This window comes from Gavia stellata, chromosome 2 (genome assembly GCF_030936135.1).
Source record: "Gavia stellata isolate bGavSte3 chromosome 2, bGavSte3.hap2, whole genome shotgun sequence".
Taxonomy (NCBI): Eukaryota; Metazoa; Chordata; class Aves; order Gaviiformes; family Gaviidae; genus Gavia; species Gavia stellata.
This window is the reverse complement of record NC_082595.1, coordinates 106,509,652-106,773,172: the sequence shown is the minus strand read 5'-3', so window position 1 is coordinate 106,773,172 and position 263,521 is coordinate 106,509,652. Positions and strand designations below refer to the sequence as shown.

The window sequence follows — 263,521 nt, the reverse complement described above, 5'->3', positions numbered from 1 at the left end:
CTGTACTTGTGCATTAAGTTCTTTTGATGCTTGTACATTAATCTCTTTTCAATGCTTGGTACTTGGAAAAGGTGATGTATCAAATTTCTAATGCAGTAAAAGTAGTACATGAGTGAAAAAGCCTGACACAACTTAGGAAAGTTAGAGTATAGATGTAGTTCCTGTCTCACAGGTAGCTGCTAGACAATCTCCTAGGTAATGCTCCTCTGTAGCGGTTGGTTTTATGAAAGGACGTACTTTTACTCAACCTTAAAACCAAAATATTTTCGAAGCGTCTGGGGTACAGCTGTTTCATCAGCATCTTAAAAAGTGTGAACTAAGAGTTTTAGAATATTTCTTCTGAATATTTTGACTGTAACTCCACAAGTAAAGTAATTTACCAGTAACACGAATATGACAGTTCCAATTCAGGAAAGCACGTAGCTTATCCAAAGTCTTACAGACATCCATTATTAGCAATAAGCAAGCTTGAGTGCTCTGATGAGTGTGAGCAATACTTACGACTTTTAATCCATATAGGCTTTGCAGCAGTGGGTAATTATCATTATTACCCCAATGCATAGATGAGGAAACTGAGTCACTGAGGGATGAAGTGATTTGCCCAAAGAGCACAGTGAGTCAATAGGAGAGCTGGGAATAGAGTGCAGAATTCCCTGCGTTATCCATTGGAGTCCTCAGATAATATCATTTTATAAATGCTCTATCTTTGTAAAGACTTCAGTGCTATAATTATCTTCCCAGGACTCTCATGGAAACAAGATATTTATAACTCCATTAAGCCTTTCCTAGTAATTTTATGATCAGAGTGAAAAAAATAAATAATGCTGGGCCAATCAGCCGCATGTCCAATGTCATTCAGAACGGCGACATGATGAAAGCTTCTCCTTGGTTGTTTCAATTAAACGCTTGCTATCTTTTGAATGCCTTTCTTGTGTCTAAATCCCCTTCCACTGCATACCGGTGGAGAGGAAATATTTTTTGCCATGTGACGAGCCACACATTTGGAATGTACCAAATAACTGGGAAAGATGCTTGCTGCCAATAAAGCTTACTGGTTTATGCTATAAATGTGACCGTTTAAAAAAAATATTTTTCCTAAAAGCCCTTAACATTTGCCAGTTTCACCTAAAACGAGCAAAGCTACCTCAGTATTTCCACTAACCCTTGTATATCTTTAAAAGTACAACACAGATGCCAAAACTAACTGTAAACAACAGGTTAGCAACTGAGGCATTTGGACCCTGGTTCAGCAAAGCACTTAAGCGTGTGCTTAAATTGAAATCCGTTCTTGTTCTGCAAATCCATTTTAAGTGTTTGCTTAAAGCAAAACACATGCTTAAGTTGAGTTTTGCTTGGCACAGTGCTTAAGCTCAGCACAGAGCTCGGGCCTTGGAATTAATTTCTTTTTGAAAGGAAGTAATTATTTTTAGCTTACCTCTCAGTGGCTACAGCTGTATCTTTTAGTCCCCAGATATCTATTTTCGGGAGGTATACGTGCTAAGCCTAAACTTCTGGTTTCTGTGACAATCAGTGGCACAGAAAAGATACCGAATACCGTTACTAGCGTAAAGAAAGAGACCACTTGAAATACTTGACTGCTGAGTACAGATGAGAGGGGCTCATTAGAGGGAAGACATAAAAGAAGTTGTGATTATTCTGGGAGGTGGCTGCTGATATGACATGTTATCTTTTCACTGTGTGGACTGGTGAAGATTCACTTGCAGTAGGTCAACAATTTTAACTCAAAATGTTTTGATGAGTTTTCTGTCAGATATTGTATTTCCACAGGAAATTCATTATTTCAGGGCAAATGTTTATACTTTCCTCAAAAGCTTTGGCTGCAATGTGATCGTTTCCATGGTTTTTTTTCCTGAAACTCTTCTTTAATATACAATAAAATCCAAAAATTATTAAAGGAAATTTGATTTAAAAGAGTTTTACTGCTCATTTCTCATAATGCTAGATTTCCTCTCTCTCATTAAGAAGACTCCTACCATTTCTTTCACTGGCTTAGACATGGGAGTTACTTATCCCAATATAAATGAATACCAACATATAGTCCTGGCCAGCCCCAGCTGTGGGTTTTGCTCAGATAGACCTGGCTTATGGCTTGTCTGGAGGAAGAACAATTGCATTTTCTAAGACCTTTTTTGAGGGATGCCCCACTGCATTCCCTTTAACATCCATACTTCATAGAGAAGGTTAAAATACAAAGATGGGTTAAAATACATTATTTTTCTTCTCTGTCAGCTTAAAAATCTCCAGCTTCATACACCCCTGTGGTAGTGGTATGAATAAAAACTCATGCTGACTCCTGCTACTGATATGTAGAAAAGCCTTCTAACAGTAGGGGGAGTCAGGTAAGAGGACAAATCCCCCATGGAAATTCAGCACTGCTGTATTTAAAAGCAGACCGGACAACCACTTGAAGAAGAATAATTCAGATACTGTTAATCCAGTCCTGACTAGGGTATTGTGATGGCCTTTTAATACTCGTTTAACCCTGTCCCATTGGGAAAGTGCTGTTTTTCCTTCCCCCAGAAGTTTCTGAATTATTTCCAGGTAGAAGACCCCATTTAGCTCTATCACTTGACCATGACATTGCTTTACTAATCCACGTCCTTGGTTTTTCCTACCTAGGAAAGTATGGCAAGTGCATTTCATCCACTGCAGGGCAGTCACACAGCGATGGGATCCCAGAGTCAAGCCCACTTCTATTCACCTGCTTGTTTGGTGCCTCTCTGGCTGTCAGGAACAGGTACTTTCCAGCCAGAAGCCTACACTTCAATAAAAATATGTCCTGCCTTTCAGGACAAATATTTTCATGACTGATTCTAGCCTGCTAGGGAGTTGCTAAATCCGGTAGCCTGATAGAGGCAAGACTGCCGCAGCTCCACACCCCTGGGTCCAGCCTGCAGCGAGGCTGAGCGTGGATTCCCACCAGGCTCATGCACAAACACACCCGTACAACGTGTGCATGCACTGATGGCCACACTGGCCCACACAGACAGAAACACTCAGCACTCACATGAGCAGCACCAATGGCCTCATCTTGCTCCCCTCTCTGACAGATCAGGGTGAAAGTCTGTGAGTGTGAAATATATGAAAAAATACACATGTACAATGCGGATCCCCCCAGTAGCTGGTCCTGAATCCTGGCCAACTCCCCGCAGCTGCCTCCTCCCCAGAGACACACACATGCACACCCACACATAAAAGTGGGTCTTAGTGAACCCCCAGACTCCACAGGCCCTGCGGCAGCTGGCCTGAACCCCCTGGTCCCTCCAGCAGCCAGCTCCTCCACACGCTCCACCTACTTACCAGCTGGCCTGGCTGGGTTTTCACTAGCCATCACACACTGACATAACACACCCACACAGCATGTACACCCACGCTCCCTCCAGCTGCTGGCACCACGGACACACGGGCCCTCCGACCCATGGTCCCACTCCAGTTGCTGCATTCACATGTGCACACACAAGAGAGACAATCGCACAGGAAAAGATTTGAAAATGGAGAGTAGAAAGAAGACAGGACAGACTGCACTGGTCAGGCACAGGGCATAGCCAGACAAGCATACTGATCAGCAGCCTATTTACATGCAACTAACCTCTTGTATCCTCCTATCCTTCTTTTTTCCCAGGTTTGTTCCTCCCCAACCCACCTTGATCCCTCCCTTTCCCCACTTTTGGTTCCTCCCCTGAACATCTCACAAGAAGTCTTGTGCAACCACAAGCTGCTCCTCCCAGAATCACAGAATCACAGAATCACTAAGGTTGGAAAAGACCTGCAAGATCATCAAGTCCAACCTAAAAAAAAAACCCAAAAAACAACAAAACCAAAAACACACCAAAAACCAACCCACCCAACACCACACAGCACCATGCCCATCAAGCCACATCCCACAATGCCACATCCACACGCTCCTTGAATACCTCCAGGAGGGTGACTCTACCACCTCCCTGGGCAGCCTATTCCAATGTTTCACTACTCTCTCAGTAAAGAACTTTTTCCTAATATCCAGCCTGAACCTCCCCTGGCGCAACTTGAGGCCATTTCCTCTTGTCCTGTCACTAGTCACTTGGGAGAAGAGACCAACACCCACCTCTCTGCAACCCCCTTTCAGGTAGTTGTAGAGAGCGATGAGGTCTCCCCTCAGCCTCCTCTTCTCCAGGCTAAACAACCCCAGTTCCCTCAGCCGCTCCTCATCAGACTTGTGCTCCAGACCCCTCACCAGCTTCGTCGCCCTTCTCTGGACACGCTCCAGCACCTCAATGTCCTTCTTGGAGTGAGGGGCCCAAAACTGAACACAGCATTCGAGGTGCGGCCTCACCAGTGCCGAGTACAGGGGCATGATCACCTCCCTGCTCCTGCTGGCCACACTATTTCTCATACAGGCCAGGATGCCGTTGGCCTTCTTGGCCACCTGGGCATACTGCTGGCTCCCCTGCATCCTGCAATGTGTCCCACACCCACAGGCAGTGTTCCCCCCTCAGCCCAAAAGGTGGGAGCTGCTCCCATTGGGCTGATGGGTGTCACCCCTGGACATGGCCCGCCCTGGGAGGTGTTGAGCAGGGCATTGCTCAGGGTCCCCACCTGCTTTTGCTCCTTGGATTATGGGGGGAATGTGGTTTCTATCAATCACATACCCTAACATAGTCCACAGGCTGTTCTTGCAGGATGTGGAAGGAGGCAGAATGTAGTTCTCACCAGACACAAGATCACAGCAAGTCTGAAAAACTCAGCAATATGCAGAAACTAGACCAGAATTGCGCTTGTGTTTAGGACAGATCAGAAGCCATGTGCAGTGGTGTGTTAATAAATAGTCACAGTTTTAGTTGGCTTCAGGTGCCTTTTATTCATTCTAACCAAATTGATGCTGACCTTCAGGTTATACCTTTTTAGGGACCTTTTTAGTTTAAAGTCAAGCTTACCATTACAGAATTTTGGTTTTTTGAGTTACCTCTCTTGGGAAAAAAAAACAACCAAAGCAAACCCACACACACAAAAAAGAAAAAACCCAAACAACCCCAAACCCAAAATCTATTAAACAGAAAAATAAAAAGAAATGCATACAGGGGAAAAAAATATCTTTGCAAAACTACAAGATACCTGAACAGATATTGTGGACATTTCCAAATTTTAAAATTAAAATACACATTTTGGGTAATGACCACACATGAAAACCAAGGGAATAGTTTTCAGTTATGGAAGAGATTCTGAAACAGCGGTTAAGAGTGCAACTCTTGCAGAGTTAACCACTATGAGCTAAATTAGAAGTTGGACGAATCATTTTCCAGTCATATAAATCATTAAAGTTTGTTAAATTGTTGTATCTGTAACTGAGGTAAGCCAACCATTTAATGAATTATACAACATGTTATTTTCCTGTGGATGTTATTCCCGTAGTTCTTACTGTTGTTGAAAGTCCATTTGTGGTTTTTTGCAAATACTTCAAAAATGATGAATAATCTTTACTTAAAAGACTAAAAATACATGCCAGCTATTATCGTGTATGAAATCTGACAGCAGTTAAAGTGTTGGTATCTGAACTTATCTGACAGCTTCTTTGACCAACTTTTACTAGGTATTCTTTATAGGATTAAATATTTTTAGATTTGTGCAATTTGTTCTGTAAGTCAGTCATGTTAAAGGGAAAGCAAAAGTGTTCGAGATATTAGACAACCAGTCTAACGAATAGCAATAGCTTTTCTTGCAATCGCTTTTCATTAGAAGCCAAACATTACAATCAAACTTTCATTGCATGTTCATGCAAAGACTGATTCTGAATCCTGTGGAGCAAATAAAGTTCAGTAGAAATTTTAGGTACTCCAGTGGAACAAGACCCCCGTGTTTTCCATGCTTGCAATTTTTCCATTACAAATGCATTGTATTTGCAAAAAGTTGGCACCGATTGTAGGCAGAGCAGGGCAGATCTTCACCTACCTACACAGGCAGTGATACCTAAGTCATGCTAGTTTATCGTGGCAGTGGATCTGATCCGGAGGTCTCTGCTCAGCACTGTCCTGTACTTTGTGCACACCAGCAGCTGGAAGCCGTGTGGAGTTACCGATCTGATTTCTTAGCACGAGGCACCACTTTGGCCTTGGTTCGAAGAGGCCTGCAGGAAGCAGTGACTGGGCCCAAGGGACCTGCTTTGCTGCTGGTTCTGGCACAACTTCCATGCAGGATTTCCAAACATAGCAGCTTTTTGTCCTGAATGTCTGGTTGGTGAGTTTAGTAGATCAGTTATTTGCAGTATCTGTGAATAATTTGGCCCACAAATTATCAATGCAGGAGGAGAGCTTGATTTTTAAATACTAGGAGGTAGGCAATCAGGTGAGGAGCACAGATACGACTACAGCATACCATGACACAGAGTATGTACAGCATTTAAAGCTGAAATTAAGAACTGTTAAGGCAGAGAACCTATCTGAAGATGTAGGCCAGGGAGGTAGCCCAGAGGTCCATCAATCCAGGGGTGTCTGGCAAAGGAGGGGAAGTTAGTGCTGGGCAGCTTTCATTCCCGGCATTTATACTGGACCCGGCATGGTGCCATGGGTTGCTGTGTCCCCACCAAATGTAAAGGGCTCTGCAAAAAAAAGAAAATCAGCAGAAACATTTAAGTTAGTTCAGTTAACGGAATTATCATCGTGCTTTAATATTAAGATAGAAACATATTCTTGGAGCTTTGGTCTTAGAGAACCAACCCCAAATACTTGGCTCTGCTGAAGCCATTGAGTAGGGCCTTCATGATTACTTTTTATTCCACTCACTCTGACAGAGGATGACACATGAGCTCTTAAGAAACTCTGATGGTTTTGAATATCTTCACCAGCATAATTGCCTGTGGGTGCAGACCCAAGTTACAACCAAATCCAGCGAGAGCTGGCGTGGCAATACACCGTCAGTCAGGAAGAGGCAACCTTCCTCCCTGTTGTGGGTGGACTTTTAACCACTACTTGAGATCAGCATCTCACGTTCTTCAAGAAGAGCAGAGGAATTAAGTTCCCCCAGCTTCCAACTTCCAGCCTTAAGGGCAATCATACAAAGCCCATGCCACTATAAACTCCTCCCTCTCTCCTTGGCAGTTTAGTGACAGGGCATGTGTGTCATGTTTAGCTTGTGACAGGCAGACATGCTGATTTCACAGCAGTCCATGTTTGTGAGGAACAATGATGTTTGGAAAGTGGAAAGGACAGAGTGCAAATGGAGAAGGAAATTACTGCTGAGAGTGGAGACCACACCACTCACCCTTAATGTCTCTGTGTCACAGTTGCTCCTTCAGTCTTACCCTAATCATTTCTCTTCCGCCACTGAAAATGTAGTGGAAGAACACTGCGAGTGGTGCCTCTGATTTCATATCTTTAAAGTATTAATAATCCAGTTCCATATTCATTGTTTTCGTGAGTGGCATAAAGCAATTATCTCTTACAAAAATCTCTTGTAATGTTTAGGCAATGATGAGACAAAATACTCTTGTAGGCGCTTTCTTGTATACACAGCGCAGCCCCACTAACATTGCTGGAGTTACTCTGGGCTTTCTGAGTTAAAATGAAGATTGAGTTATTCATTACATGTTTTATTAGCACTCCTCTCAGACTTTTGTTTCATTATACATAACCACAGTTGAGCATGGTTGTTCAGCCGAGCGTGGTGAATGAAGGATATAAAGACATGGAACGCCATATAAATGCATGGACCTTTTACCTCCTTTGGTACTGCATCCAAAAGCACAAATTCATATTTGTATAGGAGTAGCACAACGAACAACTGGATTTCCATGATAGCAAACCACCTGCAAGAAAAGGGAGGAAAACGTTGGCCGTCCAGCCTAACCATCACCCGTGTGTTATCATCAGATAACAAACAGGGTGTCTTTGACACATGTTACATTCCACGCTTTAGTTCTGCCTGAAAATTTATCTTCAGTAGGAAAATATGCTGTAGTTTTGTTTCAGCTTCATAACTCAGTGAAGAACATGAATGTAGCGGCTGCCCCTTCTTTCCGGTGAAATGTTAGACCGACAGTATCCCTCTGACACCCTATTTTAAAACAGCCCCTTATCATTATGAGTTTTTCCACTGTGTAAACATTTATGTTCTCCTAACGCTTGCTGACTTGAAATAGCTTCATAGGAGTGAGAAGACAGTCAAATATAGAAAAGGCTATATGACTAATTGTGCTATATAAAGTTATATAATACAGCTGGGAGCCTGATGACATCAGAGTAGCTGTGACAGCGGGAGTTATTATTTAATGCGTCAGCATTAGAATGCAGTATGAGACCCAAGGGTATGATTTTTTTTCGATGACACTCTCAGAAAGGTCTTTCTTAGTCAGTCTGGAGAAGATTTCAGGTAACTTCAGGTGAACTCCTCTAGGCTATTATTTCATAATGTTGATGTGTACAAGAGCTTTCTGCATTCAGGCATTAGCATGTACTTATGCCAGGTCATGGGATTACTCACTTGCAGAATTTAGACAGAAGTCTTAAATACCTAGTTACAATAGTAATACTACCTTACTCTTCTACACAGTTTATTTTCCATTATCTGAGACATGCTGGAAAACTTGGATAAAACAGCTATTGGGCAATTCACTGGGGAGAAGGCCACATGACTGCACATGGTGTCAGCCTGGATTTGGCCTGACAGGTGTGAAGAGGAAGCTAATAAGCCCCACGAGACCCGAGCTAACTCCTGCAGAGCCATCCAGATCTGTGCACTGAGCCGCCCAGTGCTCCGGAGTGGGAGTATGCTTGTTTGTTTTGGCGTAGCTTCAGACCCAAATTGTCTCTGTGATTTCACATTGGAATTACCTTGAGATAGGGAGCTTTTGGTGACCTTGAGCTCGAGGGAATGCAGTGCAGAGATATTTCAATGGAAATTAACTCAGGGCAGGCAGAACTTGCTAGCCCAAACTCCATGCTGGTGGCACCGTAGAAAGGTGGGCTCCTTAGAGTCACTGCACTGTTTGCACCATGTGGCCCTGGACCCCTGGTGCTTGAGGTCCTGCCTCTGAGCCATCCTCACTGGTTTTGCATGGGCCCTGAAAGTGGGAGCGCTGCATTTGCAAAGGTCTGTCCTTCAAACACAAGCACAGCCGGATGCGAGCTGACCAGCTCTGACCCCTCTGTACCCGTGGCAGCGTTCATCTGCATTCTGTCCGAGCGGCAATGGATGTAAACGATACCTGACTGCAGCACTTCCCACCGTAAAATCTCAAAGTGCTTTTTCAGACAGGCTGCTGTTGTTATTCTGCTCTGCAGACAAAGATGCTGAGACACAAGGATGATAAGCAACACACATGTCCCAGGGTGGCCAGAGGGATAGCCCAGGAGTGAAAGGCAGGGCTGCAGAGTCCCAGTGCATCCCTCTCTCCCACCGCGCATTGTACTGAGCAGAAACCATGCGCTTTCTTGCAGCTAAATGCCCGTTAGTTCCCACCTATCTTTCGTATTCATGACTGAGTGCTAGAGCTTTCCCTAGAACTCTGAATCACTGATGCCTTCCTGTTTTATTTAGTGACAAGGGGGTTTCACAAAGATGTGCTTTCTGAAATCTTGTCCCCAATGCACTGCTACGTATTGGTGTTGTGCTGGAAGCCAGGAGCCCAGCCGTGGATTGAGGTCCTGCAGCAAATGGAATCTGAGGATGAAATCATGGCCGTTGTGCTGAAGGGTTTACAATGTCAGCATAAGATAGGAGGCAACAGACTGAGCCATGCAAGGTAAGTACAGTCGCACAAGCAATAGACAAAAGTAGCTTCACTGCCATCAGATTTTTCTTTTAGGTAAAAAAGAAAGTGGCTTAGACATGGCTTTGTAGGAGCTCTTCCCATGTCAGTTTCCTAGAATATTTCACAAGTAAGTTACTTCCTAGCTTTCAGTTTGATTAAATTAGCTTTTAATTTCATGATGAACTTTTGTAATGGAGAAATGAAATGTTTCATACATTTAATTTATAAATGCCAGTACTGACTTAAATGAAAATGCATCTTAAACTTGAAATATCATTGTTTCATTCAGTCATACCCAGGAAATCTGCAACCTGGGATCTAGATACATCCCTTGATTTCATTTCCTTTCTTCCAAGTACATCACATTATTCTTTTTATTCTTTTTTAGAGTTATTGCTGAAAAATGTGAAGGTGTGTGTTACCATGTGGACTGCCAAAGGGTTTGAAAGGACTTTCTGTCTGTCAGCAGGAAAAAGATTCTCCATCCATTGTCCATGTAGAAACGTTATCATTTTCTTTCTAACCACAAACTTATTTTAAAGATATTATCAGAGTCCAGAGAACAGCCTGAACAAAGAAATAGGACAGTATATATAAACAAGCAGCTTTCAGAAACATTGTTTTGCAGCTTGTCCTGTATCTGCGGATGCCTCTTGCGAATTCTGCTGTCCCCCTTGCTGGCAATGAGGCTGTGCTCATATTTAGCTCAGGAATATGGTACAAGCCACGGAGGTACAGCAGTGAGTGAGCACTTTCCTCTGGCAAGCCTAAATGGTGAATGCCGTTTTATTCATTTTGCGTACATCTTTAATGCCTTCACAAAGTTTATCTGACACTCGTGTCCAGACTGCTATAGGGTGCAGATTCAAGAATCCAGATCCTCTGCAACACCCTCTGGATTCCTCGTTGCACATGGGATGCTTGAGTTAAATTGACTAGTTTTAAGGATTCTTGGTTACTTGCTTCTTAGAGGAGACCAGGTTTTGAAGGCAGAGAATTGAGCATAGAGATGTTTGAACACAGAAACGAGGAGCAGCTGTCTCCCTGGGACTTTTTCCAGGAAGAGGGACAGCAGAGAAAACAGCAGAAGGAATGCAGGAAGCATCAAGGCTGGCATTGCTGGAGGAGTGAAGAGAGACAGGATCTGCAATTCAAGCCATTGTACAATTGCATGGGCCTTAATGCAAAGACAAGATTTAAACAGAGAGGAGCCAGTTAAGACATTTGAAGATTAGCAAAGATGTCAATGGCATCACAGAGGACGGAAAAAGAGTCTCAGACCAGAGAAATATTCTTTAGGTTAGTTTAGAACTGGTTTATGGCAACCTAAATGCCTGTGTCGGTAAACTGGCACGTTTGTAAGTGGAACAACTCTCCCTTGATGAAAAGATGCCTCAGCAGCAGCAGAGCTAGGCTGATTTTCCTCCCTGGGGGATATCCCTTGACACACTAGTTTCAGATTCTGCTTTTACATCATGACTTAACCTGTCTTTTCCAGGAATTAAACCACTTTCAAATCAGTTTAAACAAGGTCCAGATAATACTGAACATTAGGGGACTGACAAAGAGCAAAGCAATGAAAACACTTTATCTCCAAGTGTAAGAGGAGCCCAGTTCAAGAGAGTTGTTCTCTGCAGGGTTTGGGAAAAAATAAACCCCAGCTGTTTCACTGACCTTCCTGGACACTGATGCTTCCCTCCTCCGAAAGCCACAAAGCTGTCCAAGAAAGCATTCTTCTCTAAATTTGCTTCTTTCCAACGATCCTGTGGGAAGAAACTTTTTTTCAAAATCAGCCTTATATAAATAAAGCTTAACTTTATTTCTCCAGGCTAAAAATGACCTTGGACAGCTAATCCTCAACACACAGTTGCACTAATGCCATTTTTTTGCGTTCAACCTGTTAGTGTTAGAGTCTGGATTCAAAAGTCAGCACCGACTCAGGGAAAAAAATGAGGGTCCCATTTGAAACATACTTAGGTGTCTCAAAGTGCTGGAGAGGTTTTCAAAATCACCTCTAAAGCATTCTTCCTGTACCTCCTCATTTTTCTAAATCCTGCGTCTTGAGCTGTTGAAATGCCTGTAAAAATGCGACCTTCTCCTTTTAAATATACGCACATTCAAAGCGAATGTTCAACCAGTACCTTCCCTCAGCCACAAAATTGTATCCTGGCACAAAAATGGCTCATGCACATCTTGCACAGAAACCATTTCTGAGACGCTGTGCACAGATAAATGCCAGGTGTATGAGCTGTCACACAAGAGAAAGGCAAGGATTGCGCAGCCCCATTCTCAGGTGCAAGCCAATGTGTGAGAAAACAAACTCTTCTCAACAAAAACAGCCTGTCTGTACCCAGAGGGCTCCTTGCTCCTTGCTCCATCCTGAGTTGCTTTAAGAGAAAAGGAACAACATGAGGAGCAAAGCAATATTGGCTAAAGTTTGGGTGGGTGACACCGACAGAAGTAAATCTCTTGAATGCTGGGTGACAAACTATACCAGCCTCCAGAAACTCAGTGCAACTCTACCAAGGCCTTCAAGTAACACCCTGTCAAGTTTATGGTGGCTCTGAAGAAGCTGTCTTAGAGAAGATGTAATCTTGTATTTGTTTATTTTGGATTTTTTTCAGCTTGGGCTGTTTAGAGCTTTCTGAAGAGGAAACCTGTTAGCATGAAAATCCAATAAAAGCAAGAAAAAAAATCTCAGCGGTGATGAAGCAATGCGTTACCATCCCAAGGGCTACTCACCTATTCCTCATGGAAAAAGGGTGAGTTTCTAAAAAACAAGCTAGCTTGCTTTTTAGGAATAAAGTTATTAAAGAAATAACCTGCTGCATCAAGGTTTCTGCTTAGGGTTTCAAACAGGCAGGAATTATTATGAGGGATTTCAAATTGGTGAAGAGTTGCTAGAAGGGAAGTTCTGTTTAAATTACTCCTTGATGTATTTCTATAAAAAAGACAAAGCATTCTATAGCAGATGGTGCTAAAAAGAGCAGTTACAAGCCTGCCCACACAGCCACCTGGAGTGGAATAATAATCAAGAAACTCTAGATGAGCTACTGAATTAGCAGAGCTAATACCTACCAGAAATCATCTGACTGGTAAGAGCAATGAGCCTGGGTAAATACATGGAGATGAGCTATAGGGACAGATGCCAGGGAGAGGAGAGTACTTGGAGTTGGGTTCAACAGTGAAATCAGTGGGATCTTTCCATGGTGGGCTTTGAAACAAAATCAAAGTGATATAAAGTAATACCGTATTATTTGGAATGTATAACTGAACTTTAACACCTTGCTTATTCCTTCAGGCTCCTTTTTTTTGTGTACACCTTCTCTGTGTACAAGGCCATCCTCCAGATGATGGGGAATAATCAACTTTAAGCTAATTAGTCCACATGAAATAAGTGAAGAGGAGAAAAGACAGCAAAATACCCATGCTAAGAGTGACAACTTACAGGTTTGAACATTTCTGGGTCAGGAAAATATTTTGGATTCCTGTGCAACCAATACGGCGACAACATCAGCATGTCACCTGCAGGGATGGTGAAATTCTGAAAAGGAGAAAAAACTCTAAGAAAAGAGAAAACCATGGGTTCAACCCAGAAAACAGTCCCTCCTTAGTACGTCTCTTCCATCAGCAGAAGGTCCTAACAGACGACAAGTGAAGGTGGTAAAGCTATGGTGGGCATATTATATATTTGAAGCTTCTTCTTGCTGTTGCCCTTTTTTCTATAAGAAAGAGCTAAACAGTGGAGAATGTGGAAAGACTATTTTTGTTCTCATTTGGTTTTTCAAGTATAGAAATAATAGAAACATTATTTCTGTCTTTCCCATTTCTTGATGTACCATGTGAACTGGTATTGTTTTCTAAATCTTTTGTTAAGCACTTCCTTCAAAACACAAAGAAATTCATAGAAAGTCTTATATGACAATAGACCTTTATGGGACTTTAGTTAAATTTCTTAAATGGACATGAGTGCTGATTCCTTAAGAGAAAGCATTTTTCTCCCAAACATTTATTTGTTAGACTCCTGAACACTGGCACTTCCCCTCTAAATGGCACTGAAGAGAACAAACAGCAAAGAAGGAGTTTTATCAGTTACTAAATCATGATGCCTTTTACTTTATTTGTTGTGTGTGATTACTATTTCATATACCATCAGCGCAGTATCTCCAGCTCAATTCAATTTAATTTAAATTCAATTCAAAACTGAAGGTAAGACTAGGAGCAAAAGAAGCAAACCCACTCTTAAATTAATGACAGTTACAATAATGATGATGAATAAATCTGTTAAACTAAACAGAAGTTATATGTGAGACTGTGGAATATCTCTACTATTTTAATTTTATCTAGATCTATTGGGAGGCCACTTTCCAGACAAATCACACAGCATCCTTTTGGGGGGGGGGGAGAAAAAAAAAGAAACTCACCTGAATTCTTATTGGATTTACTACTTTCTTGGTGATTGCACCTGGAGACCTCAGCCGTATGGCTTCCAAAGTGCACCATTTAATAAAAGGGAGCTTCTTAAGGTCCTCTTCAGAGACTTCTATTTTATCTTTACCTGTTGTGGGATGAGAAAGAGGACTCCTCGTAAAAATTAGATTTCATACTTGTTTTGATACATGCTGACTTTCTTGCTTTAGACCTTCTAATAGAATACCTCAAGACTTCAAGACCTTGTTTACACGCAGAAATTTTCTTTATATTTCAAAGTAAATAAATGGACCAACATAAGCACAATTTAAGAAAAGCCATTGAAGATATTTTAATACCTCCAAGGTAGCTGTAGATACGGCATTCGCCAGAAGAGGCCAAGCAAAGGTCATCTTGGAAGTTAAAGAGTCCCTGGACTTTTTCAGTACTTTGGTAGGATGCTGCATGGGAATCTCAGGGACTGCAGGCACCAAGACAAGTAGTCAAGGCTGAGCTCTTGGGGTATATTAACACTAGCAAATAAAACAGGGCCAGGAGAAAGGCTTAAGCACTGCTTCGTGATTATCCTTATTGGTTAATTATTGACGTGTTCCCTGATGTGGTTTTGACCTATGTCAACTAAGAGTCTTCCATGACAGTCTAAGCACTGTTCAGGGGACTGCCCATGTGAATGACTGCTCCCAGTAGGTGACTGGTTTTTGAGGAAAAAGATTAGTCATGTGGGGGTGAATCATGCTGGACAAATTGGCCTCAGATGAGAGAAAAGAGAACAGTTTCTGGCCTGATTTTCCACAGAATAGCTGTAACTCTGGTGAACATCATACCATGAAAAGCAGCTGAACTGAAAGACCTCATCTGACCCTATCATAGATGCATGAAAAAAGCACGACACTGATTAATACAAATCTAGGTCTAAATGATAGGTGTGGAATGAAGATACAAATACATACGGTTCTTTTTCTACCTTCTTTTGCTAACATTAAAGGTGTTTTTCCTAAAAATATGTCTTCAGTATATGCTGAGTAAAGAACTCAAAGCTGGACCCTATGTTATCAGCAGCAACATTCATTATTCCCAGCCATTGACCATTAGCCATGTGCTGGGCCAACACAGAATAAATAATTTCTAGGTTCCAGAAGGACATGATCAGATTTATTACCTGCTTTGCCAAAAACAGAAGCCAGGTCTTCTATGATTTTCTTGTAAATGGAAGGATAAGAGAGTATGAAAACAAGGGTCCAGAATGCAATCTAAACAGAGATGAAAGTACTTTAACTCAGGAATAAGGAACAGAATTACAGTATCTTTGTAGCAAATCACAGAGGCAGGTGAAAACATTTGCACTTTTTTGGATGTGCCTGTTGTAGCTGGGATGCACAGGGAGCTGTGCTTCCAGGCTAAATCCACATCTAAGGGCTCAGATCCTGGGAGATTAGGTCTAGTCATCTGCTGTGTACTTATCTGCAGTGAACATTACATAGCTTTGGCTTTGAAATACAGAATCCTTTCTTTAATTTCAAGTAACTAGGTGTTAAAATGAATTACTAAATTGTCGTGTGTGATTAGATTTAGCTGCATGAATGGAAGAAAAATTAAATAGTGAATTCCTACTAATATTAGCAGAAATGAGGTGAAATAATTTGCAGGGCATTGTCACAGTGAGTCACACTAAAATGGGCAGGAAAAATTTTAATTAATAGCAAAACAAACAGTACTATATCCCCTTTAGAAATAATTTGGTAACTGATTATGCAATGAAGTTGAAAATCAAGAAATTTAGGAAAGGAGAAAATCCTCTTAAGTAGGATGAAACCAGAAGGACTCGCAGCACTGCCAGGAGCCTCTCTCCTCTTGCTGAGCTAGCGGGAGATGCGGTCTGCGCGCAGATCTGGTGGCAGGCCATCTGTGCTGGTGAGGGATGAGAACTCTTACTGTTATTTCCCAAGTAGCCCCACGTGGATGCAGCCCTCCTTCTGCAAAACAAATCTGGTAGCTTAGTTTTCTTGTACAGCACTTGGACACCGTGGCTTTGCTCCGTGGGCTGAGGAGGGATAACTGAATTGTTTCGGATAAAAGGGTTTAACATGCTTGTAAAAAATCCCCTTGGAAGGTGAAAGGCCTTTTTTCATCATTGCAGTCACCAGAACAGTGGTTGTTGTGACTATTCTGAGAAACAATGAAATATCTGTATGTCTATTTACAGCTGAATATTACAGAAGTAAGTAATGATAGTGTTGTGGAAGGAATGTCAGTTATCCTGATAACAGACAGCAGGCTATGCTTCTCACTTATACCAACACGTGATTCCACAGAAACCTCACTGAAATGGATGAAATTCCTTTAGGGTAAATTGTAGTAATATCCAATCTACAAAAAACATAGATATATCCATTAGGAGTACATATAAAAATAACTACTATAATTTTTTTTCTAAATCACATCTGTAACGAACGTAACTGTGCTGGGAAGAGCTTAGTAGTCATGGTAAATAAAGGACGTTTTCGCTGCTATGGATTTTTCATCTGAGAAATTCCTATAAATGTCTTTGGTCAGCCTAAGCTGTGTTAGATGTATTGGGCTTGTTAGCATACATATATCTGTATCATTAATCTTTCAAATCCATTTCTAACATAGACAAAACTTAAGTGGCAGTAGAATCAAACTATTGCTTTTCTTCCCCCGAAGCAACACTGGCATTTGTACAGCAGGTCCCCCAAAGCGAAAGAGCCAATTTCACTCAAGGATTTACACACAGATGAAGTTACTCTATATTATGCTTTTGATATTCTTTACAGTTGATAACACCAGGCAATTTAAAATAGACTCTCTACTATAACACAACCACAGTGCTTCAAAATAGAGTTAAATGCTCTTCACAGCTTAAGACTGTAATCTTAATAGCTATGAGACATATGTTCCCGAAATCTTATGGTAGGGGACGTAATACTTTAGGAAAAATACAAGAAGAGCTTTTCTTGTCATTGCTTCTGTGACATTGCAGGCTGGTATATTTGTAGTGATGCATGTGGGCGTGATAATCCCTTCTTTGGAATACATGCTGTGTGTGTGACCTCTGGTTCAAAGGCTTTGTTTGCTTCCCAAATACAGGCTTTTGAACAGGATAAAGAGAAGGTGTTTCTCTAGCTGATGTACTTACAGGGACAGCATTTGCTTGGGAAGCCCAGAGCATTAGGAGACCATAATTGGGAGCTAGATGTTTTCCTTGCAAGTTATCCAGGAGATGTTGCAGTAGTGTCTGTAATAAATAAAAGATAATAATGTGTATTTCCAAAAATATATTAAAATCTAGTTTAGGGTAGGGCTTACCAGAATTCAAGGATATAACATAAGACTAGTTTATCAAAGAGAACTAATGTTAGTTATGGTTTTTTTGCAGTCACAAAGAAGAGATGACAGCTCTTAAGAGAGAGACTCACTCATAGGCAGAGGGCCAGAAGAAGTCAATGCATCATGTGAATCCCTACTGAATACTTGCACTGCCCTCCATTTTCTTAAAGTTTTTAGGGAATCTGGTTCCCTTGCTCCCCATTGTTGCTTGTATGTGGAGGAAAGAAAAAAGAAATCTCTAGTCTTTTTTAATTCCTGCTCTACTTCTTTGCTTTAAAGAACCTGAAAATGGGACTGAACAAGTTGAATGGATGGAAATGACGAAAATGTTCTCTCTGTTCCTGCCAAAAAGGTGCTGTTATGAAGAGACGGTCTGATATATCAGCAAACTCCCGGGTGCTTTGTTAGTGACCTAACCAGTGACTTCAGTGGCTTGATATTCTTTGAAACTATAGCAACTGTGTAATGTTCTAGGATCAGCTTTTGTTTATAGTATTTCCTTAAATACAGGGCAACCATGCATTCAAGACAAAGCTTCCTGTCTACTTTTCAGAGGGGAAAAGGCTGACCTGGAATAAAAAATGACTGCTCTTTTTTCCAAATTCCTGACCAGTCTAAGACACCAAGTTCGTGCCTCCTACCTCCTGCAGCTTCTTACCTCCCACCATCCCCTCTCCAGCCCTCTCTTTCTTTCTATTATTCTGGTTTACTTTATGAAAGAAATTGTGGTATGTAAAGCTTTCAGAGTCTAAATAAAACCTGGTTTGTTTAATGAGCTGTTCTATAATCATTTGGCAGATCAAAATTCCCAGGCCAGTCTGCCCTCGCGTTTGTCAGCTGTATAGACAGAATTCCTGCCATAGCTGAGGAGAATAACCAGGGGGACAACTTATCACAGCTTTGACACAATCAATATTTAGGGTACTTGGCTTCCAATCCAGTAATCTGCTATTTTCTACTAGTCTGGCTGCTGGAAGATCTTCTCACTCTACACCAGGGTTTAAAAATAGTACATATAAGGTTTTGAGATTTCACAGCGCGGTGCCCTCAGAGAAACAACTGAAGAGGTCTTTCTCTCACCTCTTTCAACTGCTCACTGCAACTGCGATACCAGAGGCTGGTGATGGGTCATAGCTCTGAACTCTTGGCTTAAAATTCCCCAGAGGAAGATGTCAATTCTCAGAGTTGTAGGAAATAAACTAAATTGAGGAGTAGGACTCAAAATTATGGGTCTGACCTAATGTAGGTGACACCAATACTGGACAATTAAGGTACAGCTAGCAAAGCTGACATACTTGGCTTATTTCTTCCAGTATTGAAATAATTCCTGCCTTCCATTCCTTCAGTCAGAATATACAATGAATTCATCTTCTTTCATAGACTTGGCTGTTTACCTTGGATGCGGTCTCTGAAGGGTTGGTCCTTTCAGCATCTGACACTACTTTCTCAAATAATTTTAGAAGCCATTTTTTGGATTTAGACCAATTCCTGTAAAGAAAAGCAACCAAACAAGAAGCACTTAACTGAGGCAGCACAAACCAACGTTTCCTTTTCCATGAGGAGGACTCCTGGCTTTCTTTCCAAAAGCCCCTGGGCAGCAGTCAGCTGCTGAATAGTCAAGTGTCAATCTGACTGACAGTAGTGTTGACTTCACCTTGCCAGCCCTCATCTTGCAGGCAGGACCTGTCACTGTAAGACTCCTGGATTTTCCTATCTGTTCTACCACAGGATTTCATTGTGGCTTTGGACAATTGCTTAGGTCAACCTTTTCAAGAATGACCTCCCCTGGGAAAATAAAGACCACATTTTTAGAGCATCCTTAGTTCTTTCTGAAGGCTATTTTGCGGTGCTTAAGGTGCTGTCATGATCCTGAGAGCACTGACAGGCTCCCTTCCTTGGAGTTTGGTTGCCTCTACCCAAGGTCAGCTCTGTGACAGTGCAGCCATGTAACCTGGGATCAGTCTGCTGGGAAAACAGCTAAGGTGTGGCAAAGAGCAGAGAGATTCCTCGTTGGGGACCCCCTCAGCTTGGGACTCACGTTTAGGCTCAGGCCTTTGCCCTTTGACCAGTTCTGCTGCTCCCTGACAGGTCCAAGATGGACCCTGCCCCACCTAAGCAAGGTTCTTTCTGCTTTATGCCAGGAAAATGCATGAGACAAGGTCAGAACGTCTTTGAAGCACCTAGCTGAAAGCCTGCCTGACCCGAGGGTGCACTGTTGATAAAAACAGCACACCATCCTCCAGTGGAAATGTCTCTTGCGGCTGATATCCCAGCAAGCAAAATACCTGTAATGGGTACACCACGTGCATCATCTCTGCCCCGTTACCTCAGGAAGCACTCGGGCATCTGAGAAGCATATTCGAAGTCCTCATCGTACTTCTGAAAATGTTCTTCAAACTCCTTGATTTCACTCTGACTTGTCGGGCAGATGCCTTTCCCAAACAAAGTGTTCACCACCGCTGGATACATAACATGCCTGCAAGGACAAGATACCCATGATTTACAGGCCACAGGGAAGCTGTTGCAGCAGTTTTAGGTCAGGGCGCATGTTGAATCGCCAGCACTAGAAGTGCGGGACTCAAGCGTCCCGCCAGTATGGAAGGGCTGGCACAATGCTCATACCTCACTCACACCCTTATTGCAGATTTTAAGCAGAGCCTGGGAGACACACGGACATCAGGCTAGTCCTCTGCAGGTGGCTGAGCTTCATCAGTTAGTGTTTGGTCATTTGAGCAGTGGCAGAAAGGCTCTGGGCGCTGAGGTCCCCTTCTCCCCATTAACCACCCGTGGTTATTTCAGGGTAACTCATGTGGACCTCCTGGGCATTGCACAACCCCTTCTGCAACCAGACATCCCAAGAAATCCTTCCTCTGGCTGCGGCTTTGACTGAACAATGCTGTTTTGTTTTCTTTTTGTCTCACTCCCCTGTTTGCTCCTCCATTATCCTGCAAACTCTGAGCTCCTTTCCCAGACTACTTCACCCGTACTCTGTAGCTCCGAGAAACCCTTACGCGGTCTTTGCTGGGTTCCAGCTACTGCTAAATATATATTTCAAGCAATAGCTCTTTCACTTCTTTGCTTTTCAAAACATCGTAAGGAGGACGGAGCCACCTGCTGGCTCCATGGATTTGACGTAGAGGCAGCTAAATAACAGTTACCCAGGACATTGCATTCCAATCCTTTTACCCCGCCTTGCTTGGCAAAACCGTAAGAACAGATGACGCACAGCACAGATTTACTGTGGACGTCTCTTATGGATTCCGTAGTTTATCATCTAGCCTATGGCTAGAGCAGACGTGACTGATCTCAGAAGACAACTGGGGGAACACCATGGGATGTGGGGGGTTGCACCCCATTGTTGAGACCAGTGGGACTGAGGGCTGGGAGGTTTCAAAGCCTCTTCCCACCACATTTTCCCCCAGCTAATCCAAACGAGAGTAATTGAAGTGACAGGTGCTCAGTGTTTTAGCTGCAGTAAAAAGCTGTATCATCTTAGACATATTATGTAGGAAACATCAGCAAAAGACAACTGGGATGGGAGGTCTTAGAAATAGGTCCAAGACAAAGGCAACTGTAGTCCTGATGGACAGGCAAGATGCAGGGGTTATCCCAGGTGATCAGGAAGGAGGAGGAGTTAAAAGCTCTGTTGTTGTCACATGAAACTGTCAGTTAAGGGATTTTTTTCACATGAAGGATGAAGTTCTGGCAGCAAGATCAGTTACAGAAGTCTTATTTAAGTTTTGGGCCAGGGTTGGTCCAAAACATCCAGGGAAAGTTTTCATCCTGCTGAAGATCAAGTATTTTGTCTGTTCGTAAGTTCTTTGTAAATAAGCGAAGCTTTTATCCCTTCATTTGGGAAACAGGGTTTGTTGGAAGATGCTGTGTTTTCTTTTTTCTTCCAAATAGGTAATTCAGATGTTTCTCCTAGCTGGGTGAAACACCTTTAGATGAAACCCTGTCCACTCTGTGAGCCACCTGAAACTGTGAAGCGGTGATGAGCATCCTGACACAGCTTTTCTAAGACTTGAGAGCCTGAGCTCCAGCTGCTTTACGGTAATATCTCTGCTCCCATATAGGATACCCATGCGTTAGAGATGTGCTGCAAAACTCCCTTACCTTACTAGGTCATTGAGGTCGCCTGTGCCCTCTGTGCCCAGGTGTGCCATGTGCTCATGTAGTTCCTCACACAAAGTGCCCGTGAACATGTGCAGATTAGAAGGACCCATTTTTCCCTTCATCATGCTGTAGAGGTTACTATGGTTCTGATAAAATGCTTCTGCAGGGACAGAAACTAAATACAAAAAGAAACAGAAACATGTTTTGGAGAGGAGACAAAGTAGATTTTCACTGAAAGAGTGAAAATTTTTACACATAACTTGTGACTAATTTAAATGCCTTAACCCTCATTTTCCTAGAGTGAAATTCCCAGATAGCTTCGTTCTAACCCTGTAAAGATTTTAGTGAGCCCTCTGCTTCTACTAGTCTGTGTAACATCTTCCTGCCTCATGAAGCTTCAGTGCCAGCATCAACAATCCACAGATTCAACAATCTCCCAGCTTCAGTGTGGATGTACAGAGATGTGCATGCACTCTGCAAAACTGACCAAAATGAAAAATAAATTAATCCAAGAAAAAACAGCTTGGGTCTTCATGCTATATAGTACATCCTCTCAGTCATACCAGGAGAGGCTGAGAGAGCTGGGACTGTTCAGCCTGGAGAAGAGATGGCTCAGGGGGATCTTATCAGTGTGGATAAATATCTGGTGGTGGGAGTAGGGAAGTTGGGGCCAGGTTCTTCTCAGGGCAGGAGGCAATGGGCACAAATGGGAATATGGGAGGTTCCACTGAGACATAAGAAAGTTTTTTATTGTGAGGGTGGTCAAACACTGGAACAGGTTGCCCAGAGAGGTTGTGGAGTCTCCATCCTTGGAGATACTTACAACCCAGCTGGACACAACCCTGAGCAACCTGCTGTCGCTGACATTGCTCTGAGCAGGAGCTTGTACCAGGCGATCTCCAGCGATGCCTTCCAGCCGTGGGGATTCTGTCATTCTGTGATTTTGTCTCTCTGCCAGCTTGCTTCTCTCTCATTTCACAGTCCAAAATTGCCAAACTACTCAAAGAATTCCTGTCTGTGCGATTCCACGTGGATATAAGCACATGAGAATCACAGAATCACAGAATCACAGAATCAGTACGGTTGGAAAAGACCTGTAAGATCATCGAGTCCAACTGGGGGGGGGGGGGGGGGGGGGGAAACACCCACAAAAAAAAAAAAAAAAAAAAAAAAAAAAAAAAAAAAAAAAAACCACAACCACAAAACCCACGCCACACAACAACAATAACAAGCCACAACCCACCCAACACCACACAGCACCATGTCCATCAAGCTACATCCCACAATGCCACATCCACACGCTCCTTGAATACCTCCAGGGAGGGTGACTCTACCACCTCCCTGGGCAGCCTATTCCAGTGTTTCACCACTCTCTCAGTGAAGAACTTTTTCCTAATGTCTAGCCTGAACCTCCCCTGTCGCAACTTGAGGCCATTTCCTCTAGTCCTGTCACTAGTCACTTGGGAGAAGAGACCAACACCCACCTCTCTGCAACCCCCTTTCAGGTAGTTGGAGAGAGCGATGAGGTCTCCCCTCAGCCTCCTCTTCTCCAGGCTAAACAACCCCAGCTCGCTCAGCCGCTCCTCATAAGACTTGTGTTCCAGACCCCTCACCAGCTTCGTCGCCCTTCTCTGGACACGCTCCAGCACCTCAATGTCCTTCTTGTAGTGAGGGGCCCAAAATTGAACACAGTATTCGAGGTGCGGCCTCACCAGAGCCGAGTACAGAGGCATGATCACCTCCCTGCTCCTGCTGGCCACACCATTTCTGATGCAAGCCAGGATGCCGTTGGCCTTCTTGGCCACCTGGGCACACTGCTGGCTCATATTCAGCCGGGTGTCGATCAACACCCCCAGGTCCTTTTCTGCAGGGGAACTTTCCAGCCACTCATCCCCAAGCCTGTAGCGTTGCCTGGGGTTGTTGTGGCCGAAGTGTAGAGCTGATGAGAGCATGCCACTGCGGGTGGGATATATACCTCATCCCTTTCTAATGACTGTTGTACTACAGGGTAACAACTAATTATTGCTAGAAGCTGATTTTCAAAGTAAGTGATAGGACAACATACTATTGCTCCAAACCTAGTAGATCTAGGTGGAGTGTCTATCTGCAGAAAAGGACCTGATCTCAAACTGGGGTTGCCTGGTGATAAAAGTAATAACAGTCCCTGGTTCAGAAACCTTCGATCCCTTGCGACTGAATCCAAATTATTTTGCAGGCTTACAGTGCTGGATCCACATGAAGGAATTTCATTTCTCCTTCATTTCGTAGCATGGTCATAGGTTAAGATAAGCATTTAAGGCATGATCAAAAAGCCAATGGACTTTGGATTGGTCTTTAATGTTCCTGGGTAACTAGATTTGATTTCCATTAAAAAAGAGTTAGGTGTCATTTACCTGCGTTCTCGACAGCTTGTTGTACTGCTTGTTCAAAATTTAAGTCTTTAGATTTAAAGAATGCTTCAGTTCCTTCTTCCTCAGTCACAAAAGTAAACCGTTTTCCCAGAGCGACTATTGTGAATACAGGCCCATGCTGGAACAAACAAAGATTTCGTATTACTATATTGTTAACACGTTTGACAGGAGCCCCAACAGGACATCAGTGTTGCTGAGGGCTCAGGAGGGAGGACCTGGTCCTTTCTGCTCTCTGTACAACTTGGCTCAGAAGTGCACAAAGATGAACATGAATCAGACCAAAATTTGTAGACTTACAGACCAGAAGGGAACATCACGGGAGCCTGCCTGACCTCTTGCAGAGTAGAAGAGATTCCTCTCTGAGAATAATATTTTATATTTGAATTACGTTACAGTTCAAACAATACAACCTACCTGGATTTAAAGATCCCAAGAGATGGATTATCTACTCCATCCCTTGGCTGCCATAGCAAAGCACCCACATTGTAAAATTCCATAATCTTACCTATTTCAATCTACATGTTTTTAACAAAAACTCCCTATTCCTCCATCTTTTTAATGTTCTTTTTTCCTTTTATTTCCTAGCTTAAAGGTTCTGCTAATACCAATGATTTCTTTCTTGTACGGGCGTTCAAAGACTAATATCAAAATAGCTAACAAACTTTGAGCAGAATAGATGGAGTTTTTTGAGACTTATATTCAGGGAAGACTTCTGATGCTATAAATCATTCTTTTGTTTTCCCTTAATCTAATATCCTAGAGCCCTCTCAAAACTTTCAGCAATAAGCATTCACTTCTGAATTCCTACATTATGAAAAAGATCACTGATATTTGTAAATACTCTAAACTAGCAAACAAATGTGCAATGTCTACTGGCTGTCAGATTTAGACATAAAAAAATCAAATTAGGAAATGAAGCATCTTTAGCATCTTTTTCTTAGTCAAGGCAATTTCTGCTCACAGGCAAAAGCTTTGGAAATCAAAAGCCCAGCATTTACATTTATATGCACGCCACCTTCTTTTGGCAAAGTCATTGTACACATGGGAAGGTTTAGGGCTTTCATAAAGTCTCTAGACACATTGAGGAACTTGATTTTCTTTTCCAGGTTACATTGCTGACAAGGGTGAGAAAAAGTTTTCTGCTGATCTGCCTGGAGTACTGAAAAGCCTTGAATCCACCTTGCTCACATGGTTTGTGCCATAGACTTTAACCATTTCTTTTGTTTGTGTCCGTATTGTAAAGTCTGCTTCATCAAAAGCTCTTTGAAGCCAAGGAAAAGATTCCTCTTGACATCAACTGAATTTTGATTGTGTCCTTCAACTGTAAGTTATTAAAGAAAGAATGACTGTTTAAACTCTCTAGGTGATAATACATAAAATATTGTTTTAATAATAGCTAAATTGCTAAGGTTGCTTTTTTATAGATAAGAGCACGTCCTCATCATCAGGCTGGATAAAAATCAGTGAATTTGTACTGTGTTTGGTTTTAAATCAGATTTTTTTAAATTTTAAATTAACATTAAAATGTACTTAAACTGATTTTAAAATACAATTAAATTTCAACTAATAGCAACCTGCAATAACACTTAATTATTCAATTAAGGTCACACTCAATTAAAGATTGGAATGCTTTCTTTTAGATGATTACATGTGAGCAAGATGCCTAAGCTCCCATTATAGACAACAGAGATGGAGTCTATGCAGTCAGGGGAGCCTAAAAACTGATTCATCTGACCAGCTACTGCACACCTTTATGAAGCTGAGCTGAACTGCCCTTAGACTCCACTGATAGGACTGACTACGTGTCCACGGACCATCAGTAAAGCTTGGATGTCTTGCTTACCTGTAAACACCTACAGAAACAATCTGGTTCCGAATCTCATCCAATTTCCTGCAATCTATTTAGAATAATTAAAATTAAACCAATATTAAACAAAGTGGAAATTAAAAAAGCTCCATAAAGGACCTCCAGAACAAGTCACCTTTGTTGAACAGCGCAGTGATGGTGGATATTCAAAGACACCTCTTTCAGAAAGCAGAATTCTGTGTCCAAACAGGAAATTATAAATAAATATGATATCTGATAAATTAAATGTAAAATTAAAATACTAAAAAGGGCTTGAGGATCAAACTACTAAAGGCAATCCCCATCCGCAATAATAAAGACTTCTCCAAACATACCAGATGCAGGAAGTCTCCCAGTGTGTTGCTGAGCCTGATAAATGCTCAAGGTGTAAAGAAACCAAGCGGGGAAGCAATCTGAGTTAGCGATTACATCAGTTTAAGACAAGTCCCACCCTGGAGCCTTTCGCTGAGAGTGATGCACGGAGACCTTGCTTCAAAGGAAGTATTAAGTAGAATAGACTTAGACAAGTGCTAGGTAAAACAGTGATAAATATTTCAATTAAAAACTCTAGAGGGACTAAAATATGAAGTTGCAGAACTACCTACCGTGACCTGTTAAATCACCCTCAGCGACAGGAGGATGGACAGGCAAACGTGGTGCCTTTCTAAAGGGCTCCTGAAGGAGGACCTGGGAAGCCTCAAAGAGTCATTCCAGTGCTCAGCAAATTTTTACAAGTGTTATCAAAGACCAGGATTAGTAGTGGATAAATAGGATGTACTGAAGAAGAGCCCAATACAGCTTTTAGGAAGACGTAAGATTGTGTGGCCTTAAACAGATTCCTAACTCATTCCTTAGAAGAAGTAATTAAAAGTTTGCGCGTAACCTGGAGTCATTTGGGAGTCTAAACTACGAGGAGACCTAGAAACATCACAGAAGAAGGCAGCCTAGAAGAATCACGTTCTGAAATGACCCCAAGATCTATTATACAAGTGCTAATAATTAATTTAGAGCTCTCATCTTGCTAGGAAAGGAGCACACAAAGGACAGCAAACATCTAAACCCATCCTGTGCCCACATCTTCAATTTAATGTGTGTATCTGCCCATTCCATCTCAGCAGGATATAGTGAACTAGAAAAGGCAAAGGAATGGGCAGCAAGCATGAATGAAAGTTTCAATAAAAGGAGACTAAGTGGACTTAGATCCCAGGAGAGGTGAAAAGAGAATAATTATTCCCAGTTTCTCATAATGTAAAAGCTAATGGGCACCTATCAGGAGCTGGCTTTCTTCATATGGTTTGTGGTTAAATTATGGATTCATTGCCGTGGGATGCTGTGGAAGCCAAAATTACACACCGAGTAAACAAAGGGATTAGGCTATCATAGTCAGGTCATCTGGGTGCAAATTCCAGCCTAGGAAGTCCCTAAACTGTTGACGGCCAGAAGCTGGGAAGCTAAAGCAGAAGCCTGCATACCCTCATCTGGGTGTGCTCCTCACACCCTGTTACTGAGCATCTACTAATAGCTGCTATTCGAGACAGACACCTGAATAAACAGACTTTTCATCCGTCCCAGTATAATTAAGCTGATGGTCTAATGTCATGGAATCAGCTACTGGAACAAGCTGTCAAGCAGGTCTCCGTTTACCATTGTCGTGTTGTGGGTGGGTACCAATGAAGTGTGGGCATTGCCTGCCATCACCGCGTCCCAGTTTACTGCTCTGTCTGAAACAGTGTTTGAGAAGACCCGATGACATATAGAGATAGAGAAGCAAAATAAAAATCCTGTTAGGATTTAGGGCCTATGAAGCTGCTTTCACTTATGAAAGCTCTTTCTTTCCCAAAAACTGGGAAACGCTGCATGAAACAGCAGTGCCATGATGAGAGGCAGATCTGAGCTTACATGAAAGTAACACTGCAGAGAAATAAAAGCTTCAGCAGGACATTCTCCAAAACCCCAAAGGAAGGAAATCAGGGAAACAGCCGTTTTTCCCAGGGGCACTGCCAGGCAGGGAGCAACCACTCTCGGCTGAGACAGCTGCAGTCCTGTCAAGACTCATGTTGGGAACTAGGTGCACTGGGCTGGTTTTCTCTCCCTTGGCATGCACACACACACGAGCTCGATGCCATGTCCCCTCTCTATCTCTGGGACCTTACCATTTTGGTCTTCTGTGCATGGGACCAGGGTCACAGACCATTAGCGACTCAGCTGTGGACACTGTCTTCAGAAGCGCTCCACCAGAAGCCTTGTCCTCTTCTCCAGCCTGTTTCCCCTCCACCAAATCTCATGCAGGATGCAGGCCCCTTGCCATGTAACCCAGCAAGCCATCCCTCACGCAACCACACACAGAGAATAAGGACGAGAGGCATCTAGCCGAGTCCTGAGACATGGCACCATGTCTCAAACACAATCAACACACAGAGTGATGTATGGATCTACAGGTCCATACAACAGTGCAGACCAATCTCACGGGTTTAACGGAATTTTTCTTGTTAGCTTAATTAGCAAACTGGTGAGAAGCACTTGAAATTCCTTATTAACTCTTATCGTGTTTGCCAGGCAAAGTGGGGAACCACATCCTTTGAACCCCTCATTAAGCAGTTCTACCTATATTTTACGTTGCATGGTGGCTCCGGTTACCCACCAAGCCCACCGCAGACTGCCCGCAAATCTGCTTTAACTAGCCAGGCAGCTTTAGGAGGAAGAGGTGGTATCTTTTATTAGACCAGAAATTAAATATTTTATTAGAGCAGGGGATCTTTCTTTTCTTAGACCCACTGATGATACAAGGGGTCCAGCCCACATCTTCTTCTGTAGGAGGAAAACAGAAGCAGCAAACTTCAAGCAAAGTGCGGGACGGAAGCAGTAGAAGTCTGATGTGTTACTCCAGGGCTTGAGAGAAAAAGCAGTGAGGGATATACACAAAAGGGACAGTAATAAGAAAGATAACTCTAAGAATGAAAAAGAAATGGGTGTCACTTTGACAGACTGAAGAATTAATCCAGGGAAGGAGTTTTCCAATTGCCAAAGCCTCCCCTGAAGGGAATGACTCTACGGAGCTGAAGAGGTTTCATGCTGCCTAGAGCCTGTTTCTGCACTAACTTTTACGAGGGCAGCTTGCTCATATGAAGGGCACTTAACCCTGTTCTGGCAATATTAAGGAGCTTGGAATTACTGCAGATGTATTTTGCAACCCTTGTAATGCCTGTTAATTACCCTCTTGGCAGCAGCACCTGTTTTCTTTGGCTGTACTACGCTACAGTGCCTACTCCTTTCAAAGGGAGCCGGCAGGAAAAGGCTTATCTTTCCTGGCCCCAGCACATCGTGCCAGGGAGGGAGGTGGGAAGGGAGGGAGACGTTCCTGGGGTGTTTAAGGAAAGGAAGGGCAGAACAAGAGAGTATCCCTCCCCAGGGACAGGGAGACTGCCCGATGACCTGCTGCAGGCAGCCAGCCTGGGGGTGACGGATGGAAAGGTCCCTCTTGGTGCAGGGGGACCGCAGGGAGAGGTCACAAGTCACAAGGCTGCTGAGTCGCTGGACTAAGAAAAAAGTCAAAGGAAAAGTCCAATCTACAAACACACAGTAAAGGGGAGATATGTAAGAAAGCCTTCTCTTTCTGCTTTGCCTTATTTTGAGTTTTCTCCCATTGAAAATGTTTCTTGTTCTAGTTTCCATCCCAACAAAACCTGGGGTTTATAAAGTCCTGCAGGTATTTCTGGTGTGTCAGCAGCTGCCATAGCACCACCAGCAGCCTAAAGGGTCTCCAGGCAAACGAACATCAAAATTAGTGGACCCAGGGCCACTAAGTTTGCATTTGTACTTCAACACATTCTCTAGTATGTAAAAGTTTTGCTCATTCAACCTGTGAATGAACCCACAAGAAGGACTCTTCTGTCAGGTTTGTTTTAAAATTTCATCTAAGAGAATTTGCTAAAAGCTTCCTGGGAAAAAAGGCAACTAAAGCAACCTTAAGTCTTGGTGAAGCATCTGTCCCCAAAAGGGATTGCACTGGAAAGGAGAGTTTGGCAGGCTGCTTTAATCTGGTTGCCACCAGGATGTGTTTTCAATAGAACAAGGAGGTTCTCTAACAGCCTCGTATCAGAAGAGTCAAAGAAATTATTATTATTTTTTTTTTTAAGTGAGGCTTGATCAGTTTATTTACAGGATTATATGGCAGGGTTTCTGAAATAGTAGGAGAATGGACTGGAATGAGTTTTATTCCAGTCCTACTTTTCTGCCTTAAGATGAATGAATAAATAACTGATCATGGGATGCATAGATGAAAGATACAGGAACGGACTTGATGATCTTCAAGGTCTTTTCCAACCTAAACAATTCTATGATTCTATGATTCTATGATTCTATGACATAGTAATGTAAGGTTAAAACCAGCCTGTTAAGCTCAAAGGCACCAAGAAAATCCAGATCATACACATGACCTTACTCTGCGGTGCACCCAATGTGCTTTAATACAAGATTGACAGCTCTTGATGTTCTTACACCTCATACTTCAGCTGATTGTACTTGAACCTCTGCTTTCATTTCACCATGAGTTTATAACAACCATGGCTGCAAAGAAGTACTTACAAATATGAAATCTAAGCTCAAAATGAGAAAGCAAATTTTAAGCATCCAGTTTTTACTAATTTTTTTTTTTTCAAATTTCAGGATGTTACAGTGGTTTCATTTTTAGCTATTTTTTGCAAGTAGTGGGCTGTGCGATCCTTCGGTATCGAACAATTGAGGCTGACTATATGGCAGTAACAGGCAATATCATCACTGAACGAAAATGGGAAACTGGGTTTTATGTCAGTTAGTATTAGCTGCCTAGAAATTAAGCATCTAATCTAAATTAATCATTTAGGCTCTCCCTGTCAGACAGATACAGAGAAAGGCAGGCACGTCCAGGGGGTAAATCTTCACATCCATCTTTGTAAGTTTTTTAGGATGGAAGAAGTTGCCTGGCAAGCATGCCTGTGTCTCTCTCGAATGCTGAGGGACACCAGCTGGTACTCCGAAATCTCACCTAACTTTAGGCATGCAAAGAATTAGTCTCCTGGTCCCAGCGCCTGGCACAGGGCTTTCCACATTATCTGAAACCAAGACTAACACGTAGCCAGACTGCAAAAGCAAAACAGCAGAGGTGCTGGGTCCAAACAGGATGATCACAGCACAGAGATCATGCCTGGATCAGATCCACAACTTAGCAACATTACTGGTACAAAGCCGATCCTTCACCAGCTAAATGGTCCTGACGTTATAAAACGTGACAGGAAAGGGGGAAACTTAATGCAGAAGTTTCTCCTTGCCTTTCCCCTTGCAGGCAGCCACCCTGAGCACGCACCCACAAGCAGGCAAGCCACCGCAGCCATTACCTTGCTTCTAGCTTGCTCTATAAACTCCAGAGGAGCTTTCCCGAACTGAAACGCAGCTCCAAACCAAGGGATCCAGCTCCTGATGCAAGGAGGGGAGCTCGAGTTTCTCAGCTGAAACAAAACAGCCTTGACAATAAGAAGTCCCAGGATTGCTGCCAAGAGGAGAGCAAGAGCCATTTCGCCTCTTCGCTGCCTGCCACAGCAGCTGCTCTGTCTGCCGCAGCACCCGGCACGGCCGCGCTGGCAGGGATTACCCAAGTCAATGAATACGGCCTCTTTTATCAGTCTTGCCAGCTGATCACTGCCATGGAGACAAGATGTCAAAGCACCAAGCAGCCCAGGAGACAAGCCCTTGTTTTGGAAAAGGCAGAGCCAATTCTCCTCCACTCTGGGACGAGGACCAACTCCACTGCTTGCAAAACTTAGATGTTGCTGTGACAAATCCTTGAACTTCGCACCAGTTGCTGGAAGGCTACCCAAGCAGCCAGGGACACAGCCAGGGACACTGTGGCAAAGCAGTGGGTTGCTTTTTTCAGGTAAAAAAATATTTTTTTGGCAATATCAAGATTACAAAGTGGAGAGGCTGTGATTTGCAGACGTTTAGCTTTCAGCAAGGCAGATGGCAAGAAACTCCTTCAGTAAGAGAAGTGAGAGATACCTTGCGAAAGGTATCTCTCACCCGTCTGAGACCATCCCATTAAAGGCTAGATGTGTGTCTAGTGTCTGAGGAGCAGAGAAAGGCTTCGGAGGGTAAACTGACAATTCAAAACCTGCTGGTGGCCCCTATAATATCACTGCAATGTCAGAAGACAAGACTTCAGAGATGTCCGATTGGTTTCTTTGCGTGTGTGGAATTGGCACACCAGAATTACGTACAGAATTCATTAAGTATAAGAAGACCTAGGAAGTGCTCTCACAGCCTACCCCTGCGCACCCTCAGGAGGTGTGAAGACAATACAAAACCAGGAGAAGTAGTTGACAGAGCAGATGAGTGTGCTGCCATTCAGAGGAACTCCAACAGGCTGGAGAAATGGGCAAACAGGGACTTATCACAGAATCATAGAGTACCAGGTTGGAAGGGACCTCAAGGATCTTCTGGTCTAATATTTCTTGGCAAAAAAAGTGACTTCGTGAAGTTCAGCAAAGGGAAATGCCAAGTCCTGCCCCTGGGGAGGAACAACCCCATGTAGCAGTACAGGCTGGGGGCCAGCTGGCTGGAAAGCAGCTATGCAGATCTGGGGTCCTGGTGGACACCAAGTTGAACATGAGTCAGAAATGTGCCTTTGCACTCCGGGCTGCATTAGGAAGAGCATTGCCAGCAGGACAAGGGAGGTGATCCTTCCCCTCTGCTCAGAGCTAGAGAGGTCCATCTGGAGTTCTGGGTCCAGTTCTGGGCTCCCCAGTGCAAGAGAGACACGGACAGACTGGAGTGAGCTCAGTGAAGTGCCAAGAAGTTCATAAAGGGCCTGGAGCATCTCCTCATTTGAGGAGAGGCTGAGAGAGCTAGGACAGTTCAGCCTGGAGAAGAGAAGGCTCAGGGGGATCTTACCAGTGTGTACGAACACCTGAGGCAGGGTGCAAAGAGGATGGAGCCGGGCTCTTTTCAGTGGTGCCCAGCAAAAGGGCAAGAGGCAGTGGGCACAAACAAATACAGAAAATTCCACTTAAACATAAAATCTTTTTTTTTATCATGATGGTGGTCAGACACTGGAACAGGTTGCCCGGAGAGGCTGGGAAGTCCTGGGAGACATTCGAAACCCAGCTGGACACAGTCCTGAGAGCCTGCTCTAGGTAACTCTGCTTTGAGCAGGGTGTTGGACTAGCCAGTCTCCAGGTCCCTTCCAACCTCAACTGGGGGTTTTTTGTGATTTTGTCTCCTTTTGCTCTGGCTCTTTGTCCAAATCCCTTCTTCTGCACAGTCCCAGGACCTGATCCTCAGGCCCAGACTCCTTGGTTGAACAAGCCCTGCTCAGCCCTTCTAGCTCTTTGTTTATTCCATAGACAAGCATCCAACTGTACATCACAACTTACACTTCTCCCTTTACTCAAATACTACCTTCACACATGCATTTCCTTTTTAATCAGTCTCAGCCTTTCTGGCTCTGCTCCCAGAGCTGTTTCCCCATGTCCTTCCTCCCGAACTCTACTTAGTTCTGTCCCATTCTCTTCGTATTTGTGCTCCCAAATCCCACCAGAATAAAACCATGCTGGTGTCTGAGTAAGAGATAGACCTGGACTGTGATTGAACTTGTCCTCATGTATAGTTTTATAATATTGCAATAGTTACTAACCCAGAGACCTTATCCACTCACCAGCTTTTTGCATTTACCAGGAGAAGGATATAGTTCATCACTACTATATTTTGTAACACCGTACCATGGGAACACCACACCATTTGTATGGCGCACAATTTGTACACCATTTTGTATGAACATGATTATTCCATTAAAAGTGCTTTGTACAAATACAGTTTAACTCCCTTCCTATACAGGAATAGGTGCACGGACAGGAACCTTTGTTTCTGTGCAGACAGGCAGTACAGTAAAAGTAGCACAGCAGAAATACACCTGATAGTAGGAGGTTAAGAGCTGTGAAAAACAGATCTATAGCCTTCATTAAACAGTCATGATGAAATACACTGGAATGTTACCTATGTTTGTCGTAGGTGCAGAAGAACAAGCCCAAGTATGTCAGTTGTGACAGGTAGGATGTGGATCTCCATTTCGCAAACTGTCTGAAAGAAACAGATAAATCACTTTTAACTCTGGTATTACTATACTTCTATGTTTAGCTATCACAGCTCCTTGTATGTTTATTTCCTGGCTTTATTTTATCCATTAAACTCTTTCTTTTCCTACAAAGGGGTAAACTGATAAGAGAGCTAAAGGCTTTGTAATATTGGAGTATATTTTCATTATACGCACAGCCTGAGTAGTGAGTTTAAAGTGATCTATTATTAAAGTGACGTTTACAGGTAAGACAAGCCCTCAACCCTCTGTGAAGACATCCACTAAAGGCTTTTGTGTTTGTTTTGGACATTTTTTTTTGTTGTTTAGCTTCTGCTTCTGGGGCACGATTTGGCGAAGGACACGAGACACTACTGAAAGGCACTATTGTGAGGAGGACACAACCAGTATGATGGTGCGATAGTGACTAACCAGCTTTCCTCAGCCTAGGTCCTGGTCCTGGGCAGATAGTTGTTAATGGTCTTTCCAATGTAAACTACCATAGTCGCCACTGATGGAAGCAGGTGAGAGGACCGGGGCAGTTTGGCTGCCTTTCTCTGGCAGCACACAGCCCTCCCAGACCCTGCTGCTGGGTTTCCATCACATCTGAAGTCCACACTCCCTCCCTGCATATGCAGCCTTTGATCAAACTGTCATTGGCTTTGGACAGAAACCAGAAAATGTTGTCTCACTGAAAACTGAAATAAATAGGAAGGGTCCTCTCTGCTGGACCTGTTTCCCTCAGGATTTGGGGATACAGAAACTCCAGCTGTTTGATGGACCTCCGTGAGCACTGGCCCTTCTCTGCTCCACAAATCACAGAGGTGTCCACGCAAGCAGCCGTCTCCAGGTCAGGCTCATTGCAAAGAGAAGAGAAAATTCTTCCTCACCGCCATCCCCAAATCAGTCTGGTTTAAGAAAGAACTTATTTCCCCAGACTAAAAATGACCATGGAGAGCTGCTCTCTCCATAGGATGCCGCAATGTTACGGGGTTTATTTTAAGGAGGGATCTCATTGTTTTCCACCCCCTAAAGCATGGCTATGGAGAAGACAGACTGAGACTGTCCCCAGAGGTGTACATCTAAGGGATGAGAGGCAATGGACATAAGATGCAACGTGGGAAGTTCTGACTGAATGTAAGGAAAAATGTTCACAAAGTGGTTAAGCACCAGAGCAGACTGTGGTTGTGATATCCCCATCCTTGGAGGTTTCCAGAAGGTGACCAAACAAGACCCTGGGCAGCCTGATGTAACTCTGAAGCTATCCCTGCTCTGAGCAGAGGATTGTACCAGATGACCTCTACAGGTCTTCTCCAACCTAAATTACGGATTGATGATATACAGGCTGACATACAGCGGCACAAGCTGACCCAAGCCCAGAGAATAGCTATGGGGGGAGGCACAAAAGTGCCAACAGCAGATTGCATTGTCTAGAACAAGGCTCTGAACGACTCGTACCCTCAGTGCAGCCAGGCACCTTTGCATTACATTGCAGTATGCCTTCTTCCCATTTTAATCAGGGTTTTGTTGGTAGTTTGTTTCATCACTGCATGAATTCTAATGAATTCTAACCCAAAGAAGTATCCAATTCAATACCAAATACTGGTGACCAACGAGATAAATTCACCTCCTTCTAGCTGAATATTTCACCTGCAAAGCTCCCTTCGTTTGTCTGAATGGCTGTAACCGGGACCGCACACCAAAATGTTAGGCAGTCAGACAGGGGTGTGCGGAGGTGTTCTGGGGTAAGTTTCTGTGACCTAAAAAATCCTCAGTTCCTCAGCGTGAGGATTAGCGATTAATGGCTAATGATTAACTTAGTGATTCAGCTGAGCCTTAATGATAAATGACAAGCTTCTCTTGAACAGCGCATGCCTTACCCTTTTTTTTGTGGTGAGAACCTAAATATGCCTACATTAATTTATGAGAAATTAGGACTGGCACACAATTAACAGGGCTTCAGCATTCAGCCAGGAAAAGCTTTAAACTTTTCACATACACGGCTTTGGGAAGAGAGCGTCTTCTGTCTTCCCAGGTTCGCGCGACCCTTGCTCAAAAACTGCACTGCTCTGTGCTTAATCCCCAGGAGAGGTGAATTACTACAAGCACTCCAGCCCGGCGTGTAGCTGTTGCTAAAGCAGCTTTCATTAAACAACATCTGGATCTATTCATCCATCTCGGATGCCTGTGCAGCTGTTTGACACGGGGACGCAGTCTGGGGCTCCCCAGGCACTGCTGTCAATGACAGCACCCCATAAAGCAAACAGACGCCACACGTGTTCTCATAATCTTGAGGTCTCATTAATGATACATTTTTTTAATGTCGATAATGGGCAAAACTGTGCGTGTGACTGTACCTGCACCGCCGGTTTCCTGGCCGAGGGTAGCGTTGGTGACAGACTACATTTCCCAGGAGCCTGTTGCGCAGCAGCCTCTTGTGTCACTGCACAAGGACCTTGCAGCTCTGCAGGAGGCACTTGGGCTGCTGCCGTTCCTGGTGCTGGCGCTGGAGAAACATGACCTTCAGCAATTTGTCTCCTAAACGACCCAGAACAGAGCTGAGCTAGGGTCTGCTTTTGCTCCAGACCCTCGTAGGGTGGCTGGTTAGCCTTGTTTCATGTTAGATGCTAGATGTCACCTGCAGAAGAAGAGAAGAGCTTACCTCTGCCAGAGAGATGGCCCCGAGCCAGCAAATTCGCTCTGTCAGCCTGTGCAGCGGCTGTGGCAGAACTAGGTACAACTCACCGTGATTTTCCGAGAGGGAAGGGGGTCAAAATTTACTTACGGGGGGCAGGGGGAACTTCAGTCCCCGGACACCTCATTCCTCAGTGTTCGCTCCGGCTTTTCCGCTCCAGCAAATCTGTTCGTTCCACTCTGCTCGTCGTGGCTTTTCAATAATTTAAGCCTTGCAAGTGTTTTATGCCACCTGACTGTGGCTGGAGGGAGGGGTTGTTCAGGTTGAAATCTTTGCCTCTGAGACTGAAGGGCTGCAGTCGTTAACAGAGAGCAGTTGTGACTAATTTAAGCTTTGCGCTTGCTGGGTTTCTGGAAGAAGACTAAAGAGGCAGGACGATCTGTTGCCTAAGTTAGTAGAAAGGGGCTGGCTTCTTCAGGAATTTGCTTTTCATAGTTAATGCAGGTTATCAAAGAAAAATCCAATCTTAGGTTTCTGGTTACTGTGGAGATGTCTGTAAAAATCGAGTATAATAAACTGCTTGCCGAAAGGCAGGAAAGAAGCACCCTATGGCATCTGCATAGCACTGCTTTGTGATCAGTAACTTATTTGGAATATTTCTCAGCATATTCTATATAATTTCTACAAGCTCTTGCAGGCAAAGCTGTTGCATTGCTCTAATAATTTGTAACTTTCCGATCTTTGCTACTCTTTAAACATGAATACCAAACTTAATGCACAAATAAACCGTAAATCTGCTGAGGCTTTGACTGCATTCCTCTAGTACCTCTGAGTCCTGCTCTGAAGGACCCTGTAGCACGGCGTGTCGCAGAGGGATCGAACCACAGACAATCCCTGCTGCTGGGCACTCACCGCCTGAGACAGGCTGGGAAGGTCCATCACCCAGTGAGACACTCCTAGGCTGGAAATGAAGTTACGGGCAGCAAATACGTACCCATACTGTTTCAGGAGGAGCCCTGGAAAGCTGAGATTGAAGTGGACCACCTTCCCTGGCCACCACTTAATTTCCAGTGAGAGAAATAACAGGCTAAACTTGCTTTTTGTGTCTGCATCAGCAAAGAAGCTCTGGCATGTTTTCAGGTAGTTTGTAAGACAGATGCTCACCTGCATGGGTGTCTGTACTACATGGATAGCCACTGCGGGGTTGCTTCTGACTCTGTAATGTGTGCTGCCGCCACGCGGGGCAGAATTGGAGAGGCCACACACTCAGTCAGAGATTTGACTGAGCTTTATTTAGGGGGAGTAACTGGAACGGGATTTTTAATCCAGAGTGTCTTGGAAAGTATGTGTATTGCATAACAAATCTGCAAAAAGAAGTACAGGAGAAAGACTTCATGTTTGACGGGAATGTATTTTGGTTACTCATGCTCAGAGCCACCTTTAACAGATCTGGACGTGAATCTCCTGTTCTCCATGAATTGCCTGCACCCCCGTTGGATACGGTCCTTGCTGCCTGCTGATGCTCACACAGCCCCCTTGGCCGCCTGGCAGGGGGGGTTGTGGCGCAGATGTTACCAGCGTGGTAGGTCTCCCCGCAGCTGCACCCGTATTCATGTTTGTTCCCTGCTCTTTCTCTTCAGTGACATTTCCCCTGGATCTCACAAAAACTCGACTGCAGGTCCAAGGTGAAGCTGCCATTCATCGCAATGGAGCTGCCGCCAGCCAGGCGGTCCCTTACCGTGGCATGTTGCGCACCGCAGCTGGCATCGTGCAAGAGGAGGGCTTACGAAAGCTCTGGCAAGGAGCCACGCCGGCCGTCTACCGCCACATAGGTGATTATCTGCTCATGACAGGACAAGTTTGGGTCCTGCCTTCTGTGGCCAACAGCCTTTTGGTGTGAGCTTGCCATATCTTCTTGTACTTTAAATATATCTGCGAGGACTGGTTGATGGTTGGACTTGATGATCTTACAGGTCTTTTCCAACCTTAGTGATTCTGTGATTCTGTGACTTTTTCAGTCTACCCTGCAATCCCACTTTGAAATATATGGGATTCTGGCTCAACATCCTCTCTTCTCTCTCTTGCCCATTCCTTCACAGCCTTATTCTGGCTTCTGGGAAAACAAAATATAATTTCCCTGCAGTCTTTGCAGGAAGGTCTTCAGTGCAAGCAGGCACTCAGGGTTCTCAGAACAAAAAATTTCTTTTATTTGAGGGAAGTGGGGACAGGCTGGGAAAAAAAGACAAGGTTACAAGTGCTAGGATGAAGAAATGCATTAGGGGTCTGGCCACAGGTAATAGCTTTCTGTGTTTTATTTGGAAATATGGGGACAGCAACAAACCTCAAAAGCACTTGTGGGAGGTTTTGTGCTTGGCACCAGCTGAGAGGGAAGAAATGTGGTCATAAGCCGTGCTGCCTCCTGGCAGACATGTGGCTCAGGCAGAGAGATTCTCTGATGCCAAGTAGTCCCGGCTCTAGCATTGCTACCAGCCCCCTCCCTTTCCCCATTTTGATCATGAACGTGTGAGCAGCTGACCCAGGCAAGCTCTGGAGTGTTTTACAACCAGTCTCTTGATCTCTCTATCACAGCATCACCTCCAGAAATGGCAGACCCAAGAACCGTCTCCTGCTTTTGTTTTCCACAGTGTACTCTGGCGTTCGGATGGTTGCGTATGAACATCTCCGTGACTCCGTGCTTGGCAGGTCTGAGGATGAAAGCTTTCCTTTCTGGTAATGTTGCATATTTATGCTTTTGCCTGTTTGGGGATTGTCCTTACTGTAGGAGACCTTCAGCCCTAAAAGCTGTCTTGTCCTTATGGCTCGCCTACCGTAAAGAGGGTAAATATAACGTAGGGGTTTAAGCACCGGTACGGACTTTCTGATTTTAGTTTCAGGACAGTATCTTTTCATTCAGCTGGGAACAGGACTAAGAAATATTGAAATAGGTTTCTCAGAGGCTTACCTAGGACCATGATTACTCTAACAAGGATACTGCACTAAAGAGATGGAGAAACATGATAAACCACATCGATAGGAGCAGCTGTCCTGGGCTGGCAGGAGTTAGCCTGGATGAGAGGGGAGGCAGGGCAGCTTTACCATGACTCAAAGTCTGTGATATAGTGGCAGCTCTTTTATTTCCACGTGGGCCGAGGGATGTTGGGAAGTGCAGGTGAGTTGTGGCTGACCATACAGCTGTGTGTGACGGCTGCTGAAGAAGCTGTGAGCTATTGCACAAACCCAACACCAGCGTGAGTAACCGTGACTAATCCTACAGCTGCCTGGGTAATGCAAACCAGAGGTTCAGCTAAGCCAAGCTGGACTTGCAGCTTGTGCCCTGCTCAGCTCCAAGGTCACCCGAGAGCTTGATTAGCAACACACGGGATGAGGATACATTTCCAAAGGTATGATGGACATCTCAGATATCCTCTGGAGATTTGCAGAAAAGAAGCGAGGGATGATACATGTCAGATTCCCAGCTGCTGAAGGGATGGGTCCCGCTAGGTGTTGTGCAGCAGCAGTATGCCAACGCTTTCCCATTTTGCTGCTTACCCGAACTGCCTGGGAAAGAAATTATTATGCCATTGGATTATAAGCAAGGGGAATAGCAAGGTTTGCCGATTCTGTTGTTATCCCGAGACATGGAAAGTTCCTGGCTGCTGAAGAGGCAGATTGTGAAGGAAAAAATGGTATTTTGTTCATGTGTGTATGACAGATGTCAGTCTAAGTTAAATTTGTGCAACCTTCCCGAGGAGACAACTGATCCCTATAAAAAGCAACCCCAAAGTCTTTGTTTTGAAAGTTTAATTCCGCAACAGTTAAGTCTCACTCAGTCCCTTTTTTGACAATGCAAGTGGCATACAGCCACAGAATTAACTCTCTGCCTGTGGGGAAGGAGCAGATTTTTATAGAAGTTTTGCAAAAATTGGTAATTTCTATTTGTCAAATCCATATTGTTAAAATATCAGTCATGTACTTTTATAATCATACACATTATCATACACAATCAAGTATTTTAGTCCAAAATCAAATCTTGGGTCCAAAATGTAACTGGTTTTAGGATGGGATTTATAAAATCTAATACAAAATACTTGTCATGCCTGGTGCGACGGGAAGGGGGAACTGTGGATAATACTGAAATTTCTGGTTCTACTAAAATAAGTAGAACCAGAAAATGAACACAACTCATCTAGTAGCAATGGTAGATAAAGAAAAGTTTTATATATCAGCAAGCAGTTCAGAATTTCAGATTGGCATTCAGTTATGATAATATATGGAGCACCATCCCTTACTTGTGTACCTTGCCATCCTGCCTTTAAACTTTAAGCAAGGAGCATAATGTAACCTGAAGAGAAAGCAGAGCATCTTGGTGATGTATAATAACTTGATTTTTTTCCCCAGATAAGTTTTAACCCTTTCTTAAAATTGACAGAAGTATTATTGACTACCTTAACTACCTGCAGTCGCCACAATTATTCCCTTAACTTTGGCTGTTAGTGTAAAGAATAATCATTTACCCTTGTTCACCTGGGTTGTGCTGCTGAACTCTTCAGCTCGAGCACTGCAATTTGTGAAGACTTTAAATGTATTCTGAAGAATATTTTTTTTCCTTGTTTGGCAGGAAAGCTGTAGTTGGAGGCATGTCTGCGGGTGCCATCGGACAGTTTTTTGCCAGCCCGACTGATCTGGTGAAGGTACAGATGCAGATGGAAGGAAAAAGGAAGTTGGAAGGAAAGCCGTTACGGTCAGTTCCTCTCGAAGCTGGTGGTTTTTTTCCCATTAATGATTACTTTTTGGCTGAGGGTTTGGTTCTCTCCGTTTTCTGCCACCCCCTCTCCCCAGCTGCTCAGAGTGCTTTCGGGGGAAGAGCAGTGCCTGGGAGGCACGTGATGGCTCTGGGCAGCAGAGAGGGAGGGGGATCCAAGAATTCCTCCTTATTCCGTTCATACTCGCCTTCCTTATTCTGATGTATTGGTGCCAGACACCACAAACCCTCGCCCATCCTACATGTGCAGCACGTCCATGCCAGCCCTCTGCCAGGGCGAGGGAAGGATGCTTTCTGAAGAGGGGAAGCTGGAAGAAAGGATGGGGGAAATGGCTCGTGCAGGATGCACAGGCGCAGGGAAGGGCTGGGTCACCTGCACACAGCAGGGCTCGAGACCCTCCTGCAGATACCAGGACACACTGCTCTTTGCATCTGAAACTGCGGGCATCCTTTGGTGTCTCATACATTTAGCATCGCAACCCAGCTGTGGGATCAAAGGGTTGTCTGTCATTAGTGACCAGATTGCTGCTTACTGGGTCAAATGGTATATTTGGTAAAATCACAGCGTGCAAGTCAAAGGTGGATCCAAAAATGGATCAAAAAATGGATCTGGAAGGCCAGATCCTTGCAGGTATAAATTGCCTTTCCTACATGAGGACCTGGTGCAGCAAAGTACTGCAATATGCAAAGATTTCTCCACAGCTGGGCTCTCTACTTATTACTTGCATATTGATTTCAGGTTTCGAGGAGTGCACCATGCATTTATGAAGATCCTGTCCGAAGGAGGAATACGAGGGCTTTGGGCTGGATGGGTGCCAAATGTCCAGAGAGCTGCTCTGGTGAACATGGGAGGTAAATTTTGTAACTTGGTCTGCAGCACTTAAGGCCGCATCTAAGCTTTAAGGAGAGTTCAGCTGCTCCCCTGGTCTTCGTCTCTTGGTTATATCTACACTGGGGACCTGTTTGAAGCACACTGCAGGTGACTTCTGCCTTGAGAGTTTTGTTCGTGTGTAAATCAAATTGCTTAAAAATAAGTTTGTGCCTGAGCCTGAGGGATCACAGAATCACAGAATCACTAAGGTTGGAAAAGACCTGTAAGATCATCAAGTCCAACCATCAACCCAACACCACCATGCCCATTAAACCATGTCCCACAATGCCGCATCTACACATTCCTTGAATACCTCCAGCGAGGGTGACTCCACCACCTCCCTGGGCAGCCTATTCCAATGTTTGACCACTCTCTCAGTAAAGAAATTTTTCCTAGTATCTGGTGATGAGATTTTTCCTAATATCTGGATGGTGAGCTGGGAGCTGAGGGAGTCCCACAGCCAGCAGACCATGGACCCTGCCAGCCACGACCCAGCTCCCTGGTGTCCAAGCAAGGTGAAGAGGCAGAGCCAGCAAAGGCAGCCAGGTTCCAAGATCCAGATCCTCAGGAAAGCATGTGGTGATGAGGCAGGTCTGAGGCCAAGCCAGGAAGCTGAGCCAGCATCAGTTCTGGGGAGGGTCACCAGGGTCAGACACAGCTCAGTGATCACCAGCAGGTCTGTGGTGATAAGAAAGGTCCAAGGCTGAGCTAGGGAGATGGTCCATTGGTCAGTGTCCAGATTAACAAGGTCCACAGCCCAGGCATGGTATGATGGAGCTGCAGGCAGGTACACCTACAGTGTAGTTCGGGCAGAGACTGAGGGTTATAAGGTGAAGTGGCTGCCTGAGTGCTCAGCTGATCCAAGAAACACCCACTCCTTCCACATACAGACAGAGCTTTCCTGTGTCTCTCTAAAACTGCTAGGATATGTTGGGACAGTCTTTGCTCTCCTTCCTGAGGTTCTGTTTATAAAGCAAGGATGGAGATGTCTTTGACACTGAAATACACCACCTGTGGGTGCCCACCATAAACACTTGCTCTGTGCTTGGTGGCACATATTATAGCATTGCCTTGGCAATTTTTTATTTTGCATGCTTAAATTTCTTCGGCATGACAGCTACTAATTTCTACATCATTCAGCACAGGGATATGTTAGCAGCATGACCAAAAAATATCTTTGAAGATAGAAAATCAGAGGTGGTGTAAGCTTACACCTTGCTAAGCAGCTATAAAGGAATCACTGGATGGATAATGTTTGCAGCAGGAGCTATTAAATGAGGGCTATAGAATGACTATTAACTAAGGTATGTATCTCCATACACAATGTTAACGTGCAGTCTCGGCATGTAGAATTAAACAAAAAAACTCTTTTACAAGTGGGAAATGATCTCCACTGGGTATGTTTGGGCTGTAAAGCACTACAAAGTGCTGGGAAGGTCATCCTGGTTAGTAGGCTGGGCTCTTAAGTTTTAAGGTCAGGACATTGAAAATGTAACACAGATCTGCTGTTAACTTTCAGATCACTGTCTTTCATTCAGCTGCCCAGATGCCGTAACTCATGTCTGCTTTCAGAAGAACGTGATATAACTTCCATGACATCATCTACTTTTTTTGTCTAATGTTTCTAACATTTTTATAACACTTGCACAGATGTGGGAGAGGTAGAACCGTCCTTATCGTGACGTTTCTGGGTTTGGTTAATGAGTTATTTTGCAGAATTTTCCACTTGGGATCCATTTTATCATTTGTAGGGTAAATCGGAGAAGACGGTGGTAGAAGGGAGCACGTACTCACATCTCTAATGACAGGACTTAGGTGCTGCAACTGTCATCAGAAACTGGGTGCAGAGGGCTAGCTGTGCCAACGGGAGGAGCTGCACTGGAAATTTAGGTCTTGCCAAGCCTCCATCCTGTGTCAGTAATGAACACCACAGACACCATTAACTTCTGACAATCCTGTTTTTTCTCATTATCCTCTTTACAGATCTGACCACTTACGACTCAGTGAAACACTTTTTGCTTCTGAACACGCCACTTGTGGACAACAGCGTGACTCACAGTATTGCCAGGTGCCGTACTCCCTGATTACACCTTTCTTGCTGTGGAGCATTTGCAGCCTCGCTGTCTTGATCTGCATGACCTCTCTGTGCCAGCAGAAGCCTCTAGTCTTTGGTCGTGATACTGTTGATAAAATGCACCTTTATACTTTTTTTTCTTTTGCCTGAGAGGACGTCATTGTACAAAAGACACAAGAGAAAGGATGCAACCATTGCTACAAAACTGCCCTCACTAGAAGTGCCTCGCTGATGCATTTAAACACCTTAGCTCCCATCTGTGAGAGTGCAGGAATTTTCACTTTACTAGAATTGCTCCTATTTTTTCTAATCTAGTTTTAATTTTAGCAAACAGCAAGAATGAGCAATTATAACCCCTGCAGAACAACCTCTTTTACTCCCTTAAATTATGAAGAAATCTGCTTACTATAAGCAATATGATAATTGCCTATCGTGGGTCCTTTATCCCTGCCTCAGAACGGCACACAGAGGTGAGGGTGGCTGGTGCTGGGAGGACATCTGAGCAAGAGCAATACTAGCAAGGCTTCTCCCAAATCAAGTTTATGTTAAGTTATGAGGTATTACTCATGATTTTATGATAGCTGTTTTAATATATCTTTATTATTAGAACTGGAATCATGATGCTTAAATTGTCGTGATAAATCTTAGTTTTTTCTTTAAGTATCTGTTGCTGTTGACAGTTGCTGTTCTGGCCTGGTAGCTGCTGTCCTGGGAACTCCCGCTGACGTGGTCAAAACCCGGATAATGAACCAGCCAAGAGATAAGCAGGGAAGGTACAGACACTTCAGAGACTAACTTTTCAGTAGAAAATTGAAACCCAGAGTCTGACTGATTTCACTGGGAGTGAAGTGCTAAGTTTCTAATATGCTTTTCATCGTTCTGATGATCATTTTATTGTTTTAGTTTCCCATGTCCTGGGGGGTTTGTTGTGATGGCCACCTAAGCATACTCAGTAACTTAGTGGATTTCAGTTCTGATGAGACTCCAGTGAGCTTACAAAAGAGCTCTTGTTTGTACAAATTTATCTGATACAGATTATTTTTTGGGGGGTGGTGGGGGCTGGTGGTGGAATTTTTTTAAATTGCATATTTGTAATCCTAACAGTATTTGTTCTCCTTGCACATTGCCAGAGGTCTGCTGTATAAGTCTTCCATGGACTGCTTGATTCAAACTGTACAGGGTGAAGGGTTTATGTCTCTATACAAAGGCTTTATACCAACCTGGATGCGAATGGTAAGTGCCTTTTAACTGTCTTTACAAGACAGTTGAATGATGTGTGTCGTGGTTTAAGCCCAGCTGGCAACTAATCACCACACAGCCGCTCACTCACTCCCCCCAGGTGGGGTGGGGGAGAGAACCAGAAGAGTAAAAGTGAGAAAACTCGTGGGCTGAGATAAAAACAGTTTAATAGGTAGAGCAAAAAAAAAAAAACACCGCATGGAGAAGCAAAGCGAAAGAAGGGATTCATTCACCACTTCCCGTCGGCAGGCAGGTGTTCAGCTATCTGCAGGGAAGCAGGGCTCTATCACGCATAGCGGTTGCTCGGGAAGACAAACGCCATTACTCCGAATGTCCCCACCTTCCTTCTTCCTCCCCCAGCTTTATATGCTGAGCATGACATCATATGGTATGGAACATCCCTTTGGTCAGTCGAGGTCAGCCGTCCCAGCTGTGTCCCCTCCCAACTCCTTGTGCACCCCCAGCCCACTCACTGGTGGGGTGGGGTGAGGAGCAGAAAAGGCCTTGGTGCTGTGTGAGCCCTGCTCAGCAGTAACTAAAACATTCCTGCTTTATCAACATTGTTTCCAGCCCAAATCCAAAACACAGCCCCATACAATCCAAAACACAGCCCCATACTAGCTGCTATGAAGAAAGTTAACCCCATCCCAGCCAAAACCAGCACAATGTGGCATTACAGAATCACAGAATCACTAAGGTTGGAAAAGACCTGTAAGATCATCAAGTCCAACCATCAACCCAACACCACCATGCCCATCAAGCCACGTCCCACAATGCCACGTCCACACGCTCCTTGAATACCTCCAGGGAGGGTGACTCCACTACCTCCCTGGGCAGTCTATTCCACTGTGTTACCACTCTCTCAGTAAAGAAATTTTTCCTAATATCGAGTCTCTATCTCCCCTGGTGCAACTTGAGGTCATTTCCTCTTGTCCTGTCACTAGTCACTTGGGAGAAGAGACCAACACCCACCTCTCTGCAACCTCCTTTCAGGTAGTTGTAGAGAGCGATGAGGTCTCCCCTCAGCCTCCTCTTCTCCAGACTGAACAACCCCAGAAAAACATAAGTACTTCTTTCTGTGTCAACACTTTTCTAAAACTATTTGGGCCTCTTGATTTATTTAATAGCAGTTAGCATAGTTGAATGCAGTGGATGACACAACTGCACGTGGTGTCACCTCCCCCACGTTGCCTCTTGCATCTCTTTAATTTGGAAAACGTTGTCCTGCTTAATTGCTAGTGATTTTCCCTGCTTTTCTTACAATTTCAGGCTCCCTCCTTTCTCCCTTCCTAAACTCTCCTTTACTCCCTTCTCGCTCCCAGCCCTGAACTCCCTTTGCATCCCTCTTTCTTACTTTCATTCCTCCTCTCCTGATCCCAGAATTGCTTTATTACTGCTCCATCCCGGATCTCACTTTTGCCCCTCTTGTATTCAGGCTAGAGGCTTTCTCCTGCATACTGCTGGGCCCTTAAAGCTACCTCTGTATAATTAAGCCAAGCAGCAGTTGGAGCCTGGGAACTGGAACTCGGCTGTTGAGACTGTTAGTTTGGGCAAGGGACAATTCCCAATAGCAACTTTAGATGTGACCACATTATTTTTTTTTTTAAGTCTGTAAGAATTTAACAGTGTGGCTACTTGTAGACTCTGCCAGCTGGCTTCAAGGTCTTAACACTGTTTAACTTATCAGACTAAGCACTAAGTTCAAAGGCAAAAGCTTCCCTTCTCTAATTTAACTGCGGCCACAGTCTCTGGTAAGAGCAATTATAGGAAGGTTCTGCTCAGTTGCTCAGTCCCCATGTCCCTGAGCCAGAGCACATTCAGTATTGATGGGGTCTTTGCGAGTTTACTACTAAACTAAAAATTTCCATGGAGCATACGCCAATTTAGATTTCCCAAAGGCTTGTAACTTTGGGAATGTTTAGCGGGTGTTTCAGAGGAGCAGGAAAAGGTGTTTCCTAGGCACAAGGCAGCCTTTTGCCAAAGCCGATCTATTGCCAAAAAAAAATTACAGCATCTCAACTAAATGGGTGCAGGGTATAAATTTTATGCAAGAGGAACTGTGTAATTTTCTGATTAAGGTTTTGGAAGAGGCTGCCCAGGGAGGTGGTGGAGTCACCATCACTGGAGGTGTTCAAAAAACGTGTAGACATGGCACTGTGGGACATGGTTTAGTGGGCATGGTGGTGTTGGGCTGATGGTTGGACTTGATGATCTTACAGGTCTTTTCCAAACGTAGTGATTCTATGATTCTGTGATTCTGTGAAACCCTTTAAAGTTATTTTAAAAAGCATTCATCCGGAAGTAGCCCCCAAGTATGAAACATTTCAGGTCAAACATTTATGGATTGGCAAGCTGAAAAAAAAAGGTTTAGGTGTCTCGTGAAGGACTGGGTAGCCCTAACCATATGCAACACTATGATTTTTGTATGAAAGACGTAATACGAGATTGAGTTTAAGAATAAGATTTTTAAGAGGAGACAGCTTAATCTAATGGGTTTATTTATTGGGTCACTTGTGTTTTAAGCCTCTAACTTCAGTGTTTGCTTTCACAGGCTCCTTGGTCACTGGTATTCTGGCTTACGTATGAACAAATCAGAAGGATCTGTGGAGTTAGTTCTTTTTAAAACCGTGAAACCACTTCAATACTCACAAAACAAAGAAGAATTGGGAAGCTGAATTCTCATTCCACAAGGCATCCCGACCCCACAGGGAACTAATTCGTTTAGGAGATTGGCAGTAGGATCACACGTATAGGTTGCTGCCACAAATCCAGTCCTTACTGGCTAGGAGTAGCCATGACTTAAGGATACTATTTGCTTGTCAGACTGCTATATGAAATTTAAGTTATCTGCAAGATAAAATTGTCATAATAATACTTCAACTGGCAGCCAGCATCAGCTTTCTGAAACAGTAAACAGAGGTAAAAAAAAAACGTACCAAGCAAGTAGAATGTAATACTGTTTGCCTGTTTGATAATAGAGATGGTTCCTATTGTTAAGGACAACAGCAGGTTGAACAACGCAGCACCGAACATCTTCTGTGGCTAAGCAGTGCATAAAATTATTTAGGAATTTTTGTTACCGTTACATTTGCACACACATGAAGAACTACCTCTCATTAGTTTGATGCCTCAGCAAACCAAGCCTGTAGTGCTAGGAACTGAAAAAGATTAAAGCAGTTTACCTGATTTCAAATTTGCTTTGCACAAAAGATGGAAGGGGTTGTGTTCCTCTTACTTCCCAGAGACCCCCTGACCTCTTTATTCAAGCATTTGAGTAACATCCATGAGTGAAAAGCAGTCCTGTACCCAGGAAATCAAAACCCTAGTTCGCTCTGCCCCTCCTGAAGGACTCGTAATACACATGCTTTCCCTAGGACCGAGTTGAACTACCTGTCCTTTGAGAGCCCCAGTGCTGATGTGGCAGACTGGGTCATTAACGTACCACTTTTCCACAGAAATACGCACTCTGCCCATTTTAAATCTAGGTGAAAATACAATGTTCTCTTCAAAAACACAAAATGTTTGAATGTGAGTGATTTATTTTTTTTTAAAACCTAAAGCTCTCCAGCTTTCATAGGAAAGAGGACTGCGGCTGTTTTTTCACTAGGCTTATCTTTGGCAATCAGGAGGCAGAAATGCAGCGTAAAAGAATCATAATGTAGACAGAACAAAGCTGGCTTTGATTTAGCAATATCTGGTAATGAAATGACTGTACAAGACTTAGTTACCTGAGTAAATACTCAGGATTTCTTCTAGACTAGTCTTTGCAACTAGTATCTTCAATGTGCCAATTTCTGATTAAATACAGCTTGGGCGCTTTCTTGGGTTGCACTTGTACTTTATGATTGTATTGTAGATCAGTTGTGGCTGCATGCATTTGGGTGTGTGATTCCAGCCTGGAAAAAATTCATCTCACCATTATTAGGGGGTCAGAAGTTTTTGTTCAGAGATAGTTATTTTCCTAGTTGTCAGCCTGAGAAACTAATTTGAGATCTTTCCTTCTCACACACCATCACCAGCGATTATAAACCAGCAATCAAAGCTGCTTCTTCAGTTACATCCTGAGTGGTCCTGCCTGCAGTCCTGTTACTCAGATAACCCTGATGATGGATATGCAGAAGGACCTGATCTACTGAGTTAAAAAAAGTAATTTTAAAAGTCTTGTAGTGAAAAACTGTTTTAACTCTTAATGAAGCTCTTTTTTTTTGAGCGTAAAACACTGATGAGATTCCTAACAGTGCTGATTCCTAGTATTTTGTATTTAAAAAGAAAATAATTTGAATAGGAAGACCTGCCACTTCTGCATTACTTCTTAGTGTTTTGTAATTCCAAATTTTTCAAGCAGAAGTTTCTATCCTGTGAAGTACTTTGTATTGGGTTTGCGTGGCAGCGCTTTGGTAGCAGGGGGGGCTACAGGGGTGGCTTCTGTGAGAAGCTGCTAGAAACTTCCCCTACATCCGATAGAGCCAATGCCAGCCGGCTCCAAGATAGACCTGCCACTGGCCAAGGCCGAGCTAATCAGCAACAGTCGTAGCGCCTCAGGGATAACATATTTAAGAAGGGGGGGAAAAACTGGGAAACGGCAGCTGGAGAAGAGAGGAGTGTGAATATGTGAGAGAAACAACTCTGCAGACACCAAGGTCAGTGAAGAAGGAGGGGAGGAGGTGCTCCAGGCGCCGGAGCAGAGGTTCCCCTGCAGCCCCTGGTGAAGACCATGGTGAGGCAGGCTGTGCCCTGCACCCATGGAGGTCCATGGTGGAGCAGATATCCACCTGCAGCCCATGGAGGACCCCACGCTGGAGCAGGGGGATGCCCGAAGGAGGCTGGGACCCCATGGGAAGCCCACGCTGGAGCAGGTTTGCTGGCAGGACTTGCGATCCCGTGGGGGACCCACGCTGGAGCAGTCTGTTCCTGAAGGACTGCACCCCGTGGAAAGGACCCATGCTGGAGCAGTTCGTGAAGAACTGCAGCCTGTGGGAAGAACCCACGTTGAAGAAGTTCGTGGAGAACTGTCTCCTGTGGGAGGGACCCCACGCTGGAGCAGGGGAGGAGTGTGAGGAGGAAGGAGCAGCAGAAACAATGTGTGATGAACTGACTGCAACCCCCATTCCCCGTCCCCCTGTGCCGCTCAGGGGGAAGAGGTAGAGAAAATCGGGAGTGAAGTTGAGCCTGGGAAGAAGGGAGGGGTGGGGGGAAGGTGTTTTTTTAAGATTTGGTTTTATTTCTCATTATCCTACTCTGATTTTGATTGGTAATAAATTAAACTGATTTCCCCAAGTCAAGTCTATTTTGCCCATGATGGTAATTGGTAAGTGATCTCCCTACGTCGTTTTCTCGATCTATGAGCCTTTCCTCATATTTTCTCTCTCCTGTCCAGCTGAGGAAGGGGAGTGTGTGAGCGGCTGTGTGGTTATTAGTCTGGCTGGGACTAAACCATGACACACTTGGCTGTATTTATTTACTTACCATCTTCAGTTTCAGAAGCTAAGAATTAGCCCGAGGATGGCACTGAGATTCCTTGGCTGGACTCTCCTGTGGCCTAAGAAAGGCTTGCCAAAGTCCTGGGCCTTCCTCACACCTCCACTTCTGACCATTGTCCCTGAAGGCTGGAAGCCAGCCCCATCAAAACCTCAAAGGTCTGCCTGGGAAAAGGGGGGCGAAACCAGGGAGAAATCACCTGATTGCAGCGCTCCACAGATGAAATTGAGCAGTGTGACAGCCCAGGCTATCTCGAGGGGGCCACCAAACAGAGCACCCACGTTTGCTGCTTCCCAAGGCCCTCAGAGGTGGTGCTTGTCTACGGCTGTCCCATCCACAGGCAGGACAGCCCCAGACGCTCCTGTCCCTCAGTCCGGTGTCACCCTCCCCGTGCTGCAGGTGGCTGCGCCAGCCACGACTTGGCGGAGGCAGGTGTCCCGTGCCACGGGGCTGCCTCAGATGGAGGGCGCAGATCGGATGGTGACAGGCGGAGGACGGCCTCTACCTCAGGCGCCGAGGGAGCCTGAGGCAGACTTGCGGCAGGGCTTCGCTGCCGGAGGCGGGGCGGCTCTGCGCGCCCAGCCCGCCCCTCAGGCGCCCCTGCCCCGCTGGGAGGTCGCCTGCGGCGAGGCGGGGGAGAGCCGTCGGGCGGGGCCTGGCCCCGCTCCGCGCCCGGCCCCGGCTGCCGGCGGCGAGCAGCCTCGCACCCCGCCCGGCCCCTCACGGACCGCCACCGCCCGAGCGCCCCACCCCGCCCTCACACTGCCGCCCTACACTGGCCAATAGTCGCCAAGTCCTGCACGCACGTCCCGCCCCGGGCGCCCTCTCTGGCCAATGGAGGCCAAGCGGTTGCGGAGGGCGTCTCCCCTCACCCCCCAGCCCCGGCCGTGCCGCTACCACGCAGCCGGCGTGGAGCGCTCCACCCTGAGCGAGGGCAGCTCCAGCGGGCTCTGGGCTGAGCCCTGCGGCTCCAGCGTGCCCCGGGGATAACCCGCCTCTTTGCGGCGCCTCCGAGCAGTCTCCGTTTAGCAGGAGCAGCCCGATCTATTAGCCCGCTCCGCCCCTCCTGTTCCCCCTTCCCCCCCCCACCCGCCGGCATCAAAATGGACTCGACCACTCGGGCGGCCGCGTAACGGTTCCCCGCGGGTCACGTGGGCGGCGCGTGCCTTATGAGGCCGGGGCGGGGCGGCCAGTGGGCCTCGTGCGGGCGGCGAAGGCAGCGGCGGGGGGATGAGCTCCGGGCCGGGGATGCTCAGCCCGGGCGCGACCGTGGCCCTGCGGGTCTGCGCGGTGGGCCTGCGCCCCGAGGTGCCCGTGGTGCGGCTGTGGGGGCTGCTGGGCGAGCGCAGTGCTGACTACATCCGCCTCCGCCGTGAGATCCAGGCGGCGGTGGGGCCGCGCCTGGCGGCCGCCCCGGGCCCCTGCGGGCTGGTGGCCGCTGGCGCTGAGCTGTGCACTGGAGACCTGTGTCTGGTGGAGGTGGTCGGGCTTTGGTACCGCTGCTGTGTGGTGAGTCGCCGCGGCCAGGACTACCGCGTGTTCCTGCTCGATGAGGGCTGCACGGTGGTCGCGTCCGCCTATTACCTGGCGCGGGGCTGCAAGGAGCTTTTCCACCTGCCCCCGGAGGTGCTGGGCTGCATCGTGGCTGATGTCATGCCTTCTGGAGGGCCCAGGGTGGCAGCCTGTGGGGATGCACCCGTCTCCACCTGGACAGTGGAGGCTATGGAGTTCCTCAGCTCCCTGCATGGCAAGGAGGTGTCCGGCCTGGTGCAGGAGGTGATGACGCCGCAGCTCATCGTGCTTGAGCTGCCCCAGCTTGCAGCCCAGATGCATCACCTGGGCCTGGCCAGGCAGGTCACTCCCAGTTGGTTCTGCCAGGTGCTCAGGCGCTGCCTAGCTTATGGCCACTTAAGGAACCAGCTCAAGCTCCAGCCTCCAGCAAGTTCCCTTGTAAATTCTGCAGTGCCACAGCTCCTCCATGTTTTGCTCTCATATCAGCCTGTGTCACCTGCCTTGGATTACTTCTACCCGCAGCTTCAGTTGGGTGTGACAGAGCCTGTCCTAGTGACCCATGTCTCTGACCCACACCACATCTACTGCCAGTTGCAGAGCCTGTCCCAGGAGATCCGCTGCCTTTCTGATACCATGCGCCACACTTATGACAGGTGGGAGCAGGATTTATTACCCAAAGTGGGCTCACCCTGTGCTGCCCGGGGGATAGATGGCCAGTGGTACCGTGCACTCCTGCTGGAGCTTATTGCTGGGGAGCAGGACCAGCAAATGGCTCTGGTGATCTTTGTGGACTATGGCAGGAAGGAGACTGTGACCAGAGCTAACCTGCGCCATTTGCCTGTTGAGTGTTTTCGCATGCCCGTGGTGACTTATCCATGTGCTCTTCAGGGTATCTCAGATGGGGGTTGTGGCTGGTCCCCGTTGCAGATTAATGAGCTGAAAGCCTTGGTGCTAGGCAAAGGAGTGAGTGCTCACATCAAAGCCTTTAATTCCTTTGAGCACCTCTATTATGTGAGCCTGTACGGGGAAAACGGCATCAACTTGAACCGTCTTTTTGGGGTGCAGGCTTGCTGCCTGGTGAGCAGCAGTATGCAGGTCAGCCCAACTGGCGCTCAGGAGCAGCTGGAAGTAGAAGAATCCGCAGCTGAAGAGCTGGAATTGCTACCAGGAGCACCTCCAGTTGCTTTAACGCACAGAGATTTGGCCTTGGCTCCTGGAGTTGGTGTGCATCTGAAGTTGGGTGCGTTCAACGATGTGCAGGTCTCCCACCTCCAAGACCCATCCGAGTTCTGGCTGCAGCTCCATGAGCATCGCCAGCTCTTCAGGCAGCTGAGGCAGAGCATGTGGAATTTTTACTCCCATGCCACAAAGCTGGATGGTGCTGGGTGGGACTTACAGCCTGGTTCCCTTTGTTGTGCTAGTGGAAAGGAGGGTGCCTTTTACCGAGCGGTGATCACCAGGGTACTGGACAGTGGGGTAGAAATACACCTGGTGGACAGAGGCAATACGGAAATTGTAGATCGGTGTGCGGTAAAGGAGCTGCTCCCTCGGTTCAGGGAACTACCTGCTTTAGCTCTGAAGTGTTGTTTGGCAGGTACGTCTGCTCTGAGTGGGAGTTGGAGTGAAGCATCTGTGTCTGCCTTCAGAGAGATTGTACTGAACAAGGGACTAAAGGTTCATTTTTTGAGTGCGCAGGGTGACAAATACATGGTTGAAATTTTTGACCAGTCTCAGTTAGGAGAGAAAAGTGTAAGTGAACTCATGGCCCATGGAAGGTATGCTGAATATCAGCGGTGTGAAATACCCGAGACTCTTCAGAAATCATCTGATAAGGTTGTGAGCCAGGCCTCTTTCCCAGCATGTGCTGGGGAGGAAAAGCAAATAAATGCAGAGAAGAGGCTCAGGGAAGAATCTGATCTAAAGAAAAGTGATAGAGCACTTAATCCTTATGTGGCTGTGATGGTCCGAGAGCACCCTGTTGCAGCCATTCACACTTCTAAAAGTAGTGAATCTCTTCCTACTCAGAAATACGAGGGCAAGGAAAACCTGCCCATCTCTTTGAGACAGAATTATGTAGAAATGAAGCCAAGCTCCTCTTATGGAGGTCAATTAGAAGTGGGAAGTACAGTTAATGTTGTTGTATCATATGTTGAAAATCCTAGTTATTTTTGGTGTCAGTTAAGTAGAAATTGCCATGACCTTAAGGTATTAATGGGTGAAATTCAGGAGTATTGTAAAAATTCATCCCACCCATATGCTTGGCCAAGTTCTGTATGTTTAGCCCAGTACTCAGAGGATGAAAAATGGTACAGGGCTTTAATTGTTAGTGAAGTTCCTTCTGCAGAAAAAGTAGAAGTGGTCTATGTTGACTATGGCAACAGAGAGCTGGTATCACTAACAAACCTCCGCTCAACTGATGAACGCTTTCTTAGGTTAGAGGCTCAGGCTTTCCGGTGCAGCCTTTACAACTTAATCCAACCAAATGGTCAGGATCCTTTTGCTTGGGATGAAGAAGCAATTCAGGCTTTTCAGGAGTTTGTTGATACTTCGTCATCTCACTTTGAACTGAAGTGTACAATATTTGCCTTGGCTTCGATAAACAATAAGGAGCTATTTAACATTGTAGATTTAATGACACCTTTTCAGAGTGCTTGCCAGTTTCTGACCGAGAGAGGTTTGGCCAGACTTTTATCTCCTCAAAAGCCTCTGGTATCCTCGGTTCAGCTTCAATCTTACTATTATTCTCTGCATGGTATCAAAATCGGGAGTGAGGAAGAGGTTTTTATTACGCATGTTGAGGATCCATGGACATTTTACTGCCAACTTGAAAGATGTGCAGATGTCTTAGCACAGCTTACTGATAACATTGGTCACTTAAGTGAAACAATGACCAGCTTAGAAACCTTGCAAAAGTCTGAGAGCTTGTGTCTAGCAAAGTATACTGACAATCACTGGTACAGGGGAGTAATTACAAAAACAAAACCTAATACGGAAGTCTTCTTTGTGGATTTTGGGAACACAGAGACAATAGAGAAGGATCATCTGCTTCCTTTACCCAGTGATGCTTGCGATATCTTGCTTTTGCCAATGCAGGCCATAAAGTGTTCCTTATCTGATATATCTAATGTTCCCAAAGAAGCTACAACATGGTTTAAGCAAGCTGTCCTAGAAAGGCAATTAAAAGCGATAGTAGTAGCAAAGGAATCTGATGGTAAACTGTTGATTGAGTTGTTTGATGGTAATACTCAAATTAATGCAAAACTGAAGGAGGAGTTAAGCTTAATAAACAACTCGGGACTGTGTAGACGTGTAGAAAACGAAACTTTGTGCTCTAGAAATACAGATGTGAATGAGAGGAATGAGACTGCAGAGTCCCCTTTCAATGCAGGTAGGCCTCTTGAAAGAAAAAAATGTGGATCTGAAGCCCAGGAAGGAGGGGATCATAGCAAAAGGCACTTCAAAAAAGAAGATGTAAAACTTTTCCAGCCTGCTGCAAAGGGAGATCTGGCAGCTGGATTACTACAATCTGATGAAACGCTTAGCAGTAAGAAGGATGCTTTATTGTTAAATAAAGCGGGGGAGGAGTCTCTGCTCTCCATCCAGATGGATACACAGTCAGATATTAAATCTGATGCTGAAGGCGGGTATGTAACACTTAAAAGTGTATCTGATCTACTGCAACAGAAGGTAGTGCCAGCTCTTAAAGTGTTAGGGTATGTGTCTCATGTAAATGATCCGTCAGATTTTTATGTTCAACTAGAAAGTGACGAGGCTCAGCTTAACAGCATTTCCGAAAGCTTAAACAATAGGACCCAAGCAAAGAACCCTTGTGGACAACTCTTCCAAGCAGGAGACTTAATCAGTGCTGTTTATTCAGAAGACAACCTGTGGTATCGAGCTGTAGTAAAAGAGAAGACTTCTGACAATTTGATAAGTATACAATATATTGATTATGGTAATACTTCAGTAATTAATGTTGCTCAAGCGCACAGACTCCCTGAAGACTTGTCATCTATTCCAGCAATAAGCATTCACTGCTTCCTAGGTGGACTTAAATGCAAAAAAAATACAGGCTGGGCAGAGGAAGCAGTGCTTTACTTCACCAAGAGAACAAGTGAAGTTCTTCTAACGTGTGAATTTGTAGAGAAGGTTGAGGATAAATGGGAAGTTATTCTCAGTGATCATCAAGGTATTGTAACAGTGGATTTAGCTGATGAAAATCTTGCAAGTGGGGAAAGATCTTGTTCAACAGAAATACTTGATAGAGAGAACAGCGACATGGTGACTGTGTGTGAGCCTTTGCCTCCTCAAGCACAAAATGAAATTTCCAGTGTAAGCGATTGTAAACCATTTATCTGGAAGTTTCCAGAAGCAGGTCAGACTGTAAAAATTTATGTCACAGTGGTAAATGGTCCAGAATATTTTTGGAGTCACAGTGTGGATACAGAAGACATGAAATATATAGAGGAAAAAATAGAGGAAGCTGAAAACCTTGGACTAAACTCTTTGAACGATTGCGGATCTTGTATTAAAAGTGGTGATATTTGTCTAGCAAAATATAGTCAAGATGGAAAGTTCTACAGAGCTACAGTCAGCAGCGTGAAAGGTGACAACATAGTTGTTCGACATGTGGATTACGGAAGTGAGGAAGCTGTTAGCATGGAGATGGTCAGACAGATTCCATGTGAATTGGTCAAAGTACCTAATCAAGCATTTGCTTGCTGTCTGTCAGGTTTTAGTTCCTCAGAGGGCTCATGGCTTCGTGAAGCAAAAGAGAAGTTTTATGATATGACTGAAGACCTCTTATTAGAAGTTGAAGTAATAGAAATTCAGGAAGATAAAGCTTCTGAAGTCCCTCTGTGTATTGTCAAGCTGGAAGCTTCTGGCAAGAGTATTAATGAAGAGATGAAGCCTTTTTGGAAGGCTAATGAAAGAACTGGTGACAACGCTTTCTCAAACCTTGAGAACCCCTTAAAGGAAAACAGGTGTTCAAACAATGATATGGGTCTTTGTCTCAAAAGAGAAAGTACTGCTATTTGTGGATTAGCTCAAGAAGAAAGTGAAAGTGCTTTACTTTGTTCTGAACCGTTCCTGAGTGTAACTTCTGAGTGTTCAAAGGCTGTAGATGCAAATGTCTCAGTGGAAGCTCTTGAGTATATGTCTGGGAAGGCTGATGATGGATGTGAAATAGCTGAGCATCAAAGCACCTTTATTAAAGAGATACCTCTGTCTGAAGGAGAGAGCAATAACAATGTATTACTAGAACCAATGAGAAGCTGCAGTCTTCATATTTTGGGGAGTGAAATGAAAGTTGCAGAACAAGAGTTATCTGAAGTACCGTTTCGAGAGGATGCTGAACTGAGAGCAGAACTGACAGGCAGTGCTTCAGCAGCCAGTCTTCTCGTAGGAGACAAACAAGAAGAACTGCAAAGACTGCCAGTGCTCCAGGTACGGTCTTCTTCAAGTGATGAAATGGGGATGTTAGTAGAACTGGATCAATTACAAATGCAGTCTTCATATGATGATCTAAAAGAGCTCATACTGGAGCTAGAGGCACTTTCAGTGCAGTCTTCCTTTGAAGAAACAAAGGAAGCTCTGGAAACAGAATTGCTTGAAATGCAGACAGCTTCGGGCAGTGAAGCAAGAGAGGAAGTGTTGGAACGGGAATTGTTTGAGCTGCCAGTTGTGAGTGAGGAGATGGGGGACTTGGCAGCTCTGAAATTTCTTGAAATCTTACCATCACTTAATGAGAGAGAGGACTTGGTGCCTTCAGTTAGCGATGGACAGAAGACAGTAGAGCCGATTCCATCTCATGTTCAGCTTTCTTTGGGAGAGAAGGCAAAGGAACTGGAATTGAATTTGTCTGGAATTCATAAAGCAGAAGCTATACAAGAAGATTGGATGGAAGTAGAGCCTTCTCCCCTAAGGCTGTCTTCGTCTGGTGGTAGACCTGAGAAACAACTGGACCTGAAGACCCATGACATGCTGTCAATGCTAGGTGCTGAAATTGGGCAGCTTCTGGAACTGGTGCTGCCTGATGTGCAGCCATCTCAGGAAGATGGGGAGGAGGACTCCTTAGGGTTGGAACACGCTGCACTGCAAAGTTCTGAAAATAGTGGAAGTCAATTTTCATGTCTGAGAAAAGACTTAACAAATCAGAGGCTGCTTTGCACTGTAAAATCATGTGACTGCAAAGTTGAGAAATGTAAGGTGTGGCAGAAGAAGAAAGATGACCGTTATGTAGAAGAATGGATGAAACAGGACTTGACTGACTCATTTAAAGAATGTGGAAATACATGTGTGCAGTCTTCAGACTGTAAGCCTGGGGATGAAGAAGTAGGAAAAAAGCAAAATGAGAACTTGGCTGATTGTGGTGCAGGTAAAGTATCTGATTTTAAGGAGTTAAATAATGAAAATGTTGTGCACATTCAAATGTGAGAATAGCTTTCTTGTAGAAACCTAATTTTTATTCCCTGATAAGTTACTATATTAGTGTTAACGTCACTGTGCTTTGATGGGTTATGAACATCAGGCTAAGTGTAGTAGCTCATGGATAACATGACAGTCTAACAGCAACTAATCTTACTTTGAGATGTTGAGATTGGAAATCTATTTCTGAATATGAAATGCATTTTCACGACAGTTCACGATGACAGATTTTTAACTTTCAAATGCTTATTAAGTACAAGTGCTTTGGAGGGGGGCAGGGGAGTACGGGAGGAGGGCTGTGAGGCATTTGTGTTTTTCTGGAGGGGTTGTTTTTGTTTTGGGTGTTTTTTTCTCTTCTTCCCCCTTCATTGATATGTCATCATTTTTCTAGACCACAATGAGTATACTTGTAATCTGAAGGGCTTTGCTGTTGGTTCTAAATGTGTGGTGTGGACCTCTCTAAAATGGTGTGAGGCTCGCATTTTGGAGGTGTCTGAAAAAGGTACCAGGGTAAGTATGGTTTGAATACTCTTTCTGTATCCTTAAGATCCAGTCCTTCTTTGGTCTTCCTCCAAACTTTGAATATTTTACAGAATTCTATTACAGAATTTAAGACTTAGTATTGCAAAGGCTGATTCTGGACTTACAGACTACATAGAAACAGCAGTGTCTCAAACTGAGGGGATGCTCTATGTCAATGCTTAATATTCTCTTTGCATCTTACTCCCCTGCATTGAGTGGGAAGACTGAAGGATCTGGCTCCAATCTGAGGTAGAATCACACACGTATGAGTACGTATCTGGCCTGCAAGTTAATGTTCTGCTATGGAGCAGTGTTACCATTAAAAGTTCATGAAACTTGGCATTATTTTACTGATGTTTTGAGGAATTAGTGTTAGAACAGTAGAAGCTTGGGAAGGAACTTAAATTACACTGTAATTAATAATGAATACACAACTATTCCTACTTCAGTGAAATGTGTATTGAATTAGTGGTTGGTGGGAGTTAACTTTAACAATAGATTATAATCTAATGGACTGCCTTGTTCCACTGCTGTTTAAGCTATGGGATAAATGAGAAGTCTTCCTCCAGTTCAGGGGGAGCATGTGTGTATGTACACATATGCACAGACATTGTACTTACATAAAAGGGCCTTTAAGTTGTAATTTAAGGTTGCAAAACCAAAAGATCATTTCGTAAAAGTAACTTTTTGGAAGATTGAATGCCTGAGATCATGGAAGCCAGCTCTTTTTCTAGTAGGTTCCTTAGGTATCTAAAGCTAACCTCAGCTGTATTCAGATGAGTGTCAGTGTCAGGTATGTAGTGATATCCCTATTCATCAGTTTCCTACTGGTTCTGATCTAGAAGGTGTTTTCTAGCCTTCTGCTCTCACCATACTTGGGTTAGAAGCACAGGAGAGCCTTGAGCAGATCCAGTAGCGATATTCAGCTTTATTAGAGGTTAACTTGCTCTTCCTTGCAAGATCCAGACTGAAAGCCTTCTCAAAGTCAGGGAGTCCTCAACTGTGTGCATTATGTCTTATTTGCTGAGTGTATTCTCAGGATCCACTGCTGTGCTAGATACGATTTGACTCTGTCTGTACAGGTCTTGAATCTCTCCAGTGGCAGTGAGGAGATTGTGGATCCTGAGAATGTCTGGAATGGTATTCCTGACTGGGCTTGCAGATCATCTGAGGTATGGCGGTGCGGTAGTGGACTGGGGAAGACACTACTGATTTTTAGAAAGGGTGCTCTGAGTTTAGTTGTGATTCTTTGTGTGTCACCATGAGAATAGAAAGGCAAAGTAGCATTCATCTAAATCTGTGCATTCATGCCAACTGCTAGAAGCACAGTATTTTTCTTTAAGACATCATATTGTCCTTCATTCTCTAATAAATCTCTATGGAGACTATAGAAATTTGTATAAATCTATTACATAACTGATACAATTTATGTAAACTATTTATTTAGATTTATGTAAACTGTCAGCCATTTGGCCTGAGGACTGTGAATTCAGTCTGGGAATAGATTAATAAAGACAGCTTGAAGGAAGAAATGTTACTGGAAGACTACTATTAATCAAGAATTGCAGAACAATGCTGATGTGTGGCTTTTGACAGATCACGCTATAGAGCATATAACTAACTGGTAAATCATGAAATACTTCTATTACGAAGTAATTAAGAAATGATAGTAAGGTTTTCACCAGTGTTATGCATGAAGTACCAATGAATGAAAAACTCACATCATCAGCAATGCTACTGACAATAACAGAATGAATTTCCATTTCATTTTTCACATGCAGTTTTTGTATCAAAGTGAAGTGGGCAGAAGACTTCTGTAGTAAGTTAAAAGGGGGGGGAAAACAGCAGTAAACAAGAGTCCAGCAGTGCTGATACAAAAAGTTAGTCTAGTGTTAAAGGAAGCACCTCAATGGAAAGCTATCTTGGCAATAGTGCCAGCTTCGTAAGAGAATCCCCTTTTGTTTAGGCAATAACGCCTGCAACAGAAAACTTGCAGTCCTCACCAGAGGAGTCCTTACTTCAAGGTAAGACTACCTTAAACCTCCCAAAGAGGTTGTGTACTTAGTGTTTTGATGCTTTCTAATTTTCTGGAAAATGCTTTGTTTTAGAAAATACAGTTGAAACTTTTTTGAGCTTATGTATTTACCCTAATAACATTGTTATTTTCTCAGTAGCATTAGCTTATGTACTGTCAGTTTAATGGTGAATACATGCAATGAAAGCTGCTGCTCTGTCTTGATTAGAAATCAATTTAGTATTTATTTATTCAACCTAGTGGATTGAGCCTCTTGGACAAGCTGGGGTGGTACACCTAAGTTAGAGATTTTGGTAGGGTTTTGAGCATCGGCCACCAGCATGCTACTCTTGCTTACATTTGAGGCAAGGTGAGCAACTGCTAGGCAGACTCTACTAAGCGTTGTAGTTTGGGTTTTGAATGCCCCAATCCCTTAATAGATCTTGGTGTACGAATCTAAACCCATAATAATGACATCTTAGCTGTTGTAAGGGTAGTTTGTGAATAGTGCATGTACATCTTTATTGTTACTTAAAAATCTTGGAGTGTTACTAGTGAACACCTATTCTGTGTACCAAAGAAAATAGTACAGGTTCTTTCCGATTATATACTATTTCTATAACCTATGGAATCATAGATCAGTTCTGGTTGAAAGGGACCTTTGGAGGTGCTCAAAGCAGGGTCAACTAGATCAGGTTGCTTAGGAACTTCCTTTCAGTTCTGGAATCTATCCAAGGATGGAGAGTCCAGAACCTCTCTGGGCAGCTTGTTACTGTGTTTGACTAGTGGTTGCCTGATGGAGACTGAACTAAACTTAAGTAGAGATAGCATTTGTGGTTTCAGTGATTGAATTGGTAATTGTACTTCAGTACAACTGTACTGAAAGCTGACTGGTTTATGGGTACAAATACTGAAGCTTGTAACAAATGAAGTGTGTAACAGATCTAGTTACCTGTCGGGCAAAAAAGTAGTTAAAAACTTGATTTAAATGTTCAGCTGGTGAATCTACAAATCTTCCCTCAGTTGTATCACTCAAATGCGGGATTATTCTTGATCTTGCTGTTTCTGGTTTTGATAATACTTTCACAATTTTTTACCACTGCATTTTAGTTCTTTTTCTCCTCTTTGGTTGCTAATTATTATTGTCCAAATCTGCCCACTGTCTGTGTTCTTGAATACTTTGAACAGTATTAGTGTATGCACCCTCTCAGCAGCAGCGCAGAAAATGTGAGCTAAGGTCGTGCAGTTATGTGGCACAGAACTGGATCTTGCTGCACACGTGGGCCACTGCCTGGAAAGGCAGTTTGAGTAGAAGGTACCCAATCTACAGGGTGCAGAAACTCCTGCAGTGGCTTATGCTAAGCCCACTGAGGGACAGAGTGGCTTGAACTCATAACTGAAATCTGGGAGCACTGCCTGCTTCATCTTCCTGGGCAGTTCTGTTGTTTCAACTGTCTTACACAGTAAATTTGCGTAAGTGACATCTTTTAATATGGTCCAATATGTTGATGACATTTAGTCTGAAGCCTTGTAGAGCTATGACTTCAGATATTAATGAATTTATACATGTTTATAGAAACATCTTGATGGGTCTAATCTGTTTTTATTCCCTGCAGAAAAGCAAACTGGCTGCAGTTCAGATTTAGTTGAAGATCCTCAAGTCCTCCAACATTCCTGAAACCAAGTGACGTATTCACCACATGAAGCTGAGCAAGAACCTGTGTATACAAACACTCCCATGAAAATGTGTTTTCATGGGAACAAGAATACAAGCAAAGCATTGAGTGTTTCTTCTACCTAACTGAGCAAATGCCTGTCACTACCATACTTCCCTGTCAAGTAATAGTGCTTGTTGGTAGACTGTTATTGTTGGCTTGGCTTCTTATAGCGATACTTTCTTTACTTAAACAAGAATTTGCCTCTTGACTGGCATTCCTTACTGAATGTGTGTGTGCACTAACTTGTATCTAACTGTTGGTGGGTGGTTCTTGAACAAAAGGTTTCTTGTGAGTTGCTGTATAGGCTACTGATGCTTTCTGATGTTTGCTTTTTGTAAAATTGCATTGTTAAGTGTGTTTCTTTAAGAAAAGTTGAGGGTATCTTTTTTTGGGGGGAGGGAGTTTTTTCTCTGTCGGAGAACATAGTTGTTTTGGGTTGAAATAAGTAAGTCCTGCATTTGATGCTGTTACAAAGCAATGGAAGAAGCTGGAATAAAGCTTTGGCTGGCATACAATGATGAGTGCTTTGTTAATGACTTGCGTTCTTTCCCTGTGCATAAGCCCAAATACTGCATGCATACAGAGTGTTGTTCTTCAGCTGTACTACTGCAGTTAGTTGTAGCTATGCATGTTCTGCAATTACTGGTTCTGTTTTGACCCTAAACAACTCTCTAGAGCACTGTGAGCTATGGTGAATGCTTTGAAGCATCACAAAATCATGTACAAAATAGAACTTGTATTTATGACATGGCCTTAGTTGCACTAATGGAAGATGAAGCTTTTCCTACAAATACGAAGCAGACCTAGTAGAACGGTTCTGCTGCTGCATGTGTACAGTGCAGTAAGGACTTCTTCAAACAGCTGCAGCTTATCTCGCCTTTTATTTTCCACCTCATGTGTTGAAAAGGGGCTTCTATTTTCCAGTCCTGTTCCATGATCCTGTATAGCATAGCCTCTAAAGAGGAGGAAGAACCTATGGATTTTTCATGCTGCCATAATGTTTTAGGAACCCAAGATCTCTGACAAGGTAATAGTCTGGCTGAGTATCACAGTAAGTCAAGTATTAGTGCTCACGCAGTAAGAGAAACACTTTCATGTTGATTCCCTTAATAGAGACAATACATGATGGTAGGCTGGAGAGAATTTAATTAAATTCTGAAAAACATGTCTTAGATGTTGTTGCAATCTCATGTTAAGATCACAGATTATATAAATATTTAATTACACTGATAACTACTTTGCTTGTTCTGCTTGCTTCAGTTGTTTTGTTTGTAACCTGATTTTGAAACAAATAGACTACAGTTAGAAGTAGTCCCCCCCTTCCTTTTGCAAGGCTTATTCATTTAGAAGTCACCCTTCCAGTGGCAGCTTCCATGAGTTTGGTTCTAAAAAATCGGAGCCGCCTTTACCCAACCACATAGTCAACTGCTTCTACTGACAGATACAGCAAACTCAAAGATGAGTGTCTGGAGAGGATTACAACCATGAGAAACATCAAGATGATCAAGCAATGCTTACATACTCCTTTTTAAAGGGAGTGGTAGAAGTGACACATCTCTTCTGTAATTTCACATACAACAGTATGACTGAGTGATAGTGGTAATACAGAGGTTAACCAGAGAGGCACTGCTTGGAGCTTTGCCTAAGGGGAATTACAGTTGTTACAACAAGAGTGACCATTTTGGCAGCTTTTGGAATGGAAACATCCTCTGAGTATGGCAGTAAACCCAGATCTTGCATTTAAGTGGATTAAGTTCATATAAGAATTCCTGTGTCTGAAAAAACACCTTCCTCTGCTGTTACCTTAAAATATTTCCTGTAGCTTTCACTGTGACTTACTAAAATAAGACAGTTTTGAAGACCTTCTTCCACTGGCACCTCTCTGACTAGAAGGAGCAAAAACTTGTTCCAACTCTCAACTGTTGTCAGAACATAGCTGAAATACTAAGTAGTTTAATGACAAAGATTTTTTTTTTTTTCCTCACGCTCCAAAAAAGGCTTGCTGGATGCAAACTGACTTAAAGCTCAGTAAGCAGAACTTCAGTTGAATTCCTTGGAGCTTAATCTCTCTCTCTCCAAACTTGATTCTAAGTCAAAACCAGAAAGAGTGTTTAAATTACTGTCAAGTGATATTTCTTCCCCCCCAGCTGCCTATAAAGCAGAAGTTACCCTGCTGCAGTATTTCAGTGAATTCCACTAACTCATTTGAACTAAAACTTCTCTACATTTTCATGATAATGTAACCTAATGCCTTATCTTTTTTTGTTGTTGCTCCACACCCCAAAAGCTTTGTAGGTGGCCAACGCTATCACATGTCTGAGCAATGTCTGGCCAACCTTAGTGTCCTGATGTCCATGCCATTTTCAGTACTTCTTTGTATTCCTTATTCAGGTTCAACTGAAGGTAAGTCAATATTGGTTCCAGGAATAACATTGGGTCCTATGCCATCCACAAGAGAATCCCACTTGTCAAAATCTTTCTTAAGACCTATAAAATAGCGGAAAGAAAGCCCAAGTAAAGCTACACTGAAAAATTAAATTATAGGATAGACAAATCAACTGGCAAAGTTGGGAAGGCATGATGTTTTAAGGAGGGAAAAATGACACTCCAGGTTTTTACGTATTAGAACAAAACTGCAATGTTCCTCCTCTGAATTGCTTAGATTACAAAAGCAAGTAACAAATCCCTAGAAAAAGGATCTGATTTGGTTTTTCTACTTAAACTTTTCTGACACACTTACTTTTGATCTTGTTCTAAACAGAATGGTTATATAAAAAGCTTCATAGGAATTAAGTGTTAATTTAACTTCATACTTTGATGTAAACAGAGACTTACTCAAATGTTTCTGCAGGAAGGCTAATGAAGCGTGATTGCTTATATCAATAGCTTCATTTGGATCTATTTCTCCTTTTAATTTGAAAAATCTTCCAATGATTTCTCCACTCACAAAGGTAAAGTCAGGAAAGCTCTGATGTACTGACCCCCTGCAAATAGAACAATGATCAACAGGCTTATAAGAATGCAGTCGTCTGATTAAATGATGCCATGAGTTGCACAGGCTTCTTCAAAGGCAGTCACACATCTTGTGCTGTTTTCTTTAGCAGAAGAAGATTAATCTCATGAGCATGCGAGATTAGCAGTAAATTCTGTCCTAACCACAGAAGGGAGGAAGTTTTGTACATGCTTACTGTAAGTCACTATAATTGCAATGGCAGTAAAGAGTTGGCTTGGCAAAACTTCAAGTTGCCTCTCTGCTCCGAGTATAAGGTGGATTATAAAGCCGTCCACTCCCCTGTACACAATGCTTTCACTAGGTGACTGCATCACTGAACCCAGGTGGCTATTTGAAGTGTTCAAACACAGATGATGCATGAGGCCCAGAGCAAAACTTGTGCTCCAGGGCAGGAATGCACACCCGGGAGTATCTTTTAGGCTTACTGGCTGCTTTGAGAGAGTTCTCTGTCTCCACTGTGGTGGACATACTGCTGTCTAATCATCCAGTGAAAACCCGGGCCATGAGGAAGTAGTGACTGTCTGTCTTTCTGCAGTTACATGTAACTGAACAGCTCCAACAAGAGAGTAAAGATTCATCTTCAACCACAGAAATGATGAATCCTGGAGACTTACTTGATAGTGATCATTTTCTTGTTTGTGTCATTGGAGCCGAGCTTCTTCATCTTTAAGATGTTATCAGCCCACTGGAATTTTTCAGAGTTGATAAAAAGCAGGGGTTGCTGGACACTGTTTTGGTAAATGTCATCACCTATGGGAAGCATCCATGCATCGAGGGCAATGCCACACCTGTCAAAAACAACTGGATATTGTCACAGAAGCAGAAAGCTTTGTACGGAAGTTCTCAGCATGCTTTCATTTGCAGGAGACATGGGAAAGAGAAACTTTCTATGATACTGAACAGGTAAACAGGTTAATGAATCATTTTGTTTCAAAATGATTTCTACGCTGGGGAAGAGAATTAATCCATTATCGCATTTGTTGGTCTCCATTGCCAGGTGCAGCTGGGCACAGGAGCTTCTGCAGGGTCCCACAGTATCGTGATATAATAGGATAGAGCCATTATGTTCCACCACATCCCCACAGTTCAAAGAAGCATGACTTGAGAAAAACAAGACATGCCAAACAAAACTTTTCTTCAAGAGCTAATTAGTAGTTGGGGGATCTTACGTAGAGGTCCCCTGCTCCAGACCTCTCAAGTGCCAAATGTCTCTTCCCTTGTTTTGCATACTTACCTGAATCTTATTTCTTTGCTGAGACTCTCAATAACTGTAGCACCACCAAAAGAGTGTCCCATCACAGCTATTCTGCTAGTATCAACAGAATCCTGTCAAAAAAATCCAGGTGCTGTAAGAGACTTTCTTTCCCAAACTTTTTTTTTTTTTAAAAGGGAATAATTTTTTAGGCAATAGATCCTACCGAAGTAGGAAGAGCATCATTTCAGCCCCATTACTATCTATCCAGTTTGGGATGACCTAAGAATATGCTCATAGATTACGGTGTGATCTTCAGAATAGTTTACACGAACCAATTTAGAAATGGAAGAGGGAAACCAGAAGCATTATTAGGTGTTTAACAAAATGCAGTCACTGCCTTTCACTCACCTTTACGCTACTCCAGTCGAAGTTTGAATTTAGTACATTCATTACTTCCTCTCCTGAATTGATTTTAAGAATGAGATTGAGAGCTTTGATACACTCCTGGGCTCTTTGCTGCACCTGGGGAGAAAGAGAAGTTGGGGCAGAGCAGTGGAGGGAATTATCAGACAACTGCTAGGCTTGCCGGCCCTTTGGACACAAGACTTAGTCTGATTTTTTCCCCTTAAGTGCTTGATATGGTAACAACTATTCTGAACTGCAGAATGCAACTGTAAACCAGAACTCTGACAAGGTCTAAACAACAACAAAACTGACTTTTGGATGTCCAAAGAGTGGAAGCTCTTGCGTAGATCCTCTGCACGCGGAGGAATTTATCCCTATAACATGCGCTGAAGACCTCAACTCCTTTGTCCTGTCACTACTCAGAGAAGGGGTTGTTGGGATGTCCAAAGTTACACAACCGCAAGGAAGGCTGACTTGCTGCTCCTCCTCATGCTCACTTTGATGAGCAAATGTCATTACATCACTTGCCCCATCTGCATGACAGCTTTGAAACTGTCTTTACACTGAATAAACCCAAAATAAGAAAGGACCAAGAAGCCCTTTCTGTTTCATATACGTACACATCCTTGAAAACTGTACTAAATCTGTTGCAAATAAAGGTTTTCACTGTTCGGTATAAGAAGTGGTTTTGATTTTGATATTTTAGTAAAAGAAAAGCTTCAAAAAGAACCAAAGAACAGTAGCGTCCTTGGGAACCGCAGTGGTGTAGGCAGCCAGCAAGATGTCTGTGCATCACTGAATTTCAAATAAATCTCTATCTCCTGACTTCTCTACTAGTGAAATTTGCAGGCAACAGCTTCTGGAGGTTATTTGCAAGCTCAGACATTACATATATGGACTCGTAAGTAGGATGTTGTATGCACACAGGAAATGACACTTGTACTGCTGTCTGTATGGCCCAAGGAGATAAAGAGAAACACCTCCCTGGCTGAGTTTGCATTAGCTGGAAGAAAACATTCCCATATTTTAAGAGTCAAGTCTATGCTTGGAGGAGCTCATCAGTATGGCCATATCATATCTAGCATGGATGCTGCCTATAATCAGGAAGTCTGCATTGTTTACACTGCTATAAACCACGTTGAAGTGTGTTGAAGATGATGAAGCAAACATCCCCCTTACAGCAGCCATGATTCATCTTGCTATCCAACAGCAAACAAAAGCTGAAGCAAGCCTAACATCCCCCTTACAGCAGCCAAGAGTCATCTTGCTATCCAACAGTAAACAAAAGCTGAAGCAAGCCTAAGGCCACACAAACATTTGAATTCAACACTGCGTCACTTCAAGACTGGGCTGGGCAGCAAAAGCGTGAAGACACAGTGAAGAAACAGAAAGAGTGGAACCAGAGGAAAAACAGCTGACTAAGCTCAACAGTGCAACGTCATGAGAAAGCTTTGTTGAGGAAGTAGTTTATGCTCTGGAGAAAGCTGTTGTTGGCTTTCCCATCTTCAGGCACATAGGACTTGATGCATTTTTATCTATCCCGAGTCATGGCAGAAGACTGCAGACATGACCAAAGGGAAAGAGTCTGCTAGTTGGTCCTAAACACACCACTCCTGCCTCACTTCCTAGAGCACAGACCTAGGACGAGTACCTGCTTATGGCGCAAACAACGCTCTTCCTCTCCAGTTTTTAGTTTCCTGTAGTAGATCCACTCTTTCTCCATGTTTGATGTAGACTCTTCCTGTGGTTCAGAAATGGACTTTTTTTTACAATAATATGTTGCTGAAGCAGATTCATCTCTGTAACATCAACAAAAGGTTATTTCTGGGGATGTATTCCATTTGGTTTGAGGTAAGTCAGCAGAGGTTTTAGATTTCACTTGTCTCAAGAGATCCAGCTACCAGCCAGTGCTGCTGCAATCACATCTGAGTGTAGACAGACTTTCTAAATAATGCAATAACTCTACCAAAACTCCCACCTCCTTTATGTTCTCCAGGTTCTAACACTAAGAGAGAGAAAAATAGCATGCCTGAAGAATGACGAACGATATCTATCCTGGGAGTTTTCATTCAAGGGCTTATCTAAGCAAATTCCCTTTGCTTACATAAGAGATAAGCTAGAGAAACAGGGGGTGTGGGCACAGCTGAAGAAGATATGTTAGTTTTTTCTTTTTAAAAAAAGTGTAAGTTCTTCTGTAGAAAAAATAACATTCTATTCAATGTGAGAAAGTTTCTTTCCATCAGAACTCAAAAACATGCAGTATACGCACCTGTGCTCCACAGCAGCCACTATAAAGCCCTGGGAAGCCATCTCTATGCAAATAGCAGAATAGATCGTCCTGCAATCACAACCACACTCTGGTGAGACACGTGCATTCATAATTATTACAATTACACTGCTCTTTAAACGTTGACCACACCACATATGCGCTAGCCCCCATTCAGTATTTCTTCTGCTTCAATTTGCTAGCCGGTAGAGCAGGATTTTGTACGCCAGCCACCAAAGCCTGTTCACAAAACCTTGTTACTGTTTTACTACCTATTCAGAAGGAAAAATGCTAATGATTTTAAGAAAGTAGCACATATGACACTTTGCATCTTCAAAGAGCTGTCCAAAAATCAACTAGCTAATCTTCACAACATGCTTATGGATTGGTAAATACCTTCACCCCTAAAATACAAAGGGAAAACACAAATACATCAACCCTGCTTTTATTTACTGCTATTGATTTTAGTGGAGGCATATTGATACACAGCAGCCTGTTCTTTGAATCTGTTTCAACTCCACAGGGATCTCACCCCCCTACTGAAAATCTGTTCACAACCATCCTTGGAGACTGCTGTCTCCATAGATGACAAAAATAGTTTGTCAACAAACTGCAGAATTACCGAAAAGCTCCAAGTCCATGGGAAAAAACGAGGAGTGGGTATTTTTCTCCCGGCTTAAAAGCAGCATTTGACTTTGCAGGACAGGTCACTGAACCTAGATAAAAATTGAAGCATATGTCATTATAACTGAAATGAGAGAAAGCATTTATTCCTGTGGAAGAGATCCCAGGAGTCTGGTGACCCCTGATTTCAGAGCGGTTGTCTGAAGATAAGGTACCAAATCTCATCCTTAAAATGCGGAAGACAAATAAGGATCTGACTCTGAAAATACTTTCTACCTGGCAGAAGATACTTTCCTTCTCCTCTTTTCGTCCACAGCCTAACACAAGGCCTCTTAAACCCTATGCGAAGAGATTTTCAAGACCAGTCAGCCATCCAAGTCTTGCTGGTATTCAGACCTTAGTATCTATCTGACCCTTGTATGTTTGCACATTTCCCTGTGGGATTGAAATCCCGACACATAAGTGCAGCTTACCCAAGCTCTTCCTAGAGCAAATTGCCCAGACACTCGTATTCATAGCAGTCAGAAACTGCAGGTCTGCCTGAGAACTGGGCACATTCAGCATTGAGCCTTACTACACAAATCCATCCCAAACACACGTACTTGTTTGGGAAAAACTATTTTTCAGTCCTGCAGCAATAGCACACTGCTCACGGAGCAGTGAGGCAATGACATGCATACAGAGCTCATGCCCTTGCACTAGCCAAGGAACAAAACCAGAACCAGTCTTACCAACATAGTACTGAAAAAGCCTTTCTCCTACAACTCGGTACATATTAAGGAAGTCAGAGAGTCCCTGATAGTACTCTTTATCTGGAATCCACCGTGCCTCTTCGTTATCTGTGGCATCGCATGACGGATAATACAGGCGCAAGAAGCTTCCCTGGGATTAGGAGAAAAAAAAAAATCAATAAAGAAAGATTGGTATTTACTTCTATATGGCAGAGAAAAAGGAAGATAAAAACATTTATGTCAAGGGCTTCAGATGCAAGAATGACAGCTCACGAGAATTAAAGAGAATCTCACAAGAAAATTATTATCCTATCCAGGCTTTCATGCCAATCACATGCCACTATCTTTTTGTCCCTGCCATGAATTTAAAGTAGCATGATTGTTGGCATCCAGGCAGAGATACACATCACCTTCTCTAGGTTAGCCTATGGCTAATTAAAAATGCTGCATTTAATTAAGTTAATCATTACAAAGACTCACTACCTATTTGCTCCATTTCTGCATCTTGCCAGATCTTTTCTTCTGTCTTCCTCACTATGCCTCCCTTCGGGAAATGGTACAATGATGCAGTTTGATCAGTTTAACAGGGATGACTATGTCCCCTTCAACCTTCCAACTGGGAGCTGTGATTTCTTTCCTTGCACCAGTGAGTCTCATGGAGCTGTTACTGACCCAATTCAGTTTGCTAAACTGGGGTGGGGGGGACAGTGGGGGGGAAGACCCTCCTAGACGTATATTTTTCCACTGGGTTAGCAAGACAAATTTTACCCTGAGACTAGTTTCTGCAAGTGTGATCCAGCAGAGCAAATGCGGGCAGAGGCCGGGGCATGGTCTCAACGTGGCTGTAGTGTTCCTGGCTAACCTGAGCAAAAGGCTGCCAGTAAAGCTCTTGGGCAGCTGCACAGCAAAGGAGTGCGATATATTGTTCTCCCTCCTCATCAAGATGTTGACAAATCTGTAGTGGTCCATCTTTCTGAACACGATTTTGTTCACCCGTGTTTTAGCTGCCTCCCTTTCTTACCACCAGTTTGAATCTTCTCTTACTGTCTGTACTCCAGGTCTTCCAGGAAACCACCCAAACTTTCCACATTCACATGGACCCTCCATGCCCCCGCTGCCAGAATTTTTCCTAGGCAGACAGCAGCAATATACCAACAGCAGATCTCCCGGCAGATGAACTGTATGTAATTTGCATTCTTACTTCCTGGTTTGCAAAGGAATTTGCGAAACACTCTTCAAATTCACTGTCTTGCTCCAACTGTACTTTTGCTTTAACAAGTTAAGTCTAGGGCCAAAAAGAACACGAGCTTTGGAATGAAGTCTGGTTTCTTGAACACTAATTTATCCATTTCATACACAACACGTACCAAAAGCTTGTTTAATGAAGCTTGTTTCTATTCACTCATCAAACTTAAATCAACCTTTGACACAAAGGCCATTAAGGAAGAAATCATCAAACCTTCATCCATACTGGTAACGATATTAATTTGATCCCAGAATTGGCCCAGTGAACTTCCCCAGGTGACTAACTGCTTACCGGAAAGGGAAAGAGGTTCATTATCTATGCCTGAGAGAACTGTAATTATATGGATCGCCTATCTAAGAAAAACACACAGGCTGACAGCAAAGAGAAATTAATCATTTCTTTGTGCTAATACAGAGTAAGCGCAGTAAGGGAAAACATATGAATAACCACTACAAACTGACCACAAGTTCCACTATACCTGGCTAGTCTGAGGAGTAAAACCGCAGCGTAAATGCAGCTGTATTCTCATAGGAAAATTAAAAAGCAAGAGGATTTGAAATGGAAACCCATAAGCAAGCTCATTAGCTGGCTATTTACTGTCCCCATCTTCTTATGATGGCTTCTCTCTGTACTAACCACTTGCAGAACTGTCATCCTGTTCTTTTTCAGATAGATAAAAATTTGCAGAAGACATCTCATGCTTTACCCTGAAGCTGAAACACTACATACCCTCATCACCAAATCCCGTTGGGATCTTTGTGATGAGAACAGCTATGGTCACGGAGATTGCGTGTGGAGTCTCCCCAGGAGCCCAACGCAGAAGGGAGCGGTGGGGTGGATGGGAGGAACCCTGAGGGTCCCAGGAGGACACAGTTTCTGTGCAGTATCTTGTGTAGGGGAGTCAGGAAGGCAAAGATATTAGAGGGAGGGAGGAAGTAGCCATGGGGAAAGCTTGCAGGTTACATCCATCTGGTAAATGCCCAGTACACTTCCTGCGTTGGGATGGAGAGGATAGAAAGCTCAGCTGTGAGACAAGACCTTCTGTTTGATTCGTCTGTAAAACTACAGCAAGTTGTTTCACTAACATTGTGGCTTAAATCTGAAGAAGGAAGAACCCAGAGCTTTACCTCAACTGCATTTTCCGTCATCAGGTCTGTGCATCCAACTGAGTGCGGTCCCTTTCCTTCAGGGATCCTATAAAACTTCTCAGTGCTGCTGCTCCCCATTTCCATGGGTGCCTTCACCGACAAACCTGGGGAAAAACCCAAAGCAAATCAAGAGACTGCCGTGGCCTGTGTGACCAGATCACCTACCCTGAAAAAAAAATTTGGCGCATTGAAGGTCCCAGAGTAGGGAACTCAAGGTTGAGCTGATAGAGGAATCTGCTTACGAGAATCAGAGATCTGAAATCCCGTGTCACCAGCCTTGGAGTGGGGGAATTTCCTTGGAGCAGGGTGTCCCGAATCCCAAGGATCAGACAGCACTGCGCACTAAACGGAAAGGCGGGGAGGAGGCGTTTGGCTGGGGACGCGGCGGTGGCACGCGGGAGGTCGAGGTGCTGAGGTGCGGAGCAGCAGCAGCCTCGCTCCTTGGGCACCAAGAGGGAAGCGCGGCCCAAGAGCCCCCGGTTCAGGCGGGAAGGCAGTTCCCCCCCTGCCAGGCTACGGCCTACGGCTGCTCCTCCGCCCACGAAGGGCCGAGAGGGAAGTTTTTGCAGCACCTCGCCAAACAAAACTGGCCTACGCATCTGGGGGAGGAGGAGACCGTGGAGAAAACCAACCTTGGAGCCGTTTTTCCAAGAGGCATGGAGAGGCCTGGACCTGGTCCCTGGAGAGAAAAGAGCTGCCCGTGCAGGGGGGGTTGTGGGGGGTCCCGGCCCGTGCCTGGGATGACACCTCGGAGCCAGGCTGGCCCTGGGGACGAGTGGAGCGCAGGGGACGCGGCCGCATCCCCGGCTAGGCAGCAGGCCGGAGCCGCCTCCCCTGCCCCTCGCTCCGGCAGCCGCGGCGGGTTTTATCTGCCGCCTCCTCCTCTGCCGGCAGCAGCCCCGGCACGGCGTGGAAGAGACCCGCGGCCATCCTAACAGCGCAAGAGGCGCTGGGCGGGCCCGCTCCCGCCGGCGGCAGCGGGGAGCCGCGCCGGGGCGGGCCTCCCTCAGCGGGGACGCGGCGGCAGCGGCGGGGCGGGGCGCGGCCGCTCCCCCCCGGAAAGGGCGGTCGCTGCCGGCGGCCGCGCAGCCGCCCGCGTCGCCAAGATGGTGCGGAAGCTGAAGTACCACGAGCAGAAGCTGCTGCGGCGGCTGGAGCTGGTGAGCTGGGAGGCGGCGGCGGGCAGCCTGGCCGAGGTGAAGGCGCTGCGGCGTTACCGGCTGGGCCGGCGGGAGGACTACGTGCAGTACAAGGCGCTGGCCCGCGCCGTCCGCGCCTTGGCCCGCCGCCTCCGCGACCTGGGCCCGGCCAGCGCCGCCTTCCGCGCCCGCTGCGCCGGCGCGCTGCTGGAGAAGCTGTACGGCCTGGGGCTGGTGAGCTGCCGGCGGTCGCTGGCCGCCTGCGAGAGCCTCTCGGCCGCCGCCTTCTGCCGCCGGCGGCTGCCCTGCCTGCTGGTGAAGCTGCGGATGGCCCAGAACCTGCGCCACGCCGTCACCTTCGTGGAGCAGGGACACGTCCGCGTGGGGCCCGAGGTGGTGACCGACCCCGCTCTCCTCGTCCCCCGCGCCGTGGAGGACTTCATCACCTGGGTGGACGCCTCTCGCCTGCGGCAGAAGGTGCTCGACTACAACCAGGAGCGCGACGACTTCGACCTGGCCGCCTAGGGACGGGCCGCCCGCCCGGCCCCTGCCCTGCCGCTGCTCCCCGCTGCCCTGCCCCGGGACAGGCGTGGGACTAAGCAGGCGCCGGTAAAACCACAGCCGTGCCGCCAGCGGGTATCCCCCCCAACACACCTGCAAGGGGGAGAGGTACTCCTAGTAACATACGGCACCGCTCCTAGCTCCCCTTCACAGCTAACGGCTCCCTTCGTCCGCGCGGAGAACCGTCCCTTCCGCATCCGTCGCCCCGAGAAAATCGCCTGGCTCCATCATACTTCCATCCCGTACAGCAGAAGTGCTTGGAAAGGTCTCTGCCTGGTCGCAGGAGAGGATGCGGTCGGGTTCAAGTGCTTGGCTGCTAATAATAGCTGCTGGAAGGGGTTTTAAGCCTGGCCGAGAGCTGTTTTAGGACTGAGTTTGGCAGCTCCGCTGCTGCTTTTCGAAGAGGTTGCCCTGCCAGCAGTTCCTCCTTCAGCTGATGGGTGCGCAGTAACCGGACGAGCTGTTTCGGGAAGGGTTTTCTCTTGATACCGCGGAACGTGTCTATGGGGGAAATGTGGGGCTTGTTTGGGGTCAGCAGTAAACAAGGAGGCCAAGTACTGCATTTCTGAAACTGTAAAAGTTTTAGCCAAAAATGGAATTAAAAAAAAAAGAAAAAAATAAAGGAAGAAAATAAATAAAAAAGCCAACTTTATTTTCATGTGAAGTCGTAAAGGGAAGGTAGATACTCTGAGTTCACTATCTTTGCTGTGTGGGGCTCCAGCTGACAATTGGGCATCACTTACGGAGCAGGATCTAACTGGGGAGGCGTTGGAGCGAAAGGTGTCCTAACCGTACCTGCAGATCTGGGGGGAGCTTTTCATTTAGCACGTAAGCCAAACAAAAATCGGTACCTGAGGGGAGCCTCAGGCCTTCTGGGTTGTTGGGAACTTCATTCCCCTTTGAAATAAAGAGCAGAAAAGCAAAAATAAAACAGTTGTTTTTAAGTTGCTGAAGAAGTGCATGTGCTCTTTTATGATACAGTTTCTCTGAGAGTTTCTTCTGTTTTTGAAGTATTCCAGTAAGCCCTGTTCATCATCTTGCAGAACTTTTTTGGTTTTTGTATAACTTCTTTTATGTACCTTTTTTTTTGATAGCTACAAGGCTACTATTACTGAGTTATAAAGTGGTTTTTGCAAGAAATGCTTTCTTTCCCTTTCCCAGGACTACGAAAGGATTTGGCAGTAGGTTTGGGAGCAGAGCTTTGGGAGCTGAGACTGCCTGTCCCCTTTGGGGGCTGGAGTTCAGCTGCAGCCACCCATCTGGGTCTGGATGCTTTAGTGTGGCTTTTGCTGAAGAGGAAAGGTGTTTAGGTGAGGGGGATTTTGGGGTTATTGAATCAGGACCAGAAACTGTCATCAAATATTATGGCTGTTCTTTAAAATGTGAACTAAATGTTAAAATTCCTACCAGTCTCATAAGCCAAATGTATTAAGCAGAGCATTAACTTTAAACGCAATAATAGACATTAAGAAAAGGACATGAAAGAGGTGGGGAAACCCCTTTGCTTGCCTTACGAACTACTCCTGTTTATACTTGAATTTATTTCAGTAAAACATCACCTGTAACACCTTAAAAACCTTTTTCTTGGGGCATACACCTTGCTTATGATAAGAAATAAAAATTGAAAAGAAGTTTTGCACCTGAAGCGTGACTTTTCTTAAACACCTTTCCAGCTTTCATCTAGAACAATGTCATTCTTTCTTGGGAAATTCAGAAGGTGCCTAATTCAGGTGCAGGTAAAAATGCTGCATTTGCTCTGCTTTACTCTTTTTGGGGGAGTTTAAATAACAGCACGGTGACGTGCCCTGTGCAGGGCATTTTACTACTCAGATGCTGAACTGCTGCTCTGCCCAGTTAGTCCAGCTTTTGAAGAGCAGAAAAGGCAATCTCCAACCTCCAGCCTGTTACCCCCTGTAGTTTACATCATCAGCCTGTTCTTTTTGTCCTGAACCAACTTCTCATCATTCATCCGTGCACCTCCAGCATCTGTAGTGGAAGAGAAACAACCCAAAAACCTGTAGGCAGTTAAATTATGCTACAGAAGTGATAGCTAATTGATTTCCCTACGGGTGCTGTGGGATAATTGCATCCATCACCCCCGCTTTCCTCCTGCGGTATTGGAAATCAAATCCTTAACGTGTTTTTTAAGAAATGCGTCGGGTTGTGTCTTTATATGTCTGTGCGTGTCTTAAGTCTGGAAGACTGCGGCCCTGCTGGTATTACAGTAGCCGAGACCTGAGATGCGCGTCCTGCTCCTAAATTTGTAATAGCTGGAGTCCACGCACGCCTCGGAGGAGAGCTAGGTCCGCTTCAAGTGCGATAAACAAAGCGTTGTCTCCATCCGAAAATGGAAGCTGCATCTGACAGCAGCATGCCCACGTTCTTGCTCGTGAATGCAATCAGGCAGATTGTTTTTAATAGTGTTCTTCCCTTCAGGTCGTGGGTTGGAGTTTGTTTGCCAGAGCCGACGTGCTGCGGCTGCGGCCGGGCGGTTCCCGCAGCAGCTCCGGAGCCATGGATTGAAAGGGCGCAGGAAGTGGCTCCGACAGCCTTTCCTGGTGCTTGGATAAACACGGAGGCTTTTTTTAAATTTCAAGGCTGGATCCGACATCCGTATAAATCGGCACGGGCTTCCATGGGTTTGTGTGAGCTGGCACGAGGAGGCAATCCGGCACTGCACTTTTTTGGGCCAGATCCTGCACGCTCTCCCCTCCAGCGCTCCGGAGGCTCGCAGCAGGAGAGCTTACGCACATGAGAGTGGCAGGACGGGGTGGTGGGTGTCACTGTGCTTCTTCCCAGCACCTTCTGAAGTGGGTTTGCTGTTCCTCAGGTGGCTCAGCATCTCCACGGACCTGCGGGAGGTTACTGGTGGAGGAGGACAGAGGATGGTGGTCCTGGTGTCGGGGCGAGCTGGCCCCACGCCTGACAGAACCTGATCTCTGCTGCTACCACGAGTGTCCCTCTCCGCAGCCGGGGGCTGGAGAGGTGCCAGCTTCTCCAGCGAGGGAGGAAGGGGCTGCAGGGGGGTCTGGGCAGTGCAAGGGCCATCAGAGCAAACGGCCAGCAGTTCCCACGCGGGAGCTCTTACTTGGATAGTGGGCAGCGGGAAGGGAGGTTTTACCAGGGCTTGTGGGTTTAGGGTTTTTTTTTCCCTTGTTTCTATTTTTTCCTCTTTTTTCCCCTCCCTGACCTTGGCTTGTCCTTCATTTGAAGGCTGCCAAAGCGGGGGAGCTGAGCCTGGGGAGTGTGGGGGAGCTGATGGAACAAGTCCTTCACACTGACGCCTTTTGTGTTGCAGGGTGTAAATGGCTGAGGCTGTCACTGAAATGCAAATGTGTACTTTTCCGCTGATCTGAGCCACTTCTTTTCCAGTAAACAAGAATGCTGCATGTTTTAAAGGCTGCTTGCATCTGAATCTTGGCGTGCCTTAGTGCAGAGGTGATGCCGACCTCAGTAATTCAGTGATAGCGCATCACGGCACGCGGGGCTGGGGAAGGACGTAGGTCCCCCTTGCCAAATGGGGTACAGAGACTGAGAGAAGCAATGGTGGAGCTGGGCGATTCCCAGCCTTTTGGGTGATGCTCCTGCATCCTGGGTTAGGCCAGGGCCTCCGAGCCACGTCCCAGGGGACTTCCATGCGCTCATCTCAGTAGCACTCCCCAGCGACAGATTCCCCAAGGGATGGAGGTGTCACTGTCCCCTTCTTGAGCTCCAAGTACTCTGTTTTAAGTACTTCCCCTGCCTGATTTGGCACTGGAGATTGAACCAAAGAGCCAGTTCTCATCACCAAGGCGTGGGATCACGTTGGTCCCTACCCAAGACACCAAAACATTTCGACATTCATTGGGTCTGGGGGAAAAAGCACCCCGAAGCGTTATGACAGCATTTACCTGAGAGCCCCAGTTTTGCTCCCTGCTCTTAAATGCCCCGTTTTAGGCAGTGAAGCAACTCTTCTCACCCTTTGCCTGCTGGTTTGGGCCTGAAGCAGGACCTGGGTGGTGGACAACCTGTCTGCTGTGTGGTGGGACATGGGGATGTTGGGTGGAAGCAGAAGGCAGCAGCTTTGGAGTCAGCAGGAGGAGGCACTTGGGTTCAGCCTTCCCATAAACCGTGGAACTTCTGGATCCAAGGGCTAAATCCAAGTGTACCTCCCCCAGTGGGAACGTCCCCTCTCACTTCTCTGCAAGCATGACTCCACTGCAGAAAGGTCCCTTCCCCCCGAATATTAGCTGATTTTGAAGAGATAAAGTGTTTCACTTCCAGCAGGCAGAGAAAAAGGGGAGACCAACCACCAACGACAGTCAGAGATGGAGATTTGAGCATCTCCAGTTTCCTCCTAGAGCCGCCTGTTAGAGGACCCTGCCTGTGCCCAGCAGTAAGTCGCAACAGCTTCTCGGCTGCTGTAAATCCTCGTCAGCGGGGTTGATACGTGCAAGTCTGGACGGCATTGCCGCCCTCGGTTCCTACCCTGAAGAGCCACCACCCGCTCCCGGAGAGGCTCAGATGGTTGTGTCACAGGGTAAAGTACAGGCAGGCTCTCCCGGCGGGTTTGTCCGACTAACGTTACAGCCCACCACCTTGTCACCTATATCTGAGCTCATTGGGCTTAAAACACACCGCGGGGAACCACATCCCAAACCCACCGTCTCTCTCCCCGCCGGCTCTAACGCAGCCAGGGCGCAGGGTCCCGTGCAAGGTGTCCACCTTGCAGATGCTGGGTTAGGGGGAGATGACTGCCATGCTGGCAGAGCACCCAAAACCTCCTGCTCTGTGTCCCTCTCAGCCTCCCAGAAGAATTTAGGTCCGGAAGGACTGCTGGAGGTCACCTAGTTCAAGCCCCTGCTCAAAGCAGGGCACGCATGGGGCTGCCTCGGTTTTGCATGTCTCCGTGCTGGACGTCTGATGCAGAGTTTAATCACCCTCGCTGAGCATTTTTTTTTCCCCTCCCGGCTGGTCTGAGTTTCCCCTGCTGCAGCCTGCGACTGCTGTTTCCCATCCCCTCGCTGGGCACGTCCGTATCAGGAGGTGGGTTACCTTTCCCCGTGGGAAAACTCGATTCACCGTTTCCCTGAACGCTGGCCGTACACGCAGCGGGGAAGGGGCATGTCCAGTGTATCCCCCCCGCATTACCCGGAGCGAATCCCAGCTCTCCGCGGGGACAGCCAGGGATTTGGGGCCAGATAAGGGGCTGGAAGGGAGGAAGCGGAGGAGCACGAGCCCTCGAGGATTGGGGACAGGCTTTGGGAAGAGCAGGCTGAAGCCAGGGAGTGGGAGCACTGGCAAGCTGCGCAAGGGGCTGCGCAGAAACTACCCAGCTCCTTAAAATCCCCCTCGCGCCACCGTCGCTTCTCCCTGTGCAATCCCCAGACCCTTTTCCCTCCCTTTAGCAGCACCCGCTGCTCCACGTACCTGATGTGTGGTGTCCTGGCCACCCTCCGCTCCCGTCCCGCGGGTCGGAGGAGCGGGATAGACCCTTCGGCTGCCCACGGCCCTCCGGAGCCAGGCGAGAGGCGGCTGCTCCCGCAGCAGGACGTCTCTCTCGCGGGCAGACCGACTGCCGGGCTCTCCCCGAAGGGGAGGGACCAAACTTTGCCTTAGTTTTCAGATGAGACAATCTTTCTGGAAGAGATCTTCCCTGGGCCTGGAAAACAAGTTTCCGGCATGGAGCCATCCCCAAAAAACACTGCACGCCCCAGAGGACCCCGCGGCTGCTTAGATGTCGGGCTGTGCCTTGGCAGGGCAGGGACGGGTTTAGATACGGGCTTGTTTGCATGTGGCCGTGAACGTCTGCCTTTCCTCGCAGCGGTGCCCAGCGTGGCCGCGTAGGGCTGGGCCAAGCACCGGGATCCCATGGGAAAGTCCCCCTGGATGGGTTGCAACATCCCGCGGAGGAGCTGGGATGCTGACGGGTGGGCGAGGAGGGGAGAGCTTTGGCTCAAGGTCCCTTATTAAAAATCCCAATCTTTTCTTCTGGCCTTATGAGAAGGGGATAACAACCCCCTAAGGAAGCTGGTCCCACTTTTAGGTGCAGCTTCTGGAGCGGTTTAAGGTGGGTCAAGCGCAGGTGTCTACAGAAGGGGCCGATCTGCACCCCCCCCTTTGCACAGCCCCAGCGTTTGCCCCCTCGATAACGCTGAGTTTAGGGAATTAACCCTAAAACCAGCACCGATAATAAAAGATTAGTTTTCAGAGAGAGCAACAGGTTGATCCAGCTGATGAAACGGCCGTACGAGTTTTGAGGCTGGCAAAGGGAGGTGGCAGGGGAGGGAGGGGAGCTAAAACTTGGCTTAGCCTAAATTACTTACGAAGCTGCACCCGTGGATTGCCTCCTGGGAGAGCTGGTGAGCTCCTGGGGTGGGATCAGTCCATTCACTTCCTCTCCCTTTGCATGTACGTGTGTGGCTATGATCTGAAGCTAGCAGAGCACAAAGGTGCTTGAAATTTAAGTTATATTTTTAAACTTTCAATTTTGTTGGCATTTCCTTGGCAAAGAGTAAGAAAGTTGTACGAAAAGTCCAAGATTTTTTTTTTCTGTACTTTTGTCCAGCACTCATTTCAGTGATGGGCTGGGTCCATTAAAGTGTAACATTTTTGGGATAGATTTAATGATGATGAAAGGTCTCGGAGGACAACTCTGAAGACCTCTGTTTAATCAAGAAACAGGTTCTTCAAGGTTGGTGAGAAGCAATGATGAGGAGGAGGTGGTGCATGAGTGGTTAAAGTAACAGAGGCATGCCAAAGTCAATGATACTTTTGTGGCCCACGGAGGAGTTAAAAAATTTATTCTGTTTTTTAATAGATGCAGGTGTTCCCAGATGTGCAGGAGTCAAACTCAGCAGAAGTCATGTATGGGTCTTTCTCTTGGATCTGGTCTACACAGTCCAACCACCCAGGCTGGGGGACCTACTGAAGCAAGCTGTGATTCCCTCCGACCTTTGTATCTCATCTTTTTCTTAGACAAAAGCAGTGTGGAGATGGTGGTGTGTCCTTCCAGCCTGGATTTGGGATGTGGTTGGGACGTATATGGGAGCTGGGAGCACGGAAATGGCCCCATCCACCTCTGGCTCCCAGGATGTAGCCCCTAGGATTGCAAACCTTCCCTCGCACCAGTGTTTCTCAATGGGGGTCTGTTGTGTGGGGCTGGAAAGTAGAAAGCATGGCTTCAGAGATGAGATTTTTAAGCAACATGCCATAGCTACGTTATTTGCACCAAAGAACATTAGACAATACTTGCCCAGACATTTCTTTCGTTGCAATAACACACTACCAATAATGGATCCGCAGCATTGCCAGGGGAGGAGCCCGTTTCCATGGTACGTGAGCACCAACAGACCCCTGGCAAATGTTTGGCCTGAGCTGGCTGTTTGTTAGCAACATCCTTGAGAACTGCAACGTGGTTTTGTCTATGAGTCCTTTATACAAAGGGCTGCACTTTGCTCCGGATTTTCATGACTGTAAATGAAACATCACCATCAGTCTGTGATCACTGGTTTGAAGATAAATTAATTTTTTTTTTCTTCCTCTCATTTATGTTTCCTTCTTTTTTTTTTTTTTTTTTTAATTGGATAAATCCTGGTTTCTCACAGTGCATGTCTCATTTTTAATCCATATGCTGCTTGATCTGTTAAAATTGCTCTTGAGAGGAGCTGGTACATCAGTGAACACCCCATAAATGACCATCGCTCTTTTACCAGGCACCTTTCCGAACTGTGCAGCATGACAGAGCTCCACGAAGCCGTGGCTTTGGGGGACTACGACCTGGTGGATGAGATTTTGAGGGCAGGGCGCTGCGACCCAAATCACAAGGATCTCGACTGGCATGACAGGACCCCGCTGCACTGGGCTGCTGCAAAAGGTAAGGGCACCCCCTGCTCTGTTACCACAGCGTTAGCATCGTAAAAGATGATGCTGATTGCAATTATGTCTTGCTATGATGGCAATTAATGCTGGCAATAGTCAGAGCTCATATCAGATCCTTTGGTCCTTAATGAGGAAAAAGAGACAAATACCAATTTAAGTGGAAACTTTGCCTTCAAAATACTTTATGGGATCACCATCAAAGTCATTTTTTAGCTTTTATTTTCGTCACGTGAAAATTTACAATTTACACACTACGTACATAGAGCATGTCCGTTTGTCCCTCACATTGGTTTTCTAAGAGGGGACTTCAGGAATTATTTCTCATGTACACCTGCACGAATGAGCAGAAAGTCAAACCCACTGTATTTACACCAGGTATTTATCAAACCCAATAGAACAAAATAATTACAGTGTGTTTTACATTGCACTCCCTTTATCCCACCTGGTCGAATGATCAACACAGGACCAGAGCTGTTTGCAGCTCCCATTTGGTCCTTCAACACCAGAAGTGTCTGTTAAAGTCAAATACCTCTTTGCAGCCCCGAAAAGAGATGAATACGACAATATAGAATGTATAATTGTCCACAGTGTAAAATGGGAAACGGGACCTGTACTCTCCATGCTAGGGTGTTTGTTACACATCGGGATCTCACACCATGGCATCTGTCTTTGCTCAGAAATCAAGTGTGTGATTTGCCAGTTTACACGTGACACCACGTTTTACTTTTGCCCTGATGGATTATTACCCATTTGGGCAGTAGCAAAGGGAAGTGAGCTATTTAAGAAAATGATGATGAGAGACTGGCATGGCCTAGGTGCCATTGGGAATGATCTAGCTCAGTCAAGGCAGTGTGAAATGGGGTAGAAATAACTTTTTCTGCTTCTTTAAGCAATTCCACAAGTTAGAAAAGTATGAAGGTGAATGAAAACAAGTAATTTCTCTACCTCCCATCAAACAAACCTTTGTTTTAGTAAAGATGTTCACAGGTTTTCCATTTTTTTCATGTTTAAATTTTATTTTACATTGAACTAAAACCAAAAATGAAACAATGAAATAGTCAATAGCCAAATGGTCAATGACTAACTGAGATGTGCTGTTCAGAAATTGGTAGAAAGCTTTTTGATTTTATTGTTTTTGTTGTAAAATGCTTCTGGAAGCAGTCTAGTTTGGAAAAAAAAATAGGCATTTTCTAATGAGTTTCATTTATTTGATAAATCAAATGGCCGGGTCGTGGGTAAAATCTGTCATTACATCACTGAGGGAATTATGATCAACTGTGTATGACCGTCTTCTGCATCCCGAAGGTATAAAGTCTAATGTAGGTGCATCTTCTCTCCCTGTTTTGCTGGCCAACACAAGGGCAATCGGAGCTGGTCAAGCTCCTCGTGGATCACGGTGCCCGGCACTGCCTGCGGAGCGACGTGGGCTGGACTCCGGCTCACTTTGCTGCGGAGTCAGGGAGACTGGGGGTGCTTCGCACCCTTCATTCCCTGCACGCTGCCATGGACGCGGCCGACCTTTTTGGCGACACTCCCAAGAGGCTTGCGGAAATCTACGGTCACCGAGACTGCTCCAGGTTCTTAGAAATGTGAGTAGCGATGGCCGGTCCCACTGTGGCAGCTGATGGGGCTCCAGCAGTGAAAATCAAATTGACCACTATATAGAGGACCAGAATGAATACGAGTGCGTTACTTATCTTTCCACATAAAGCCTATCAAAGTCATCAAGCACGAGTAGCTCTTGATAAGCAAATACGGTCTTTGTCATGAGGAAGCCATTGGGAAGATACTAATTTATTCCACTGCCTTCTATGGTTTGCCTTGGTATGTTTTCTAAATCGTTACCACTTCATAACGTCATTGTTTTTGTAAGAGTATTACAGAGCCATTATTCAGCAATGGAAATGAAAGCAAGAACTAACAAGTATTAACCCCTTAGAGTGGTGAATACTGAATACACAGGTTAAATCATTTAAGAACAGCCCTTTAGTCGTCGATGTTAGTGTATGCATATCATTTGGCTTTGCTTGTAGAAAGGAACAAAGCCATCCTTTTTTTTTACATAATTATTGCAAATTATACCATTTGATCTGTTAATAGGATGGCTGCATATTACTTCCAAATTTTGGAAAACTCCTTATTGTCTTAACTCTTTACGGTTATCACTGTGGCACCATGTGCCACAAGTAATACGCTTTTAAAAGGTTCCCAATTACTGTTCCTGTTTTTCAGCCACTGATTTGGCTCACAGGTATTTTGATCCTTGCAAAGCTGTTTCCCTGGATCAGGATGCTGTCCTCCAGAGGTCTGAGCTGTGTCCCATACCTGCATCTCTCTAAAGCAGTGGGGCAGATCACCAGAGGCTTACCAGCTCATTCAGTGCGAATTGTAGTCCCACATGTTACCTGGTATTTAAATACATTGCTTGTGAAACCTCCGCGCGCTGGACCCTGAGATGCTGAGAGCACCCAAAGGCTTTTCCTCCCCTGGGTTTTTCTGTGAATTTACAGTCCTGCCGTAGTCCTTAACTGGCATCTTTTTTACCACTGCCACATTCTCAAGACTGCTTTGGCACCATATAAATCACAAATTTTTTTATAGACACATATCCAACTCAAAGTCTCCAGCTTGCCAGCTCAGCACAAGAGCTGCCAAGTTCAAGATCAGGCACGGTGGCTGGGCAAATGTCTGAGGTGGCCAGTGCCTACCAAATACCACCTTTCATTAATCCACACAAACCTTTCTGTAGGTACTGTTGTCCTTTTGCTCTACTGCTACAGCTTGTTGGTTCCTGCTGAAATGCTCCATGCCCACCTTTAATCTTGACCCAGCATCAGTGTCCTTCCATAGGAAGAGACACCTGAACTGTGCAAAATCCCCTTGTACAGAATGCAAAAGACTTTCTAGGGGAGCCATACATTCCTGTTTCTAAGCTCTGGCTATTATGGAAGCTGATGAGACCTTTGCATTTTACTTGCCCACCCCACATCCAGCTAAAGCCTCGCTGTTTATGGAGCTGACATGCTGCAAACCCTCACTATTCACCACCTCCCTTCCACACAGAAGAATCACCTCTTATTGCCCTTAGACCTTCAGTTTAAAGAAATTTAAACAACAAGCAGCTAATACCTAAGCTTTGCTAATTAGTTTTTTTACTACCTAGACTTGAGCTGGAATAAGCTCAGGTTCGCCAGTTCTTTGAGAATGGGGCGCTTTCTTCCAGAGGAGGGTTTTCTATTTATGCTGTTCTCACTTCTTGGCTTGCTTAGTTTCTCTATCAGAACAGGTAAATACTGTCTATCCTAGAGAGTGAAAGGTTTGCAGGCTTGTTGCCCTTGATTAATCATTTATAGCAATTGCTTACCTATTCAATGCTGCCATTTTTGCACTAATCTCACCATTAAATCCTGCTTATCGAGTCCTGCCAAGTCTGTAGCATTTGCTGTGTTCTTGGCTGTGCACCAGAGCCGCGGTGGTGAGGTGACGGCGAGGGCAGGGGAATTGCCTGGAAGATGCCAACGGGCGATGCCCGCGGCAGGCAGAGGTGCCTGTGCCGGTGGAGGTGGCTGGGAGAGTGATTGACAGGATGATTGACAGGATGATTGACACCTAGGCAACAGCCTAGGGCGACTCATGTAGCTGATGGAGGGTTTTCTGAGGTGAATGACTAATTTAAGGTGGAAAACCTGTCTTTCAGAGCCACGTGCTGGCCTGACTTGCCCTGCGGCTGCATGGCTCAACCAGAGGCATGGCTGGGAGAACTTAATAACTGGGAAGGTGCTTTGAATGCCCATGCCTACGACAATTGATAAGACACACGAAGCCTATATGATCACCTCACAGCCATAACGCAGCCTGTGGGCAGCCAAGAGTTTATCACCGGGGCTCAGGAACCATTTTTCTAAGCCCAACCTCTGTAATTTACAACCACAGTGGATGCCTTCACCCTCATGCAACAGTTTCAGCTCTTCACGTCAGCGAATGTGGAGGTAACTAGGAAGAATTACTGGCATTTGCAGTACAATCGCGATTACCTACTGCTCCTTCAGGTATGCAGAAGGTCCCAGAGGTGATGTCCATGGTCAGGCCGTGCTCCGCGGCTCCGGTGGCAGCTGGGCAGTACCGATGTGCGCTGCAGACAGAAAATGAAGCGTGTGTGTGTCTGGGTGCTAATGCTGCGCAGCACAGAGTAGGTCTGCCCTCTGCTCAGGGTGTCTGTGGTATTGGTATGTAAATATGAGGGATATTTTGTTACAGAGCATCACCGTCAGTTTTGGATATTTGCCTGTCATGCAAAAAGAGAGAAAAGGCAATTTTTAAAATAACAGCCTGTGCCAAATGCAGGGCTGACATGCATATCGAAACAGGGCTATGAGCATCCAAATCCCTCCTAAATCCCAGTTCAGCCCCCCTGAGCACCACCGTGATCCCTGCAGGCTGTGTGTCTGACCCCAGGTGCTGCCGGCTGCATGAACACACCCCTGCCTACCTGGGCTGAGCGACTGCTGTGTGCTGGGCACTGTTTGCATCAACATGGAAATATTACATTTATCGACATGAAAATATTATTAATATGTAAATATTAGGAATATTCTGCTACAGAGTATCCGTATCACGCACTGAGGTTTGCATGGGCATGCAAAGACGGGGAAACAGCCTTCAAAACGCAGCTGCTTCTGAGTAACAAACATATAACTTGCATCAGATTTTTTTTTTGCATGAGAAGAGCTTTACCCTGGATGCTGTGAGAGCTGCTGGGAACGGCACCGAGGCGCCGCAGAGACCCGCGGCTCATGCCTGCTGCCAGCCTCTCTGCAAAGTGCCCGGCATTGAAACTGCACCAAAGGCTCCTGCTGTCTAAGCCCAGGGCGTATATGTATACATACGTATATACACCCCCACATTCATATGTTTGTGTGTGTGTATGTACATATATATACACACACACATATATAGTAAGCCCATGCTATGCAGCAGGTCTGTGTGGAGCCGCTGGCTTTGCTCCGTGCTCCCAGCCAGGACAGCGTTGCACTGATGCGGCAGTGCTGCCGTACTCCAGAAAAAAGGGATTTTTCCCAATATTTGGTGGTATTTTTGCCAGAGCTCCAGAAATACTGAGTACCTACAAAATCAGACCTCTGCAGTAGGAGGAAAGGGTCTGTCTTCTCGTGGACAAGATGTACAATTGGGGTGTCCGTGCCCAAATGCTGGCAGTGGGGGAGTGCAGGGGTGTCTCCATGAAAAGAGATGGGGGCTGCACCACGCCGGACATGCTGCAGGGCACAGCTCAGCCCATCAGCGATGCTGGTGGCTGCTCTGGGGGAAAAAAAAAAAAATTAAGAAAGGGCAAAAATGCTGCCCAGCAGTGAGGAGTGAGGGAATAAGTGTGAGAAACAGCCCTGCAGGGTCGGAGGGGGAGGAGGAAGAGGAGATGCTCCAGGTTCCGGAGCGGGGAGTGCCCTGCAGCCAGCGGAGGACCACAGCGGAGCAGATATCCACAGGCAGCCCATGGAGGACCCCACGCTGCAGCGGGTGGACATGCCCTGAGGGAGCTGCAGCCCATGGAGAGCCTGTGCTGGAGCTGGCTTATCCTGAAGGACTGCAGCCCGTGGGAAGGACCCATGCTGGAGCAGGTGAAGAGCGTGAGGAGAAAGGAGTGGCAGAGATGAAGCGTTATGGACTGACCACCACCCCCGTTCCCCATCCCCCTGTGCCGCTCAGGGGAAGGAGGTATCAGAGTTGGGAATGAAGGAGTGACGTTGAGCCTGGGAGGAAGAGAGGATGGGGGGAGATAGTTTACTTTTGTCTTTGTTCTTCACCATCCTACTCTATTTTCGATTGGCGATAAGTTAAATTGATTTTCCCCAAGTCTGTTTTGCTCATGACAGTAATTGGTAAGTGTCTTTATTTATCCATGTCTTTATTTTGACCCAAAAGCTTTTCTGTCTTTCTCCCCCCGATCCTGTTGAGGAGGGGCAGGGAGAGAGCGGCTGGGTGGGCATCTGGCAGACAGGCAAGGGCAACTCACCACCGTGGCTCCTGTTTTCTCAGTACTTTCTCCTGCTTACTGCTGACGTGAGAAAGAAAAGAAGGCCTGAGTTTTGCTTTTGCTATTTTTTGAAGGAGAACTGAAAGAAACTCTCAGTAAATTGAAACTTGGGGGCTGGACTAGATGATCTTCAAAGGTCCCTTCCAACCCAAACCATTCCATGATTCTATCTTGTGTGACTTGGACGTGAAGGATAGACGTACTTGTTCTTTTAAAATTCCTCAGTGCCTACAAAATGCAGAAAGTAGCTATCTATTTTTTAATTTGGAGTGACTTTTTTTTCCAAAATAATTGGCTGTGTCAGTGCCAGGCATGTGTAAAGATTGTAAAGAGAAAGTTAACAACACTTAATAGGAAAAATATTTAAGAGCTGCGATTAACAAAACCATAAATGAGATGATAAAAAAAATAAATTCTACTGCTCAAAGGAGCATTTTGGTCTTGATGAAAGTGGTTTTTAATTGGATTTTGTTGTCTGCAATGGGAAGTGTAATGAAAAACCACTGATACTTCAAGGCTATAAGGAAAACTACAGTGAAGTATCTCTACAACTACCTGAAAGGGGGTTGCCCAGAGGTGGGTGTTGGTCTCTTCTCCCAAGTGACTAGTGACAGGACAAGAGGAAATGGCCTCAAGCTGCACCAGGGGAGGTTGTCACTGGATATTAGGAAAAACGTCTTTACTGAGAGAGTGGTGAGACACTGGAATAAGCTGCCCAGGGAAGTGGTGGAGTCACCATCACTGGAGGTGTTCAAAAAACGTGTGGACGTGGCATTGTGGGACATGGTTTAATGGGCATGGTGGTGTTTGTTGGTTGATGGTTGGACTTGATGTTCTTGCAGGTCTTTTCCAACCTTAGTGATTCTGTATGGTTTTTTTCAGGTTAGCTTGTGCAGTGTCCTTCACTGAAGATCTGGGCCTATGTTTGTTGAATAGAAAATATATGAATATCACCAAAAAAAATTAGGACTTTGGTAAATCACAGATGCCAAGAGCACACTCACTGCTTACTTGGAAATCCCAAGGTCTGGATGGATGTTGGTTCAGTGTCTGACATCCACAGGTTTCACACACTTGAAAATCATGGCGATAACTTGAAAAACACAGCTAAAAACTTCAGCAACCAGAAGAGGGTTGTGAACGATTTGCATATGGAGATATTGGGCTGGGGAAAATGGTATCTTCTACATGAAGTTTTCCCATGCAAAATTTGAACCTCTGCAGCGCAGCCTTATTTCTATGACATTGCTTAATTCAAGTTATTATTTAAACCACAGAAATGGGAATGAATTGTCAAGTTCAGTTCTGGATTGGAATGAAAACTTTAGCAAAATTTCAGGGCTGAATTGGATTAGGATTAGAGAATTTCTGAGGTTAAAAGGTCATCTATAAAGAATAACTATGTACAAATCCTCCCAAATTCCAGTTGTCTTCAGATTTGATGTTTTGGGATTAAGAATTTCTAGTACCAATGAATAAGCAGTACAAAAAATAAAAGAAAATGGAAATGTTGCGGTTGCAGTGAGTTAATATACCACGTACAATTGCATTAAATGTGCTTAAGTCTATCAATAGCACACAAATTCACAAGCTCGGTCTTTGAGAGCTTTTTATGGCTAAAATTATGATTCCAATGGTAAAAGTCTGATCTCACCATAGATCCTTACTGAAGGTTTCCCACTTCAACCCAACTCTCAGTGAGTACCTGGTCACTTGGGGTGATGAACACTGTTGGATTTGGGATGAGTCTCAGTGTTTTCTCGTGTGTTGCTGGCAACAGTGTTTTGACCATAGGAATACATGATACCCTGATCCTGTAGATGGGCCACCCACGAAAGGTGGTGTGACTGTGCTGTGCTCAGTATCTGAAGATGCACTCTTGCTTTCTTCCCCAGAGCAGAGGTGGAGAGCAGAAACTATCGTAGGACAGCTGTAATGAAAGGAATCCCCTTAGACCAGAGAGATGAAGACTGGGAACTCAAGAAAGAAGAGCTTGAGAGAAATCCACCGTGTTCGCGGGAGAACTACACATCCTCTGCTCAAATGAAAAATAAAAAAATAAAAAAAAAAAGGAGGAAGCAGTAGTGTGCTCTGACTATTTGGTGCCACTGGGAACTTGCAATGCAGAGTGAAGACACTGGCAGACCTCAGGTGCATCTGCAGGGTGAAGTATGGATGAACAGGAGAAGCAGATGGACACAAGAATGCATTTTGTGATGAACTGTAAATACTGTCATTAAGAAGGACCATGTAGAAGTGCTTCTGCTGTCTGCATGTCTACATGTATCAGATCTCAAATGTCAGAAAACTGCAGAAGTTGTTTAAATAAACTAATAATCTAACTCACTGAAATGTATAAATTTACAGAAATGACAGCAGTTACCCGTATTGTCTGAGAGGGAAATGGTTTTGCTCCCAATTGATTCATGCAAGCACCTGGCACGGTGGTTCTGCTCCCCCCAGTGATGTTTGTGGCTTTTACTCGTTTGCTTCTGGTCCTGAGTCAACCAGGGGGCTCTACAGAGGCTCATAGCCTCTGGTGGTGCCTCCCTCTCTCCTTTGGGAGTGGGGTGTAGTTGCTTCTCCCGGTTGAATGTTGACCTTTTACTGGACGCAGGAATCTCACAGCCTGTGTCTATCATTCCTGGCCCAGCAGAAGGGAGAACGTGCTCCCTCGGTGCTACTTTCAGACATCTGTGACTGCCAAGACAGTTAGAGCACTGCCTTATTTTTAGCAGTGCCCCCAGCCATTTTCATGTCTATGCTCATAGGAATGCTGTAGAACTAGTCCTGAGCTATCCTTCTGCTTATCAACACTTCCCATGGCAAAAACATTTTTAACTGTTTCACTTTTCAATCATAAAAATTTTTAATTTGACCCAAAACTCTTTTCCGTATCATGCCAGCCCTGGGCAGCCATTCATATTGACTTCTGACATATTTCATATGTCTGCTTCCCCACCCCTTACGTGCTGCCTCCCTTCCCCTCTGCTTCCCCTCCACTACCCAAACCTGGTCCTTCTGGAGTGCCTTGGTTACAGGTGTCCTTCGCACCCAGCCACAATACTCAGGCATCCGACTCACAACCAACAACTCTCTGATCCATCTCCCTATTCTAGATCTCCAGGGACCAACTCAGCCATCTACACAGAGGTGTCTAACGCCACTTGAGATGCTCTCGAGTACCCAGGCTGACCCTGCAGGTCTCCAGAAGATCCTGTGTTGTAGCTCCCAACCCCGTGCAGATGTCTCAGATGCCCTCGGAGTTCTCAGATGACTTGAGGTGCTTATGTTTGAGATGCCGATGTTTGGGCAAATGAGTCAAGAGCCAGCTTCGTCTTTTGTCATTTGCACTTTCCAAGCCATATGAAATGTCAACTCCATTCACAGTTGGCCTGGCTGGTGAATTAGTGACAGTGCAAGTGGAGACGTATGTGGGACAAAGTGCCTATAGCCGTGCTGACAAGCTGAACAGGCCCGTTCCTAGCCCTGAGGCCAGCTGGTGGAGTGTCCTGTAGTTGAGGAACGTTTTCCTCAGGGCTGGGCAGACCATTGCATCTCTCCAGAGAGCAACCTTAGCGTATGGGCTGCGCGTTGTGGCCGTGATGTTTTATAACCTGCCTCCTCCAGTGCCAGCTGGATGGGGCTGGTGCGTGGCAGGGGGGTGATGCTGTGTTGGGCATCATGTTCACGGGGTTTTATGGAAGAAGGTGTCTTCAGCGTGGTTTGCTGGAGCTGCATTCTTTTGTGTGAGAACATCTGCAAGATGTTTTTGCCTGCTGAGTTGTGTGGTATGTGAGCTTTTGAGGGATGATGTTGCATGGGATGCAGGGAGTAAGGAGGATTTTCCATGGTCTTTTTGTGAAAGCAATTAGGACTGTCATGCTAAAGGATCAACTGCATCAAGCAACAGCAGGGAAAGAAGGGAGGTGGGGTGGTGCCTGTCCTTTAAAGGCCTTTCAGCTGGGGAGATGTGTCCAGATGAGATGTTTAAGATCTGCCTCCGCTGGAACATGGGATGGTGCAGTATCTCCTACTGTGGAAGAGCAATTCAGTGGAGTTTGGCATCTGATCTAAAAAGTGCAATTGCAGCTAAAGGCAAACAGATAAAGGCAATGTGCTCCGAGTATCTAATTTTGATCAGATGACCCAAACCCTTTCTTTTTAGTGGAACAACATGAATGTAATTTTTTTGCTTTACTACTGCAGCAAAAGCCAGAAAAGAGTGAAAGCTAATGGTTCGAAAACACTTTCTTATACTTTCTCGTTAACCTCTTCCACTTTCATTTTTGTGGGTATGGAGAGGTAGAGGGAAGGGAGTGATCTTTTGCCTACATAAAGGGCCACCCTTAAAATAAAAAGGTTGCAAACTAAGCTTTTTTGCCTTCACTGCAACTTTTCAAATTAGCATCCTGGGGCCACTCATGTTCTCTGAGCAGAAACTCTTCCTCTCTGTTGATTTCTAAGAGAGAGTACATAGAAATTAGTGGGTCCTTCACACTGTTGTCCTACAAGACGATCACATCTCCTTTATTGGGGGAAAAGAAGGTCTGAGAAGCCTTCTGCTAGTAGAAATACATTAAAGGTTTTTCTTGAAAACACAGCAGAGGAAAAGCTCAAGGGCTTCTTATAGAGTGAATCCATGTCCAGCAGGATTGATGCTACACCTGAGATGACTCCCTGGAGAGCATTTTGGGTATATCTGAACTCTGCAGAGCTTCAGGAGGCCTCTGAGGATTGAGGCTCCACACCTGGAAAATGTGCTCCTTCTAGGTGAGTGTTTTAAAACAAAAGCAGAAGCAAAACCTGCCAAGATGCATGAAAAATGCATGCTTGGCACTTGGCATGAGGTAAGACATTCCTCTGGGCCTGAGCTGGTGGAAGAAATGAACAATTCAGGTTCTGCTCTGTTCATGCTGGAACTATTTCATGTTTAGATAATCTGCTGTGGTGGGTTGACCTTGGCCAGCTGCCAGACCCCCACCCAGCCACTCCTTCACTCTTACTCCTCAACACGACAGGGATGGAAAATAAGATGGCAAAGCTCATGGGTCGAGATAAAGTCAGGGAGATCACTCACCAATTACCGTCACGGGCAAAACAGACTCGACTTGGGGAAAATCAATTTAGTTTATTGCCAGTTGAAAATAGAGTAGGATGATGAGGAACAAAGACAAAACTAAAACACCTTACTTCTACCTCCCCTTCTTCCCAGGCTCAACTTCACTCCTTCATTCCCATCTTCTCTACGTCCTTCTCCTGAGTGGCGCAGGGGGATGGGGAATGGGGGTTGCGTTCAGTTCGTAGCGCATTGTCTCTTCCACTCCTTCCTCCTCACACTCTTACCCTGCTCCAGTGTGGGTCCCTCCCATGGGCTGCAGTCCTTCAGGATAAGCCTGCTCCAGCGTGGGCTCTCCATCCGCTGCAGTCCTTCAGGGCACACCCACCTACTCTGGCATGGGGCCCTCTCCGGGCTGCGGTGTGGATATCGGCTCCACCATGGACCTCCATTGGCTGCAAGGGGACAACCTACATCACCATGGTCCTCTACATGGGCTTCAGGTGAATCCCTGCTCTGGCACCTGAAGCACCTCTTCCCCTTCCTTCTCTGACCCTGTTTTTTTGCAGGACTGTTTCTCACAATTTTCCTCACTCCTCACTGCCAGGCGGGTTTTTTTCCCTTTCTTAAATATATTTTCCCAAAGGAGCCACCAACATCGCTGATGGGCTGAGCTGTGTCCTGTGGTGGGTCCATTGGAGCTGTCTGGAACTGGCTTTTCCTGGCACGGGGCAGCCTTGACCTTGCCTTACAGACATTTCCATGGACCCCCAGCTGCCAGCACCTGGCACGGACACCGTGTACATCATCTGCCCAGGGGTCACTGCGAGAGGAAAGCCTGACTTTATTCCACACCGCACTTTGCACAGAAACCACCTTCCTCGGTGTTTTACAGAGCCAGAGTCCATTGGTAAAAGCAGGTCTCATAAAAAAGTAAAGGCGGAGCAGGAGAGCAGTTGCACGGAGCCGGGAAAATCATGTTTTTGCATGCAGTGGGGCAGAGAGAGGACACATAAGGCTGGCGTGGGAAGTGGGCTCTCCACCCCACCTGTCCGCCCTGAGGCCATTTCTGCATTGCTGTTTGTAAGTCAGTAATGACCTCTGGTGAATAATAGTAATCAACATATTCACGTGTAAGTTATAAACCAATGCAAGATAGTGATACGACTCATAGTATTACCAAATACACAGCCACAGCAGAAATAAATGTAAAACAAAATAGATATAAACATGTTGTTCAGTTAAGTAGTTTCAATCAGCAAATACCGAAGCATTTTGAGAAGGTTTGTAGTATTGTTATTCCCCTTTTGCAGTTAGCTCATGTACCAGGTCTAAATTACTTAGTTATTGACAATAATTTAACTCAAAGAATTATCTAAATCAAATGATAATAATAATTTATTTAACTCGTAATAACTTAGTTCAAAGAATTTTAATGAAGTTTTCTCAACTTAGTGAAGATAGAACATCTGTATCATCTACACTGGCTGGAGAGTTGCATTAGAGATTAAATAACTCGTTTTTTTGTAATAAAATATCAACATTATTAATAGGCTCCAGCTTTTATTACATTTCCTACCTCACACAAACCTTGCACTTCACACAGGACAGAGTCCTTAGCAGTGTCTTTTCCAGTTTGGGATTGCTGAAAATCCGAATAAGGGAATGAACAGCCGGAAAAGCATACTGAAATACTAAAATAAGAAACGTCACAGGGTTTTCCTTCTTCATGGCATAAATCAATGTCAAGATCAAACATGTAAAGTTAATGCTGTAAATGAAGAAAAAGGACAGAATAGATTTCATGGCTTTGATATGGGCATCCACGCTGAGGTTCTTCACTGGGTTTGTCTGCATCTTGCGTTTGTGTCTCCAGAGAGAAAAGAGGACGACAAGTGCAGAAAAGATTACTGCCGTGAACGCAGTAGCAAATCCAAAGCCGCTGATAAAAAAAAATAGGGAAAAAATGTTCATCCATTCTGATACTCAGTTTCCAGAAATTTCCTACGGTGGTAGAATTGAGGTTGTTACAGTGCGCTTCATCAGTGATGTCGTAGACAAGGATGCAGATGACCAGGGATAAAAGCACTGAACCCAACAACAGCCATGGCACGATCCCGTCATTTTTTACTTTCAGGTAGTTGAAGAAGATGTCCCTGAAATTTGCAATTTTTAGGCAATAAAAACCACAAAGACAGGCAGAAACTGACAAGTTGGAAGAATTTAAAAAGCTTTGAATAGCTGCAAATAGTTGGAGTATGGGGAGAACATAAAAGCGCCAGGGATAAATTATTGAAAGAAAGGAATACACCCATGTGATGCACAAATACCAAAACCTGGAGCATCCCAGAAACAGCATGATCTTCTCATTAGAGTTAAAGCTTTTCTTTTTGACCCAAGCAATACAAAGCACAGAAACTATGAAAGCATTTATCCACATGCCAGCAAATGCCTGAAGTGTGATGACGACCATAGCTATGACATTGTATAAGGTGGCATTAAATTTATCTTGAGAGTAACAAGCTTCCATCCTCCAAGATGGGTAGCGGTGCTGTGCCAGAAAAGTAGGTTGTTGCACCAATGCTTAGCGCAGGTTGGCAGCTGCTGTTCCCCGAGTGTCACGTATGGAAACAGGAGCTTTATAGAGCTGGTGGTGGTGGGGATTTTGGTGCTGCTCCTATTCAGAGAAGGGAAGGTGCAGAAATGTAAATGTGCTGGGTGTTCTCTTACCTGGTATCAGTGACAGGCTTCAATATTTGAATTTCAGTTCAGAAGAGCTGGGTTGGGTGACACAACCAATGTAGATATTTTTTTCTGCAGTGGACAATGTTGTGATTTAGTGACTGTCCCATGTTTGATCACTGTCAGGATTCACGATCTGGGTTCTTCTGTCCCTGCTGGAAACTGGAGTTCGTTTTGATCATCCATGGGCACTGAAATCCATGTTACTTTTTCCAATGGTAATGCCTTAATTGTAAGAGAAGAGCCACATGGTAGGGGGAGGGCATTGAAGGAAAAGCAGAACTTTCTTCTAAAGGTTTAAGTTGAAGCATATAGAGGAAAAGGGCGAAAATAAGCATGAGTCCCCGTGCCAGGGTTCAAAACTCATCTGCTAGCAATGATGTGAAGAGTTTTAGGGATGGGACCATGTTGGGTTCCTGCCACATTGAAATACCCTCAAGCTCCCAAATGACTTTAAGTCCTGAAAACTCTGGGTTTTTAACAGGCAAGGTGTGTTAAGCTCTGTAGGGCATGGACTGCCTATAGACTTTGGGTTTGTACAGGACCTTGCACATCGGACCTTGCACACTGGGACCACAGTTGCCAACTAGATCTTGGCTGATGCTGTGGTGTAATCAGGAAAAATTTAAATCACAACAGATAGCTATATAGCTACAAGAAATAAACCACCAGCATTTTCTCTCTCCAGAACAATGCACTTGTTTTATAGGGGGTATAAATGCAAGCGCTACTCTTTGAGTATTATGCTCCTATTTGCATTTTTTTGCTAAGGACCTTGCTACAGCATTAACACATTGAAATGTTTTTACAGAAGGCCTGGAGTTCATCTCAACAACAAAACATGGTACCTAACACATGTTCCCATGAAATCTATTCAGATAGTGCAGTGGCTTTTAATAAGAGTTTTAGTGAGATCTTCACCACCCTTTATTTTTCATATTGCCAAGAAAACATCAATGTCATAGCTAGGTTTGGATGCAGTCATTCAAAAACTTTATAGATCATTTAAAAGTAGTCATGCTTGACAGAGATGACATTAGAGATAGTCACTGCACTTATGGATGGATATTGTCGATGCATATTGTCCGGAAGCTCAAAAAAGAATTGAAGAAAGTTGTTAAGGAAAACAGCTCACTTCTCTGAGGCTAAAAATGTAAGAATTAATGTGAAGCCAGATGATCTCCAGGTCCTTTAGACCTGCAAAAAGTCAGGAATGAAGTTGTCAAACTGTGATGCTTTATCAAGACTCCTCTTGTGTGTGTGTATGAAGATCAACCGTATGGGCGCTGGACACAACGCCGCTGGCCTGCAGCGGGTATCAGTAAGAAGCAGCATTTAATGCATCAGCCACTTCTCTGAATCTCATTTGCCATCGTCTTCATGTCTAAAGAGGGTGGAAGTTTTACGGACTGGGTGGCAAGGAGGCAAATCCGTTCCTTTTTTTCGGTCTATGCCCTTGAGTTCAGGAGTCAAGGATGGCCATTAGTGGATTTTCTTCCCCTGTAAGGTGTGTTTCAGGAGGCTGATTTGGCAATTTCTCTCCCTGTAACCCCCATTCTGCTGCTCCTGTGGCAGGTGGGCTGGGAACTGATGGATGCTTTGCGGTGAGTTCAGTTTGTTTCCTCTCTCGTGGCTTAGGTTTTATGGCATGTTTTTATGGGATGGTTTGTGACCATGCTTCTGGGGGAAAGGTGCTGATGAGGCATGTGGATTAACTCCTTCTTCGCACTCGCTGGTACCTCACTCCCCTCTCCAATCCCACTGGACTGATGGGATTGCCCAGGCGGATGCCCTATGCAGGTAGCAGTACTAAGTGTGCAACCCGTAGAGACCCCGGGCTCTCAAGGTGGCCAGTCCTGCCCCCGCCACCGCAGTCCGGTGCAACTGCCCCCTTTCTGTCCCATAACAACCCTCCTACTTCTTGCAGCACCCGACACCTGGGGTCTCACGGGCTGGGAGGAAAGGCTGCCGGCAGGCTGCATGGCCGGGGAGCTCCCTGCGGAATATCTCCTGTTCCCCCCTCCACATCCAGATCGGGACAGTCCTGCCCCTGAAGGGTGGGAGTGCAGCGTGATGCTGGGCAAGCGAGCAAAGGGGAGGCAAAGGCAGCAGCAGCGGTGTGCAGATGGGAGGAGGAGGAGGTGCAGGAAGTGTGTGGGAGCAAGAGAGGTGCCGGAGCGTGCAAAACCCCTTCATGTGGTGGCCAGGAGGAGAAAACCTCCTAACCGTCGGAGGCAAAGCTCAGCCCTGCTCTTCCCTTCTCACCAAGGGGCCTTTCTCCTGCCCTGCTTCACCCTGGCCCACATGACTTGTGTCCACAAGGAAAGCCCCGGGTGGGATTCCCATGGAAAACACTGGGAGCACATGGCTTCATAGGCACGTGAGCGGGACCAAGCCAGGACCCCTTGCTGTACTCCTACTCTGAGAGACAAAGTCTTCAAGGTCTCCTTAGGAAACCCAAACCAACACATTTTGCTGGAAGTTGATGGTTGGCATTCTGTTATTACAAAAATAACGCTATTTTTAAATTAAAAAATGATGCTTTACCCATAGAATCAGATTAAAACAAAAATTTGTTTGCATCTACCAAGATGTTTTCAGGAATAAAAAGAACCCACCAAACAAACCTTCTGCTGCAGTGATTTATTCAGGTTGCAGACCATAAGCTTCTTCTTTTGAAGAGGGTGTTATTTCCATACTCAGCAGCTTTGTTGGTCTCATATCAGGATGGGGCCATGATGGTTCATAAAGCAGAAAAAAAAAGGGAAATTGTCTCTGAAGAAGTCACAGAAATATTAAATAGTTCAATAGCTCCTGATTACTACAAGGGTTAATATGCTAAGAATAGTTATAAAATGGGGAGGCAGATTGCTTATCGAGTTGGCTTATGGACATATCTAATAAGATTAAGATCTGTTCTTCCTTTTAAAGTTCAACTTTTTTGATTGCTTATGCTTATCAGTACTTCTGAAGGCTATTCACCTGCAGGACGCTATATCTACGCTGACAGGTAGCACCAGATGATCTTCTGAAATGAATTCCTGGAGGATATGTTGTTTCACAGCACTCGTTACCTGCTCCTATGCCTTTACGGTATTCCCACCTGCTCCTCCATTTTCTGGCTTGGGATTTAAATTCATTTGTCTGTGATTTTGAAACTGTACTTTTTATGTTTCATATCCAAAACTCTGTTGAAGACAGAGGTAAGGATGCAACATTTTAATGTTGGTGGAAGACTATCAACCACCAAGTAGGGAATTATATCAACTCATGTCATTTAGTCACTAACTTAGGTGTATTATTTCTTTCAATAGTTGATGATGTTGATGGAAGGCAGCTTAGAAAGGACATTCCAGAAATAAAACTCAGGTAAGTCAGGACAGTAAGTAAGCAGAGTGTTGAATTATTACAGAGAGCTGAGCTAGCCTTTGGGACCACAAGTCTGGCAGATGTGGTGGCACCAGAGGGGATTGAAAGCTCCCTCTGTGTGAGAAAAATCCCAAATGTATGATGGATGCAGAGAGTATTGCAGGGCAGTTAAAAATGCATGGGATGAACCCCAGCTACTTCTGGAGAGATGGGAGAAGACCTCCGCTTTGCAGTCTGGTAGCAGTCAGAGAAGGTGGAAGGGCAGGAGCAGGGCATGGGGCAGGGGGCAGAGAAGTCCATGAAAGGTTGATGTTGGAAAGGGAAGGTGGAAAGGCCAGGGAATTTCAACAAGGATAATTTTGTAGGAAGCTCAGGATCTTAATCTTAAATTTGGAACCACACTCAACTGCTCCTGGGGAAGGCTCAGCAACCGCTGGACTGACCATGCATCCCTCCCCACTGCACTCTTCTGCAGCACGACTCCCGGAGAAACCTTGGCAGTGGCTCTAATTCAGCCTCTGCTTTGTTGATGTGCGTTTATCTTAAGTGAGTTGGTTGTTTTCACATGACCGATGACCAAGATATGAAGCTGCAGTACCTTCATCCCCGCCCCAGGTTTTCAGAGGATTGGCTTGAGAGAGTTTTCGTTTCCTGGCATTGCCTGTTATCTGCTTTATGCTCTCGTGTAGGTTTCCTCTGGTTTTGCTGACAGAACAGAAAACATGGTGCTAGTTTTTGTGTTTTTTTTTTTCATCTCTCCGTATGTATGTGAGGAGAATATGTTATTTCTATAACAAAAGGTCAGAAGATGAACCGTCTGTGCTGGGATTGTGCCTATATGATGGCACTAAATGAAAACGTTACACTAGCAGGACCGTACAGTGGCTGGGGTTTGGACTCAGCTCCGCCTGGGGAATTTGGCAGCTTAAAAAAATAAGGGTGTAAAATAAAAGTCTCAGATGCTGTGTTTTTAAAGCACGGAAGATGTGGATGAGCTGCTTAAAACACAGGTGTCTGTTGCCAGTTCAACTACATCTCCTCCAGCACAACTCTGGAAAGGAAGGAGTCTCCCAGACTTTGTATCTGCCAGCCCATGTGGATATTTCGGATACCCATGTGCACCTCAAATGGCACCTTCAAAAACCTGTGTTTAGGCAACTGGATAGGCACAGAGCTGTCATGGGATCTGAGACACATAGCACATAGGTTTAATTGCTTCAGTCTGAGCTTGGTTCAGGCTCAGGTGTTTGAAAAGGTGGACTGAACCTCTTCCCTCTCCAGAATCCTTGTCTTTCTCCTTTCATGATATGGGGAATCCCAGATGGTTAGCCTAGGTTAGCTAACTAGATGCCTAAGTTCTGGACAAATCCATTCCACCTATGTATCAACTACAATGTTCAGAAGTCCACAGTTGTTGCAGAATACAAGCCTGGGAAATACAATAAAATATCCTCTGAGCAGCTGTTATGAAATTGTTACGGAAATCTTAATTCAACCCCAAATCGTCCTTTGCTGCAGATGGAGGACTGGCATGTTATAGTGTGGCAATGGTTATTTGCTTGCTTGTTTCTGGGCAGTTGCTGTTTAAAGCGAGATGGGTTGGTTGATGAGGCACCCTGATAGATTGTGTGGTCACAACACATATTGTAGTTCTTGATCTGTAACTCCGGACTAAATGGTTGTTTATCTCATTGCAGAAATGGGAAGGAAGCTTTTTGAAGGTGATATTATCTTACCGGTATGTGCTGCTGATCTAAACCAACATCAGCAAGAGTGTAGGTTGGGCTTAAAACATTAACACAAGCATGTTGATCTCATTAACAGCTGGAGAGGAATGGTCTGAGAAACAGCTCCTACAGATGGAAATTTCCCATCCCCTATACCCTTGCTGACAGCCTGGGTAATAAGACTTTTAATTATGGTAGCGCTGTATTAGTTGCACTAGATATACTCCGGTTTTGTCCAGCTTTCTGGGCTGCTTTTGTTTCATTTGCTGTTGAGTTATGCTGCATTAATGCCCTTGTTACTGCTGGCCAGACAGAGCGACGCAACTCTGCCCCGGCACACGTTGTTTTCAGTGTAACAGCCACAGTGACCAGCCGGATGCTGATGAGCAGCCAGTTTAACTAATACCAGTGTAGCGGTCTGAGATCTCTAGGTAAAGCAGCCAGGAAATCCTAACCTCAATACGCATGTTGATCTACTGCACCCTTCATGCCTTATCTCTTCTTAACAGTCCCAGCTCAGTACAGGCAGAAAGAAAATGCAGATGTTTTATAAGTAAAAAAGTTCAGAGCGTTCTCCCTTCTTGTTTCCATTTAATTTTAGGGACTATTTTAAATTTCGAACAATTTAGTTGTAAAAACTAATAGCAAATCAGTATTAAAATCCTGTGGATCTCTCCTGTGTTTACTAGCCCTGAGCTCAAAGTTTACAATACTTGAAATTTTATAATAAAATGCAATAAAATTACCCAGCAAAACCTGAGCAATGCCCTGGATGTCCAAAAGTCTGTTTGTTTCTTTCAGTACTATCAGTTTACCTAATAAAAGATATTATCTCTCCCTATGGCATCTACCAAAATCACTCCAGTCATGGCTAACAGCCTCCAGCTCTATGAGCCAAGTAGATATTTTTTATACATGTTCAAATTTTTAATGCATGGTTGTTCATACCTTCTATCTAGAATTATAGATATTTATAATATTATGAAAGCAGAACAACTGCTATTGTTATCCTCGGCTGTGCGTCTCAGATCTGAATGCTAAAGGTGTTATCCTCCAGGCGTTTGACATGTTCAGGCTGAAGCCGTGTGTTGATTTCAAGCCCTATGAAGGGGAACAGTCTTACCTGAAATTTGAGAAACTGGACGGGTAATTTTGTATTAACAACGCAGCTTGTACCACCTTGTTTGATATGATAGCTTTTCCAACTCAGGAGACATTCATTTTCATTCTTGCTTGTACAAAGGACATAAATACCCGAGCCACATTTCTGTCCCAGAGCTTATTTGTATTACACTGGAGATACAATCGATGCAAACAGGCTAACCAAAGGTATTATCTGCATTTGATGTTCTCTTAATACAAGAAAACACTATTTTATTTCCATTTGCATCCTACCTACTGAATTGAATCCCTTTCTTGGCACCCTTTCAGGGAAAGCAGGCAAATAACTTCCTCCTGGTGTTGGTTAGGGGCAGGGTACGCCACTAGTGTGTTTGCATTAGCACGTAGCTTCCTCCTTGCTTTCAGATGCAGGGTTGGGTTTAGCTGACCAAATGTTGATGCCAACAACCTCTATTGCTGTGCAGGTCACTGTGGGTTGCCTTTGCAGTCGGTGGGGAGGAGGTGACTCTTCCAGGCCACAAACCATCTCACCTGAAACAGCAGTCTAAAACAGGTCTGGTGACTCACATCCCAAATGCCTGTTGCTCTCCAGGGACTGTAAAGGTGCCAGGAAAGCTAAATCAGTGGCTGATGCCAACAGTGACTGTCTGAAGTTAGGTCAAGGGACTTTGCCACTTGCTGGGAAGGACCATCAGGAGGCTGGTGGCACCAGCTAGTGTTTGTGTCTAGGAATCCAGCATAGATCTGCCCTCAGGTGCGGGGAGACTGGTGCACAGCATTTTTGAGCAGCTTTTTTTTTTTTTTTAACACACACAGAATTATTTCTGAATGGACCTTAAAAGTTAGGATTTAAATCTGTATTTAGGAACCAAACCAAGGAAGCCAATGCAGCCTGCGTTCGCTGGAGGCTGCTCAGTGCCTTTGAAAATTGGGCCAGTTATTTCAATACTTCCGTAAACATACACATAAATAACAGCCAATGCAGTGTATGAGGTTATAAGGCACCTACTGCACTTCCCTGCACTGTTCATCTTCTGCTACTCCCCCTCCTATACTGGTTGAGCTGGGGCTACCCAGAGTTGAAGAGCAATAACTTTGCCATCACCACCTCCTTTACAAGAACTGCAGCCAGTTGAAGAACAAGCATGCACTGCCCTCCAGGGAGGGCAAAATGAAACAAGAAGGCCAATCACATCTGGGACAGGGACTCATTGCCAGGCTGTGGAGCGATGCTGAAGGTACACGTTGCTCCGTATTCTGGCATTGTAAATCTACAGTCTTGGCAAGACTGCAAAACTCAGGTGGGAAATTCTAAAAAATATTATTTTTTTACTTTTACCTTGGTCTTGCTGTTGAGTTAATATGTAGATACAAATCATAGAAGCTATTATTCAGAATGGGTGCAATATCTGAGTCTTTGCCTTACAGGTGCTGGTCTTATGTGGGGGACCTTCAGAGTGGCCAGACAGTGTCTATAGGAGAGGTGTGACTATAAAGCCATGGTGGAACATGAGCTCCTGCACACATTTTACCATGAGCAATCCAGGACAGATCGCAATGACTATGTTCAGATATGGTGGGATGAAATTATTGATGGTACAATTCAGGTTTGAAATGACTGAGAATTGTCTGTAGACGCATGTCCCTGTTTTTACAATGCTAAGTCATGTCTGGTTGAAAATGGCTGCCTACATGTTGACACCTGGGCCATTATTCAGTCATGAGTAAAGCATTTTGAAAAGATGTTATGTGATAAATTTTGTTTCTGGTCTTGCCTAATCACGTGTGTATGCTTTTGTCTAGGTTTTGCATATGCCTTTGACAAACACAATGACAGTTTCCTTGATGACCTCAATACCCCATATGATTATGAGTCAGTCCTGCACTATGGACCATATTCTTTCAACATCAATTGCAACGTTCCTTCCATTACAACAAAAATTCCTGAATTTAATGAGATCAGAGGTTTCTCAAATTGGGCAGAGGTTGGATTTCAGCAGGATTGACTTACTAAGATTGAATCACATGTACAACTGCAGTAAGTCCTTCTTCTCACACATGTATTTGAAAATCCTTACTCAAGCTTCATGATAACATGAATGGAGTCACATGAGAGGAGCAGGAACATTTCACCCTTGGGATCCTCTCGCAATGCCAAAAGAAACTATAATTCCTATGCAGCAGCAAGCTCCATGGTAGCCAGATCCCCATTTCTTTATAGAATACCAGTGGAGTGAATCAAGGGTCTAACACCTTTCATTCACATGGACTTCCCCATAATATTACTTGTAATAGTTACAGTTTCCTTCATGGATGATGATCATCGTGCTGTTGACGATGATAAAATCTTCAAGTAACATTAGGCTGGAATTGGAGTCTCCGAAAACAGAGTATTTCAAGTTCCTTTTTCTGCCTGTGTGATATTTGATAAGACAGTTGGGTCAGGAGCATGAATGGGGATAATCGTGCTTTCCAGCTCCACTGGCAAAGCTATGACAGTAAATACTCCACATGCTGTAAGGTACTGACATACTGAGTTAACATATACCTGAATATTTCCACTAAGTTCAGCAGGAGTAATTCTGATTTAGACCCTGAAGAGATAAATGGGCCACAGAGCCTATCCCAGGCAGGCTTAGGGAAAATGATAGATGTCTGAAAGGGAAAACTGGCATGCAGGGGCCAAGCTGGTTCCAGCAAGGAAATTTTTAGCCAACAGCGGGAGAAAGAGATAACGTGTTTCTTTCAGGAGGACACATCATGTATGTGTGGTAACAGAGACGTAGATGTGAAAGTCTGTATAGACCTCAGTTGCATTAAGAACATATTTCCTGATGTTAAGTGCTGTATGTAAACACTCTGGAACGGGATTAACAGCAAGACTGTTATTTGATATTAATTGACATGGTAAAATATGTTACTCTATTCCTGGCAGCTTCGAGCCTCACCTTCTTGGACAAGTGCTCCTTTGATTACATCAATATCTGTGGGATGGTGGACAAGACAGTGCTAACTGGGTCCACACGTTGGGCAAACCAGGAGATGAAGACCATACGTTGGTGGGAAACCGTGCAGGTAACACATGTAGTTTTAGATGGTCATTAGACTTTACCATGCTTTTATGAGACGCGAAAATGAAGATATACAGAGATAAATAAGTCATTAGGAATACCCTTCTATTAATGTTAATCACTGTATACCTGATGCCAAACATGGCTCTTGAATTTTCAAATAGAAAGGCTAATAATTTTTATTTGAAATGTTTAACCCTTCCTTAAATCTCTTCCCTACATTGTAACATCTCATGAAGAAATGACAGTTTGAGACTTTGCTGCTGTAAATTGGTGGTAGCTCCATGAAAATGAAGGGAGCTCCACCAGATTGCCACAACTGACTTTGGTGAAATTCCATGGAAATGAGTCAGGTGAGACTCTTCTCCTTTTATGCATATGTTACAGGATTTTGAGTAATTTTCTAGGTTTTTTTAAAGCTGAAAGACACTTACCCTTTGTACAGGAGTTCATTTGAGGCATCCCCACAGAAGTACACCCATAAGCAAATACCACAATACACAAATCTTGTGTGTAGACAAATTCTGACATTTAAACCAATCCAGGGTCATCAAAATAGGAAGCTGAGCTTCAGCAGTGTGTCATGGAGCAGGAGGAGACCACCCTGAGAAGACTTCTTTGAGGGAGGGGATGCTGTGTGATACACAGCGGTATCAGGAGGGTGTAGCTGCTGCTAATTCCAATTTTTTTTGAGCCGCACAACATAGGGAGGCTGAAGGATTATCTGAGAAGCAAACCAGCAGTGATTTCCCCTCTTCTGAGGAGAGCGTAGCATGGGGTCCCTTTGATCAAGGGTTTGGCTCTGACTGCACTGATTTAAACATATATTGAACAAATACGAGCGTATTCAGTTCTGCAGTATTTCCATTGCCACCAGGGCACAGGAATTGAGTAGGGTCTGTTGTTTTCAAAGGCAGTGGAGAGAAAATTAAACACTGCAGAGGAGTATCACATAGACAGTCAAAAGATCCTTGAGCAAAATGGTTTCTTTTGAAAGTCAAAAGAAATGCGGCTGGTCTGCATACAAGTGGTCACAGTAGGCACATCTGCTTCCCAAAACACACGTGGTGGTTAGACACAAAAGTCTCTCAAGGTGGCAGGAAAAAGGAAAGAAATACTGAATAGAAAAGAAAGCCATTTCTGTGGAACTTCTTCCCAGGGAGGAGGGAGCAAGAGATGGCTTTTGGCAGTAAGAGATCGTGTTTGCTGCCTAACGCTGCATTTGGTTACAGTTTGGAGATCCTGTGGTTATACCAAATTTGCAGGCAGTGAGGAGGAGAGCAGGCACGTAGCAGGCAGGGCAAAGGGATGCTCCTGTTCTCATCACACGTGGGGTTCAAGAGGGCAGATGTGCGCCTGGTGAAAGGCACAATGCAAAAGCCAGCACTTGGCAGACCCACCAAGCAGGGAGCAAAATGAATAGGAGGATTGTTTAGGTCCCGTCATTGGCAAGGAAAGAGAAATTTCTTATTTCTAGAGGGACAACTCTGTTTGGCTGTTGTTTGACGGGCTGTTTGCTTGCGGTTTGCAGGGTGTGTGGTTTGCTGACACTGTAAAGGCTCTGGATGTGTGACAGAGCATGTGGCTGGGGAGCTGACAGCAGCTTCCTGCCTCTCATGGCCAGTGACAGACAATTAACTGCTCTACTTCAAGGAGGGGGAAGAAAAATGTTTGAAACCTAAGCAGTCAGTTTTCATAAGTTTCCTGAGAGCAAATGGTCAGCAGTTATTGGAAAATAAGCAGCTTTATTGGGAATTTGTAGGGGAACTTACTGCAGAAGGCCAGCAATGCTTATGGGAGCACATCCAAGTGCAGGCATGCAGCTTGAAGCAGCAGCAAAGCTCAGAGAGGCATCAGGTGGCAATTTCAGAGTCGTCATTCTCTACACAGTCTCTGCTATTTGCATCAGTCGGCTCCCAGACAGACAGAAAAGTGCAAACCTGCAGATGCAGCCCCAGGGTATTTGGAAACCCCCAGTGTGATGCAGCTTGAAAATGTCCTTGCTGCCAGGACACTTCCTATAGGGAGGGGATGTATTGAGGCTATTAGGTGAAGCTGATGCACTTGGTCAGTCGTCTTCAAGAAGCTGATTTAAAATTGGAATATACAGCATGGGGCTGATGCGGCTGATGATGGTGCAAGAGGTCAGCATTTGTAACTGGCAAGATTGAAGACTCAGAGCAGGTATCACTCCGGCCCACAGACAGAATTGCAGACTAACTGTGGAAGAAAGGAAATAGTTATTTCAAACACGTTAGTATGAGAGGGCATGAGCTGATACAAAGTAATTGGGCTGGAAGTTAACAAATTCTTTACCTGTAGCAGAAGTAAGGCAAAAATGTCTTCAGCTACTTTTATAGGGAAGTCTGATATATTGAGAAAAGGCTTACAGGGCATGGTTTCTAGGCAAAGCAGAAGACTGAAGGTCTTGACTTAACAGGACCCTTCCAATACTTTTCTAATTTGTCTTAAAAAAGATCCCTGCCCAAGTGCATCCATTTACATTTTCACACGTTTACAGGATTGGCACGTGTACGGTTCATACTTCATTTCTGAAGAATGCAACCCAATGTCTACCTTATCTAATCAACTGAACACTGGTTTGCAAGCCTTATTTAAATGAATTTTCATTGTAATATTGATTTACAATGTGGGGGAATTATTTTCTATGGATTTTTTTTTTTTACTTTGAAAATAACTTTCTAACTCAGCCAAGTGGAAACTACACTAAAGCTTGGCACTGGCATTTCATTACTGAATGGATCAAAAACTTCTATCACATCACTGTTTTGTGCTTCCCAGATAGAGGATATTTCATGCACTTAGATACAAAAACTGGACATGTTGGTCAGTCAGCTCTTCCGGAATCTTGCATCCTTCATCCAAGGAGGAAGGAAGAATGCCTTAAGTTTTTCTACAGGTTAAATGGAAGTCCACAGGATAAGGTAGTTATCTGGGTTAAGAAAGATGATGGAACTGGAAATGTTAGATGGATAGAAAAGCTGCACACTATTACAGGCAAGTGAAAGTGTGTTTTTATATCTGAAGTGCTGGCAAACTTTGATGCGAGACAACACTGGTGTGGTTTATCCTATGGAAATTTGGTCAAGTGTCCAGTGTAAATCTAACCTTCATTTGCTTCAGTTCAGTAACTCCAGAGTTTATGCCCATGAGAACAGAATTTGGCTTGGAGGCAGTTTCCTTAACACTGTTCCTAGATTAGCTAGGGCGCAGAGCATCAGGCAATCACCATCCAAACAAACAGGTCACAGGACACTTGAGGAAGACGCAGCTTGATTTGGGATTGTGTTCTGGTCTTCCCATTCTCACACATATTTATTTTCCTCTACAGCTGATGGAGAACATCACTGGAAATTGGCCAGTGTTCCCTTCCGTGTCCAAACCAAATTCTGGTATGGGTTTCAGGGCGTCAGAGGAGATCCAGCCAAGTCTGTGGGGGGGGGGGTTGCCACTGATGACACCAGCCTGACAGAGAAAAACTGCCTCACCAACATCTGGCACGTCAGAAACTTCACATGCCTTTTCAACAGTACTTCAAAAGGCTATTATATCATAAGCCCTGTATTTTACAGCTTGGAAGGCTATGCCTTTGCTTTACAGCTGTATCTTCACGGAAGAAATCCATCACCCTACCTGAATTACATGGGGATTACTTTCCACCTCTGCAGCAGTCCGAACGATGGCCTTCTTGAATGGCTGACTGGACACAGACAAGTTGTCTTGTCAGTTTTGGATCAAGACCCTGATGTAATCCACAGGATGTCCTTCAGTTTTAGCTTTACTACAGACCCAAACCAGCTAGTATATGGTAGGTCAGAGTGCACCAGGGAGAAAAATAGAAATGCAGAAGTTTACTCAAGCTGGAGAAAAGTGTTGAAAGTCAAGAGACCAGGCAAGATTTTCTCTGCACGTAACACTGCTGGGCTGACTGGAGTTCAGCTTTAATTAATTCTATATTTTTGCACAACAGGCAGAAATGACACCCTGTAGTAGGGCAAACCATCTATCACTGGAAGTTTTTCTTCCTTCTGCAACTGCTACATGAGCCCAGGTGTTGGCTGGAATACATTCTTGACCCACAGGGAGCTGCACTGGAAAAAATTCCTTAAAAATGACAGTCTTTTCATCTTTGCTGATTTTGAAGGTAGAGTATTATATTAACAGAACCTCCACTGGAACAGAGCAGGTACATACCCTTCTATTTGTAAAGAAAGCACAAAAGATGAGGGTGATTAGCAAACATCTAAAGAGTAATTTATTTCAGGAACAAGGTTTTTAAATGCCTAGTGATTTGAGGTGCCTGGATTTTTGAAGACCCAATATGAAACCCTGTGGATGACCTTGATTCTCTGGGCCCTGAGAATCAGATTTTCAGGACAGATTATACTTCCATGTCTTGAAGATCCATCTACTTAATGGTGTTCCTATTTGCCACCACCCCTATATCACTTCCGACTTAAGAAAATTGTGGTTTGAAAAACTGACTGAAGGAGTTTTTGATCCAAAGCTTCTCTCCCAAGATTGCAATTTTTGTCAGGACTGTGTGCACCTGCTCGGCTCTGCTGAAGGTGGCAGGGAAAGGGAAGAAGAAGGAAAAGAACTGTCTGGTTTAGAGGGCAGCCTGGCAGGCACCCCTCTGAGCAGGCCAAAAGGACTGTGCATGCCCATCCTCTGTGGCAGACGCATCTCTGATGGCTGTGTTCATCTCACCTTATGTCAGGTGTCCAAAAATGAACTTTCTAGACTCCCCGGTGGGTCATTTGAGACCAACGGGTACCTCTGGGGAGCAGTTGATCCCATTCCATTATAGTTGTGATGAACTGCTCTTCTGATATGCTGATCTCCACCAGCTGCAAAGTGATCCATCACTGATGTTTAATGGTGGGTAAGATGAATCCTATCACCCTTCTGAAGTGAGTTTCCTTCAGACAATGTCAGTGCCTGGAGAGTAGAAACACTTTATAAGTAAATAAACATTCAACCAGACCTGACCCTAGTACAGGGGTCAGAGCACTTGTCTCAGATAGGAGAGGACAGCTGAGAGTACGCTGTGATAATCCAGCTCACTCCACATGACCAAGGGCTGTGAACACCACTGTGAACTCTCCTGGCAGGAGAATTTCTCCGTGGCTCTTCATGACAAAAACAAATACGAAGTTCCTGTTTTCATTCCAGCAGAGAATGGAGAAACTTTTGAAAAGGCAAGAACTTTTGCAAGGTGGGAAAGCTGCTTCCTATGAATGCTTAACCGGGAATGTATGCTGCCTAACAAAAATGCAGTCTACATTTCTGGCATACAGAATGGCCCAGCTTTTCTGCGGGTTATGTAGGGCATTCGGCAACGCTTCCAAGTCCCCTTTAGCAATATGAAAAGCAGCTGAAGCCTCTTTGTGCTTTCGCTGACAGCGCTTTGTACCACAAGTAATTCACTGGGGGAAATTCGGTCCTGCTGTGTAATGTGGGTGCCAGTGGTCCCAAAAGCATTTGCAGTTGCTAGGTGAAATTGCAGTTAAGAAATTGAAAGACTTGTTAGGAGACTGCATTTAGTCTCCAGTTGTAGACTGGTTCAGATTCATTTCTAGACATTAAAACTAATATGGTCACATTTATACAGTTCCAGTCTCTGTATTTGAATATTCAAAAGCTCAGGGACAGTGCTGCATTGCCCTCTGATGAAAGTTGGAGGATGTCTTTGTAGAACCACTGAGGGTCTGCCCCATGCCTCCCACTTCTCCACAAGCCTTTCCACCCTCTCTCCTCACCTTCCAGCGCTGTTTCAGATCACCTCTGATGCAAGCCCTCTACCCTCTCACCCCAGTCTCCCTCCAGCTCAATAATCCCAGGATCCCCTGATGGGCTTGAGAAAGACACAGACTGGAGTTCCATGCATGCCTGAAGCTCTCTGCCCTTCCAGTTTCCCCTCCCACCTCCTTCTCTGGGTAGTGCTGCAGCCTTTACAGATATTTGGATGAGTTATTGTTGCTTCGTTTCTTGCCCCTGGAATCTGCCTGAAAGTCAACCCAACACATGCAATAGAACTGTACTATGTACTCCATGCATTAAAATAATTACTTTACCTGTCTTTTCTTTCAGATCTCACCCTTTTGATTACATCTGAAGTCCCAGGCCATCCTTGAAGTGCCCTCAACTTCTTCACTAAAAGTGCAAACAGTCATCCATGACAGACAAAATATATTACTTCCCTAAAGAAACTGTATTTTGTGGTTTCTGTATTTTAAAAATTTGAACTAAGCTTCCCTGTTAGTTTTAAGAGACTAAACCCATAGACTCTCCAAAGATTATTTTGGCCCAAGCACCAAAGTGCTTCTTTTAGTTATATCATCTTTTTTCTTCCCATGTTTAATTCTTTTTGCTTATCTTTGCTGATGGCAATGCTTACTTCCCAGCTCTTGTGTCTGAAGTCTCTCTGTCCAGCCTTCCATAGCCAGAAGCACCAGTGCTTGACTTTCTAAGATCCTGTTCCAGGACTTGCCTTTTCTCCCCATGGCCATTACCACTTCTTCAAGCCCAGCTTTTGATAATGTTCAGTCCCAAGTATTCAGCTCCTTAGGTCACTGCTAAAAGAATAGCATGCTTCCCTACCTTCATCTGCGTCTGGACCCAAATCAACATTACTGAGAAGTTTTCGTGAAAGCAGAATGGGAATTTGTTTGGACCTTGTGGTGGGTTGACCTTGGCTGGCCACCAGCTGCGCCGCTATTACTCTGCCTCCATCAACAAGACAGGGGGAGAAAATACGATGAAAAGCTTGTTGACTGAGATCAGGACAGGGAGATCACTTATCAATTACTGTCATGGGCAAACCAGCCTCGGCTTAGGGAAATTAATTTAATTTATTGCCATTCAAACAGGCTAGGATAATGACAAATAAGAACAAATCTAAAAACACCTTCCCCTCACCCATCCCTTCTTCCCAGGCTCAACTTCACCTCTGACTTCTCTACCTCCGCCCCCCAAGCAGTGCAGGGTGACAAGGTATGGGGGTTGCGGTCAGTTCATCATGCATTGTCCCTGCTGTTCCTTCCTCCCCACTCTCTTCCCCTGCTCCAGCGTGGGGTCCCACTCATGGGAGACAGTCAGTCCTTCATGAATTTCTCAGTGTGAGTCCTTCCCATGGGCTGCAGTTCTTTATGACCTGCTCCAGCATAAGTCCTTTCCACAGGGTGCAGTCCTTCAGAAACAAGTGCTCCAGCATAGCATGGACCCCACGGGGTCACAGGTCCTGCCAGAAGACCTGCTCCAGCGTGGGTTCCTCTCTCCACGGGGCCACAGGTCCTGCCAGGAGCCTGCTCCAGCGTGGGCTTCCCATGGGGTCACAGCCTCTTTCAGGCATCCCCTGCTTCAGTGCGGGGTCCTCCACGGGCTGCAGGTGGACATCTGCTCCACCGTGGACCTCCATGGGTGCAGGGCACAGCCTGCCTCACCACGGTCTTCACCAGGGGCTGCAGGGGAACCTCTGCTCCGGCGCCTGGAGCACCTCCTCCCCTCCTTCTTCACTGACCTTGGTGTCTGCAGGGTTGTTTCTCTCACATATTCACACTCCTCTCTCTGGCTGCTGTTCCGCAGCAGTTTTCCCCCTTTTTTAAATATGTTATCACAGAGGTGCTACTAATGTCGCTGATGGGCTCAGCTTTGGCTGGTGGCGGGTCCATCTTAGAACTGGCTGAAACAGGCTCTGTCCAACATGGGGACAACTTCTGGTGTCTTCTCACAGAAGCCACCCCTGTAGCCACCCTGCTACCAAAACCTTGCCACATGAACTGAATACAGGATGCATTTGGGGACACATACGTGGAGCTAAATTAATATATTAAATTGCATTAGTATAACATGAGGTGGCTGCATAAACATTGTCCTCTACAAACTCAAATATATGCCTACAGAATGATTTATCTTTAGACATCCTCTTTAGTTTGTTGGGTAATTTTTAAGTTAAGGGGACTAAAACCCAAGTGTTTTTCGGACTACTCTGATTTTGCTTCATTTTTTTGTTCCTTTCTCACATCCACTGCTGCACATCTGCAAATCACTGCCTTTGTGCTGTGTATCAACTCTCTTTGCTCATCTGTGAAAACAGTCTTTACATGATGTATCTTGAGTCATGCTTCTCTTTCACTAGTAGTGTGTCCTGTTCTGCTTAGGTATCAGTGTGCTTCGAAATAATAGTTCATAAAAGCAAGTGTTGAAGAAGAGTCATGTATGCTAGGTGAAAGATCAGTCCTCTGGGGCCCTTCTCAAAAAAAGAAAAGATGACTGTACTTATTCCTCTGCAATGTGATCTCATACAAATAGCTTCCTACTTTGATCTATTTGGAGGAAAATATGCTGCTTAGGTTGGAGGACTGACTCCTTTCCAGGACACGGTAGTCATCATAAACAGGTACATTTCCTACTCAAAAGCTACTTGCATTTGAGGTTTCTTCACACTGAAGTCCAGCGTCTCCTGCTGACACTGCTGGGAAGCAGTTTGTGAAGCACCTCCAGAGCACTTTTTGTTCTCTTCCTACTCAAGCCCTCTGTGATTGTACAGTGGGTGGGGTGGCACAAGCCTTTTCCTGCCTAATTGCTGATCATAGAGGTGGTCATCCTCACCTTCATCACTTGTAATTTCAGATGTGCAATGAGCGAGCAGGATTCAGTTGCCTAAGTTTAAGGCAATGAGACGCTCCAGGGCACATGGGACATTTGCAGGGGAATAACAGGTATGATGCAGGACCTGTGGGAGATCTACCGCTTTCTGGAGCCTTGGCTCAGTTAGCCCATGTGCCCTCCCTGACCTATGTCCTCTGAGAAAGAAGACAGCAAAGCGCAGGACAAAAATGTGTCCTCTGAAGCCCACCAGAAAAGAAAGGAACATCAAGCTGGAAGGCCAAGGACCTACTGATAAATGTGACTGTCTCAGGAGGGAAAGGGTGTCATGTTGTGCACTGGGGCATCAGTCCTGGGACAAGATCAGCTGTGGGAAAACACTGTCAGTGCATTCATACCATATCTCTTTTATCTCTAATCTTTACAATGTGATGTTAATTATTAATTGTAAACAGCACTGGGCCAAATTCTAATGTCACTGGAGTGCTATAAACCCAGAATAATTCTGCTTAAGTACATGGCTTTTCTCCTGTGAAGCTGAGATCGTAACGCTGATAGGTAACAAGCACAGTGGAAGGAGTCAGCAACTTTGGGCCAGATTGAGATCTTATAGGAAGTCTGGGTGGGCCTTTCACCAGCTGCACTGCAGGCATGAAGTTACCACATTCCCCTCTGTCACATTGCTCCGAAGTGGACTTAGGTAATTGATAACAGCAACGCCATTGTGTGTCATTTAGGAGGAAAATCTTGCTGTTATAATAATGTTATGAAGGTGGAAAGTTCGAAGCTGGTTGGCTGATGTTCTGTGGAAAGCTCAGCAGCATGCCCTATATATTGCAAGAGATGAGAGGGACCAGCTTCCTTTTTCATTGCAAAAATGGGCTCCAGCACCTTCCTGTTCTGCCTAGCACTTCTATTATGTTATGTGTATGGCACTCCAGTCTCTGTAAGTAGAAACCTGATTTCTACAGGCTCCTTTCAGCCCAGAGACATCTCATACCTTATACTGGTTGTATTTTATTCTCTTTCAGGTCAGGCACCTCTCCAGTGAAGCTGGTAAGTGCTCTGTGAACTCTTTTGAGCTTTGAAGCATTTACTTTTCCTTGCTGTGTGCCGCCACATCTGAACACACAACATTTTTTCTGTCTTGCAACAGCAGATGCTGACGCTGGTGAGATAATCAGAGACATTCCAGACATAAACTTAGGTGAGTTCATGTCTAGATTCTCATAAGGCCTGAAAAATTGTGAGCAAAATGCTGAATTTTCAGTATTGTAAAAAAGACGTGGGTGGCTGATGGTCAGGTTCGTGGTAACACGAGAAATATAGTTAAGTGAGCTCTGAATTACCTTCCTTTGGCTATGATGCATGAATCTTAGGACTGTAACCCTATGTGAACAAGGGATGCAGAGGTCTTTCACTTCTGAAGTTTGGACAGACCGCCGGTGTTAAGGCAGTGACATGCTGTATTCAGGCTGGATATTAGGAAAAATTTCTTTACTGAGAGAGTGGTGACACACTGGAATAAGCTGCCCAGGGAAGTGGTGGAGTCACCATCACTGGAGGTGTCCAAGGAATGTGTGGATGAGGCATTGTGGGACATGGTTTAATGGGCATGGGGGTGTTGGTTGATGGTTGGACTTGATGATCTTACAGGTCTTTTCCAACTGTAGTGATTCTGTGATTCTGTGATTTACATTATCTTTCATAAAATTTCTTTTCAGCTGCTGGACTGGATCTCTTTCAGGGTGATATCTTGCTCCCTGTAAGTAATTCAAAACCCTGTATCTATCATTTGTCCTAATTGTAATTTTTGTACAAATCAGCCCATATCCCTACAACAGATGCATCACCATCTGTCATTTCCTTTTTCAGCGAAATCAGCGAAACGCCCTAAGAAATGAGACTTACAGATGGAAGTTCCCCATTCCATATATTCTGGGTGATAGCCTAGGTAATGCAGTTACTTTATTCAGATTTTAGCTCCAATCCTTATTTGCACTGGAGTCACTGTGATAACGATTGCTCCTTTATATCAAAATGATTTTTTTTCTTCTACTTCTTCTACAGCTATCATAACAAAATGCAATTTAACCAAATTAAATAATTTTTCTTTTGGTCCCATGTCTATATCTGTGTGCATACCTTATCTCTCCAGGGTGAATAATCTGCAGTGTGTTAAAGGTGCTTTCCTGATGTATGCTTTCCAGATCTGAATGCCAAAGGAGTCATTCTCCAAGCATTTGAAATGTTCCGTCTTAAGTCTTGCATTGATTTCAAGCCATATGAAGGAGAGAGAACCTACATATTTTTCAGAAAAGAAAGCGGGTAAGGGTTATATCAGTTTCTGTTTAGTTTTGCTGTATAGAATCAGTTGGGAATTCATTCCATCTGACTTCAGCAGTCTAAAAGTTTAGTCTAAGTCTGTTGTCAGCAGAGAAAAAGAGGCCACCGAGAAAGCAACCCATCTTACCTTCTTAGACACAGAGCTTGGAAGCGGCTGCCTCCCTGTGCTGGCTGCAGAGGATATTTGGATAATGAACTTGGAATAGGCATCTGATCTTTGGATGGTTACTCTTTGGTGAGGTGAACCCCAGCATCGCTGAGTTTTCTTCAACTGCGTCCCCTTTCCTACCTAGGGTTGTTTTCCATTTCAGTGGTGGGTGTAATGACCCCCACGTACATCCTTTTAACTTACCAAGGATGTGAATAGCCAGAATTTAGGTTTTGAAATCTTTGGAAGACAGATCAAAAAAAATCTATGGGAAGCCAGTTTATTGTAATATTGCTACGGTTTTGAGGTGGCTCTTCTTTAATGAAAAGTCCTCTCCAAATCTGAAAGTGTTTTATAGTCAGAGATGTAGGTTTTCCAGGAACTGCAAATTTTTATTTTATTTCCTACATCTAAACATGTTTTGAAAGACCATCCAGAAGAGCACAAAAATCTTCTTACTATATCAGCTGTGAATATTTCTTGTTCTCCCAGAACTTCATAAAGGCCTATAGGCACTGATATTTCTGTCCTCAGCTCTTCCTTGGGTAATAAGACACTTCTCTTACAAGACTGCAAGCATCACGATTTTTGACAAGTAAGTGCAGAAGAGCCTGGTACTGGAAACACCCTGGTAGCAGCTATTCAAGAGACCATAGGCTCAAGCTCTTTGTTTTCAGTACCTGCACTAGTGTGTTCAAAGTTCCTTCAACAAACTCAACCCGACACTGTTTTGTGATGTGCAAATGAAGCCACAGTCCAAGCAGATGCTCTTTAGCAGTCTTCCCACATCACCCTTGGGCTACCCTAAAAAGTTCCCAGTGAATTGGTTAAGGAGCTCCTTTCCTCCTCAGTCATGGTTAACTTCTGCTGAGTCATGGATGAGGTGCTGGGCCCTCACAGAAAAACGTCATTTCATACCTATGGCCAATGCATTGCATAGTTGCTGTTAAAAAGGACCAAATGCTGCTATTCTAAATCCTTCTAGATCCTTTCTCCAGCCCAAGTGATTGCAAAAAAGCTCAGTCTGCCTTGGCGAGTTCACTGTTTCTATGTATGTATTATGCTTCTTGGCACATTTCTTAGCAAAATGGCAGCTGATATAAGACTAAACTGTGGATCTCAAAAATCAGGGGTGAGCTTGTCTTAACATAGAGGGTAAGTAAAATGCTGGCCTCATGCAAGTGATAGTGAGTATGTTTTTGGGGCTTAATCTGCTTTCAGAGTAGATATCTGTAGAGATTAAGGCATCTGGTCAGCATCTAAATAACGATTTATGTTACACCTTTTATATTTAAACCTTTTTTGATATTACTTTAGATCCAGTGAGCAGACTGAGAACTTAAATGCAGAGAAGAAAACTCTACTTAACAGACAGTAAGGTCTCTCTCTTTCTCAGGTGCTGGTCCATGGTGGGGGACCTGCAGACTGGACAGAACCTTTCTATTGGGGCAGGGTGTGACTACAGAGCGATTGTGGAACACGAGATCTTGCATGCTTTAGGATTTTACCATGAGCAGTCGAGGATGGACCGGGATGACTATGTGACGATCTGGTGGGATGAAATTATTACAGGTGGGTTTTGACCTTCAGGTCAGATTTTGTAAAGTACAGATTCATTGGTATCTTATTTTCCCTCCTAGATTTTAACACCTTCTTAAAGATACGATTTTAGAAACACTGGGCCACACCTGAGACCACTGTAAATTAATCTGTAGATGTAGCAGGATTTTGATACAACTTCTCTGTTCAAAGAGACTCCCTAAGTCCAGAAGAGAGAGGCCCTGCTTGGAAGTCAGAGGACTTTATTTCTCCTTGGCTCCAGGACTGGTCTGCTCTCTGATTTTGAACAAATTGCTTCCCCTCTCTATGAGTCTGTTTTCTCTTGCCGTGTAATGCAAATTGTAAACTTACTGGGATAGTGAGCTTTGAGTTGGCTCTTCTTCAATCAAAAGTCCTCTCAAAATCTGAAAGGTTTTTATACTCAGAGATTCAGGCTTTCCTGAAACTGGAAAGATTTACTTTGTACATGAAGAAGCCTCAAATTGATTAGATCAGATGAGACACATAAAATAGGGCTCTATCCTTCTCTCTCATGCCCAGTGTGTCTCTGCAGGTTCTTGCCTTCAGATTGAGTATCATCAGATTCAGTGGCTTTGAGTTTCAGCAAACTCCCCACAGTCCCCCTGGTCCATAGGCAGTTTCTCCTGCTGTCTCCTGTGAGGTCTGGTTCTGTACTACTTAATGATGGCATATTTGAAAAAGAGTGAATGCGAGTCTATAACAAGTTCTGAAAGGCATGCTAGCAAAGACATCAAGTCTAAACTCTTGTTCCCAGTGGTGGTCCTTTGCGATGTCAGTGATGGTGCCAATGCAGCAAAGTTGCCCTGCCATTGCTCATGCTCTGCGTGGACAAACTGATCACTTCAGTCTCCAGGGTTATGTACTCACCATCTTTGCAAATAAGTGAAAAATACATGCAAAATAGTCATCAGAAAGGAACAAGATTCACGGAGCACTGTGTTCTCTTCTGGATAGATAAGAACTGCTGGTACAAGCAATTTCTGGTGATGTCTAAGAGTAGTACCTGATATTTTAAATTGCTCCGAGTTGAACAGCCATGTGCATTCCTACTTGCCTCTACCCTGTAAGTGTAGTCTCTTTTAGGGTGGCTGAGCAGTAGGTGGGATGTGGATATTGATTTTGCAGACCATCATTTTCATTGTTATGAACAGCACTAAAACAAATTCACTTTATTACTAACTTGGTCTCATCTTGAATCATGGTGATAAAGATGATGATAATAGCATCTAGACGCTGACTTTTGGGCCCCTTTTTGCTGTGCACTGTAACTAACCACCTCCAAAGCAAAAAGACTTACAATTTACTTAAAATGCACTATTGCGAGCTCCGTGACGGGCAGAGGTACTGAAAAGCTTGACAAAATAGTGTCAGTTCTCCATGCATTCGTTTTTTTTTTCCCCAAAAAATGTGTCGTTGAATCCTCTCAACTTATCTGTGGTGTACTTAGTAGCCACAAATCTGGGACACCAAAAAAATGATACGTATGATGGACTTCAGTGTAACACTATTCTGAATGAAGTCCTGGGGTTGGTCTGATATCATTATAGTCAATTCCTATATTCTGTAGTTTTCTAGCCATACTATAAACTGTCGTTTTCCAGTTAGGCCAATTCATTAAGTAGAAAAATTCTACTGAAGCCATTTGAAAGATGTTTGCTCCCCTAAAGGGAAATGAGGCTGATACGATTGTGCTCTGTATGTGTGTGTGTGCGCACGCGCACACACACATCTGTTCCCACATTAGTGATCTGTAATCCCAAACTTAATAGCACGGTAGCAGTTTTTGCCATAATGCATTTTCATAAACTGCAATGCAGCTAGCAGGCTGATGAGAGAAGAGATCTCCTATTCATGTTGCTGTTGACAGAAAAGCTAGTAAGTCTATTAGACTTCAGAGAAAACACACAAGACAGACTAATGAAATATCCTCCTCACTGTGTGGTTTATTTCTTTTAAAAACACATAGAATTTACCCTTTGCCTGGTAATGATCTTAAAACCCAACGTCATTACACATGCCTGTGTCCTGCCAAGAATTTGTCCCCAGCTATAAAAAGTGATAGCACTTAATTAGCAAGATTCTCACCCTTTTTGATAAAAGGTGCAATTCAATATCTGTAAGAAAACAATCCCAAGCTCTTATACCATCTCAAGCCTTGGACTGAAGAACTTTGCACCCATAATGGACTTGCAGAAGGGAAGGGCAGCCTTTACACAGAGAAGATGTAATTACCCACTAAGCACAGTCATGTGATATTTCGTCTTGGAGAGCAAATGCCAAATATTCTGAAAAGATTTGTAGTTGGAAATGCTGGCAATCTCTCTTCACTTCCATACCAAAGTACGTGAAATGACTCCCTCTCTCTGCCCTAGCAGGCACCTTCATAATGAAAAACTTTATTTTTATTTATCTCTATATTATTGTTACTGTCTTCACTAAACGATGTGACCTCATTACTTTCTCTAAGAAACCATGAGAAACATGTTTCCAAAAGACGTTTCAACAGAAATATCACAGCAATATTGTCAATCTAGGGTAAAAATATCATTTTTTCACAGATTCCTAATGTATTCTTTGCTTCAAAGAAGAACAGAACCTGGAGGCACTCCAGGACTGTCACACCTTAATGAGCGGAGGGCTCCAGGGCCTCTCCCTGTTCATATATGATCTAATATCCTGGGAAACATTTGCATCAATGTTCACAGGCTCTGGAATGGAATGCATTAATCCTTAAGCTTAATCCTTGCTAATGGATCCTTACTATTAGACCATCTAATCTGACCTCCTATATATCCCATTCTTTATAGCTCATTGATATTTGATTTTGAACTTACATTGAAGTCACATGTGAGGGTGCAGAACTGCAATCTAAAGACACTGCTTTGTTGTCCAAATTACTTCATAAACAAATCTTGCTAAATTTGAATATTTTATTGTAAAGTAATTGCTTTTGAATATATAAATTCTGCCTCAGAAAACTGTATCCAAGGGGCTGTGCTAAAGCCATTTCCTCTCCAATTTCTCTAAAAACGGAGCACTTTGCTTTTTTTTTACCAGGCAAAGAGCACAATTTTCTGAAGTACGATGATGGCTTCATCACTGATCTGAACACCCCCTATGACTACGAATCAGTGATGCACTATGAACCATTGTCATTTAACAAAAATGAAAACATCCCCACAATCACAGCGAAGATACCAGAATTTGATAACGTAATTGGACAACGTCTAGACCTCAGTGCCATTGACCTGGAAAGACTGAATCGCATGTATAACTGCAGTAAGTCATAATTTAACCATGGCAAACTGTTTCTTTGTTTATACTTAAGCCTGGCTGGTTTACCTCCCTTATGTCTCTAAAACCACAAAAACTCTTCTTGGGTGCTCTTGAGGTGGTATGGGAGAGGGCCTGTGGTGTAGAGACCCAGACTGTTTACTCCCTCCTCATCCTTCTCTTTGGCTCTGCCACTGTTATTACTTTTGCAACAGTTCAATTAGTCAATGAAAGTCATTCCATTCACATCTTTTCTTCCATGTTGCTCCTGGGGGTTCAGACATGTGGTTGTATTCTGCTGGTGTGTGGGCAGCTTCACTGTGCTTTTGTGAGCTGAATGCAACTGTACTTTGTCCTCTTTTACTGACTTGCAATCTTAATTAGATTATTTTGCACCTGAGATTGGCAAGTCTGGAGTCCGACAATGTCTAGTTGGTTGCTAAGCTGGTTGAAGATGTTATCACCACGTGTGATTGTTAGCGAGAAGTTATTGTCTCCATGGATCTGTCAACAGAAGCATCAATTTGCAGGCAAAGTCAGCCTAACTGGCCTAAGGTAACTGGGTTGAAATGAATTAAACAGTGCTCATACTCATCAAGCAGACAAGTGAGCCATGGAGAACAATAACCTCCAGCAGAGGAATGGTTAAATGCAACACCACTGCTGTTCACAAAATGACTTGTCTTTCCAAGGCTTACAAGCAGGCACAAAACCAGCTACCACCAGTCACTGTGCTTCAGCTGCAGCGTGAGAGGTTAACCTTCTGCAAAGCGGTCAAGTGTTGGTATCTTTATGCAGGAAATCCTTCCAGGAATAAAACTCTTCCTCTTCTGAGTCTTTGGGCTCACATCTGCAGTGGGTTAAGTCTTCTCTACATTACATCTATACTAGTGTAAACAAACACCCCAAAATGAGAGCAGAAATTTTGTTGGTTTGTTTTTTTGGGTTTTTTTTGAGGTATTTTGTTTGGAGGTAACCATGTGTGCATTTTTTTTCAGCTTCAACTCACACTTTTTTGGACCAGTGTTCTTTTGAGTTTGAAAATATCTGCGGCATGATTCAGGGCACCAGAGATGATCTAGACTGGGTCCATCAACAAAGCGGTGCTACAGGGCAGGAAGACCACACACTTTCTGGGCGCTGTAGAGGTAAAACGAAGTGACCGAACACTTTGCTATGGAAAAGGTGTTAGCTGGAGTAACGTTCCCTTGTGCATGGCCGTATCAGTCTGTGTGCTTTAAACACAGTATCTTTAAGAACTTCTCTGAACCTGTCATGGTAGTCAACCCTTGAAAAAACCCAGCACTGGCTACTCTGCAAACACAGAATTAAATGATCGTGTTGAAGACACTACCCAGCAAATGTCCGAGTCATAATGTTTCTAGTTAAGCAAAAAGCCCTTTTTTTTTTCACGTGTCTTGGCCCTGTGAGCATGAGTTTATGGTTGCACTCGTGCCCTCACTAAACTTTTTCAACATAGTGGAATGTTCTCCACACCAGCAAGATAAAAGGGGACAAAGAACAATCTTAACTAGAGGCTTTTTAAATATAACCTGGAAAAGGATTTACTGCAACTTCCAAAGTCTGAGTAAGAGTTATGTTACCCTATGATAGGAATGAAACACCACTCATAAATGTATTTGCAAAGTGAATGATAAGTTAAGCTTGAGTAGTACTGGTTCTGGAGGCGGAATAAAGTTGCAAAGTATTTTCTGATAGGAGTTTAGGGATAATTTTCTTTTTCACATGGTAATTTTTCCATTTTTCCAAGGAAGAAAATCTCAAAAAGGGTGGAATCAGCCCCAGTCACCATCGCAGGGTGCTAGCTTACAAGTGAGAATAAAGATTAAATCTCAACAGGGAGTTCTGAAAAGCGTGGGCCTGATTTGTCATTATTTAGACAGGGAAAGCTACTACAGACTTCCAAAAAAAAGTGACTTTTGTGGTAAATTTTGCCTAAGTACAGAGTGAAGGAATCCTGGCCTGAAGCACATTTAGTTGTGCTTTGTTACTCTTTGATAAAGGAAAAATTTGACTTGCTGCACTCAGGAGTAGACTATTCCCCTTGTGTGACCCACCCACTGGAAAGAACAGATCCTCAACCTCTTATAATGCTGGTACTTGTCCATCAGGTCCAAGAATGCAGTATAACTCAAGAAAACCATCTGACAGCTTCTAGAAGTACATGCTCCTAACCCTCATCTGACATTTTTTCATTCTTTCTCTCCTTTTTTTTCCCATATAGTATAATTGTAACTGAAAAAAAATTCAGCTGAGTTGTTTGAGATTATCAGGTAAAATCCAATCTATCTGAAGTAAGCACTTAACTTGCACTTAGGCTTTAGCATCTAGTGGCTCAGTACAAAATAAATATCATCGTTATCTGAAGAGTTAATGGAGAGGAGTAAGTGCCTCTGAGGATCTCCAGAGTGTCTAAATGAATTTCATGAGTAGGGAGTGCCTCTCCTTTTGGACACCTTCAAAGCGTCATTGACTCCACCAGGAATTTAGACATTTTTGGAGAATTGGTTCTGCAGTCAACTCAAGGGGGGGCAAATTTTAGGTTTCTAACACAGATGGATCCTATTTTGCCCAAACAGTTTTGACTTCTTGGGTTTTTGACTTATTACTGGCTAAACTGAAGGAGGGAAAGTATAGCCTAACTTTCAGAGAGGAGCTGGCAGCCTGGCTCTAGATTTGACCCCTGTATCCCCACGCTGAAGTCTGCTCAGGCCATAGTCTAATTGCCATAAGTGCTTAATGTTGCCTTTATTTGACCTTCTTATCAAAAAGGAGGTAGAGTCTAGATCATCTTGGGGTTTGATACCATAATAAGTTCAACAACAAATTCAGGCACCTGAATGAGGCTCACAGCCCTGTTTCTCACTTGGAGCAACAGTGATCATACTCACGTTTAACATACTTAAATTTAACTTATGGTGAAGTGTCATACACGCGCATAAAGCAATTAGGTATCTTTGGCAAGGTTTCTATGGGTATGAGTTCGAAGCATTGCTACCATGTGGGAGGTAATGGAGAATACTCCCCTGACATGGATAGAGCAAACATGATAAAAAGAACAACTCAAACAGCTCCACTAACCATGCAGGAGGCTATACTGTGTTTATGCAGCTGCAGGTTTAACTGATGATGCCCTAGATGTTAGCTTGGACAAGAGTCCAAGAACGCAGCCCCCAACAGAGGAAGCTTTCACACAATAGCTAAAAGAATTTCACTTGTTAATTTAATCATAGGCTATAATGAATAACGAAAGAGCAATGCAATACAGATAAAACATGACAAGTCCGTGTGATACCAAGATAAGATACATGTGCAAATGGTGAATCCTTGTAAATATAAGGATAAAAGTAGACATTTCAAATCTAAAGTAAAGAACACTTCAGAAAATGTTAGAGGGAAGCTAAACTAGAGGGGCAGGAATTCTTAAATAATTTCCCCAAACTGAGAAGCTGAGTTTTGAAAAGCCTTTGGACAAGCTGTGAATAAGATCTTCTTCATGTCCAAGGTCAGGAGAGTGCTAGTTCTGTGTCCAAGCCTTTTTTATTATCTTCATCACTGATAAGAAATTATTTTACTCTTTAAAAGGTAATATAGCATATGATCTCTAAGATCTCATCTTTAGATTATCTTCAATATAAATCAAGAAAAAAATATTTCTACTAGTTACTTGCAGTCAGCACTGAATCCCCTGTCATATCTCTGACATCCCTGAGGCATCCAACTTCCAACTAGACCAACTAATGCAAAACTGACATAAGGTGCCAGCAATGAGTTCCATATATATGCTAAACTATTAGTCCTGTCCTTATCCTGGTCTGTCTTGGATGGTTATCATATACCGTTTCCTCTACCATTCATGTTAAGTACTACGCTTATGCCTACTAAAAGAGTTTTGAAAGATAAATTGATAAATTGATAAAAAGAGTTGAAATGATAAATTTACACCATGCAGCTAGCAGGAAATCTGGGAAGGGACAGTGACACTCTACACTTTCTTCACAGATGCTGGCTACTTCATGTACTTCAGCACCAGCTCTGGCAAGGCAGATGAAGTGGCAATCCTAGAGTCTCGAATCCTTTATCCAAAGAGAACTCAGCAGTGCCTCCAGTTCTTCTATAAGATCACAGGAAGCCTTTCTGACAAGCTGATCATCTGGCTTAAAGAGGATGATGGCACTGGAAATGTTCGCAAGATGAGGAAAATTCAAACCTTTCAAGGTAATGCTGAAGATATGAGGAATATATAGCATATTGGAGGAGGAAGAGTTGTCTTACTGAGTCCATGAATGCAGTGGATTGGCTCAGAAATCAGAAGATTTTCCCGAAGCTACCAGAATATCTTGCAATCTAGCTAAGGATTTTGGTATTACATGAGGACATTTAGCAGTGAAACTGTGGGTTGTAATAACGTAATGTAGGTGCTCCACAGCAGAAGTCACAATGCTCCTAATAATGTTATGTTACACTCAGTGATTAAGAGGGACCCCAAACTCTGCTGGAAATCAACTGACTAGATCTCCACTGGCTGTTATATGATCTAACAGTGAGCTGTCCAGGTCTAAATACCTGTGCTCACCTGCAGTCAATAAGAATCTCAGCCTGATTTTTATATGGTTGGAAATATAAAAACATATGCAGTTTTGGAAAAGTGAACTCAGTTCCCACTTTGGGTGATTTTGCTAAACAGGACAAATTCAGGCACTGTGTCACTATACATTTCTGTTGTCAAAACCCAAGACCTGTGATAACCTGCCTATATCAAGTTGCAGCAGTTTGCAGGGATGGATGAGTCCCTGGAAAAGTGGCAGCAACAGTTAATTCTAATGCATTGGGTCCTTGACTCCCGTCCACTTGTTGCATCTTGGCCTTTAGCCTGTTGCCCTTCATACTAGAGACTGTCATCGACTAATGTGTGAAGAGTTCCTAATACAATGTGTTCAATGCATTTAGATGATAAGGCAATGTGAGTATATTATAATCACAATACCAACTTAAGATCTCTAGCCCTCAGGAATCTGTAAGAGGTCCAGTTGTCTAAAAATGCAGCTGGAATGGATGGCTAGGAATAAGCTGCTTCTTAATGTCATTAATCATGCTGATGGCAATGTTTTTCTTTCCTTTTACCAAAGCTGATAATGACTATAACTGGAAAATTGCCCACGTAACCCTCAACGCTCAGAAGAAGTTCCGTTACCTCTTCCAAGGACTAAAGGGCAACCCCAGCTCTTCATCTGGTGGGATTGTTATCGATGATGTCTCACTGACAGAGACCCCCTGTCCCACAGCTGTGTGGGTCATTCGGAATTTCAGCCAAATCCTCGAAAATGCATCAAGTGATGTTATTCAAAGCCCTCGGTTTTATAGCCCTGAGGGTTACGCTTTCGGCGTAAGTTTGCATCCCCACTCCGGAATCAGTGGCTACACTCGCGTTGCCTTTCACTTGTGCAGTGGAGAGAATGATGGTGTTCTGGAGTGGCCAGCTCTGAACCGCCAAGCTATACTCACAGTGCTGGACCAGGACCCTGATGTCTTGAAAAGGATGTCCTCAAGCAAAAGCTTCACCACAAGCAAAGACCATCTTATCTCAAGTAAGTGCTATCTGCCTGGAGGAATGATAAAAATGAAAGCCAAGGAAACCGAGTCAGAGGATTGAGTGTATGACTCAGAGTTGGGCAATATTGGCTGCATTTCCAGTTTTGGACACTTTCCTGTGTATGACTTTGCTGTGTGTGACTTCCTATCTGTGAAAGATCATCTAATGTGAAAAATGACGCATGAACAATTACGACAATTACGAACAATCCCTGGGATATCTGAGTTTGACTCTAAATACAGACTTGTCTTAAAAGCTGGCAATTCCCATTCTACCTGTGGTTTGCCCATTATGATAGGTGACATATTACCACAGGATGGTGCAATGCCAGCAGGGTGCTGTACGCCATTACTAAATCAACAATAATTTAAGTTAAAACTGCATTTTGGAGGCTTTGTTAACTTGAACATACATGGTCTGAATGCACAGGGTTCACACTGTAGCTGTATTTAAGCAAAAATACCTGAAAACACCTGTGAGATCAGTCTGCAGCATTTGAAGCCCGGCTTGCTTGCCTGGGTGTAGAGTGCAGATTATGAACTGTTTCAGACACAGGCCACCTTTTAACTCCAGGTTTATACGGCATGTAGCACCATGGTTCCACATCCACCCCTAGGATTCCCCATGGATGTGTTAATTCAAAGAAATAAGTACAAGAGGACAATATTGAATTTGGTACAGAATAAAATACTAGAGATGAATCTCCGTCCCTCTCCACTTTTTCCAGTGGAAGTTTAGTACACACTTCTTCACTAGGAGGTTTTAAACCTTAGGTATGAATATGTTTAACAGAACCATAGCAATGAACAAAATCTGCTAGATTGTAAACCATAGGTACTTAAAAACTCATGAGGAAGTGTCCTTATGCAGGAGGGAGCTCTTAGCTGGTGACAACGAGGAGGTAGCTTGCATTTGGTTAGTCCTCAATAAAAGGGGAGCTGTGGAATTTAAATGCCCTCACATAGACTAAGAGTCCTCACGCAGACCATATTTAAGGATCTTCTGGCACCCATAATTTGTCAGTCCTCTGTGATTTGTTTGGACATTTCAGGTCTGAACTTGATTTTACAGCACAAATCCCCTTTAACACTGTAATGCACAAAAAAGTTATGTCATACCTACAGCTGCAGAACTTTGTGATTCTTATTTGTCACTCATATTCTCTTTGCAGATGCTAATGGAACCTTAGCATGGGATAAACCATCAATTACTGGAAAATTTGATGCCTCATGCAATTGCTATAGAGGTGTATCCTGGGGGTGGACTAACTTCATATCCCACAGCCAGATGAGACGGAGAAGCTTCCTGAAAAATGACGACCTCATTATTTTTGCAGAATTTCATGGTAAAGACCCTCTTCCTGAGTCTCCTTACAAAAACAAATGGGTGATCCTTTATATCTCTTTTCACATGTCCAAGTAACTATTGCCACCTGTCTCTGAGTCATCTTCTCTTCTAATGGACATCAACTTTTAAAAGCATTTCTGTGTCTTAGTTTCAGGTGGGTCATGTTGTCTGAATTGTTTGTGAGTGCAGAGGAATCTAAATGGCAATGAATTACTGAAGGTGAACTTCTTAGACACCTTTAAGCACCCTAACCAGTAGCTATATTCATTTCTAAGCACTGAACACACTAAAAGGCCATCCCTGTTGTGTTTATTTTCAAACAGAACAGCCACACTTGGCATAATTTTTCAAAGTACAGAATACCACTGATTTACCTAACTAGTTACCATAATTTCAGTATTATTTTCTATCTTGTGCTTTAAATATGCAGAACTTGCTGTGGTATCGCAAGAGCTCTGTAAAGGGCAAATGGACAAGGAGTACCCTCCAGCACCCTGTGAGCCCCTGCTATGAAGAACACGACATATAGCATCACTCACTGTTACCTGATGTCTTTCTCCTCTGTTTCCTTTTTTAAAAGATCTAAGTCACCTCAATAACACAGAAGTCCCTGTTGAACCTGAGCAATCTGCCTTCATGGAAGGCCTTGTTCTTGAAAGGCAGAAGAGAGCAGCCCAGGGCATGGAGCCCGTTCAAGACCGGCTGCCTTATCTGCAAGACCCGTGTGACCCAAACCCTTGCCAGAATGACGGAGTCTGTGTGAATGTGAAAGGGAGAGCAAGCTGCAGGTACCACGGACATCTTCCCTGCTTGCCTTGACTTCTGAACCAAATGATGCAGCTAATAAGTATTCAGAGCTACAGACCTCAGAGGCCTGAGCCACTAGGTTTTCAAGAAACAGTAGGAACAAAATACTTCACTGCAGTGACCTAGCAGCCATAAGGGGAGGCAAAGAAACCCCATTCCGCAATGCTTCCAGGGGATGTAAATAGCCTCCAAACAAGGTGGGGATGTTGTGATGTGAACCTCTCTAATGGGAGCTGCCCATCCACGATAGTGAGTGTGAGGACCTTGAGGTGGGCCTATAGGGCAGGATAAAACCCCTGATCCATGTGAATCTGTACTTTATTTTCCCAGGTGCCCATCAGGACAAGCCTTCTTCTTTACGGGTGAGAGGTGTCAGTCAAGGCAGGTCCATGGGAACATCCTGGGAATGACAGTTGGTGGAATTGCTGGAACCATTGTCTTAACCATCGTCCTCATTTCCATGATGGCTAGAAGATAAAGAGCTGCAGGGGGATAAATCTCAGCCTGGTATTTTTCCATAGTTCATAAGACATCAGTTTTCAGTGAAAAATGATGAATACCGCTTGTAGAAGACCAGTCAGCATATGGATGAAATGCTCTATCAACATCTTTGCAGCAGTCTGTTTTCTCTGTAGGACTTGGCAGTTAAAGAACATCACGTAGAACCGCTGTCTAATGAAAGTTTATACCATTCCTCTCTTGTGTATTCTTTAAATATTTCATTTCTTCATCCAATAGCAAGCAGTAGTGTTAGGAGTCCATGCATTTACTCTCAGCCACCGTTCAAATTTAGACTAAATAACTGGTAGAACCTCTCAAAACACTGGAAAAAGTCACATAGAAGCACATATATTAAGAGTCTAGAAATGTCCTTCTATAAATTACTCAAGAAATATAAAAGGTGCAAATCTATAAGTATGTAAATCAGTACATCAACACTCATTTTCCATGGAGCTGTGCTGGTTTACAAAAGCTGAGTAGCTATTACATAGAATTCATAGTAAACTACTGCTACGTATTTTTGGCCAATTCTCTAGCAGGGTAATAATTTCATATTAAAGGTAGTTGTCTTTCTAGAAGACCTCATCACATAAGGTTTTCAAATATTCAAGTGTAAACCTATTCTCTGGGCATATTCCAAAGTTCTTTTAAGCATTATAAAGTTCCCTTGATTTCCACAGGCAGTGGATGAAATTGGAGCAGATCATCAGTTATCAGAGGTTTGGATCTCTAGCGGTTACCATTAAATTCATATCCCTTTGGAAATCACAAGTCGAGAAGAGGGGTGGGACTGTAGGAAGATGAAGACTGGGTCTGTGATACTGGTGGGTGCTGGATAAGGTGTTAACACCCTACAACTTACTGCAGATGGCAGGAGGTACCTAATCTAGTATGTCCCAAGATCTCCGCTTCCAAGGGCTTGAACAGTTTCCACACTTGAAACTTTGTTACCCAGGTTTTCTCTGAAAGCAGTTTCTTGTTGTCTGCGTATCAGAACAGAAGGAGTTCAAAATGCAAATGGTAAATAATCGCAGACAGTGAAGCTACCCTTGTATTTATCACAGACCTGTCACAAGGGATGGCAGCCAAGGGAAAATGCACTTTCATGGCAGTAGGTTGTACAGAGGGAGCTGGTTTCTTCTTGTTTTTACACTTGGATTCACCCTGGTGCTCACACCAGTCCCGTAAGTAAGAACAAACCATCCAAATCATGATGTGTTTAATTAAGGCATTATCAACAAGTTAATACTCAGTCCCTCTTATTCTCTGCATTTGGAATAAAATCAAAACAAACACCTACATCAGCTTTTCCTGCAACATGTCTGACTACCGTATCCTGGGCTGCATGACAAGAAGGGTGGCCAGCAGGTCAAGGGATGTGATTCTCCCCCTCTACTCTGCTCTCGTGAGACCTCACCTGGAGTACTGTGTCCAGCTCTGGGGCCCCCAACGTAAGAAGGACATGGACCAGTTAGAGCCAGTCCAGAGGAGGGCCATAAAGATGATCAGAAGGCTGGAGCACCTCTCCTATGAAGACAGGCTGAGAGAGTTGGGGTTGTTCAGCCTGGAGAAGAGAAGGTTCCAGGGAGACCTTATAGCAGCCTTCCAGTACCTGAAGGGGACCTACAAGAAAGCTGAGAGCGACTTTTTATGAGGGCATGTAACGGTAGGACGGGTAATGGCTTTAAGCTGAAAGAGGGTAGATTTAGATTAGATATAAGGAAGAAATTCGTCAACCTGAGGGTGGTGAGGCACTGGAACCAGTTGCCCAGAGAAGTTGTGGATGCCTCAACCCTGGAAGTGTTCAAGGCCAGGTTGGATGGGGCTTTAAGCAACCCGGTCTAGTGGAAGGTGTCTCTGCCCATGACGGGGGGTTGGAACTAGATGATCTTTAAAGTCCCTTCCAACCCAAACCATTCTATGATTCTATGATCTGGCGGGACCTCACCACAGGCAAAATATAGTTACAGATCCGACCACCTTTGCCAGCTGGATTAGGGGACTCCCCTTTGGGTCAAGGGACTCCCCCACCTAAGCTGACAAGCTCATAAATTACGCAGGGTTATGAAATGAAAGACAAGAGATCCATAAAAATGAATAAAATTACAGGGTGCAACTTGCTAGTTAATGTATGCAACAGAGAAATGAGGGATGGAGAAGATCCAGGCAAGTCCTAGTTAAATCATATCCTGCATATAACTTTGGTGTCCCTAGAGTAAAGGGACACCAAGAATAAAACTGCAAGTTGTCACCACTCACTCCAAAAACATGCGTAGGCTCTGAGACCATTCATTTTACTTGTGTCGACAGAACCCATGTCTTCACTCCCTGCCAAACCACACACTGACTCCGCTCTGTCAGGGGAACTTGTGATGACGTGCAGTCACAGAGGATGTCCCAGCAGGTGATATTGGCTGCACTTGGGCCCTGCTTGATGCTCTGGCTTCCTATTGAAACCTGGGAATAAAAGTCTGTCCCTAGCCCCAAGAGAAGGGGATGGAGCTGCTCTCCTCCAGGAAAGATGAAACCCTTGTCCACTCCATGTCCAGGACATGTCCTGCCCCCTTGCAGGGCCTTGCTGGGATCTGCTGGTTGCTGCTTCATGTCCTCCTGGGTCTGGGGCCTTCTGGAAAGAGGCTGTTGTCCTTGCCAGAGATGCTTGTGGCTGGGTCCAGGGATTTCATCATCCCACATCAGGAAGCTGGTTTTGACCTGCTCTCCTGCATCTTCAGAGCCTCCTGGCAGCAGAAAGTGATGATTGGGAAAGACGACGGGGACTGGGCCTGCTCCCTTTGGATGATGTTACTTTAAGCCTTTGCACTGGGGGACGAACACATCCCAGCTGCCCCTCCGCTAGACCCCAGCGCTGCTAGCCCCTCCTCCTGACAGTAACAGAGTGCAGAGCATCTCATCAGAGCAGGAAAAACACCTCAAGAGTACAGCTGCAGTCACTCTCTACAAACATTCCAGTATCTGCTGCTTTTCTGGGAAGCTGTACACACAGTCCATTTTCCTTGGGATCTGAAGATCAATAGTGTCAATCTTCCCAAAAGATGCCCAGAAGGAAAAGCCCAAAGGAACCTATTCAGTCTCCTTACTTCCTTGCTCTTCCTTGGTTCCCAGTCAAAGTGGGTTTTTTACTATCCATTGGGCTTTGTATGGGGTACACTGGGATGCTCTATTATCTGCAACAAGTGCTCCAAATATCCCCTAAACATTGTTTGACTTAATTTCGCATACAGTTTCCAGGATCTTTGCAGCTCAGCATCACTGCTCACTCCTTCATTTCCTAGGAGCCTATGTCTCCAGGATACAGGATTTCTCTGTATTAGTAGCAAAATCCATCTTGGGCAGTCACTGTTGCTTGCACTGGACACTTGGTTACTTACCAGCAAAAGAGGAAGGTTATTATGGGCAAAACATAACACTGATCAATGTTGGATAAAGCTCTGAATAGAGCAGCAAAATCAACAACAGTTGTTTCTGGGCCAACCACTTGTTTCACTGCTGTTGGGAAAAATTATCTCACAAAAACTAGGACAGCCTCAGAGAGTAGCCTGGTCTTTCCTGTGTTGGCTTCCAGGCCGAGTTGACTCAGCCGTTTTTAATGTGGGCCCGCAGTTCCTGTCTTTGGCTTCTCCTCCTTCTGAGTTGATCCAGGAAAGCAGCGTGGGAGTGGATGAAAGGTGCCATGGCCACAGGTGAAATGCAGTTTTCTGGAACTCCTGGAGTTCAAATAAAAGTAATCATCACACTGTAAACTGTTTCCCAAGCGCAAATGCTGCACTCAGCCCGTGAGCTACAAGCTTAGGAAAAGTCAGCTGCTAAGAACTATAGTTTTAGGTAGTTCCTCTCTCCAGTGTGTCTGCACCACAATTAACTCAAATACATTCTGTGTTCAGTCACTATAGGATGTAGTTGACAGCCTCTCTTTGCTCTCTTAAACATCATGTCTAATAAAGGCAGCTTTGTCACAGTCATTGGAGCAGAATATTGAAAGCGTGAGTTTCTAAGGCTCTTAAAATCTATGTTTAGGCTCCTTAAATAGACCTGTACTGAAGTTGCCGAGAAGCATTGACTAAGTGTAGTTTCTAGCCTGACACCTTGTTTGATTTGTACCTCTGAACACCAGGTCAGTTCTAGAAAGGCCCCTTAACTCTGACCCTCCAAGAGGAGGACTACAATAAGCCTGACCTGCCATCTGGAATTTCTTTAGAGAAGTGTTTTTTGGAAATTGAAGATCAGATTTTTTTATACTTAAGTCTTGTACGAAGGAAAAAATTTGCTTTGTGTGCAAATACAAACAGTAGCTGAAGTGTTGATGATTTTTGCTTGCGGCCAAAGCATGCGTAGGTCTTTGTTTCCAGTTCAAACTTGCATTTAGGGCATTCGTTTTCCTAAAAGCAAAGAACTGTTTCCCATTGTCCTTTGCTTAACTTGCACCACTTGCATGAGAAGTGGGAATTCCGTTGTGGGATGACAAATCCCTTTCTCTCTAACCTCCACCCACAGGCTTTCAGTGCACAATATGAGTCTTGCTTGTGTGCCCCAGGCCTGTAAGGGTGGTGGAGCTGGGTTACAGAAGTGCAACCCTGGTATGGGTTTGCAGCTGCTGATACCTTGCTTGCCTTACCTAGCTTTTTTACCTCACAGCATTGAACTGGAAGCAACAGTGCTTCAAGGTAATGGAGACTGGAGACCTGGATTATAGGGAAGGCAGCCACCACATCCTCTTAGCTTCTGCAAAAGATCCATGTAAGCTACAGAAGATCCTTTGGAGCCACCAGGTGCTGTCAGCACTGCTTGTAGCTCTTGGCTTCAGGGAAGGGACGTGAAAGGTAGAGTTTAGACTGCCTGAGCAGAGAAGCAAGTAAGCGTAGCTTTGCCAGCTCCCAGCCCCAAACTTAGTATGTCCCCTAGGAAGAGCTGTCACAGCAGTTATTCTCAAGCAAGGTGCCTGTCCTATCTCTTGTGGGTTTTCTAATCAGCAATAGCATCATTTAAGGGTGTGAACCTGCCTCATTCCACTCAGCCAGGGCAAAACAAGATCTGTAGCCCAGGCTCCATGGGGTAGAAAATATTTTCGCAGTGATTGTTGGGGCATTTGAGACTTCATCCAAATGACTTGGGTGCTCACAAACAACCCTATATATCTCTGCTCCCCCACCCCACTGTCAGATCTTCTGCTGGTGTAAGCAATGCAGCCTTTTTCTAATTCTTCAAAGCATCGCAGTGGGCCGGCTCTTGTGTGGTTGTTCCCTCGTCCAAGGCTGGGACTGGAACTAGACAGTTCTCGTGGACACATATTTTCTTTGTGGTTAACAAGACACCTCATCCTCCCCAGCGCGGCTGGCTGCTGCAGACCCACAGTTAAACAGGGGCTGTCACTGCAGGGCGGGCTGGCCATCACTGCTGCAGGGAGGACTGTGGGCAGACTCCTTTGCTACCCTGGCTCGCCTGGCCTTGGGGACAGCATAGCCTAAGTGGTTTGGGCGATGCTTGCAGCAGTGCTGGATCAGGAGCAACCAGGATCCTCTCTTGAGAGCATTGCTTTGAGTGATCGCTCCTGCCACTAAACAAGTGGAAAAAATCCTGCAAGCTCTCATTTGACCCACATGCTGGTTTATTTACAATCTGGGAAAGGCTGCAGCCATGGAGCGTGTCCAGAGAAGGGCGACGAAGCTGGTGAGGGGTCTGGAGCACAAGTCTGATGAGGAGCGGCTGAGGGAGCTGGGGTTGTTTAGCCTGGAGAAGAGGAGGCTGAGGGGAGACCTCATCGCTCTCTACAACTACCTGAAAGGAGGTTGCAGAGAGGTGGGTGTTGGTCTCTTCTCCCAAGTGACTAGTGACAGGACTAGAGGAAATGGCCTCAAGTTGCGCCAGGGGAGGTTCAGGCTGGATATTAGGAAAAAGTTCTTTACTGAGAGAGTAGTGAAACATTGGAATAGGCTGCCCAGGGAGGTGGTAGAGTCACCCTCCCTGGAGATATTCAAGGAGCGTGTGGATGTGGCATTGTGGGATGTGGCTTGATGGACATGGTGCTGTGTGGTGTTGGGTGGGTTGTGGCTTGTTGTTGTTGTGTGGTGGGTTTTTGGTGTTGGGTTTTTTTTTTTTTTTTTTTTCCTCCAGGTTGGACTTGATGATCTTACAGGTCTTTTCCAACCGTAGTGATTCTGTGATTCTGTGATGGCAGCGGGACTGCCGCCCAGGGAAGGGAGCGAGCTGCCTGCGGCACACCGGATGACGCCTACGAGAAGCCAGCAGTGTTATCCCGTGCAATGCACACCCCCTTTTCCAAGGGGCTGACGGGCGGGCAGAGATACACCCAGACCACACGAGTCTTGAGCACTTTCCTGTGAGAAAGCCAGGATAAAGTACAGGACGCAGCCAAGGCAGCGCGTTCGGCCTGCGGGCGGGGCAGGCCGCCTGAGGAAGGCAGTGGGCGAGCAGAAGCCCGCAACCTCAGGGCCGGCGCTTGCCTTTCACCCACGGCTCTTCTCTCCTGGGTGCAGCGGCCCCATCCCCTTCCCTTGGGGCCGGGGGCAGATTTTCACCGCCCCGTTGAATTAGCGGGCGGTAGGCCGGCGCCAGGGTCACCCCAACGCCCCGGCGGTGGCTGCGGCCGGGCCGAGGCCGCCGTTACCCGCCCGCCCTGAGGGGGCGGTGGTGCCGTTGCCGCGGTAACGAGGCGCGCCCCAGCGGGTGGGGGCTCCTTGTGCGCATGCGCGGCGGCAGCCGTTGCCAGGCGACGCGGTCGTCGTCCTCGCCGCCGTGTGAGGGAGTGGCGCCGCCGTGTGGGGCCGCGGCCGTGGACTCCGTGGGCCTGCGGACACGCGGCCCGGCCGGAGGGCTCCGCGGCACCGCTGGGACGTCGGGGTGGGTGGGAGGGGAAAGCCTTCTTCCTGCCCGGTGAAAAACCTGACGTGCTGAGATGCGCACCCTTCGTTATCTGCAAAGAGGGGTGCAAAAGGAGCGGTCCAAGAAGAGGCCGTGGGAGGATTAGCACCACTTATCCCAAGGAAAAAGCTGAAAAGAACTTGGAAAGAGAGAGTTAGAAGACACGATCCTAGATTTGTATCGTATGCTTTATCCCTGGTTTTCTAAAGGAAAGTACTCAAGAAACGACATGTTCCCTGTGTGCGTCTGCCCGTCAGCCCCATGTCTTCTCAACAGCATTGAATCCTGTTGGCTGTTGAGGAGCAGAAGCCTCAGAGAAGTTCTCCTGAGTTCAGAAGTACTGACCGTTAGTAGAGCTTGTTAGAGCTACCACCGAGGGAGGGATGGGTGGAACGCATCTCACCCCCTGGCGAGCCCCAGCCAAGCCCCAGCCAGACCTTCATCACGTCTGTGGCTCTGCCCTCCCCACAGCATGTCCACTTTCCCACCAGCTGCTGGTGACAGCGTGGCTGAGGGAGGTTTCATCAGCAGAAAGCACTGTGTGTACAAGGGGGGAAGGTTTAGGGAAGCCCTGATCTTGGGAGGCAGAGAGATGTGAGGACTGGGTATGTGAGGAAGACTATGGAAACCTGGATGATTGGAAAGGGAAGAGGGGTGGTGGGTACAGGACACAGCCTGTAAGAAATGAACCTCATTTCTTCTGCTCATGGGATTAACAAATCCACCTGAAGTCATGGGTGCTACAAGGTAACATGCAGTTGGACATACCTTACATACACTTTGTACATGGGGCAGGTGGGAGCAACTTTTTATTCTTGCCTAACTTGACTTTTCCAAAATGCAGCTGTTTCCTGAACACGTTTCCTGGGGCAGTATAAGAAGTAAACATGCGGGCCAGACTGCTGAGCCATGAAAACATCAGAGATCAGAGCATAATTGGCTTCATGGCCCAAAGAAAAGGTATCAGAACTGCACACCTGCAAACCCCGCTCTGGGGCACATTGATTTTTACTGGCCACTGTAGCGTGGATAAAATGGTCCTGGGCTCTTTGCATTATTCATATCGAAGGTTCTCAAAGTCTTTAAGGAATGAAGGATGAAGTCTGGGCTTGAGCACATATAAGATTTGTTCAGCAACTGTCACAATCCAAAAAATCTCTGCAGGGAGTGTGAGAGAAGGCAAGTCTGTGCTTCAGAGACCTGTATGTCACAATTCCCTCCTTTACTATTTTTCCTGAGCTGCAATAAATCAGGGGATGGTGCCAAGGCGGCGACTGTTCTTCATCCATTGCTATAAAAGGGGGGTAAGGGAGAGATCCCACCCTTTCCAGAGACAGGGTGAACCTGGTAGGCTTTTTTGCAGTGTGCTTTAACTTAGTGCCTTGGTACATGGGAGGTACATGAGTGACAGCAATCATCAGGAAACAAGCCCTGTGACAGACCTCACTTCAGGAAGGGGAGTGGATGGAGTGGTCTAGGCTTTGATCAGGACAAAGGGAAGTCAGGATAAAGGATTGGGCCAGCTGGCCAAAAATAGCCAGCTGACCAAAATGCCGGACTCCTGACAGGAGCAAGCTGTTGGTGAGCCCACTGTCCACCTTGCTTGTGCCAAAGACCTGGTTCTTGCTCCTGAGAGTGGGTAGGAGGGGTATAGGGTGGTTGCTGCCATATGTTTGCCATCCTTCCTCCATTCAGCATTCCCTTCTACCTTTTCTTCTCTCCCCTTTTATCTTGATCCATGCATAAATACAATTGAAGACTTTAAGACTGGCACAGTTAATTTCTTAGCTGCTTCTCGTTCATGAACTGTCATGGCTTTTGTAACACTAGCAAGGACCTTGCCTTTGAAGATCCACCCAAAGATGGCCCTTCGGTGCCAGACAGCTTGGCGTCACATCCTGGTTTCTCATTCACATACAGTCGAGACCCATGCTTAGCTAAACTGGGAGGTGTGGTGAAACCTCAAAGGTGAAATGTCTGCAGAGGTGTGGTGGGACTGTGCTGTCTACAGGGACTCATACTTTGCAGTTTCTGGGAAGCCTGTTCTAACTCAGTGGGAGTGGGTGGTTCTGCAGCAGGTCAATATTGCACAAGCTACTTCCAGAGTGGGTTAGACCAAAAGGCTGCCTAAAGGCAAATTTTAGTTGGAATAATGTGCAAAGGTCTGATTTTCAAGTTTCCACTGCTCATACAGTTCAAAGACATTCTGGATTTACAAATATTTCTTAATCTCTGTGTTCTAGTTCTAGTATTATAGCTACATCTTCAAGCAAAAAGAAATTGCTTTCAATGTAAGTAATACATTTGATTGGTGCTTGTTTATTGTCTTCAGTCATCACCACCTGCCTATACCAAACCATCACACATGCCTGTAACTGTAGGCAACAGTTTCTCATCCCGGTTCATCTCAAAGTCCTGGGAACAGATTCACCACTGGTAAACATAGGCCTGATTCCCCAATAAATGAATGTGTCTGTACCACCTGACAGCAGTATTTGAAATTGGTCTCAAATATAAATCTTCATGATTCCACCTATCATATTTTACATGAAGTTTTGCAACATTTGTGTGCGCTAAAATACTTTGCAGGCTCTCTCATAGCCCTCTGCTTAAGACAGGAGTCCTGCCTTTAAAGGTATACAGGCTTCGAAATAACTGATTCCACAAATGTAGTATGAGAGCAATAATTTATACAAAACCTTTCATCCTGCCTGGCACGTGGTAGTTTATCTTCACTGAAGAGTTGACCCTCTGAGCCCTCCAAGTGTGATTCTCCTCTGAGAGGAGACCCAAACGTACAGACTTTACACAAGAGACTCCTTACATACTTAACATTACTATGCATTAAATAAATGCAATGCCCTCTGTGGTAGAGGGTAGTAACCATCTCTGTCTTACCACATTACATATCAAGGGAAGGACAATTATAATTAAGGATATAAAGCTTCCTTTTCTTCAAAAAAGTGCCACATGGAGCTTTCAGTACATTCCATCTGAAAGAAGACCACGCAGGAATCATCACAGTCTTCATTTTATCTAGGTCAAAAGTGAAGATCTGAAGTGGACCTTCTCAGTTGTGAATCTTTGGTTCCAGAAAGTCTTAAATAGAAAGTTGAGAGAGCACTATACCCTATGGCCTTTCCAGACTCTAATACCAGGGCAGGAGAGAAGCTATGAGGTACTTGTGTATCTACACAGGCCTTTGGAATCATTCAGAGAGTTGATAGGGGAAATACTAAAGCCACTGGACAATAGCTGTGTATAGCACTGCAATTCATGGCTCAGTACTGCATAGTGCTAAGCACCCTCTTAAAGGCTGAGAATTCTTCACTCCCAATGTCTTTTCCTGCACTTGAAGGCCTTCAAATCCTCCCAAGTTTGAAACATCTTGTCGTCTCTTCCAGGATTGGCAGCCCCTGTAAAATTCCACCTCTCACCTTCCCTGCCTTACACGTTAATCAGAAATGATTATTCCAGAAGAATACACAAAGGCACAGTTTAGTCAAAGTGAAGCAGTCCACTTCTTGATGACTCACGGGTGCTTTTTGTGTGTGTCTTGGAAAAGGCAGAGGTCCTTTCAGAGTTACATGATTTAGCATTTGCAGTGCCTCAGTTAAGCAAAGAATATGACTTGGAAGTGTTTTCAGAGGAAGAGCTGGATGGCTCTGAAGAAGACACTCTGTATTTTCCTGCAAAACAAAACACAGTGGTTAGACATAAGGACAGATAGCCTGGGACATGTTGGCACTGCAAAGTAAGGACAGTTAGACCTGTCCTGATTACCCAGGTGGCTTTGACTTGGTCTGCACCCCTGACACTAGCTGGACTACAGCAATATCAGCAACCACAGAAGTCAATGTGTTTGGTGACACAGCCAGGATATGTCAGCTTGAACTCATGATCATGCCAGAGGGTAGTAATTTACTCACACAAATGGAGGGCCTTAGTGGTCCTCCTTAAGCATGGGGACACATCTAGAACATGTGCTCTTGAGATGAATCCCAGCTCCCTCTTGTGACCACAAGACTCTAAGCTAAGACCCATGTGCACAGAGCCCAAGAGCAGAGTGTAGAAGAGAGTGCTAATAATATGGGAGTTCCAGGTGGCAGCAGCATGGGAGGCAGTTGTGGGCAAGTCTCATTCTTGGGGGAGGCTTCTGTATCTGGCTAGTGTAGTCATGTAAACTTACTGTAGCAGAGTCAGAGACCAACTCCTTGTTCCATTATCTGACAATAAACAGACTCTTAGAAAGCAGTTGCTTGCCTACATTAAACTTCTTCATATCCCACTTTGACCAAATGTCACCATCTTCTCTGAGCAATGGTTGGATGCCAAGATTACACATTTAGGAGTGAAATTACTTGTATTTTCAGCAGTGCTTCTTGCAAAATAAAGTCATAACTGAAATAGTGACATCCATAAAATGACTGCCAGAGAACCTTCGAAGAGATACAGCTCCAAAGTGGTGACGAGTACATGAACAGCAAATGAACTTAGGAGCACTGTGTCATGATATATATCATCAAGCTCAAAACAAAGCTCAGTTAGTGGGTTTTAGCATTGGTGAAACGTGCCACCATCGAATACTTGATTTAGTGTTAGACAATTATGCTGCTAGCATTATGCTACAGTCATGAGCAATTATGCTAGTGATTCCATTGACTTACTACAGTTCCTTTGTATTAGAAGATGAAATATCATCTATGGATGGATGGATAGACAAATACCTTGATAGATATCACAACAGACAGACGCTGGGAGTGAGAACACAGGCAAAACCTTGTTTGTGTTTCAGTAGGAGAGATCTATTGTCACATACCTGTTTTCCCACACAAGTTGTTAAAGGTTCTTGAAAATGGATAGCTCATAGCAAGCATTGGCGTCACCAGGATCAAGGAGGTTGACTGTAAGAGAGAAAATTGCTTTTTGTCAAAAGCCTAGAACTTTCTTTGTAGCCACATTGAGGGGGAAAAAAAAAGGTTACAATAAAATGTTGTTCAGTAGTACAAGCAGGCAATCCACAGAGGGACAAGTCAGATTTTTGTGAGGTGTTGAGTTCACCCATTTGCCTGTTTATGATGGCGATGAAGGAGATCAACTTTAAAAGAAACTACAGGACACAAACTGCCTATTTCTAACTGTTGGCCAGGGAACATGGCTTAGGTTCCGGAGCCTGTCATGTCAGACAGTACAGAGTTCTGGTCCCTTATCTGAGGGAGTATATCCATTAAGGTAGCCAGAAAAGCTAAGATTTATATGCTTGGAGATGGTTGTTGAAGGCCAGTAGCCTGATAATCAGAGGCAAATTTAACTTGACACACTAGAGGGCATTGGAACACAACTCTCTACAGTCTAGATGTAGAGGACTGTACATGAAGACACTTTTTGTTGCTGAAATGAAGTTTCTTTTTTGGTTCTGGAGTGGTTTAAGAATTTGATGGGATTCCTCCAAAAGATGTGTTCAAAAAATTATGGAAAACACATCTTTTTATGCTCAGTCCCTCTCCGTTCATTAGGTTGTACCATGGTGGGGGAAATTAGGCAGTTTTGTGCATTGTCACCTATATCATAAGGTGGTAGAGGAAGAAGGTAAATGAATCACATCTAAAAAGTTTGATCAAAGACTTTGAACTTGCTTTAGTTATTCCTTAGCAGCAGAACTGCCAAGGAAATATGCCAATTCCCACAGCCTGGGGCAGCTTCCACAGTGTCAGCTAGAGTTGGAAGTGTCTGGCCCAGGAGATTTTGTTTGAAAAGGAATTGGGGTCCAAGATGTAACAACTTGTTCTCTCTACTTTATTCTGCTGGATGTGTCAGTACAAGAGGGAATGAAAAAACTGACATGCTTAATGATAGTTGTATCAGTTATTCCTGCCTTTCTTTCAGTTTCCTGGGAAAAAGAATTTTTTTCCACAGTCAGAATAGCACCACATCCAGAAGATGTCATTTTCAAGTCAGAAAGAAGGAATGGTGCTGTAAAAATGCATTAGAAAATGTTCCCAGACCCAGGTTCCCAGGAGTAATCCTCCTGCAAAAAATGCTGGAATACTTGGAGTACCAGTTAAAAAAATCCAGGTGGATGATTCTGGGGATCCTAAATGAAGAAATGTGATGCAGAAACTGCATCTTTCCTGTCTCATCCTGATGCAAGATCTGAATGTGGCAGATAGTTGAAGCACTTAAAACTTACTGTGCTGCTCTGCCTGGCTAATCACAGGCTGCCTCCTCCTTGGGCTTTCAGCACATTGCTGGAGGAGACATGCAGAGAGGTCAGTATTGGGTCCAATACTGTTTTAACATCTTCAATGATATAGATGATGGGAAAAGTGCACCCTCATCAAGTCTGCAGATGATACAAAACTGGAGAAGTGGCTGACAGATCAAATGAGTCTGCTGTCATTCAGAGGGACCTCAACAGGCTGGAGAAATGGGATGACAGGAATCTTACGAAGTTCAGCAAAGGGAAAGGTGAAGTCCTCCTGTCCCTGGGGAGGAACAACCCCAGGCACCAGGACATGCTAGGGGCTGTCTGACTGGAAAGGAGTAAAGACAGACTCAGACTTTTCTCATTGGTGCCCAGGGAAAGGACAAGAGGCAGTGGGAATGAAGACAGAGACAGACTTGTTTCATTTGTGCCCAGTGAAAGCACAAGAGGAGATGAGAACAAATAGAAATACAGGAAAACCCACTTAAGAAGAAACTTTTTCACAGTGAGGGTGGTCAAACACAGGAAAAGGCTGCACAGAGAGCTTGCAGAGTCTCCATCCTTGGAGCTACTCAAAACCCACTGGACACGGCCCTGAGCTCTAGTTGGCCATGCTCTGAGTGGGAGCGTGGTACTAGATGATCTCTGGAGGTACTTTCCAACTTCAGCAATTCTGTGATTCTTGTGGAAGCTGGAATGATTCGAGCCCATGCTGCTCCTCTGAGCTGACAGTTCAGCCTTAATGGACTCCTTAATTCCACCTGGTTTAATTATGCTGGTTTTTAAGTCTGTGTCCCAGTTCTTTAGCAATGCCTCTATAGGCTCTTCTGAATAAACCCTGTTCAGATACCAATACAAAATTAAGCTCTGTTCCCATGTAAGAATGATGCTAGCATTTATCACCATTTTCTTTTTCCACCCCAACTGCCAGTGGTTAGATTCTGATGCCTTCAATCCCTTACCCATCCTGGAGTGTCTTCTTTGCTAAGGGGTGATGAATGCAGAAGTGTAAATCGAAACAAGCATTTCTGTGTTAGAATACACAGAGTTATCCAGCCTCATGCAGCCATCCCAGATAGAGGTATTTTATTCCCATTGGCTGACACTTGTCTATGTTCTGTGTCTGGGAATGTGGCCCCTCTTGTGCAGAAGAAGAGATGAACACACCTGTGGCATCAGCGGGACGAGAATAACAAACAAGTCTGTAATGGCAACATGCCTTCAAAGAGCAGAGTTCTTTGTGAGGTGCATATTCATCCACTGCCTCAGCTCTTGGCCCTCTCCTAGGGCTGTAAGGCACGTCCTGGGTCACTGAGGCTATGACCCCTGTGAGTGGTCGGCCTCCTATTTCTGCTGTAGAGGTTTGTCAAGCCTCATTGTCAAAGCAGCTAATTCTGTGGTTTTCCTCCTTTGTTCACACTGAGAGACAGGTCCCCCAACTTTCTAATGGGTAGTGGTTGCTTAATGCCATAAGCAGATTTGCACTTGGTTGGATCCAAGGATCCTCTAGCCCAGTCACTTCTTATCCAGAGGGCTACAGCAGAGGCCCGAGGGAAGAGTTTTACAAAAGCGAAGTGAGCTTGTAGCAGCAGGTCTTCAGAATGTTCTTTCCACCTCCGGCTGTCAGAGGTACAGGGACTTCTGGAGGCAGAGGCAAGACCTTGGTGTTTAATAGCCATTAATGGCCTATTAAGCTTACACAAAATGAAGTAAACTATAAGAAAACCTAGGAGAGTGTCCAACATCCGTAACATCCAGGAGCAAGGAGGTCTAAATCTCCTTTGCTTGCTTTGAATCTGCCACTCATTAGGGTCGGGTCTGGTCCTTAATTATCAAACTGGATGGCTTATTTTCTCCATGGCCTGGTGGCAGCACACACCGCTTTTAAAATTCCCCAGGAGTTGTCTAGGCTGAGGAGTCCTATGTCATTCTAGCATAGCAGTCACCCCACCTCTTTGGAACTTGTTCTGCTCTGCGTCTTTCCAGTTGGGCTCTATCTTTTTTGAACTTAGTGCAGCTCATTTGTGCCCATGCCAGCATTTTCCTGTGGCTTAAATAGCTCTGCCTCCCTTTAGGCATTTTGGATGAGAGGCTTATGGTGCCATGAGATCCGTGGAGGTGAAGGACCCATGGAGGGATGAACGAGGAGCTGCTAAAGATTAGAAGGTGTGAAGGGAGCAAATGTGTGGCTGCAGTCTAGGTGTCTAGCTCCATGGCTGCCCAGTAGCTTATAGCAGCTGAGCCCTGTTTTACCCTTTTCAAACAGCCACAGAGCATTTTTTTCAGAGTCTTGATCTCTGGAGCAGAAATTAAAATGGAAGAAATTTCATTTAATCATAAGAAAAAGCTTTTTATTATGCTGAGGGTGGCAAAATACCACAGCTTTTTGTCCGAAGAGTTAGTGGATTCTCCAGCTTTAGCAATACTGAGAACCTGACAGGAGAGTGTCCTAAGCAACCTGCTATAATTTACCTTGCTTTGAGCAGCGGGTTTAGACTAGGTGATCTGTGGATGTTCCTTCCAGCCCCAATGGTTCCATGATTCTATGACATCTCTGTTCAGCAGGAACACTGCCCACATTTCTGTCCTAATTGTATTCCTCAGCAGTCATTTTCCTGAGGCACTGTGCAAACTTTATTTTTTCTTTTAAAGATGGCAGTGGAATTGGTTTCCCCCTTTAATGTGAATGCCTATTCTGAGCAGAGGAATTTCCAGTTGCCCATTCAAGTTGTGCTTCAGTGCAGGGAGGACTGCAAGTATCATTGTGCCAGAGAAAGTCTCTGCAGATGGAAGAGAAACCTTCCAGGATCTTCTTTAAGGATCCAGTCCCTGTTTTCAACATTACTTCTTTTTTTTTAGGCACTGAATGTTTTGGGTTAAATGCATGAAATTGCTGGGTATGGAATTCAAGTCTCTCCTGTTCTAGGAGTATGTCCAGGACACTTGGTTCCAGAACGACAATCATTTATGTTCTGTCTTTTGCTCATTGAAATCTGAGTCTTTGCAACACATCGACATGATTTTGACAAAAGATTCATTCTTCCTCCCATTTTCTGTTCCCAGCATAAAGTGGAGACTAACCTGTCTCTTTGTCTCATGAGTTCAAGTTGCAGTATCTCCATCCTTTCCTGCTCATAGCTGAAGAGAATCTTCCCCAAGAAGATGCATTTCTCTTAGATTGTAAATAAATAATGGTGCCACTGAAATTTTCTGTTTTCTAACTTAAAGTTTCAGTTACATTGTGTGGTTTATTTCTTGTGGAATTTAGAGCAAATGCCCACCAACCTCCTCCTCATTTTTTACCAATTATAGGTGAAATAATGAACTTTGGAAGAGGGTATATTCATATTTATGTTGTTAGTGTCTTCTCTTTTTCTCTTTCTCTGTCTAGTTCTAATAAATAATTCAGAATATAAAGTGCATTTGACTTAGAAGACACTTGGAGAATGTTAGACTATTCAGCAGTAACTCTGAAATACATTCTTAAATCAAGGATCTGACCTTTGTTTGCTGTGAACTCCATTTGGACATTGAATTCCTCTTCAGGAGGGCTTCTTGTATCTGTTTGTTAAAAAAAAAAGATTGATCAGTTAATACAGCAATTATGTTCAAATTCCAACGGTATTTTCATATAATACAAGAAACAGTTTGAATTCTTACCTTCTTGTCCCAGAGAGTCCCAAACACCAAAATGAATAATCCCTAGAAGACAGATAATTACATGCAGTTTGATGACACCAACCTTTTAATTGCAATATCTCATAATTATCTCAAACATTGTCCATGTTGACTATTTAAACTCTGAACTCTTTGATAGAGGGCATTTTTCTAACTTCATCTCACATAATTGACTGCTGATGTGGTAGGAGTTCTCCAGGCCTGGCCTACTTAAACTGTGTGCATATCTGGTCTACAAAAGTGACACAGATAATTTACTAGCACTAAACATATTTGGAAGAAGGGACCTTTGCAAATGGAAGACGTGCCCTGCTTATGCTCCCTAGATAAGCTGGCAGGCTCACTATATAAAAGGCAAGTGAGTTTAGTCTGAAGCATACAATTTTGAGGCTGTTCTCAAGAGACAGAGTGTACATAACTATTATGTCCTTAAGAAATCCCGTTGTATTGGGATCACTGAATCAATCACAGAATCACAGAATCACTAAGGTTGGAAAAGACCTGTAAGATCATCAAGTCCAACCATCAGCCCAACACCACCATGCCCAATAAACCATGTCCCACAATGCCATGTCCACACGTTCCCTAAACACCTCCAGTGAGGGTGACTCCACCACCTCCCTGGGCAGCCTGTTCCGATGTTTCACCACTCTCTCAGTAAAGACATTTTTCCTAATATCCAGCCTGAACCTCCCCTGGCGCAACTTGAGGTCATTTCCTCTTGTCCTGTCGCTTGTCACTTGGGAGAAGAGACCAACACCCACCTCCCCACAACCTCCTTTCAGGGAATTGTAGAGAGCAATGAGGTCTCCCCTCAGCCTCCTCTTCTCCAGGCTGAACAACCCCAGTTCCCTCAGCCGCTCCTCATCAGACTTGTGCTCCAGACCCCTCACCAGCTTCGTCACCCTTCTCTGGACACGCTCCAGCACCTCAATGTCCTTCTTGTAGTGAGGGGCTACTGGCCACCTAAATATGGATCCTACTGGCCACCTAAATATGTTGTTGTAAAAATCATACTAACTGAAAACTCTCAATCATGTGTATTTTGGTCAGTTCCTCTCTTTATTATTAGTAATACTCAGCTGTTCTTGGTGACTTTCATGTTGTTTATACTCCCTCATTACTTGAAATGAATGAAATAGCATAATATGATGCCGCCAGATGCACTGTAAATGAGACCAGATATGCTGAAGCTTGCCCACCTGAACATAATAGGGCTATTTTCCTGATCTTCAGGAATGAAATTCTTCCCAAATCTACTGGCAAATTTGGAAGTTATCTTTATGTCAGCTTTATTTATAAGGCACATCTGTTAAGGCAGCTGAGAATACGAAATATGGCTGGATTCCTGGAATGGCTTTCCCAAAGAGCCCTTTGGGAATAAGGATGTGTAAGGCAAACCTGAGCTTTCCCAAACTGTTTTTATTCCCCTCCAAGCACAGCACTGCAAGAATGTCACCACATGTTAAATGGTCGTAGAGGAAACAAAAGCCAACATATGTGTAACTCACCTGCAAAGCATTGAGCAGAGCAAAGAGGATGTGGAAAGCTCGATGACTGTTTTTGATGACGGTGGCAAGGCCAAATCCCCAGGTGAGGCCTAACAGTGGTGTCAAGATGGCCACACTTTTGCCAATTTGAAACAAAGAGTTCCTCTCCTGCCTGTTTGACCTATCCCCAATAGTAGGCCTCAGTATTTTTATTATAACAACTGCAGTGATGAACAAATTCATGGCCACAATGATCAGGGCAGGTATGACAAAGGCCAAGAGAGCTTTGCTGTCCTTCCAGTTGAGCCAGCAGACATCCTTTCTGGTGTAATTGTTCCTTGGCAGTGTGACAGCAATGGTGGTGACTGCAATGACAAAGGGGCACCCATATCCCAGACAGAATGCCACTGCTTTCTGAGTGGTCTTGCTTGTGTTATGTAAGATGAAGACCAGTCTGTAGAAAAGAATGAGGCCCAGGCTGAGCATCCAGAAAAAGACACACAGGTAGAATAGATGGATGAAGAAGGTGGCCACGAAACAGATACCTCTGCTCATCTGTTGTTTTTGGTCATTGATGGAGGCAGTGACAATGAACCAAATGTCAGCAATCAGGAGTGATGTAGCTATGTTGAGTATACAGACGTGGCGCATATAGGAGGTTGTGTTGTTTGTCACATATTTCCAGACTAAGGATTCAATTATAATGCAGGCCACCAAACTCAAGATTGAAATGGAGAGGCCAATGTAGGTAATATAATCTTCAAAGATTACCTGGGAGGATTTATCAGGTGACATCAGAATGGAGAATGATGTCAAGTGATTGCAGGAGCAAATGACCTTATCTTCTGCCTCTGTGGGTGTGCAACCATAAGTATCCCAGCCCCCCCTATGTTTGTCGAGTGTGAAGTTCCAAAAGACACACCGGGGCATCTTTAGAGACAAGTTTTTCTTTGCAAAGGTCATATTAACATCAAACTTCTGGCTTTTGTTGCTGCTCACAGTTGTTGTTATCAGTAAGCCGTTAACATACTCGGACTCATTCCGGGGCAAAATACGTCCAAGTTTTGAGTACATCACACTGACAATGGTTGAATTTTGGGTTAGAGTCTGAATTTCAGTTTCACCAATGAGCACGTTAACTGTGAGGTTTTCTGTACTGCAGAAGTTCTTGTAATAATCTGTGTTGCTATATTCTGTGACAACTATACCTTGTAGCTGAATGGTGTTTGTGGAGACAGGAGGAATGGTATTGTTAACTGGTTGGAGGTGCAGGGAAAAGTTTTCTACTGAACGCAGTAACAAAGAACTTTTGCGTGTCTCCTCTTTATTCAGGTCTTCCCAAGCTTCAGTTGTGGAATCAGCAACAATAAAGTCCACTGTGGAGAGGAAATTCTGGAACAACAACAGAATAATGCTGTTACTGAAATCCCACACAAATCATTGTTGTTTCTGATGGTAATTTCTGCATGGTCCTAGAATTGCCTTTTGAAAAAGCCCAGCATTTTCTTATTTTGCTCAATCCATGTGAAACCTTCAGTTGTTAACCCTCTGCATGCTCTATTTTCAAGTTAAGGTTTCCAAAAGTGGAGCTGCGTGGCTTTTTTTGACATATTACTTAATATTTTTTCTTCTCCAGCCTTCTTTCCCCTCTTTCTCAGCCTTTGTGCTATCTTTGGTTTCTCTCTCTCTCTCATGTAGTGTTCTCCAGCTACAAAACATCAAGTCTCTTTGCACTTTTCTGCTCAGAAGAGCAGTACTTTTCTTCTGTACTTCACAACCAAGGTTTCCAAGTATTTCTAAGATATGTTTTGCCATTCATTTGTTGTAACATCTAATTGATTTTCCTTGCTTGATCCCTATTCTTATTTCAGCCTTTTTTTCTATTTCTTCTCCTACTCATAGAATCATAGAATCACAGAATGGTTTTGACCTTTAAAGAAAGATCATCCAATCCAACCTTCCTGCCAGGGGCAAGGACTTCCAACTTGACCTTGAACACTTCCAATTATGGGGCATCCACAACTTCTCTGTGCAGCCTGTTCCAGTGTCTCACCACCCTCATTGTAAAAAATTTCTTCCTTATGTCCAATCTAAATCTACCCTCTTTCAGTTTAAAACCATTGCCCCTCATCTTGTCACTACAGGTCCTAGTAAAAAGTCTTTCTCTGTCTTTCTTGTAAGCCCCTTTTAAGTACTGAAAGGCCACAACAAGGTCTTCCCAGAGCCTTCTCTTCTCCAGGCTGAACAACACCAACTCTCTCAGCCTTTCCTCATAGAAGAGGTGTTCCATCCCTCTGATCGTTCTTGTGGCCCTCCTCTGGACCCACTCTAACACGTCCGTGTCTGTCTTGTGCTGAGGACCCCACAGCTGGACACAGTACTCCAGGTGGAGTCTCATGAGAGCAGAGTAGAGGGGGACAATCACCTCCTGGCCATGCTTCTTGTTATGCAACCCAGGATTCAGATGGCTTTCTGGGCTGCAAGCTCACATTGCTGGCTCATGTCCAATTTTTCACCCATCATTCCTTGTCCTGTCCTCTATCTTAGAATGCTAGAGACATTCATGGGTCCCTAGAAGATTTCTAGTTGCTAAGCATACAGCAGTCTCTCTTTCATGCATAGGCTCCTTGTCTTCATCATTTTGACTTTTCATAAACTCTTCTGTATCTTTGCTGTCATTTCATCTTTGCTGTCATTTAATCTCATTCCCTTAATACTTTCCTGTTCCTGACCCTAACTAACTGTGAAAATTCTTCAGGGAGAATGTCATCCCCTGTGACAAAAGGGGCCAAAGGGCTTGATAAGTATAGGTAAGAAATAAAATAAAACCTTACTTGAATAATGAGCTCGTCTGCATCTGCTGGGATAGAGGAGACCATATCCAGGATGGTAACAATTGCGCCTAGGTTTGCAGGAGAAGTGTTTATTGTGTTTTGCTCCTTTCCTATGTTTTCCTTAAGCTCTGCAAGGTAGTTAGGTAGATTTGCTCTTGCATCAGGACTGTTGACCAAAGACTGGAACAGAAGATAACAGTACATCACAAGTGTGCAATTTGCCTGGAGCTTGATCTTCCTTCATAATGGCTACCCCTATACTAGTAAAATAAACAGAGGTAGGGTCATTCTAAACATGCTGGTAGTGTTCAGCTCTCTGACCCTCCAGATCAAGGTATCCTAACTGCCTATTGAGAGGGGTCTCTCACCTGTGCTAACTTGCAGACTGCTCCTGGAAATTTTGGGGGAGAAAATAGTTGGCCTGTGCCCAAACCATATGAGGGAGCAAACTAGTAAGTTAAGAAAATACATAACTGAGTAGCTGTACCTCTGCCTGGGACCTTGCTGTGCCTAATTTACTAAAATAAACATAGTAAGTATTTGATGAAAGAGAGATAATTGTTCTCATCTAACCTCACTGAGAGAAGAGTCACTCTGGATGGTTTGTAGAAGTGAAGAGCACTATGCTAGGATACCTAGGCTGAAAACCTACGTCCAGCACCTATCTGTGAAGTGTAGTGGCTGACGGGGCATGCTAAACAGGCCCTGGGTCTGAGGTTGGGCAGTGGCCCAAAGTTGTCCCACTGCATCATTAGTGTATTCTGTAGCATGCTTTGGGCTTGTGCCAGCTAGCGTTCACCGAGGCAATGCCTGAGCATGGTTCAGGGAACACCCCAGGCCAGCGACTGCTCCCGCTGAATGCTATGAATAAGATCACCTCATCTGGGGGAGAGAGCGTTCATGTGTATGGATGTTAGCCATGCAGTGCCACATGCCCTCTGGGACAGAGAAGCGGTCCTAGCCTCTTTCACTGACTTGTGTAGATATAGCCAATCCTTCTTTATATCTTGTAAAAGATAGTTTTAATTACATATTTGATGTTTTAATGCTTCCTATATATTTTACATTATGTTAAGCAAAAACCCACCCAACTAAAATTTTTGGTCTCTCCTACCCCCCGCCCCCAGCCTGTAGAAAACTCATAAATGTTACCTCAGCACTAGTCAGCAGGTTGCTTATTGGTAAAAACAGGCAGTCATTCCTTTCAAGCTTCCATGATTTGTTGGAGCACTTGTAAGTTTTATTGCCTCGGGTACAACCATCTGGATTATTTGACGCACAGCATGGCTTTATTAATGTGGCCCCTTCTGTTCCAATGCCAAGGCTGTCTGAGCAGGAAACTTCCTCACCTGTATTGAGAAAAAGACACGGAGGTAGAAAACGAAGAAGTAGGGAGATTAATAATTTGCCCCCATCAAACCTGTGACCTCCTGAAGTTCAGAGGTCTTTAAATTAGTTAGGATTTCAGCTTGCTCTCTTCATTAATTATGACCTTATGTCATAATTAATTATGTATGTCTTATATTCCCAATTTTTTTGAATCACAAAATTAAAAAGGAAGTTGAATAAAGCCCCTTGTGTTTGAGTACTGAATCAAATCAGCAAAACAATCCCAAAGTTTTAGGATTTGTTTGTTAGATTACAGGGTTAGACAGGGGTGGGGTGGGATTATATTGACCGCTACGTGAACCGTAATTCACACAAAGTTTATTTGCTAAGGGACTCAATGCTGCTGTAGCACTAATAGGTAATTCATTAAGACCTTGATAGTGAGGCCTCAACAACTTTTTGATGACCAGTGAGTCTTGCTAATTGGCTTTGATTGGGTTAGTCACATCAGTAAGTATCTGCTGATTAAAGTAAACCTGTGTATTTATTGCCTAAGGGAGTGAAATCTGGCCACATACAGTGATTCAACAGTAGGTACCACTACTGTGGAAAAAAAAAAATTTCTGCATTATGGGGATGTCCAGTATTTCTTTCTTTCCAATTTGGAGTAAGAAGATGAAATATCCAAACTCTGGTCAGAACTAAGCATAAAAACTGGATTTAGCAAAGCTGAATTACTATGTTAATTCTAATTACCCAGCATTTCCTGCAGAGCTGACTGATAGCTGGGTCTGCCCAGCTCAAGGAGGTTGCCATTCTTGTGTTTAAAGTGGATATACTTTCCCACGGGCTGACCTCCTGAGCTAGATGACTTCTTCCTGAAGCACCACAATCTTTTATCCTTGCTAAATTGTTGGTGCAAGCTAGGAGCTGCATGACCACCTTTCAACACAGGACACGAAGCTTGGTGGTGCAGGCTGCACCAGAAGGAAGTAGGGACAGAAGATGGCTGAACTGTAACTGCTTGGGAACGTACTGGGGCCACTGTCAAACACAGTGAAAGAAAAACTTCTTGTCTATTTATTTTTTAGAATTTCAGCAAAATTGATATTTTCCTCTGTATTTCAAAATTTCCCATCAAAAAAGGAGACAAAAATTCTTGGCTAACAAAACCTGCTCCTGTTAGGTGTCACCAGTGTTAAATTTGTGGCATCTGATTTAACAATACTGGGATTTCCTATTTAACAGCTTTAAATAGTAACTTTTTTCTTACCATGTATCAGGTGCAGTCTTATACTTTCACTGTTGACTTCCTGTCCAACGCGGTTAATAAACTTGCAATATGCTGTGAGCTCTTTCCCTTCGCTGCATTCTGTTTCTGTGTAATTGTACGTGTAGCAAAACAATTTTTCGTTTTTATTTTTCCCTGTATGGAAGGATTAAGATAGGTTATCACATATTTGGGGTCAATCAGCTAACAGAGAGCAGAAAGCTTCTGCAAAGCTTTCTTTTCTGTGGGTCCTAGAGAAAAAAACATCCTTTGTGGAAAAACTTCCTTTCTGTATGCTGATCTCTGTCTCCTACACCCTGCTTTATAAATCTTCTGGCGGCTGCTGCATGATCAGTACCTTTGCAATCACTGGTGTATGAGCAAATCCTGCCCAAATCCTTTTTTGCTGTGCAGGAACCAAAATTTGCTTTAGAAACCATTTTGGAGAATACTCTTCCTGCTTCTGCTTCTACAACAGGTGTTCCATTTAGGCTAGGATACTTTTTTGCTGTTCTTTTATGGTTCTTTTGAACTCAGGATCTGTACAACACTCCCATTGCTTTTCAGTATGCCTGTACCTGAGGGTCCCTGACTGCAATCTCTTCCAAGAAGATCTCGGTGTTTTTCTTAGCAACTGAAGGACCCCTCAGTCTCACAGAATCATAGACTCATTTAGGTTGTAAAAGAAAGACCTTTAAAATCAAGTCCAACTGTTAACCTAACCCTGCTAAGTCCACCACTAAACCATGTCCCTAAGCGCTTCATCCACAGTCTTTTAAATACCTCCAGAGATGGTGACTCAACCATCTCCCTGGGCAGCCTGTTCCAATGTCTGACAACTCTTTCAGTGAAGAAATTTTTCCTAATACCCAGTCTAAACTTCTCCTGACGCAACTTGTGGCCATTTTCTCTTGTCTCCACCTACTCTACACTTCAGCCTGTTGTTTTTGCACTCCTGCATGTTTTCTGAGTTAGTTTAGGTGGCGCCTCTTTGCTTTTTTCAAATTAACTGTTTTGTAACCCACCTGAAAACTTCTAGTTTATAAAAACATGCCAGGGAAGCTGCAGAACTGCCCTAAATTTGAAGACATAGAATCTTAGGCTTTTGTATTGTTAAAGATATGTTACCTGTATCCTTGAAGAAAATAGAATAGATCTTTGAATTGCATTCTTAATGTGTTTTTCTACATTTTTAACAAATTAGTAGATCTTCTTCTTAAGCAACGTGTCCTCGATACTGGGTTCAAAAAAGTGGCAGAGTGGAAGATAAAAGCAAATAAATGGAGTTCAGCAATTTCTAATCTGAACAATGATAAGGATGCTCACTTCTCACTGCCTCCAAGGCAAACCAAACATTGAATTTACCTATTAGGTATTTATCACTACAGAAGTGACTTCATTTTCTCTTCTGTTAGTCTCAGCCATGCTCCGCATGCATAGCAACCATGCTAAAAAAAGTCCATTACAGGTTTTTTACAGTCTCAGGAGTTCTTGTGGGTTGTCATAATAGCAGTAAGTATGAATTGGTTACACAGACCTAACTGAAAACAAAAAAAAACCAGGGACTGGGTTGTGACACGTAGTGCAACTAGTTATTCTGCAAGTTTAATGTTTCTTACCAGGTTGAAATTCATTTTGTTGAACCACAAATGTAACAGTGTAATCTTCCATGGTGTTAGCACTAATGCAGCACTCAAGGGCTTGTTGCGCTGTACACGGTATGGATACTGCAATGGGGTCAATCAGGATGTTCTGCTTCAGAGGCAAGGAAATAACCTCGATTGTCACGTTGGCAGAACTCTCCAAGTACTTCTGGGAGAATGTGCAAATATAGGTGCCTGAAAGAAGTGACACAAAAACCATGTCTCAGTCAACAGAAGTGCTCCTCTGATTTTGCACGGTCATGAGCCCTAATACTGACCAGGTACAGTGTTGTTGGCAGCATCATGTCTTGCTGTCTTCCAGTGGTTATAATTTTAACTCTTTTATTTACTGTGGCCAGGCTTCACAGTGATTTGCAGGGCTAGGGATGCTGTAAATGATCTGGTACCGAGATTTCATTGCCTTTGTAGCCAATACAAACCAGGTCCACTCACCGCTCCAGTCCTGCGTGGCACTCTTCACTGTGAGCACAGATGTGGCTGGAAATCTGCTATTTTGGATGCACTTATCACAGTCTACTGTTTTTGTGTTATTTCCAGACTGGATTTTCCAACTGATACTGTCATAATTGCTCACATCGCTTTCACACGTTAGATTGAATGCATATCCCTCGGAAACTGATGAGTTTATGCTTGAAGATATTGTTACATGGGCTGAGACAACACAAGATAAATGTCATATTATTGAGATTCACTTGTTATAATAATTTGCTTGCAAATGACATGTGTCATAGAGGCCACCTACACATTAAAGAGCTGATGGCCTGTTACATGCTACCTGACTCTTACCTGTCCGGAGGTATGTCACTCTGATGTTTTGACTGCACCTGGCACCGTGTCCAGTCTGCAGCTCACACGTATATGTTGTCACTGTGCCTGACTTCTCAGGTGGGCACAGTGATTCATTGATGTTGAGCTTGTATTCAGTGCAGTTTTCACTGAAACTGGAGTCTCCTAGAGAGAAATAAACATTCCTTGAAGGGCTATGGATATCCCAAAATACCTGGGCTCTGGAAATCACAAACAATTGCTCTAGCGAAGGAAAACCTTGTGGATTTGTATGTAACCTTTGACAGCATGGCATTTTTAAATCATCGTTGCTGGAATTCATTCACATCTTTTACTCTGGCAATACTCACAGTGGTCTTCCAAAGGCCTGAAGACAGTTCTCAGCACAGTGCTGGGCACCTCCTGCCAAAACTAGTCTGAGAGCAACAACATTGCTTGGATACCTCAAGATAAGCCAAAATGAAGAGTATTCTGGTTCAGCCTAACCTCATTATCTGCGATATTTAGGATGAGTAAGATAAGTAAAATAGGAGTAAATACTGCAGATTTTAATGTCATCTTATTTTGAAATAAACATTTGGAGGTACTTGACAGTCATTTAACTTTAAATCTGAAGAGCGCTGGTTTAGCTATAAGGGGAAAACCCCACTAAAGCTGTCCCAAGCCACAGCTGAAAGTGTGTCTGGCATGAGAGCAGAGCTCCTGGGCAAAACAGCTCGTTGCAGTAGGCCAGGATCACCCCTCCCTCTGCAAGCACTGCTGCACACCAGTACCTGTCCTCTGCGGAAATGACTGTGAACACAAGCTTTGAAGGTTTTCTCTCATTTTGCTGTCCTGCTTTCTGCTAAATTTCATTTATAACAAATGGTTAACAATAAACAGTTAATCCGTACCCATAAAATATTAAGAGGGCAATAGGCTGGTTTTGACTATGGTTCATAGACATTTATGAGCATTTCTATTGACGTTATTTTGTAAGCCTTTGTAACATATTTACTTGGCACTTTATTAACTCTTTATATTCATATTATAAGTAAAGCCTTGTGGGGATGCCACTGACTCAACAGGCGTGTGATGTATCACAATTACAGGTGGAGGAGGAAACTGTGCGCTCAGTATTTAGCTATGCTGTTGCTGTTACAAAGTGTAGCACCTGCCTCTCTTGGTTGCCAAATCTCAATATGTGGTACACAGAAGCTTTTCATACCCCAAGGGTGATTCTGGAGATAGTAGTAGAGACTGATGCACTCATCCTTGCTCTCAAAACTAGACAATGCAGAACTAAGCTTTTTGGAAAAAGTTGGTATGATGCTGGTCCAGGCAGCTGTTTCCATCCAGGATGGCACAGTTTTAAGCATCAATGTCTGCACAGTGCATGGAGATGCCCAGAATCCCACTGGCACCTGCACAACACATATGGAGTCTGTACCATGCTGTCCATCCATCATCCTTCACACACACACACCACTTTGGAGCATACCCTGTATTCATCCTAGGACTTGGCCTTTGGGGTAGCCAATTAGGTGGAGATCTTTGAAGAATGAACAAACCTAGCAGGTGAAAGAAAATCTTTTGTTAATCATCTTACCTGTAATATTGATTGCTCCATTTACTTTCCAGTCACCAGTAAGTGATGCTAAGTGTCTGTCAATACAACAGGACAGCAGAGGACTGTTTGTCTGCATTTCAGGACTGTTGCATGTAACATCGATGTCGTTTAAGTTTGGAGTGATGTATAGCGGAGAAACTGCTATTGTTTTCGTGGCCTTGTATATCAGTGTGTGAAACTGATTGCTGTTTGTGAAAGTGCACCTATAGGAACCTGTAAAGCATAGGCAATATCTTAGCATTGAGAATACATTTTGCTGTTTTTCCCTCTACTTTTGGAGTTAGGAGCTACTAGTTTTCACATCTCCCTGCTCTGCAGTGGCTCTGCTACTTGCTGATCAAAATGTACCCTCAAGTCATCTGCAGTATGCGTTCTGCAGACTCCTGGTGCCAAACGTATCCAGATTAGGCAGCTTTGGTGTTGATGGGTATTTGAGAAAAGACCAGTGCTCTGGGACTGAAATACTTAAAATCTGTCTGAGTTAGTGTTTTTGGGATATCTGTATATTGCCCATAGTCCATGTGGCAGCAATATGTCATGGTAAGAGTGTGGACTGACTGTGCAAAAGGTTCCTGCACAGAATGGGTGAGAGATAGGCGCCCAGGGTGGACTCCACAAGAGCTGGCACTCTCAGTGTAAGCACATACACTGCTCAGAAGGTATTGCCAAAGAGAGCAGAGTATTTATCAGCCACTTTCTCAGGCCCTTGTCCCCCAGCTGCAACCAGGCTTCCTTTTGAAATTGGCAATCAGAGCTCCAAACTTCCTTCATACTTTTGATATGTGGGTTCCCCTTGCCCATTGGGATAGCCAAGTGAGTAGGCCACTTACATAGGAGGGGAGACACTAAGGTTCAGGGCATCCTTTGTCCAAAGAAGTTTGGACCCACGACTCCTACCTCATGTACGTGTGCCCAAACACTTGGTCACAGGCTACCCTTTTTGAAGTTGAATGTAAAATTCATGGTCCGAAGAGAAGTGAGTGGGAGTTTGAGTCAAAGCTCTGATAATACATGATAATTCCCCTCGTAAGTCCTCCCAGCAAAATGCCACCAATTTACCTGTTTCTGATTTTCAAAAAGCCCTAAACATGAACACATGAAAAACTGTAACTCTGAGCTCTGATTAGTTAGGTTATATTTGCAAAGGGGACAAGGGCCATCAAGGACAAATTAAACCACAGTCCCAGGTTCCCACGTTAAAAGGGTGGGAAGGCCTCACAGCCATGTAGTCACCGCTGTCTCCTGTGATATGCCAGTAAAGCCTGGCACTGAGAATACCCAGGCCTGTATAGTCACTTCCGTCAGTTCACACCTTACTGGCAATGCCAATCAGTACATAGTTTGTTAAAGAAAAAAACCACCAGAAAATTGTGAGGGACAGTGCATTTTTCACATTTACTCTAGGACAATGCAGTCACTGCATTCCTCTTCGCTTTTTATAGATCTAGCCACACTAGAGATTTACATCTGCTGTTTTAACAATAGAAAAATCATACCAGAATCCTGCGTCGTAATGTTGATAATTTCAAGAATCGACCTTGAGGTTCTCTTTGAAACTTTTGTCTCCATCGAATACCAGAAGCTGGTTGAGATGATCTGATCGAAGTGATACCAGGTTATATTGTCAGATGTTGAATTTATCTCACAAATCAGTCTTACTGTATCCCCTTCAAAAATGTCTACAGGACTCACAGTGAAGTTTGTCTGGTCTGGGAAGACAAAGAGCAACACTCTGCATTATTGTCATTTCAGCTCACATCTATATGGTGTCTTTCATCTCGTGGGAATTCTAGGTGCTTCACAATTAATATGGACTCAGCATCAGTTGCAGGGCACTATCTCTGATACAAGCTATGCAATTTTCCCGCAACATATTCTTCTACTATCATTGTCAGCCGAAGATCCCAGAAGGTTTTATGCAGAGAGACAGAAATATTACCACCACTACTACTTTCTAAGTAGGTAACTGGGAGGAGAAGCAACCAGGTTAAAGTAATCCTCTGAGACAGATGGTCCAGTGCTCAGTGCACTGGGAGTACAGCACCTCTGGGGCGCTTGATCACAACAGCACACTGTCCAGCGGCAGCATGGAAAATGTGCCAAGGAAGCCAGGGGGTCATCTCATGTAAGTCCTAAGCTTTGGTGACACAGAATGAAATGAAACAGCCAGAGAAATAAATGTTTTTTGAAGGCCCAGTACCAAATAATCAATAGTATAAGGCAGCTACATGGTTCAGGCTAGAAATACTAAAGTAAAGGTTGAAGGAAAATACTGAGAGAGCTTCAAACTTACTAGTTATTTCTGTTGTGAAGGTAGCTTGGTTTAGCTGGTATGATGCATCTAGAAATTGTGGTACAATTTTGTTGGCATTTGCTATCTGATCAAAGCTTGCTGCTCCTGCTTTTACTTCATAGTTCACAAAAACACTTCCAGGCCTAAACAGACACAAGAATGAGAGAAGCACCAGAATTAAATATCCTTGCATATTAGTGGTTTTCTATGTTGTGGTGACCCATCTTGCATGGCTAGGAAGGCTTTGCAGGGCTCACCTGTGAAGGCTTCAGTTGTGACTCAAGACTTGCTCTGGTATACAAGAAGGTTGTGCTACATCTCTTCCCAACGTAAGAACACCTTTACATGACATCTCCTTCATCTGCTGTCTATTTCTAGTAAAATTCCCTTAGAAAACCTAAAATATGGCTGCATTTAAATATGTGTGGACTTAAGTAACGTCTCTTTTCTCCAGATCCAATGTTATATACAGAGTCAATATACTAATTCATCTTCCTGATGACCTAGGAAATGATGTTAGGTTTACTCGCATCCTTTTCCCCTTTTGGGTGGAATTCAGTCTTTTCCACAAAAGGCTTTGATCCAGACGAAGAATGATTATGTTTCTTGGACTTTTGCACAGTAGTGAATTTTACCCGCAATCCTATTTCCATGCTAATAGTTGGGCTTTCCTTTGCAGCTATTATACTGTTATTCAGTATGTATATACTGGGAGTGGGTTCTAGCCAGAGTGAATGTAGTCTTTGCTGACTGGTGTCTTCTTGAGACTGGACAGAAAGATTTGTGTCTTCCAGGAAAAAATGAAATTGTTTACTTACCTGAAACCAGTTACTGTTGCCGATACAAAGCCTGGTAAACATCTGTAGCTAGCATTAAACTGTAAAAAAAGATATATTACATGACATAAGTCCTCTGTATATTACTCTAGTGTGCTTAAAATAGGAAACTCTCCATTCAACATTGATGTGAGTAAGGGCACGTAACGTATCTAATAGAACAGGCCTGGTGCTCTCCCCACTGTCATGGGATAAATTTGTGTTGATGGTTTCATTCTATGTGTGCTCATGTGGATTTAAGCTAGGACCAATAATGTGATTTTTTTTTTCATAATTTTATGCAAAAGATTCCTAAATACTTCCCTGTTGGCCAGCATATTAAAATGAATGGGAATATTGTCATTGCCTTTCAATGGAGGTCGGCTTCGGGCCACTTTGTAGCTACCACTGCTGCATACTTCACAGTTCCCCACAGAGACAGTGACACTGCACCCTATTTCCCAGGCACTTAGGGTAAATACCATATTTCTTAGAGGGCTTTCTACTTTCAGAGATGGAAAACTAAAGTCATTACCGCTTTTTCAAGGTCAGCTTTGTATTTTTTGTATGATTCAGAAGAGGAATTCCTGAGATGATCATGAAAGTCTATGTCGAGTCTGACTGACATATTCATTACCATGAGCTCTCCCATACCACATGAGTCTGTAAGGAAAAACATAAAAATAAATGTAAAAATAATCAAAATCAATGCTTTCAAAGTGATTTCTTAGCTTTTTCATCTAACTTAATCACAGAACCTTAGAATCATATAATGGTTTGGGGTGGAAGGGACCTTTAAATATCATCCAGTCCAACCCTCTTGCCATGGGCAGGGACTTCCAACTTGACCTTAAACACTTCCAATTATGGGGCATCCACAACTTCTCTGGGCAACCTGTTCCTGTGTCTCACCACCCTCATCGTAAAAAAATTCTTCCTTATGTCCAATCTAAATCTACCCTCTTTCAGTTTAAAACTGTTACCCCTCATCTCATCACTACAGGCCCTGGTAAAAAGTCTCTCTCCATCTTTCTTATAAGCCCCCTTGAAGTATTGAAACTCTGCAACAAGGTCTCCCTGGAGCCTTCTCCAGGCTGAACAACCCCAACTGTCTCAGCCTTTCCTAATAGGAGAGGCTGTTCTCGTGGCCCTTCTCTGGACCCGCTCTAACAGGTCCATCTATTTCCTGTACTGGGGACCCCAGAACTGGATGCAGTACTCCATCCAGGTGGGGTCTCATGAGAGCAGAATAGACGGGGAGAATCACCTCCTTCGACCTGCTGGCCATGCTTCTTGTTATGCAGCCCAGGATTCGATTGGCTTTCCGAGCTGCAAGCGCACATTGCTGGCTCATGTCCGGTTTTCATCCACCAGTACCCCCAAGTCCTTCTTCAGAGGGCTGCTCTCAATCCCTTCACCCCTCAATCTGTATTGATATTGGGGATTGCCCTAACCCAGGTGCAAGACCTTGCACTTGGCCTTGTTGAACTTCATAGGTTTGCACAGGCCCATTCCTTCAGTGGGCAAGGTCTCTCTAGATGACATCCCTTCCCTCTAGCAAATCAAGTGCATCACTCAGCTTGGTGTCATCTGCAAACTTGCTGAGAATGCGCTCAATCCCACTGTCTATGTCACTGATGAAGATATTAAATAGTACAGATCCTTGAGGACATCACTTGTTACGGGATTCCACTTGGATGTTGAGCCATTGAGTATAACTCCTTGGACGTGGCCATCCAGCCAGTTCTTTATGCATCTAACAGTCCATCTGTCTAACCCACATCTCTCCAATTTAGCAGCAAGAATGTGGGGCGATCATATCAAAGGCCTTACAGAAGTCTAGGTAGATGACATCTATAGCTCTTCCCTTGTCCACTGATGTAGTCACTCCATCCTATAAGACCACTAGTCAGGCACAATTTGCCCTTAGTGAAGCTATCCTAATCCTAAATCAAAATCTTAAACTTGCCAAGATTCATCTGTATAATAGGAAAGTTGGGATTCTCCTAATTTTTCTATACCTAATTTAGATGCCTGGCACCTGCTAGATATCTAGCCTCCCTCTCCAGTTGATGCAAAGCGGTAGACACCTTCATTCAGAAGGTGATAGACAGCTTTCCTACAATGGTTAAATTGCTACATTGCTCCAGTTATAGAGAGTTTGGATGAATAATTTTGATCAGATACTTGACTTTTACACAATGAAAGTTACACAGTATGAATCTCCTCACTGAAATGAACGGGAAAATCCTCAGTGATTTTGGGAGGGTAAAATTCTGGGTGAAGAACCATCAATAGGCACAAAAGAACATAAAATGCTTAGACAGATACTGGAATTTTCTAAGCTGGGTCCATTTAAGGGCATGTCCATACCACACAGTGGAGGAGCATTGTATCCAGGGCCCTGGACTTCTAAGGGGTGTGTGACTCCCACACGGAAGAGACACTAGCTCTAGTCCTGGAAATAGTATAGCAGTATTGCTGTGGGGCTGCCCTGTGATAAAAGCATTGCCTCTAAGCAGAGTTCATTAGAACGGGCATGCTGACAGCACTGGACTGCTTCCAGCTCTAGGGCTGCCTCTGGGCATCTGCATACTGCTCCATCACAAATCAGAGGCAGAGCCTCCTGGGGGTTTGTCTTGGGTTGCAGAGACAACAGGTAGTGCTCCACTCCAGTGCTGCCAAACCTAAATGTCCAGTCATCAGTCAGGTTCCTAAAAACTCATGGATACCTTGTCACAAGAGTCATGAAATAAAACCAAACAAAAGACACATGCTGGGGTTTTTTGTTCCTTCTCTTCTCTTGAGCACTATGGCACACTTTGGTCACCTTTATAAGTTCCTCTTTTGAAAATCTGATGAGATGAAACTTTCTTTGCTTAGCGGAAGCTGAAAGTCCCAGAGAGGCATGTGAGTGATTCCAGGAGCTGGGGCTCCAGTATGGCGCTAAATATCTGCAAGTACTTGGGTCAAGGTGGACCCACATCACAAAGAGAAGAGCTCTAGACCATGTCTACAGACTTTCAACATTCATTAGCAATGTGGTAGCCAGCTCAGTCCTGAGGTGCTGCTTTATCACACCTTTAACACTATTCCGTCTTCTAACCAGTGTATGAGTTGTACAGTGATGAAGTTCAACACCGTTTCTTCTTACCTTCAGTCTGAGGCTCACAGTAAGGCCCGTAGAAAGGCATTTCCTTCATGTAGCCACAGGGCAGGTCGGGTGCTAAGCTGACAGAAGGGCAGGTTATCAAGTCACTGCACACTGCACTTGGCCAGGCATATCCATTTTCACAAGAACAACAGCTATTGTTCTCACCACTGGGCAGACAGACTGGTGTTAGACAGAGAAATACTATGAGAATGGTAAACAGGGCATAATGTATTGTATGATATGTATTTACCCTGCTGTATCTTTATGCTAGTGATCTCAACTAAATGTTGCCCTTCTTGTGAGTTCACTTGAATGATGCAGACATGATGATCTGACACCTTGCAAATCTTACTATACTAATTATAAATGACTAACTAGCAATGGGAACCAGACTGGTACAGGGATAAGTCTCATCAATTACTTTTAAGTAATTGAATGAAGATGTGAACCCTGATCCTAAAAATTTACCTGGCACATTGGCCAGGGTCCTATGATAGTTTTCAGATTGGATATTTATATATTGCCTGGGCTGAAAGCAAATGTATAGGCTTTTAAAGATTGTAAGAGCATGTAATGGTCATTCAAAGTCCCAGTGGCTAGTGAAGTGCTGTGCCATTCTGACTGTATCCTGACAGATGCTGCATGAGAGAAGGTAACGTTATGACAAAGTGCTTTAAAGACACACATTCTCTCTAAAAAAAAAAAAAAATAAAAATAACTTCACTGTAAGTTTTTCTGCTCTTAATGTGCCATTGGCAAAGTAAGATATTAACAAAGTGATTTTCACACATTGCATGTGACCCTGAAGGCCCTTAAAAGATCCATTTGCATGTTGTTTTGAGAACTGATGAACACTTCCTTTCACTGCTTTATGGGCCAGCGATAAGAAGGTACCAAATCTCCTTCTCTAGTGTTGAAAATGCTTGGTGTGTTTGTATATCCTCCGCTGTATTAGTTACTTGGATGTGATGTTGCACAACCACAATTCATGTAGTAAAACCTGTCTGATATCTTGCCCTGTAAGAATACATTTAGTGAGTTATATCAGGAAAAGACTGCATGTCATGCAGCCTGTCTCTGTCAGGGTCAGAATACAGTCTCACAACAATTTACGTTCCAAATGCAAGTGGAGGAAGTAAACAGTCTGATAACCGCTGTCACAGCTTCCTGAAACTTGAAAGTAACTCAGACTGCTTGTTAGTCAAACTGGAGCAAAATCCTTTGGCTCAGGCTTCCTCTAGCTTTGTCCCTTCCTTAGGAAAAGCATTCAGGGCTATTCCTAATGCCAACATTATATGAAGAAGAGCGGTGGGATGCAGACATAACAAAACATGCTGTTTTGTGCTAGAACTTCAGTCTTGTTGGGTCATTCAGTAGGCAGCAGAGACAGTTCAGTTTTGCTGATTTCTAAGCGTAATGAATGGTAAAACTGGGAGATCAAATACTGGCAAAAAAGCACATCACCCAGAATATAAAAATAAATAACCAACCCACCTGTTGTAACGTTGATCTCTGAAACTGTCATTTCTACATTTGAAATATTTGTTGAAACTGGAAGAGTGAGGTTTTTTAAATACTCTTTGATTGGCTCCAGAAAAGATGAATCCGTAAGGCTTACTTCTATGTCAACTGTGTACTCCAGAGGGGGGAGGTCAAAAGTAAGCACTGAAAGAGAAATAGCATGAGACTGCAAAGCTGTGTGTGAGGGTAAATCACAAATTGATGGCTTCCAGTTTGGCATTTGGGCTCTTTGTTGCCATTTATTGGTAGCTTAGTGTGGCATTCTGCTTAGGAAATCTTCTTGCTTCCTACTCAGCAGATATTCTGCACGTGTTTTATCTGCTGCTTGTCTGACAGAAGCCAGATTTCTTTGGTCCCAGAGCAATAGGAAGCTGTTATAAATGGCATGATATATACAGAGAAAAACTGTCTCATCCCTTCTGTCCTTTGACTCAGCAAGTGGATGGGTTGTCAAGCATAGCCATACAGGATTATCTTGTCACACTGTCCTGCTAAGAGACTCAGGGTTTTTTTTTTACACCATGTATTTCATTTTGCACAGGAGCTGTGCTCATATATGTCAATCTCTGACCAGACTAGTTTCCACCTCTTTTGTTTCTGCCTTTACTACTGTACTGGTTTTGGCTGGGGTAGCATTAAATTTCTTCATAAGTAGCTTGTAAGGGGCTATATTTTGGATTTGTAATGAAAACGGTGTTGATAACACAATGTTTTAGTTATTGCTGAACAGTGCTTACACAGCATCAAGGCCTTCTCTTTTTGCTACTCTGTCCTCCTAGCAAGTAAGATGGGGGTGCACAAGAAGCTGGCGGGGGACACAGTTGGGATGGCTGATCCCAACTGACCAATATGATGTCACACACCATATGACCTGGAGCATGACGTCCACACCATATGTCGTCACACTCAGCAATAAAAGCTGGGGGAAGAAGAAGGAAGGGGAGGACATTCAGAGTTATGCCATTTGTCTTCCCAAGTAACCCTTACATGTGATGGAGCCCTGCTTTCCTGGAAATGGCTGAACACCTGCCTGCTGATGGGAAGTGCTGAATGAGTTCCTTATTGTCCTTGACCTATTTAACTGTCTTTATCTCAACTCACGAGTTTTCTCACTTTTACCCTTCTGATTCCGTCCCCCATCCCACTGGGGGAGAGTGAGCGAGCGGCTGTGTGGTGCTTAGCTGCCGGCTGGGGTTAAACCACAACAACTCCCCCTTGATGATCGCCGTTCAGTACCTCAAGAGATGCTGTCCCCAATAGCAATTTATTTCACCCTTGGCTTACTAGAAACCTGCTCTGTTGCCATACATTTGTGTACGTACTGTTTCGCTTCTGCCTTTGCATCTCTGACTGAAAGCTTTCCTCTCCTAGCGCACTGTCAATCTGTGGAAAAAAAGAGAGTGAAGCTCTGTGAAAAACAAAGTGTAGCTTTAGCTGCTGTTGTTGGTATGAAAGAATTAGCAAAGAAAATACCGGCATAGATAATTTTTTTCCCCCACAAATCTTTGCCCCTCCCCGCCCCCCCTTTTCCTCTTTAAACAGAATATTTACATCTTCCAGGCAGGGAAATATTAAACACTAGCTGAGGGATGTACTGAGTTTGCAGGTGTCTCTTTGCATATCTCTGCAAGGCAATTGTCTCAGCTTAGCAGACATTCTGTGTCTGAGCTTGCAAACTGGCTATGGGGCTGATGCACTGCTCTCGGTCCGGGGCCAGCCTTGCAAACTGCGGGGGACACCTGGCCACTCAGCCTTTGAATCCAGAAAGTGGACTCATATTACCCCTTGCTTTCCTCTTTGCTCTGAGCTTCGAGCTCTGCAGCAGCAAAGCAGCCTGAGCGGGAGTAGAAAGGGGATTGAAATGTCTTGGCTCCAGCTCAGGTGTCAGTTCAGCTATTTTGTGGGCTATCAGTAGCACACGGTCGACCAGGGCAGTGGTGGCACAATTTCAGCATGACTGGGTTCAAGCAGGGTGCAGCCAAATGAGATGCAGACTATCTTATTTTTGTAATCATGCCCTAAAAATACATTGGCACCACAATTAGCAAGAAAGGCTAAAGAACAAGCAAAGACGCAGGCAGGAAATTTGCAGCTTTGCCAGTTTCTTGAGTCCTACTGAAATCTTTATTTACAGAAAGGGTGAATAGCTTGGCAACTCTTAAGTCATCTCTTTACATAAAGGAACCATCTGGTGTGTGATTAGAGCTGGGCTTTGTATCGCAGCTGCTCTGGCAGTGAAGATCCCAAGGTGCACTGCCATTTTCGCACTGTTAGGGGTACTACCTTTCACCTTAGAGGTTAGCTGCAAAAGTTACAGAAATCCCACTGTAATCCACTTCTTGCCCCAGGTTTGGTCTCAGTTGGTTTCCTTTTTTAATTATTCTCCCAAACAACTAAAGGATATTACTATATCGTTAAATATTTCACGTATTTCACACCATTAAATGATGACTCATTTGCAGGATCAACCATGGATCAACAATGCTAAAAAATAAAGTGTTACTCTTTTCATGAAAATGCCTAAGTGCTGAGCTGGAGACAGTTTGAAAAAAACAGAGCAATCAAGATACTTGGTCACTATTAGACATCTGCACTATTGATGAAGCAAGAGATATGTGAGAATTACTGAAGAAGTGGGAGACTGAAGTAAAGTCTGAGTCCAAGTGCAACATCTAAACACAAGTCACTCGGGAGTGGCATTTTGGTCATGTGTACTCATGTCCTACTGTCAAGACAGTGGTGAGACTCCTCTCACCTACCTGAAAACACCTCTGTGCCTGAGCTAGTTTTGTTGGCTTATTTGGTTTCTCTCCCTCATAGGATGGGTGAATCCCATCCAGGAACAGTGCCCACGTAACTGTTACCTAGGCTTAGCTCCAGGGACAGCAATTTAAATCCCTCGCAGACTATCATGAGTGAGAAACCAGAAGTTTTGCTCAGTTCCTTCTGGAGAGGCTTTAAGACTGGGAAGGAAGAGCCCAGTTCCTGGATTTCTCCATCTCTTTTACACGCTGAGGAGACTCTGGGTTCAGTTTCCCCACCTGATCTTATACTGACTTCCTCTAAGGTTTTGTGGATGTAAAGCAGAGCTAGAGGAGCTGGGTGCTACAAGCAGAGACCAAATGAAAACCAGCGGGGCTGGGAAAGGATACTCACTACATATTGGATGAATGGATCAAAGTTTGAGTCCTGTGATGTCTGGCGACATGCTGTGACCAGTAGAAATAGGCAGTGGAAACCTGCAGTAATCAGGGATGGCATTTTGTCCGGTGATTTTGCTGTACAGCCTGAGAGGAAAATGAAGCAAAAGGATCAGGGGATTTTCAGCTGACTCACACAGTATGAAATACCAGCACACTCTACAAAAACAGTATGTTCAGACTTTTCAGCACACTCCATCCAAGACAGAGCATGGAACAGGGTCTATAATTATTTCTTTGCCACTGTCACCAGACTGTTTCCCTCATATCTCCTTTTTTTCATCTCGGCTGTACCTACTCAAAATGGAGGGAGAAAGAAATCGCTTGGAGAAAGCAGAGTCCTAAGCAGATTCCTAACAAATAAGGTGCTAGAAATTCATCTGCCATGAGAAAAGCTGACTTTGGATCTTCAAATATTCCTCACAGTGGTACTTGGCAAACGCACAGCCAGAACATGAGGGAATAGTTAGAAACGTTGCTGTAAGTGAGGGAGAGCTCTGCTACAGGCCATGTCCCACTCTGGAGAGGGCTGTAGTAACATCATGGGCTCAGCTAGAGATTTCTGTATGTTTGTTACCCCTTGGCCAACAAGGGAAACAATGAAGAGTGATCTCTCCTGGAAAAAATCTGTGTAATGTTGAGTTTTTAGTATACATCTGCATTAACTGCACTGAAGTTAACAAGTAAATAACCTAGAATCCAAGAATACTGACACACCAGAATATAATGCAGTGCTGAAATCAAAACCTAGAAAAAACAACCTTTTCCAGCTTGTTAATACCTACGCTAATTTACTCATGCAGTAGATTGGATGATGAAACATAAAGGGAGAGGCAAAACCTGCGTGCACCCTTGTAACAGGTGCTGACACATTTATGCAACCAGAGGGAATAGAGAAAGGGAGCTTAAGAATATGTAAAAATATGTATTTTGCTATGAATATACACTTCCTGGTTATTCCTAACAGAGCACTTCCCTAGCTCTGGAATGAACAGCTAGCAGAGAGCTACAGGGAAAGGCAGATTGTGAAAATCATTTTAAGAATGGAAAGCACTGAGAAAAGACTCTTAAGAATAGTACGGAACAGTACCTGAGTGGATAACATCAGCTTGAGTAAAATCATAAGCGTTCGTAAAATTGTGATCATTTTGTACTGCAAAGGCTGTTCATACAAAGTCAGGCTTTGAAAGGCTGCGAATCACCAGGTGAAAGCAGAAAAATCAGCACCTCCTGAGATGATAATGAACATTGGCAATGGCTGCCTATTGCCACCACATTGCATATCAGAGCTGGTGCTCCCAAGCAGACAGGGTGCTTCACTGTGACTTTTCTGCTCAAAAGAGCCCATGACAGAAAACTATAATATAAACATGATCTGTGGTCTTACCTTGTGAATGGATAGAGGACAGCAATGAGCTTACAGCCAAGCAATGTACTTGACGTCACTGACGTGGGTTTCCAGCAGGCATTTGTCAGGGTTTCTCATCAACGGTGGTTCTTCGAGAGATTCATCTGCAATGAGACTTCGCCCGGATACTGACCTGGTTAAAAGATGGCAGACAAAAGTAGGAAGAAATTATTTGCTTTTCTAATAGAGAGATGACATCACCAGAGCTCCACAGGAAGGTGTATATAAGCCTGTGTCTTACCCTCTGTTCTCAAATGATGTGGAAAAGGCAGTGATTAGTGATACACAACTCTGGAAAATTTTGAATGATCAAGACTAACAAAAGCCACTTCTGCCTGTGAAGATCTGCATAGAGATCTCAGGATACCGAGTGACTGGATCATGAAATTCAGCACTGGTAAGTATAAGGTAGAAAGAAATGATCCTGACATTATGTATTCTGTGGTGGACTCTGAATTGACTATTATCACTCAAAAATGGGGTCTGAGGAAATGTCAGCTGAATTCTGAGGAGCAATTAAAAAAGGCAAACTAATTTTAAGTATTCTAGGGTAGCAACAGAGCGAAAAAAAAACAAACCCGAAAACTGTGCTACATAGACATTTGAGCTGATCCAGTATGGTTGCTTTTAATACTCCTATGTAGGAATAACCAGAAAGCAAGACATCTCACTGATTCAGAGTATCTTCCCACCCCACCCCAAGATCCATTAAAAAAAAGACTGTTACAGGCTTTTTTTATCCAATGGATGAATGGCTGGCAGAATTGGGAAAAAAAACCCAAAAAGGTAGGGAAAAGGAAGTGTCTTTTCAGTTTTCTGGGCGTGTCCATCAGTATATCCAGCATTCTACAAAAAAGACTATTTTGCTATTCTGAAGACATCATCCTCTTGTGACAACCTCAAGAATTCCATGGATCTGGTTGATCCCAAGACCAAGATGGATCAAAAGGGAAACATTGCCAAGTTATAGGCTGTGACACAAGTCCTTGAGATAGTGACATGACTTAATAATAAAAACACTAACAAAACAAAGATTTCTGATAGTTTTGTGTGCGCAGCATATGCTCACAGCTTATGGTACAATAGCTTAATCTGTACAAAGAACTTGTATTTCATTGATAACGGGTTGATAAAACAGGTAATAGAAAAGAAAAAAGGTCATTAAACAAAGTTTATGATGAGGTTAAACAGCATCTGCTAGTTTTGCATGTATCTTTTGCCCTGTTCACAAACTTGCATTCATATTCAAATGCTGTGGGTCAGCCTTCATTTTCAAATACACCCTTTTTGCAACTGTGTAGCCGAGACCAAACACCCTGTTAATTGTATAGATAAGAAACCATACAGAGGACAACTCATGCAAATGAGAACTGTGCTGCTACTCAAAAGTCAAAAAATCCCAAACCGAATTGGGAAAGATGGAATACCAGCAAACAAATATCAAATTGCATATGGAAAAATAGTAATGTCCTTCTCAAGTAACGTTGCTGTTCCCCTTGTTCATTTAATGTCTCATTGAAAAAGAATTGCTGTAATTTTTTCAGCAAGCAGTTTCTCAAGTATCTATGTACCTTCTGTTGGTAAAACCGAAGCTATGCGGACACATTCATCATTTCTCATATACACTGTCTCCTGGGAGGCAGTAGGTATCTTTGGCTTATAAAGCCCCACAGAGCTAAAGAAGCCCAAGTTTGACACCAAATCTCTTTCTCTCACAGCGTTCAGGCTGAAAAATGTTTAAAGTTAACTCTGAAGTGTGGAAGATTCCTAGAGGTAAATAGCAAGGTCTCACTTTAACCCAGAACAGGTGATCTACATGACATCCTTTTTATTTTTTCTGTAAGTTTCTCTTTTTCATAAATGTTGCAGAATAGTTACACCCTCTCTTGCAAATCCACTCAGCACAATAGTTACTATCCCATATGTTTTAGAAAACAAAGACACCCAGAGATATAATATGGTTTACCTTCTCAGGTGATTCAAATAGAAGTTCTAATTAGATCCATCTGAAACATCCTCTGCTTTCTATTACAGCCCAGGCTGCTTTGATCTCTCTCAAAGGGAAGCCACGACACAGGAACTTGTATAATTAGCTGAGCATGTTGTTACTGCTCAGAAAACAAGTTGCCTCTAGAGCCTGCACTCAATTTTCAAGTGTGAGGCTGAACAGAGATGCCAGTGCAGAAAACCCACAAGACATTTCAAGAGGCGATGTTTCCTGATACCATTCAGCAGGTAGTACTCATTATTTCCCCTTGCACTGATTTAAGTCCTTCAGCACCTTATCTGCAGTTTACTTTATCAAGTGGACTAACTTGTTCTGCTGCTGTTACTCACCTACTTTGTTCTAACAAAAGAGGGTGTTGGGGACTGAAAGCAGTAAAAAGATGTTTTGTAGCTATGGCAAAATGTGGGCTTTGACTTAAACAACAAGGGAGGAAAACCCTAAATCATGCTCGCTGTGGGCTGGACCTGGCAGGCATTAGGGACATGCGTCGGTGCCCTTGGAGAAGCCGCGCAGAAATGACTACCTATGGCTCTGATGGCTACCGTGGAAGGTGAGGAAGAGCAGGAAGGTCCCAGAAACCAGGGGAAACCCTGATGTGTTATGTATGTTTCTACCTTGAACAAAATCTGGAGCTGGGAAACCACTGCACAAACAGGGGACACCTGTCCCAGTAACAATGGGGCAGTGTTTGATCACAGCTGGTTTATCAGTGGAAATTTTTTCCACAGCAGTGTGTGTGAGGCAGTGCCTCACTGAGCTTGTGCAATGCCTGTGGGAAAGCCTGGGATTAAACTCATGTGGGGGATTATTTTTTAAACAGTGATTAATTCAGGAGATAGGTCTATAGAAAGAGCTTCTGTTCCCCAACAAACTGGAAATGGTCCCTGTGGAGATCCTGACTTCTCATAAGAAGTCCATGGGGGCAATAGCCTAATGGAGTAGGGATATGTGTCCCAGGATCTCCAGAGCCACCATGTAGTAGCTGAAGGCCAGGTGGGACACACCAGGGCATCCCAAAAGGGCGCACGTCTCCAAGGTAGACAACTGAGTCAAGCTGTAAATGACACTCATTGTCACACGGCAGAACGAAAATGGAAGCAAAAAAGTCAATAAGGTGCCTGGTAAGGTGACATGCCTTTCCCACTTCTACACTAGCTCCCAAGTTAAGGGGTTGTGACATCAGGGCTGGTCCAGCAGTGGCAATAGGGTTGCTCTTGGTGTTATCTGTCTAGGGAGGTAGTGGGTTTTTTTGTGTCACAGTGAGCTTGGACCAGGTCTTCAATCCTCTATTAACTGTCTGTGGTAAGTGTGCTGGTTGCTCCTTTTCTAACAGCCCTAAAACATGTGACAGCGTTTTGCCTCTTGCTGGGTCTGAGTCATAAAAGCAAAATGTGTGTTTAGCAAAGTTTGCCCTGCAGCCTTTGCAGGTGCCAGCATTTACTAAGGATGCTAAGGACACCATGGTACGTGACTGTATGCTTCTCTTCAATGAGCCAACTTGAGGGTGCATTGTCCCTGGCAGCAATACAGCCTATTCCTGTTCCATTTTCTGCAAACATATTCACCTGCTGCTCCCCACAATGTGGCGAGTCAGCCCCCACCCTGCCATTCTGCAGCCGTTTTAAGGTGGTAAATTGGCATGATTGAAGCCCTTGTTGCCCTTACAGCTTGTCCCCACTGTTGCAGTGGCATCAGTCTGGTTTATTGCCCACTCAAGCTGGTTCAGGAATCTGAACAAGCAGAAAACCAAGGCTACATCTACAGCACTAAATGCAACCTCCTCTCTCTCTGCAGACAGGTTTTATGGCTGCCTTTGTGCCGGTGCCTTCCAGACCCCTCTCTGAGCCAATTTAACTCACTGTCCCTGCAGAAAACTAAACCAGCAACAAAGCATCTGGCTTGTTTAATCATCTCAGAGAAGCACCCAATGAGTGCTAGGGCCAGAGCAAGGACAGGAGCAGATATGTGGCCCCAAGCCAGGAAAGGGGAAGGAAAAGAGGTGGGCAGGAGGGTAAGGAGAATCATAGAATCATTTAGGTTGGAAAAGACCTTTAAGATCATCAAGTCCAACCGTAAACCTAACACCGCCAAGTCCACCACTAAACCATGTCCCTAAGCACCTTATCCACGTGTCTTTTAAATACCTCCAGGGATGGTGACTCAACCACCTCCCTGGGCAGCCTATTCCAATGTCTGACAACCCTTTCAGTGAAGAAGTTTTTCCCAATATCCAGTCTAAACCTCCCCTGGTGCACTTGTGGCCGTTTCCTCTTGTCCTATCACTGTCACTTGGGAGAAGAGATCAGCACCCACCTCTCTACAATCTCCTTTCAGGTAGTTATAGGGAGCGATAAGGTCTCTCGGAGAGAAGGAGGACCTCTTCCTTTCTGCCCTGGCAAGCAGTTCAGCATGAGTCCATGGTCTATCCCTACAGAAACAGCTGTGTCATTTTCACCCAGCATTGCTCCCTTGGCTGTTTCCTTGCAAGTTTAGTCAAGCAGTAGTGCCAGTGCAGGGGATGAAGTGAAGAGGGGGGCATGCTTGGCTTAGACCGAGTTAGCTGTGCTGGATCCACACCTTTCACATTGTCAGCCCTTGACTGGAAAACTGATCTGATTTAAACCCTCCTTCCCTCCCCCCCCCCCCCCCCCCCTTTTTTTTTTCTTTTTTTTCTCTTGTCATTTTCAACAATTTTAACCAACAGCAACTTCGGGTGTGGGAATGGGAAAGAATATCAGTAAGGGGAAAGGATTCCTTAAAAGAGGATTTCTGCTCAAGACACTGTATCATCAAACTGCAGCCTAAAAGTATGAGAAATCTTGGTTCACTTTGCAAGAGAATGTGGAAATCGTACAACATCAGAGCATTAGGTATGTAATCAACTTGGTATGTGAGCACAGGAGGATGTCCTGATCATCCTGCTGTTTTTTCCTGTATGCATTCATCATGTACTGTCATGTCACCAGAAACTGTGAACTTCCTGGATTTTAAAGTTTCAACCTCAGAACACTTTCAGTTTAAACATCTGAGACTGCCCTTGGAGAGCCCTCACAGGCTCAGGAAAGCAAGCAAAAGGTATATTAGAGGATATCTGCTCTGAATGAGAAGCACTCATCCAAAACAGGGCAGAGCTACGCTGATCCTGTAATTCACTGGAAATGTGCCGTTACAAAAGCATGTGAACACATTTCATCTGGCATGAACAAAACAGACTAGGGTAACGTTCCCACATAGGTGCAACCTGAGAGATACTGTTCAAAGCAAAAATCAATGTGGAAATAACGTAGAAATGAAGTTAACAAGGTACAGCCCTCTTCACTCACCCATCTTCGTTCCAGTCCTGGCTGTTAACACTTCAGTCTCATCTCTAGAATCTAAACTCAGTAATTTGTGTAATCAAATCCCATTGGCACTTGTATCCCAGAAACAGATGGCAAAACCTCTCAGAAGCTGGATGCAGCACTGCAGGTTCTTTCACCACTTGCTGTTCGTATCATTTTTGAGTCTGAATTTTGCATGGTCAGCCTCTGAGAGATGTGTGTTTCAGAAATGGAAGGACAGAGTGAATCCCAAGCATATTGGAATTAATAGGCAGATTACTTTGAGATAAAAGGTTTTGGGGTGAATCTGGCAATGCCTGAGGCTTCATTTATTATATCTTTCACATGACTTTATATAGTTTTGCCCACCTCAGTCTTGCAGAAAAGAATCTGGACGGAGGCCTAGCAAATTGCTACGTAACTCCACTCAGCATGATGTTGTTGAAAATAAGGCTAATCTCATTCTGAAGTTTATTAACAAGTATTTTTAACTCAAGACCTGGAAGGTAACAAAATTACTCTACTCGATGCTGGTGATGGCTTGGCTGGAGTGCTGTGTCCGGATGTTGCTGTATTGGAAAGCATCCAGAGGAGAGCCACATGAATGTTAAAATATGAGCAGAGTATGACCTTGTGAACAGGTTGAAGGTTGTTCGGTTTAGATAGGAGAAGACTCAGGTAAGGACACAATAACAGTCTGTCACTTGGTAAAGGACTGACATAAATGTTCACAGCAATAGCTGCATGAACGATGATGTGAAATCACACAATCTGAAGCAAAGATAAATACGTTGGTGATTATGGAAAATGTGTAATTGTAAGGGTTAGAAGCACTGAATTAGGCTACTCAGGGCAGCTGCAAAGTTCCCTTCAGGGGAAGCTTTTAAGAACAGGCAATAAAATTGCTGACATGGAAGAGAGCCCTTGATTCTGCCTCCATGTGAATTTGTGGCAATGGGGTGCCAGGTAAGTTATCTATTGACCTCCAATTACCTCTTTCTGTTTCTCTACACTGCTTCAATTTCTGTGCAATTAATAAGTTCAAAGAGATTCAGGGGAGACATGCAAGGCCCCTGTGTGTACTCAGAGCTGTGTTTGGACTTTGCTATATTTGTCTTAGACAAGTTCAGGAATTCCTTTCTGGACGTCTCCAGCACAACATTCCCACTGGTTTAAGCACTGAGGAGGTGAACTGCATCTACAGCCTTATCAAGGGTTTCCCCAAAACGATATTTCCACAGAAGGGCTCTGGTTCACACCCTCTTCTACATGAAGTCACATTTTCCATCCTTGTTTACAAAGTATATACTTTTCCTTCTTGACCTATGACTTTAAATTTCTCTGTTCCTTTGTAAGCCTTCCTATGAATTGGTGATGACATTTTTACATACTCAAATAGTCCACACGGAAAATAATAATTTAGTCCCAGCTATCTGCAGATCAGGCTCAAATCATACCATGACGAAGCAGGACTTCCTGCAAGAAGAAAATAACTCTGCAACACTCATGTTTGCAAGGCACAGTAGCTGGAATAGGAACCACTCACCCAGATGATTGAGAGCATAGAAAATATTGCCCAGCTGAATGGCCAAATTATCACATCCTTTGAGCCCTCCTAATGCTCTGAGAGCAGCCGACAGAAGTTTCCATGAGCATTTCAACATAGGCGGGACAGTGCCAGCCAGCCCTGGAATGTCATCCTAGCCCTCCTGGAACAGTTCACAGTTGGACTTACTGCTTGTCAGTGGAGAACAGCGATCTGCTAGATCAGTGGGGGTGTTCTGACATGAATAAGCATTAACTGCAATAGTTATTGGCTAAGGGGAAGGAGGAAGGTGAGAAAGTGTCTGCCACATTTGGCAAGACATCCGCACTGTCCCGGTTGCTGGCTAGCTGTGCAGCTGACCTCTCTGGGAAGCTACCACGCTAACGCTAGACGTCTGACCTACCCCTCTCATGGGGCTAGGTAACAACGTTCACCTGCGCTTACAGCCATTTCACTGTGTTAGGGTAGGAAAGGCCTGCTGATAACTAACTTCTCTTCAGAGTAGGCACCTCCGTCTTTGGCAAGGAGATGATGCCCACATAGCTCATGGCTTCTATGGTCTTACCAGCGTAGCATGGTGCAGACACACCTGGGTTGTACCAGAGCTAGAAGTAAAATATTGTTGACATGCTGTATTATCCCTTGCTGCAGGGTTTGGTAGCTCATGTCTGGTGGCCAGACTGCTTCTACAGACACTCTCACAGCCCTGTGGCTCGTTACTTCGGTTCCCTAGCTCAGGTAACCTCTGTTCACTCAGTGGGACCTGGCTTCTTCCACCTTATCCTTCTGTCTGAGTCCCAGATCTCCACTCTCTTGTCTCTTACAGGCAGACACATTTGGTAGCCTCTCTTAGCCTATCCAGCCATGCCTTCTTTCTAGCGTCTTTGGGACAGTATTTCTCATTTGATACCAGACTTAATGATGACAAGATTTCCTGGTTCTGGATGCATCTGAAGCACGGTATCCAGTTCCCAGGCTCCCCAGTATGAGAGAGACATAGACATACTGGAGTGAGACCAGCAAAGGGCCATGAAGATGATTAAGGGACTGGAGCATCTGTAATACCAGGAGATGCTGAGAGAGCTGGAACTGTTTAGCCTGGAAAAGTAAAGGCACAGGGGGATCTTATCAATGTCTATAAATAACTAATGAGGGGAACTAAAGAAGGACCCACCCTGGAGTGTCTTCTTTGCTAAGGGGTGATGAATACAGAAGTGTAAATCGAAACAAGCATTTCTGTGTTAAAATACACAGTTATCCAGCCTCATGCAACCATCCCAGATAGAGGTATTTTATTCCCATTGGCTGACACTTGTCTATGTTCTGTGTCTGGGAATGTGGCCCCTCTTGTGCAGAAGAAGAGATGAACACACCTGTGGCATCAGCGGGAAGAGGATAACAAACAAGTCTGTAATGGCAACATGTCTTCAAAGAGCAGAGTTCTTTGTGAGGTGCATATTCATCCACTGCCTCAGCGCTTGGCCCTCTCCTAGGGCTGTAAGGCACGTCCTGGGTCACTGAGGCTATGACCCCTGTGAGTGGTCGGCCTCCTATTTCTGCTGTAGAGGTTTGTCAAGCCTCATTGTCAAAGCAGCTAATTCTGTGTTTTTCCTCCTTTGTTCACACTGAGAGACAGGTCCCCCAACTTTCTAATGGGTAGTGGTTGCTTAATGCCATAAGCAGATTTGCACTTGGTTGGATCCAAGGATCCTCTAGCCCAGTCACTTCTTATCCAGAGGGCTACAGCAGAGGCCCGAGGGAAGTTTTACAAAAGCGAAGTGAGCTTGTAGCAGCAGGTCTTCAGAATGTTCTTTCCACCTCCGGCTGTCAGAGGTACAGGGACTTCTGGAGGCAGAGGCAAGACCTTGGTGTTTAATAGCCATTAATGGCCTATTAAGCTTACACAAAATGAAGTAAACTATAAGAAAACCTAGGAGAGTGTCCAACATCCGTAACGTCCAGGAGCAAGGAGGTCTAAATCTCCTTTGCTTGCTTTGAATCTGCCACTCATTAGGGTCGGGTCTGGTCCTTAATTATCAAACTGGATGGCTTATTTTCTCCATGGCCTGGTGGCAGCACACACCGCTTTTAAAATTCCCCAGGAGTTGTCTAGGCTGAGGAGTCCTATGTCATTCTAGCACAGCAGTCACCCCACCTCTTTGGAACTTGTTCTGTTCTGCGTCTTTCCAGTTGGGCTCTATCTTTTTTGAACTTAGTGCAGCTCATTTGTGCCCATGCCAGCATTTTCCTGTGGCTTAAATAGCTCTGCCTCCCTTTAGGCATTTTGGATGAGAGGCTTATGGTGCCATGAGATCCGTGGAGGTGAAGGACGCATGGAGGGATGAACGAGGAGCTGCTAAAGATTAGAAGGTGTGAAGGGAGCAGATGTGTGGCTGCAGTCTAGGTGTCTAGCTCCATGGCTGCCCAGTAGCTTATAGCCGCTGAGCCCTGTTTTACCCTTTTCAAACAGCCACAGAGCATTTTTTCAGAGACTTGATGTCTGGGCACAAAGCTCTTGTTTTCAGTGACCGTCCAGTTTGTTCTTCCTCAGCCACAACAGAAGAGCTTTCCCTTCTGTGCATAAAACATGACCTTTGGGTAGTGCGTAATAATTTGGATGATCAGACAATGTTTGTTTCAGACATAAAATACACAATGACTTTAAGAAATACACACCCAGGCACAACAATATTTCATGGGTGAGTTGGCTAAAAGGGAAAGGGGGAACAGGGGAAGTTGCACTGACCTTAGATAACACATCTGAATGAGAACAAAAATAAAATAAACACAAATTAATCAAGGGCTCCAAATCGAACTGCATAGTGATAAGGATTCAAACAAGCAATAAACAGGCTGTGAGATACTTTCTCTGTGTTGTTTGAGGAACTGTGTTATTCCAGCTTTATGCCTAGCATGCTAGAGGGGGCTGAGCTAGCTGGTATCCTAAGGGATCTGTAGGACTTGAGCAGAGGTTTCATTTTCGGGGGACTGTGGGGGCAATTTTTATTTTTTGTGAGTTAGTTGTGTGCAAACAGATGTCATGGCACTCATAAGTGAAGGGATGAATGCTCCCCATGCCACGTGGCACATTAATATGCCAGGCTGAAAGTAGTGGTAGCTGAAACCAAAGTGAAAAAGGCATTTAAATTGGCACTTTACTGGAAAAAGAAAGCCCTGCCCGGTTCTTGCCTTCTTCCTGGCATTTCTTCCTCACCTCTGCTCAGGAGGTTTTCCTCAACTCCAGCTAAGAGCTCCTGCTTGACCTTTGTGGTGGACTTTTGTAGAAGGAACAAAGAAAAAAGAAAGGGAAAAAAAAAAAGAAAATGCAAAACAATGAGTTCCACTCTGCTATTCCAGCTCTTTGCATGTAGCTGAGTAGCATATATTTTGAAAGGCTGTGGAAAAGCACACATCACCGTACATTTGCTCACCTCTGATGGCTGGGGTGGGAGAAGGAATGTAGCCACGAACTTTTCCTTCTTCCTCTCATCCTTTTTGGAGCATCTACAGTTATTAGTGGCGTGCCTATCTCACAGCTAGCAGTAACGAAGCAAGAGATGTGGAGCTCAGCACTGTGTGAGTACAGGGAAGGTGGAACTCTCCATGTACTCCCGTATCAATACAATGAAGAGTGAGGTCTAACAACATCCGTTGAAGTGGAATTTCCATGGGCTCCAATGAGTTTTGGATTAGGTCCCTAAGTCAGGCCAGCCACGGGTTACTCCTATAGACTGAAGTACTAGAAAGTCTGATGACTGCATGCTTCCTGCTCGTTTCATTTTATTAACCTCTTGATTTTTTTCCTGTTATTGCTGCAAGTGCAGCTGGCTGTATAGGAAGCTACTGCAAGTTGTGTAGGTGTCAGCTATGGGGAGTTTGTATAATCCCGCTCTGGACAGCAGGAGATTCCTGTCTGAAGGCCTGGCCTGTCACACCTAGCAACAAAAATGTAGAAGCACAAAATAGCATCCACCTTTTGCACAAAGAATCATATAAATAGAGGCAAATCCCCTAGATCAGTAAAGGCAGGTCTCTGTTGTCCATATCTCATAATTGCCTTCTGTAATGATCAAGCCTGAGAGAAAAAATAATTGTTTATATTTTGTTCCACTGATCTCACTTCCAGCCTTACTATTTCTGTACTGGTCCGTCTTCCAGAGCGCAGGATAACTCAGAAATAGTGCTAGTATTTAACTTCTTTGAAGGCTACACTTGTCTATAATGTTTTCAAAATCATCAGAGCTCTTTCATCTTCATCACGGCATTAGGTGTGAGATCAAGACAGAATATCATCAACACTGATGGGACTGGTTTGTTTTACCAGTGTTCAGAAGATTTTAAGGAGTATTAGACTTCAGACAGATGGTTGGCCTGGTTCAAAATAACATCACACTTCAGATTTAGATGAGGGATGATCCAACCTTGTGAACCCCTATAGTGCATGTTGAGCTCACATGGTGTAAAAGCACAGCAATGCAAAGATGTGAAGACAACTTGCGCCTGATGGCAGGTTTGCTCATGAGATCCTACACCGAGCTGGGGAGAGAAGTGGCATTTCTCAGGCCTCAGGGTGGCTTCAGAATGCTTAAACAAACACCTGCCATTAGATGTAGGGCCAGAGTAGATGACCTGCTGAGGTCTCTTTCTGCCCTGGTTTTCTAGGAGACCTAGTCAATAGTTAGCCTGTTCCCTGTCTCAGCCAATGCCAAGATTCACAGAAATGATTCAAAGAACAGTATGGGCCAGGGGCTGTTCCCAGTCAGCAGCACAGCCTAGGCTGCCTTGTTTTAGACAGAAAAGGAGGGTTTAGGCATATGGAGGTGAGCTGTGCCCTGACAGATGGCCTCAGGGTTAGGGAACAACTCCAGTCTCTCACACTGCATGTGTTTCTCCTAACCCTAGCATGCCCTAAGGTAAAATGCATGTTTCAAGATTACGGTTTCAAGATTCTCTGCCCTCAATGAGATGAGGTCGGTGTCTAATTTTGGTGGCATCTTCCATGGCAAATCTTCAGAGGCACCTGTGTTTCTTTCTGCTGACTGTACAGGCAATCTAAATCTTACTTCATTAGGAGTCTCCTCTGCTTCAACAACCTCAAAAGCATCTGCACTTACATTAGGGACAAGGGAAGCCTCCCTTAACTGCCGTCAGATGGAGTAGGTCTTTGCCCACTTTGGTATCATGATGCTGAAACAGTGCTGGAGCCACCGTTGCAAGGCTGGCCAGAAATAAGGCATTTAGGAAAAGAGCAGGCAGCTTTTGAGACAGATTTGCATTAATAACATGGAACACCTCCCCTGTGAGGACAGGCTGAAAGAGTTGGGGTTGTTTAGCCTAGAGAAGAGAAGGCTCCGGGGAGACCTTATTGCAGCCTTCCAGCACTTAAAGGGGGGGCTACAGGAAAGATGGGGAGGGACTCTTTATCAGGGACTGTAGTGATAGGACAAGGGTTAATGGTTTTAAACTGTAAGAGGGTAGATTTAGATTAGATATTAGGAAGAAATTCTTCACCCTGAAGGTAGTGAGGCACTGGAACAGGTTGCCCAGAGAAGTTGTGGATGCCCCATAATTGGAAGTGTTCAAGGTCAGGTTGGACGGGGCTTTGAGCAACCTGGTCTAGAGGAAGATGTCCCTGCCCATGGCAGGGGGGTTGGAACTAGATGATCTTTAAAGGCCCCTTCCAACCCAAACCATTCTGTGATTCTATGATTCTAACATCTTGTGTGTCCTTACTGAGATAAGGGCCAGTGGTTATGAACAGCAACTGGACTTTTTAAGCTGTAGGCTTGAAACAGGATGGATAGCGAGAGGAAGGAAGGAAGTGCCATCAGTCCTGTTTTACAGCTGGAGAGACTTGAGGCATGCACAGGCTCATCCAGTATCTCAGCCATAGGATCAGTTGACCCAGATTTTAGGGACCCCATGCAGTAATTTAAAGAATTTCTCCCTCAAGAAGGAACAGTAAAACAATTTCAGGAGCAAGAGGCATGATGTGAACAGCCTGTCATAAGGCACGTAGGGACAGCTTTGGAATGAAGATGGTTTTTACACACTCAGCCTGATGGTTGTCGAGGGCCAAGCCTGTGGTCACAAGAGCAAGCCGAAGCAGGAACTCTAGTAGAGCTTTTCCTCTGTGCATGAACAATTGGGGGAAGCTCTGCTGTTTTGAGGAATTTCCGAGGACAGTAAATTACATACTAGATCACAGTTCTATTATGTTTTTGGGGAAGACATTTGGAAATTAATGTTTCATATTAAGATTTAAATGGGGAATACATACAGCTCTGCTACTCACAGGCATCCTCAAACCTGGTCTGCTACAGCAGTTTCTCTCCTGTTGAGGTAGGTTTAAGCGGAGCCTGGGTTGTGCTTCGGATCTCTGCTGCCAGACAAGGATGGTATTAGCTATCCCTACTTCACAGGGTGTTTAGAGAGAACCTGGGGCAGGAATAACCCATCAGTGCTTGCACTAACAGCCTGATAAAGCGAGACCTGTAGAAATACCTAGAAGGCAAATGAGACACAGCTTCCCTTTCAGCCAGAAGGAAGGATTTCAATGCCAGGAGTGGTCCATTTTAGGTGACCTTTGTGTTCTTCCTAAAACAAATATTACTTTGTGTAAATCAGCTGATTGAGATGACACAGGGGAGTTAAAAGGTTTTTTCTGGGCTGGGAAAAACCTTCTGTTTATTTGAAAGTGGTCCATTAGAAGGTGTCTAAAAGGTGGGCTAGATATCGCATTGCAGTGGGTTGACCCTGGCCTGCAGCTAAGCACCCACTCAGCTACTCACTTACTCCACCTGCCAGCGGGATGGGGAAGAGAATAGGAAGAGAAAAAGTGAGAAAACTCGTGGACTGAAATAAATACAGGTTAATAAGGGAAAGAAAGAGGAAAGAAGAAACAAGTGATGCGAAGGCGATCACTCACCACCTCCCACAAGCTGACGGGTGCCCAGCAAATCTCCAAGCAATGGCCACCTTGGAAGACAACCCTGCCCCCCACCCCTGTTTTTTATTGCTGAACATGATGATATATGGTTTGAAATATCCTTTTTGTGAATTCAAGTCAGCTTTCCCAGCTGTAACCCCTCCCAATCCCCAGCCCACTCACTACAGAGGCAGAGTGGGGAAAAGAGAAAGCCTTGATGCTCTGCAAGCACTGCTCAGCAATAGCCAAAACATTGGTGTGCTGTCAACACTGTTTTAGCCACAAATCCAAAACACAGCACCTTATGGGCTGTTACGAAGAAAGTTAACTCCATCCTAGCCAGACCCAGTACTCCCATCTAGTTTGGCTTGCTCAGATGGGTGTTATGATGGAGAGGGGAGGGCTTTGGGGCAGAATTCGTTACAGGCTTCTACAGAGATAAACTGAATTTTGGAGAGAAGGTATGGGCTGGGTGCAGAAATGATGGGTTAAGGTTACAATATCCATGCCATATCACAGGATTGTTGTCAGAGTGAAACCTCTCTTACAAGCCACCACCATAAGCAGACAAGCCCTCAGAATAGGCTGCAAATATACTCAAAAATTCCTTAACAAAGACCACCAGTGCAGCATTATAACATGCAAATATAGTACCATAATTACTAGACAGCCTGCCACAGTGATTCAGCTGCTTTTTCCTGCAAAAAACGTGGAGTGGATCATTCCTCCATCAGAGAGAAACAAGCCATTGCAAATCATCTTTTGCAAGCCCTTCCCCATGCTCCCTGATCCTGCACACCCCCCTTGTGCCTTCCATCTCACCCACTTTCCTAATACAACCCCTCCAGCCCACTGTAGTGCCACCATCACAGCCCTCCAGTTTCTGCCCTCACCCAGGGCTGGCTCAGTCCTTGTGCAGGATGCTGCCGAGCACAGATGAGGGGAACAAGCTTCTGCTTGGTACCACGCACAGCAGGTGCTGGATCCGATATTAGTTGATGGGTGGTAACTGCCCAAAGGCGTGCTGAGCAACATGCAAGATCATTTGAGAAATAAACTCTGTATAACCATGTAGCTACAGGGAATCAGCTCATGAATCGCAGTTGGACCCCTCTTTGAGACGACAATCCTAAGAGACTGTTTCATGGAAAACTGGAAAATGGTTTTCTGAAAGGAGTTTGGTTTTACAGTAGATTCATCCCATTTGGTCTTAAAAAGCCATGATTCTTACACAAGGCTGAGATTAATTCCAGCACCAAATCACCTCAGTTTCAAGTGCAAGTGCATTTCGGTTACAATGTGCAAATATAGCCCCAAAACTAATGATGCCCTCAGTGATGATGCAATTCACATCCATGCTTGCCTACTCTAAGCCCTTGTTTCTTGCGGCAAACCACGAACTGCAGCCATGAATGGCGGCAGCAGCAGGGAGGCTTTCTTGATCAAGATGAATGGGTTAAAAAAGGAATTCTAGTAAAGGCTGCACTGGTCTTTTGTGTTTTAACAATGAGAGGAAGCTCTGCCTAGTTTGAGCCATTTCCCACGTCTCCAATTCAGACTTTGGAAAACTGCTTTGTTAAGCCTGTCTAAGAGGTGTTAAAAAAATAAAAATAATCAAGGAGATTAGGACAAAGATATCTTCCCAGAGCCTACGCATGTTCTGTTTGTTTGTTTTTTAAACCTGGATCACCGGAGACAAACTCAGAGGAATCTAGGGAAGTTAAAGAATGACAAATGCCAAATACTCACACTGGGTTCCTGCTGAGCGGGCTGAGTCATTACTGAACTCAGTCAAGTGTCACTGCTATGCAGATGCTAAAGATTTGCCCCTAAATTTCCTTAGGTATCACTTCATTCCGCAATGTTGCCAGACGTCGCAAAACAGATTAAGTGACAGAAATGGATGAGGAATTTTCTGGGTGAGAGGAAGATCTATGGGTTGAGAAATGCCATTTTCACCGTGCAACAGCAAGTGACGGAGCAAGGAGAAATGGAGCCTTGGGCTTTCAAATTCCCAGCGTCCTTTCCCTTGCTATTCCCTTGTCTGTTACAAGCTCATTGCCTCCCATAAAACTGTCACTGAAGGTGAGAGTTACAGCGTTCAAACAATTACACTTTTCTTCCCCAAATCTGAAAGCCTCTAATGCGTGTAGGTGAAATCGCTTTCCCACCGACGGGGAGAGCGAAACAAGGTTGTACAAGGTCACACCACAGCTGTGTTTTTTCTGAATCACGGTTATTTAGGTGATCAGTGGATACCACTGCACCAAAGATGTTTGGATGGAGCAGGACCTTCGGGGTTATAGACATCAATGGAGATGAAAGCATCAGAAAGCATCCCTGCATCCCCCCGACACGGAGCACTGGCAACAGCACTTCCAACATAACACCATAAAATTGGCTTTCATTTAAGCAGCTCAAAACACAGGTAGAAAACAATGGAAACAAGATAAATGTGACACTCCAAGACAGTAGACAGCAGTGTCTCAGCCTGTGGCCGTGGGTGCCCCAAGTCCCTCTCCCCTGCAGCAAGCGTCACCTAATATGAAACTGAAGGGGGATGCAAGAGATACTGCTCTTAAAAGAAACAAACCCACCATTTTATACAGCTAACAAAAATACACTGCCTGTTATCTGCATCGCAAATCCAGCCGCTGCAAGCATAAAACAAAGTGAAAAAAACCCAAATGCCATTGCAATTGAGCTGTTTTTTTTCTGAAATTATGTAGCATGCCTTAGGAGGTAATAAATGCAGTCCAGATCAGCACGATATTTCTGTGCGTGTCCCTCTTTACCTCTGCAGCCCCCATCTTAAACTAGATTAGTCATAGCCTCTATTAAAATTCAGTAGCCAAGCTAACAGACAGTAGCACTTTGTCAGAAGCTTGAATGGTTTAATTCATACCCTGAAAAGCCAAAAGCATCCTGCAGAAAACTGTCGACTAATCACCACAAAATGAAACATGCGCCCATCGCAGTTCTCCCAGTAGAAACCTGCAGCGAGTTTACTGGGCGTGCAAAGCTCACACCGCAATGTCTGAATCTGGCCCTGAAAATTCCTTCAAGCCGCCTTCACCTGCCTCAAACTGCTAAACCGCACAAGGAGACTGATGCTGCATTTCACACACATCATCCATACCTGTGGGACAAGTGCTGGTCGTGTCCGAGTCTTTTCCAAACTTGTCCTCCTGTGCTGGGAAGGAAACTTCCCATCCAAGTGTCAACTCCTGCCTCAGTCTCTGCCCTTTGTTTTCCCAAGAGCTGGAGACACACCTGCTTTTCCCTGTGCGCTGTTGGTTGTTGGGCTCCGGGTTTGTTTTTTGTTTTGCTTTTCTTTTTGGAACAAATCAAAGAGCCTGTGAGCAATTCGCAGTAAGCGAGAGAGAGAACCTTTTGGCTTGTGGTGATTTAATCAAGCAAACCCAGTGACCTCCCTTTCCTGCGATCAGTGGGAACCGATCCCTTCTCCACCAGCGCGGGGTGGAGTTGCAGCTAAAAAACACAAGCCTGAAAGCGCTGTGCTGGATGGGCAGGGCAGATCTTCCTTCTCCGTTTGTTGTGTCAGAGAACACGATGATTCCTGCTGCTCCGAAACACGGAGATGACCTCTGGCCAGGAAGGAACCTGAGAAATATTTTCTAAGCTATTTCCTGCCATGGGGGGGAAAGTGGATACAAGGGACGCTTGAGCAGGGGTGCTCACAGAGCTACTGGAGAGTGTAATTTCAAGATGAGGAAAATACTTTTTTGGTCATCAGGGGTGTGGAAGTAAAAGAAATTGCTTTTTTTTTCCTAGGGTAAACTGTTCTAAGAGCCTCAGTTGTCACTATACACAGTGATCGGGAGCCTAAGTTGTGTAGGTGCTTTCATCTAGAGCGCCTTTCATGCTAAGAGGTGCTGAGATACTCTGCAAATGAGTATAGGAGAGCCTTTCCACATGGAGCTTGTGTTCAGCAACACCCCAGCGATGCAGCTGTGGCACAAAGGTTCCTTCTCAAGGTGCAGAAGAAATCTGGGCAGGATCATGCGTCCAGAAGGACAACTGCCCCTGGAATAATCCCCAAACTGTGCTGTACAGGTCCTGCTGCCTCACACTGGGACTCCCAGAGGGGGATTTTCATGCACTAGCCAAACGACTGCACACCAGGAAGGTGGGGATGGTTCCCGAGGGCTCAGTCCTGGTGCAGAATGCTATGCTGATAAAATGAGGGACGCTGTAATGGCCACCTTGCTTTTGTCTCTCCTGGCTTTGCACCATCTCTGATGTTCTTGCAAGATGTTCTTGCACTACAGCACTGTGGCCGAACATCAACATATCAGATGGCACAGGGCCCACGCTGTCCGTCTGCAATGGGTATTGCTTTCTGGAGGTATTGGCTTCTGCTTCTTGACTGTAGAAGCAGCCAAGGTTAGCTAGCCTCTCTATGTTTCAGGGTCTGAGTGGGGTCAATATGGACTGTTTTTCTGAGGATGTCTTGAGATGGTAAATTCTATATAAAGCTCCAGTCTCTACAGCTAATAGTGTCTTTCTTTCTGGACACAACAAGATTTTATTTTAGTATCTTGGCATCTCCATTCAGGGTCGTTTTTTAGTAAAGCAAGAAAGGACACTGGAACATTTCACTGCTGAATAGAACTCACCCACACGGTCACCGATACACACCTTTTTTTTGCACAGAGAGGGAGAGAAAGAGGCAGAGAGGGAGCTGTATAACACATCTTTATGTTCTTTTTATTAATGAGTGTGATCTGTATTTCATTATATTTAACAGCAGACTCTGTATCTAACAGCAGTCACTTTATTTCAGTGAACTTTTCAGTTTCATTTCCTTTTGCCTGGCTAGAGCTAGAAGGTTTTTTCCCAGTTAGCTCCTTCTGCTGGCTGGGATGAGTAAAATATGATGGTTGGGATATCTAGGAAAGAAAAAGCTGCTGAGACAGTTCGATTAGAGGGACAGAATGATTATTTCTTTAAAATAGAGCACCTGAGTGATTATTTTTTAAAGTATATAGAAAGTGCTCATGGTACGTTTATTGTTCATTCTTGTTTTCCTGACTTTTATTCCCATCTATATTGGGGTTTGCTGGTGGGTTTGGTGTTGGGTGGAAGATGGTTTCTGCCCTCACAGTAGTTTCCAAGGTTTCAGAACTGTTCCTGTTCAACATCAAGGTAAGTTTAAAACCTTCAAGAAAGCCTGGGGCAGATTTTACTGTCACATCTGGAGAGAAATGGGTACTCTAGAGTATGGTTAGATAAATATCTAAAACAACTCAGAAGAAAGTATCAAAATTGGCTCAGACTAGAGATGCTTATTGTCTCTATTGACTAACGGGAGCCTCGAAGACTAGCTTACGAGCAGGTATCTACATTGCTGGCATTTCCAGGGAAGTAAGATGAACATGAGTCTTTGTGGCAGACCGTGCTGCAATCAATGTGTCCTTATATTATGCAAAATGGAATGGCTCTTTGGACTCCAAGATAAGACCTGACAGGCATGGTTCAGCAATAGCATCATCCAACAACAATTGGATTTGCCAGAGTTCAGACTGGTGCTTAGGCTGGACATGCAAATTTTGAAGGGAATGAGGAAGGCCTGAACTCTTGATATTTGAGGAGGCATGAGTAAATGCAAGCTACACCTAGGTTTGGATTATTCTGGTTTAGAGATTAGGAAAGGCTTGCAGAACCTCAGAAGAGTCCTATCATCTTTTTTTCTGTATCCTGTGCTCTGTCTTTGCATGGCAAAGCTTAATGAGTTTGTACAGCACCGAGCACTATGAGGCTCTGAAGTTGGCTGGGGCATCTCGGTATAACTGTATCCAATATAAACCATTAAATGCCATGGGTGACTAGAAGGGTATCAGGTATCTCACAAGCCTGCCCTGTCATCAAGGAGCATCATGCCCATCAAGTGAGCTGCAATGCTCTGAAGTCCACGGGGACAGCAAAGGGATATTTCAGTTGTCCTGGTGATCCTGGCAGAGAGCAAAGAATTAACCTTTGCTCATACCGGGGACAGCCAATCCTGCCTCACTTTGCCCTAATGTGCTGAAAAGGAAGGAAGTAATGAAATGTCTCATTATACATCTGACTTGAGTAATATATTTAGAACTGACAGCAGTGCTGAAGGCTGCACGGTTTCATACCAAAAGGAGTGACATGCTCTGGACTGTCTCACTGCAGCCAGTGGTCAGCTGAAACTATTTATCTGCATGAATAAGGTCCCTGAAGATTACTTTTTTTCCTGAAACATCAGGAATTCATTGCAGTGATAGAACAATTAATCTGGGTATTTGGAGTACTTCAGCTGTACTCTGCCATTGCCCAGCTTTATGGGTTTCTTTTAGGTAAGTGACTTGGGTTTATAATGTATTTTATTTTTTTAGGCTAATTACCACATTTGTATGAATTTCATCATAGGAGAATGGTGACTGCAATAATGTGTAATGTAATCATCATGTTGAGAAGGCACAAAATGCTGAATGGCTATTTAATCTTCTAGAGAGAAGCACAGAAAAAGCCAATGTGGGAAACTGAAGCTGGACAAATTTAATCTAAAAGCAAAGGTCCACATTTTTAATAAACCCAGCAATCAACCATACATGCAAACTTCCGTGCTATTCACTAACACTTGACACATTCATATCACAGCTGGCTGCTTTCCTACATGAGGTGCTTCATTTTTCTTCATTATTGGGCTTAGATAGAGATACAGCTATCTGACATCCCTAATACCCTAAATCATGGTATGTTTATTGTTCATTCTTGTTTTTCTGACTTTTATTCCCATCTATATTTTGGTTTGCAGGTGGGTTTGGTGTTGGGTGGAAGATGGTTTCCACCCTCACGGTAGTTTCCAAGGTTTCCAAGGACCTGCTCTTTCAGCTTTTAGACTTGCTGGAGCTCTTTTATTATTAAATTAGGTATCTGGGTGCTTTAGTGCACCGTGGTTTTAACAACATGTTTTGTCTGGGGTTATATAAAGCTTCATGTGCTAAAAGCAGCATTAACAATAGGCAACCAAGGGCCTTCATAGCTGATAGGAAATCCCAGTGCAGAGACCCAGGCCAAAGTAGGAACTTCGGCAGAACGATGGAGAACTCATTCTGCTCTTGTGAAAACCAATAGAGGAAGTGGAAAACGCCTGTAACTGGTAGCCTTTGTGTTCACCCGATTGTTGGATTTCCCCTAGCAGAAAACACGCAGTAATTCCTCCAGGGGTTTTTGAGTCCCTACCCACAAAGCGCAACCCACCCATCCCTTTCTGAAACTTCAGGCAGCTTCCTTTGGGTTAACTGGGTCCTGTTTAAAATGGATGGCTCCAGGCAATGGCCTATTTTCCTCGTCCTTCTGACAATGGACAATGAAGGAAATGCTTTTTAATGGTGCATTACCAAACAAATGATCACCTGAGGGGTTTGGGTGTGGAGAACTCTGCAAAGCTGTATCCTACATAACATGGGGCTTGAGGACTCCATACGACGCAGTGTGCTGTGGATTTCCCACTTATTATTGTATTATCTGCACATTAAAATTATTAATAGAAGTAATAGTAACAACACAGAGAAGCCCAGCAGTCAGGAGGATAACTTTTTGTTGAAGCTGTACAGACCCAGAGCTCGTGCTCCAACGAGCAGAACAAGTAGTAGCTGAAGATACACAGATGGGACAGGACAGGGACACAAGGAATGGTCCTGGTCCTGGCATGTCAAAGGGACAAGCTAGGACAATGCTCAGGCTAGACATGGTGTCTGCGAGAGCAGATACCAGCAGAAGGAGGTGGAAGAACATTGTCATTGTCCAGGTGGTGCTGTCAGTGAGATGGCCAGAACCCAGGTGGGGATGGAGGGAAGAGGATATCTCCTGGAGCTGGAAATGAGCAGAACCTGCAGGATTTAGGCAGGGCATGAATGGGAGCTCTTGAAGAGTTAAAGCTCCAGTAGTGCACAGACTTTGGCATGGGAGTGACCTCAAGCACATGAAGAACCCAGCTGGGGAGTGCTTTCAGGGCCAAGACCTTTCTTTTGAAGTCTGGTCAATGTGGCACATAGTCCAACGTGGTGGGGAAGTCGATGTGTTATGATCAAAAGAATGGTATTCTTCTCCTAGGGCAAAGGGGAAGGTGTAGGGAAAGAGCTCCAGGAGCTTTTCTCTTCATCTTGTCCCCATGACAAGCACAAAAGTGAGGAGATAGACTATATGTATACTGCCTTTTGTTATGTTCTCATGCTCCTTTCACTTAGTACTCTATTTACTTAGTACTCTATTTATTTACAAGAGAGAGGAAGCCTTACGTAGGTAGGCGTTAGGATAATAAACTTGCCTAGGAAGATGTGGATTTAAAATCCTTGCTCTGACAGCAAATATCATATATGATATTAAGGTACAATACCTTGGGCAGGTCCTCCAAACTGTTTTCCGTGCTTATGAAGGTGAAGAAAAAGGGATCCACTATCTGTGAGAGGCTCCAAGGTGAAAGAATACGGGCTGTACAACCACTACTGATTCACATGTAATGTGTGCTGGCTGAAGTACGTGTCAGTGGGTTGCATGTATATTTAGTTCATGGATTTGCATATCCTTTCCATTGAAAAGAGACCTTTCGACCCTGTCAGAACATGTTTATGCATCATGCTGGTTACTGGTAAAGAGCATTCTGGTCACTGGTAAAGAGAATTCTGGTCATACAGCTGCTTACCAGTCACCCTTCTGCCCTAAACGTCCATCAGCTCACTGCAAAACCCAAGCGGGCATGAGACAACAAAGGTCAGATCCCTCCATGAGAGATGTGGAGTCACCACATGGATGACTAGAGGTAATCGAGCCCAAAGAAAGGCAAATACAAAAAGGATTTATGAATTCCAGCTTGCAGAGAGTCCGTGTATATATATATATATATATATACACACCTCATCCATTCATTCAGCAAGGCATTTCCTCTTTTGCATAGAAAATAACTAGGCAAAACAGAAACTTCTGGCTATACAGAAACCTTTGTATTTGGTACAATTCCCTGTGAAAGGCACTTTTCCTGTCTGAATCTGATCTTTTTTCTGCTTTGCAGACATGAATGAGATCTCTTCACCACGATGTGTTCCCTCTGACCCACAGGTCCAGCTCCCAGACCTAGTTTTTTATTAAATCAAATTCTTCTTTGCTGACCTTCTTTGCTCTGGGACAAGATGAACTCTTTCTGCTGTTGAAAAGAAGACAATGTTGCCGCAGAGGTCCCCTGGCCAGACATCCATGCCACTTTTTAAGAGACGACCCCATGTGTATTGGGAGAAGAAAACTATTTTGAGGAAGGGGGTTTTTTTTAGCCATGAGTATGCATTCTGTGTTGCAATGTTTGTTAATTCCTTCCCTAACACCTTTTAGACTGATCACACGGTTTCTCCGTAGGACAGAGATACTGTAATTTCTTGTAATCTCAATAGTAATAAATACCTATATGTTTCCTGTCAGAGGCTGGGCTAAAGGACAAATACCTAAAGGACAAGTATGTTTTGTTTGGCTGCTCAGCAGCTGGAAAAGATGTCCAGCTAGTCAAACACCAGTTAAGTGGTTGCCTTCTATACGGTGAAGACTTTTGTCAAGCCAACAGCCAGGCTGAGCCAGTCAAGAGACACGTGAGCTGACTGATGGTATTAGGAAGGGAGGGAGAGTATAGAAATGAATTGAGGGGCACTATGGGGACGTAAGGGATAGGTCTGTTGGAAATACAGGAGACAGTTGGGAACAGAGGCATAAAGAGGACACAGAAGGACTACAGTAGGTTCTAGGGCAGGTGTGGTGGCTTCAGTATTGTTATGGTATTATAGGGAATATGGTGGGACTCCATGATATTGCAGTAGAAGTTGTTGGATATAAAGCTGGGGAAAAAAATCCATTACTTCTGTGGTTCATAAGACAACTTTGTGTTTTGACAGTTCTATGCTAAGCAGGTGGGAGGTTGCTGAAGAGTCCCGAATGTTGCTGTACCCTAAGGACTCTGGAGACAGAAGTCAGGCCAGTGTCCTGGGTGTGAGACACAGCGATGAGCCTGGAGCCAGAGCACTGGGGAAGGGCACCCTGGCTCCAGCGGAGGACCATTTAAGCAGGCTTTTGTCAGTGTTGCTGGAAAGGGAGAGGTGGTTCACCTGAATTCCCGTCTTCTGCCAGAGACTTCCTTGTTTGCTTATAGCCCATAGAAGTGGGGAAACTCTGCCCTGTAACAGCATTAAGGAAGGGTGCAGTTTGTTTTCTGGGTAGAGTGGAAGGAATCTGGCACAATTTAGATCCTTATCAGGGGAATGCTGACAAATGCCACCCCCACCGCTCCCAAGAGCAACCCTCTCTCTTCCACCACCTGGTAGAATTTTTGCACTATCAGATTCTTGTGGTGGTTGGTTAAACTTCCTCCAAGTGTCTTTGCTTTGTGCCTGATCCATGATGTTCGTCAGTCCATTAGTTGCTTTTTACTCAAGATAGATGGGCCATAAGGAACTGAATTCTCTTGCAGATCTGAACCACCAGCAGATATCCCAAATGCTAGATAACACTTTACCCTGAACCTTCAAGTGCTTTCCATTGGCATGGAAGTCTCCAGCACAGCTTCTGGTTGAGTTGCAATAGTGTGTTTCCAAGGACTGACAAATTCCCAGAAAAACCAATGGAAAGGCACCTGGTGAGGCACCTAGGACTTGGCTTACAAGTGCCTGGGTAGATGCTTAACCCACAGGGGAAGGAGAGACCCAGTGCCAGGGAGCAGAAGAATCTGGCTGCTCCATACGGCAGGAGCTGGGAGCTGGAAAAGCAGTGCCCTTGCTGATGGGCACAGTCCCGTGGCACCTGAACAAGGAAAGCAGAGCAGGTCTGGTGACAGTGACCGGGTTCGGTCGCAGTTCCATCCCCAAATGAACCCATAGTAAAGGCGCAGGTCCAAGGTGAAGCCGGGAGGTCACATCAGCAAGTCAGTGTTGGGATTAGCAAGGTACAAGGCTGGGCACACGCAGATGCACAACGTGGCGCGGCCAAGGACGGAGGGCAAAACTTAAATGTGGGTCCTGAGCCAAGGCAGTGTCCCCAGTAAGACATCTCCCAGGTTGTTCTCACACCTTAGCTGTCTTCCCAGCAGTCTGATCCCTGGTTACACAGCTGCACCCTTGCAGACCTGACCTTGGGTAGAGGCAAGCAAACCTCAAAGAGAGGAGGAGAGAGCTTGCAAAGCCTGTCAGTGCTTTCAGGGCCATGACACTTGTCCTTAGGTATCTGAATCCATAGAGAATGACTACTAGGAGTATTTCAGTGTGTAGAGATGCAGTTATATTGCAAAACTCAAAGATGCCTAGACCCGATGTGAAGAAAGAGGTAACACCTCACTTATGAGCATCTGCTCCTACCATATTTTGCCCTCAGTTCAGCGTCCAGGCTTGCCATTACACAGGAGGAGGACTGGTTGCCTTGGGGCTCAGATGCCGCTGAAGCAAGAGTGAAATGGTGTAGAACAGGGTGGTATTTTAATACCAAATCTCTTATGCCTTTCTAGAGATGGGATCCTTTTCTCAGCAGCCTCAGAGGCTTTTCCCCTGGTTGGGGGCCTCAGTTGCGCTAATGGCTTCAGTTTGCTGGGCTTTCTGTGTTGAAAAAGAAAGGAAAAAGAGGAGAGAGACTAATAGAGAAAAACAGATGTGAGCAACAAAAAAAATAATTTCTTAACAAGGAAAACGCTCACCTCAGTGTTAAGAGGCTGAAGGGGTAGATGCCAAAGGGGTCAAATGCCAGACACAACCTTGATTTGCAACTCAGTACCCCAGATCTGAGACTGAAGTTTGGCTTTTGTTTGGCCCCTGAGCTCTCTCATTTGCCAACACCAAAAATGCCTCTGTGGTATGCAGTCATACTGGTCCGATCCCTTAGGCTAAGCTTGGCACCTTTGTCACGCCTGCAGAGCTGATTCAGGTGTGGCTGAGCGACTGCAAACTGAACCTGAAAGGCTTTGGGTGAAATAAGCCCAGTGGCATGGCCTCATTCACATCTCTTGGATGTGCTGAGACTGCATTGTATTGGTATTTCTGAAGTAAAACAGGTATGAGTTTGAGGTGCTTTGTCTAACAACAGTTTTTGCTGGAAAGCCCCTGTGCTTTTCAAAGCAGACAACTCCCTAGCCAAAACTAAGTGCCCATAGGGATGTGAGTACTTAATTGCCACTTCAGGTGCCAAGTTCCGTGTCCATTATCAATACCCCTCTTAAATACTCTGAAAGTCAGGATCAGCCATTGCCTAAGCCTATAGATACCTCTGCCTGCTCAGTACTTTTTTGGGTAGATCCATGTTCAACTTTGCAGGTTTCTGAGAGTCCCTTCCTGAGGAGCTCAGCCTGGACCAGGTCCAGACATCATCCATGTTGTGAGGCATTTATGAGGATTACAGGCTGTCCCTGGACAAGCCAAAGATCTTGGGCTGCGTGTGCATTTTATGACTTCTTCCAGACTTGTTTTCTCCCAATAGCCTTCCAGATCTCACCTATAGAAATGACCGGAAAGCCTGTGGGATTGTGATCCAGAACAGACATATCACCTGTAGAATAGATCTGGAGAGAAAACTCTTGCTGCACATCCCAAAACCCCTCCAAGAGACAAAGGGGAACACGGGACAGGGCAATACCGAAATATCAGGTTAATGCATCTTGAAAATGCTGTTTATGGATTAAAAAGGTTTGTTTGATTATTAAACCAGCACACCTGGCCTTTTTATTAGTGCAGCACAAAGGTGATTCTTTCTTAATGGTTAGCACAAAAATGGAGAAGAAATATCAACTGTGGACTGTGTACATGAAAATAAACCCTGATCTTAGGTTAGGGTGTGCATTCAGCAAGCTCAGCTGACGCTGGGCATGGGTTTGACCTTCTCACTGGTCCCAGCTGAACAGAAAGGACAGCAAATATTCAGCTTGAATTTCCTCTCACACCAGTTTTGCAGCAAGATAATTTCATTAGCACCAGTGTAAATCCTCCATTTGCAAGGGTGGCTGGAGAGGAGGACCAGACCTGTGGACTGGCAGGTGGAGCCCCTTCTTTGGGACTCTTCCTCCTCAAGTCCCAGGTCACTGAATACACTGATCCTTACAGAAGGGCTGGTGCATCACAGGCTCTCCCCCCGTCGAGGCTTTGGAGTGTCCAATCTGTCCAAGGGGTTGGGGAATGGAGGCTGAAGATAGCTGAGATTAGAGGTGGTTGAAAGCTGGACTTTCCCTCCAGCTGAAATTCATCACATACTGCAAAACATTATATATCCCACTCTGGGACCTGAAACAAGAATCTCTAATAGGGTCTCTAAGAGAAAGAAATACAGGAAAAATATTTTGAAATAAACAAAATACATTTTAATTTTCTGATAAATTATTCTGGGGTTGAAGCAGAGGCTTATCCGTGGCTGTTGATGGTTTCTCTCATCTTTGCTAGCTGTCAGCCAGATCAGTGAATACTCAAGTTTTACAGAACTTGGGCACTGTGAGAAAATTGCCCTGGGCCAAGGGGTTGAGAACCTTCCACCAAGCCCAGAAGTAGTTCTTGTTTCTTGTTGAGTATCCCAAGTGTCCAAGATATGGTTCCCAGGGGTGTAAGATGCCTTGGCTCTCTAGCAGGGGTCTGAGACCCCCTAGGACCCTCAGCACGGGAGAGCTCTGCTGGGCAGTTTCCCTGGAGGCATCGCTGACGGTGGCTGGGGCTCACAGGCAATGAGAAAGCAGGCTGGCTTCTAGCACACATAACCCTGTCCGTGTTTCATCCATAGTTTTGTGGAGTCAGACACATTTCCGCAAGACTTTATTTGTGACAAAATAGCATTCCTCAGTTAAAAAAAAAAAGTCCATGAAGAAGACCCACAAGCCTTCAGCATTGGCTTTTCTTCTTGTTCCCATCTGCACACAAGATCCAGAGCAAACCTTCTACCTTTGCCTGGGCCAGTTGTACATTTCCTGCAATTATTGTTTGCCCGCTGTCCTTCCTGTTACGAAAAGGAAGCTGGCAAGATAAATTTCTTGGGACTAGTCTACACTTGAAAGCACTGGCCCTATCCTAACCCCAGCAAGGAATGGGGAGGGACACATGCTGTCACCCGACACACCTCGGAGGGGTCTCCCAGGGGGTGAGACAGTGCTGCTAGCAGCAGGTGAAAGAAATGCAGCGTAAAGGGACTTCGTTGATGGCTGTGGCACATCCCCTGTTTTCTCTCCTTTCCCCGGATCCCTTGCACAGTAGCTGGCTCAGCACACGTCTGGCTCATCCAAATCCACCATCCTCATGGTCCCAGCACCATGAGGCAGGGGACAATGTGACATGGTACTGTGATACACATGACGGAGGCTGCTGGTGTGTAGGCATGACCTTGGGAACCGCGTGGGCAAGCGCCTCAAGTACAGACTTGATTAAACACATCCCTCTGGCCATGCTGATTGCACGGGGCTTGTGCTCTGGGGTAGGTGGGCAGGCTGCGGTCACTGTGGGACCTCTCTCCACTGATGCTGTCTGCTGCAGGATGTGTCCCAAAGGAAAAGCATCATTCCCCCTCCCACTAGCCAGCGCAGACAGAGCCGCTCGCTGCTGGCAGGTTTTAGTCCTGCCAAAGACTGCACGCTGCTACCAGCCCTTGCTTACCCGTTTATTCACGTCCAACTGCAAGGGGCCATGTGACAACACTGATCCGTGTACGCATGGCCACAATGTCCATTCCCATAGCCAAAAATCAAGGTCAGATGGGACAGGCGCCAGTCCCCACTGCTTTCTGGGAAGAGCAGCTTTTGCTTTCTCCTTCTGGTTCAAAGCTTTAAAGTCGGTCAGATGCTCCCCGTGGAGCACAGCCCAGCTTTCACATTGGTTCTGCTTAAAAACACACATTGATCTAGCTCAGAACACCGGCAAATCTGACCAGCCTGAGCTGTGTGCTCATGGGGCTGTCGTTTGCAGGTTGTCCAGTTCAGACTACAAAGGATGCTCGTAGGATGCCTCTAAGAGGCCTCAGATGATCAAACTCTGTTTGTCTTATCTTGAGTAAACAGGTGATACTTCCTGATAAGCAGACATGATAGAAGCAGGAAGGAAAACCTGAGGTATGGTTGTCCACCAGCATTGCTCAGCAAAGCAAGAAAATAAATCTTGCCTTTTTACGCAGTTGGGACAGCAGGGAAGCCTTTTATCCAGCCTGCTCATTTTAAAGGGAAATGGTTCCAAGAAATCAATATTTATTTAGTATTAAATGCAGTCTTTGCCAAGTATTGAAAAAGATAGGTTTAGCTTTTGCTGTAGTTGGCTAGTGATAGCCTGTCTGTCCACTTTTATGTCACAATTACTCAGACTCAGAATTTGCCCAGGCAACTCCAGCCAGCCTTTGACATCTTTGCTAATTGGGGAAACTAAGCCATGGAGCGCTAAGCTATCAGCAATATTCAAAGTCTTTGGGGGACACAGCTTTTCCAAATAGCACAGTCATCACTCAGTGCTTCCTGGACCCTCTCCCCAGTTTTAAGAATAACTTTTCGCTGGCTCCAGTGGGACTACGTGGCATGCTCCAGCTGAGCTGCCCTAACAGCGCGAGCATGGCTGCTCTTGCTGCCTGCCTCCTCCCCATCCCTGACTCCCGGCGGATGCCCTGCTGGAGCAGCCAATTCAGCTCACCGAGCCGGCAGGAAACCTCACGGATGTTTGCTGGGCTGGTTTGCGGCCAGCGTAGCGGGAGGAAGCAAAGCGGCAGATGGAGGGACTGGTTGAGCACTGGAGATGCCACCGGGCAGGGGACAAGGAGGGAGCACGGCTCAGAGCGGGAGGGGAACAGATGATCAGATCTGTTCAAGCCCTCATGTGTCATACAGAGGAGAGGAAAAAAAGTCAAGTGAACTCACCCATAGGAATTTTCCTGTTTGAGCGGTTTCAGCAGGAGATTTGTATCCTCCCCAGTTAGATATATTATTCAGAGAGGAACTTTTCCCAGTCCTACCACAAAGTCCTTGTTTTATGCAGGCAAGCAAGAGGCTTACATAGACACTTCTCATGTGACCTCAGGCACAGCACCAATGACTGGGAAGGACTTTTTAAATCAGTTCATTTCTCCCTTTGGGGGCTGTGCATTTCCATTTTGCTCCCTGAGCAAATGAAAAAACGCTCTTTGTTGTCAACCCAATGGACTGCTTTGTACTGCAAATGAATTTTCCTTCCAGAAGGAGCACCTGTTAACTCCCCCTGTGCACATGAAGTATTAAGGGAATTAATGAACACCTTGTTCATGCTAAGTCTTTGAGCAGCGCTTGCTCCCTGCTACCCTGGGCTGCTCTGTTTGCCCCGTGCTTTTTGCAGCGATCAAGCAGCAGCTCTGGCTGTGCCTCCAAGCCTCATCCTGCTCCGTGGCCGTAGCTCCTGGGGACCTGCGGGCAGCTCAGTGCGGTTTTTCTGCTCCCAACATGAGCAGGAACTGGAGTTTACCTGGTGCTGCAAGTCCCTGAGCACCTTTGGGCACAGAGGGACACTGGGGACGGACAAGGTCCCCACGGGAGCTGCGCGAGCTGGCCCGTGTTTATGCAGCACCACAGCTGCACAGGGGCCCTTGTGTTTAGGCAGCAAGGTTCTCATTAACTTTATTAGTGCAGCAGCTCCTTGCATGCGAGAGCTAAATTTCCCCGTGCACCCCCAGGGAGGGTAGTTCCTCCAGGCTTTAGGATAACCAGCAGTTAGTAGGATTTAATGGGTACGCACCAGAGATGGGCTCAGATGGAGGGGAACACTAAGAAACCACCCATCTTGAGTCCCCCAGCCAGAAACCTGGGAGAAGTAAAGCAAACTGGGCACTGCTCATCTGGTGCGTTGGCAAAGGATGAATTGGTTCATTTAACAAACAGCAGTTTTTTCAAAGGAAGAAAAGAAAACGATAACAGGAAGATAATGAGTAACACAGGATACCTAATCACTCCTGCAAAGCTTTATCATAACTGGTTACTGTCCTTATCTCAGCGTCCCCAAGGAGGCAATTGCAAGAACAAAAGCTCCTGAAGTGAGAAGGTGCATTTCTAGTGCAATGAACTGTGCAGGTCTCTGAGGACTAACGATGTAGTGGCGTGCAGTGGCTAAGAGGCATGACCAAGCTGCACGGGAGGGAAGGACAGATCCAGCACAGCTGAAATCTGCAGGGTCTCCTCCTAGAGAGGGGTCTGTGTAGAAGACAACCCCTGTGAGCACTTACACATCAGCTCTCCATCAGTGAGGGGCAATTCTGCCTCCTCTGCTGCCCACCCTGACTGCCCAGTTGGCAGCCAGAGATGGGTTTGGTCCAGCATGTTTGTTCCAGTCTGCTTAAAACAATCCTTGGTATTTATGGCTGATTCAGAGCCAAAAATATGTCCAACACCCAGTCAGCTGGCTTTTCTCTGAGCTACACAAATCAAATCAGCCCTTAATTGAATTTCCCTCTGTTGAGGCAAACTGGAGCTCGAGCACTGGGATTTCCTTTGATTGTTCCCACCAGTGAAGTTTTCATCCAGTTTCACTCTTGCGTCTGGCACTTCTTAATGACTTCATATAAAGCTGTATGCAAATCGGCTTAATGAACTGGGGACGCTCTCGGCTGGGCGAGGGGAAGGCAGAGCATCAAGCTGTTAGTGCGATGTGTTCAGGCTCCGACACCAGTGTCCAAGGTAGCACGCCAGTCACCTAGTGCCAACAGCTACTGTAGATGCGAGACTTGGTGGATTAGACTGCTCTTTCCACAGTCCCACCATGTTAGTCACTCTTTGCAATATAATCCAGATTGTCCTGTGAATAAACTTCAGGGCAAGAAGCCCCAGGAGCCATGGGAAGTTTCTGCTCTGCAGGGAGCTCTGTGCTCCATGTGGGTGCTCCATTCCTCCATTGGTGGATGATGGGGAGCAGGTAGATGCCCCCAGCAGCCCCCCCACATCCTGGGGTAATCCTGGGCAGCTGGGACAGGGCTACATCTGCACTGGCCAGAGGCCCTCAAAGGCACCTCCTTAGCTCTTGTTTCTTCCCTCTCAAAATGGCTGGTGCAGGTTTGCTGCAGGCCTGGAGATGGTGGACAGGTTCAACTAAGAGTCTACATCCTCAGGCAAGTTGAAGTGATGAGGTGGGTCTGAGGTCAAGCTGCAAAGTCAGCCTGCAGGTCAGGGTCAGGGTCAGGATCAGGATCAGGATCAGGCCTGGTTAGGGTAACCAGGCTTAGAGACAGCCTGGTGGTCACCGGAGAAGTCCGTATGGGCAAGATGGGTCCAAAGGATGGGAAACAGCCCTCAGCTATGCCATCCCCAGTCTGGCCCCAAGCCCTGGTAGCCAAACCACTAAAGGCAATGTGCTGAGGATGCTGCCAGTACCTAATTTCCAGGCAGGGGAGATGCATCTACAGCAGCATCCCACTGTCACCACAACCAGACTGCGGGCATCCCTCAGTCACCTCCTCCCAAGCCTGTAGGTTGTTTTGGATGAGAGCTCAAGCTTGGAGGAAGCCTTTGACAGCAACGAGCCTTCATTCACCACATACGACGCTCCCTAAGTCACCGCAGGTCCCACAGAAACCTTGTGCCCTTCCTCCCTCCTCTAAGAGGTGACAAGAAGGAGCAGCATTTTCCTTTCTGTGGTGATGAAGGACCATTTCTGGCCACCTTGACCTCCACCTTGGGGACAGCCTGCCACCTTGTGTTGAAAGCTGGGGATTGCCAGGGTGGCTTTGCTCAGGGCGTTGGAAATGCCTCAGGCATTACTTAACCGGTTTGCGTTTAGGACTCCTAAAGCCCAGAAGAGATGAAGAAGACCTGGAGTAGCTCAGCTCTGTGGTGGTGTCAGGGATGCAACAGAAATCGCCTCAGTGTCCCCAGTCCTGGCTTTGGTGGCACAGTTGCTTTCAGGAAGGTCATTGCCTGGGGTTTCTCTTTCCAAGCAAGGGGGAGCATCCCCCGGGTCCCCAGCAGCCATTTTCGACTGTCCCTTCTACAGTGGAGGATTTCGGTCCATTCAGGTTGTGGCTTCCCCCGCAACGGCATGTGACCTTTCTTGCCCTTCAGCCTGGCCCATAATCTGCAATACCCCCACAAAAAAAGCCCATGGAAGCTCCATTGCTTAGCTTCACTGAAATCCCCAAGCATCACCGGGGTGCTCATGGGCATCGGAGACATAGATATGTGCTCCAGGTGCAACATGTGGGACATCGAGAGCCACTGAGTGGTGGGTGGAGGCTAGGCCAGATGCTCAGGGCACCTCATACAGCCCTAAATACCTGTGTGAGCCAAGGACTCCAGGTCCTTACACACCTCAGGGGGCTTCATCTGGAACCGGACCCTGCTCGACTTCCGCTTGGCTCCTTTTACTTCCTCCACTCTTAACAAGCATGAAGTGTTCATTAGAAAGGATAGATGTTTATAGGGTGTAAGATTCTTTCCAGATTATTTTCTCATTTTTCTAAATACTCCTAAGAGTGTGACAAATTCTTCTCATAAATCTTATTAGTGGGTAATGAACCCAGAGGGAGACATGCCATCATCTCGCTGAGCTCTGCTGTAGCTTTCTACAGAGGTTCTGCTTTATTTCTGTCTTTCATAGTGTCTTTCATATTTTTCTTTTCTTCATCATCAGCATTTCTACCCTTCTTATCCTGTTCTCCTCCTGTCCCTGTTCTTGCTGCAAGAGGTGTTATGTACCACAGATGATACACCATTCATGGGACAGGCAAACAGCGTACATGTGATATACGGATGCTCTGCAGGAAGGCACATACAGGTAAAACATTCACAAAAAAACCCCATTTGCCCCGCTGTACTGACTCTTGCAGCTCCGAGCCAAGGGGTGACGGCAGCTACGTTAGTCATGATGCCTCAGCAGAGGGACATGCAGGGACTGAGCTGGAAAATGGTGATGGGTCAGAGCCAGCTTAGAAATGGGGAAAAACATCATTTTTGTCCTCCTGATTTCAGATTTCACTTCTTACACAGACCTGATTCCTCTTACCCTTGCACAGGCAAAGAGCTGCCCAGCTGACAAAGGCTGGCTTTCGAGTTACTAATTCACAAGCCATGCTTGACTGTATGCTTACCCAGCAGGTAATGACTTGACAAGGCACAACACAGTGCTCAGCACGAGCATGGCAAAAGTCGGGTTTTGGGGCTAAATGGAAGTACCAGCTGCTTCCTGAAATGTGTTGGACGTCGCGTGGCATGTCTGTGTCACCGGTGTAACCCGTTTGTGTTACGGCGAGATGGTGCAATTCTGCCTCGTGAGTGACCGCGGGCTGAGCAAGACAAAGTTGTGCTGCTTTTTCTAAAATGACCTTCCCTTTCTTTCTCCTGCGGCTGGACCAGCTGAGAATCAGTCTGCAGGATTAGCTCTCCATGTACGCTGAGGTGAACCAAAGGAGAGCTCAACTCCGATGATTTTTCCTTATTAGCTGTGGACGCAGTCTGGCAGTGCTGCACGCATTGAATTCTGCCTGGGTATTGAAGAGCCTCCTGGCAGCTCGGCTGGAGAATGACTTAGGGTTTGTTTACTTGCTAGGGCTCCGACTCATGTTCAGCGTAGGCCAAGCTGAGTCGAATTTTCACATTTTGCTAATATGCATGTGCACATCAGGCATGAGGAAACATGCTAAAACTGCAGAGACTCAGCCGTGTGTGTGCACTCCTTGGTTTCCTTGTTCCTGCATACCAGTGTTGGCCGAGGAGGAAGGTAGACCCTCTTGTCAGTCCAAGCCTTGGTTGCTGACCTACTTATCCAAGTGCAAAATGGTGTGTAAGAAGATTAAATCATCTTCTAAAGAAGGTCTGAAATCCTTGCTTTTCTGGTAAACAAGCAAGTAACTGTTTACTGGCACACTGTGAAACCCAGCCAAGAAATTGTGCAGAGTGCTAGCAACATCGAAAAATGACCCCATGTGTCCTCGTAGCAGCAGGTCCTTTAATAAGATGAGGAACAAATACAAGGCAACTTTCCAATTGCTTTAACATGCATAAAAAATCGGGTGGTGCCTGGTCATGGCTTTGTGATCTTTCAGGGGAATTGCTGTTTGGTACTGACTTGTTCTTGCATCTTTATTACTTATTTAAAATGTGCCTCTGCTTGGACCGGAGTTTTGTAATAGCGGCACTTGGGGCTTCCACATCTATTGCCTTGGGAAACATCACATTAAAGCTTGTTCAGCTGTACAAATCCCAGCCCTGCAGACAGAATTCAAAACATTGCTGGGTTCCCTGTAAAGCACTGCCAAAGCTGACCCCAAATCTCCAGTAATGATCACATCCCTGTGACTGTACCCCTCTCACCACACGCTATGAAAGTGCCCTTCTGGCTTCTGCTTCAATTTGGTAACTTCAGTACCCATCAGATGTACTCCACCACTGAAATGCATTTACCTCCACCCCTCCACCAAAACGTATTTACCTCTATCGTAGAGCACAGTATCAAATTATTAAGTAATTTACTGCCTGCAGGAGTTGGGAATGGTATTGCTCACATTAGGAGGTGCTGGGCTGCACAGGTGTTGCAATAGTTAGGTTTAACTGACGTTGTCCTGCTCCCTACTCTAGCAGTACCCAGAACTGCTGGGGGTTTTGTGACAATTGTCTCCTGTCCCAGCTTTGTCCCTCTGCTGCGTGCTGGCAGGTCCTCTTCTTTTGCTAAAATGTAACTTGGTTCATTGACACTATATAATATCCCTGAAAAAAAGGGGGAAATCTCTTTTCTCAGCCCTCACCCACAACCAGAGCCATGCCCAGGGAGCCATCCTGTCAAAATCACCCCCAAACCCCCTAAAATGGGAATCGGGACAGAGCAACCTGCTTCCACCTCTGGGTTCCTGCCCCCCCAGGCCTTCCCACAGTTTTTGTACTGGGAATTGCTGAGAGCAAACCCAACTAAGTAGCACACTTCGTCACATCAAATAGTTGCTTACACACCAAAAGAGGTCCCATGGAGGAGCTACCTGCCACTGCCACCTGGCTACAATGGCTATGAGTTCCCCTGAAGGCTCATGAGTGCACATGGTTCCCCAATAGTGCACAGCAGGAAATGGTCTTGCTTTTTTCACAGTATGACAGAATCACTAAGGTTGGAAAAGACCTGTAAGATCATCAAGTCCAACCACCAACCCAACACCACCATGCCCACTAAACCATGTCCCGTAGTGCCACGTCCACACATTCCTTGAACACCCCCAGTGAGGGTGACTCCACCACCTCCCTGGGCAGCCTGTTCCAATGCTTCACCTCTCTCTCTGTAAAGAAATTTTTCCTAATACCCAGCCTGAACCTCCCCTGGTGCAACTTGAGGCCATTTCCTCTTGTCCTGTCACTTGTCACTTGGGAGAAGAGACCAACACCCACCTCTCTGCAACCGCCTTTCAGGTAACTGTAGAGAGCGATGAGGTCTCCCCTCAGCCTCCTCTTCTCCAGACTGAACACCCCAGTTCCCTCAGCCACTCCTCATCAGACTTGTGCTCCAGACCCCTCACCAGCTTCGTCGCCCTTCTCTGGACACGCTCCAGCACCTCAATGTCCTTCTTGGAGTGAGGGGCCCAAAACTGAACACAGCATTCGAGGTGCGGCCTCACCAGCGCCGAGTACAGGGGCACGATCCCCTCCCTACTCCTGCTGGCCACACTCTTTCTGATACAGGCCAGGATGGCGTTGGCCTTCTTGGCCACCTGGGCACACTGCTGGCTCATCTTCAGCCGGCTGTCGACCAACACCCCCAGGTCCTTTTCTGCGGGGCAGCTTTCCAGCCACTCGTCCCCAAGCCCGTGTCGTTGCATGGGGTTTTTGTGACCCAAGTGCAGGACCCGGCACTTGGCCTTATTGAACCTCATCCAATTGGCCTGGGCCCATTGATCCAGCCTGTCCAGATCCCTCTGAAGAGCCTTCCGACACTCAAGCAGATCAACACTGCCTCCCAACTTGGTGTCATCTCCAAACTTGCTGAGGGAGCACTCGATCCCCTCATCCAGATCATTGATAAATACATTAAACAAGACCGGCCCCAAAACTGAGCCCTGGGGGACTCCGCTTGTGACCGACCGCCAGCTGGATTTCACTCCATTCACCACGATTCTCTGGGCTCGGCCGTCCAGCCAGTTTTTTACCCAGCAAAGAGTGCACCTGTCTAAGCCACGAGTCACCAGCTTCTCCAGGAGAATGCTGTGGGAGACAGCATCGAAGGCTTTACTAAAGTCCAGGCAGACAACATCCACAGCCTTTCCCTCATCCACTAGGCGGGTCACCTGGTCATAGAAGGAGATCAGGTTGGTCAAGCAGGACCTGCCTTTCATGAACCCGTGCTGGCTGGGCCTGATCCCTTGGTTATCCTGCATGTGCCCTGTGAGTGCCCTCAGGATGAACCTCTCCATAATCTTCCCCAGCACTAAGGTCAGGCTGACAGGCCTGTAGTTGCCCAGATCCTCCTTCCAGCCATTCTTGTAGATAGAGGGAGCTGCAAGTGAATTGTTGGGGTTTTTTTCCTTTTGATTGGCCTTGTAGAAGGCTTTTTCCCAAGTTCAGACCTATCCAGGTGTGGGAAGAGTCACTGTCAGAGGTAAACAGACATCTCCTCAAGTCCTGTATGAAGATCCAGGGTGCTGAACTCAGGGCTGTGGGTTCAGGTGCTGAGGGACCAAGAAACATCAAAGTTTGTTGAGCTGAGCCCTGAACAGGCTTGCTGGTGTTGGCACCGATGAACCATGGTGGCTGGTGGTGTCCCTGGACAGCTGATGAGCTATTGGCCCAAAGCAGCCTGTGGATGACTGAGTGACCTGTGGACCCTGTGCCGGCAGCAGAGTGGGACCTCAACAAGCTCAGGGATGGGAAGTCAAATTAGCCCCGTGGAGAAGCTGAAGGCCAACCCAACCCTAGTCTGTAGGACTGGACAGGTGGCACTGTCATCACTTCATCACTTCATCACTTGTCTGGGTCAAGGTCCAAGAGTGTGGCCAACCCCATCTAGGTTTTCCTCCTGTCTGGACTTTCTTTTCCCACAATCTCTGGTTTTCCCTTTGCACAAGGCTTGTGCCTTTCCCTTCGGCAGCCCTGTGGGATGCAGCTGGCCCCATGCAGAAGTGTTGAACGTTGCGGAGGTGGAGGTGGGCACCTTGTCGAGATTGGGCATGAAGCTGGACAGGTTAAGAGTGGGGCATTTGGCTGCCTCATGATGTTGTGGATCTTCTCTTCCAACCATGAGTGGTGATGTAGACCTGTGACATATTGGTGGAATATGGGAATTTTTTGAGCTCTTGAGGTGTATAGATCACAGGTGGGCAACTCCTTCTTACAGATGAATGGATAGTAGGTGTAAAAAGCAGTGGAGAAATGCTTCTGAGGCTATGGATATTCGATCATGCTTGGTGCCCCTCACATCTGTTATGTGCTTTGTCTTCTAGAAACAAGATCCAGGTCCACAAAGATGTTGAGGAGCATCATTCCTATATAGGCTCCTAACCTGTGTCAGCACCCATGAGTGTTTATGCCACTGGTAGGAGCTAGGTGCTAGCTATCTTTCACGTGTCTGGCTTCAAGCTGTCGTTTTGGCAGACAGCAAGGACCTGGCCTGGCTGGAAGAGAGCAAACACAAAATACAGGCTGTCCTGCGTGGGAGTGTTGGTCGGGAGGGGACGTTCTGCAACTCTGCCTCCAGCTCACTGAATCACATCACCCACGCCTGGAAAACGGCCTTCATCGGGCATGTTCTTGGCATCGTGCCTCCATGCACAGCACTTTTTGTGTTCTTCCTGAGAATCATGAGGCTGAGCTGTGTGTTAGCTTGACAGAGGATGTGCTAGAGGCTGGCAAGAAAAATCCAGAGGAACAAGAGGACCTCACAGGCTATCAGGGTCTCCAGGGAACTGGGACAGAGTCACAGCAGAAAGACATAGGGAAATAAAATCAGACAGATATGTAGATGCTGCTAGACCCAGCTCAGTGCAAACCAAACCTGAGCGCAGGTTTTCTATGTCACCCTTTTTCCCCCAGTATGTTGCATCAAGGAACAAAAATACTGGTTTTCTGCCCTGGTTCTAATTGCAGGCAAATGAACAGAGCTGTGTCTGATGAGGACAAACTATTGGAGTGTCAAAGGATATCCAAACTTCTAATTTTTAAAATTTAGAAATGTCATGTGCATTCTACCCTCCGTGTAATCCTTTATAATGCACAACCTATGGCAAAGATGGGGGAAGAACGAAAGGGGAATAAAATCATTGTAAAATGAACAAGATCAGCAGGTCTTATCTGGAATTGTCAAGGCAGGATGATTCAACATTATCTGGACATTTTTCAGTGCTGTTGCAGCAGGAATAGGAAGGCCGAGGCTGAGCGCAATACCTCTGGGTCCCACCGAGGCTTTCAATGCCATGCAAGAGGTGTCCCTGCCCACGATCAGCTTTTCAGGAGAAGCACTTTGAAGCCCACCAGCTCTTTGCAGGTTTATTCTCATGGGGGCTGGATTTCTGCAAATGTAAGATTTGAGCCATTTTTCTTTTTTTTTCCTCTTGCATTTGCTTTCTAAATGTTAGCCTCCAGAGGGCGAAAACCCTTCAAAAAGACGCTGGGAAGGGATCCAGCCAAGCTGGAGGTGATCTGCTTGCAAAACAGCAGCAGAACGGCCGGCGAGAAGGAATTCCCCCCAAATCGTGCATTTTCTGGCCCATTTCTGTGATGGTGTCTCCGGCCCCCAAGCCTGACCACTGCTGAGGAGGTCAGGGCGATGGGCTGGGTGAGAGAAGGGGAACATGAACTCCTGACTCAAGGCTTCCTGGAAAGCTTTTGGGATGATGAAATCGGCTGGTGCCTTACCTCAGGTGGGAAGTTTCTCAGTGGCTTGCCCTGGGAGTTGGTTCACAACCCAGAAATCCTGGGCGATGCAGGGAAGTCCTAACGCTGCCAGTGCAGACATGATGCTTCTTTTCAATACCATATACAAGCAGTTTCCTTGCAAAGTGCTTTAGGAAAGAAGGGGATCTGCCACTCGCCAGCTTCAGAGGAGGCAGAAAATCCTGCCAAATCAGAGCATCCTGGTGCTCTAACCCTAACCCGGAGCCCAAAGTGATGGAGAAATGGGTCCCAGGACAGCAATTATTAAAGCAAGGGCTGGATGCTCTTGAGGACAACGCATACATTGCCACATGTTGAAGAGACACAGTATCTGGGAAATGCCAAGTGTCTGCACTGAAAAACAGGTCCTTTGCATATGTCTCCACAGGAACTGGAAAAGTAAGAACTGGTGGGAATATCATACTCATGGACAGAGAGTGTATTGCTGGCTCCCAGCTGAAAAAAAAAGTGGTTTAGGAAGTTACAGAGACAAGATAGCATGAGATAGGAGCAATTTAGGGGTGAGGAGATGGGAAATGGGGTTGAGGAAGGTAACTGAAGGAGAAATGAGACTGCTGGGGGCCTCAACGTATGGAATATTTCAGCGTATATATACATACATAGTAGCTATACTATTAATATACTCTACATAGGACGATTCAATTCTATAGTACGGTGAGATGGGAGGCCAGAGGCTTGCCCCAGGCTCGCTGCTGGGGCTGCAGGAGGATGCTGCCGTCAGTTGGAGGGACCCAGCACCTCTGCGTCCCTCCTGGCACCATCACTGAAATAAACAGAGTAATTAAATCATTTACTGCTATGTTTCTGTCAGATCTCATTACACGGCACCTGAGTTATTTTTCCGCTTGAGTGATTGCGTGGCTCCTACTGTGGCAACGCTAGATATTCCATTCCTGATGAAATCCCTGGAAACAGCCTCAAAGGGAACATTTGGTCAAAGCTGGCAACTCCTTCTGCAGCAATAGTGCTGCCGGGGTATAGTCCTGGTGTGGATGTGTCCTGCCTCGTCTGGCATCACAGCTCACCATGGGCAGAAGGGGAGAAGTTGGGAGGAGGGAGGCAGGGAAAATCAAACAGCTCCTGCAATGAGTAGGTGAGGGCTCCTTGTCTTTGAAAAGAGATGGCTGGAGGGGAAACATGGTGAGGCTTATGAAACGGGGAAAGGACAGGCTGTTCACTGCTTCATCCAGCGAAAAATAACATTAAAATAAAATAAATAAATACATAGATAAGGGCATCAGCTGGCATTGCCAGGCTCAAAACTGACAAATCAGCTGGTGTTTGATACAAAATCTGGCAAGGAAGCTTTGGGTGGCAAAGGCTGGTCCTGCTCTCTCCGGAGGAGCATGGGTGGTCACGGGAGAGAAACCCGTGGAGGGTCCCCCAGCACGCAGAGAGCCCAGCTGCTGCAGGCACTCCCCACGCCACAAACCGTCAGAGACAGGAGGGTTTGCAGAGGAAATGCCATTACCTGTTGTTATGCCTTTCCCAGTCCTCTGCTTCTGGTGAGTGTCAGGGACAGGACAGCGGGTGACTGGGACACGCGGGTGACCCGGTACAGAGTCCTGTCCTGTTCTTATAACCCCTTCGACTGATGCGGCAGAGAAAGCCCTGGGCAGAGCCTTTGCAGCTCACCCCGGTTGCACCGTTTCTCACCTTGCTTTTGTAGCACAGGCATGGGTGACTGGTGCCAGCACAGACGCTGTCCTTATGCCAGGCCAGTTGGAGAAACACCTGGAAACAGATCCCCTGCATTCATTTGTCTGCATTATACCAGGCTAAGGAGTCTTTCCTCTGCCTCAGCTGCCTCTTGTATTCAATAAATCCTGAATTGTTTTTTGCACAGTCCAGCATTAACAGCACAGATGGAGCAACTATACCGGAATATGCATGGCTTTTAGTCCAGAGGAATAAATTATAATGGTACACAGAGGCTTTTTTCTATGGCTAGGACCAGCATAAATATATCTTACAAAAAAGATACATTCTCCCCTTGTCTTCTTTCCCAGCTGAAATAACCACCCTGGCCAAATGCTTGTGCAGAACTGGCTTGGGCTTGCAAAAGAGTTTTTAAAAGCGCCATCTTTCAGTTTTTAATTTGCATGTATCCGACATTGAAGGGGCTAAACACGAGCACCACAAAGCTCATGTGTTTTTTTCATTGCCACTTTTCAGAGTGTCACTGTATTTTGAAGTGGTTTGTACTGAAGAAAAACGAGTGTCAACGACAGGGAGCAGCAAGAAGCCTGTTGTCAGAGCAAACCCACCTTCACAGGATTTCCCAAATGCCTTTATTCTGCATTTTGTGTGAATGTTCAACCTGCTCGTTTCATTTCCTTTTTCTTTTTTTTTCTTAGAAAAAATAAAGCAGACGAGGTTTGGAGGCAGATAACATGCCAAGTGCTTCAGAGAGCTTTTCTAACGATGCTTGTCAGGTCCTTCATCTGGAGCTGCTCGGCTTGACAGCCTGTGAACTCCCATTTCTTTAACCAAAGCCCTGTAAACATCATATTCTGCTTAAACTACCCTAACCCCTTAAACTGCTCTAACCCTTCACAGCTGTTTAAGCTGCTTAATATTCAGCTACAGTTCAGATCAATTCAGACGCTAAAATGTTGCAGAGTAGCCGATTGCTATAAACTCTCCTGGCTTTGAAATGATCTCAAAATTGAAAATGTTTCAACTGGTAGTATTTAAATATTCATTGCTATAAATCTAAGAAATTTGCTTCTAAATAGGATTGAATTATGAGTCTCAGAGAGATTTGCAGCACAAAGCCCCATTTGCAGGGAGCCTGAGTAGCAGTTTTAAAGTTATTAACTTCTGCAGTTAGGAAATTCCTCCTTAAGTGGCATCTTTAACAAATGCTTCATGAAATTGCCTTCACCGATCAAAAAAATACAGATGCAATTAATTTGTCTTGAATTTTAAACCTCATTGACATCAACAAAATGAGCTGTATTTTATCTCCCTGGCTCCCACTACCCAAGCTGAGTGCAAAATCTGGCAGTGACATAAAATCAGTACAGCTCGATGTTTTTGTGCTCGTTTGCTCAGATTCATTAAACCATTTGTGATGTGCAATCGCTCACGCAGGCAGGCGCAAACCCAAAACCGTTGCTGGAATGAGATGGAGTAACCCAATCCCAGGTGCAAGGCGGGTTGTTTTTAAGTTGCAAGCACCATGGGGGCCACCCCTTAAAATTGCCAACAGCCTGGGCAGTTACGTGCATCAATATAATGCTGTGCCGGTGGGTTTGTGCCAGTTTTTAGCCCGTCATCATTGGGGTCAGACGAGGTGACATCAGCGCTGGTGAGGAGCAGATGCCTCCAGTGCACAACAAGATGCAAGGTGGTTTTGGCCAAGTTTTTTTCCTGCCAAAAGAACAGGACGTGTTTTTCCTGGTTGAAATAGGGCGAGACCTTGTTGGGTCACTTCTCCCGTCTCCGCCTGGCTACGGAAATGAGTTAAATATCAAACTCTTCAGCTGAACTGATTAACCAGCTCCAATGCTGCTAAGAGCTGCTGGGGTAGAAGCAGTGGAGAAATGTACAGGTGTGAGATGGCGATGCAGAGATGTGCTGGGCATTGAGCTCATCCAAAATGCCCAGTGAAACCCCGTGGGGACCCAGGTCTGCAAGCTGGGGGCTGGCAGAGAGCCTGCTCACTGAGGCAATGGGGACAGATGACGTCCAAACCACCACACGTCCCAGGAGAGGCACATGGCACTTGATGGTACTTCCCCTGCGCCGTCTCTCCAGCTGATAGCGGGTGCAGGTCCTGAGCACGGGACTTGAGCACCTACATCCCACGAGATCCTGCAAATCCTGCTCAACCCTTTGATCAGAAAACATAGAATCATAGAATGGTTTGGGTTGGAAGGCATCTTTAAAGGTCATCTAGTCCACCCCCCCTGCAATGAGCAGAGGCATCTTCAACTAGATCAGTTTGCTCAGAGCCCCGTCCAACCTGACCTGGAATGTTTCTAGAGATGGGGCATCTACAACCTCTCCAGGCAACCTGTTGCAGTGTTTCACCACCATCATCATAAAAAAATTCTTCCTTATATGTAGTCTGAATCGACCCTCTTTTAGTTTAAAACCATTACCCCTTGTCCTATCTCAACAGGCCCTACTAAAAAAGGGCACTTCATCGCCTCAAACTCCAGCCTGGAATTGGTGCACAGGCTGGCACCAGTCGCAGCAGCGTTGGGCATTGTGTGTTGGGGCACAGGGACTGTCCCTGGCCTTTAATGAGGAATTTCAGGTGCTTTAGTGGTGCTGGTTACAGAGGTTTCCCAGAGCTTGAGGATGGTGGGGGGAGTGTCTTTGGGGCACTGCAGTGAGGATTACGTTGAATAGGATTTTAACGTGGTAATATCAGCTTGCCAAATGCTCCAAAAACTGGCAAGCGCAGGAAAATCACTGCTTACTCTGGTCAAAATATGCATTTCTTTTTATCTTCAGGAAAATGTCTCCTCTGGAAGGAAATGGCTGCACATTTAGAGATGGGCGGTGGTAAGACGCTGGTATTTCAGCGCTGAAAATTACACCTTGTGCTTTTTAACAGAGCCTCGGGGAACAACGCGAATGAATGACGCAGAGGACAGATACTGCAAGCCTTAACGTCATGCTCTCACCACTTCCCTCCCTCCTGCTGTAGCTACCAGTGGGGAGCATCTGGCCTTTCTCCGAAAACCACATGGAATTTATTGCTCGGATATTAAAAGCCGGACTATGAGCCCAAACATCATCCTCAGAGCAGCAGGGTGTAAATCCGTGCCACACGCTGTGGGACTGCCACCGTGGCGGGGCAGCTCTTGGTGGGCATCACGCTGTCACCTTCAGCCTGGGGGAGGTCTGGGGCCAGTCGAGCAGAGCTCGCGCCTCTTGCAGCCTCATCTAAGAAATTATAATTCTGCTGCGCTTGCTTGAGCCTTGGCTCTATAATTAGCCGTGCTGCGTCAGCGTGCGTTGATGCCGCAGTGTTAATCGCCCAGCTCGTTTTCCAGGAGCTGCTGGGACTCCAGACAAATGAGGGGTTATTTCAGGTGACCCGTCCATCGTGCAGTTTCCCCGGGTCCATCCATCCCTGCTGAGCATGGGTTTCCCCACCCTGTAACGGCAGCGGTGGATTTTTACAGTGACTAACCAGTCTGATTAGTGGGTTTCATATGGAGACCCCAATGGGCGGCACTTGAGAAGGGAGCTGGGACCTGGCCTGGGGACCCAGCCCCAGGGCAGCACTGAGTGCCAGGATGGCATTAGAGGGGTGAACCCCAAAGGAAGGGTTTGCTGCCCTCAGGTGAAGTGGTTTTACCCCTGCAAACATCCAAACCCAAACCAGAGGGTTGAGAACCCCTCAGCTATTGTAAGCTGGGATGAGCATGCCGAAATCAGTGAAGCTGAATGCTATTTTAGGATGCAAGCCAGGTGCTGTATCACTGCCTCTTCCACAGATACACGTATATTCATGTGAAATCTGGCATGCCATCCTAGTTTGGTTCCTCCAGAAGGGTCTCAAATGGACCAGAACACCTGTGGCTCTGGATGCTGGGCTCAGCCCGAGACCCGCATGGCCGTCCATGGCAGCAAAGCACTGTTGGCATTATTCATCCATGGGGATCATGTAGAGAAGCGCATCACCTTGGGGGTGGGTGCAGAAAAACAGCCTCCCCCAGCCCTTCCCACCCCACATCCTTCCACACTGAGGTCCTCCAGGGATGGAGATGTAGGACACAGCAGGGGGAAGTGGAGCAAAACAAAGGGAGTGGGAAAGGACAGTAAAGAAGAGGGGGACATTCAGTATGAGGTGCAGAAAACCCAGGTTACTTTTATTTTTCCCATCAAAACAGCTGTGGAATTGCTCAGGTATCCTAGGGGCACACTGAGCTTCTTCCATAGCACGTGCCCATCCTTGTGAGTTCAAAGATTACATCTGCCAGTGACCTGCCAGGATTCAGTCCCTGCCGGACCAGCTTTTATTTCTCTGCCAGATCCAGAAAACCTTGTAGGTTTGTCTCTTTGGCACTTCATCCCGCACACTCATGGCACAACCGAGTAGCTGCAGTTACTGAGCTAGTGTCACTCCCAATTATGTCACTGTAGGAGGTAGAAGAGCCAGAACTATTATGTGTTTAGTACATTAGCGGTCCTATTTCTAGGCTAACAGCAAGACCAAGGCGGGTTTTTGCAGAAGCCTGTGAGCTTTTATCCCAGGCAACAAATCCTGACTCAGCTTGTTACATAAATTACTTATCGCAATCACGGCAAGTTGGAGGAGAGAAAAGCTGAATTAGTCCAGACAGGGTGGTTGATGCAAGTGAAGTGAAAGCATAAGCAAACGCAGTGTCGTGATGAAGGCTCCTGATTCCAGAAGGGCAAAGCTCGCAAAATAAGCATTGATAGAGCCTGGCTGCAAATGCCACCAGCGTGAGGACCATCCTTGGCCCGGGAGAGCTCACACCCTCCCAAAGGACTCCTGTGCACTGCTCCTGGGGCAGGACAGGGCCATTGCCTTGTCCCTGGGGGAATTTGGATGGGGCCACCCCATGCAAGAGGATGAGAGTTAATGTTTCAGATGGGGGGGTCACACCATACCAGCTGGCCCTGACACTGTTGAGTTTACTCTCCCTCTCAGGAATATTAGGAATAAACAAGACTGCAAAGAATTAAAGTAACCGGGGTTTCCCAGCAGTGAGGCCACTCCCTTGGATGTCCACAATGGGAGGGGAGAGGGGAGCAGCCAGGAGTCACACAATCACAGAATCACAGCTCTAGTCAAGCTCCCTGAATAGCAAAGAGCTTCAAGGAGGAAGACCCACCACCCCATGCAGAAATGTGGAGCTCAAGACAAAGCTAGGCGCAGCCCCAAAACGGGCAGGCATTCAACAAATGTTTAACTTCTCAAATCGCCATCCATTGACCCAAGTCACGCAAAAGCAGGGAGGAAAGTTGGAAGGAAGCTGCAAAAAGAAGACCCCCGAGGTCAGTGCAGAGGTGGATGCTATTTCATCTTTCATTAGAGATGTGTGCTGATGGCACAGGGCTGTCTCCATGCATTGGACGTACCGAGGATGACTCTGAGGTCTGGAGCAGCAGCAGCGCTGGACACAGTCCTGGTTTCCTGCACCGCAGCTGGGCTGAGCTGAAGGGGGTCCGACAGGGAAGGATGGACTCGCTCACCCAAGGAAAAGGGGCTCTGGCTCTTGGTTTCTGATGGGTTTAGCTGTGGCAGCTGGGGAGATGACTGACTCCTTCTCCCCACCTCTGCTACAGGGGTGAAAACACCCAGAGGAGGAGAGCAGATGCCTGGGGATGGGAAGCCCTTAAATGATCAGCCATGAGTCAAAACCCTGAGAAAACTTGACTTCTTGAGACCAGAAAAAGAACAAAAAAAAAGAGAGGGAATGGGATCCTAGTCTTCAAATACCTCCAGGAGGGAGCCAAGGGGCATACGGGGAAGGATAAACATCAGGCAGGGAAAATATTTAATTTAGCTAAAGGACCATATTGACACAAGAACAAAACAGGATTATCTGTCCATGGATACATTTAATTAGAGGGAACTTCCCAGCCATTAGAGCAGAAGAGAGCAGAGGTGAGGGGAAAAAACCCACCCGCAAGCTATTTTCAAGATTAAATGTAGTTTAAAAAAAGGAAATTATATAAGATGGCAACAGCAGGGGTGGGGGAAAGGGTTGATGCCTCTTCCTCACACCTCCTTTAGGTGGTCTGACTGCATCTGGCCAGGTTAATTCATCTTCACTGTCCAGTAAATAACTTTTTGGATGGTGCCCAGCCTGGCTTTGGTGCAGGTTAACTTGCAAGCTGCCAACCAGCTTGCAGAGCTCTTCCGAGCTGGGGATGGCGGGTGGGTGCTCCCTTCCCACAGGGGGATTTGGAGGTGCCCCCCCATCCTGGAGGCTGGCATCGCACCAGTCCATCCTCTTCCCATTGCTGCTAGTCCCTGCTCCTCCATCCTCCCGCTGCAGAAATGATGGCCAGATGGGGCAGGGAGGACCTTGGGAATGAAAGAAAAGGAGATAAAAACGTGTGAAATGTTTTATTTGCTGTGTTGTATTTCAAAAGCTTCAATTCCCTTCCTTCCTCTCCCACCACCCAAAAAATGATAAGGTTTTTGTCGCTCATGGCCAGCTGTGATTTCCAGGTGTGAATCTGCCAGCCACATGGAACCACTTCGCTTGCAAAGCCAAGAGCTCCACTCACTGATTTCGGGTCTTTCTCCCACTGACAGCCGTACAGGCATCATCACCACCATGCCGAGCCCTTGCGTGGGGCAGAGACAAGGAGCATTTCTACTACGGGGAGACTGGACAGGTTGGGGCAAAAGGCAGGAGCGAGTGGTTTTCTCTGGGGGAAAGAGGGACAGAGGATGGAGGACCGTTGGCTCAGCTCCAGAGCTGGACATTCCTTCCTTTAGTGGGCATGGTGGTGTTGGGTTGATGGTTGGACTTGATGATCTTACAGGTCTTTTCCAACCTTAATGATTCTGTGATTCTGTGATTCTGTGATTCCCAAGCTGCACTTCGTGACATGGGGCAAGAGGAAGGCAGACAGTCTAACACGGGAGCCAGCACGGACATGGTTTTATTTTCAGCTCGAAAACTAGTTTAATGGGTAAATCAATTAATGGAAAGCATGGTTTGGGAACACTGCCTCCAACCCCCCCTCTTAGCTGGGGCTCAGCACTACAAACCCCAAACCTTCTGCGTATGCTCCTCGAGGGAGGCTGGCATGGGGTCTGATGGGGTGACACTTTCCTCTGAATTTCACACTCATTTTTTTTCTGATCAGTTTGCTGACAGAGGTTTGGTCTCCATCCTTCAGTTTCCCCACCTGTAAAATGACAATAACGCTGCCAGCCTCCGCTCACTGGGAGAGCTGTAAGACAACTAGTTATTCTTGTAATAAATTAATATAATCAGTGAAAGAGAAGAAGCGGTTACCATGAAAAGCACTTACCAGCGCCTTGAAGCACCCTGGAAGATCAATGATTTAATCAATCTAATCCTTGCCAAGTATTAGCCTGGAAAGATCTGAGCTGCCAGAAACAAAGTCAGGCAGATGAATGTCCTGCCCGCAGTCCCGCTTTTCTGCTGAGCCTGACGGGTACTGGCAAAAGCTTCGGTGCCCAGAAATGTATTTTGAGACTAGGATGCTTGCAGAGTAACTCATTCCCTTCCAATGAAATTAAAGAGGAGTTCATCTCCTCCATAGTGGGAAGGGAGCAGACGGGTGAAGCTGGTGCTGCAGCCAAGGGGTCCCTGCGGGGCTCGGAGCAGAGATGGGGTGGTGGGATCACAGAGATACCAGGGTGCGTTGGCCTGGCTCCACTGAGCCCCGCAAAGCTCAAGGGCTTGGGGTACGTGCAACAACCGTGAGCTGCCAGAAATACCCACAGCTGCCAAAACAGGCAGGTCCCCCCTCGTCCCCCCAGGTCCCTCTGCTCCCAACCAAGCCAGCAAGAAAGCAGGCAGTGATCTGCAGTTTCAGTGAGTGAAACTGGCTCAGCCAAAGGTGCGATGGAATTGAGAACTGCTGCAAGAGGGAAGGCTGAGCCCTTTAGCTGGGAGAAGGGCGGAGAGGTGGGAAGGGAGGCAGAGGAAACCTTCAGTGTGTGTGTACTGAGTATCACCACGTCTAACAGCCTGTGTGAGATGGCAGAAAGGTGCTCCATGGGGTCCAAAAGAAGGCTGGCTGGCACGGTCTGGCCACGGCCACACCATTTGACCCTCTTAGTCATCCTAAATGGGGTGGCCACATTCAGGCTGCCGTCTGGAGTGGTCTGTGGCCAGAGAGAGCTCCAGCACCATGCCTGGGAATCGCTAGGAAGCCCAGGCTGTGCCCAAGACCACTCCAACGACACTGAGTTTCATGCAGGGAACCCTTCCCTGAGACTGTTTCATGTGCTGTGATACATACACCTGGTTCTCTCATAGCAAAAATGGGGGGGAAATGGAAAATTCTGTCTTTTCTGTGGATGGTTGCCCAGAGAAGATGTGAGGTCTCCATCGCTGGAGATGCTCAAAACTCAACTGCGCACAGCCCTGAGCAACCTGATCTCAGTCTGAGAATAGGTTCAATTTTGAAGCTGTCCCTGCATTGAAAAGGGGGCTGGGCAAGATGATTTTAAGAAGTCCCTCCCAGCTTAAGTTTATTTTATGGTTCTAAATTATCCAATGATCCTAAAGTACGAGTAAACCTTTGGAACATTCAGAGATCCTATGGAGTTATTCTTCTGGCTATTTCCACTGGTTCACTATACTTTGACCTCAGAGATGGGGCTGATTTATGGTTTTACACCAGCTTCACCACCACTTCTTATTCCTCCTGAGGCTCCGTGGACTAGTCCAGATTGCCCCAGGGGATCCACACATCTTGTCCTGGCACCATGGAGGTGAACCACGCCACAGAGGTGGAGTGGTACACCCAGGAGCAGGAGGTCCTACAGCTGGTTTTGAGATCCAAGTCACTGTGTTGTGAAACTACCGCTTCAGAAAATGCCTTCCAGAAACACCACTCTCAGATATAGCTGCTCATCTTCTTCTAAATCCCATTAACTGCTTAATTGGAAATTGCTTTTATTTTGCCGGGCACAAATCTCACATGCCAGTGCTCCGCCCAAGGTGTACAGCCATTTTGCTTCCCAGAGGATCCACAGAATCACAGAATGACAGGGGTTGGAAGGGACCTCTGGAGATCATCTAGTCCAACCCCCCACCAGAGCAGGGTCACCTAGAGCAGGTTACACAGGAATGCGTCCAGGCGAGTTTTCAATATCTCCAGAGAAGGAGACTCCACAGCCTCTCTGGGCAGCCTGTTCCAGTGCTCTGCCACCCTCAAAGTAAACAAGTTCCTCCTCATGTTTAGATGGAACTTCCTATGACCAAGTTTGTGCCCGTAACCTCTCATCCTGTCACTGGGCACCACTGAAAAAAGACTGGCCCCATCCTCCTGGCACCCACCCCTGAAGTATTTATAAGCATTGGTAAGATCCCCCCTCAGTCTTCTCTTCTCCAGACTAAAAAGACCCAAGTCCCTCAGCCTTTCCTCATAAGAAAGATGTTCCAGTCCCCTAATCACCTTCGTAGCCCTTTGCTATACCCTCTCCAGCAGTTCCCTGTCCTTCTTCAACTGGGGAACCCAGAACTGGACACGGTACTCCAGATGCATGTTGAGGAAAGCCCAAGGCAGCTACTAGGTTTGGGTTGCACCTTTTGCACTATTGGGAGCCCAGCAAAATATGTTCCTGATATTTAGCAGAGTACTCTGGATAAAAGTCTGTCACACAGTGAAGCCCTTTGAAAGAAACACAAGCTCACTGCTGATGTCCAACCTGGTAGGTAAGTAGGAATCCAGAAAAAGCTGTGTTTGATGCAGGTGCAAATACTTTCTGCTGCCTCAAGTGATATTAAAGAGCCAAACAATTTTAAATAATAATTTTTTTTTTTTTTAAAAAAAAGCTTCATTACTTTGCACTGTAACTTACAGGACCATAAATATCTGGGATTGGAAAGGACCTCAGGGGTCTCCAGCCCAACCTCCTGCTCAAGCAGGGCCAGTTCTGGAGTCAGACCAGGTTGCTCGGGACTTTATCTGGTCACAACTTCTCCACTTGACCTGCTCTGTTGTCTTCAGGGTGGAAATGTTTCTCCTTATACCCACCTGGGACCTCTTTTGTTTCAACTTAAGGCCTCCATACAGATTAATAAAGATCCCAGACTCCTGATGGACAACCTCAACCCCCTCCAAACCTGCTATTGAAGAGGAAGAACAAGACGAAGAAGAAAACAAGACAGCATGCTTGGTTTTTACAGCAAAACCAAAGTCTTTCATCTTGGACATAAGGTGTTTTGAGGTTAGGGATGAGGTGAGCCACGGAATGACAACATTTCCAACAATAAAAAGGGCATTTTCCCCTCCTAGCTCTGAAGCTGGATCCATGGACCTGCAAGGGTAGAAGATTGCCAGAAGAAAACAAGATGATGCCTGGCCTGGACATTATTGAGTCACCCTCCTTGGGCTAAGGAGGACCTAAACGTACATCTCCCCCATCCTCCCCTGTGGTCTAACCACTCTAACCCACTAACCACTTTTTATACAAAAATTTGGGCAGGAGCCCTGCCTGGCTCAGCTCCCCACCAAGACCTGCTGCCGCTGATCGAGGAGCTCCTGCCTGTGCAGGGCAACTTATTCCCAACATTAGGACTAAAAAGGGTCAATCCTACGGCTCTTCTCCACCTCCACACCTTTCCCAGCCATTCCCAGGGTGAGGTCCCCCGGTTAGGGACTCACGAGCATCGGGGGAAGAAAAACCCAAAGGGAAAGTGCCGTAATTTGTGCATTTGTGGCTGTAAATCACCCACCGTGAGTTTATGTGGGGGTTAGCAAGGTTTCAGTCATGCCCTAAGCAAGAGATTTCCTTCTTTAGCATCAAGAAAATAAGAAGGAAAAAAAACAAAAAAAGGAATAAAGAAAAATTTAAAAGAAATTTTAAAGAATTAAAAAGAAAAAATAAAACTTGCAGGTTTGCAACATTTTACAAACTTATCAATGTTTTTCCTCCCCAAAAATATCAGAGGAAAGACTAGCTTCTGATTTTGAATTAGATCACTATTACAGGTTAGTCATGCAGCCAAAGCAAATCTGAGAAGCAGAGAAAGGAACATGTCTACCATTGCTTCAGTGACTTCAGAGCCAGCTACTCCAAGAGCATTTTAGGTACCTAAAGAACAGAGACGAGAACCTTGCCCGGCTGTAACAGCACCTAAATCCACAGAAAGGTTGGTGCAAGTTTAGGAAACCCCAGAGTCCCTGCCTGAGCTGCTGGCCAGCATCTTCATCAACAGCTGATCCAACATTATTCAGATGCTTCAGGTTTAATTTGGGTTTGGTTTTTTTTCACTTTTTCTGAATTATATTGGTTAAGAAAATCCTTGAGAAAGGGAGGGAAGAAGCTGGAAGGGAAAATTAAATTACAGCAGTAGGAAGGAAACCGTGAACCTCATAAATGCTCACATGGTGAAGAAGCAGCTGTATCCTCAAGGCTGGTTTGATGAACACGTCAGGGGGTGCCACCATTAGGCATGTACTACAATACATAAATGATGGCTCCTCTTATTTCTCCTCCATCTTCCCATTTCCTACCAGTTGCCCTAGAAACTTCCCTCTCACGGTACTCACAGGAGCGAAGTCCAAGAGAAGAAAACCCAACCGCAAAGCCTTCGCAACTTAAAGCTCAGGGCCAAGCGATGCCAGAGGAGGATTTCTGTGTAAGCAGTCCCTGTGCACTGCACGGCTCGGCCCCGCAGCCCTGGGGACGGGCACAGACCCCCCGAATAACCCCCACATCCCACGCTGAGCCCGCAGGGCATCCTTGGGCTGAAGAACCTCTCGCAAGACCCTGGGGTGCTTTTCCAAGCTGGAATGCCAGCAGCCACACCGGATGGGTTACAATGAGTTCCCCATTAGGATAAATTCCAATTGGGCTGGGGTAGGAGGAAAGTGCACCAGATACCTTGTTCTTCTGCAGGGAGCGGCTGCAATTCATAGAAAAAAAAGGAAAGAGAATAAAAAAAAATAATCCCAAACTTCATTTGCACTGGAGGCATTAAAAGAGCCCGGAACAGCAGAGCAATCCAGTCCTGAGGATGCCAGACCACGCTGGAGGCATCTCCGGAAGGTTTTATCCCAGCAAACACTGCGACCTTGGTGGGAGGTGCAATTTTCACGCCTCGCGTCCAAGCCCGCAGCAAGCAGGACTGCAGCGGCTGGTGTTTGTGTGAGCTACACCAGAAATGTCGGTCTCTGCCCCCGTGCACGATGCCCACAGCAGGCAGAGCGGGGGAGCACGGCTGCGCTCCCGTCTTGCTTTCTGTCCCCTCTGGCTTCACAGGCTCTGCCATCCAGGACTGCCACCCCAGCACCCAAATCTGCCCCCCTCCTGGCTGTCCCTGGGTGGAGGACAGCGTGCAAGGACCAAACATGACGACTGAGCGAGCAAGGCCAGGCAAGGGGCAAAGCCAAGCCGCACACCTCAAACCTGCACCTCTCACCTACGATGCGGACCTGAGAGTACATTTTAATGCATGTTTTGCATAAAATACAAAATGCATTTTTATGCATATATTTATCAAGGTCTTTGTATTCACAGCTTTGCCTTGCTAAACCCATTTAGCCAAAAACTTCACCCGTTTGAGTCGCACGCAACCGGTGTTGCGGCGCGCGAGGTTTGTGCATTGCCCTCGCTGCTTCCAATAAAGCCACGTACGAGGACAAGGACGGTCTCTCCCTGGTGTTGAGTTATGCCTCCAGGTCACAAACCCATCGATGCCTCGTTTATTTTCTTAAGGCTTAAGAGAGCTGGCTCAGAGGAAGGGTGGGAGCGCTGGGCTTGCGGCTCCTCACACCTCCCACACTGCCAGGAAATACTCTGCCTATATGTGTGGCTCAGCTGCTCTCAGACATTTCCCCTGCACACCCCCAGATATATATATATAAAAAAATATTTTATGTATGTTATACACATATAAATACATAATAATAATTTTTAAATATAGAACTATATAAATAACATGTAACATAGAAAAATATTTAAGTAGTATGTATCAATGTATAATATTTGTATGTATTAAATATATATAATAAATAACTATATTGCACACACATACATATGCATAGAGCAAAGGGATGCTTAGAGGCCACAGCTTGGAAATAGGAAATGATGGAGCCAGGGACAAGACCAACATCCAGATGCAAGCAAAGGAGGGAGTGATGCTGGAAGCGTACACAGCACAGATGGAGCCAAGGATTGCCCAAATCTTGGCCTGTCCCGTGACCTGCCACCGAGATGAGTTAAATGCATCCCAACACCCTGGGGACCTGCCTGTGCCCACGTTTACAGCTTCCTCGTGCCTCCTCGGTGCCTCCTGGCCAAGGCACCTCCATGATATGGCTGCTTCATGGTGTTTCTTCAGCTGGCCGCTAAATCTGCTTTCCGGGACCCTTTTTTTTTTTTGCTTTAGGTTCAAACCCATCAGAAAATGCAGGCGGCCGCCAGGACGGAAAGCAGAGTTGCGGGACGGGGCCAGCGGTGTCCTGGGAAGGTGGCAGGATGACTCTGGTGCTTACAACCCATGGGTTTAGCTGGGAGCACCTGGACCATCAGAAAAGGTCAAATCCCCAATTTCCCACCCGGACTCACTCCGGGAACCTGCTAAGGATAATTTAAAGCCGGCGGTCTACGCTTGCCTTAACCTATTGATTGAGCCCACGATCGCACGCCTTCCCTCCCCTTGCCAATTCTTGCCCAGGCAGATGGACAGCAACCACCACCGCTCCCAACAAGGAGATAAAAAAAACCCACTTGCCAACAGGGTGGTACTGGGCTCCACCTCAAAATACTGCTTTTAGCAACCCCGTGTATGCCCGGTGCATGAGCCATGCTCACTATTTCTTCGTGATGCCTTGAAGACATGTTGCAGCCACGAAGAGCTCAATGCTTCATTGCCAGCGAGGGAAAACCTCACCTCAGCGCTCCCAACAAAGGCTCTTGCTATTTCACACTGTATTTCATCTGTCCATGTGTTGAAAAGTTTTAATCCTGTACCTATGTATAGTCCTGTAACAGCAAACTTCAACGCCAGCCAGAAGGAAAACACTCCGGAGCTAAGCATACAAAATGACAGTACTATAAACCAGAAGCATTTGTCCCATTAAGGTTTCCATTTGTAGACAGAATAACAAGGGATGAGTTATTTGGAAGCGGAGATTTTAAGGACATTGGTAAAGTAACAGGGCAAGAGAAACGCTGTGACTGCAAGACCTTCGCTCAGGAATGACTCAGCACAGCAGCTGCATCCTGGAAAATTAATACTTCAGCCACCCCAAAACGCCTGCAAAGCCTTTGGGAGCTTGCAAAAACCAACCCTGGAAGCCCCATTAGCCATCTGATCCGCTCACCGCTATGGGAATTAACACGCGTCCCCCACCCCGGCTCAGTGCGGGGTCCTGCCCTCCGGCTGCAGAGAGCTCCGGCAGTGACCGTGGGCACTCAGGGCAGCGTTGGCAACAGAAAGCCATCACATTTTGGCCCCGAAGCTAAAGCAGACAACGCCCTCACCACTCCCACAGCCCAAAATCTCCCTCTTCACCCCTCCACGGGCACCCTCAGCACCCCCTGCTCCAACCCAGGTATCCTTGAGCAGAGGCAGGTGTTAAGGAGGTTAACGCAGATTCATGTCAAGTAACAAACACCTAGTATTTATTAATAAATTAGTACACTGGAAGGCAATTTTTCAATTCATTCCCCTCTTCCCCCACTCCCACTCCTTCCCACGGGGCAGCACACGCCACCCTCATAGCACGATTTCTTCAAATTCAGCGTAGTACAGACTGTTCGTTATGGGAGCGTAATAGTTGCAAATATAATCAGACAGACTTTTTACGATGCAGCTTTTTTCCCCCACCCCCCAACCTCTTTTCTTTTAATAAAAAGTGAAGTGTGATTTGAAGAGACTATTAAGACCAGGTAAGGTCTCTGGAGACCTTATCAGCCACGTCTGTATAAAAAACAAGAGACACGAGTGTAAAAGCATAGCTTGGTTTAAGTCTTACACCACGAGGAGAGCAGGACCACCGGCGGCCACCTTCGCCTCCCCACGTCCAGCACCGGCTCCCTTCGGAGCCTCGCCGCTCCCGCAAGCGGCAAGGCAAGGTAACTCCTTACATTCGACTGAAGGCAAAGGACCTTTTCATCGCCTTGAAAATTGGCGGGACCGACCCTTTTCTTTGCGGTTAAAGCGCTTCTGCTTTAGCTTACAGGAGCACGATGCATTGTCCAGGTGAAAACCATACAATAAATAACCGTGCTACTAAAATCTCAGCAATGGATATGAGCTATACAATAGTACATTAAAAAAAAGTCAGCTCGGGTGGGAAGCTTAGCTGCATTAAGAGACGGTAACCAGCAATGATTGGGGTTTTTTTTTTTGCGTGTTTTTGCTATTTACCGCTCCGAGGCGAAGGAAGGTGGTGGGAGACGGTCACTCCGAGCGACAGCTTTGACAGAAGAAGTGGGTTACAGAGCAATCCCCGATTTGATGTGTTAAATTACACCAGACTTGTGGTCTTTTAGTTCGTTAACTGCTTTTTTTTTTTTTTTTTTTAAAGTGCATCGACTGATCTGATTGGAATGAGAACAAGGAGAAGAGATGCTCAAGGAAGGGCACAGAGGGTGCAAGGACTTGGACTGAGCGATAGAGTTAAGGTGGAGGGGTGCAACGCTGGCAAACTGCCCCCCCCTCCAGAAACCAAGGACACCTCAACGAAAATACTGGCCATATATTCTACAACAAAACCTGCCTGCATATTGTCAGTCGTCTTAACGAGTGCCAAGCTAGCTCTAGCAGATATTCGGAGAGTGCGTAGTGACCCAGTGCCTACAGTAAGTCGGGAAGGTGGCTATAGACAGAGTCCAGGAGGGTCTGGCTGGCTTCCTGGCTCTTGACTCCGGCGATCTCAAATAGCCTGTCCAGCTTGTCTTCAGCCTGTGGTATCTCCTCTATCACGTGGAGCTCCTCGGGGTTGAGGATGTGCAGCATGTCGTCGAAGATGGGCTGCAGGTCACAAGGGTCCAAGCGCACCTGGCGCAGGACGGTGTCCTTCTTTTCTGCAGGAGGAAAGGAGAGGGTGGTCAAGAAACCCCTCAAAAAACCTCCGCTAACCAGGGCTTGTTCTCCTTGGAGACCTCGCTCCATCCCCTGGTGCCACCTCTGGAGAGGGACACACCACAAGGAGAACCGAGGGAAAAGGTGGAGGGTGATGAGCGATGGGGAGGGGAGAAGATGGAGAAACCAGTGCTGCTGAGGCACCTAATCCAGGATCCCGCTAGCACAAACACAGCATTTATAAATGCTGAATGGCCAATACAGAAAAGTGAAGGCAGGAGGGGAGCCAAAAAAGCTGAATTCTGCTCTTTCGAGTTGTTTTCGTTGGGTCAGCTTCATTTCCATACCCAAGTATAAATTCGGTAGATTGATTGAGCTCAGTGTTTCACCTTCATCAGAAGTTAAAGAAGATTAAATGCAGCAAGTTAAGCGCAGTAAATTAAACCCCCTAAAAAAAAGGGGGGGGTGACTAAGAGTGATTTACATCTCAAGTTACACGCCGCAGCAAGCAGGACCAAGGGTGAAAAAAAAATAATAATTCAATCTCAAAATTACAATTTTTCTGGTTTCATCTCACAGAATAACGCACAGGCCAACCCAACAGCCGAAAGCCAGGAGAAAACCCCCCAAATATCCAGGGATGCTACAACTTCTCTGGCAGCACTTCGAAGAGTTAAAAGCCTTTAAAGGTGTTTTCCCCTCTCAAATCTGTATCATCTTTGCTAACAGGATATTTTGGTCTGGAATGAGGAGGTGATAAACGTATCCTGGAGGGCCAGTTTTCCCACTTATTTACTTTAACAGTATCATGTTGGGCAGCTCTGCCACGTGTGCTGACTGCAGGGGACATGCTGTGGCATCCCTTCGGTCCTCCCGCTCTCCCCCAGGCTGATTTTGGTACCTTTGGTAATAAAAGAGCCTGTCCGGCTGAGCGCGGAGGAGCCGCTGGAGGTTGAGTCGCAGCGCAGGAGGGGCTCCGCTTCATCGACGAAGAAGCATTTCTTCTCCGAAGGAGAGGGCTCCACGGTGAGGACGGCCGCCTCGGGGGGCTTGGGGCTGGGCGTGGGGCTGAGCGGGCTGGGGCTCACCGGCAGCGCCAGTCTGTCAGCGTCCAGCTTGGGGGGAGGAAAGAGAGGGCAAGTCAACTTGGAGGGGATGCCACGCCACGGGCTCGTGCTCAAAACCATCCCGATGGGGACTCGCAGCGGTTTTCAACACGCCCCAGCCCATCCTCGGTGAGCGGTCCCTGCGTTGGGGTGACCTCCTCCTCCCAGGGGACCTGCTGACGCAGAACGGGCCCCGGAGGTGAGGGGAAGACATCAGGCTGGCATTTGGCACGCCAGCGCTCAACAGGCAGGAGGAGTAATGCAACCTGCGTTCTTGGTAGGAGCAACCGCAGCGTCTGGATGGCGCATGCAACCACAGCAGAGCCATTTTAACGTCGTTTTTCTTCTCACTCTCAGGTTATTAAAGCCTGAAGTACCACTCTTGGGGGCTAAGGGTGATGATACCCAAGCAGCTAAGCCCCTGCACGCCCCCCCACCCCCCAAACCCGCTCCACAGCTATCATTTCCTAAAAGCAAGGCATAGCCCGGCTCCACACCTGCAACCGGTGCCGAGGCTGCAGGGCGAGAGCTGCGACACCCCTTGGGAATCTCCACTGCAGCACGCTCCTGTGAGCAGCTACACTGGTAATATTTCAAGTTAATAATTTGTTTGCCCCATCTTGCTCCTGCTCCCATGAGCACCCCATTAACGTGTGATGGCAAAATCCATCCCACCTGAGTCCAGGGCCAGGAAGGACAAGCAGGGGCTGGCGTTGACCCCAGCATCACCCCAGCGCCTTTGGTTTTTGCTACCCTGATGCAAGCCAAGGGCAAGCGTTGGGCTCCACGGTCCCGAAGAGCAGCAAGCACTGCTGGGACACGCCGCGCTGGGAGGCGCGACTATTTGGGTGCCAGCATGAACCCGCTTCCTAACTTGACCATGCTCTGCATCTTCCTTCTTGCATCTCCTTCCTACCTGCACGGCAGCAGCCAACATTGTCTACCCTCCTCTGCCTCTCAGCATCCCCTCAGGGTGCAAACCTCAAGCAGAGCTTTTCTGGTTTCCATTCCCCACAGGGATGAGAGGCTCAGGCAGTGTCCCCACATCCCTGGCTGGCAGCTCAGGCACCTCTGCAGGTCACCAGGTCCCCCCAAGCAGGTTGCTTTAAGGACATCTAATATTTAACTTCTTCCCCAACCCTGCATCCCTGCTCGACCTGCCACAGAGGAGAACTGCAAGCCCCATCCACGTCCAAGCCACTCTCCCAACAGCATTTCACAACCCTGCTTTCTCCGCACGCAGAGGGAAGACCAGGCTATTCCTGCCAACATGCTTTTGCCTACTACCCAGGGATTAAAATGCAAAATTTGGCTTAAAGGCTGTGGGAAAGGGTGCTGCTGAGCCACCTCCGCACCGGCATGGATGTGCCTGCGCATTCCTCATCTGTATCGAGGAATTCGCCACCCACAAATCACATGTCTGCTGAGGCGCCCATTAATTCACATTAAATTAACATTGAAGCCTGTTCCTGGTAGAATAAAAGGGGTTTTTTTCCCCCCTCTTATTGAAAATAAACAGGGGAGGATTTGTTCTAGCTCAGCACGTTACGCAATAGGCGTATTAAAAATAAAAGTCAGCTTTAATTTTTAATTAAAAGAATCTGCCTTCTCCTCTGAAACTCCCTTTCCAGTACAGCTCATCAACAAGAATCAGCCTATTGCCATTAACAGGGGAAAAGCAAGGGAAGGACCAGAAGAGCGGCTGGCCACTTTCCAAATTGCAACACACTCCGATTTCCCCTTTATAAAAATAACAAACAGGCTTTAGGGGTTAGTTTTTCCTCGTGCAACTCATCTATTTAATATCCAGCCACAAACCCACCTCCTCATTTCCAAAAAGGGGTCTGACAGCCAAGAAGGAATGACGGGGAAGGCAGGGAACAGCCAGCTGCCCCGGCTCTGCCTTCCCAGCAGAGGGGAAAAACCCTTCCCAGAAGTGTGCGAGTCATTTGGAGTTTAATTAAACAGCTGCTAAAGCACGCTAGGAAAAAAAAAAAAGTCACCCAAGGTTATTTGACTGTAGGTGTCCCGGGAGCCCAAAGCTTTCCAAATAGCTGAACGGCTGCGAGCTTGAGGCAAAGCAAACAGGATGCTTGGATGCGTGTTAATATTTAAACCACGGGAAGAAAGCGAGTGGGAATGAGGGTTTTCAAAGGCCGGGGAAAGCAAAAGGTTGCTGCGAGGTGAAGCCTGTGGAATAGGTGCAAAAAGACACTATTCATAGCCCGTGACTCATTTGCTTGAAACCACCTTGGCCGTTCCTGTTTTGAAGACCGGAGGTGCTTGAGTGAAACCGAGCTCTGACTGGAAAAAACCCCTCTGCCACCCTTTTGCCCTTCCAGAGCCACCACACGTCTCACCTTTCCGTCGTCGTTGCAGGGGTCCTGCGCTTGCCACTGAGGCTGCATTTGCACCTGCACAGACAGACACATGGGAGACTGTGAGATGCACGGTTCAGCGTGAAAACCGAAGGCGCTGCGGCAGCTTTGATGCATCAGCAGCCTCCCGCGACCGGTCAGTCGTACCGGAGCGCTCTGCCAATTTTTTCTTTTTCTTTTTTTTTTTTTTTTGAGCACTGCAGTAAGAGGTTTGCAATGCCAAAAAAAAAAAAAAAATCCTAAAAGCTCCTGCGTACTCGCAGCCCTTTAGGATGCGGCTCAAGACATCCTCTTGGATCCCAATGCATCTGGGAGGATGCTCTAAGCAGCTCAGGGTGTCTGAAGGTCCTTCCCAAAAGGAAGAAAAGGGGACAGAAGGGGATGGGTGCAGAAGACGACATAAGCTTGGCTTTGTTTTCTTTTCACAGCTGCTCTCCACAGCTCTGCTTGAACTGGTTGGTCCCATTTTCTGCCTTCATTTTACTGTACCGCAATAAAAACTCAACTCGGACAAACAGAAACTGCAGCTGCTGTGCTCATGTTAAGAAGGAGCAGTTGTAGGCATTAAAAACCCCCTCCCTTGGGCAATGCTTCCCTGTAATTCCTCCTGCACCAACCAGGCAGTAATAAAAGCCGGCGGCAGGTTTGCTGCCACAGAGGGTGGCTGTGCACCCTCCCGAGATGTGGGGGGATAAATTTAGCACTGAGGCAGCCGTTTCCCGGATTCCCTGCCAAAAGATGACACCCAGCTGACACCAGCCCTATTCCCAGGTCTGTTACGCCGCCGTAGGGTATGCGGGAGGAGAAACCCTGGCACACGAAGCAGGGTGGACTGGGCTGGGCGGCAGCCCCGCACGGGCGATGCTGCAGATGCAGGGTGGTGTCGGGGGGGGGATGCTCTCTCTGCGGTCCCCGTAGGTGCAGGGAGGATCTGCCCAGATGAACAGCTTCACAGCGCAGGTGGTGTTTGGAAGTCCACCTTCAGGGCAGACCAGATCTTGGAAGGCAAAACACTGTTGGCCAAGCCACGAGGTCTTGCCAAGGTGGCAGAGACATGCCGTGATGGTGCGCGGGTGCTGCAGAGCAGGAGGCAACCACTTTGCCAGGATGGGAAGGGCACGAGGGTGCTCAGCACCCTGGGGTGAGGTGGGAAAGGCCAAATGTCTTCTCCATGTCCTTCACCTCATTGGCCATGTTTCAGAAGCGTTTGGCCACCACTGCTGTGGTGGAGCCGGTGTCCCTCACCACAGGGCAGCCCTGGAGATGAGCTACTCAAGGCAAACCTCACCGCGACCCAGGATGGGCAATGCCAGGTTTAGACGCCAAGACCAAAACGCAGCCATCCATGGAGAAAGCAGCTCCTCGCCGCTGGCCCTGGCCTTTTTGGGCCAAGTCCTTCTCCAAGCAGGAGATGGTGTCTCTCCACGAGAGCTCCTGGTGGCTTTTCCTTTCTATGGATTTGCCCACCCACTTTTCCAACTCCAACCATCATGAAGAGTTGACGAAGCCATGAAGAAGAGTTTCCAAACTCAATTACAGGCTGAGTAAGTCAGTACCGAGTTTGGGTTATTATGACACCACCATCTTCTAATTTCATCTTATGCCCCCAAGCCCATTATCCTGCAAATACACAGACCCAAGGAGATGTGGCTACCACAGCAGGGAAACCTCAAATATAACTGCAACTACTATAAAGTTTACATTTTTGTTTGTATTATTTATATTTGTATTACTTTATAAATTACTAAATTTTTGTTTATTGCACATTCTCCAGTCTGGATCAAACCCAACCTCGGTTTGCTGAAAATTGACTCCTGGTTTAGAGCAAACCTGGAGGAAAACAGAGATGTCCACTCCAGCAAAACCCAACCAGCCCTACCCCTTCCCCAGAGCTCTGGCCACTTTATCCATAGAGCTTTGTGCCTCAAATAAAACCTGATGCAAGTCCAGAAGGAAAAATTGCATGCAATTTTGGTTTTTTTCCTGCCTGCCTGGGCATCTCCCAGCCCCCGGCTGGGATATCCATCCAACAGCTTCACCCTCGCTCCACCGCCACGCGAGGTTAACACGGCACAAAGCTAATTGATAATTACTAGGCAAAGCAGAACTGGGCTGGACCCAAAGAGGAAACGAAGGGGATGGGCAGGAGCTGTCAGGGACTGGATTTGGGCAACGCTGCTCCAGGGTCTTGACTCCCCCCCCCCAGGGTTTTGACCTGCAAAAGAGGAAGAAAAGGAGCCAAAAGGCGCTGCCACAGCTGCATGCCCAGACACGGGGCTGCTTTCACATCCTCTTCTCCTCTGGCACCCCCCAAAAACCCATGGCTTAACCTCACACCAGACCCAGCCCTGACATATTTGCTGATTCACGGGATTATCCACGGCATGCAATCAGCCGCGGACCTAAATCTCGTTGGGCTCGGGGCTGCAGCCTCCCCCTCTCCATTTTCAACATCTCCCTTATTGATTTATTATTTTTTTTTAAGCTTTGCCGTGGCTGCGCTGCTGAATGCCCTGAGCAAGGCTGTTTGCTTCCCCTCCATAAAATCCCTGAAATATTTCAGCCGAGGCCAGCGGAGCCATAAATAAAAAGATAAGAGCTTAAAGCATTGCTCACGGTAGGACACTTAGGGTAGCCAACGCGGCCAGCCGTGCCAGCAACGCCCCAGGCCAGCCTGGGCGAGCACAGACACCCCTTGGTATCCGCAAAATGCTGCTATCCACCCCAAAAAACCCCACTACCCAGTGCCTGCATTGCACTGAACTTTTCTGCTTTTAACCCCAAAATAGAGAATTGCAATTTGCTGGGACAGCAGTGAAAAACCTCTCCCTTTCTCCCCTCCTCCCTCTATTTTTGTTGTTGTCAGCACCACTAATTTGGGGTGTGCCTGTGCTCGCTCAACAGTGCCCGGGCTCGCCCGCGCTGCCCGGCCAGCCTGCCTGCAAAGGGAGAGGTTTTGCAAACCTCAAGGCTGAGAAGGGCTCGTGGCCGGGGCCAGCCTTTAACAGGAGCCCTGCGAGTCAAACGCACCCCAAAAAACCTTCCCACAGCTGCTGCGCTCGCCGCGTTTTCTGGATCAGCTGCAGAAAAACCCGAGCAAAGCGATTCAGAGGGCTAATCTCGTTTTAACCTAAATTCATTCAGCGCGATGCAAAACCGGCATAATCTGCAGCTAAAAAAGCCAGCAAGCCTTCAGCGGAGCTGCTCCCTACCTGAAGGAAAACGTTCCTGCCACGTACCATCACGCTCCAGAGACTCCCATTAATTCCCCTGTTCCTACTGGGGGTTGTAAACATTTGGATTTTGGAGCCCAAAAGGCTGCCGAGGGAATGGGGCACTACAGGAGAGAGCGGCTTTGCCGCCACAGGTTTCACAGGCTGAAGCCAGATAAAGGATTAGGGACAAGGACATGATAGCGGGTCGGATGGGATGGTGAAGGGAGGCTGGCTGCGTTTAGGGTACCAATTTGCTGTCCGAGAGCTACGTCATTCAACAACACAATTTTTACTTGTGAGTTGGGGGTGTCGGTGCTTTCTTAGGACACAGGACCATGGGGAGAGATGGGGAAACCCCCTTTTGCACCCAGAGATACCGAGCAGGGCCAAATGCATCACGGACAGCACAGCTATCCGCGCATCCCTCCTGGGCTCATCTTCTAGGACACGCCAGCACGCATGGGATGCTCGTGGCTGGCTTGGGTGGCCCCAAGGGCATCATGCTGTTAGCCGTAGGGAGGATGTATACACTTGCACTCCCCCTCCAGAGCAGGAAAAGCTCTTTTTATTATTTTCTGTTGTTTGGGTTTTTTTTTTTTTTTCCCACCGCCCGCATCCACAGTGCGGGAGCCAATTCAGGGAGAGGAGGCAGACAGGTTACGGCAGGTAATACCTTGCCGAAACGCAGTGTGCTGCCGTGCCGAATCCGCACCCTGGGGTGCTTTCAAGCTTTGACATCCCACGCATCGCTACAGCACCTTCAGGGCAGGGGAATGGCCAACACCTAAGGTTGATCATGAGGGATGCTCATCCAAAAAAGCCCAATCAGATGCATGGAGGAGGATGATGTGCCAGCTTGGGTGAATTTGTTAAAAAACACCCCCTTTGCCGAAACAAGCCCCATTTCTCATGTGGACCCACCTGAGCCATCTGCTCAAAAGATCAGCAACCCAATTTTACCAATTTCTAGGAAAATAAGTGTAAGCTGCAGGGGACCACCAGGCTCCAGGTGCTGCTGGATGCTGGGGAACACAACACACTGTTTTAAAACAAACTGTAAAGGTCACCGAGGCACTTTCTGAAGACTTACACCCGGCCGAGACCCTGCTGCAGGATATTCTGCAGCAATTTCTTTCTTCTCCCAAAATACAGGGCAGCTTGTTTTAAGGCCAGAGCTGCCGCAGGAGGGCAACAACTCTGGAAGACAGCACGCATGAAATCCCACGCTACCAGTCACAATCTTGGAGGAAGAAACTCACTGCTCTACAACAACATTTAGAGCTCAAGGATGCTTGGCCCTTCTCACAAAATCTGGGGGATTTAGTAAAGCATTTAAGAGCAAGTTGAAAGGGGGATGATTTTTCCTCTGCCTCCCCAACACAAGGGCGCAAATACCAAGTTCTCCTGGTGACCTCCGAAGACATATGCAGGACTCAAGAGCTTGTCAAAACTTTGACAAGGTTTTGAGCAAAATTTGGCAAAGCTTTGCTCAAAAGCAGTATAAGGCTTAAATATAAGCCCCTGAGGAGCTCCGAGAGGAGATGGAGCCCAACCATTTGGCCATTAGCTAAGCTCGAGGCTGCAGCTGGGTTCCATGCACCCACATGCTCGCCACAGCCAGGCAAGACGTGCACCGTATCAGACAAGAGCGCGCGAAGCCCAGCCCGTCGTTACCGGCGTGGTGTCCTCCATCAGGCCTCGGATCTTCTCCACCACGTCGTTGCGGCGGTGCTGGCGGAGGGCGCTGATGAGCTGGGCCAGGCTGGCCTCGGGCCCGCGGATGGTCCAGTGCTGCAAGGCGGCGTAGGCGCGCTCGTGGTCGGCCGCGTAGCCGTTGGAAAAAGCCGCCACCTCCCGCTCGCTGGCGTTGCACAGGAACTGGTAGATGTCCTTCCACTGGCTCCCCACCTGGGCTGCCACCAGCTTCAGGATGTCGATGCCTGTGGGGCAGAAGAGCTACGGGTAAGGCATGGGGGTCTCCGCAGCCTCCCGGCGTTGCAGATCGAAGCTTTAGCAAAGCTCCTCCCAACCCCCAAATAGCCACGCTTTGCTTTTCTTTGGTTGTTTTTTTGTTTGGAGATTTTTATTATTATTCAGACCTTTCATGACTGCAGGCTGCAAGGAGCTCTGCAGGCAAGCAGCACCCGTAACGTGCTCAACGCCTGCTATATAAGGGGTGACAGACCTAGTGGTTGCTCCAATTGAGGCACACGTACTCTAAAATTAACCACGTTAATATAACCATAAAGTTTCCCGTGCTCTTATTTTTGGAAAAGCCTCAGTACTCAGCCACCGCACAGCCGCAGGAGCAGGGGAGGTGGCAACATGCTCACCCGTACGCCCTCATCGCAGCTACCGCTTTGAACAGGAGGAGGGTGGATTAAGAGGTGAGTCACCAAAGCATCTCTATAAAGATGAGTATTTCCATAACAGAGCATCTGCAGCAGCTACAGTCACATTTAGAGCCGTTTCCAATGCAGACTGGTGGGATGACTCGGTTATGGGATAGGAGACCCTGCACCAAGTGAGCGTTGGGTGAATGGAAGATCTGGAGTGGGATCAGAAGAGCAAAAAGGTGGAGGTTCCCCCAGAAAAGCCCTTGAGACATGTTGGTTCAAGACGGTGAGGGTTTCCTTCCTTTAGCTTTGGGAGCAACGGAAAAGCACACTCATCCTTGCGTCTACTAAGAGGTCAGGAGTTAAACCTACAAATAAAGCCACACCTCTTCCATAATAGCTAATTAACCTTCTTTAATCAAGCCAACCACCACCTTGTTTTAAACTATCACAGAAAGGGTCGGCATAGGTGAGCCGCAGAGAGAAACTCACGTTTTCCGGAGAGGTAACCACCCCTCGGGTTTCCTCGCGAGCCAGCACACCTCCATCGCTACAGGGACTATTTCTCCATCCCTCCGTGGGCACAACAGCTGTGTCAGCAAAAATAGCTGCTTACAGAGGAATATCATTGCCAGGGTCTGTCCTGCTGGCCTAAAATTTAACAATTTCTAACACAATTTAGACCAGACATCCCAGCTGCATCTTCAGGTCGCAGCCCTGATATAGCCAAATAAATACATACCTATATATGTAAAAAAAAAAATATATAAAAACTATACAGCCTTATATAGCTATATTGATATCTCTTTTCATATATATAAAAACAATACAGCCTGAATGATATTTATATCTTTTTCTTACATATATATGTGTGTATATATATACACAGATATATACGATATAGATATTTTTATATATCTCTATATGCGATATAGATATTTTTTATGTGTATATATATGCTTATATACAAACATATATATACAAAAACATACATATATATGTGTGTGTGTATATATATATATATGACCTATACAGCCTCACATAGATGTTTTTGACCCAAACCCTTTTCACCATTAAAGCAAGCTTATCAAGACCTGCTATATCTAGTCTTCAGTTTTCACTTCCGAGCTAGATAACATAGCCATGACCCCACGGTGCTCAGAGCATCCGCAGCCGCTGTTTGACCTCCTCTACAGCAGAAACGCCAAAGTACAAACCGTATTTTGCATATCCCTACCCTCCTCCCACCGTAACCACCAAACCTCCCTCCCCAGCTGATTTACGGCGATGTATGTGCACGTTCTATCTCCCATGGAGATGCGTGGGTCAGGGTTTCTCCTAGCATAAAAGCTCAGCCCAGCACGGGGGATGCAGCCCCCCAAAAAGCAAACCAACCACAGGGCTTGGTTTTAACTATGGAAAGGTTCAGGGTGGGGGGAGAAGCCGCCTTCATTATTCAAAATAAGCCCAAGACAAAGAAAATTTTCCCCAGCGTTAAGGAACAAGAAAAGGCTGCGAATATGCTGTTGAGATTTATGATGGGGCTAATTATCCGAGGCACATAAATATATGCTATCAGCCATCACATTTCAACACAGTAGCAGGAATTAAGCCTGGTCTTGTTAACTCCTCCCGTTACTCAGACGAAGACAAATTCCTCTCCCTCGATGCCCTTCTATCCATCCAGGCTGGCCGTCGGTCCCGCGCAGGAAGGACGCGCAGCCCGGGTCACGCCAGCAGCCAAGCCCTGCGCCTTCGCGTATCACGCACCCGCGTCGGTAAGAAGCCCAAAAGCCAACTCAGGTTTGGAGTCAGATCCTTTAAACCAGCAAATTCAACTAGTTTTGGCATAAAACCAGTAAAACGCTAGGTTCATGCAGCCAACGCTTAATTTTATCACTCACCCCAGGAAAAAAAATAATAATAGGTTCATGCAGCCAACGCTTAATTTTATCACTCACCCCAGGAAAAAAAAAAATCCCTGACTTTTAGGGTAGAAAAAGCTCTGCAAGGCTTGTGCACCAAGGTAACGACAGCAACGCAAAGAGGGACAAGCAGGTCTCATACTGCCCATTATATATATAAATATATCTCAGTGCGTAAGTCATTATCTCAGAGCTTTTTCTACCCTCATATTCAGGGCTTTTTTTTTTTTTTCTGGGTTGATTCATATATAGGTATATAGACAATGCTGCCCATTTTTATATTTATATATCTAAAAATAAAATACTGCCCATTTTATATATAAAATGAGAAGAGCCAGGTCCCCCCAAAGAGTGCTGCCCTGCAATGAGACGAAGCGTTACCGCTGGGTGGGAGCTTTGTGCACACCCACTCCCCCATGCGTCAGTCATACAGAAGCATCAAAACCTAATTTGCTGTTTAGGACCCCTGCGTGGCTCATCCAGTCCTCCCGGGAAAGGAAAAACCCATATACTACCTGCTCCCATCTATGTATTTAATGCTAATAAATCCCAGTATTTAGTTTTCAGCTGGTCGCAACTTGATTTGCGCCAGTTTTACGCGGTGGCACATTTACACCCTCGTGTTCTCGCACAAGATTTGTGACAAAGCACTCGTGCTCCTACTGACATTTTCACGTTTAGTGTATTTAATCTCACCGTTCAATAAAGTGGCCCCATAAACATGTTTATATCCCTTGGCAATAATATCCCAGGGCACGAGAATGCACCAGGCAGCAGGGGACTTAATGGCGCGTAATAATCTTTGGAGAACAAATGTTCCATTAAAAACAAATTTGGAAATGTCTACCTTAATACTATAAGAACCTTAAACTCATTTTCTTGCAACTATTAAATGAATTTAAGCCCCATATGTTCGCTACATCCACTACAATATTGTGCAAACAAAACCCCAGAGAGATATGGAAGAGACACAGACGTGAGCGCAGATTTGGCTCCAGTCAGTTAGAAAACCATTGCTCCCTCTGTTCTTGAAAAATAAGATTAAAACCATTACATGACAAGTTGCGGCTGCACGCTGCCAAGTATTACTGCTCAAGCCATTTACAGTAACTTAATTCACTTGTTCAAAACTAAAATAAAATGTTAATGCTTATAATAAGCTTACAGTCCTACTATTTCCATATTTCCAGAAGCCCTACAAGTTACTCTGCAGAGCACGAACAGTGCCGGAGCATCCCGTCGGGATGGGAAGGTGCCCACCAGGGTGCATGGAGCAAAAACACCCCAGCTCCACCTTAGGTCCTGGGTCCTCCCCACCCACCAAACCACGTGGACCATCTCCCAGCGCACTCATCTGCACGCCGAGGCTGGAGATGATGCTCAAAGCCCTCCAGACCCCAGCAACGCCCTGGGATCCAGGACACCCATATGTGTCTTGGGTACCTGGGCAGGTGGCATTTCAATTGCCATTATCTAAACATTGCAATTCTGTAAATGTTGTGATGGGCTCCTCCATGCAACCACCTAATATTTTAAGGCGGTGATAACCCCGGAGCAATGAAGAACTCCCCTTCAAGCCAGGACAAGGCCAACATGTTGTGCACAGGCAAATGCCCGAGGGTGGATGGGAACATGGGTGCAACCAGGCACGTCTACAGCCAGAGCAAACTGAGACAAATGGAGACAAGTCCAGAGACGGACAGACACCTGCAGCACAGCACAAGCGGACAGCACTGCTGAATACCTGTCCAGCTCATCTACAAAGATGCTGAGCTGAAGGGATGACCTTCCTGGAGAGGCAGAGCAGGTCTACAGACAGATCTCTTGCCTCCAAGCACACTGCTCACCTCTGTCCTAATTTTCCCCATAAACACCATTTCAGTTTCTTTCAGTGACTTCCATTTGCTTATTTTGAATCTGGTTCAAGACTTTTCCCACCCGTTTCCAACTCCTTTGGATGTCTCCCATGTCACTACGGTACACAGTTTGGAGTAGACAGAGCAGTCACTCCTTCCACTCGTGAATGTCATGAAGGTGGTCATCACACAAGTGCATGAAACTTGGTTGAGCTTTAATGACTCTCTTAAGCTCGCTCTGGACAATCCTCACTTGTCTCCTGTAGCCCTGCTATTTACAGGTTGGACACAAACCCAGATCTTCAGCGATGGTTTGGCCTCAAGCAGGGCAAGGAGCCAGCGCGGTGTGGGGTCATGAGCAGCAGTGCTGGCACGCTTACGTACAATACCTGCAAGAGACCATTTCTCTTCTCTGCCATTACTTTTTCACATCTTCAAGCAAACCCAAGAGGAGTGGAAGAGCTACCCTGCCAGAAGGCTACACCCAAGCACCTGGCAGCAGATACGGTGAAGTCTAACCGCAGCCTAGCCACAGAGGAGCTTCGGTTCCTTCCTCTCCCCACCCTCTCACAAACAAAAAGCTGTCATTATTTTCATTTTCGGAGCTCAAGCCAAACGTCATTTGGTACTTTTCAGAAGAGTGCTCGTTGAGAAGCTGGTGTCTTTAAGGGGAAATCTCATGCTCACGTCTACAGAGCCCTCCCATCCTACTAATAATGAAGAGACATAGCACAGAGAAAAGGATTAACATGACATCAGTTTAAGTCTTATAGGCTGTCGTCTATAGCTAGGAAGCAAAGCTCAGGAGATCCTCCAGGACCTGTGGCACACACAGTCTCATCTAGTGAACAGCTCATCTGCCCAGGGTTCCAGAGCCAGCTTCATGCATCTTCAGAAAGGCTGGATTTCAGGAGACTCCACGCTCCAACCCTTCATCACCGGGGACAGGTCCCACCAGTCCACCCACGACACTGAACAGGGAACTGACCTCCACCATCCCAGTACCAATCTGAGGTGGAGCACCTGGAGCTTCCACCACCTACCTACTGACACAGGTATCCCAGAGACGTGCGATATTCATTTGTACACCACACGCAGAGACAAATCCTGAGCGTGACAGGCTGGCTGGATTTCGACATGTGCACAGACCTCGAGGATGAAGCATCATGGGTGGAGAGCACAGCCCAAGGGCACACGCAAGTCAGACAGGAGAACGGCGGTGATGGAGCCCAACCCTCCCCTATGCTCAGATAAAAGCTCCGAATCACTGCAAACCCAGCTCTGTTCCTGAGCTCAGCCCACCTCCCTCCTCCAGATATCCTCCTGACTCAGGCGGAACGCAGCCACAGCAGCCTATTTTTACCTCTGAGCATCGCTTGCACGCCAGGATGCGGCACATCCAAACTCCAGCTGACAAGACATCACGGCTCGGCCAAACCAGGGCTTACAAATCCCAAATCCCCGACGCAAATACTTTTCCAAAATGTGAAAATTTCACCAACCTCTGCCAAAAAGGGGACATTATTGGAAACTCAATTCCTCCCCCCCCCCAATATATTTCAGGTCCTAAATGAGGAGGTTTGGAAGATGCACAAGGTCCTGCGCCTGGGTCGGGGCAATCGCCAGTATCAATACAGACTAGGGGATGAAGGGATTGAGAGCAGCCCTGTGGAGAAGGACTTGGGGGTACTGGTGGATGAAATGCTGGACGCGACCCAGCGATATGCGCTTGCAGCTCAGAAAGTCAATTGTATCCTGGGCTGCATCAAAAGAAGTGTGACCAGAAGGTTGAGGGAGGTGATTCTCCCCCTCTACTCCACTCTCCCGAGACCCCACCTGGAGTACTGTGTCCAGCTCTGGGGCCCTCAACATAAGAAGGACATGGACCTGTTGGAGCGGGTCCAGAGGAGGACCACGAAGATGGTCAGAGAGCTGGAGCACCTCTCCTATGAGGAAAGGATGAGAGAGTTGGGCTTGTTCAGCCTGGAGAGGAGAAGGCTCCAGTGAGACCTTATTGCAGCCTTTCAATATATTAAAGGGGCTGATAAGAAAGACGGAGAGAGACTTTTTCCAAGGGCCTGTAGTGACAGGACAAGGGGCAACAGTTTTAAATTGAAAGAGGATAGGTTTAGATTGGATATAAAGAAGAAATTCTTCACCCTGAGGGTGATGAGGCACTGGAACAGGTTGCCCAGAGAAGTTGTGGATGCCCCATCATTGGAAGTGTTCAAGATCAGGTTGGACGGGGCTTTGAGCAACCCGGTCTAGTGGAAGATATCCCTGCCTATGGCATGGGGGCTGGACAGGATTATCTTTGAAGACCCCTTCCAACCCAAACCTTTCCGTGATTCTAACAAGAGGCTTTGTCTGGACAGGAGGCAAGGACACACTTCTGAAGACTTGTTAGCGATTTGCTAGTTTTCCCATGGAGGACAGTGCTGGTAGCAGACCCCCCCGGGAGACAGTGACTCACATCCTCAGCAAGTGCTGTTTGGGCAACAAACCACTAAATGGTCATGTTTGTTGTTGGGTTTTTTTTAAAAAAAAAAAAAACCCTAAAATCTTGCAGGGCAGGAAAGGGACTCCTGACAAACACTTCCCACACACTCTCTGGAAAATAACTCAACCAAACCAGGCAGTCGAGGAAGGTCTGTGATCGGCCACATGCAGTTATGAACATGTTTCAGACACGGGAATTTGAGGGTCAGCATGAGGGAAGACCTCCCTTCCCACCACATGCTACGTGGAAGTCACCCATATAACAGCACCTTTGGTCCAACCCTCGTGGGACCCACGCGAGCTCTTGCCCACCACCATGGGATGCTCTCCCTGTGCGTCTCCCTGCGCTGGCGTTGGGGACCTGCAGAGTGGACTTGTTCTTCCTTTGGTTTTGAAGGGAACGGCCAGCATAAGTATTTTATGTAATTATTAAATTTTAAATGGCTTTTGCAGAGTTAATCTTCATTATAACCCTCTCGGACAGCTGGTAACCCTGAGCAAGCACACTGCTGCGGCCAGAGCCATATAAATATCCAGACACCCGCGGATGCCAACACGAGGATTAAATTTGCCACCCGCATTTTTCTTCTCCCCAGACAGAGCCTTGGCGAGGGAGGAAAAAAAAAATCTGCCTTGTTATTCTAGGAGTTATGTGTGACAGCCTTACCGATGTGAGAAATCACAGCCCCCACAATGCAGAAACCGGTGCGGGGTTTTTGGCAAAAAACCCCTGGGCTCGGTGTGTTTTTCTACAAGGACAACCCTCCTCTCCCCGCAGAGCTGCCCTGCCTTTGACACTCGGCCCTATACCTTAACAGGCAGGCACAAATCCTGATCCCTTCTTAAATAAATCCAGGAGCCACCCAGGATTTTTGACCATGGGACAGTTTGGGTTTTTTAGTCTTTTTTTTTTTTAAACCAGATTTGGGAGCAAACGTACCGGCTTCCCAGGGCAGCTCCGCACAGCCCCGCGCACGTTGCGGATAGATGGCTCGTGTAGCAACACGTATTATAAGTGATCAAGCACTGGTCTTCAGGCCTGCTAATGCAATAAGGCTGAGGAACAAGATATGATAAACCTACACATAATTAGGCTTCCTCCTGTCTAAGCAGAACAGCAGCCTCCCTTGTTTGCGTTTTCCAAGGCTCCCTTTCACCATGAAGCCTTGGTCAGCTCCTGCATACGCCCTTTGGAAACCACGCAGCTTCCCAAAAGGTCAAGGATGAGTCTGGGGCAAACCTGAGCAAATTTTTAAGTTGACTAGTTTGAGGAAGATGGTGTTTTGAACTCATCAGATGTCACCCCAAAGCTCCCATAGCAGAGGTTTGCGCTGCAGATGAAGAGTTGCTTCATCCCAACCCAAAGCGGAGCATCGCCCACGTTGGAGCAAACGTAGCATGAAACACAGAGCTCCTGTGCTGCTGAACAAGCTCCAGCGAGGAAGCATTCCTGTTTTAAGGCTCAGCAGTACCACAGCATCCATATTCCTCCTCGTGCCCGGCACATCCCTGCCCCTTCCAATTTAGCTTACCGCCTGGGTCTCAGCTTGCAGAGGGGGACAGGCTGACATCAGAGGACCAGTAGTCATCTGCAGATCACTAAGCTGCAGATACCAGTAGAGAGCCTGACTTGGGAAAAAAAAAAAAACACACCCTCAACACCTTCTGCCTCTCTGTTTTGGCAGGTGGACAGACATTAATCCCTCATCTCATGCTCTGCCTGCCAGAGTCGTATTAGGGTTTGCACCCAAGCCCAGGGCTGCTCCCCTCCAGGCGTAACCACAATGACTGAATTGCGTTAGTCTCTGCCCTACCTGTGGTCCGGGCACAACGCCCTGAGGCCACCACAGTCTAGGAGTGGTGAAGCTTTTAACCCCATTGCTCCTCCCCATGCTCTGCAGATGTGCGGAAGAGACAGAGTCCCCACGGGTGCATATAGCGGCTCCTCCATCCTCACCCTGCCTCCCAGCGTGATGCTTCTGCCACCAGCTGTGGTGGTGGCAGAAGCTGTGACCAGTTCAGGAGCTGATCAAAGGGAAAACTAACCCTACCAGAGAAAAAACCCACTACATGGCTTTCATCTCATTTGCCCATACGAGCACTAAGGAGGGGTCCTAAAGTAGCATCCAGTGCCAGGCAGTCACCCTGTAGACCTGCGAGTGCCATCCCGTAGACCTGCGAGTGCCATCCCTGAAGCTGGGTTTCCTTTTTTAGGGTAGCAGTTGGGTTGGGAGTGACACCAGGCTTGAGGAAGAATATCCACTGCCGGGTTGTTTCAATGCACTTGCTTCCCTTCATTAGGTGATGGATCTATAGAAAAGATTACAGTTATGTGTGGGCTTTTTTAGTCAATGTGCTGTCTCTTTAAAGAAAAAGAATCAAGTAATTTTACTCTGATAAGCATCTCCAGCACTAACCATAAATGAGGATCTGATTCCACATGAGGGCACGCCTGCAATGACCCGAGATGTCCCGATACATACTGCCAACACACCCATTAGTTATATTCACGTGGGGATACTTCGGAGCTGCAGCGCAGGGTCAGGTTCTCCATGGCACAGGGCTTTCCAGCAAGGCTCTGGTCCCTCTCAATACCCTCACGAACTTCCTTTGGAGCAAACCAAGCTCAAGCCCAGCCCTGGTCCTACAGCAACCGAGCTGCAAGCCAAGGGCTATTGCCTACGAATTGTCTGCCAAGATCATCCCGGCTCCCAACGTGATGACAACTGGGCAACGTCCCAAGAGCTGAGTAACCAAGACCCCCAAATCCCAACACTCCCCACCTTTCCAGCATCATCCCTCAACTCCCTGCTTTTGATCCTGAGCATCAGTACATGCTCTCTATCTGCAACCAAGCCTCAGCTCCATCTTGGCTGCAAACAGCTTTTGCAGAACAGTTTATTTCTCCGATTATTTAACCAGAGGCTTCCTGGCTTCGCTCTCACCACCCACTGCGGTAATGTGCAATTACCAGACTTGAAGAAAAATAAAAGGGAAGTGTCACCTCATGCCAGACCAGCGCTGCCAAGATCTGTTCTTCAGTCTTTCAACTCCAAAAAAAAAGAAACCCACCAAATTCTCTTCTTGCCTCTTGGCACATCATGTCAGGCAGCTTCTTCTATAGACAGGAGGTTTTACCCCACAATCCAACATTTTACAGAGTCTCTTGCCTTTCATCTTTCTGCTACTCAATGGGTGGAAGTCAAAGGCAACACTATCAGCAATTTCTGCAAGATGATTTCAGGCCCATCCTCATATTTGGCATAGACTGATGCCAAATTTGGCATTTCCAAGATGTTCAAGAGACAGGCTTCTATTCTCCATTTTTATGACAAGCTCAATTCCTTGCCTTTGCAAACAGATGAAGAAATGAAATGGGTATTTGCTAAAAGAAAGGGATTGTTTAGAAGAAAGTGTTTCCAGTGTGTAGGCTGTTTCTATCTTCTAAAAGAAAGTAGTCATAGAAGGTTAAAACCACAGAGCACTATCAGCCCAGCACCCACATCATTCTGGCCCCACACTGATAATTTCTTTGGAAATCTTCGGCAAACTGCTTTTCTCCTTTGAATTCCCATCTGCAGGGCTAGAAAGTAAGACCCCACTGCAGCAGCAAGAGGTCCAGCTTCTCCAACCACAGCTGCACCGTTGATGCTGCTCCACCTTCAAGGTCCCGCATAGACAAGACCTAAGGGCTTTGGGGAGAGCCCCTTCCGTGGGGACGGACATGGAGGTAGGTTGGCTGCTAACTCAGGCCATTAGTCATCGCAAGCTCTTCCCAGACCTCTGAACCATTTAATCCAGTGCGAATCATCAGCATCTGCCGTCTTGGCTGGAACACGTCCATGTTAAGAAGACGGGTCTTGTTTTACCACCAGCCTTCCAAGCTACTGCTATTTTTAGGTTTGGGCTGTTATTTAAGGCACGTATTATGACCAGAGAGAGCACGGGGCATAGACACCAGCTCACGGGAAGATGAGGACAAGCAAAATGCGCCATGACAACAACCGCTGCTCAGGATCGCACGTGTATCTCAACTATTTAAGCAATTCAGTATATCAAGTGCCATCAGGAATCGAGCAAGAGCTTGAGTCACTGCTTCCACCCTAAAATCCTCCTCTTTTGGGAAGAAGCCAAATCACAGCAAGATGCCTTTGCTCCAGCACTGAGCAGTGCCGGTGCCACCCTGACCATGCTTCACCCAGAACTGAGGGGCTCAAAGAAATCAGTAATAAAAATCAGTAATAAAATCCTCCAAACAGGCAAAGCCTCGGATGCCAGCTGTGCTCCCGTCTGGCATCACGGGAGGTGCACGGGGTGCCGGCGCAAGGGCAGCCGCCCAAGCACAGCTCCTCCAAGCAGAGGCTGCAGCACCTACGTCAAACCCGGTCTTCCCTTTCAAGTGCTAAAGCTGTTTACTGAAAGGATTAGGAGGGAGGACATGGTAAACTAGGAGGAAGCAGGAGGAGACTGTGCGCAACACATACGCAGTCTTCACCCCGGCAATAAACACACCCCAACTCCTTGTTGGCATGGCCAGCCAAGGTATAGGTGGGGACGTCATATGGATGTCGGCACACTGCCAGCACCAGACCCCAGGGCTTCGCCCCCAGCCCCAGAAGATCATTTAAACCTAATTGCTTGCCCTCCACAGCCCTAGCACAACCACAAACCAGGCTGGCACCTGAAGACCCGGGGAGCAGCTGTGGTCCTCACATCTATGGAGGCTTTGCTCTGGCTGCCTACCATGGAGGGATCTGCACTGGCAGCACAGGAGGGGAAAGATTTCCTCTCTACAACACCCTGGAGTTTGTTCCTGGCTATATTCACCCTTGTCTGAAATGCTGCTTCAGGATGAAGCATGATTTGGGTACAAACACCGCTGGAGCAGCAGAAAGCTAAGCCATGACGCTGCAGCTCTGCAGTACATCTTCGCTGTACAGCCAGTTATTAAATAAAAGGTCAATTCCTCTATGGCACTACATCTTCTCTCATTTCAAGTAAACAGTCTTAAGAGCCAGACATTTCAATAGGAAAACCAAAGAGGGATTTATACACCACTGCGGAGGAGAACAATTTCCATATCTGACATGACAGCACCACCACCAAGTAAGAACTAACGAGCAAGGCCCTTCCAGCTAACACAATGTGACTGAGGCAACGCCAGAGCTGCACTAAAAGCACGACAAAGCATTAATTGGTTTGCGCTCGTCTGTAACCCTTCATTGCGCAAAGTTCAACTGAGGACACTCAGTGGCAGGAGGAAGTCATGAAGCCACCCAGGCCAACAGGGAACCAGCATGACTACTGCGAGAACGACTGGGAGGGATTGCACAACCGCCCAGCCAGGAGCCCGGAGTAACGGGGCAATTCACTTCCAGACCTCAGCAGCTTGATCAGATACCGGGCCAGTTTATCAGCTAAGTGTGGTTTTTGCTGTTACATCCAGCTTATTTCCCAAGACAAGGAGAAAACAGCAAATAACTTGTGAATTTGATGCACTAGCTGAATTCAGCTGTTAAAGGATGACAGAGAAGACCGGAACAGCTCATTTTGGGAAGCAGAGGATGACCCATGAATGATTATGGTTGGACTTGATGATCTTACAGGTCTTTTCCAACCTTAGTGATTCTGTGATGCTGTCCCCCAAAGGATGACAAGATCTGGGAGGTGGGGTTATACCTAAACGGGCTAACATAGCCTCGTTGCTCACCACGTGTCACCTTCTCTTACCTGCACGGTTTCTTCAACCTCAATCATGCTTGGTGACCAAGCACACAGCTCTGCCCACAAAGGCAGCTCTAACGTGGCCTCCAGCAGAAGGGCCAGCTGCAGCACGGGCATTTCGGCACGGGGTCTGCAACGCCAGGTTAGAAACCAGAGCTGCACCCGCTCAGAGCAACTTGGTCTGGTTCCTGCACTCGATCACTCCCCACCCTGTTCATATTCAGCCCCTGCTCTGAGATAACAACACACTCTGCTCCAAAAAATAGGAAAGTGAGAAATTCGACCAGCTGGTAATTAAGGCTACGGGGAAAAAAGTTACTACAGGTTAGTAAGAACCAGCCGCTTTTGGCCAACGAACCATGGCCAAAGCCGTGTAGTATTTCCGGTAGCACCCACAAATAAGGATGTTTAATAAATGACCTGCAACCCCATCGCAGATCACTCACCATCACCCCAAGGACCACGCTTTGGGTACCACAGATTTTAGGGACAATGAAGTGCAGGGGTTACTGGAAAAAGTTATCACAAAGGGAAAAAAGCTCAAGAAACCACACCCCAAGAATTCAAAAGAGTTAAAAGGAAACTGATAAGTAGCACAAACACAAGAGAAGGCACAAAACTAATTCCAACAAGACCTTACTGGTTCTATAAAAGCATTAACAATGGCAAACAAAGTGTAGGTCTATTAATCAGCAGGAAGGACAAGAGAGTACATTACAGAAGACGCCCTACTCAAAGCCTTCTTTGCTTTGTACTTAAGCACTCAAGGATGACTTTCATCAAGTACTGATCTCTCTTAAACCTTCCAATCTTTTTTCAATCCATTCTTTGTTTGCCCCTCCCCCCTTGCTAAATGTGCTTTTCTAAAGGTTAACTGTGAACAGATGTTTACGGTTGAGCAACCTCAACAACCCGAAGTAAGGATTCGTCAGTGCTAGCTGTCTGCACATGGTAAGGGGGGGGGTCAAAATTGCCACCGTAGCTTTGCAGAGGAAGAACCACGCGTCCTACTAGGGAGATCATGGCTGCTTGGTGCTCACGTTCATGCCACCATTAATTTATCATTGATTATTACAAATATCAATTTAATAACCACAATGGGTCATCTTTAAAGTCTCATCGAAAAAGCTGACAGCAAGTCATCCACCAAAGAACAGAAAACACTACGAAGCAGAGCCTCCAGGAAGACCTCACAACACTCATGGAGCTATACGCCTCCACGACACAGCCTTTAAGGACAACCCTCCTGGCTCCAGCACGGAGAAGGGCTGGGGACACAAACCAGCAGTCGGGATTTAGGGCTAAGAACCTGAAATTGAGGCACTGCCAAAGGGCAGGGGATGAGTCAGCCTTCCAGAAACAGACAGGGTGAGGGAAAAAGGATGACACAAAAGACAACCAGACCCACATCTGACTCACCAAGGAAACAAGGAGACAGTGAAACAGAAGAAAAGTGGAAAGGGGGCAAAAAAAAAAAAAAAAAAAAGCCTTCATTCAAGGTCTTTGTACCAAGGATGGGTGGGAAGGAGGAGAGGAGCTGGGGCGAGCAGGTGACATTCCCTCCATTAACTCTTCCTTCAGGAGCAGGGACACACCATGGGAACAGGGATGGGGAGCACCCAAGGATGAAGAAACATCTGAGGAACCAGTATATGGGCTTTGTCCTTGCTACAAGAGCCAGCAAGTCAGAAAAGCCACCAGTTACTGATCTGGGGGCGGCCCCTCCAAAGCACCGCGCAGGACAGCACAGAAGACGCGCTACCTCCTACAGCCCCCGGTCGCTACTGCTCACCGTGCCCGTTGCAGTAATAGATCCACTTCTCCCTGTTCTGCGTGGGGGTGGTGGACTTTTTCATAATTGCTTTTTCCACAATGGCACTGGGATCTTGCCTGGGTCCCTTCTTCAGAGTCCGTGAGCTCTTCCTGACGCTGCAGACGACGATAACCACCAGGACCAGCAGCAGGAAGAGGACGATCATCCATGGCAAGTGTTCATTGATGTCAAAGTGCTGGTGGACATTCTGTGGACCTCGCCGGGGGGGCCTGTATGGGACACTGGACTTCTCACCCCCCGCCATCTCCAGCGACGGCTGCTTCTCCAGCGCTTGGCTGGCCTGCTTGTGCCGGTAGCTCTGTGCCTGGCCAGCAGTGCTGGAGCCCGCGAGGGTCCCGCCAGCACCGTCCGTCTCGTTGGCTGAGGTTTCGTTGTAGTAGCCCACTGGCTCCGCCGTGCCACTGGATGTGCGTGGCACGGGAGAGGGGACAAAATCTGGAACTGAAGAGTTCAAACCTGCAAAAAGAGAGGAGAGTTCAGTGTCACAGCATTGGAGACGCGATACGGCATCATGTCACAGTCTAAGACCTGCCTGAGCATCTGCCTGGCCAGCAGACAGAAACCCAACGCCAGGCAACGAGAACGGGAAGAGGTGAAGTTGAGGTTGGGCTCTGGGAACAGATGGGTACGGTTACAGAGGTAGGTTCAAGATAACTTTGACCCTTGTTGGTTAAGGCTAGTCGCAGTTTAAAAAAAACAAGTAATTAAAGGCATGTTGTCAACCTGTGTTTGTCCCACATTCAGTACTGCTCAGAAAGCCTGTAACTTTGAAGTTTCTTAGGTTTATGAACATGGGTTTCATTCTGAATGTGGAAAATGTGGTATTCGGGCTAGAAACACATGAAAATTTGCAGGCTTAACATCACTCTACCAGGTTTTGTTAAGGAAGCGCAAACTTCTTATCAGCACTGCAAGCAGCTGTGGATGCATCAACTACAAATCAGGTTTCTGAAGCAACAGAAGCAACCCAACTTCCCCCTAAAAGCTACTTTCCATCTGTATTGAGTTTTCTTATCAACCAACAGCTCTCAGGTCCCAGCCAGCTGCATGACCAAAGCCCAGTGAGAAGAGGAAGGGTTTTTGTGGCAAAATCTAGAGCTTATTTTGGAAACTTGGCTTTTGAAGATCATGTCTCATCCCAGGTGAGCCAGAGTGGGTGTAACCACCTGTAACCACCTGTAACCCGATTTTTGCCTCTGACTTGGTTACCCAAAACACTCTGACCAGGATAAAAACAGGGAAAATGCTTTAACTTTTACCTAATTTTCTACAGTTGATTTCAAAGTTCAGGGAACACCCTCCCATCCTCTCTACTTGACACACCAACATCATATCAAGCTTTGAGACCTAACAAAGGAGAAGCACTTGGAGCCTACCACTGTCAACACTTTCCTGCTATTATATTTACCAACTCAGGTGTTAAGGCCATCCAAAGGTGCATTTTTTTAATTAAAATGCCCCATCTGAGATACTGTAAGGCTGCTTGCCAGATAGTGTTAAGCACCACCTCAAATGGGGTCCTACAACACCACTGCAACCAGCCACGGCTAAAGCATGATATATATCATTTTCAATTACATGACAGAATGGGGAATTCAACCTGGTTCTCCTCACCAGTGATAACTAATAGAAATCTTAGAGGTTAAAGAAAAAAATTTACGGCACAGCCTAGGCTCCTGGAGGGCTGTTTTGGCAATAGATCCCATTCAAGCCAATACACTGGCTCAGTACAGGGCAAAATGCAGCAGGGAAAGCACGGGCATGAAAGCAGCTGCCTTCTGGCCACAAAGCAAAAGCACCATCCATGCTTTAGACCAGGCTGCCCTTTAACAGCCTAAAGCCAGTCTTGACCAAGGCAGGAACACAGCCTCACGACCAAAAACATGTCCGTGTTTCCATGATGGACATTACCTTTGGGAAGATGAGCAGTTGGGGGAACTTCATAGGGCTCTTCACCCACTTCGGTGCTTGACGAAGTCAAAGACGTGTTGGGAAGAGATGCTGGAGAACCACAGACGTTGTCACTCTCCTTCGTCCCCGGCTTGATGACCACCATGTTTTTCCCAAAGCAGTCAGTGTATGTTTTGCACTTCATCACACTAGAAGGCACATCAGAAAAGGTACCACGAGGGCACGGCTTGCACCTAACGTCTTCCGTCTCGGTCCCTTTCTTGCGGACACCCCAGCCGACCGGGCACACCGTGTAAGGGACGCAGGTATCGTTCGTCTGAAACGTACCAGACAGGCAAGTGCACTCGCGGTCAGTCAAGGCAGTACAATGAGTTTTCTCAATCATTGGCAGTTCGCAGGGTTTTCTACAAGGGTGGCACCGCTCTATGCCGTTCTCATGCTTAGTGAAGGTCCCATCTGGACAAGGGCTGCACTCTCTTAAGGTACTCTTCGTACAATGTTTAGACACATAGGTTCCTGCGGGACATTTGTCACAGATCAGCTCTTTGTTGGTGGCATGGTCAAAGTGGCGGTACTTGCCAGGGGAGAGGCTGATGGCATTCTGCTCGGAGGTCAGCTTCGACTGACCATCAGCGGTGCCAAGGAGCATGAGCAGCTGGAAGACAGACAGGAGGCATTAGTCAACAACAACGCACGACCAGAGCCCTCTCTGCCGGCGATCCCTTGCAGGATCACGAAGCACGTCCCAGAGCCGCGGGACCATGGAGATGTTTCTACGTCCAGGGGAGGGACCTCAGCGAGGTCGGGGTGGAAGAGGACCGGCGCAGACAGCAGCACGCTCTCTGGACACATCGCCAGCTACGTTTATTAACTCCTTAAATTTGACACCACGCTTCTCTGTGAGACTAAGCATCATTTACACTGCAACCCTGCCAGGGCGGTAAATACTGTTAATTGTGTTTCAGCAGTACGTGCTACCTGGCCACCCCAGGAGAATTCAGACCAGCTTTGCATTTCAAGGCTGAGAGGCTCCAGCATGAGCCAGGCGCTTGCCGGAAAGACAAAAAACACTCGCAGGTGGCAGCTCTGACCTGTAAAACTTTCCTCCTTGTTGATCTGCACTTGTTCAAATAGTTACTTTTCTAAATAACGCAAACCAGGTTGAAATCCGGGCTAGCAGGCATTACTGGACTATTTCTCAGTCCCTCTGCCCTTCCGTGATTATTTTTATGACCCTGCACAAGCGTAGGGTTTGGTGAGACCACAAGGGATGTTCTGCTTCAAGCCTCCAACCACATCTGAACCCACTTTAAACTAGATGCATTAGCAACAGGAGGGAAAACCTGATGCTATTTTTAAGCTCTTTGAGGAGCTCTGCTGTAACTCAGTTCCTCATTGCATCAGACACAGGTAGAAGGTCCCCAATGTTTAGACACTGAACTGCACCCAGTGGGGCTTGGCTAGATGATGGCTACAAACCCGTTTATCTCTACCTATTTCCAACCCCAGGGTTTTATTCCCTTAATTTCCTTGCATCGAGGCTGTTCCATCCCCAAGAGAAGCCCCATCTACCAAGCAGGACCTCTGCTTCCTCCAGAAGACCTCTGGACCACGGATTTAATGCCAGTTATGCCAGCAGAGATAAGACTCCAAGAACAAAAGGCGTATCAAAAGAAAGGCTGACACAACCTCATACAGCACGCAAAGCAACAGAGAAAACATTTTCAAAACATTTTCTCAGCCACAGGCTGAGTTAGGAGGGAGAGAGAGGAACGAGGCAACGTTACCTTGAATTTCCAAAGGCGCTTTCCTACGCGGAAGGTAAAAAGACCAGAGACCCTAACGCTTTTCAACAGCGCAGCCAGGCACATAAATCACTTGGCTATGTTACACAAGCCCTCGTTTTTGCTCTGCTACCTATTCCGGGCTATCCGCCAGCAAGAATATATTCAGGAAGGAAAAAAAAAAAAAAGAAAAGAGCCTCCCAACAACATGACTCTGCAGAAGGCACATCGTGGCAGAGCCGCAAGCCGCGCCGCATCATTTTTGGTGCAGTCTCTGGCTTCCTGGAAACACACAGCACATTTCTGTTTCACCTGCTAAATAATTTACGGCTTGGGATTTGTACAAAACACTTCAATTATTTTTTTTTTTTAAATTTTTTTTTTTTTCCTCTCTCCTGAAGCAGCAATTACAGAGCAGGCAGAAGCAGGCAAGCCCACAAGGAGTTGACAAGGATCCTGCAGCGGCCAGGCTAATTACGGCACGTCAAATTAAAACAAAAAGCAGGGCTGCCCTGGCAGGCAGCAAAGGCTTACAGGATACATTTTATTTTTCCCCTCCCTTAAGACATGATTTAACGAAGCGCTTAGCTGGCTCTAAGGAAACCTGCCGCCCGTAATCTCTATGACGCAACCCTGAATTAGCAAACCAGCACAGCGGGGTCAGGCCTCCCCAGGTTGTATGGGGGGTCACCTCCTCCCCGGGCCCTGCCGAGCGGGACAGGGTGTCGGGAGAGGCAGGACAGGCAGTGGCTCTCCTGCCTCACCGGGGATGAGCTGCGTGCTGCCGTCTCTGATCCTGATTTCTCCCTCCGCATCAAGCCAGACCTCAGGAAACCCACAGCTACAAGCACGTGCTGCAGGTCCCCCCCTGCTCCCCCTTTTCTTCCCGTCTCCAGCATCTTTCCATCACTCACCCAGGTAACTGAAGCCAGTGGGACCTGCACTATGGTAACAGCATTAGGTTTGGTTTTGGGGTTTTCTTTAAACCCTATCTCAAGCAAAGAAGCACCGGTGCTTTTGAACATCTCCAGATCTTCAGCTGCACTTCCAAGCTTAGGGACAACAGAAAGTCCCAGCCAGGGAAGGCTAAGCAGCATTGAGCATCCACTAGTTATTAAGACTGGCACTTCTGGTCCCTAAAAAAAAAAAATACAGCTGCTCAGGTTCCATGGCTGGCACCACTCACATCTCTGAAAGAAAAGGCCAGGAGCAGGAGGACATCTTCAACAAAAAGGGGTGTCTCCTGGTTTGGTCCCTCATCCTCAGGACTGCCCAGCAACACACAAAACTAGACCTTTCTGGCCAAGACACCCAGTCTCAATGGCAAAAGCAACAGAATAATGAGGTGAGCTCTGCTTAGCCACTGGATTTCAGTTCACTGCTCCAGTACCAAAGAAAGTATATAGGGTATCACAGAATCACTGAGGTTGGAAAAGACCTGCAAGATCATCAAGTCCAGCCATCAACCCAACACCACCATGCCCACTAAACCATGTCCTGCAATGCCTCGTCCACATGTTCCTTGAACACCTCCAGTGATGGTGACTCCACCACCTCCCTGGGCAGCCTCTTCCAATGCTTCACCACTCTCTCAGGAAAGACATTTTTCCTTATATCCAGCCTGAACCTCCCCTGGCACAACTTGAGGCCATTTCCTCTTGTCCTGTCACTCGTCACTTGGGAGAAGAGACCAACACCCACCTCTCTGCAACCTCCTTTCAGGTAGTTGTAGAGAGTGATGAGGTCTCCCCTCAGCCTCCTCTTCTCCAGACTGAACAACCCCAGTTCCCTCAGCCGCTCCTCATCAGACTTGTGCTCCAGACCCCTCACCAGCTTCGTCGCCCTTCTCTGGACACGCTCCAGCACCTCAATGTCCTTCTTGGAGTGAGGGGCCCAAAACTGAACACAGGATTTGAGGTGCGGCCTCACCAGCGCCGAGTACAGGGGCACGATCCCCTCCCTACTCCTGCTGGGCACACCATTTCTGATACAGGCCAGGATGGCGTTGGCCTTCTTGGCCACCTGGGTAACAAAGAACCACAGAAAAGAGGAATCGGTGCAAGACAACACTAAAAGGCAGATTTGGTTTCAGGCAGTTTCAGTGCTGCTCTCCATGTCCGATGCAGGAGGAGCTCTCGACACTGAAGCCAAAAGGGTCGAGCAGGACAGGGCAGCCACGATCCCAAAAAGCATCCCCAGCTCAGCATCGACACCCTGCACCGCACGGGCAAAGGCGCTTCCCAGTCACCTTCACCTATTCCAACATGTAGAGGTTTTATGGTATGAGGAAAGCAGGTCAGGATGGGGAACACTCTCATTTTCACCTCCCCACATCGGGGAAACAGCTCAGACAAGGATACCCTCGCGCTCGGCTGCAAACAAACCCTCGGGCCAGCAGCACCCCGCAGCCGAGATGGGCATGACCCACCTTACCACCACCCAGCTTGAGGGCTCCATCTCAATGTCCACATCTATGCTATGCCTCCATCACCCTCTTCAATAACCGCATGCTGCAAGAGAGACCCGACGGGCAATTTGCACAGTAAATAGCTTTTAAGGGGCCACAAGCTTCCTGGACACGTGCAAGGGGATGCAGCGGAGAATACAGTGGCTCATTCAGGACCCAAACCCACTCAGTGGGTCAACACACCAGCGGAAAGTTGGACCAACAGGCATTTGTGTCCTCAAACGGGGTGACACCTCAAGACAGTCAATGCCTCGGGTTGTGTACAGCAATGCCCTACCACCAGCCCTGCGGGGAGGCAGCAATAAACCTAAAAAATAAAAATGAAAAAAAAGACAAAAGCCAGCTAAACACAGGTGACTTGACCCCGGTAGAGAAGAGCAAGAGCAGAGAGCTTTAAGCGAACGAGGACTGACAGTGCTAAACTGATACTGTGGGAACCATTTCCGAGCAAAACGAGCAGAATTTGGCAGAAATGGCAGCTGGCTCCATGGCGATGCCTTGGGACAGGTCGGGGACAGGCTGCACAGCCCGCCGCCCTTCCCGAACGTCAGCTGCACCCTCCGCCGACCGGCACCGGCAAGTCGCTTGCGACATTAAAGGAGAAAAAAAAAACCCAAAATTGTACAACAAACCCAGAAGGACAAATAAACTGGTCTGGAAGTTTTACAGTAACTTTGCAGACAGACGGAGCCCATCTCCTGCCCCGCTCACTGTAAAAAGGATCACGTTACTCACTCGAAAAAAGTTGCCTGTGAGGAGAGTATGGCAGAGCAAAGCAAGTTTCTCCTTCTTGCCAAGTGACCAGCTATTTCAGCTGCTTTGGGGTTTGTGAAACCGAGAGTCCGGGGCTTACCCTGCTCAGCAGTCCCTTTACTACGTCTCGAGAGCGAAACGCAGGCAGCTGAGCCTGCCAAAACAGCAGCATCGGCACATCTGGTCCCCATGAAGGAAAACCCGGCAGCTACTCCTGCAGCCAGCACCGACCAGAGCTCACAAGCACCCCCGGCAGCCACGGTTTTGCTCCAAGCCGATGAAATTCCCCAGGCTCCCGGAAGCCCCGAGCCGAAGCAAGGTGCACCGTGCCCGTTCGAGGCGAGGGTATTCGGGGGGATGGTGGAAACCACCTTGCGGCAGCCGGTGGGTGCCCGAAGCCCACGCCGAGCGAGGGAAACCATGACCAACACCAGCCTTACGCAACCGCTGCCGAGCGGCTATTGCTCAAAAACCGAATGGCTGGGCCGATTCAGGTTTGCTGCGCCTGATTTGAACATATTGATTTGAACATAATTCCATCGCGTTGGAAAGACATTAACTCCTTGCGGGGCCAAAGGGAGTTGCCCAAAATTTTGAAGAGGAAGATGTCGGATGAAGAAAGCCCGGCTGGTCGCCAAGGGAGTATCCTGCCAGCTCACCAGCAAACGGGAATTTTGTCTTACAGCTGATTTGCTCGAACGATCAACACAGGCAGAGGTTTGAGTACACGCGTGCACAAGCAACATAAGCGCGCGTTTGCTGGAGTCTCGCTTCATTTTGCAAAATTGCTGGTTTCTTTCCCTACACCTTCATACCACCCTTTTTTCCCCCTCTTCCCTCTATCCCCGCCAATCCCGACTGACCTCCAGAATCCCAGCTGGAGCTCCGTATCCCAAGCCCCCTATCAGCATCTCATCTTCCAGACACGCAGCAGCACTCTCCTCTCCCAGCGGGAAACCGGCGCTCGGCAGCACCCAGCCAGCACCGTGCACGAACCCCGGCTGCTCCGCCGCCGTACAACGTTACCCTTCGCCTTCAAAGCGACGAGGCTGTTTCCCGGCTAACGCTCTCCCGGCTTTGGATTATTTGTTGTTTACTCAGATTCCTGTCAAGCCAGCACCAGCTCGCCAAGATCCACCTTGAGTTCAAGAGCAAGCGCGCTCCTCGGTTACACAACCCAGCCGCAGCAGCTGCGGCGTGCGCCCGACACACCGCGTTACCGTCTCTCCCCAAAAAGACGGGACGTAGCCCTGAAGCGCCAGTTGGGAAGGGCCCTACCTGGGAAGGTAAACCTGGAGGTGAACCTGCCGGAGAACATTTCCGTGTTAAGTCAGGGCAGCTGCCTGCAGTGAGCGGTGGGGAGTTTTGCTGCCTGGCCAAAGGGTGGCAAGAAGAGCAGCTGGGGGGGGTGGAGGGATGGATGGACGGACAGATGGACAGACCCCAGCCCAGTGCCGAGCCTGGGGTCGAAGCAAGGATCTGCTCAGCCCTCCAGGCGCGGCGCGGCCCTGGATGAAGCCCCCCGGGAGGACGCCGCCCCTCGCCCGCCCGCCGTGGAAGGGATGCTGCTGCGGGGCTGGGGGAGGCAGCACCCCCCGGGCGGGGCGCGGGGGAGCCCCGCACACCCCGCGGGGGCAGCAGGACACCCAAACACACGCGCACCCCCAAAACACGCCCCTGCCCGCCTGCCCCCCCCCCAGCCCGGCACCACGCACCCACCCCGCCCCAGGCGGGAGGGGCGGGCGGGCAGCCCCGCACTGCAGCACATCCATCCCCCCCACCCCCCGCGGACACGCGGATCTTGCGCGGGAGGCGCCGCTGCAGCCGCGGAGCGCGCGGGGACGGACCGACACCCCCCCCCCCCCCCCGCGCATGCAGACATACCCGCACTCACCGTGAGGAGGCCGGCGGAGGCGGCGGCGCTCCGGCACGCCGCGGCGGCCCCCATGGTGGCGGCCGGGGCCGGGGCCGCCGCGCAGCGGGGCTGCGGGCGAGGCGCTGCCCGTCCAGCCGCGCTGCCTCACGCGGCGGGGCGGGGGGCCGGCGGCGGCCGGCGGGGGCAGGCGCCCATGGCGGCGGGCCGGGGCCGGGGCCGGGGCCGGGCGGGGCGGGGGCCCTGCCGCCCGCCGCGCTCCCACCTGCCTGCGGGGCCGCCGGCTGCGCACTGCCGCGGCGGGGCGGCGCGCACGTGGGGCGGCGCGGCGGGGCGGGGCGCCCTTTGTGGCGTCACCCGGCCGCGCAAGCCAGCGCGCAAGGGCGCCCCCCCGCGCAGCGCCTCCCCACTTCCCCCCGCCGCCCGCGTTCCATCCCCGCCCGCTCCGCGGCCGCGTGAGAACCGCGCGCTGAGCGCAAGCTCCGCAGCGCCATGCAGCACCGCGCCCCAAGCAGCCTGCGCGGCTCTCCGCGCCGGCGGATCCCCCCGCCCGGCTCCTCCCGGGGGGTTTAACGCAGCGCCCCACCACCCCAGACCCCCCCCCCCCCGCGGTGACCCCCCCCCGGGGTGTGCGAAGGCGCGGGGCTGGGGGCGATGCCCAAAGGGCTCTGCCAGAGCGGACTCCCGGCCCCGGCACCCCAAATCCATCCTCGGCCCGAGCGTCCATGCGTTGGGCGTATGGAAAACGGGGGCCCTGCGTGGTGTCCCTGCCCGTGCTGCCTGTCCGTCCATCCGGGGATGACCAGCTCCCACCCGCTGGGACCCTGGGCATGGAAGCGCTGCGTAGGAGTGCGTAGGAAATGGGTTTGCTCCGTCTCTACCCCGTGTTGCTTTAGCATCTCTCCATCGTCCTCCCTAAAAACAGGGCAGGAGTAGTTGCCCTGGGCAGAGCGGGGTGCTGGTCACAGCGACCATCAACAGCCACGGCAGGCGATGGAAACGGGCCTGGGTCTATCCGGGGAGTCCGGAGGAGCAGGACATGGGGCGAGGGACAGGACTGGAAAGGCTCCAAGGTCCCTCCAGGAGACAGGAACACAGATGAGGCTTCGGGGTGGATCCAAGGTCCGACCAGGAGAATGGGACAGGGCTGGGGAGGCCTCGGGCATGGCTGATCATGGCCTTCAAGGTGTGTGAGTGCCCTCAGATCACTCAGCCTCTCTGGGTGCACCAAATCAAGGCATTATATGACTCTCTGCTTTGCTGGTTGTCTATTGAGGAAGACATTCGAACACTTGATTTCCAGAGCCTGCAGAAATCCTGTTGACCAACAGCTGCCTTCTGGAGGCATCCTGAAGGCAGATGAAACAAGGGAGGCTTTCAGTGCCACACCAAAGCGAACAGCACAGAACCCCCAGGAATGACAGAAAATCTCCACAAAAAAAAGAAAAAAGAAAAAAAAAAAAGGCGTTCTTGCTCTACAGGAGTGTGGGTTTCCTCCAAACCCTTCTGAAGCCCACAAGAAGCCTCCTCCTGATTTCAGGGAGGTTTGAATCCAGCTAGAAGGCTACTCTCCCAGCCAAGGTGGGCTTTTTCTCCCCGTACTTTCTCCATATCTAATCCTGGAAAGGAGCAACGACACTTGGGAGCCTAGGAATCAGCCTGGAGAAGAGCTTCCCTCCCAGAGCTGGGGTGGCAGTGGCAGGACTGCTGTTCCCAGGAGGGGACAAGACAGACCGTGTCACATGTGCAGGGAGAGGACCTTCCGCCACAGCTGGCCGTGCTGCTCCGCAAGTGCTGCAGAGCTCTGCTTTGGGCTTTGCTTTCCCCCGGGGCCACCAGACCCGGGAACAATGTGCTCTTCCCAGGAGGTCAAGGAAGGGGAGCCTCGTCCCAAACAGAGATCACGACGCAAAGCAAGACCCAGTAAAGCTGCCCAGAAGGAAATCTAGGATGCTGGTCGCTGCTTTTAATTCAAAATAAATCGGACAAATAATAGGTGATAACACAACTGGGTTAACACCAGACTTGTGGATGGTGGAGGGGATTTTAAGTTTAAAAATGTGCAGCTTTGATGATGTATGGGACAAGTCTTGCCCCGCTGGTGCGGAGTTGGTTGTGTCTGGGCTAGAGGAGGGTTTGAAATGCCCCGGCAGCGCCAACCCGCGCTGGATCCATCAGCAGCGTGGAAGGCAGTGTTCAGATTGTGTTAGGGAAAAGCAGAAAAATAATCATCCGGAGGACGGAGTGACTCAGGGGATTGGCAATAAGATGGATCATGTTACTGCCGTGGAATGGATTCCAATTAGTTACATCCGCTGTTAATTATTATTATTTATACAAAACCTAAAGGCAGTCCACAGATTATCCAAAAATGCGTGGGCTGATCTGTAAATCCCCCATCCCACCCCCCCTCGCAGCCCTTGTAATGACAAACACCAGTCACGCTGCCTAGACTGGTTCAGACTGGCTGCGACATAAATTGCTTATTAACGTCCAACTTGCTGCATCTCCACTTTTTGCACTCTTTGGAAGGAAAATAGGGAAGCGGGTGACTGAGGTCGGAGTTTCGTGTTAAGTGTTTTTGGTGGCAGCAGCGGCTCGAGAAGTTCCTCCTCCCCTCCCTGCATTCGGTTCCTTTTTTGCCCTTGTGCCACACCCTGAGTCATGCAAATACAGACCCGCAGGATCAGCCAGGTCAGTGAACTGGTAACTCCTTAAAAAACAAGAAGAAGGGTATTTTTAATCAGAGTTGGTGAACCTCGCTGCCCATGCTGACCGGAGACCCCTGGGTCTTCGCTAAGACGGTGGCGGGAGTCCGAGTGAGCGATGGAGGGACATCCACCAACCTGGTTTGCCACCAGACACCATCTTCTCTGCAACGGCAGCTCTCCTCTCTTGCAAGGAAAAGCCAGTGGTCCTGCTTAGTCATCTGAGGCTGTTTAAAGCACGTTCATGAAATGGGAGGAATCGTTTCACCAAAAGAAGTTTTTTTGGGAAATGTTAAAGAATATGCTACAGAACTATCACTTGCTTCATCCTGCAGAAACCAGAAGCGTTCTGGGAAGCGATTTCTCATCACTTCTTTGCAATAAAAGAAGCCAGGCTAACAGGGCAGACGTGATTTACTTTTGGACTTTCTCATTCTCTGTACATGGACCATAGCTTCCACATCTCCTGCAGAAACAGAACATTTCTATGTTCTGTTGCTGTTATGGCAAAGTAGCCACTGCATGGGAAAATTCGCAGCTCCAATTCATACAGAAACCACAATTATCACTTGCATTAACATAAACTGGGAAGTTAAACCAACAAAGCCTGTAAACTTCCCTGGGTGAGGGAAAGGAGAGTTTGGGTGAGAGTTCTCACCCTTCTGGCCCTCCTTATGATCTCCAGGAAATTGGGAAGGGAAACGTCTACCAAGAGCAGATGTTCCCAGCAGGAGCATATATAGAGAGAGATATATATACACACATATATATAAACATAGTGGTTTCTAGCAGGATCCATGGCAAATGCAGGATTGCCTGCAGGAAGGTCTTTCGGGTGGTTGAGGTGAG

General features: G+C 46.0%; 10 protein-coding genes and 1 pseudogene across 16 annotated transcripts; 6 read left to right on the top strand and 5 right to left on the bottom strand.

The window, feature by feature from the left end:
• Positions 1-4,858: 4,858 nt before the first annotated feature.
• Positions 4,859-31,443, bottom strand: LOC104250738 (24-hydroxycholesterol 7-alpha-hydroxylase). Its single transcript, XM_009809210.2, has 12 exons — positions 31,267-31,443; positions 24,031-24,166; positions 21,638-21,812; positions 19,848-19,997; positions 18,916-19,009; positions 17,331-17,429; positions 15,333-15,423; positions 14,167-14,300; positions 13,191-13,286; positions 11,417-11,505; positions 7,711-7,798; positions 4,859-6,592 (listed from the first exon to the last, which is right to left on the bottom strand). The coding sequence occupies exons 1-12, from the start codon at positions 31,441-31,443 to the stop codon at positions 6,521-6,523; spliced, it is 1,401 nt and encodes a 466-aa protein (XP_009807512.2). The 3' UTR covers positions 4,859-6,520.
• A 5,180-nt stretch (positions 31,444-36,623) lies between these two features.
• On the top strand, positions 36,624-49,393 carry SLC25A27 (solute carrier family 25 member 27). Of its 2 annotated transcripts, none has more exons than XM_059830091.1 (9): positions 36,624-36,726; positions 38,268-38,459; positions 39,273-39,330; positions 41,246-41,368; positions 42,129-42,241; positions 44,244-44,328; positions 45,015-45,107; positions 45,465-45,567; positions 48,125-49,393. In XM_059830091.1, the coding sequence occupies exons 1-9, from the start codon at positions 36,624-36,626 to the stop codon at positions 48,194-48,196; spliced, it is 942 nt and encodes a 313-aa protein (XP_059686074.1). In that variant the 3' UTR covers positions 48,197-49,393. The 2 variants fall into 2 exon arrangements, with proteins under 2 accessions (XP_059686074.1, XP_059686068.1); XM_059830085.1 differs by having other exon boundaries at positions 39,273-39,357.
• Positions 49,394-52,281: 2,888 nt separating this feature from the next.
• TDRD6 (tudor domain containing 6) lies at positions 52,282-63,206 on the top strand. Its single transcript, XM_059831913.1, has 5 exons — positions 52,282-58,942; positions 59,384-59,502; positions 60,597-60,686; positions 61,481-61,538; positions 63,145-63,206. Exons 1-5 carry the CDS (start codon positions 52,282-52,284, stop codon positions 63,204-63,206), a joined length of 6,990 nt encoding a protein of 2,329 aa, XP_059687896.1.
• Positions 63,207-64,375: 1,169 nt separating this feature from the next.
• Positions 64,376-77,254, bottom strand: PLA2G7 (phospholipase A2 group VII). 3 transcript variants are annotated; one of them, XM_059835501.1, is made up of 11 exons: positions 77,215-77,254; positions 73,854-73,978; positions 71,481-71,631; positions 70,748-70,841; positions 70,129-70,197; positions 69,511-69,658; positions 67,863-67,976; positions 67,494-67,585; positions 66,874-67,047; positions 66,082-66,230; positions 64,376-65,733 (listed from the first exon to the last, which is right to left on the bottom strand). In XM_059835501.1, exons 1-11 carry the CDS (start codon positions 77,252-77,254, stop codon positions 65,630-65,632), a joined length of 1,260 nt encoding a protein of 419 aa, XP_059691484.1. In that variant the 3' UTR covers positions 64,376-65,629. The 3 variants fall into 3 exon arrangements, with proteins under 3 accessions (XP_059691484.1, XP_059691482.1, XP_059691485.1); XM_059835499.1 differs by lacking the exon at positions 77,215-77,254 and adding an exon at positions 75,668-76,568; XM_059835502.1 differs by lacking the exon at positions 77,215-77,254 and adding an exon at positions 74,507-74,662.
• Positions 74,981-75,563, top strand: IMP3 (IMP U3 small nucleolar ribonucleoprotein 3). Its single transcript, XM_059835503.1, has one exon. It carries the CDS (start codon positions 74,981-74,983, stop codon positions 75,536-75,538), a length of 558 nt encoding a protein of 185 aa, XP_059691486.1. The 3' UTR covers positions 75,539-75,563.
• A 6,024-nt stretch (positions 77,255-83,278) lies between the features above and the next one.
• On the top strand, positions 83,279-91,568 carry ANKRD66 (ankyrin repeat domain 66). The gene is made up of 3 exons (XM_009808464.2): positions 83,279-83,429; positions 84,795-85,023; positions 91,379-91,568. The coding sequence occupies exons 1-3, from the start codon at positions 83,291-83,293 to the stop codon at positions 91,566-91,568; spliced, it is 558 nt and encodes a 185-aa protein (XP_009806766.2). The 5' UTR covers positions 83,279-83,290.
• Positions 91,569-96,117: 4,549 nt separating this feature from the next.
• LOC104254632 (taste receptor type 2 member 40-like) lies at positions 96,118-97,072 on the bottom strand. Its single transcript, XM_009808463.2, is given in 2 exon segments — positions 96,118-96,495; positions 96,497-97,072. Coding segments are annotated over 2 exon segments (954 nt in total).
• Positions 97,073-102,247: 5,175 nt separating this feature from the next.
• On the top strand, positions 102,248-110,755 carry LOC104254631 (meprin A subunit alpha-like; annotated as a pseudogene).
• A 5,326-nt stretch (positions 110,756-116,081) lies between these two features.
• MEP1A (meprin A subunit alpha) lies at positions 116,082-130,798 on the top strand. Of its 2 annotated transcripts, none has more exons than XM_009808462.2 (14): positions 116,082-116,150; positions 116,236-116,260; positions 116,364-116,411; positions 116,929-116,969; positions 117,080-117,158; positions 117,415-117,532; positions 119,095-119,270; positions 122,337-122,558; positions 123,551-123,700; positions 126,576-126,791; positions 127,703-128,161; positions 129,338-129,511; positions 130,094-130,301; positions 130,651-130,798. In XM_009808462.2, the coding sequence occupies exons 1-14, from the start codon at positions 116,082-116,084 to the stop codon at positions 130,796-130,798; spliced, it is 2,133 nt and encodes a 710-aa protein (XP_009806764.2). The 2 variants fall into 2 exon arrangements, with proteins under 2 accessions (XP_009806764.2, XP_009806763.2); XM_009808461.2 differs by having other exon boundaries at positions 116,361-116,411.
• A 9,212-nt stretch (positions 130,799-140,010) lies between these two features.
• Positions 140,011-169,642, bottom strand: ADGRF5 (adhesion G protein-coupled receptor F5). The gene is made up of 20 exons (XM_059828968.1): positions 169,523-169,642; positions 167,689-167,749; positions 166,340-166,510; positions 164,846-165,025; positions 162,227-162,354; positions 161,695-161,753; positions 160,877-161,019; positions 160,080-160,292; positions 158,563-158,796; positions 156,975-157,139; positions 156,621-156,839; positions 156,144-156,362; positions 154,528-154,680; positions 153,078-153,274; positions 151,926-152,105; positions 149,113-150,483; positions 147,584-147,625; positions 147,425-147,484; positions 142,538-142,622; positions 140,011-141,407 (listed from the first exon to the last, which is right to left on the bottom strand). Exons 1-20 carry the CDS (start codon positions 169,625-169,627, stop codon positions 141,328-141,330), a joined length of 4,065 nt encoding a protein of 1,354 aa, XP_059684951.1. The 5' UTR covers positions 169,628-169,642; the 3' UTR covers positions 140,011-141,327.
• A 57,322-nt stretch (positions 169,643-226,964) lies between these two features.
• Positions 226,965-260,039, bottom strand: TNFRSF21 (TNF receptor superfamily member 21). 3 transcript variants are annotated; one of them, XM_059833136.1, is made up of 7 exons: positions 259,986-260,039; positions 253,088-253,742; positions 251,135-251,632; positions 236,677-236,942; positions 231,770-231,823; positions 229,205-229,418; positions 226,965-228,305 (listed from the first exon to the last, which is right to left on the bottom strand). In XM_059833136.1, exons 1-7 carry the CDS (start codon positions 260,037-260,039, stop codon positions 228,076-228,078), a joined length of 1,971 nt encoding a protein of 656 aa, XP_059689119.1. In that variant the 3' UTR covers positions 226,965-228,075. The 3 variants fall into 3 exon arrangements, with proteins under 3 accessions (XP_059689119.1, XP_059689129.1, XP_059689122.1); XM_059833146.1 differs by having other exon boundaries at positions 259,976-260,004; XM_059833139.1 differs by lacking the exon at positions 259,986-260,039 and adding an exon at positions 259,370-259,398.
• Positions 260,040-263,521: the final 3,482 nt, after the last annotated feature.

Excerpts from the sequence above, each read along its gene's own strand:
- LOC104250738 (XM_009809210.2), bottom strand. The coding sequence starts at position 31,443 with ATGGCTCTTGCTCTCCTCTTGGCAGCAATCCTGGGACTTCTTATTGTC. Across the intron at positions 11,506-13,190 it reads ACCCAGAAATGTTCAAACCT|GATCGTTGGAAAGAAGCAAA; the intron begins GTAAGTTGTCAC and ends TTCTTCCCACAG. Across the intron at positions 7,799-11,416 it reads AAGCATCAGTGTCCAGGAAG|GTGGTTTGCTATCATGGAAA; the intron begins GTCAGTGAAACA and ends CTTTTCTTGCAG.
- SLC25A27 (XM_059830085.1), top strand. The coding sequence starts at position 36,624 with ATGTCACCTGCAGAAGAAGAGAAGAGCTTACCTCTGCCAGAGAGATGG. Across the intron at positions 41,369-42,128 it reads TTGGAAGGAAAGCCGTTACG|GTTTCGAGGAGTGCACCATG; the intron begins GTCAGTTCCTCT and ends TATTGATTTCAG. Across the intron at positions 44,329-45,014 it reads GTGACTCACAGTATTGCCAG|TTGCTGTTCTGGCCTGGTAG; the intron begins GTGCCGTACTCC and ends TGCTGTTGACAG.
- TDRD6 (XM_059831913.1), top strand. The coding sequence starts at position 52,282 with ATGAGCTCCGGGCCGGGGATGCTCAGCCCGGGCGCGACCGTGGCCCTG. Across the intron at positions 60,687-61,480 it reads GGGCTTGCAGATCATCTGAG|GCAATAACGCCTGCAACAGA; the intron begins GTATGGCGGTGC and ends CCTTTTGTTTAG. Across the intron at positions 61,539-63,144 it reads AGAGGAGTCCTTACTTCAAG|AAAAGCAAACTGGCTGCAGT; the intron begins GTAAGACTACCT and ends TATTCCCTGCAG.
- IMP3 (XM_059835503.1), top strand. The coding sequence starts at position 74,981 with ATGGTGCGGAAGCTGAAGTACCACGAGCAGAAGCTGCTGCGGCGGCTG.
- PLA2G7 (XM_059835501.1), bottom strand. The coding sequence starts at position 77,254 with ATGAAAGCTGGAAAGGTGTTTAAGAAAAGTCACGCTTCAG. Across the intron at positions 73,979-77,214 it reads TAAGAAAAGTCACGCTTCAG|GTTTGTCGGTGAAGGCACCC; the intron begins GTGCAAAACTTC and ends GTTTTTCCCCAG. Across the intron at positions 71,632-73,853 it reads TGACGGAAAATGCAGTTGAG|GGAAGCTTCTTGCGCCTGTA; the intron begins GTAAAGCTCTGG and ends TCCTAATCCCAG.
- ANKRD66 (XM_009808464.2), top strand. The coding sequence starts at position 83,291 with ATGACAGAGCTCCACGAAGCCGTGGCTTTGGGGGACTACGACCTGGTG. Across the intron at positions 83,430-84,794 it reads GCACTGGGCTGCTGCAAAAG|GGCAATCGGAGCTGGTCAAG; the intron begins GTAAGGGCACCC and ends GGCCAACACAAG. Across the intron at positions 85,024-91,378 it reads TGCTCCAGGTTCTTAGAAAT|AGCAGAGGTGGAGAGCAGAA; the intron begins GTGAGTAGCGAT and ends TTTCTTCCCCAG.
- MEP1A (XM_009808461.2), top strand. The coding sequence starts at position 116,082 with ATGGGCTCCAGCACCTTCCTGTTCTGCCTAGCACTTCTATTATGTTAT. Across the intron at positions 116,970-117,079 it reads AGGGTGATATCTTGCTCCCT|CGAAATCAGCGAAACGCCCT; the intron begins GTAAGTAATTCA and ends TTCCTTTTTCAG. Across the intron at positions 128,162-129,337 it reads CAAAGACCATCTTATCTCAA|ATGCTAATGGAACCTTAGCA; the intron begins GTAAGTGCTATC and ends TTCTCTTTGCAG.
- ADGRF5 (XM_059828968.1), bottom strand. The coding sequence starts at position 169,627 with ATGCCATCCCTGATTACTGCAGGTTTCCACTGCCTATTTCTACTGGTC. Across the intron at positions 157,140-158,562 it reads TGGAGCAATCAATATTACAG|GAGACTCCAGTTTCAGTGAA; the intron begins GTAAGATGATTA and ends ATTTCTCTCTAG. Across the intron at positions 142,623-147,424 it reads GGAGTTCACAGCAAACAAAG|TCAACCTCCTTGATCCTGGT; the intron begins GTCAGATCCTTG and ends TCTCTCTTACAG.
- TNFRSF21 (XM_059833136.1), bottom strand. The coding sequence starts at position 260,039 with ATGGGGGCCGCCGCGGCGTGCCGGAGCGCCGCCGCCTCCGCCGGCCTC. Across the intron at positions 251,633-253,087 it reads AACTGCTCATCTTCCCAAAG|GTTTGAACTCTTCAGTTCCA; the intron begins GTAATGTCCATC and ends CTCTTTTTGCAG. Across the intron at positions 231,824-236,676 it reads TGATGGAGGACACCACGCCG|GTGCAAATGCAGCCTCAGTG; the intron begins GTAACGACGGGC and ends CTGTCTGTGCAG.